General features: G+C 46.6%; 6 protein-coding genes across 36 annotated transcripts; 3 read left to right on the top strand and 3 right to left on the bottom strand.

Annotated features, from left to right (window-relative positions):
* The first annotated feature begins 4,039 nt into the window (after positions 1-4,039).
* Positions 4,040-57,727, top strand: DGKZ (diacylglycerol kinase zeta). 14 transcript variants are annotated; one of them, XM_038137636.1, is made up of 34 exons: positions 19,765-24,177; positions 30,853-30,964; positions 31,099-31,653; positions 32,458-32,566; positions 33,265-33,360; positions 34,153-34,230; positions 34,554-34,610; positions 36,740-36,808; positions 37,225-37,296; positions 37,605-37,721; positions 37,814-37,885; positions 38,177-38,272; positions 38,543-38,625; positions 38,814-38,874; positions 39,279-39,392; positions 39,783-39,923; positions 40,442-40,520; positions 40,808-40,863; positions 41,916-41,978; positions 42,225-42,298; positions 42,410-42,521; positions 42,833-43,032; positions 43,329-43,429; positions 43,552-43,631; positions 44,696-44,740; positions 45,005-45,074; positions 49,439-49,479; positions 50,072-50,262; positions 50,729-50,760; positions 51,502-51,545; positions 51,911-52,031; positions 52,552-52,588; positions 52,862-52,961; positions 55,329-57,727. In XM_038137636.1, exons 2-34 carry the CDS (start codon positions 30,864-30,866, stop codon positions 55,443-55,445), a joined length of 3,384 nt encoding a protein of 1,127 aa, XP_037993564.1. In that variant the 5' UTR covers positions 19,765-24,177; positions 30,853-30,863; the 3' UTR covers positions 55,446-57,727. The 14 variants fall into 14 exon arrangements, with proteins under 14 accessions (XP_037993570.1, XP_037993571.1, XP_037993572.1 ...); XM_038137642.1 differs by lacking the exons at positions 19,765-24,177; positions 30,853-30,964; positions 31,099-31,653 and adding exons at positions 4,040-4,844; positions 19,635-19,733; XM_038137644.1 differs by lacking the exons at positions 19,765-24,177; positions 30,853-30,964; positions 31,099-31,653 and adding exons at positions 10,610-10,998; positions 19,635-19,733.
* A 3,253-nt stretch (positions 57,728-60,980) lies between these two features.
* MDK (midkine) lies at positions 60,981-66,253 on the top strand. 4 transcript variants are annotated; one of them, XM_038137651.1, is made up of 6 exons: positions 60,981-61,189; positions 63,313-63,358; positions 64,512-64,591; positions 64,692-64,853; positions 64,961-65,122; positions 65,530-66,253. In XM_038137651.1, exons 2-6 carry the CDS (start codon positions 63,348-63,350, stop codon positions 65,553-65,555), a joined length of 441 nt encoding a protein of 146 aa, XP_037993579.1. In that variant the 5' UTR covers positions 60,981-61,189; positions 63,313-63,347; the 3' UTR covers positions 65,556-66,253. The 4 variants fall into 4 exon arrangements, with proteins under 4 accessions (XP_037993579.1, XP_037993582.1, XP_037993581.1 ...); XM_038137654.1 differs by lacking the exon at positions 63,313-63,358 and having other exon boundaries at positions 60,987-61,189; positions 64,509-64,591; XM_038137653.1 differs by lacking the exon at positions 63,313-63,358 and having other exon boundaries at positions 60,993-61,189.
* A 70-nt stretch (positions 66,254-66,323) lies between these two features.
* CHRM4 (cholinergic receptor muscarinic 4) lies at positions 66,324-83,080 on the bottom strand. 2 transcript variants are annotated; one of them, XM_038137650.1, is made up of 3 exons: positions 82,898-83,080; positions 70,113-70,154; positions 66,324-69,573 (listed from the first exon to the last, which is right to left on the bottom strand). In XM_038137650.1, the coding sequence occupies exons 1-3, from the start codon at positions 82,953-82,955 to the stop codon at positions 68,096-68,098; spliced, it is 1,578 nt and encodes a 525-aa protein (XP_037993578.1). In that variant the 5' UTR covers positions 82,956-83,080; the 3' UTR covers positions 66,324-68,095. The 2 variants fall into 2 exon arrangements, with proteins under 2 accessions (XP_037993578.1, XP_037993577.1); XM_038137649.1 differs by lacking the exon at positions 82,898-83,080 and adding an exon at positions 75,861-76,298.
* Positions 83,081-98,928: 15,848 nt separating this feature from the next.
* AMBRA1 (autophagy and beclin 1 regulator 1) lies at positions 98,929-227,057 on the bottom strand. Of its 3 annotated transcripts, XM_038138372.1 has the most exons (19): positions 226,862-227,057; positions 216,014-216,269; positions 215,701-215,759; positions 214,781-214,964; positions 213,945-214,117; positions 213,118-213,184; positions 212,379-212,525; positions 211,066-211,220; positions 194,080-194,166; positions 189,584-189,766; positions 176,751-176,834; positions 176,093-176,193; positions 150,209-150,319; positions 141,956-142,144; positions 141,365-141,519; positions 127,870-128,009; positions 111,569-111,661; positions 109,833-110,026; positions 98,931-100,857 (listed from the first exon to the last, which is right to left on the bottom strand). In XM_038138372.1, exons 2-19 carry the CDS (start codon positions 216,146-216,148, stop codon positions 100,367-100,369), a joined length of 2,748 nt encoding a protein of 915 aa, XP_037994300.1. In that variant the 5' UTR covers positions 216,149-216,269; positions 226,862-227,057; the 3' UTR covers positions 98,931-100,366. The 3 variants fall into 3 exon arrangements, with proteins under 3 accessions (XP_037994297.1, XP_037994300.1, XP_037994298.1); XM_038138369.1 differs by having other exon boundaries at positions 98,929-100,857; positions 211,066-212,525; XM_038138370.1 differs by having other exon boundaries at positions 98,932-100,857; positions 176,751-176,831; positions 211,066-212,525.
* A 2,569-nt stretch (positions 227,058-229,626) lies between these two features.
* HARBI1 (harbinger transposase derived 1) lies at positions 229,627-232,221 on the bottom strand. Its single transcript, XM_038138395.1, has 3 exons — positions 231,767-232,221; positions 230,946-231,677; positions 229,627-230,416 (listed from the first exon to the last, which is right to left on the bottom strand). Exons 2-3 carry the CDS (start codon positions 231,613-231,615, stop codon positions 230,040-230,042), a joined length of 1,047 nt encoding a protein of 348 aa, XP_037994323.1. The 5' UTR covers positions 231,616-231,677; positions 231,767-232,221; the 3' UTR covers positions 229,627-230,039.
* Positions 231,695-256,876, top strand: ATG13 (autophagy related 13). 12 transcript variants are annotated; one of them, XM_038138374.1, is made up of 19 exons: positions 232,352-232,645; positions 235,692-235,767; positions 238,084-238,165; positions 239,034-239,114; positions 239,738-239,857; positions 240,390-240,436; positions 240,998-241,138; positions 242,149-242,189; positions 242,728-242,824; positions 243,173-243,271; positions 244,002-244,092; positions 246,445-246,543; positions 247,676-247,786; positions 248,898-249,031; positions 250,237-250,354; positions 251,062-251,139; positions 251,442-251,558; positions 252,026-252,154; positions 253,386-256,415. In XM_038138374.1, the coding sequence occupies exons 3-19, from the start codon at positions 238,097-238,099 to the stop codon at positions 253,461-253,463; spliced, it is 1,650 nt and encodes a 549-aa protein (XP_037994302.1). In that variant the 5' UTR covers positions 232,352-232,645; positions 235,692-235,767; positions 238,084-238,096; the 3' UTR covers positions 253,464-256,415. The 12 variants fall into 12 exon arrangements, with proteins under 12 accessions (XP_037994304.1, XP_037994302.1, XP_037994303.1 ...); XM_038138376.1 differs by lacking the exons at positions 232,352-232,645; positions 235,692-235,767 and adding an exon at positions 231,695-231,718 and having other exon boundaries at positions 253,386-256,876; XM_038138375.1 differs by lacking the exon at positions 235,692-235,767 and having other exon boundaries at positions 238,039-238,165.
* Positions 256,877-257,090: the final 214 nt, after the last annotated feature.

Raw genomic sequence — 257,090 nt, 5'->3', positions numbered from 1 at the left:
TGAGCCAGGTCTGTACTGTCAAGAGGGAGTTTGATGTGTGATCCGTGGCAGGTTATTCTGACATGGTTTTGCGGACCCATGCAGAGCTCCTTCCCCCTGCCCACTCACCAATGCAAGGAAGTGCCTGACCTTGCCCTGCAGTTTCTTCCTGGACCAGAACTAGTTGTGAGTTGAGAATCTGATGTTTTCCCTGCAGCACCTCATCCAAAAGCAGCATCCTAACCTTGTGTCAGTATGATGCACCTTTCCCCACTATGGGGTGGGGCTGCTCCCTGCACTCATCAGATTTCATCCAGAGGAAGGGCTCAGCCCTGCTTTGCTCAGCCCTGTGAAACTTCACACAGCTCTTTGGGAATTGCCTTCCAGGGAGATTTTGGCCTGCACCCTTCATACACACTCCAAAACAGATGCAAAAGGGAAGCTCTTAAAAGGATGAGTTTTCAGGCTTTGGCTCCTTTAACATGGCCAGACCAATCAGAACCCTTCCATCACGAGAAAATTTCCCTTCATCTTGACAAATCCTCCTAATTCTGCAGTCTACCAGATATCTCTGAGCTGCTCAAAGCAGACACATTAGGATCTTTTGATCCCCGCTATGCCTCCCAAAATGCACCAGCCAATCACACCTACCAATTTGACTACAGCAACTAATTAGAGCAGATTGAGAGAATTAGCAGAGCAAGAGTCACCTTCTTTACAAGTCACCTTCAGCCTCACTCAGTTGTGCTTGTTCTGCTCCAAGTGCCCCAGCTGAGCTCTGCCACAACAAGCTGGGCTTCTGCCCACTCAGGGTCACATTCTCAGAAGCCTCTGCACTGTCAATTCATACAAGCCCTGAACAAAAAAATGCTAACAGAACATGGACTTTGTTTTTCAGAGACAAATTATTCCTGATTGTTCTGCTACCAGGCCAATTAAAAACAACAACAAAAAAAGATAAAATATTTCAGTTTTGTGGCTTGCTGCTGCCAAAAGGGTTACTGGCAGTGCACGGCAGCAGCCTGGTGGGTATGTTTTGTTTGTTTCAGAAGGACATGGGTTATTAGGGCTCTCAGGAGAGTATCCATGCTCTCCAAGCCTAGCATGATCCCTCTTGCTGTTCCCTTTTGGGAGTTGTGCTAGCAGTTGTCTCACATATCCATCAAGGGATAAACAGGCTTCAGTCCTGCTACCAGGCAAGAAGCCTGGGCTTTTGGACACCTTCTGGGGAAAATGGGGCCTCCAGGTGCTTGGGGGGGCTTGTTAACAGTAATAGCACCTGGATGGACACCGCCCTGGCCTGCCTCAGAAAATCTGTATTGATTTTCTAATCTGGTGGCTGAAATGGGGCTTAGAGGTGAGCAGGGTGGAGGTTTTTCTTGTGCCCAGGAAAGGCGACTGTACCTTCACAAGCTTTACTCATTAGAAATGCTGCTTCCTAGAAAGCTCATGTCCTGCCTATGTCTGCAAAAACAAGGATGGGGTCTGTATGGTAAATACCAATATGCCTTTACACTGTCCCACATCCCCACACAGAAGGAAATCAGGGCACAGGAGAGGCACTCCTGTATGTCCCCCGAGTATGCGGGTAAGCACCAGGTAAGCAGGTGACTTGGCTCAGCTGAAGGGTGCCAGGAGGACAGGACTGACCCGATCTTACTGTCCAGCCCATCATCCTCAGGCAACATCTGCCTGCTCTTCCCAAGTCTTCAGGGAGCTCTAAGTGAAGGGTGACCCCATTCATGACAGAAACACAAAACCTTCAGCAGAGAGAGCAGCAGAGAGCTGCAGAAGCCTGTGCAATCCATTACATCACCTCATGCAGGCATATCCTGGGATGTCTCCTCCAGATAAACAAAATCTGGCCCGCCCTGCCTGTGTGACAGCTATATAATCTGACATGTGGGTAGAAAGTTAGAAATCCTCTGTTGGCAGCTTCTCCCCACAGAGAGGGTTTCTGAGGAGCAAGATCAGGCCCCTTGGGAATGCAGGAGCCACCCACTGTCCAGGCCTTTTCTCGGACTTGACCAAAGGTGCTGGTAGTTCAGGGCTCTGCTGTGCCTGCAATATGGGCCTGTGCTTCTCACTCTGGAAGCTCCTTTCCTATGGCATTGACACAAACACCAGTGAGAAATGCTCTGCCTTCCTTCCTACCTGGAAGTCTTGACCCTGCTCTCGCCCAACTTCCTATTTGTCTCCATCCCTGACTGGTGATCCACTTCCTCAGCCTGGTGGCCACAAACTTCTTTAACCATAAAGAACAAGACAGATGTTTCCCAAAATTCCCTGGGAGCAAAAGGGGACCAGCATTTTGCATCCCCTGTAGCTCCTCTGGGTAGCCCATCTTTGTCCTGCCCTGGCAGCCCAGCTGGCACAGATGAAGGTGGCTCCCATATCCCATGGCAACAGAGGCTCTCTAGGCCAGGAAGAGCCCTAGGGCAGAAAGAGCAGCATCTCACTGTGGGTGGTGAGAAGAACAGGTGCCACTGGGCATCTGCTGCTTCTCCCTTTCCACAGCCTGCTCCCAGCCTCTGTGGGCAGCAGAAGGACATGGAGAGGGGCCATGCATCCATGCAGGGAGTACTGGCAAGCTCCCAAACAGGTCTGTGTCCCCGCAAGGGAGGATGAAGCTGCTTCCCCAGGGCCAGCTGTGCTTGTGCACAGTGCTGCTGGGGGAGGGCTCACCCAGCAGCACTTCAGCTTTCAAGGAGAACAAAACCCCTGTGGGGGCTGGAGGGGCTGAGTCACACAGTGAGGAGGGTGGGGGCTCCTTGCCAGTCACGATTCCGTGGAGGAGTGGGCTCGGGGGCTGTTGTGCCCCCGAGAAAAACAAATCCCCCAGGAGTGCAGCCAGAGAGAGATGTCATTGTGACTTTTAGGACTAGATAAAGGTTCAATAACTTGAACTGGAGGTGCCAGTGGGCTGTGGTTACCAGGAAAAGACACAACACTTCCTCAGTCCCTGCTGCTTCCCAGGCTGGGGTGAAAAGTGGCATGGGAATGTCTGTTCTGGGGTGAAAAGTGGCATGGGAATGTGCTGTTCCACAGCATCCTGCAGCAGAGGTGCCACAGGGCCATATGGAGGTAATGAAGAGTGCTGGCACAAGGGGTGAGATGCTCCTGATGACTTCCATGCTGATGCAACAGAGCAGGTTGAGGACAGGTTCCTGCTCCCATCATGCCAGACTTTCATGGGAAAACACTGGGATTACAGGTGACTGCAATGTGCTCTTCGTGCAATACATGATTGTAGGACCTTGCCATGATGCAGGGGATGGCTCTTATAGACATGAACTTTGAATTTTCCAGGGCCTAGCAGGTAAAGGCACAGCATGTGAATGTGGGACAGAACAAATCAAGCACCTATGGGAGCTTTGTAGGGATCTCTTACCCCAGCTGACATCCACAGCATGAGGGTGGACTTGGACTTGAGTCACAAAGTCCAGCCACAGCTCAGGACAAATAAATGATGCAACTTTTCTGATGTATGTGGGCAGAGAATAGAAGGTTGTTTCTACCTCTGGATGCCAAGATTGGAGAAAAAATTGACTTGAATAAGGAAAAATCAGGAATAAAGTAGCCTCCTATGTGGCAAGGAGCTGAGTGAACCAACTGGAAAGACAGAGGCCATGCTACGGCACTACCTCTGCTCAGATGGGTACCACTGTCCACAGCTGGGGACCATGTCCCTGAACAGATGTCATCCATGGCGGATGATTGGATACAACAGCAGGTACTTTGCTCTGCTGGGGCTGCTGCTGTCATGCAGTTTTCCAGGCTACTTGACTTCACCTGACAGCAGGTCTGGTTAAGACAAGTGACTGAGACCCAGCTCCCTGAGCAGCCCTTGCAGGCAGGCAGGTGCCAGCTGGACTGCGGGCAGAGAGGGGCAGCTGAGTTGCCACCCTCCTCTGCCTTCCCTGACTCTGAAGAGTTAAGTGCCAGTTTCAAGTGTCTCTAAGGTGACACCAGGCTGCCTGCTGGATGCAGCTCCCCGCAGCCCCCTCCCCACGCACACAGCACACACTCATGCTCACTTTCTGCTTTGTCTTTTGAGAGCTGCTCCAGGCTTTATACACAGGCACTTTCCTCACTGCCTACCTTTCCCTGCTGCTCCTGCTCAGCTGCTGCCGCCGGGGACAGTGACGGATGTGCCTGGCTCCAGAGGGACCTTGCAGAAGGCAATCCAAGCTCTTTTTCACTCGCTCACAAGCATCGCTACCCCTGGACTCTGCTTCTTCAGTGGATGCTGTGTTCCCCACTCCCTCCCCACTGCTCTCACAGTGCCAGCACCTCCGAGGAGCAGCACCAACATCTCCGGGTGTGTGTCAGATATTCCTCCGCTTCAGAGTGGCAGGGCAGTAGAGACAGCAGGAGGCTGAGCTGCTGCGTCTGAGCTATTCAAGCTGCTATCAAGAGGCAATAAATACCACTGCAAAAATTTGGACACTGTTTTTTCTTGTGCTTGTGCTACCTCAGAGAATTAAGCCTTACTGGGATTGTCCCACGGCTCTGGGGAAGCGAAGAGGAGCTGCACTGTGGGACCCTGTGGGACAAGACCAGGCTGCCCAAGAAGTTGTGGGGGCAGAGTGGGACTCCTCGCCTAGAGAGACACCTCACTCCAGCATGGCTGAAGGTCCCGGGAGCTGGAGAGACTTCTCCCCTGCCAGGAGTGATGCTGAGGTGGCCAGGGGAGCCACAGCAAACTTCCAGGGAGCAGCAGATACAGAGAGCACTGGACGAGCACAACGCTTGGGCCTCCGCAGCATGGATCCAGCTTGGGAGGAGATGAGAGGGGCAGTGGCCGTGTCGGAGGTGGAGGAGCAGTTCCTGCACTTAGCCATCAGAAAGCAGGTCTCCTACAGGTAGGAACTCCTGGGTCCCCAAGTGTCAAGGATGCACTTGGGCACTGGGGTGGCCTGTCCCTGAGGCATCTCCCTCCCATGGGGTCAGAGTTGGCTCTTTCCACCAACTACCAGCACATTCCAGAAACCATCTCAGCACAGAGACAAGGCAACCAGTTAGTCCAGTCCCTCCCATCACATGCAACAGCCCCCTCTGCAGTGGCAGTCTCATTATCACCTTTGCAGACCCCCTTATTTTCCTCCTACCCAACTCCCCCTTCCTATCCTGGGACTGTGATGCTTCCTAGGCAGTGGTCTGGGCCTTTTGAGAGTACCTTGCAGCAAGAGGAGATCTGTCCTGGCTTTTGGTGTGACTCTTCTGTTGCAACTCCTGTGCTTTCCCACCCCTGCTATCACCAAGCAAAGCTGGCAGAGGTGAAGAGTGGTTCTCATAGCTCTCACGGGGGTTATGGGAGCCACTGCCTGGTGATACCCAGGTGAGCTCCTATTCCCAACTCCAACCATAATGCCCGAAATCCTGCTTGGGTCAGTATCTTCAGGACTTTGGTTCCATTCTTCTGTCACAACAAATAAGGTAAGGTTTGGTGTACTACCCTGTCCTTTCTTTTGCTAGAAGGATGTTTAAGCCCTTCTATGATTTACTATTCCCCATCTTTGCAGAATGGCTCTCAGGTGTAAGTGAGGAGAAATCCTTTGACCCTGCACATGCCCAGACTAGACATGAGCATTGCAGGACTGACCCTGGACTGCTGTGAGAGTCTGGGACTGAGAGGAGGAGCTGCCTTCTTACAATTCTCCAGAGCTGGCTTGGCACAGAGATGTCTGTGTCCTTCTGAGCTCCATGTCACCATTTCAGGCCATGCTCAGCAAGTGCCACATAGTGTACAAGCAGGTGGAAACCCGACATGGAGGATCTTGGTGCCATGCCCACTGCCATGGCAGACAGAGGCTGGATGAGCTGACCCACCTCTGGTCTGGGCCTTGGGGACCCTGGGGTACAGAGCTCTGCCAGGGGGAAGATTTTGGGCAGGAGCTGTCAGTCACCCCCCTGTCTGCACTCCCACATATACAGCAGCCCATTTTCCCCCCTTGCAAGGGCTTCAGTGCAAGCTGTGAGCAAATTGCTCTCCAATACCGCAGTAATGGGAACTAATGGGAAAACTTATTAGTGCCTGCAGAGCAGGAGGGGCCTCGAAGCTGACTCATCCCCAGCACTTGTTATTCGTGTGGTGGGTGGCAAGCAGAAGCCAGGGTGGCAGAGACCTCCCCAGGTACCCAGTGTCCCTAAACCTCGCCATGAGCTGGGGCAACGCGCAGCCCTCCTGGTCCTCATTCTGTACCCAGGGCTGCTCACTGAGGCACCAGACAGAGCTGGGAAGGTCTCTGCCCTGATGGACACAGGATGAGGAATAACTGTGCCAAGCAGAGCAGGATTTTCCCCTCTTAGCTGTCTTCTCCAGATGTGCACAGTGCATTTTGTGAACAGATTAGCCAGCTGCAATTTTCCAGCCTCCCCAGGGCAGGAAGGGACCATATTGCAATCTAAATTATCAGCCTGAATTTGTTCCAGAATTATCCAAGGTTGCTAGGGATTTTATACACCCTGCCCATCCCACTCCAGCCACCCCAAGCAGGTGGCTCAGTTGACATGCTCCAGCCTGTGCTGCCCTTACACAAAGCCCCTCTGTTCTACATAACCCTCACAAGGGGTCTCTTTGCAAGGGACTTTGCCCTGTCCAATGCAGGCTTTGCAGAAGGGAGGATTCTGAAAGGTTGGAAGGAATGCCTCAGCAACCTGCAGGCCAGCAGCAAAGGAAGAAATGGTGGTTGGAATGAGCTGCTTCCTCCACCCTGTGTTTTGGATGGCCAAGCAAAGGGAGGGAGAAATGGGAAAGGAAGTGTCTGGGGGTGGAAATCTGCTTGTTCTGTCCTGTGACACCCATGGAGTTTTGGGTCTGGCTGCTTCCTCAGGCAGGTCAGGTGGGGATGGAGCTGTTACCCAGAGGTGGGCTAACCTTCCATCATTTGCCCCTCCTGCAGCATGGAAAGTCCTAGGGGACCGACAGAAATCCCCCTGCTGTGCTGTCTAGCTCTGGACACACGTACTGAGCCCTGGTACAGAGTTTGGAGGACCTTCTCCATGGGCTGTGGGCATCACAGTTATCCTCAATGTCAGCTGAAGGTTGGAGGCCCCAGTCCCCTTGCTGCCAACCTACCTACTCCTGCTGGGGACCCATTAGTCATCACGAGGGGCGGGTGGCATAAGCTGCTATATAAAGCTTTTGAAATGAGCAGAAATTATATTAATCCCATGGAAATAAAGTTCCTTCCATAAATAGCTGCCACAGTGTATGGAGGTGCCTTGAGCGGGTGGAAGAGAGCACAGCACTCAGGTTATATTTAGGGCTTTGAGTAGCAGTTTCGTGCCAAACTTATTAATGATGCTGGCTTATGCACCAGATTTGCACATTCTGGGACAATTTGCCCAGTAGGGAGGCTCCTCTGCAATGCCAGAAGGACCCAATGCCCTCTGTCACCACAGTAAAACCAGAGCAAACACCAGGCTTGTGTGCCTCAATCCCCAGACAGTCACTTCGGCCAAGGGGAGGCCAAAGTCAGCTCCTGCTTGCCTTGAGTGTCTCCACCAAGATTTTGTGGCGGGGCAGGATCATCTGTAGCTCCCAGAGCGGGATAGCTCCAGTGGCAATAGGGCAAGCTAGAGGCTGGCAAAACTTTGCTGTAGGGAAAGCCAACCTGGAGCCAGAGAGGCCTGGCTCTGGGACAGATGGTGGCAGGTCACAGCACTACCCTGCAACCTCTCCTGAACAGTTGTGGGCTCCCTCTGTATTTCATCATTGCTTTCAGGGTGATGCTTGCAGCAGTAGCCTTTGTCACTGCCACTGCTCTCAGCAACCCAGCCCGGAGGGGTGTTTACCCAGAAAGGAAACCACAAGCGCACAAAAGCTCCTGTACGAGCTCTCTGCAGGCTCTGCCAGGTGTCAGACTTGTACTCCTTGGCTCTCGGTCACGTCCAGAGGTAGCAACCAGACCAGCCCACGCACCAGAGGGCTCCACACAGCTATCTCTGGCAGCAGGAAGAGGGGGTCCTGTGTCCCTCTGTGCCCCCCCAGCCAGCTCCCATCCCTGCTAGGGAGATGTGAGGCACCTTGGCTGTTCAGTGCGGTCCCCAGCTGGCAGACAGGACGCAGCTAATGCAACTCACAGGCTGTTCTGTGCCAGGGAGCTAAATATAACCCGCAGAGTGGAGCAGAGGGGGCTGCTTTGTAATGTAAATAGCAAGGGAGCTTGGTCATAGAGCAGGCAGGCCAGAGGGGAGAGCTGGCAGGAGCTGCTGGAGAGAGGGAGGTAGGAGCCCTGAGTGGCCCAGGGGGAGATGGTTGCAACTCTCTGCCGTCTTCTTTTCATCTTCAGATCTGGACTCTGGATGTTTGTAAGTCTCAGGACAGCCTGGGCAGCGCAGGGGCTGAGGAAGAAGCAAAGGAGAGCCTCCACTGTCAGCACAGAGAAAGAGACAGAGAGGCGATCCCCTTCCTCCAAGTCCTGCCTGCTGGCCTTTTAATCGTGTTAGCCCTGCTCTGCAGAGCAGCATAATCAAATTCCCATTCGTTTCCAGCAAGCCAAGCCCGCTCTGCTCTGACAGAGGCATCTGTCTCCACATCCCTCTGTGCAGCAGGGGAGAGGAAATGGGTGGCACGGCCAGAGGGAAGAGCTAGAAATGAGCAGGTGGCTCCTCACAGACTTTGGTCAGGGGTGACAAGCATCTCACTATCCCCTGCCCTGACTCCTTCCAGAACCAGGGACAAGCTCTGCTGGGCCCCACTGTCAGACACAGCCTGTAGTGCATGGCACAGGGGTGGGATGGGTTTGGAGCTGGCATCACCCTGTGCTTGGAGCACAGCGCTGGTGTGTGTTTACTCTCATTCTGGCTCTCATTCTGGATGTTCCTACGTGCAAGACAGTGGTGAACTGGATATGGGACTGTGTGTAACAAGAGAGAGAAACATCCAAAGAAGCAATTTTGGAGAAACATTGAGTTTGTGGGTACAGCCTGGCTATGTAGAGACATACCTGCAGCCTGCCAGAGAGGGATGGCATAATGCAGCTCCAAGCCCCGTCTTAAACCAGACATACTCCCTGGTTTAAACTGACACAAGACCCTGCTGCTGCTAGAAGGGATGCTCCAACCTCCTGCTGTGGTTTTTCCACATCAGGTAAGCCAGGTTAGCTCTCTGAGGCAGCAGGACACAGCTCCCCTCCCCTGTTTGTCCCCACAACCATAGCCTCAGCCTTGCACGTGGTGTAGGTGTGCCAGGGGATCATGGGGTGGGACTCCCTGAGTAGGCCAGCAGGGAGGTTTTTAGGGGCACTAACCAGGATTAGGGGCAATTCCAACCTGGATCCAAATACTGCTGTGTGGGGAGAGCTGGGATCCCTGAACCAAGAGCCATCTCTTCCCCTGCCCACTCCCTCCCTTATCTGATCCCTGTTCACAATGAATCCCACAGGCAGGTATCCTGCTGACTTTGGCTGAAGCAGGCAGCTTAATATTTTCAGTACCAGGGTGCTGCACAAACTAGCATGAAGACAAGGGTGCTAGCTCACAGTAACATCCAGCACAGTGATCCCCATCCCTCTCCTGTGCTGCCTACAGAGAAGCCTGTGCAGCAGGGTCTGTCTCCTCTGATCTCCTGACCAAGAACAGCCAGGAATGGGATTTCTACGGGTTCCTCCACAGTTTTGCACCAAGCCCGAGGGACAGGACTGTGAAAGGACACATGGACACAGCACACAGAGGATGGTGAAGGACCCAGTACAGGGTGTGTTACTTTTCCAACAGCCCCACCAAGCCCCAATACTCCTGATGCTCCTGGGTAAGACTAGGCATCAACTCCACGAGACAGCACATGAAACACGAAAGGGAAACGTCTGCAGGCAGGGAGAAAATGCGACTAATCCATCATGGCATGCAAAGCAGCAGGGATGATGAAACCTTTCCGCAATAACAGAATTCTCCCCTCCCTGATCTGTGAGCTGGAGTTAGGCATCCAGGACCTGCCTTTTCCTCTCTCTACACAGTAATTAATGCAGTGGGTTGTGTTCAGTTTCAGAGCTTGCCTGGTGAGATCAAGGTCTGTCAATGTTTTGGTTTTTTTCCTTTTGATGATGGAGTTTAAAGCAAGACCATGTTCTAAAGACCAAGACCTTTAGAAATGCCATGTGTGCAGGTTGCCAGGACCGGCTTTGCTTGCTTGCTTTTCTCTGGCCCATAGAAGCTGACCCTCTTGGTGATCTGAAGCTTTCCTGGAGCCAGAGCACAGCAAGTAGCATCCGGTTGTGAAGAGCTGGGGTTTTTGGAGGTGGGGACAGGCTGGGCCTGCAGGCTTAGGGTGTGCCACCCCAGACTGGGGGATGGATGGATGTCAGGCTGTTTCTCCATTCTTTGGAGCCTCCTACATGCTTCTACTTTTCACACTGCCCATTCCTGGTTTACCAAAGCATTTTTTTCAATGAACTCCAGTGCAGATTGAGCAGATGCTGGAGGTTGTTTTCAGACCTACCACACAGGAAGGACATATACACCCAGGAGTTGTGAGTGCTGTGGTGCCCTGCAGGGTAAGGATGTGCCCAGGGTGGGTGGCAAGAGAACAATCCCACTGCTATGGCCTTGGTGTGCGTGGCGGTGCTGGGAGAGGGGGCTGTCTCAAGTCTGGGGGCATTCAAAGAACCACCCCGCAAGGGAGGTGCGGCTCCTCGGCGCGCAGCCCAGGGTGCCAGGACGTGCTCCTGCTTGCTGAGGGTGCGCACGACGCTTCACTGGAGACGACCCAGCAGAGGAGGTGGCCAGCGCCGTGGGAAGAAGGCCGCGCAGCCGGCTGCAATGACAGCCGCCCTCACACTTCCAGGAAGTGCAGAGAGAGGAACCAGGTGGAGGGTGCAAACAAAGCCGGGCCCGGCCGGCGGCGGAGCACTGCCAGGGACCTGCCCTCGGGATGACTCCGGAAAGCGGCTGCTGGGGGAGGAAGAGCGAGAGTGAACCCCGAGCTGGCTGAGCACATCAGCTCATGCTGCGGCAGATGTGGCGGCATCGCTCCTGGGACGTTCCCCAGAGCCCTCCGGGGGACACAGACATAAGGTACCCACCGAGCTGGGCTCTGCTGCCTTCCTCTTATTGCTGGGGGTTAAGGTGCTGTGGCGGGTGCTGACAGCCCGTGATTTGGGGGCTGGAGGAAAGGCTTCCTGTGCTTGCCCAGCGCCTTGCCCGCAATCCCCTCCTCTTCTCTTAGTGCCCGGGCTTGCGCAGCGCAGCCTCCCAGCCAGGATGTCGGAGGGCCGCGCGAGCGGTTTTGACGCCAAGCCTGTGAGCACAGCGGGCCAGCCCGGCTTTGCCTGAGCTGTCAGTTTCAGGGAAACTGGCAAGTGTGTCCCCATCCCCACCAGCCCTCCTGGAAACAGCTTGTGTTGGAGTCTGCCAGTGGGACCTGACCCCGGGTGTTAAGGGTCGGCAGGAGCACTGTGCAGCGGGCAGCCAGGGGCCTGTCCTGGCAGCCCCCATAGCCCCGGCTTTCAGCCTGGCTCCACACCCTTGGGAAGCAGGGAAGCTGTCCTTGCGGCCGGCACATTTTCCATGCAAAGGAGGGCTGGAAGAGCTGCTTTTGCCTGGACTGGCAGCCATGGCGAGCAGGCCAGCCCCTGCCCCTGTCGCTGCCCGCTGAGCCAGCGGCGTCGCTGGGCTCAGGGAGAAGCGGGGCAGGCGCTCGCCGGGCTGGGTAAGAGCCTCGGTGCTGCTTCGGCGACGAGGCCGGCGGTGGCTCCCGGTCCCTGGAGAGGGCGGTGGCGGTGGCGGCGGCGGCAGGACTGTTGGCTCCGTCCCCTCCGTCCGGCGGTGAACAATGGGAGGCGGAGGCGGAGGCAGGGGGAGGCTCCGCTTCTGCCGCCGAACCTCTTCCGAGCGCGGGGCGGCGGCGGGGCTGACACGCGGCTTCCTGAGGCGGCGGCGCCGGGCGCGGGGCCACGGGACGGGCTCCGCCGCCAGTCCCGATCCCCGCTCTCGGCAGGCGGCGCTGGCGGCGCGGCCGCCGGTGCCACCGGTGAGCGGCCGTACTTCCTGCTCGCCTGCCCGTGGCCCCGGTGGGGCGGGAGCCCGAACCGGCCGCGCCCCCCGCCCGCCCCCGGTGCCCTCCTCTGGCTCGGAACCGCGGTGGCGGCGGCGCCGAGCCCTGAGCTCGGCCATGCAGGCGGCTCGGCCCCCACCGTCCGGCGGTTCGCCCTCCGCCACCTCCTCCGACACAGCCGCCGGCACAGCCGACTGCTCCGGGGCGTCAGGCAGCGCCGAGCCCGAGTGGGGGCCGCCGCCGCCGCCTCCGCTGGGCCGCCGCCACAGCAACAAGCGCTTCACTGGCCTCAAGCTCTTCGGGCGCAGGTGAGCACCGAGCGGGGCGGGCGGCGGGACGGCGGGTCCTGCCGGGCGGGCGAGCTCCGGGTGGTGCCTGCGCCGCCGCCCCGGCACCTGGCGGCGGAGCGGGGCCGGAGGGAGCTAGGCTCCCGGGCAAGCGCTGGCTGCAGGCGGCTGGAGCATCCGGAACGGAGGCGGCGGAGCACCGGCTCCCGAAGAGCCTTCCCCCGCTAAGCCGTCTGCAGCCGCTTCACCGGGCCCGGTCCAGGGGTTGACCCCGGCCGCGGGGGGATGCGGGACAGGGTGTGAGGATGGAGCGGGGTGAGTTTGCTTTTCCCTCCTTTCAAGCTCTTGGCACGAGTGATGGGAAGCTGGGGAGCATTGCCCTCGCTGTGCGCGCTGTCGTCCCCGTGGAATCGGAGCCTCGTCTCTTGAGGATTCGCTTCCACCCGCCCAGAACTGCCTGTCTCCATCCCCGCATGCCTGTCCCGTGCTTCGCCTGCGACACTGGCAGTCCTGCCGCGCCGGGGGATGCCTGTGCTCGTCCCGTGCTACCGGCCGGGATCCCGGCTTCTCATGCGTCTGTCCCAGAGCCAGCTGGGCTCCTTGTGCCTCCCTTAGCCTCTCTGTTGGCCTCGTGGGGATTTGTACCGTGTAAGCGAAGTACCTCGAAGTACCAGAGCCTGGTACCTCTGCTGTCTGGAGGTCTTTGAAAACACTGAATAACTGAGGTCTGAAGGAACCTCTGGAGATTGCCTGGTCCACACTGCTGTCTCAAAGCAGGGTTGAATTTGATCAGGCTACTGGTGTTGAGTTTTGAGTGTTGTTGAGAGAACACAACTTCCATGGACACCCAGTCCTGTGCTTCAGCTACTCAGGAATTTTTTTCCTCTAATAACAATTAAGCTTCCATTGTTGCAGCCTGTGCCTGGTCTCTTTCAGGTTGTCACCTTGCACGTCTGGGCAGCATCTGAGCCAATCTTCTCTGTACTTTCCCATCAAGTTGCTGGAGATAGTAATAATGTTCCCCCTCAAACTTGTCTCCAGGCTAAACTGCCCCTATTATCTCATACTCTCCTTGTACTTGTTAATTCTTACCCCCAGCCGTGTTGGTGACAAACTTTCTACGTCTCACGGGTATTTTTGGTATATGGGAGCAGTTGAAGCAGGATGCACTGCCGCCAGAGTGGTATCACACGCCGGAGTGGTATCACACGTGCTGAATGGAGGAGAAAGGCTCCAGTTTCAACCTCCGCATCCAAGCCAGACCTGGGAGTGGATGGCTTGCAAGGTCACTCCACCACAGAGCGGTGTTCTCTGCTCTGGTTTCAGAGCTGTCAGCAATGGCTGCCTTGAGCTCCTGGCAGTCTCTGGCCTGTTCCAAATACTGTGTGGCATCTCTCTCTGAGTCCTGGGGCTTCAAGCCGCTGTTGCTGCAGTGTAGATCAGTGGAAGTGTTCACATGTGGAAGTTCTCCACATGTGAACAACCTTTGGCAGTGTGGACACATGGGGAGAGGCAAAGTGGAATGGCAGGAGGAGCTGGAGGAGGCCAGTAGGCCCACCAACACAGCTGGAAATGGCCACGGGGTTGTTTAGTGTATTCTTGCCCTTCTGCTGCTGATGGAGGGACCCAGTTTCCCCTGGCTCAGGGTGATGAATGCAGCGTCCAGAGCTGCAGGGTAGTGGGTGAGATTCCCGTGGACCTCTGAGACTGAAGGGGCTCCCACGCACACCAGTGGGAGGTAAACTTGATGGGAAGTCATGCAGGATAATTGGCTGCACGCCACTGAATTCGTGCCCACCTGAGCTTTGGAGCAGAGGATGGCATGAAGTTTCTTCGCCTTCTCTGAGGGAATTACCAGGGAAGGCTGTGCTACACTTCCTTTTGTCAATAAGTACAGCCAGCCCCTACCCACTGAATGCTTTCCAACAGTCATCAGTGAGGAAATTTGTACCCACTTCAATTCTGAGCTTTACCCAGAGCCATATATGGCTGGGAAACAGGTGTAGAGGAAGCTTAGGTAATTGGGAGGAATTTTCTCGCTGGCACAAGTGGATCTCTGGAAAGCCCTGGCTTCAAGGTGGACACCCTGTGCTGGACTCTGCCTGTAGCAACACTGGGAGGCATGGCCAAGGGAGGCAGGGGTCTGCAAAATGGCAACAGAGCCTGTCTTGTCTCCAGGGCAGATGAGCCCTCAGGGGATTTGAAGCAACAGAAAGGTGAGCCCCCAAGCTCTGGCCTCCAGTGGTATGATACATTAGTCCCGTGTTTTGCAAGCAGGCTTATTTCTGTACCTTGTAATTGCCTTACAGGAGGGTGGAGTAATTGGCTCTAGAGCCGACAGAGACAAGTGCACAATACATGCATCCGGCTGTGGATGGGTAATTCTTTTAATTGGGCTGATAAAGAGATTGGGCCTGATCAGATAAGAGGTGGTTAGGATTAAATTGCCTTTCTAGGTGCCCTGTTTCTTGTGCTATGAGTGAACTGCAGTTTACCCTTTCCAGGGAGGAATTGGGAAAGGAGTGTAAGTGCTGGGAACAGTGCCTCTTTCTTGCTCGTCCCTGTGCCAGTGAAGTGGGATGCCAGTGAAATGGATCTCCCCTATGGGCTTCAGAGCTTCTGTAACAAATCCCACTTCAAAGGAAGTATGTGTAATGGCTGGTGCGATAGCATAAGCATAAGCAGGGGCTGTTGCCACCAGTGGGGCAGCTGGCAGATGGTAGTCCAGCAGAGCATGAGACCAAGTTTTTGGCTGTGACCCTTTGGCAGGTCTTGTGCTGGAGCCTGCAGGTGACCCTGGGGGTGCCTGCCACTGGCCCAGGAAAGGTTTGTGGGTGGCACAGCCTGTGGGTAAACGGCACTCAAGAAACTGAGCCGAGCACCCGCCTACATCTTTCTGGGACGTCACTTGTCACTGTCTTTCTTGCAGCTTGATGCTTACACCTATGTGAAAGCTGAGAATGATGTACCACTGGGACAGCAGCCCAGTCTTCCCCATCCCTGCTGTGTGGGGGAGTGCCCTCAAAGCTGCTGGCCTTTGTGCCCACTCTCCCCGGTGCAGGTGCAGTAGAGAGGCTGTGCAGTGGGGTAAGCCCCGGGTGCCCTGGGGGAAGACCAGATGGTAGTGAGGAGCCTGAAGTTTGTGCTCTGCAGGCTGGCAGGCTGAGAGCAATGTTTCCCTTGGGACAAGCTTTTTTACAAAACACCTTGCTGCCAGCTAGCTGTTGAGCAATCATCTTCCTACTTCTCCTCCATGCATGCAGATTTTGTATGCCTCAAGCTCTGAAACCCTCCCGCCTCTGCTCCCCGTTCTGCTCAGAGGTGATGGCTGGGTAGCTTTGGCTGGGCCTGGGCCAGTGTCACCTGTGGGAATCCCCAGCTGTCCCCTGCAGTGACACTTGGGCTTGTTTACAGGGCAGATGGGATGTGCCGAGAAAGTTGTTTCCGCTGCCGAGTTTGCTCTGTGATCTCTGCTCAGGGACTTTTTTTCTCAATGGGGGAAAAATAAAGCACTGGGCATGCTGAGCAGCCGTACCTGTTGGCAGCCAATGCAGCCTCACAGCGGAGCCAGGCTGCGACAGCTGCCAGCTCACAGTGGGGCTGTGAGATAGGTCAGGGAAGGATCAGCATGGGGGGTCTGACTCCTTCCAGAGGATGAGGTCCTCCGTGGTGTGGACCCTACCTGCCACTTGCCATGTATCTCCAGTCCCAAGCACCCACTGGCAGCTCCCCAAGATGATAGCAGAGACTGCTACAGTGACATGTGCCTGCTCAGAGAGGGTGTCAAGACCTTTAATTATAGCATTATAGAATGGTTCAGGTTGGAAGGGACTTTAAAGATCATCCAGTTCCAACCCCCCCCCCCCCCCCCCCCACCATGGGCAAGGATACCTTCCACTAATCTTCTTAGGAGTTGGAGCATCCTTTCCAGGAAACACTGTAATCTCCTCAAGGGGCTGAAAGGAGGGAGGATGAGGGACCACTTCCCTCCTTTGAACAAAAACAACAGGAAGAGAGTCAGGCACTGGGAGACGGGTCTTTGCAAGGATGCAGTGTTGAGAGGGGAGAGGCAGAGCTGTGTGTGGTGCCAGACGGGGGAGTTTGAGAGCTGTTTGATTGTGTGAGTTCTCTTGGGGACTAAGGAGGTGCTGGTAAGGGAAGGCCAGCCCCCTGCAATGAAGGTGATGCTCTCACAAAGGGCAACTTGAGCTCTGGCAGGTGGTAGGAGACACAGTGTAGGATTTCCTTCACTCATCATCATGCAGTGTCTGGGGAGCAGACAGTCTCCCCAGAGACTTGGCAAAGCCTCTAAATTTAACTTGCAGCTCTGCTCTTAGTGGACCTCTGTTTTCTTTTCCCCAGGTGACTCTGTGAGCTGAAGCTCCTGAGTTATCTCTTAGCCATGCATTTGCTTGCTTGCTGGTTCTTTTAAACCAATGCTGACTTTGAGATGCTGAGTTCAAGATAGAGCAAGGGCTGCAGGCTAAGACTCCTTGACCCTTGCACCCACAAACAATCTTTTTTTGGAAGAGATGGGGTACTGGCAGGAGGTGAATGGCTTCTGCTGGAGTCTTTTGGAGGTAGAGACTCTGGTGCAGATCTGGCTTGGCAACACAGGCTAGACATGGAAATAGGGGAAACCTGTCCTGCTGGTTCTTGACCTGGCATCAGTCTCTGGGGATAAGTGGCTCTGTCTTTGCAACCCGGAGTTCAAGAGCTTTCTCTAGGGCAGCTCTCCAGTAATACAAAAGTATACTCTGTGTTTCTATTGCAACCTGCAGATCCAGCAGCAGCTGTGATCTGTGTTTGGGAGCTGGGAGGCTTTTTTCTTTTCCCCATCAGGACTCCAGGTGGAGGGTGAAGCTTTGCCAAGGCAAGCAGTGAGGCTGCACTGGCCAGGCCAGAGCCCAGCAGGGATGGAGTCCTGTTCACACCAGAAGTATGTGTTAGACCCAGTGCTGTTCTCCTCTTGCATGCAGTTTAGGGGTTGATGCCTTAGGGTGCTAATTCTGTACTTAACTTGAGCTCTGCCCCCAGGGGAAGCTCTTCCTCATTGTGCCAGTATGAGGAGCTGAGAGGATCTCTTCCCACTTGGTGCTGTCCCAGACAGTAGGAGTTAATAGGCCTCCTGTCTCAGCCCTGGCTGCCGGGCAGGTTGTGTTGTCTGGTTTAGGCTGTCAGTTCCAGTTTCTACCTGTGACCATTGCTCCCGTGCCTGGAAATAGCCTGGCTGAGCTTTGCCCAGCTGATGGCTGTCAGCCCTTCCCAGTGGTTCAGGGAACCACTGGGGAAATGAGCTAAGCATGCCTCATCTCAAGAGAAGCCCTGCCCAGCTGTGAGAATTGGAGACTGGTCTCTGGGGGGACTGCAGGATGCTGCCCAAGCTGTGTGTGCAGGGTGGCAGGTACATGGCACTGGCGGGAAAGCCCCATTCTGAGAGCAGAAGGAGGTCTGTCTGGAGGTAGTCCCATCCTTTGGCTGCTGCCCTGTCCTCTATGTGCCCCGTGTTGGTGGGAGATTCCTTTGGTAAGTCTCATGGGCTGTTGCTGGCTCCCTGACAGTATTGAGGGATGCCAGCTTGTGGCAGGCTCTAGTCCCAGCCACAAGCGGGGACACCCAGCCAGGGTGTGAAAATCCCACCCAGCACCAATAGGCAAGAGCTTAGTGTTTGCCTTTTTCCCAGCTCCACTCACCCTGTCTTCCTTTCCCTGCTTCCCAGTAGCATCTCATGTCTTTGCAGGGCTGGAGCAGCCCTGGCTCCAGCACATGCTATGGCTGTGAAGAAAGTCGTGTCCCAGCTGGCTGGCCCAGGAAGTCAGGGCAACTAACATGGAGTCTTCTTGCAGAAGGTTTTCCCCTTGTTTTGGTGCAGCTTGGCTTCCACAGGAAACGTGTGTGCCAAACAGCCTGTCCCTCACTTGCCGCTGTCAGCCCAGGTGTGGATCCAGGGCCAGAGAGCAGGGGGACTCCTCGCTGCCTGCTCCCCACTGTGGAGGGCCCCACCTCCACTCTAGGGCAGGGCTCTCCAACGGGATGAGGATAGAGAATCATGGGGTAGAAGTACGTAAGATGGCTTCTAGCCTCCTCCTGAGCTCCCAGCCTCTGGCTGTGGCCTGTACTCATCCAAGAGAGGGAGCAGGGGGCAATGCAGATGGCCACATACCGTCCCCTCCGTGTGAAAGTTCCCACTTGGTCCAATCATTTGTGGTGTCTTGGTCCGACATCATCCTCCTCGCTACCCTGGCTGTGGCCAGGAGCCTGGCAGATCCAGGGCTAAGCCTCTTACTGCCCAAGCTTGAGGTCACCACAGAAGAGGACATCGTGTGGGGCACTCTGGCAGCTAACACATGGCAGCTGCCACTGCTGAAGTGTGGGGGTGGGGGCAGGGGGTGGGGTGGGTGTTCTCTGCAGAGATTTTGCACCGCTGTGAGGCTGGCAGATTGCAGGATTATGAAGCTACAGGGCTCCTGTCCTGTGAGAGCTGCCAGGATGCGTGGAAGGAGCTATCCTGCTCCCCAGTTCAGCTCCTGGCAGGGTTGCAGGTCGGCATGGAGCCAGGAGATTTTCCAGCAGAGGCTGAGGATTCCCCACCTGGGCTCAAACAATGTTACCCGCCCACAAGTTTTCTTGTTGTTTGAATGAGTGAAGAAGCAGATGTGGTGGAGGTGAGTGTCAGAGGGATCCCAAGAATGACACTTCCCAACTGCACTGGGTCACCAAGAGCTTTGCCACCCTACCCCTGGCTGGTGTTAGTTAGGGCTCCTAAGGGTTGGTGCCCATGCACAAGGGCCAGAGAGTTGTGAACAGGTGAACTGCTCTGCCCTGCCCGAACAATGCTTCTCTGTGCAAAGCATGGAGAGTGCCTTCATGATTTATTTGAAATTCAAATCCATGCATGGACCCAGCAGTTAAGGTGAAAGAAGGCAGCCAGGAACCAGGCCAGCACAGGGGAGGATGAAGGGAAGCAGGGCTCTCTTTCTGTGCCAGCCTGGCGCTGGTCCCCAAGTTGTGTGCTCTCTTGCAGCTGGCTGGGTTGGGCAGCTGGCTGGGTTGGGCTGTTGGCTGGGTGTGAACTGGGCTTGGTAGTGTCCAAGACACAGGAGTGTGGTGCTTCATGTTTGCTGACTGGCTCTTTAGGGAAAAATGGTGTTGCTGACTCCAGCTTCATGGGCGTGTTGCCTGCATTGACCTCCATGGCTAACAGCATGGGTAGTGGCACAGGTGCCATTGGAGCCCCTGGGATCTGCAAGTGCCAAGGCAAGGGGGGAGCACGTGGTGGAGAGATGGCACTGGGGCGGGGGTGGGCAGTGCTGTGTGCTGAGCAGCCAGGCGTGTTCATGGCTTGCTGACCACTCTCTTTGTGTCCCTAGACTCCACCTGCCCCACAAAGGTGTCTTTCCTTGTCTCCAGGGCAGCCAGCCCGGCCGACGGGGATCCAGGAGGATAAAGCACCGGCCAGCGGTGTATAAGTATGTGGTATTTTTATTGGCTTGCACAGGCTGTGCAGTCCCAGCAGCTGCTGCAACATTTCTTTTGAAAAGCTCTCCTCCCTCCCACCCACATCTCACCCCACTTCACCCTCTTGTGTCTCTACTAACCAAGGCCACCGAAAGCTGGGCTGCTTGCCTCATGCCTGTGTCACTAACTTTGTTCTAGAGGGCAGCTTGCTACTGGACTTTGATCAACTAACATGGCAGCTTCTGTTTTGCTGGAGTTTGGATTGAAGGTCAGTTGAGCTCTTCCTCCTCTATGTCCTAGCCTGTGTGGGCATGAGCACCTAGACCCAGTGCATGCTGAATGCTTGGAAGACCTAAGGTGACAGCACTGAGGATGGTTTAGCTAAATGACTAAATTAAATAATAATAAATAATAAAATTTAGGTGAAACAGTCTGAAGTTCAGTAAGGCTATGACTGCCAGAAATGGTGGAAAAACAGGGCCTGGGAGACAATCACCATTGCTGAGATGTAGTTGCTGTGTGGGAGCCAGTTCCTAGGCTAGCCATTACCTCACTTACTCACAAGTGCTCCTGAGGAGATGTGGAGGTAGGGACAAGTCCTAGGTTCCATTCCCAGGCTCCCTATGCCTTGGTCTGTGTAGAGCAGCTCATCAGCCTGGTCAGGATTTGGCTGCATGCGTGTGAGTGCCACAGTGGAAGACCCTTACTGCTCTTCCTGGCTCCTGCTACACAGTTTTTCTGCATGGCATCCTGGGTTTTACTGAGTTTGCCGCTCAGTCTCTTGTTTGTCTGATGTTGTCGACACAAAAATCTTGTCCCAGGGCTGCTTGGGAGTCCTGTGGTTGGAGGTGTTGGGAGCAAGAGGCCGTGTGGCCAGTTTGTGCTCTTCAGAGGGGAGATGAATGGGTTTTGGAGAGGTCTAAAGAGCCGTGGGTTGAACACCAGAGGGCACGGTCGCTCTTTGGAGCTCTGGTGCTCTGCTGTGCAACTCCTGCCCTTTCTCTGCAGCTGACTTCAGCTGGGTGTTGTGACATGTCCCTTCTGCAGGGTTGCTGGCCTTGACTCATCGCTCCTGGTTTTGCTTTCTTCCCTTCTGCAAGAAAGGGATTGGCAAAGCATCTGCATAGAGCTTTTTTTATGCTGCTGTGGCTGAAGTGGCTGGTGAGCTTGATGGCTTAAACTGGTCAGCTGCTGCTGTGGGCTGGCTGATACTCAGAGGCAAGCCTCTAGCCATGGCAGCTGTCAGCCAACTCCCCACTGCACAGGCTTGCGTGTCCTGGTACCACACAGAGCCTCATAATGGCAGCCACCCAACTTCTGCACCTGGAGTCTGGGTCACTCCTCCCACACAGCAAGTATCTGGAGCACCCAGTGTCTCTGTGGGCATGAGAGGAGGAGCTGAGAAACTCAGGAAGCAGAGCAAGGCAGCCCTGTGTTACTGGTCTGTGCTAAAGTGCTGGTCCATTCCAGGAAGGGAGACAGTGGTCTGCTCTCTGCATGGGCATTGCTTCTTCCCCTCTCTGAAGGATGATGGGAGAAAAAAGCCCATCAGTGATTCTGGCAGATGTGGGGATGTTAAGATGAAAGAAAAAAAAAAGGAAGCACATAAGACCAGATATGCTGAGGGCATTTAGAACAACAAGGGTGGAGAAGAAAAAACTCCAACTTTTCCTCCTGCCCTCCCATTTGTTGCAGTGGGACAAGTTGACATTCAGCAAAACCAAAAAATAATAGATTTAACATTCTTAAAAGGAGTCACTTCAATTTTGATGTGAGGTGCAGTAGAAGAAGATTTAGTCACTTTCTGCCATGAGGTGAAAAAGTGAAACCAAAGGTTAGACATTATATCAGTAACAGGGTCACAGTTAACAAATGCCACTTGTGTGGCATGTCAGCATGTGCTTTGCTTAGTCACAGGGTCATGATGAAGGCTTGGGAGGTGTCTTTCCTGTCTCAGGCTTTGTGGTGTAGAGAGATCACTGGGGACTGGGCTACCACTGGGGACTGGGCTTCTCAGGGATGCTGAGCAGTTCTCCCCCTTGCAGACAACTGCAGGGCCTGCCACTTGTGATGTGGTTTCAGGTGTGTGGGACCAGGATCTCCTCGCATGGAAAGTCTTGCTCAGGGCTGCGTGGGCCTGGGGAGCCTCTTGGCCTGGAGCAGTGGTTTCTGCTTGAACACAGCAGACTGAAACCCGTGACAGCAGCATTCGGAGCTGCTGGTCTCCATCACAACCCATTCACCCGTCTGCATGTTAACAGGCTGAGGGCTTACTAAGTTGCGGGAGTAGGAGGAGAATGGCAGCAAGGTTTGCATGACTGAACTTGAGGAGAGGGCTCTTGGGGTTCTTGCTCCTGCTGCCTCCAGGGACTTGGAGAATTAGTGCCCTGGTCTCTTGGTGGTCAGATTGACTTGGAAAGGATTTTGGGGGCACCTGGAATCCACTGTGATCACCCTTCCATGGTGTTTCCATTGGAAAAAATGGCTGTTTCCATTTGTCAGTCTAGGTCCTGCCAGCTCAGGAGGGAGATAGGATTGTGGTGACTGTGAGAGGCAGCAAGTGGTATCAGCAGGAGTCTCTGCTATGCATAGACCACAGAGGGCAGGAAGAGCAGGGTGGGCATGGAGACAAGCTGGAAGCTTGAACCCTCCCTGGAAGGGTTCAAGGCCAGGTTGGATGGGACTCTGAGGAACCTGGTCTCGTGGAAGATGTTCCTGACTATGGTAGTGGGGTTGCAATGAGATGCCCTTTAAAGTCTCTTCCAATCCAAATCATTCTGTGATTCTGGGCTAAGCTTCCTTGGCTGGAGGTGGGGCTGGCGAGGAACCACACATATCTCTTATCAGGCTACTTTGCTCTGAATGACTGACTAGTTGCAGCACATCTTTAGTTTTCTCTTTGATAAAACATCCTGCCGTCCCAGTAAGTAAGTCTTAACAATGATGGACTGGGGCCTGTTCCTAGAGGCCCTTCTGCACCTGGCAGCATAGCTGCTCTGGGGCTGTGACAGTGCTGGGACCTGCTTGACCGCTAGTGGCAACTGGCTCTTTCCTGGCAGTGGGAAGGGAATTCTGAAGGATGTGTAGATACTCTGTGTTGGGAAGGAGGCAGATCCTTCCATCCTTCACCAGCTGGCAGTTTTGAGGGTGGAGAGGACTGACCAAGGTGAACATCTCCTGCCTGCCCTGGGTATCTCCAGCTCCCTTTCCTCTCTGGTGTTGTGAGAAATGGGCTGAATGAAATCCTCAACAGCTTTGGCAATGGACGGGTTCACTCGTGTGTCCTCCCCACACCCCTCTCCCACTGATTCACAAAGGCCACTTGCTCTTCCTGCCATGATGGAGATGACAGCAATGGTGGTAGCTCAGTCTTTGGGTCTGGCTACCCTCTATGAACGGCTTTCAAGTCACCCATCGTAGAAGGCCGCTGGCTGCCTTTGCCACACTGGCTGCAGCCTCTGTGACATGTTGTTATGATTGTGTTACTGTAGTCCCGCTCCAGGCCCCAAGGAGCACTGGGCACCGTCCAAACACACACACATTCCTACGCACAGAGGAGAAGAGCTGTCTAATTTTAGCCATGACATGTAGGCGAGGGGAAGGGGCAGGCAGGAGGGGGCAGGGTGTGAGAGGACAAGATTTCAGCTGCAGCCACCCGCACTGACTCACTACAGCCTGTGTGTGGCTACTGGCTCTCATTGCCCGGGTAAATGACCAAAATAACAATAACTGGTGACAGCATCGTAGAGTGAGCTAGCCTTTGTCGTGACCTTCCCTTCATCTTTGCAAAGACCAAAGAGGAGACGGGTTTTGTGGCCCCAAAAGGGAGATGGGATCAGATCCCTAGAGGTAGCTGGGGAACCCAGATAGTGGTGAAGCATGACGGAGAAGTCCCCAGCCTGGCTATGAGAGGTCCCATGGAGGGTTTTCACGGTGAAGGAAGACACAAAGTTCCTGAGACTTCTATGGAACCTGCCTGGGCCAAAGAATAACTCAGAAGCAAGTTACCTCCTGTGCATGAAGACAGGCTCTCCGTGACTGGTGGCTTGACCCTCATCAGCCATGCAAACCCCTTTATCCAAGTTCCAAGGAGGCAGGAGAGAATCACCACTTTAGCGCGTTCTCCCTGTGTCTTCCTGCTGCCGCTGCCAGGGAAGCTGCGCCATCCCCGAGGTGCAGTTGAGTGTTTGGAGAGCAGCTGGCACCGTGGGGACCCCTCTCTTTCCGGGCCTGCTGTGGTGCAGCGCCTGCGGCTGGGGGCGAGCCGGCCTCGGGGCTGCTCGGAGAGGAAGTGCAGTTGGCTATTTTAACGAGAGCAGCGTGGGGAGGAGCAGAGGGAGAAGCCAAACACTCTCTCCAAACTAGGACTTAGTAGGGGAGGGCTGGCCCGCTGCTGCAGCGCGGCCACCGCTGCACACTCGGTGCCCACAGGACCCCTGCACTGCTCCGGATCAGGTCACGGGGGCTTTTTCCCGCTATCTCCCCTTTCCTTGTCCTGCTTGTCCCTCTCCCTCATGCTTGCTGCTTTTGTTTGTGCTGGGTGGGGGATGGGAGGGGACCTGGGGGGAGAGACAGCCCTTAGTTTGTAGGTATGGTATTTGGTTCCAGACCACTGTGAAGGGCAGGGGGAGCAGACCCCAGAATCATCCCCGAGACCCTCAACTTCGCTTCTGTCGAGCACTGTTAGCTGCCAGAGCCTGGATCAAAGCCAATCCACAGCAGTCCCCAGGGCTCAGGAGAGGGGTCTGCAAAACACAGCCACCATGGCACTCAGTGGTGCCTGGCTGCTCTTTCTGTGGGGTTGCCCTGCCAGTGGTGTATTTCCAGCCACCCGTTCTGCTGCTTTCGTCCTGCCAGTCCATGTGGCATGGGGTGGCAGCAGGAAATTGCAGGTAGCAGAGGACAGGGAGCTAGCCTGTGCCTTGCCAGGACCCTCAGTCTTCAGCTGCTTTGCTTTGGAATAGTTTGGGAAAGCAGAACAGATTAGTGGACTCCTGGCATATCCTCTGGTGCTGGTGGCACTGTGATTCCCTGCTTATGCCAGGAGCAATGGAATGCCCTTCCTGATCCCTGCTGTGGGCTGGAGGGAGGCATGTGAGTCCCATCTTTCTGGTCAGTGATCAATGCATGTTGTGGAGTGCCTGAGGTTTTCTTGACTTTGCTTTGGGAGGTGCAGAGACTTACTAGCCCTGGGAATCACTGCCTGTGTTCTGTATCTGCCACACTGCAGCTCTGTTGTTACGCAAGGTTCATTGCCTCCTCCCTGGGGCTGCTGACCTGGGCAGACACTGTGTATTGCCCTGCCTGGGGCAGCACTGTGGCCAGTAGTAATTTCTGTGCCGGGATTTTGTCCTTGTGTGCTGGGGAAAAACTGTGGGGCTGCTCTGGGAGTTTGGATCCAACAGCTGGGCTGTGGGACTGGCCACCCTTTAAAAAGTGCATCCCTCCTTGTGAGGAACAGAGCTGTGTGTACTGAATGAGGGGACCGCCACTGGGTGTGATAATGGGAATCTGCAAAACAAACCATGTTCTGAGTGCCTAAACCATCAGGACACTCTGGCTGAGGTCCCTGCTGCCTGGCTTCATGCGTGTCACTCTGGAAAGGAAGCTGAGAGAGGGAGAGAAGAAACTCTCCAACTCCTTCCCAGCCTGCATCACTGGTCCTGCTGATGGGACTAAAATAGAAACTGTGTGGCCAGCCTCTCCCCCAACCCCTGCTCAGCCTCAGCCCCAGCACCATGGGTGACGGTGGTGGCTCACCCTCTGCGTTTCAGCCCTGGTTAATTCATGGCTCAAGGCTGTCAGTCTTGCTGTTCAGCTCCTCAGCCAAATGCAGCAACAGATTGTTTACATCAGTGCTGTCAGGTTTCTTGATTGCTGGGAGGCAGATTATTTACTGTAGTGGCATATAAACTTCATAACATTATGATGGTGGAAAGTTGTCAAGGGATATAAATGCCCAGAGTCAGCCCAAGAGGCTCCAAGGAGATGGTTTTGGTTTAAATTAAGATAAAACACTGTCTTCCATGGATTTTGGGAAGGAAATCACACTGTTGTAATGGGAACATTACTCTGAATGTTAGGGCTGGCAAACTCTTGACTTTATGAAGTCTCTGTGGAGGATCTGAGCTACTCTGGCAGATGTGCCTTGAAACAGATCTCACGTTTGCCCTGAAAAGGTGGTGAAAAAGGAAATGGCGCCATGGCATCGTGCAGAGCTTGGGGTGAGGTGGGATGGAGCTGCCATGGGAAGGGTGTTGGGAAAATGCTAGGAACTGTATAAAAAGTCTCAGTCCCTTCTGCTCCCAGCCCCTGTTCTTCTCAGAAAACCAAATGTCACCATTTTCTTGTGGAGGGCCAGGCATGAAGGTGGTATGGCTTTTGCCTTGCTTTGTTTGAGGCATGGCTAGGCAGTGTCCTTCCACCTGGCTCTGCCACTTGGAGAAGCCTACTGTGACAAAACTGTCAAACTGTGGTGTTTCATTTCTTTGCCTTTCTACCACCGTCCCCCTAGGCAGCTGCCAGTCCTTGGTGCTGCATCTGTCATCCTGACTTGCTCATCTTAGAAAGCATCTCTATCTCCTCCCTGTGGTGTTCCCAGCTCCTGACTGGCTGTGAGTTGTGCTCTTGCTCAGCCAGGTACAAGATGGATACAGAGAGACTACACTGATATAGCTGCCTGTCCCTTGTGAAGCAGTGCTGTCCTGGGACCTCCAGATTGGCCACCCAGAGTGCCCAGTGACACTGACAGTGTTATGAGCACGTTGGCAAACATGCTTAGATATTGCCAGAGGTGTCTTGCTCTCATGCCCATGCCCAGTAGTGCAGACAGGGACCTCTATGCATCACGTGCAGGGACCTCAGGGACCACAGGGCTGGGAGGAGGTCCTCTGCAGCTGCATGCATCTGACCACCAGCTGGTTTCTAAGCACTTGCCTTGCTTTCTCACTAGCAGAGAGGTCTGAATTCATCTTGATCAGGCCCAGGACTCACTGAGAGATAAGCTGAGATGTGTTGCCCTCTGAGTACCCTGCTAGGATCAGAAACTGGCTTCTGCAGCTTGGAGGGGCAACCTTACGGTTGCAGCAGTAATTCCCTCCTCTGGAGGGTGACAGTACAACTGAGGATGTCCTTGCCCTTGCTCTGGGAATACCATGCTCCTGCAGCTCAGAAGCCTGGAATTGGCCCACATAGGTGGTGGCACTTGTTGCAGTAGGTCAAATGTGTGAATCCTAAAATAGATGAGCACAGCACGTAGCTCACCCCTCGCGGTGCTTTGAAAGGCTCATGGTTTGGATGGAGCCTCCCTACCCCTGTGCTGGGGGGAGCCCCATCTCCTTGCTTATACTGGTCCTAGTGTGGCGGAGCTCCTGACTCTGTTTTATTTGTCTGATGATAGGAGAGATGACAGCTGGAATGGAAATTCTGAGTAGAAACAAAGCGCACAGTATGGGAACTTGCTGATTACTGCACACCTCACTGCAACCAAAGCCTGAGGGCTGCACCACATCTTGACCAGCATTTTCCCTTCCCCATCTGGCACGGGGGCGCCTTCCTCAGCAGACTTTATCTGTGCAGGTTGCTCTTGTAAGGTCAGAGAAGCCTGGCTGGGGAGCCCCAGGGAGAGAAGAGGTTGGTGATGATGTGTGGGAAGCAGGACAGGAGAGTGGGGACAGGATCTCAGCAGGGGTGGTGTAAGGACAGTAGCATACATGGGAAGATTGAATATCAGAGCACTGAAAGGGCATTGTGGGTTGTGTAAGCTTGTGATGGAAACAGAGGCTGAAGGCAACCAGTGGTGTGCCAGCGGGGTGGGAATGAGCAACAGCTCTCTGGATGGGCTCCTGGGTCCCTCAGTCCCTCCAGTGCCCTGGCAGGGAGGAGGCAGGGAGGCAGGGGAGAAGTCCAGGAGATCTTGCTGTCACACAGGAGTGCCTATTAATAACACACTTTCCTTGTGGCTGATCTGTATGAGTCAAGTGTCTTTGCCAGGAGAAGACAGCTTGTAAACTGAAGTGGGCTCCTGTTCAAACTCTGCCAGCTCTAGTGCCACAGCAGCTTCCCAGCACCCACATCTAGCCAGGATGCAGGAATCCAGCCAGCTGCCATCAGCACAGGTGCTCGTCATGGAACAGGGCAAAGCTCTCAGACTTGTTTCCCTGGTAGTCCCGTGGTTGGAAAAAATGCTTTCCAGTTGACTAATTGGAAGTTTGCTGAAAGGTCAGGAGGAGCTGATGGTGTTATTATGTCCAGACTTCTCTGTGGCTCAAGGCTTGTGCATTTAGTACCAGCAGTGTCCTGCAGTAGGGTCTTCTTGCCTCCTTTGGTGCCAGGAGAGGGGTGCCAGATTTGTCACTATATGAAGGTAACCTGAGATCTCTCTTGCTTCTGGGCACTGGTAGGAATAGACCAGGCTGCTGGAGGGACAAAGGGAATAATAATGTGGAGGAAGGGCCAAGAGGGTGTATGGCATAGGATCCCTCTGCCTATCGCAGAGAGCCTGTTAAGTATGGTACATGGGAGTTTGCTCTAGTGAAGCAAAGCAGAATAGTTGAGGTGAATATCCAGATTCTCTTCATGATGTGGGCAAAGATTATGTCATGGGTGTCATGGGGGGACACTGCATGTTTAGCCCTAAGGGTCAGCCTGTCTGGTTTTGGAGCCACCATCACCAAATGAGAGATAGCTGCTGGATGTCTGGAGAGATGTCTCCATAAGAGCTGATTCACAAGCTCTACGTCTACTGCAGTTACAAGATGAAAGTTTTTTCTCTTCGATCCCTGCTGTGCTTTCCAAGGGTGTTTAGATCTTGATGTGACATGTTCCTGCTTCAGCAGCATCTCTGCACTGAGGCCAGGCAGGATGTGTAGGATGCTTTGAGGAGTCTGGTAGTAAAAAACACCCCACCTTTCAAGAGCTCTGATTGCAGATCATGAGCAGACCAGAGCTGCTGTCTTTTTCCTTATTCACAGAAGGAGATTGAAATGACAGCGTGTATCTGTTCATAAGTAGAGTTGATATCCCAGTACATGCAGCAATACTTCCTTACTTTGCACCCTGCAAATGCCAGGCTGCCTCAATTCAGCCTCCTTACCTAACGGAGCCAAGTAATGTGCTCTACAGAGCAGCCACAGGTGCTGGCTCCTCTCCATCTTTTCTTGGTGACAAACAATGGAGATTCTAGAAATAAGCTGGTGTTAGGCCTGGGGCTTCAAGGCTTAGCCCTTTTCGGGCTCCTCTCTGCCTATTGCATGGTTCCCCAGCTGCTCTGCACTCAGCTCTGCTAATGCGTATCAACCGTGGGCAGCCCAGCAGTTCGTCCATCTGCTCCACCAGCAGCAGCTCTCACACCTGCAATACCCCATTTGGAGCTCAGGTTGGAAGTGAGATGCAAGAGGTGGGGTATGTACACCCAGCATATCTGAGCTGCCACATGCTGCTGTCGTGAGCTGTCAGATGGCAATCTTGTAATAACCTTCACCACTGGTGGTCAGAGCTTGATACCATGTGCCATTTTCAGACAGCCCTGAAGACAAAAAGGTCTGCAGTCAGCTAGTGCTCAAACATAAATGTCAAACCAAGGTTGTTGTAGCAGATTTCCTCACGAGACTGGTGCAAAGAGGAAGGAAGCTGTGTTAAGAGATCTTCCTGCCCACAGCAGCAACACAGTAAGCGGTGGAGCAGCTTTGTGCTGGTGGAATATCTGGGGTAGGAGGGAACAGCCATTCAGCTCATTTGAGGTGCCTTTGGTCAGTATGTCTCCCCCAGGAGCTAAAGCTGGCCAAAAATGGTCTATTGCAATGTGCCACTGTGCCACACATACTGTGTTCTTACTTGTATTTTTTAATATGTTTTATTTGTTCAGAACAGTTTTTAATACCTGTTGGTGATGGTGCTCATTGGCAGCCATCTGAGCATGATCCAGCGTGTGCCAAGTGGCCACAAAGGCCAACAGTATCCTGGCCTGTGTCAGTAAGTGTGGCCAGCAGGACTGGAAAGTGACTGTTTCCCTGTACTCAGCACTGGTGAGGCCACACCTTGAGTGCTGTGTCCAGTTTTGGGCCCTCCTCCTGTCACTGAGGTGCTAGAGCACATCCAGAGGACAGTACAGCTGGTGAAGGGTCTATGGAACACATCTTAGGAGGAACGGCTGAGGAAGCTAGAGGCTCATGGGAGACCTTATTGAGCTCTGTAACTACCTGAGAGGATGTTGTAGCAAGGTGTGGGGGTCAGTCTCTTCTCCCAGGTAACAAGTGATAGAACAAGAGTAAATGGTCTCCAAGTATACAGGGAAAGTTTAGATTCTCTGATTCTATACTGTTTACTGTGCATCATCTTGCAGATAATATGGAGATGGTACATGAATGGAGCACTGCAGTGTTGGAAACAGGCTGGAAGCAGGGTTATCAGCAAAATGCTGATGCCCTCTGCAAAGCTGCATGGGCCTTGGGTGGATGGAACCTTCTGTTGACCAAGTATCTGTCTGCATTGCTTGCAGTGGTAGGACTTGAGAAATACTTCTGAGGAGGTGATTCTTTGGGTTTCTTTCAGTTCAGCCAGGCTTTAGCTGCCCTGATGCTGCTCTCTGGAGGCCATTGCCTGCCTTCCTTCCTTCCTTCCTTTCCTTCCTTTCCTTCTTTCCTTCCTACCAAATTTTCCTGCCCTGGTTTTACTGGCCTGGTCAGTTTTCTTCTGTAGGACTCACAAGAGCTCAATTTCATTTTGCTACGAATTTGGTGGGACTGATACCTAGTCAGAGTGGTTCCTGTGTGGAAACCATGTGGATCAGCATCAGGAGAGTGGTAGGGGTAATGGAGGTGCCAGGGCTGATCAGCACCTTGGGGTGCACAGGGGTTCTGCTTAGTGGAGTACAGGGAATGCAGAGGGTCCTGGCTAGCTGGTGACACCTGCCCTGCTATTGCAGCCCTTTGGGCTGAGCTGTGAGACTCGTGGAGCAGTAAAGCTGTGGGGAGCAACACTACCACATGCCTCAGGTAGCATTGCCATGTCTCCTACTCCCTGCTTCAGCCCTCTATCCCTTGCTTCCCACTGTCCCCTTGCCCTGACAGCCACAGGGTGGCCTGGGACTCATAGGGAAGCCTACTTAATTCCTGGTCTCTGTGTTAACAGCCACCATCCGGATGCAATGGAAACCTTTTTTAGGCGGCACTTTGGGCGGAAGGGGCTGCGGCACACCAGCGTGGTGGCTGTGCCCACGGGCAAGGCCAGGCGTCGCTCCCAGGTAGGGTTGCCCTCCGCCTCGCTGGCCCAGTGCCGCCGTGGCTCAGGCACCCCAGCGGCATCCCTCTCTTGCCTGGGCCTGGTCCGGCGTCCCGGCACGCGTCGCCGCTCCAGCACCACGCCGCCCTGCCTCAGCCCCAGGTTTGCCGTGCAGAAGAAGCTCAGAGGCCAGGCGCAAGCCATTGATGCCCAGCTGCTGGGTCCCACTGTCCTCCTGGCCAGCCTCGTTCCCACGGGAGAGGAGGGGGACAGGGCTCACTGCACTGACAGCTCCACATCTGAGTCTCCAGAGGACGGTGGTGCAGCAGCAGGAGCTGAGCAGGGCCAGCACGAGCATAGTGCTGAGGAGACGTGGCTGGCCATGCTGCCCCAGCTGCGGCCGCTCCAGGCAGGGCTGCTGTCGCGGGGCCCCCGCTGCCTGCGGCGCGCCTCCTCCCACCGCCTGCCCACCGAGGCCCTGCACGGCCGGGCTGCCTACGGCCTGCCAGGCCGCTACCGCCGCCTCAGCCAGCACCGGCGCTCCAGCGATGCCCCTCAGCCTGGGCTGCTCCCCTCTGGCCACCCACAGCTGCTGGCCCAGCACTGTGCAGGAGTGGCTGGAACCAAGTGCCACTCTGCCACCCTCGTCAAGGGTTTGGGACCGGAGCCCACCTGCCACACCACCCCGGACGGCTGGAGCCCCCGGCTGCTGTATGTATGGTGGCAGCGTGCAAGCAGGGAATGGCTTGGGGAGGGGAGAGGGGGAGTGCAGACCCAGGTGTGATGCAGAAGGAGGGAAGAGACTTAGCGCCATTGGCCCTGGCTGCCATTGATGTCTTGCAGGGCTGCTGGCGGACCATAAGCATCTTCCACTCGGGCCAGTGCTGCCACTGATGCTCTTGGTGCAGTTCCTGGGGCTTGTGGGTGTCCTCTCCTGCCAGGCTGGGACCAGAGGAATGTGGTAGGCCTGGTTACTGGCTGGAGATGCACACTTTCTCCTGTTGGCTGGATTTCCTGCTCCTTTCCTCTACCCTAGCACATCTGGGAGAAGCTCACTAGCCCCAAACAAACAGCTGCTTTTATTCTGGCCAGTATTATTGGTCCCTGGAAACAGCCCAGGCTCTGAGGTGCCTGGGAGATGCAGGGAGACTGTTGGACAGGTGCTCTAGATAGTCCCTGCAAAAGCAGTCCCACCACTGCAGCTTCTTCGACACTCCCAGGGTGTTTTACAATGGAGCTCTTATCCTTGAGGGCATTAACCCAGCAGGCCCAGGCTGTGCCTTTTGTTGGGTACAGGCTGTCTGGCTGAGCTGTCAGCAACGTGGCCAGTACCTCTTCATCCCACAGGACTATCTCACAGAAACAGGTACTTCTCAGCCACCTGGGATGAAAATTCACCTCATTTCCAGCCACTTGGTCCTGAGGAGGCTTTTCTGCTCCAGCCTCACGTTGCATCTTAGAAGCAAATCGTGCTTTGCATATGTATTTAATAGCCAACCCTCCTTTGTCTTCCAGGAAAGCTATTGCCAAATCCAGTCTCCAACACATGGTAGCCCAGCCAAACCCGGCACTAGCCATGAGGAGCGACTCAGAGAGGCAGATACGCAGCACTGTGGATTGGAGCGTAAGTTGTACTGTGTTTTGCTGGGCATTGCATGGAACGGGCTCTTGGCCAAGAAGCAGCAGGCTCTTCCCTGGGTTGAGGCTTCCCAGGTGGCTGACTTTGACACATTTATGGCCTCTCCCATTGCCTCCAGCTGGTGCCAGCATCTGTGCTCCTGGCAGCACTATTTGATGCTGCAAGAGAGAGGCTGTGGAGGCACAGGTGGTTCCTGGAGGGATGGCATAACTACTCCACTCCCAGCTTTTCTGCTTCTGACAGCCAAGATCTGTTGGCTGGGGCCAAGCAACAGGAGTAAGCCCCTTCTCCTTAACAGGCCAGGTCCCACAGGTTTTAAGCTGCACATTCAGGTTGTAGAACAGAAGCTGGTTCAGGAGCGTCCCCTGCGCTGAGTTTGCCCCGATGCCTCCTCTCAGAGTGATGAAAGCAGCTCCCCTAGGCAGGAGTGGTTTGTAGGTCTTGGAGTTGGCTTCCTGGGGCCCTCTTGTTTACAACAGCTGGGCCATGGCTGCAGCTTTCTGAGGTTTCCTCTCTCCAGATGTCCCTGGCTGTTGCATGCATCTTGTCTCTTAGCCTCCACCTAGCTCCAGCCTCCCACCCCCAGCAATGTCCAGTATCGTGTCCCCTGCACAAAGCATTTTAGGGGCTCGGGTGCCTCTCTGGGGGTGCTCTCAGAGCTTGTATTGTCTTGTGTGTTTCAGGAGGCTGCGGTCTATGGGGAGCACATCTGGTTTGAGACCAATGTCTCTGGGGACTTCTGCTATGTTGGGGAACAGAACTGCATGGCAAAGCTTCTGGTGAGTCACCTGGGGCCACCTGCCTCGGCAGCAATGGCCACAAACCTGGCTGTGCTGTCACCTTATGGGGAGACTGCAGAGACCACACTGCTTCTGCTGCTGCTGGGGGACATGCAGTGGTCTGGGGATCTGCTGAGGCAGGGACTGTGTCCCTCTTGCCTCTGGGGGCAATACCAGAGAGCCTGGTCTCCAGTTTCTGGCAATGCTGGTTCCTGATGCAGGCAATGGGAACCTGATGCAGGGCTGCCACTTGCCTGGGGGGTTTCAGAGAGAGGCTGTTGGTATTCCACACCCTTGGAAGGACAATCTGAATCCAAGACCTTTCAAAAGAGGAGAAAAGTGAGCTCTAGAGACCCAGGCCTGTTGCCACCTGCCCCTGCAGTCCTCCCTCCCAGTTTGTAGGCTCAGTCCTGCTCATGGTGCAGGACATGGAGCACTGATGCCATCCTCTGCCTGCCATCGTGCAGGTGCCTGCCACTGATGCCACCCTGTAGGTGCCTCCCAGACCAGCTTCCATGGTGCTCTCAGGCAGTGTCAGAAAAAGACAAGGACTGCAGGACAGGACAGTAGGGAAAGTACCTCCGTCTCTGTCCCAGGCTTGAGAACATCTGTTATACGCACATGCTTATACCCCTTCACTAAGAAGTCTAGGTTATATCTAACTTTACAATAGGGCTTGTTCTGTTTCCCAGTATATAAGAAGGAGGTATGATGGGAGGCTGAGCTTGCCAGGCTCTGAACACTGCATATTTTCATTCACATATATATTTCTCCCCTTTTCTTACCCTTCAGCAAAAACCTCTCTCCAGGCGCAAGTGTGCAGCCTGCAAGATCGTAGTGCATACACCCTGCATCGAACAGCTGGAGAAAGTGAGTAGAGCCTGTTAAGCGCTTCCTGCAGCTTGCAAAACTGTAGCAGCCTTTTCTTGGGCAGTGAAACACAAGAAGATTGGGGAACTGAAATGTGTAATTGCAGAGAAGGGTCTTCTGAGGAGACAGTACCAAAATGAGGATCTAGTGATATGATTGGGACCCCAGCCCCATTTTGTTCTGTAACTGAGACATGTGAGGGTTTTGTGGCAAGTACCAAACAACTCCAGAGGTTCTGAATCTTACTGTAGTGCAGTAAATTCCAGTAGATTTCCTTCAGGTGCAATGGTTTTACTGGTTCCTCTCGTGTGTTCTTCCTACAGATAAATTTCCGCTGCAAGCCTTCCTTCAGGGAGTCAGGATCCCGGAATATACGGGAGGTGAGAGGTGTGCCTTCGACGCTGCCCACATCTGCATCTCCCATTTCCAGTTTGGTGGTAAAGACACCAGATGCTGCCAGCGTGTTGCCCATCCAAGCGGAGGCATCCTGTTACTTCCTGCTCCAAGGGGGTGGTGCCGTAAAAGGGATGTTTCTTTGCAAAGCAGCAGCACAGACTGGGTATGAAGAGTGAGGGGTTTGCAGGCAGCAGATGCAGACCATCCGGTGGTTTGCATGTTCTGAATCTGCATGTGAGGAACCTACAGACAGTGTTTTTTGGGAGAAATTTTGCCCCTTGTGTTGGGCCCTCAGGCACATAGATGAGGCTGTGGCAAACAGCAGGTCCACAAGTCTCCTGCAATTTGGAAGGAAGCAGTATGGGCTCATTTCTGGCTTTATCACTCAGCCCTGACCTAGGTGCCACAGGTGGCAGTGGAAGTGTCCCACGGTAGTGGTATCAGACCCCTTCAGCCCATGTTGTAATGTACTGGGCATAAGCAGTGGCCTGGAACCTGTCTGCTGACCTGCACTGGTGGAAGCAGCTGTCAGCCTTCATGCTTCACCCTCCAGCCTGTGGAGCCAATGTCACCTGTGCAGTGCTCTGGAGTGGGTGTGGGTGGCTCAGTCGTGGGCCATTTTGGTAACAGAGCTGCCTCCAACACACTGTGTTTGTGCTGGCACAGTGCTGGCACAGACCCAGTTGGGGAAGGATGTTCAAACACAGGGCTGCCTGCTTTGAAATGCCGGCACGACATTGTAAAGAGAAGATTTCAGCATCACTTTCAGCCTTCCTTTCTTGTTTTGTTTTTCTTTCTGTGCCTCCTTTGCATATTGCTCTTAGTCTAGCTCCCTTATTTGTGCTTCACTTACCTTTTGGGCTCTGCTAACAGCTTGCTGCCTCTGCTCAATTGTCCATCTCTATTTTTCTTCTCTCCAACCTCTACAAATCTTTTATCCATCCCCTTTTTTGCTTTTTTTTTTTTTCCTCACAAATTCTGGTTCTCCATCCTGTCTTTCTAATGCTTCTCAGTTCCTCCAAGGCCTCTTCCTTCCTGTTTCCCTGAAAAGGTGCTCTTCTGGCCTTTGTGGTGCCAGGGATCTCCTTCAGGGTCAGCCCTTTCCCTAGATGTGCCTGCTTGGACCCAGAGCTGAGCTCAAGGCATAGCCCTCCTTCTACTCCTACTGGATTAATATCCCCTAGAGCCAGCAAGACTCTTCGTCCCTTCCCGTGCACTGCACTTGGAGGAGGCAACACTGGAGCTGACCCCAACCTCCTGCCACTTTCTGCCTCTCATCATCATGACCCTAAAAGCTGTCAGGAGCAGGATGTTGGGCCCTGTCACGCCAGCCTGTGAACTTGCACTCCCTTTCTCCTTTTGCTTCTCTCTCTGCAGTGCTGTTCCCAGTCCAGGGCTAGAAGAACAGGATGGGATTTAGGACAAGTGGTACTTCATTACAAAACTTCTGAATCTCTCACAATCACTTCTGCAAGTCCCAGCCCTGAACCCACTGTGAGCCTGCAGGCAGAGCAGAGGTGCTGGCGAGCAACCTTGCTGCCCACGCTGGCACTGAAGCAGGCTCAGGATTGGTCTGGGGAAAGAGCAGGGGGAAGTGGGTGTGGAGGGCTTTGGGGCTGCCGCTCTTCTTGAGGAATGTGGAGTGAGGAGGTTCACTGCTTAGCTGCAAGCACTTCCGTCTTCTTCCTGTGGGCACAAACTATGTCTCTCCAGGGATTTTCACACCTTACACCAGCACATTTTTCACCTGGCACTAGGGGCATCTGGGCAGAGATGATAAGGGACAGAGATGTGCTTACTCACTCTCCATTGGATCTGCTTTGTGTGATTCTCAGTCTTCAGTTTCCCTGTCCTCCTTCCTATTTCTTCTGGTTTTAATTCTCTTTTCTTGGAGCATCTTAATTTGGCCTCTTGTCCCCTGATTCTTTGGCTTTGCCTTCTCTCAGCAGGTGGGGGGCTGGTCCCTATGAGCAGTGGTTTTGCTGCGAGAGCAAGGTTGGCTGGCCTGTGTCCATTTCTTCTGCCCATTCCTGTGTTCCCTCACAGGAACAGGCACTGGGCCCTTCACTTTTTTTTTTTTTTTTTTCATTTTCTTCTTTTCTTTTCCATTTAGCCCATTGTTGTCCGACATCACTGGGTGCACCGGAGGCGGCAGGAGGGGAAATGCCGGCAGTGTGGCAAGGTGAGAGGACATCTTGGGCATTTTTCTCAGCCTGAAGGAAACCTAAGGTCAAGGCAGAGACACGCACAGGGCTTGGAACCAGGGACATCCCACCATTCCTGTTTGGCAGCAAAACCAAGACACAGGCCCTGCTTTGCTCAGTGAAGCACTATGTAACTGCTTCCCACATAGAGTAGTTCTTCCCCTGGGCCCAACAAATCCTGAAAGAGACTGTCTTCCTGACGTGCTTTCCTTGAGCAATAAGGACACCCCTACAGAGCACAGCGGCCTCCCTGGTGCTGTTGTTGTAGTTGGGACTGTCTGATAGGATCTGGAGGGCTCCAGCTGCAGGCATGCTCTCTTTGTTAATGTCTCTTACTGTTGGATGGTAGAAAACTGCAGGGAATTCCCTAAGCCTCTTGCCCTTTCTTCCGTAGGGTTTTCAGCAGAAGTTTGCCTTCCACAGCAAAGAGATTGTAGCCATCAGCTGTTCCTGGTGCAAACAAGCGGTGAGCAGGGCTCCCCTGAATGCCTTACCAGTCGGTTCTGCGCTAATGACCTCTGCTTTCTGCCTGGACTCCCCGAGCTGCTGCTCGGCAGCCAGCCCGTAATAGCTCCCCCTGCTGGGAGAGGCTGTGCTATGATATTTGCAAGCTCCTTTGAGAAACTTTCTCTTCATTGCCTTCCCGTTACAAAATTCCTGCATGGTTTCATCCAGCACTCCCTGCATTGGCATGGGGAACCTGAAAGGAGGAGTTGGTGGCTGTGCCCAGCAAACTGAGCAGCTGAGTTTTCTCTCTGTCTTCTCCTTGGCCAGTATCACAGCAAAGTATCATGTTTCATGCTGCAACACATTGAAGAGCCCTGCTCACTAGGGGCTCACGCTGCTGTCGTCGTTCCTCCCACCTGGATTCTGCGAGTCCGGCGGCCCCAGGTAAGTCACTTCAGCTCTTGGGGCTCTTTCACAGTTCCCACTTGCCCAGTGGCTCCTCACAAAGCTTTTGTGTTTGTTCCTTTTCTCTCTAGAATCCACTGAAATCTAGTAAGAAGAAGAAGAGGACATCATTCAAGCGGAAATCCAGCAAAAAGGGGGCTGAGGTAAGATATGAGGGGACTGGGAATGACCTTGTCTTGGAAGGGCAGAGGGACTGAACAGTGAGGAGCAAGACTGAGAATAAAAGTGGGCTTTTCTGGGCCTGCACTGATGTTAAGGAGGTTGAGCTGGAGGGAGCATGCCTGCTGGCAGGGTATATCCCAGTTACAAAGTTTATGGGGTGGCTGGGGTGTTTTCTTCCTCCTGCTTCTGACCTGCATGATGTTAGGGCTCAGCTGGAGGTGGCAGTTTGCATTTCCCCAGCTTTGTTGAAGGATCTATGATATCTCTTGCAGGAAGGGAGGTGGAAACCCTTTGTCATCAAGCCCATGCCAGCTCCTCTCATGAAGCCCTTGCTGGTGTTTGTGAACCCCAAGAGCGGTGGGAATCAGGTATGGCCTTGTCTGGTATGTCTAAGAAGACGTGTCTCTGAGGGCATTGCCATTTTAGTGCTGAGCTCTCATCATAGTTTTGGTGATGCTTCAGCTGCACAAAAGGCCACAATGCCAGTTTGCTGCCCAGCAGTTCCTACCTCAGCCAGGCTTTGCCTCTGTCCCCTCCTGAATGGTGTTGTCTTAGCCTGTCCCCAGGCAGGACCAGATGCCTCCTTCTGCTGTCCACTGGGAACTCGGTATTACCTGAAGTCTTTCTTTTCCCCATAGGGAGCCAAGATCATCCAATCCTTCATGTGGTATCTCAACCCACGGCAGGTTTTCGATCTCAGCCAGGGTGGACCCAAGGAGGCGTGAGTACTGATGGGGGCAGCACCTTTCTCTTCCCCATCCATGTCCCAGGATTCCTCCTGAGAGCTCTTCCCCTGGCTCATAGAGGGAGACATGGATGTGGCTTTGTGAATGCCGAGGGCTCTGTGAGGCAGCCACTGTGTAACACCTTCAGTAACTCTTCCCTCCTCAACCTCCCCGTTCCCCACAGGCTGGAGCTGTACCGCAAAGTCCACAACCTCCGGATCCTGGCATGCGGGGGAGATGGCACGGTGAGTCTCCAGCCCCTCCATCCCCTGGTGCCCCTTTGCCCAGGCCTTTCCAGTGCAGACAGCAGCCCTCCTTGTTGTGATCCAGAGCAGGGCAAACTGGGCACACTGCATCCATGGTACAGCTGGTAGCATAGATGCTGTGGGTCCCCTTGTGCACTGTTCCAGGGAGTGCTAGTCTAACATGTCTGGATTTGTAGCCCTTTTGAGGGCCAGTGTCCTCACTGGGGTTACTGGTATCTCCTGCAGCACCTGATTAGAGCATTAAAGCCTGTGAATAGCCTCAGTTGTGGCTAAGAAGACCCCATCTCTGCCCCTCTGCCATCACTAGTGCTCCAAGTCACCTCTGCCTGCCTGCTGGTCCCTGAGATAACAAATGGTTTCTTTGCACTCTCTTGATTGAGTAGGTGGGCTGGATACTCTCCATTCTGGACCAGTTACGCATCAACCCACCTCCTCCTGTGGCCATCCTACCTTTGGGGACAGGGAACGACTTGGCCAGAACACTGAACTGGGGTGGGGTAAGTGATGGCACAAGAACCCACTGCTGACAGAGCAAGGCTGAACGCTTAATCCTTGTTTCAGACACATGGTTGGAGATTTGCATGGGCTCATGTTTCAACTTCCTGTAAATACAGACCAACAAATAAGTGCAATTTGGAAGTTGCTGCTCTTCTGACATTTGAATGGTTCTGCATTAGATTATACAAAAGCGATTGCCTTTTCAAACTTTGGAAAATTTTTAGAAGGAAGATGCATTGTTTTAAATTTCAAGTCCCATTTTGTTGTGCATTTAAGTAGAGTTGATCTCTTCTACATCTTTTATTCTGAGATGCCTTACCAAAGCCTGCTGTCTGGGGTATCTCTGTGGGAGGCAGGCATGAGACTCCCCAAGTCCTTCTCTTCACCAGGGTTACACAGATGAGCCTCTGTCCAAGATCCTATCACATGTAGAAGATGGGAACATAGTACAGCTCGATCGCTGGAATCTCCATGTGGAGCCAAACCCTGACACAAACCCTGAGGAAAAGGATGAGGCAGCTGCTGACAAGGTGAGACACCTCCTCTCCATGTCTGTTCCCTGTGCTAGAGTCTGCATTCTCTCTTCTGCCACTGGCTTGGGCAGTCCCAGCACTTGAGGCTATGTTCTTGGGTTGATGTTTCCCTCTCACTCCTCCAATTCCACCATTCTGTTCATGGCTCTGAGCCACAGCACTCATAGCAAGAGTGTATGTAGAGTTCATAACTAAATGCCTACCAAAGGTTTTTAACCACAACTTGCAACAGGTATAAGCCCAGTCTTCTGTGAGACTGTTTTCATTAACAGAAGCATGGGTGACTGCAGAAACCTCAGAGAGCAGTGTGTGTCCCCTTGGACCGTTTCCCTTACCCCTAGGAGCCAGGAACTAATCCATCATCTCAGGCTGGTGACCTCTGTATTTTCCTAGGGAAAAGGCAAGCAGGGTCCCTTAGCCACATGAGCACTGTAATGGCTCTGCTGTAACCTGATCTCATCTGTGCCATGGGCACATGTTGGCAGCCTCATCCTTATTCCTTCTTTCCATTTCAGCTCCCTTTGGATGTCTTTAATAACTACTTCAGTCTTGGCTTTGACGCACGTGTGACGCTGGAGTTCCACGAATCCCGAGGTACAGGGCAGTGGCGGGACTTGGTTGGGGTCTGTGGGATGGGCCTGTTCTCGTTTGTGGGTTCCTCAGTAAAGGGAACAAAATAATTGCTTCAGGGACAGAGCTAGAGGTGAAACATGAAGAGCAAGTCCTAGCTGCAAAGGGGGAAGAGGGGTGCCTGCACAGGAAAGAAGCTGGGGGCAGACCCCTGGCTGAGGCTGGCTGGAGAGCTGTGTCTGAGGAGAGCTGGCAAGTGAAATATTTCCATGTATAGGCCAGTGACCTGGACTTTTTTCTCCTTTCCCTAGAGGCCAACCCAGAGAAGTTCAACAGCCGGTTTCGGAATAAAATGTTCTATGCTGGGGTGAGTGTGTGGGGGATATCTGAGCCTGCCGTCATAGCAGCCTTAATGTCAGCTGCAGCACAGGCATGGACCTGCCTCCTGCCAGCACCCTAAACTCACCCATTTAAGCTATGTGGACCTTCACATGCACCCAAGCCAAGCCCCCCAGCCCGAAGCTGGAAAGTTGCTGGAGAAATGCTGCAGCGCTGGGAGTCATAGCTCCCCTTTGGCTGTGAGTGCTGCTGGCAGCACAGCTTGCTCCATGGCCTGCAGTACAGTTGCTGTATTGATCTCCTGCCACTATTGTTCCTGATCTCAAGCTCACGGGTGGTCACCCAGGCAGGACCTCCCTGGAGCTGTGGGAAGGCAGACTGTCCCCCCTGCAGAGGAAAAGGAAGCCTTACCATAGTCTGCACACTACTTTGGTCTTTTATTATATAACTTTGACCAGTTACAGCTTCCTGGCTAATTACACCACCCTCCTGTGTCTCGCCTCTAGAGCTTTGTGTCTCAGTATCATCTTTGTTCCTCTGTCTCCCCATCCTCAATATACTTTCTAGCCATGTGTCTGGTGACTGGTATTCGAGCAGTACTGAAGGCCAAGTGCTGCTCTGTGCCATCTCACATCTGTCCTGCTTGTGTCTCTTTTGCTGTATGCACAGTTAAACCCAAAGGGCACCCATGCTGTTCCTCCTGGCATCTCTGTTTGGGGTCACTTCAGCACTTCATCTTAGCTTGAGACTGAACTTGTCTCTTGTTACTTGATTCTCACTGGAGGAGACTCATCTTGTCAGCTCTTCCCTAAAGTCAGGACTGGGCCAGCAAGGGAATACTAGAGCATGTTATTGAAGGTGCCTCAAGATTTTTGGTAGGCAAAATAGCAAGAGGAATAGTTCAGGCTGTTTTGGAGAAGAGGAGGACTTTTTACAGTGGATGAAAAGGGTGTTTGCAGGTTTGAGCAGCTGAGGTCTGTGGCAGGTCCGTGGCAGGCTGAGTTGCAGGTCAGTGGCAGGCTTCCTGGTTGCCCATTCTGGTGACCACCAGGGCACTAACTCTGTCTCTTACCTTGGCAGACGGCCTTCTCCGACTTCCTCACCGGGAGCTCCAAAGACTTGGCGAAGCATGTCAGGCTGGTTGTGAGTGTGCTTGGGTGCTCTGGTCCAGGGAGGGGGTGAGCTGTGGAGATGTGAGGAATGTCCCTTGGCACACTGAGTGTGTCAGGGTTGGGGAGCGAATGGGGAGCTTTCCGGGAGCATCAGCTTCCCCTGACTTGGAGAACATTCACTGTATAGAGCAGAGGAGGGAGGCTATTTCTTCCTAAGTGGGTAGGATGGACCAGGCTCCCTTTTACAGCAGCCTGAACATCCCTGTGTTGTCTCTAGTGTGATGGGATAGACCTGACCTCCAAGATTCAGGACCTGAAGCCCCAGTGCCTGGTCTTCCTTAACATCCCAAGGTGAGCACCCCCAGGACCTGTCTTCATATGCTGGTCTTTTCACACCTGTGCTGTAGATATCTGCCTGGGTTTGGGGTGCCAGTCCAGGCATTTATTCTTGTCCTTTCACAGGTACTGTGCAGGCACCATGCCCTGGGGCAACCCTGGGGAGCACCATGACTTCGAGCCCCAGCGCCATGATGATGGTTGCATTGAAGTTATCGGCTTCACCATGACATCACTGGTGAGTTAGTGCTGTTGCCAGTTGCAGGTAGCAACCAGGGGAGTGAATAGTCCCATTGACCAGGTGTCAGCCAGCCCACAGCTCCATAGATCCTCTCTGGAGGAGTTGTGGTGCTGCCCTATATGACAGTGCCTGTTCTCTAAGATTTAGGTGAGATGCTGTCATGCCCTGGTGTCTGTGAGTCCCTTCTCACTGAAATCATACCTGAGACCCTCAGAACTTGGTTCACTTGTAACATCCAGATGACAATGGATGTTCCCCTCATCTACATCTCAGTCCATGTTCTGCTCTCACTCTGGACCCTTTCACAGGCTGCCTTGCAAGTCGGTGGCCATGGGGAGCGGCTCTGTCAGTGCCGGCAGGTGGTTCTCACCACATCCAAGGCCATCCCCATGCAGGTAGATGGAGAGCCCTGCAAGCTGGCAGCTTCCTGCATCCACATCTCTCTGCGCAACCAAGCCAACATGGTGCAGAAGACCAAACGACGCAACTCCATGCCACTGCTCAATGAGTAGGTTCCTCAGATTGATCTGCCACCTCCTCTCCAAGGAAGGATGGTTGGCAGGGAAAGGGACGGGACTGATCTGTGACTGGCAGAGGCATTTCAGTCCTTTCTTGGGTAGGGTCTGGGAAGGGATCAGGTTACAGAAGTAAGACCAGACCCTGATGCTGGAGAAGCTGCTAGTGCCAAGCTCCCCACCCCAGGCTATACAATACTCTTGCCTGTTTTGGAGGGACTGGGAGAATAAGGAGAAAGCAGGGTCTCACTTTCTGATATCTTTCTTTTTCCTTGCCCCCTGCACACAGCCAGCAGCCAGTGCCCGAGCGACTGCGGATCCGGGTGAGCCGCATCAGCATGCGTGACTATGAGGCACTGAACTATGACAAGGAAAAGCTCAAGGAAGCATGTGAGTGACCAGGGGGTGGGAGCTGCAGTCCCCAGGTCTGGCAAAGCCTTTAGCTAAACTGTGAGGTGTTGGGCATGGGGCATAGGCTTCTCCTTGAGTTGAGCCTGTGCCCTGTCATGCAGCTGTGCCACTGGGGATCATCGTGGTTCCAGGAGACAGTGACCTAGAGTTGTGCCGGACCCAGATTGAGAAGCTGCTGGAGGTGAGTCTGCATGAAAAGTGGTCATAGCTTGATACTGAGGATGAAGGGACTCAGGGAAAAGATTTCTAAGCCACCTTGACCTGCACACACCACCACACACACTCTTGCTTTGGGTCACGCTTAGAGGTCACGATTTGCCTTCACCATGTGGTGGAGGCAGGGTCCCATCCTGGATGCCTTGTTGCTCCCTGCTGTCTGGCAGCTTCTTTTTCAGCATTGCTCTTCTGACTGTTCTCCAAGCCCAGGGTAGTATAAAAAGCCAGCACACATCCTGTGGGGGCCTATAACCATTCAACCCTTCACAGGCTCTGTGTTTCCTGTCACAGCTCTGCCTTTTCCAGGTGCCTGGATTAAGTTTATAACCCCTCCCACTCTCCTCATTTGCAAGTACTAATTTTTGTGTCCTTGCCAATGTACTAGCACATGTCTGTGACCTGTACACAGACTGTGTTACTCTTGCTCCTGGTGAACAATGCCTTCTACGCTCATAGTGTGGCTTCTGGTGCTGCACTGCTCAATCTGATTGTTGCACAGAAGATTGAAGGGACCTTTCTTAGTCTGCTGTTAGCTGGCTCTTGTGCCTGTGGGAGTCGCATCCATTGTATGTGTAGAGTCCCTCAAAGCTGAGTTGCAGAGCTGCCCTCCTGGGCTGGCACACTGGCATCTGCCTGTTGCTGTGCCTGCTCTGTATGCGTGCCCCTGCCCACTTTGTGCCCAGGCACTGGTGAGGACACAGAGGCAGGCACATGGCTAGCAGCTCCTGGGTTCGCAGAGTAATGCTCTCCTTCTGTGTCACTGGGGTAGACGGATGGCCCTGCAATCTCATGCACCTTTAAAACTGTGCAGTGTGGCTGGTGTTCCTTGGTCATCTCATGATTTACCTCTTCTCACTCCTTGGGCAAGCTCTGTGCTCCAATCTTAAAGCCAGGCAAGGACCAGGTACCTTGGCCAGACAGTGTGTAAAGCCAGATATGGCAGCACATCAAGCAACTCCAGTGGGATGAGAGAGGGACTGGGGGGCTGCCCAGACACAGGCTGTAACAGGACACCTTGCTTTTCTGCAGGATTTCCCTGCACAGCCCTCTGCTTTAGAGCGCCTGCTCTTCCAGGTGTGTATGGCCTCCCTCTGTCCTCTGGGCCATCTGTCATGTCCACTGTGCTGGTCTCAGGGGCTCGTCTTGTGACACTGCTCTACAGTCAGCTCCAGTCTGTCCCATGGTGCTCCCTGTTGCAGTGTGCTGTGCCTGTGTTCAGTTTCATCCAAGTGCCTGTGGTCCTCTATGTTTGCAGGGACCTCCCAAGGCAGCGGCAATGCTCTGAAGAGAGATCCAGAGGCCATAAGCTATGTCTTTATCCTCTCTTTTATTATGCAGGAGGGAGATGGAGCCAAGCCGAAGACACTGTCATTCCAGAAGCTGTCACCCAAGTGGTGCTTCCTGGACTGTGAGTATCGCCGTCCACTAGGAGCTGGGTCTGTTGATGTGCTGGCAAGGTCCTTTGGTCTGCCAGCTCAATGGAGGTAGGGGATGGAGATCCATGTGGCTGCAAAGATCCAAGAGTTTTCGATGCCTTAGAAACCACAAAAACACCTGAGAATTAGGGCATAGGAATTACAGCTCCTATGCCCAAAAAAGTGGAGGAATCAGTAGCCCAACTGAAGTGTGTCAACACCAATGTATGCAGCATGGGCTACAAACAGGAGGAACCGAAAGACAGCCAAAAGATAGGAAGAGCAGGAAAACTATAACTTAGTTGCCATCACAGAGACATGATGGGACAAGTCACACAACTGGGGTGCTGCAATGGATGGCTATAAACTCTTCAGAGGGGACAGGCAAGGAAGGGGACCAAGCTGATCTCTTCCTCTGTCGAGATGACTTGCTCAGTAGATGAGTGAAAAGCTGTGAATCTTGTCCACATGAACTTCAGTAAAACGTTTGACATGGTTTCCCACAGCATTCTCCTGGGGAAACTGGAGAATGGAAACTGGGAGAATGGGAAACTGGGCTCGTGGCTCACATGAGTTCACTGTTCACTGGCTAGAAAACCAGCGGGATGGCCAGGCCCAGAGAATGGTGGTGCCTGGAGTTACATCCAGCTGGTAGCTGGTCATCCCCAGGGCTCAGTATTAGGCCTGGTCCCGTTTATTGTCTTTATCAGTCTGGATGAGGAGATCAGGCACACCTCAACCACTTGTAGACAAGTTGGGTGGCAGTGATGATCTGTGGGAGGACGGGAAGGCACTGCAGAGGGATCTGGACAGGCTGGATCATGGGCCAAGGCCAGTTGCATGAGGTTCAACAAAGTAAATGTCCTGGTCTTGGGTCACAACCACCCTGTGCAGTGCTGCAGGCTGGAGGAATGGGGCCTGGAAAGCTGCCCAGCAAAAAAGGACCTGGAGATGCTTGTCGACATCAGCTGAACATGATTCAGTGTGTGTATCTGTCAGGATCCGATTGCTAAGTTTTTTAGGAATGCCCCTGCCCAAATTAAGGTGAAAATGAGACCATATGTCAGTGACAATAGTATGGGGTTTTGACTGTAAATATGAGAGAGAGAGAGAGAAATAGAAAATAGGTGGGGGGACAGAAAGAGAGTAACAGGGACAGAATAAGGAAAGTATCACCACTCCATGGATCCCAGTGATGCTCCACTGATCCTCTCCAGCTGATCTTGGTGGTAAAGGTCCCCTCGAAAAGAATAGAATCTGATGGGTTAATATATGCTCAGGCCATGTAGGAAAATTCAAGCACCTCCCTGGGGTGGGGGGGGGAGTTTGCCATTGTCTCTTCCACAAATGTTGCATTATGTGCAGTCCTGTGGTGCAAGGCCTCAGGAATGACTATGGGGGCACTTTGGGGGGCCTTTGATGGATTAGTGCACCCCCTCAGCTGCCTCTCACATGAATGTTCTTTGGATGTCACCTTCCCAGGGTTGGGGGTTCCATAGACAGTTTGTGCAAGGGAGGATGGGTTCACAGCCCCTGAGCAGAGGTTACAATGCACCAAAACTTCCTCCCCCCACTCAGTTCAGGGGGGAAATCTGTGCAAACCGGCTCCCAGCAAATGAGTCTGTGGGCTACAGCCTCCCCCACCCCAAAGCAAGCCAAAGATGATTCTTAGCATGACTGCTGGGTTTGGCTCACATTCTTGTCCTTGTTTACTTGTTTGTTTCAGGTGATTGAAGAATGGGTTTTCCCTTTATTTAATCTCAGCATTTTAACTTTCAGTCCAAAGTCCCAGTCACATATCTTCAGGGAGGCTTCTTTGGTTGTAGCTTCTTGATACAGTTTTTATACAGTTATAATGAGTAAAACTTTATATCGGCGTTTTAGGCATGAACTGTTTCAGTCTCTGGCAGTGTCCAGGTGGCCAAGAAGGCCAATGGCCTCCTGGCCTGGATCAAGAAAGGTGTAGCCAGCGGTACCAGGGCAGTGATTGTTTCCCTGCACTCAGCCCTGGTGAGGCCACACTGGGAATCCTGCATCCACCTTTGGGCCCCTCATTGCAAGAAGGACATTGAGGTGCTGGAGAATGTGCAGAGAAGGACAATGAAGCTGGTGAAGGCTCTGGAGCACAAATCTTAGGAGGTGTAGCTGAGGAAGCTGGGGTTGGTTAGCCTGGAGAAAAGGAGGCTGAGGACCTTATCACTCTCTGCAACTACTTGGAAGGAGATTGTGTCAAATTGTGTTGGGTCTCTTCTCCCAGGTAACAAGCAAGAGGATGAAAGGAAACGAATGACCTCAAGTTGCATCAGGGAGGCTTTTTTTCCCCACTGAAAGGGGGATCAAGCATTGGAACAGGCTTCCCAGGGACGTGGATGAGACCCCATCCCTAAAGATCCTTTAAAGATGTCTAGATGTGGCACTTAGGGATGTGGCTTAGTGGTGGACTTGGCACTTAGGGATGTGGCTTAGTGGTTGACTTGGCAATGTTGGTTTAATGGTTGGACTCAATCTTAAGGGTCTTTTCCAAACCTAAGCAATTTTTTTTGATCATTCTGTGGTTCTATGAATTTGGGGAGTGAGAGAACAGACATTCAGTGACAGGGAACCATTGAGGCTTGGGACTCACGGATGTTGGGGTCTTTGGGGCTGAACACAGCAGTGTTTTCCCCCAGGCTGCATGTCTGGCTGCTGACCCGGAGTGGAGCAAGGGGAGTCTGGTTCTCCTGCCCTTGGAGCTGAAGGTAGCTTGGTGGCGTGTGTTTGTCACTGCGGGACTGCTAGGGATGCTCTCCTGTGTTGTGCAGGCAGGGGGCCCCCCTGCTCCAGCATGCCCGGAGCCGGGTTCACCCGGCAATGCTATGAGCATAGCAGTGTTATGGGAGAGCAGCCTCCCTGCTGGGCTCCAGCTGCTGCTTCTCCCCTGCCTGAAAGTAGCTTTCTCTTCTCCCTTTACCTTCTATGACCAAGAATCTCCCTCTGTACCTGGAAGCTGCCTGAGTGAAATGCCCGTTGTTAGCATTTCATCTCTCTGATATGCCAGCAAGCAGCATGTACACCACAGCAGAGCACAGCCATGGGTTGCAAAGTGGGCCTGGGAAGCCTCGTGCTAGGCAGAGAGGGTGCATATTTTCCCTTCAAAGTTCTAGCCCTGTGTATGGTGTTGCTGGTGATGCTGCTCCCTGGTGTCACTACCAGGACTGCTGTACCAGGGCCACTTTCCCTTCTGCCAGTCTCCCAGCAGCAAGTTCTGGGCTCAGGAAAATGTGTCAGGAAGGAGACTAGAGTCTCATTCAACCAAGCACAGGTTCGTTCAAGTAGCTGAATTATAGGCCTTGAACAGTAGCTCCCTGCATGCAAATATCCAGGATAAACATGCCTCTTTCACTCCTCTCACCTCTAGCACATCCCCATTCTGTTTGCAGAGAGACTTCCTTGGGTCTGTGAGGATCCCACTGCAGCAACCTCTCCTGGACTGGCACCAGCAGCCTGTCAGGATATTGGGGAAATGCTGCCCTGCATAGGAATCCAGCTATGTGCTTCTATTTATCCAGCACTGTGCTTTTGCTTGTCCTGGTCTCCCTTGGTGATGCCCTAAATCCATAACCCCTCCCTGCTCCCCTGGGGGTGGTGGCCATAAGTGTCTGGCTCCAGCATAGCCACTTGCTCTGTTGGATCTCCTCTCTCTGTGTGGTGATCTCTTCTCTAAGGAAGAGGGATGCACTCAGACAGGCTGGAGGCTGATTTGAAGCTCTCCTGCCATCCTAGGAGACAGCTGGTGGTGGCGTGCTCTGTTGTGCCTGGCAGTCAAATGCTCTGAGTGGCCTCATGAAGGTCCTTAGTCAAGTCAGCAGGAGGCTGAGCCCTCTCTTCTCCCGGCCTCCTGTAGTGCCCCCATTTCTGAGCACTGTTCAACAAGGTGCACCATGTTAAGCACAGCAGTTCCTCACCTGGTGTACGTGAATGCTGAGATGTGCACTGCATAGCCCTGAGCTCCATCTTCTCGGGATAATGCTGGAGCACCTGAATGCCCCCAGAAAGGCCATGACATCAGCTGGTTGTGTTCCTGCCTTACCTGTGGCTCCCTGCCAGGAGTCATGGAGGAGGAGGTAGCAAGCAAAGTCGTGTTTTATGGCGGCATGGTGGTCTCTAGGCCTAAGGCGCTGCCTCTAGGGTGAAGACACCAGCAGATTCATGAAGGGAAGTGGTTTGCTCCTGGTCGGAGGCTGCTGTTTGCTTTGCTGTACCCTCTGTGCAAGCCAGGAAGTGGCTGCATAGCTCACTGTCACTCATGGTGGGAAGAGGCCATCTCCCTTGTCTCGCACCAAGGGTCAGCCCGTCTTGTTCTGTTCCTGTCTTACAGCAACCACGGCCGATCGGTTCTACAGGATAGACCGCGCACAGGTGAGTGCAGCCTCATCCTGCACCGCCGTCCCCTGGGAATGTGCTTGGGTATCCCACCTGCACGCAGACCAGCACGCAGGCTTAGCCTTAGGGCCACACAGGTCTCATACCACTGCCCTGGCCTTTGGCATCCCCCAAAGGGATGGCATGACGAGCCTGGCCCAGGACCAGGCTCAGCACCTCCAGATTTCTAGAGAAAAGGGAAGAAGCCTGGGTGGTAGCGCAGAACCTTGAGTTGAAAGCTGCCTGCAGGGCCCTCCAGTGCAGCAGGTAAGGAATAGCAAACATAGCAAGACTGGCCAGGGGTCCCACCAGCTGGGATCATCTTCACCAGTATTAGATACTTTCCCTAATGATCTCGGGAGGGGGACATGGAGATATGGTTTACAAGGCTGCTGAGGTGGCAGGAGATAGGAAGCCTGAAAAGAACAAGGAGATGCAAAGGCTCCCTGGCACAAGACTGTTCAACCCACCATTGCTCTGCTGTGCAAATGGGTGGGCCACAAACCCACCCACTGGGATATAAGGGGATGTAGTTTTGCAGAAGTAGGTCTTGCTTCTAAGGAAGCATGTCCTGACTTGTGTCTTTCAGGAACACCTCAACTATGTGACAGAGATCTCTCAGGATGAGCTCTATGTGCTGGACCCAGAGCTAGTAGTCACTCAGACTGTGAGCACTTCTCCTGCCATGCCTGACCTCGTGGACTCATCTGCCACACCCCCTGGGCACCATTTTACATTTCCTTCCTGTTCCTCCTCTCCACCCTCCTCTCCTGCCCCTGGGTGAGTCTGAAAAGGGTGTGCTGGGCCTCAGGAAGAATGGGCAGTGATGGGAGAGCTAGAGTTGGCTTTGTAGTATTGATCCCTGGGCCAGATTACAGGGAAGCTCCCTGGAAGTAAGCAGGAATTCAGTGTTGAGTAAGACCAAGGGACAGTTTCCTTGTTCCTCTGCCAGTGGTACCCTAAGTAGTGGGGCATCACCAGATGGCTCAGCCATGGGGTCAAGCTCCAGCACCTGGCCCATGGGGCAGAGGACAAAGGTGTCTCAGCAAAACCAAGGCCAGTGATGAGTATGGATGAGCAATGGCACCACGAGCAGCAGTAGAAATGGGAGTGGGGATGGGGAAGAACCTAGATCAGGGAAGAAGGAGTGCAGGTTTCTCCATCCCTCTAATGGTGGCATGCCCATTAGGGTCATCTGCTGCCAGGACTGGCAGGGTTAGTTACACTTTCTCTTCTTCCCTTCCAGTGCTGAGCCTGAGCACTGCCTCCCACATAAAGGTGAGTAGAGTCGTACCCCTGGTCATACCCCCTCTTAGGTTGCACTCTTGTTTTCCTGCCATGGGTTTTTTGACCTATCCCTTCCCTGGGGAGCAGGGAAGAGCCCTGTTGTTCCATGTGTTCTGAAACATGGAGCCCTGCGGGCAGGTGACCCAGAGGTGAGCACAAGAGACCTGACAGTGATTTGTGGAGTGGCCCAGCCAGGCGCCTTCCCAGTTCCAACATGCAGGAAATGATGTGGCAAGGGGTTAATCTCCCACCTGCTGAGCTGAGCGTTGTGGACTGGGTTGAGAGGCTGTCTCTGCCTCTCCCTGGGGAGGTGGGAGCACTAGATCAGGGGCCTCACCAAGCTGAACAAATGGAAAGAGTTTCTTGAAACTTGATTGGAGCCTGGAGGTGTGAGTGAGTCATTGGTGAGAGGCATCTTGGCTGCTGGCTGATGCTCAGGAGACCTGCTCCCCATTTTCATCACAAGTTATCCTGCCCAAGGGCAGAGATTACTCCCCCTGCACCTCCCTGGGGCTGCACCCCTAGCTACATGATGTCTCTTTCCTTTCCCTGGCTTGTTCCTTACATTCCTGAAGGTGGAAAAGCCATGTAAATGTAGCCTGACCAAGGAGTTAATTTCTGGAGGAGCTTGTGCTCCTGCTCCACACCTCTGGTGCCCAGCTCTTGTCTCCAGGATTAGATAAGCAGTGTTCCAGATTGACTTTTCTGACCCTGATGCATCTTTCTTTGCAGATGACCTTCTGATAGAAGCTGCCAGGAGTGGCAACTTCAGCGAGGTAGGTCCTCCAGCAGCCTGCTGCAATGAGCAGCGCTGGCTCCTGGGCTGGTGTGCCCCTTGGGCTAAGAGAAGCCCTGCCAGCCCTGCTCCCCAGTTGCCCTGGAGCAGCACCTGTCAAGGGCCTTCCCTCAGGAGTGGTAGCTAGAAACCAGGCAGGCTTCTGGCAAGGAGCCCTGGTTCATCTCCTGGGAGACACAAAGGGAAGGGAGGAGAAGGGAAGGGACTTGGTAACATGGCTGAGCTGGACAAAGCTCCCCACCAGCTCCAAGTATCCACACAACGTGTCAGACACTCCAGGCACATAATGATGGGGCTTGGAGCTGGGAAATGCAACTCATCCTGAGCAATCTGACAATCCTGTAGTTCCAAGAGCTGCACCGAGCTGGAAGAGACCTGATGGTGCGAGATTCCTCGGGCCAGACTGTGCTCCACCATGCTGTCAAATCAGGAAGCAAGGACATCGTCAAATACATCATTGAGAATGGTGAGCTGGAGTCAGAGTGCCACTCTTAGCGATGGCAGCCAAAAAAATCAACCTTCTGCTCAGCGGGAGTGCTCTTCGGCTTAGATCCCTTCCCTCTGGGTTTGCTATGTCATCCTTCTGGGGTGTGGGCTTTTCCTGGCATCCATCTGCCAGTATTGGGGTGTCCTCATGGCTATTGCTGCATCCTGGCAGGGATGAACATGTCTCTGGGAAACATTCTCAGTGTCTTTCTTCTGCCTTCAGGGCAGCTTACTGGTTGTTTTTGGCAGTTCCCACTGAAATACAGACAGCTTTATTTTTGTTTAGATATTTCTCTGTAGTGAGTCCACAAGCACTTCTTTCCTGGGATCAGCTGGGCTCAGATGCCATTGCTGACCTGAGTTCTTTGGAGCTAGGACTTTTGCAGGCAACATGAAAATAGCAACCCCTATGGAATGATGCAGACTGTGACCAGGGAGTAGGCAGGTCTGTCTCTGCCCCAGAGCCAGGTCTCACTCACCTGCACTCTTTCTTTCCACAGCTCCCTCAGAAATCCTTGATGCCACAGAGGAGGAGAAGTAAGTTGCTGCCTGACTTGCATTACCTGTTGGCCAGACCCTCTGTGAGGTGACCGGTTATAGGGGCACTTCAGCTGCCCTTGTTCTAATTGCCAGCCATGATTCCCAGTCCATTTTGGACAGACTGCCCCTGAGTAGCACCCCTCCTCTGCCTGGACAAACACACAACTTACCATCAGCTGCTGCTGAATTGCTGTCCCTTGCTGCCACCTGCATGTGCTGATTGTCCCTGTTCAGGGGGACAGCTCACATCTCCTGCTCTCTCCTCCTCAGCGGTGAAACCAGCTTGCACCAGGCTGCAGCCTTACGCCAGCGCACTATCTGCCACTACATCGTGGAGGCCGGGGCCTCGCTCATGAAGACAGACCTGCAGGTGACAGTGGGAACGGTGGCAGTGAGGCTTTCTGGGGAGACCAGAGGGCTGGCCAGGAGCAGAACCAGCAGGAGAGCAGAGCAGGGGTGCTTTGGGTGAGGTGTTTGCCAGTCAGAGAGGAGCTGACATGGAGTACCCATGCTTGCCCAGTAGAGCCCAGCTACAGAGGGGTTAAATCCCTCTTCTCCTGGTGCTTCTCTCCCTGTTGTTTTATTAAATTAGAAGCAAGGGGCTGGAATGTCTCATCCCTGTCTCCCCCTTCCCACCCTCAGGGGTCAGTGCAAGGACATTCTCCCTCCCAGCTGCAGGACTCCCCCGCTCTCCCCCACCGGCAGTCATGATGGGGGATCTGGGAGCTCCTCTTGGCGGGTGCAGCTGGCTTGCACGGAGCAGGAGCAAGCAGTGGCAGCACTTTCTCTCACATGCCGAGTTAATTGAGCTGTGCCTTAGTGTCAGGGAATTGTGCCAGCCCTGGCAGAGGAGATGCAAAAGGGGAGGGCTTGGGGCCATATTTTGGTACAGGAGGTTCCCAGGGCTGGCATATGGCAGAGAGGATGTGGTCATATCTCTCTGGTGGAGGCTTGTAGTGATCGGCTGTAGCAGAGATGATGTAGAACAAGCCAAAAAGGTGCAATCTGTGTGTCTGGAACACCTGTTAGGAGCCCAGTTGAGGGGTGCCGGTGATGGTGGAGCCTGGGGTTCAATTTAGACAATGCACATCCCTCTTTGCCAGCTGCCAGGAGAATACAGTACAGATAATCTCTGGCTCCCCATCTCTCTTCCTTGGTCCTGTGTAAGGCTTAGGCCTTGCACAGTGCCCAGAGTGGGGCTGGCTTAAATGGAGACTCAGCTGGTAGAGGCAAGAGGAGAGGGCAGTTTGGGGTGCATGGCCCCTCTCTGTCCCCAGCCCCATCATTTGCCTGAAGGAGAGGAACATCCCCCCGCCTGCCAGCACAAAAGGGAGCCTTGCTCAGGCATGCGGCTGCCCCAGGGAATGGGTTTGCACGTGCCTGTGCAAAAGCATGTCGCATGTTGGGTTTGTGGCTGCCTGGGGACCCTGCTGTGCTGCTGCACTGACCTCTCAGGGGCTCCGGGTCACAGCCTGCCTGCACAGGAAGGATCCACCTCATTAGAAACCCCAGCGGCAGACCTGTAGCTTGGGTTTGGAGCAGACTGATCCCACTCCCTGCAGTGGTTAGGGAGGCTGAGCCTTATCAGTTGAAATGCCTCAGCCCAGCTGGGCAGGGAGGCCCTGGCAGCTCCAGTTTCAGGCTGCAGGCAAGTAGTGATGCAGAGGGGCTTCTGCAGGGGAACAGCAAAGAAGCTTAATTCCTCCTCTGTTAAATGAATGATTGCATTCAGGGGATGTGGGAAGGAGCACATCAAGGAGAGCGAGCACCAAAGCACAGAGTGGTCTCCGTCCCCTGATGGTGTGGCTGCTAGGGGTTGTGTGCAGGACCACAGGGTGTGCCCAGTCTTGGGGTGCACATCCCAAGGAGATTTCTTGCATGATACCTCTCTGCAGCCACACATGGATGGGCTTTTGTGCACAGCCACATCCAGGCCCATTGGAGGACTCTGCATGTCTGACCATTGTTCCTGACAGAGAAATATAGCTGGGGGCTGCTCGGAGGCCCCGGCACATTGCTGCAGCTGCCTGTGCCCTGCTGTGCACCAGGGGATGAGCCGGGCAGGGCGGGTATCCCTTCCAGGGCTGGTTTTCAATGGCAGTGGCAGAGCGCCAGGTTTCCGTGACCTTTCTCAGTGGCACAGCAGAGCCTGGGCACTTGGAGAGGTGGAGCAAGGAGCAGGGGGAGGGAAGGGGGAGAGGAGACAGAGCTGGGAGCTGTTAACAGATTTGCTTTTTATGGAGTGCGGGAGTTCATTAGTGGACACAATCCAGATGGCTGCAATAAGCTGGTGAAATGTGATCCTCCTTCGGGAGCTGGAGCACGCTAGCCAGGCTGTGAGAGGGAAGGGGGGTTGGTATGCTTGGGCATTCCCCAGACATACCCCTCATTCCTCACCCTTTCCTGCCTGCCTCCCCAGCACAGGGGAAGAGCAGGTTAGAGGGACCAGCCTTTGTCTCTTCTTGGGTGACTTATCTTGCCCAGGTTCAGTCATGTCCTAGCCCATGCCTGGAGCTGATGGCCCTTCAGGGGACAGCTCCCAGGCCTGCAGTAGTCAGGATGTGCTCAGGAGCACACTTTGATCCCATGGTGAGCACGTGGACATTTGGCGACCGCCTGACTTGGGGTTTGGCTGCAGGCTCTGCTGGACCCAGCAACATGGGGGAATGGGGACATCTTTGAGTGCCAAAGCAGCCTTTAGGCAGGACTCTCTTGACTTCTCGCCTCCCCTGCGCAGGGAGACACCCCGAAGCACCGTGCTGAGAAAGCCAATGACCCCGACTTAGCTGCCTACCTCGAGAACCGACAGCACTACCAGATGATCCAGCGGGAGGACCAGGAGACAGCTGTGTAGTGCTTGGCGTGCCTTAGACCGAGCCAGCTCGTGCAGGATGAGAAGATGTACAATACCAACTGGCAGAGCTGTATCTGGCCCAGCCCTCCCCAGATGCCAGCCTGGTCCCTGGAGATGGATACAGAGGAGCTCTGCCCCAGACTGGGCTGGAAGTCTGTTTATGAGGACAATGGATATTTCAGACTTGAAGCCTGATTCTTTGTGTGCCCACCCCTTCACCTGTCATTCACCACATTCCTTGCCCTAGGTGGGCTCTATCCCCCAGCCATGTTGGAGCTTGCCAGGCTGAAGCCCCCGGTCACCCTTGTTCATGGGAGTAATGCCAGTGCCCCCTCCACAGGCTCCTACCTATAATCCTTGTGGGATATCATTGCTCAGCCCCTCTCTCTGCTGGCAGTGCCCCTCTTTTAGGTGCTTTGCTAGGTTTGTGTCCTGTTCCTCCTCTCCTGTCTGGCACAGCTGTGGGAGGCACAGGCTGCATGGACAGACTGCAAAGGCTGTGAGCCTCAGACTACCCCAAAGGAAGCGCCACAACTTACTGGCCCTGCCTTCTCCCTCCTGGGGCTGCACCATGTCTCTGTGTTGCCCTACCCAGAGCCTTCTGCAGCAGGAGGGAAGTCACTTGTGCATCCAGCCTTTCCTCAGAGCATCTGGGTCTGGTGCAGCTGGAAGTAGGGCAGCAGGTGCTCTCCTGATGGACCTTTAGTGCTCAGTCAGCAGTCTGACTCAGGGCTGGGATGGCATGAAAGAAGGATACCAAACCCTCCCACCACACTTCTCTCCATGGGGCTGGGTGGAACAGTTTGCACGCTCACTCTGCTGAGCATCTCTTTGTGAACCCGCTGCAGGATGGTGGAGAGCTGCACTCAACTGGTCCAGTGGCAGCAGTGATGCATCTTATATTTCCCATATGCTGAGTTAGATTCAGCTGCCCTCCTTGCTCTTGTTTCCCCCTCAATGCTAGACTTTGCACGGGGCTAGACGGGCAGTGCTGGGGTCAGTGCTGCTCTCAGGGATCCCCTCCTGCCCCCCAACCTGGCAACATGCATCCTCTTAAGCTGACTCCTGCTATTCCCCAAACTGGGCACAGGGCTTTGCAGGGAGCTCACCCAGCTGAGACACAACCCACCTGGGCAGACCATGAACTCACCCTCTCCAGTTTTAGTAGAAAGAGGGATTTGGATTCCCAGGAACCATCAGGGCTCCTAGCCCTGAGTCACGCCTGCAGTGGGATGGAGTTTCACCAGCCGCCTGCCATGGGGCATGAGGCACCACAATCCATCTCCCCTGTTGATGCTGTGAGCACTTGATGCCAAGACATCAAGCCAGGCCTTAAGCAAGGCTTTTGTAGAACTGTGTCTCTGAGACCAGGAGGTGGCCACAGAGGAGGAAAGCTGGTGGCTCTGAGCCTAGCAGACCTGCTTGGCACTATTGGGTGGACAGTGGTTGTGAAGGGGGTTGCTGTTCACATCTTGGTTCTAGGAGAGGATACTACTGCTGCTGCGTGTGGTCTGTGAAGTCCCTCTGCACTCACACGTAGCTGTGCCCACTGGGTAGTGCTGGGTGGCAATGTTTGAATCCCTCCTACTACCAAGAAAAGGATATGAGGATACTGTAGGGAACTAGAATGCCCTTCAACTTTTTTCCCAGGTGCAAGGTTTCCTTGAAGGATGGGGGATGCTGCACTGGAGAACAGAGGGGCAGGGCAGTGCAGGGTTCCCAGGGGCCAGTGTCAGTATTGGCAAATAATAATGATAGTGTACTAATGCATTGACAGCTGGGACACTCCAGAAGTGCCTGGAGTTCTCATCAGCACTGCTGGCAGACCACTGATAGACAAGGCACTGTCATCTTCTCAGAGGTCCACACCACTGCTGCCCTAGACAGGATGCCCAACTTGGCCCAGAGGCATTTAAAGCCTCAGCTTTTCCCTTTCTCCCTTATAGGTTTTGTACAGGTAGTTGAGAGACACACTGTCCCCCTCCCTGCCTGGCCCCTCCGTGCATCTGTGAGCTGAGTTGCTGTGCAATTCCAAGCCTGCTTATATTTTGGAGAAGGAGGGGGTGTTGGTTACCCTGCCCCCTGAGGGCAGGGGTTCTGTGCAATACCTGGGTCTGTGTTTCTTAGACACTGTTGTAGGATTGTATTTTTGTAACTACGTGAGGATGCTGGCTCCAGCCGGCCCAGGGCCTGGCGTGAGCCTGTGTTCCCATTGCTTTTCAACTTTGACTGTTTGGATGTTGTTGTTTCTTGCCACTGAAATAAACAAATTGATGTTTTAGTTCCTGTCTCCTTGCTGCATCCGCAAGATTGCAGCGAGCACCACACAACAGATGCCCTGCATGGCACAAAGAAGGTTGGATCCCAGGGCCTCTGCCCCTGTCCAAACTTGGGGGTACTTTTAGGAGTTCCCTGCTGGCCCACGTCCTTGTTCACTTCCTAGCACAGCATCCTTCTGGAACTGTTGCTAGATATGGGGTCTTTGTCCTGAGGGACCTTCTCCTCCATTCTGCGTCATACATCAATGCTCAGTGTAATGTGGGAAACTGAGAAAGTGCACTGCCTTCCCAAGTGATCCAGAAGGCCTTGGAAGTGTGAGTCAGCAGCCTGCTATTCCTCCTTGGGGCAAAGGCAGCAACCCCAGCAGCTGCCACAGCTGTCAGTGGATACTACAGCAGCATCCAGCCTCCAGTTTCAAAACGTTTGTTGGCCTTTTTTTGTGGTGAGCTGTCCCCAGCCATGCTGCTCTGTGGGAGATGAGCCTGCCGGAGGCTCTTCCTATTCATTTCCAGCTCCAGCAGGGAGTCTTGGGCTTTTGCCTCCAGTGCTGAGCACTGAGAGCAGGGATTATCTCTGCCACTCTGGTGGAAGGACCACTCTCTGATTACAAAAGCAGAGGATTAGGGACACTTCTGCTTCCAGCCTCAGACTCATAAGGATGACTGTGGCCAACACACTTCTATCCTGTGGAGTTTTCTTTGAAAAAGGAGGTAATTGCAGTGGCCGATGGCATGCTGGTGATGGAGCCAGTGGATGATGAGGAGCTGTACTCATACCTCAGACTTGCATTTCTAGGGGCAGTTTGGCAGCCTGTCTAGTGCTCCTGGCAGCCCCTCTCTGCCTGGAGAAGCAGCCTCCTTCCCTGCCTCCATTGTCCCTTCCACCCCCACTGTGCCTCTCTTTCATGGTCTTCAAACTTCAGCTCCTGCCCAGAGCTAACAGTGAGGATCTGTAGCAGGTGTAAGGCACACCAAATTGTACTGGCCTCCCCAGGGACCAGGTGTATGTGCAACTGGGAGGAGGGGGCCCGCTCTGCTTGGTGCCCAGACCCCAGCATGCCGGCAATTGGCCCACACCTCAGCAGGGAGGCTGTCAGTAACCATGGCAATGGGAGTCTTCTAGCAGCCCCAGTGTCAAATATACAGTGGGGAAGAAAAGCAGTCCTGCTATGTGATCACTCTGATAAGGAGTGTTGGAAGAGGGGCAGTGTACCTTTGGGGCAGAGTCCCTCCAAAAAGTGTCAACATCCTCTCTCCTTTTGTCAGGTGCTGGAGGTTCGGAGGTCTGCCTGCCCTCCTGTGGGATGGAGGCACACTTGGGGTGTAGGCACCAGGCCCATGTGTGCAGGCTGGAGAAAGCAATGCAAGCCCAGCTCCAGCTAAGCAGAGCTGGGGTGACAGCAGTTGGCCCTGTTAATGATTACCTGGCACACACCTCAACAAGGAAAAGGTCATTCCTCTTCTATGCATGGCTGTGTTCCTGCACTAGACTGCGGCAACATCCACTACCAGTTCCCTAAGGACCAGGCTTTGACCAGAGATGGAAAATGCAGAGCTGACATGCCATGAATTAGATTGTGACATTTTAAGAGGTAAAAAGCTCAAGTTAACCAATTGCAGGGAAATGCACCTGGGTTGGTCACACTCCCTCTTTTTTCCTCCTTTCCTGTGTATGAGGCCTCTTTCTGCAGTCACAGCCTGTTGCTGCTAATTTGAGCTGGGGAAGGAGCCATTTCCCCCATGTCCCTCAGAAAGAGCCCAACGGGACCAAGCACAGCCACTGCTGAGAGTGATGTGCACCAATGCATCTCTGCTCTCTCACACAGCTAGCACTTGTCTCCTGGTCCCCTGGAACGAGTGAAAATTCACACAGGGCTTCACTGTACCTTATGCTGCTGTTCCCTGGGGACTCCAGAGAGGTCTTCAGCTCCTGGCCAGAAACAGCTGAAGAGAAGCAGCAGTGCTTGCTCCACTCCTAGTTCTTTAACAGTTCTATAGGCCCTGGTTTGCCCATCACAGTCTCAGGATTCAGACGTGCAAACCTGATGTACACCTAGGTCCTTCTTTTTTACATTGAAGTTTGTCTCAGCAGCTTTCTTCTGCTTGAGTTTAAAGGCCCAGCAATGGGGGGAGGTTACTGGCTTTGAGACCTGCCCAGTTACCAGGATCCACTTCTGCATCCTGAGCTCAAAAGTACAGCCTGGCATCTCTAGATCGCTCACCACGCAGAGTAGTACCTGTTGCTGTGTGTGCAGCAGGAAGGAGAGATGACATGTTCCCACATTTACCAGCTCTCCTCAAAACCTCTGCAGATGTTTAGGAAACTGCTGGCAGACTGGCAATTAAATGTGGCAATCTCTTGGGAAGTGATTCCTGGTTTCGAAGCAGCTCATAAAAAATAGCCCCATCCTGCAACCCCGCCTGTGGCAGCCCTGCTCTCAGCAGACTTCTTCCAGGATAAGAGGTGGAAAAATGGCTCCATTCCCTACCAGACCCCCAGTTTTCTTGCATGACGCTCTCCTTTCTGGCTGCTTACTCCAAAAGGGAACTGGCTTTGCTGCTGCCTTGTTCACCCCTCAAGAAAAGGTGGTGGATGGGGGAAAGGAGTGGTCACATCTGCAAGGTCCTTTAATCCCCCACCAACAGTCGGATAGCACTGCTTGGTCCAAGGAGAAGGGCTGCAGCATGGCTGAGCTGGGGACAGGCAGGTGGGTCACAAGGGATGGAACTGGGGAGACGCTTGGGACAGCATGTAAGTGATGTGCTGCTCTGGGTGCTGAGCAAGTACCCTTTTCCTGGCAACTTCCCACGAGGGGCAGAGCAAGCAGAGAAGGGTAAAAAGGGCAGAGATCATGAAAGGTCGGTCCATTGATGCCAGTGGCCTTGATGGAGAAGGAGGCATCCACGGAGCTGGTGGAGACACACGGTGGTTCCCTTTACTCCACCGAGGCCCGGGGATGCCCCCGGGGCCAGCTTCCATCGGAAGTCAGAGCAGCAGCCCCCAGGGGAGACGCTGCCCGGCTGTTCAGCTGCGCACCCTTGGGCCACTCGTTGATGTTGGGGTGCATGGTCAGCTGAACCCGCACAGCTTCCCTGGTACCGCGCCGCGGGTACGGGTTGCAGAGCACAGCAGGAAGATGAGAGGGGACAAGGGACAGGGGCCGTGCCCCGCGGGACCGGACGCTCCCCGGGCCCGGCTCACCCCCCGGCCGAGGAGGCCCCCGCCGGCCCGCGCTGCCCCCGCCCCACCGGCCGAGGGGCCAGCCTGCCCCCGGGCCGCCCCTCCGCCGCCTGCCTTTGTGCCTGCCGGGGGCAGAGGAGGAGCTTGCAAAGTTTTGGGCTAAAAACCCACCTTTTTGCTGCCCGCCGAGCCCGACGTCAGGGGCCGCTGTGCGCCGCGCGGGGCTCCGCACGCGGCCGCCACACAAAGGCAGCAGCTCCGCAGCGCTCCGCTCCGCTCCGCAGGTGAGTGCCGGACCCCACAGTTCTCGGGGTCGGGCCCCCACCGAGATCGGCGCCCCGGGCCAGGCGATAGGCGACCGCCCGTCACCTTCCCAGGGAGGCGGCAGTCATCCCGGCTGAGGGCTCCCCGAGCGGGAAGGGGCTTTGCTGATGTGGGGCATAGGCTCTGGCTGGGGAGGACCTGCAGAAAAGGGCGACTGGGGCCGAAGGACCGGGGGCGGTGCTCCCTCGGTGTGGGATCGCCTGAGAGGAGCCCTGGAAGAGCCTGGAGATGCAGAAGGATGGAGTTTGGCAGGGAGTCAGGGCTCCTGGAGAGCAGACGGGTTGAGTCAGTGGCCCGGTATCCTACCCCCCATTCCCCTGGGGAAGCACCCCGCACTGGTTCGGGGAGAACTCAGCTGGTGGAGATCCTCCGATCGGAGCCCGGGGAGCTGCCCCGGAGCTGGGCTCGACCACCGCGAGGCTCTCCGGAGGGCGAGGGAAAGGCTCTACGGGGCTCACGGCACAGCATCTGCCCCGAGGAGGGAGCAGAGGGCAGAGGTGCGGAAGGGCGCTGCCTGCTCCCCTCTTTGCCCTCAGCGCAGGGGCAGAACCATTTCCCCTTGGAGCACCTTCTCTTCACTGCGAGGGGAAGGTGAGGCCGCCTGCTGGAGAGCCCCAGAGCCCCCCTGCTTGCCTCAGCACCTCTAGGAAAGCCTCCTGGCCGTGCCAACGCCTTGGCTCACGGGCACATGCTCGGTGTCCCCTTTCCAGGCAGCAGGGAACTTCCTCCTGTCGCTGTGCTTGTCGCTCCAGACCACGGGCTTCCCGAGCGCTGGGCTGGCTCCTCGAGTGCCGGGCTGCCTGCCCGGAGGCTGGGAAGCAGCTCAGCCCGCAGAGGGAGGACAGCACCCTGCGCCCACCACTGCCAGAGCCAGCCGCAATTTGAGCCGAGCAAAGCCAAGCCGAGAGGTCCCACTCCTGGAAAAGGGGCTGTGAGGGGGGGTGCCAGCCCAGCCGCTGCTCCGTTCCCGGGAGCGCATGGGGACAGCATTGAGGGACCAGGAGCTGCAGAGGATGTGTGGGCCGCATTAGGAGAAGTCGGTGGCACTACTTGCCCCAGAATAGTGTCCGGAGAGAGGTCCAAGCTTTCCCATTGCAATAGTGGATATTTGAGCTCTGCTTCAGCTTCACCAGGTGATTTTTCTTTTTAGAGCTTCAGCTTCACCAGGTGATTTCATTTTTCTTGTTAGAGTTAATACTAGATCATAAAAACCCAGAGCAGCTAGAGGAGGGGGAAGGGAGAACAGGGACTGATGTCATGTGAGAGCCAGCCAGCATCTGAGGAGGAGAGAAGCCAGGGCCTCACAGGGACAGGAGGAGTAGGGCTGTGCGAGCATGCCTGAAGGTGCTGTCAGCCCAGCCAGGAAAAACTCTTGTTTGCCTGTCTGTTCGGAAAACCAGTTGGGAAACTGCACTGCCTTTTCCCTATGAATGCTTTAGGATGAGCCATGACTGAAGGTCCCTGCAGACCTTTGCCTGGGGAAGGTGATGTGCTGAGCTGAGCCTGGGAGCAAATTCAGGAGTCCCTTGGGCTGTAGCTGGTCATCCCCTCAGAGGGTATCCTTCTAGCATCCCTCCATATATGTGGGCAGGACCCCGCTGCACCCATGGCAAACAGAAGGAGTCCGTGCCTGGAGGTGAGGTAGGGGTGAGCACAGCAGCTGGGGCTGTTTGCCCTGGAGAAGACCATGTCAGAAGGGCCTGAGCAGAAAGTTCTGGGCTGGGAGGTAGGTGCAAGGAGCTCAGGGAAATCCTCTGCAGCAAAGAATGGGAGAAGTTTACGAACACCTGAAACCAGAGGGGTGCTGTGAACAATGTGGATGTCAGAAGTGCTACCCCACAAGGGCCACTGCAGAAAGTGAGACAGCCATGTCTGTAAGTCAATTCAGCTCCAGCTTTGTCATCTGTAACCAGCCCATCTTGGCTGAGCCCTTGTCCCCTTTGAAGGCAGATGGGTGGGAGCAAAGCTGAGCCATGCTGTGCTTGGCAGTATGGCTCCCAGCCGGGCTGGGTGAGGGGGAAGGCAGATCTCACCCCCACGAGTGTGCCCTCAGCCAGCCGGTCTGTGTAATTCCCTGTGACAGTTCAATGCAGAGCGAAGCTGGCAGCTTGGTGGCGGATGCATGAAAGGTGAGTGTACTGGAGCCTGAGTAATGTGAGATGCTGCTCTCTCTGGCGTGCTGCCCGGGGAGCCCCGGGGAGGGAGCAAATGCTGGCCCCGGGCTCTTCCCTTCATTGATGTCCCCTTGGGGCTGTGGTTCATCCTGTCCTCTACAGCCCAATTCTGCAAAGCCCATCACAGAGCCAAGGCAGGTGCCATGTATTTTCTGGATGGTTGCTGCCACACAGATATGGGTGGCATCTGAAAAGGCTTTGGGGGAACAGGAACAGGGTCTTCAGATTTCAAACACTGGCTCTGCATGCCTGCACTCCTGTTCCCACTGAGAGCAGGATCTGGTACCCCAGTGTTGGCAGCAACATCCCACAGAGTCTTGTGGTGGCAGCCAGAGAGGAGCCGTCACATGGTCCAAGGCCACTGGAGCAGGGGGACAGGGCTTGATCCCCAGAGCTGAACCCTTATATGTGTGCAACCTTTGTCCCCAACCTGCCCCCAGGTGTGTGCACACCTGCTCACCCCCTGCATGCATGGGTGCTGTGGGCAGCAGGCTCCATCCCTCTAATGAGCTCCCACATTGTGGATGCTTTTTTTGGTGTTTAATCCACTGATATAACTTTCACACCTCTCATGAAAGCAGGTTTGTTTTTCTGGGCTTTTTTCCTTCTCCCTGGCATCCTTTGGAACTGAAGTAAGGTACTATGGGAGCTGTGTTCCCTGGCCACAAGGCTCTTTGGTATGGGGCAGCAGCCTGCTGGGTCATGGATAAAAAGGATCCACAGAGAAATATGAGGGTAAGGGCTGGCAACTGTAAGACCTTCCCCAGATGCTGTGTGGTTCCCCATGGAGAGCATTTCGACCACATAGAGGGCAGTGAGGGGGCTACAGGGGTGGGAACAATCTCTCAGCCCTGCAGCTCCCTGGTGGGAGGCAGTTGTTGAGGAACACAATTAACCTTCCTGTTGCAATTAGTGAAAATATTCTACTGGGTGGCAACAAGCAGGGCACAGGGGTGTACACACACACGTAGGTGAGTGTGTGCAGTGGAGGCAGCTACTCCTGTCTTACTCCCACATAGGCTGCCCACAGCCCACCATGCCCCTCCTCGACACCACATTGCACCCCAACCTCCAACCCACCTCACTCTCTCCTTCCTCCCACAAGCAGGATGCAGGTTCGGAGTCTCTTCCTCCTCCTGGTGCTGGTCCTGGTGGCTGCCACTGTTGAGGCTAGCAAGAACAAGAAAGGTGAGGGGCAGCCTGGGGTAGGGGGCCAGTGAGGCAGGGGGCAGAGTGGGGCATGCTCCCCTGTTCCTGCAGAGAGGACCCACTCCACTTTTCCGCACAGAAAAGGCAAAGAAGGATGGCTCCAAATGCGAGGACTGGCGCTGGGGACCCTGTGTTCCCAACAGTAAGGACTGTGGCCTGGGCTACCGTGAGGGAACTTGCAAAGATGAGAGTAAGAAGCTCAAGTGCAAGATCCCCTGCAACTGGAAAAAGAAATTTGGAGGTGGGTACATGGAGGTGGGGTGGTTGGGGACCACCCTGTGCTGGGTGACCAGGGCTAAGGTCCCTCTTGGTCCTGGCTAGTTCTAATGCCTCTCCCCTCTCATCCAGCTGACTGCAAGTACAAGTTTGAGAGCTGGGGAGGCTGTAGTGCTCAGACAGGTCTGAAGACTCGCTCCGGCATCCTGAAGAAAGCCCTGTACAATGCCCAGTGTGAGGAGACTGTCTATGTGACCAAGCCCTGCTCCTCCAAGATCAAGTCGAAGTCCAAAGGTCAGTTCCCACCACTCGTGTCCCCAGAAGGGTCTGGCTGCAACCCTGGCCAGGGTTTTTTCAGAGGTACCTTGGCCTGTTGGGGTTGGCCTTGCTGGGTTTGGTAGGGTGCTCTTTCCTTTGCACTGCCAAGTCCAGCTGCTGGCTGGGTGGGAGGTGCTACTAGGAAAAACCCTTGTCCCCCCACAAACAACTGCCATTTTTGGTGGGATGGGGATTCCCTGCTCTCCTCACTAGGACTGGTGCAAAGCGTGGTTTGGCATGGCAGGAGGCTGCCTGCAGGGACGCAGCCACTGTGCTGTGCTCAGCCAGCCATGCTGCCTACGTCTCCACCACAGCAGTGTCTGGGGCACTGTGAGCTGCCAGCAAATGCACTAATTGTTGTCTCCTGTGCTTCTTGAATGCAGCAAAGAAGGGCAAGGGGAAGGACTAGAGCAGGAAACCAGCGTCCTCATCGGCCCCTCAACATGGTGCCTACAGGACTGGATGTCCAGCGGTACCTGGCCCACACTACAGTCTTCCTCCTCTTCTTACTCCTTTCCATGACCTCCTCTTTCACTGAGATGCCTTGTTTTAATCATTAGTGTTGTAGAGAGCAAACCCACCCACCCTGCAGGATAGGCTGCCTCCTTCCTTGCTGCCCCATGGGCACTACCAGTGCATCCTGCTCACCTCCTCTGGGCTGGTGTTGGGGTTCACTGGGATGTGCTCAGAGAGCTGGGATGGAACACACATTTTTCCACCCCAGCACAAATTAATTGCCTTTAGCACAGTGTTTTGCAAGCCCAGGAGCCTCCTTGCTCCTCCACCAGGTACCAGTGCTAGAGGGAAGGGCTGGGTGTTGAATGTTCAAGTAATCCCATCACTGGAGCTTCTCACTCAAGGACTGCTCTCACCTCAGGGGGCTTATTCCAGCATCCCTTTGGCTGGGGCATGACTTACCTGCAGCAGTTGAGGAAAACACAGCCATCACCCTGAGAAGCAACTGTGTCTCCTCACTGTCACTTCTACTGTGTATCCATGCTGGGGCTGCAGGCCCTCTGCCTTTGCCATGCCAACACCAGTGCTGGGTGGGAGCTCTTCTTTTGGAATTTTTCTTTTTCTTTTCCAATAAAAATATTTTTTAAAAAAGTATCAGAACTCCCCTGTTGTCCCCACAAGGTGCTGCTGTGCTGGAAACCCCAGCAAACCCCAGTTTTGCTGACCCTACAGGCACCAGCAGTGAAGTTACCATGCAGCTGGCTTGGGTGCCACATGCACATGGTCCTGGACAAAGCATCAGACCTCACAGCCTCTTTGCAACAACGCTTCAGGGTGCCCCCCCCTTATGCTTGGCAGAAGGGATGGGCAGCAGGAAATATCACCAGGGGGTGACACTGGGAAGCAGGGAAGGAGCCATCCGGGTGATGACTCATTCATTCCTCACACCATGGACATTAGTTTCCTGGTCCAAGGTCTTTATTTGTCTTAGGGTGTGTTGGGCTGCAGTTGTAACCATTTAAAAATACCCAGAAACCCACCAGCCGTTTTGGGTACCCCTAAAGGCAGTGATGGAGGGGCTCCCATCTGGGTTGGGGCAGCCTTTCTGCAGGTTGCACCCTGGCATGAAGACAGGAAGGACATACGGACACAGAGTTTGCCAGTGCTAGAGTGGCCCCCCCCCATCCCATCCCTTGCCTGCACCTGGGTGCATCCACCAAGGCTTGCACCTGGCTTTGGGAGAAGCTGGGGAGCAGCCCCAGGGCGCTCTGGGCTGCACACACGGTTCGGCTGGGAGGAGGCTGGAGACGCTGGCTGAAGCCCGCATGCTGAGGGCTCTGCCACAACACCCATGACAGCGTTACATCCATTTACAAAGCTCAGCAACCGGCTCCTTCGGCCTCCCCGGAGGAGCCCCCTGCACTCAGGGCAGGAGCAGGGCTGGAGGCCACCGTCATCCTCTCCTGCCTTCAGAGCCATGCATCAGGCCTCCTGCACCCACTGTGGGGAGAGTGGGGACCTGCTCATGGCCCAGATGAGACACAGGGCACCTTGGCCACATTGCAGACCCTCTTCCCACCCTTCTGAGACCCCCAGGTTCCCCTGTCTCTCCCAAGGACAGTTATTTTCACAGTCACTGCTACCCACTACTCAGGGGCCCCATTCCCCCGGGGCTGTGGAACGAAGTCCTGCACCACACCAGGGCTTTTCTTTGCAGTTTTAGTTTCCATCATTGTCGGAGGCAACCGGGTTTCACACTCCTTACCCAGGAGTGAAATGTGTGGTTTGTCTGTCTGTCTTTCCAGCAAATTGCTGTCTGAGGGCAGAAAGGACGAGAAGGGGAGAGCAGAACCAGAGCCCAGGGAAAAATTCTGTCCCACGACCCTGGCTGAGGATGTCCAATGGCATTCTCAAGGGAAAGGGAGCATCTTGCCACATATGTTAGAGTCCAATCTTGACTGCCTTTAAAGGGAGCCTGGCTGGGCCAGCAGGACTCCCCATTAGCCTGCCTGAGTCAGCCTGGCCCAAGATGTCTAGCAAATGTTTGACCCTGGTTTCTTTTCATTTCTTGGGTAATTAACGCTTTATAAGCCAATGGAAAGCATCCAGCATTAGCCCATCTGCATGCAGACAAGCTCTGATGCCTTGGAGTTGGTCAGCTGGGGAAAAAGGTACATCCAGTCTTAGGAGAAACACTGATGCCATTTGGCCAATCTCAAGAGCATGGAGCTGGGAAGGGCTCCTGGTGACCACACCTCCTCTTGCCTCTGGCTCTCCCACTGGCTCCCTGAGCTACTCCCCAGGCCCAGGGTGACTGGAAGACCTGCAGCTCAGAAATGCCTTGGATTTTTGTCAGCGTTGGATGAAGGTCATCCTCTGCAATCACTGCACAGTCTGCACTGTTGTGAGTGGGGAGCAGAAGAACCCCCGCTGGCAAAGGAGGCAAAGGGAAGGGTTTCCGTAAGGTTACCGAAGTGGTCCCTGAGTACCAGTTTATCTGGCTGTGCCAATGTTCCTATACTGGCACATGAGAAGGTGCTTGAAGGTTTTCTTGAAAGTGGCATTGCAGAGGGCGTAGCAGGCTGGGTTGATGGTGCTGTTGACATAGCAGAGCCAGTAGCCAATGGACCACACTGTTTCGGGCACACAGGTCTCACAGAAGGTGTTAATGAGGACCATCACATTGTAGGGTGTCCATGTGAATATGAAGGCCAGCAGGATGGCAAATATGGTTCGGGTCACTTTCTTCTCTCGGGCAGCCATCTGGCGTTTCTTCCGTACTTGGCTCCTGGCAATGCTGGCAAACTTCCTGGCAACATTGACTGGGCGGCTGTTGGCCAGGGAGTTGTGGTTAGAGGCACCTGACTTAGCTGGGACGATCTCAATGGCGGTGACACATTCAGTCCCAGTCTGCTTGGTGACAATCTTAATCTTGGACCACTTGGAAGTTGGGTTCACCCGGGGGTTGGCTGGACTCTGTCCTTGCCCTGCTGGCAAGACTTCTGCTGTGGGCTTGTCTTTTGTGGTCTGGGTCATGCTGACGGTGCTGGACTCATTGGATGTCTCCTTCTCCTCCTGATGGCCAGTGGCCTCTGTCTGTGCAGATGGCTGGTCATCCACTTTACCATTCCTCACCTCCTCCTTCACCTCCACGGCCCTCTTGGGAGAATTATTGTTGTTCTGTTTGACCACGGGGCCCTTGAGGAATCTGAGGGACTTGGCTTTCCTCTCTTTCCTGCTCTCAGGCTTGTGCCTCCTTACCCTGCTTCTGCTGGCCAGGGAGATGTGGATGTACAGCACCGTCATGATGACCACAGGCAGGTAAAAAGCAGCAATGGCTGTGCCAAATGTCACCGCTGGGTTGGAGAGGAACTGGATGTAGCATTCCCTCTCAGGGACTGTCCTCTTGCCCACAATGAACTGCCAGAACAAGATGGCAGGGGCCCAGAGAATGAAGGACAATATCCATGCGGCCGCGATCATTAGTCCTGCCATCTTGGTGGTCCTCCTGGCCGGGTATGTCAGGGGCTTGGTGACACAGAAGTACCGGTCAAAGCTGATGATGAGCAAGTTCATGACAGAGGCATTGCTCACCACATAGTCCAGAGCCAGCCACAGGTCGCACACCACGGCCCCGAGTGGCCAGTAGCCTTTGATGATGTAGACCGTGTACAGGTTCATGGAGAAGACCCCGATGATGAGGTCTGCGCACGCCAGGCTGAAGAGGAAATAGTTGTTGACAGTCTGGAGCTGGCGGTTCACCTTGATGGAGAGCATCACCAGGATGTTCCCCACCACGGTGACAAGGCTGAGGGAGCCGGTGACAGTGGCGATGAAAACCAGCTCCACTGTCTTGTAGTTGGTGGGAGGCTGCACGGCCACCTCGGAGTGGTTGCCCAGGGTGAAGTTGTCATAGGTCAGGTTGGCCATCTTTGCCTGCCAGGGCTGAGCAGACAGGTTGTGCATGGGATCTGCAAGGAGAGCAAGGACAGAAAAGGAGAATATCAGACCTGCCAGCTTGTCCTGGCAGCATTTCCTCAGTTTCCCAGGCTAGCACTGCTGTTGGCTAGTGCTCAGAAATCTCCTGGCATTCCTGGACTTCTCTCTGCCACTCCAGGAGTCCATTGGAGGCTTTTTTTTTTTTTTGTGTCCCTATTTAGCAGTAGAGGAGGCCAACCAGTTGCAGGGAGAAGAGCAGGAATGGGGCTTGGACAGTCCCATGTCCAGGGTGTGATGGTCCCTTCTCTGCATATCCCAGCAGGAACACAACCTCGTGTGGCCCAGAGAGGGACACAGGGGGGCCAAAGGGCTGGGGAAAGAGGACTGCAGAGCCCAGGGGGGATGCACATACAGCACTCTCTGCCAGAACAGCATGGCATGGAGCCAGTGCCCTGCCCCAGGGAAAAGAGCAGGTTTATGGTATGCCCCAGGCATATTCCCCTGACCTCCCCAAAGCACTCCCCAAGAGGGGCATAGCCCACAAAACCCGTCCGTGGTCCACTCTGCTCACCTGTGTCTCTCGTGGCAAATAGTTCCTTCTGGAAGATGAAATCTGGGAGAAGGAAAACAGCAAGTTACACCACAGCTTGTGTGCATCCCACAACATCTTATTGAGGGCACCAGCCTGTCCAACAGAGGTGGCCCTGACCAAACAGTGACACTGCTGAGATACAGATGCTGAAAAGCCAAGAAAGGCTAAAGATGGGTGGTTTGGCATGGCACAGTGCACAGCACAACAGGCTCAGGAAAGGGAGGGAGCTGCACAAGTGCCATCAGTCACTGATGCTGGGAAGTGATGATCCCTTCCCCCAGGCCCACATCACAGTGCAGCTGCAGCCACCCAGGCCAGGAGATGTACAGTGTGGAGTCAGACACCTCAGCATGATACATGGAATTACTTATGAAAAGTGATGAGAATTACAGAGAGAATTACTGCCTTCATCCAAACCAAGATGCCTGTGGTTAATCACCCAAGGTAAGAGTAGAATGGACCTTAAAAAAAAAATCAATAGACAAGAAGTGCTGTATTGAGATAAAAGGAAATTTACTGGAAAGCAAAGGAAAAGCAAAGGCACTGAGGGAGTTGGGCTGGACAGAAGAGCTTTCCATTGAACCTGCCTCTCCCATACCATCCAGGCCTCCAAAACATGCTGGGCCTTCACCAGCCTCACCCTGGCTTCTGGGGGCATTCCAACCCTGCCAGACCACCAAGGGCAGCCCCTCCAGCAGCTCCTCCTGGTGCCTGGGGCAGGGGTTCAGCCCCTAGGTGCTGCTGCCAGGAAACCAGCAGGAGCCAGCGAGGGTCCCCACAGCGGGAGTGCTCAGCACAGTGTGTCTCTGGCTTGGGAAATGGCTCCAAATGCCTGGGACTCCTGAAGCTGATTTTGCTGAATGTATAAACGTGCCATTAACATGCACCTCTTCTGAACAGAGTCTGGCAGGCTTTGAGATCAGTTTGTCTATTTTAAGTATTTGAAAAGAAATGCCCTTGCCTTTCATTTGTGGTGAGGGTAAGAGATGTCTGCCATCAGCAAATAGTCAAGTTTTTAATATAAGCACTTTCTAAAGAGATACAGGTGTAATTAAATGGAAATGTGGCTGCTAAGATGGTAAAGCCAGGGTCTGATGTAGCCATTTAGGCAGCTTCTGCATAAGCAAGGATACAGCCGTGATAGTGGTGGAGTTCCTTTTAAAGGTGCAAGGAAAAGAAGTGGGTGAGGGACAAAGAAATACCTCTCTACCATTATTCTCTAAGCATGTCTGTGAAGACAAAAGGATTTTAAAAGAAAGCAATGCCCTTTGGTACATGCTACGTGCCAGATACGGATGGGGTGAGGAAGCCTGATAGCACTGCCCAGGCTTGGAGCTTTGCACCCAGCTCCAAGCACAAGGGATGCATCAAGGGAGAGGGAAAGAGGTTTCTGCTGCCATCCTTCCTGGGCACCCAGCCAGGGATGTGAGAAGAGGTGATAAGTGTATAAAAAGGCTTAGAAATATATAATCATGGCAGTTTGGGGGCTGGTTTCAGTACAATTGAAATGAGTTTTAATTTCTTCACTTTGGTGAGATGGGGAGATTTAACTGTCATTCTTGTAACAGCTAATCAAACTGATCAGACAAGCTAGCAATCATGCAGACATCTACCCCAGCTCTTCCAAGAAGAATTTGAAAGTCTTGAAAAGAAACCTTTCCATCGTCTCTGCTAAAATGTGGGTTTCAGTTTTCTCACTTTTGTTCATGAACTGGCATCCTCTTCTAAGCGTGTCTAATTAATTATCAGCCTCGACAGAGGCTTGTGTTCTCAGCTACCCAAGGTAAGAAAAGTCCATCTCAACCCCGAACTGTTCTGTACGTGTCCCAAGACCGGGAGAAAAGGCTGCGGCAGCCCCACACGCGAGCCTTTGGATGCCACCCAGAGGTCATGCTGCAAACTGGTGTGAGGAGGCAGAGGCAGCTGCCGCCTCCAGGCAGAGGGCTTAAACACTGAGCACTTAAACACGATAAGCCTTCACCTAATAGCAAAAAATAAAGCCATCCCTTGTTTGAGGGAAGGAGGAGGACTGAAAATACTTGAAGATGTGAAGGTAACATACAATACAGACAGAGCAACACGTGTGAGGTGGGAGCTGCGTACACTGCTCACCCTTGCCTCAGATCCCCTGGTTATTCTCTGCCATACCCCAGCCCACCGGGCATCCCTTCTTTCCCCATCTTCTACTCTCCATTCCCTGTCTCACTCTTCTGCCCCCAACACCCACTCTGAGCTCACTGGGACCTGCCTGCCTTTGCCTTCCTGAGCAGAGGAGGCAGCTCAGTCTGGAGCTGGGAGAAGGCCAAGGATGCTACAAATTTGGTAGGTCTGTGCAGCTGACCAAGCCATGCATCATGCCTGAATGGGCACTAGGGATAGATCTCTGCCTTTGAGATAGAGAGCATCCAGGCTGTGTGGGAAGGGCCTGGGTGGGGGCACAGCCCTCAGGCAGTCACACCTCTGTCTGCATCCCCATCATGTGTCCAAAGATGGAGAGAGCACACTGGAGAGCTGTGAAGTTGCACCAGACTTTCTACCCTCATGCTGTATCACTGTTCCCAATGCTGTGACACCAAGGAACCTCTCCAGGACTTGGTGTCTCTCCACTAAATGCCTTCCCTATGTACTCCAGTGCCCAATGCTTGCTCCCTGCACCTCCAGGAGTGCATTTCTTCTCTCTCTCCCCTCACAGCCCCCATCCTACATCGTTCTCTCTGTCTCCATTTCCTTTCACACCCTACTTTCATGATGACACCACAGACAGGGAGGAGACATAGCCTTGACAAAGCTGAGAGAACAGTTCAGCAGGGCTCCTAGGGCTGACACCCTTACCTGTGACACCAATTGGCTTTGCAAATTCCCTCAGACTTTTGGCAGTGATTTACAGCTGGTTTTCTCCTCTCCATCGAAGCTGTTGGGAGACTCCAACTTTTTACTGATAGCATCCTCCAGTCCAAGAGTTTCTGTGGCTGTTGCAGTGGTCACCAATTGTGTCATCAAGGGAAATACCTTTCCCTTCCCACACAGCCACAGATCCAAGCAAAGGAAATTGCACTTTGGGTGGGTTCCAACTACTGCAGGCACAGCAGGGTCTCCACTGCTGCCGGCAATCATGGGTGTGACCACTCTTGTGTGAGGATTCAGCTCCAGAGCAAGAGCAAAGCCAGTGCTCTGACACCTGAGACCACAGCAGAAGACTCCTGCTATTTCCTTGCTGCACCTCATGTGCCTTACCAGCAAGCCTTCCCAGCCTGTCAGCTCCTACAAACTGCCTCACATCCTCTTGCCAGGTAGGAGAGGATAAAGCCCTGTCACGGACTGCTGGTGGCCCTCCTGTGACCAAGAACCTGCAGTAGCTGGAGGCTGCTGTTCCATCGGCTGCAGTTTGTGACTGAGCACCTGCTGAGCACTCAGCTCACGTGGGATGGAGGGTTTGGTTCCCTCCCGCCCTTGCTGCTCCTTATCTGGGAGGAGCTGGCTGCCCTCTGCACCGGCACAGCAAAGGCAATGGGAGAGGTTGGTATTTACACACACCCATGTGATGGATGAGCTACTGGAGCAAGCAGCCCTCCTGCCCCAGTGTTCCCCACAGCTTCTCTCTGTACTGCACAGCCGCCCTCTGCTCCACAGCCCCTGCCCCTCATCACCAGGGTGGGGGGTGTCCTTTCCTGTTTTGACACTGCTCCCATCCCAGCATCATCCTCAGGGCTGGGGATGTCCAGGGAGCAGGTGCAAGTGGGGGCAAAGCCATGTCTGGCCCACAGGCGGTTGAAGCAACATTGTGCCTCTGGGAGCGAGCAGAGCTCTGCAAGGAACCCCGCCATAAAGCAAGCCCCACGCTCGCACACCAGCCTAGAGACGAAGATGTTCACAGGGGAGGGAGAGGAATCAGAGAAAGCAGTGCTTTAGCAGACACCTATGAGCATGAGCTGCTCCTAGAGGAAACAGGCTTTAGCCCTGCATGGGTTTGGAGCAACAGCACAACTGAAAGTCACCTCGAGCCCAGGGACAGGATGGAGGGGCTGTGGCTGTTAGTTCCTGAATGAATGGATCCTGTGAGGCTCTGGGTGCTGCCTGTCTCCAGGAGCGAGGGAAGGTGGCCCCCTCCACCACAGGCACATTCCAGGAGAAGGCACACATCACCTCCTGCTCTGTCTGGGTGCCAAAGGCTGGGCCTGGGCACATCACCTTTGGTGCCACATTTGGAAAGAGCCAAGCCAGCCCTACTGCCAGCCCCCTGCTTGTCTTGGCCTTCCTAAAAGTGCAGAGAGGGTAAAAATCTTAACAGGATTAATCCTGTCAGGTCAAACTGCTGATGTGACATAGGGCTGGGCAGTTTGTGCAGCCACCACCACAAGGAGGAGAGGAGAGAGAAAAAAGAAGGAACAGAAGACGCTAGATATTTATGGCTCACGCTCACAAAGAAAAGGTATACTTAGGGTAGGGTGGCAGTTTGTGGTGCTAATTGCATTATCTAATAGCTGTTAATTAGTTCCTGAATCATGGCAACACTTTACAACTGGTGAAATGTTGTTCTGGTTGACAGATTCACACCCCTCAGAGTGTGAAAACAGAATTCCAAGATACTGGGAACAGGCACCTTAAAAATACAACACACGAGAGAAGACGGGGGGCAGGCCTCGTGTCTGGCAGGGGGAGGGCTGGTGTTGGTCTGCTTCCGTGCCTCTGCATTGGAATGATGAAGGCAATAAACAACCAGAAAAACAGAAAGGAGATGAGGGGCCAGCAGGATCTGTTGCATTAAAATGGCAGGGCTCCTCCTGCCCTCCAAGCTCCAGCTGGTGGCTGTGCTTTCACCCCTCTGGTCAATGGATCCCTGAAGTCCTTATCCTGCTCCAGAGGAGATCTGAGCCATTGAGGAACAGGAATTGTTTCTTGTCAGTAACATATGGGCATTTGATTTTTTTCCATTGAATAATTCATTCTTCTTTCTTCCTCGGCTATTCAACTGGTCCTCATGAGGCAAAGCAAATTTCCTCCGCCTCACAAGTTGAGAACCTCTGATAGCTTTTCCTGGAGCCACTGGAGAAGCGGTAAGCTCAGTGGCACAGGAGCAGCCAGCTTGCAGGGGGAAGTGGCCAAGGAACCTCCCCCCACCCCGTGCCTGACATGTGTTTGTGCATCAGGTTTGTAAAATTTGCTGTGTCTGGGGCCAGAAGGGAGTGTTGCAGTTGGGTAAGTCCACCACCCCCCAAGCAAGCCAGGAGCCTCCCTGCCTTCACTGTGGTTAATGCTGGCTTTCAGAGCAAAGCCGAGGCGCCGCACCCAAGGTGGCTCGCGCCCAGCTGTGGGAAGCGCTCTCAGGTCGGAGCTGCGGCTGTTGAGCTGCTCCTGCAGCTAGAGCCCAGCCCAGCAGGCTCACCAGCATCCCACGGCAGCCATAGCTGCACCCCCTGCCCAAAACTGCCTGTACTTGCCTGTGCCCCCAGCACTTGCCTGTATTCCTAATTTGCCCTTTGCAGGTTGTAAGGGGCCACGTGCCATTTATCCACAGCATCACCAGACAAGAAGCAAGCCAGTGAGAAAGTGTTTTTTAAAAAGTAATTGAAAGGTCACTCCTATAAATAGCCCACCAGCACACTGGTCACTCTGACAATTAATTAACTTCCTGTCACCCAATTATTAGACCAAATAAATAACCTATCAGTGGAACGCTACTAGCAAGTGTGCGTGGCAAATGCCACGCAAGCCAAAGTCCAGCCTTACCCTGCTGTGCCCAGCCTGCAGCTCCCAGGCACCGACGACTCCCCAGCAGCTCCCACGCCTGTGCTGGCTCCAGTGGTAACATCCCGGGGGAGAAGGCTCACCACGGCGGCGTGGCACAGCGGGACGAGGGGGACACAGTGCCCTCCCTCCAGTGCCCTGCCTCAGCCGCCCCAGGGCTGCAGCTCCCTGCTGGTGGCAGAGCTCAGGCCGTGTTGCTGAGCTAGGATGGTGCTGGGCTTCCAGCTGAGCCTGGGCTGGAGCCACACTTCTCCCCTCCCATCCACTGCATTAATGCTCTCTGCCTCAGAGAGATGCTCATGTTCTTTTATATGCCTGGGCTGAAGCTTTAACAGAACCCAGCTGTTCCAAGGCAGCACAGCAGAAATAACCCCACTGCAGCTACAAGTCCCTCTGCCGGGAAGGGCTCTGGGACCAGCCAGCAGAGAGGGAGGAGAGAGAGACAGGATTGCAGCAGCAAGTGACTGCCTGGATTAGCTGGGCTCTTCCCAGGGACAGGCTGGTGGCGGGGACCAGATGCCTGTGGGAGAGAGAATGGTGGAGGAGCAACTGAGAGCTAGAGGGGCAAGTGCTGCAACACCTAAGAGCTGTTTGCTCGGAAGAGCAGCTCCCCCTGCCCCAGGGACAGGCCTTGCCTGGGGGTGGAAAGGGGGAAGGACTTGGCTCTTTTTGGGAAGCCAGCTGTAGGGAAGCCCCCTCACCCTGCCACGGCCCCACACAGCCACAGGTGCCCATGCCAGGTCCCTACCACCCACATGGGGGATCTGCCCCCCCCCGGCCTGCCCCAGGTGCCAGGGCTGCTGCTGAATAAGGCCGGGGCTGGTGCTGAATAAGGCGGGGCTGGCCCTCATGCAGAGACCTGCAGCATGCTGCACTCACCCTCTTTGTCCCCAGGGACCCATGGGCTGTAGGGTGGGGATGCAGCTCGGGCAGTCACAGATGCAGTGCTGCTCTGGCAGGGGGGACATGTTTCTCTGTAACTCATCCCAGAGCTGAGGCACCGCAGGGATCAAACAGTAAGGTGCTCATCTGAAATGTTAAAGACTTGACAATGGAAACAAGAGCCCCTTGCCCCATGGAGCAGCGTGAAGCTCTAACAGGGCTTTGAGAGGACAAATGAGCCAGTTAAGCAATGGTTGAAAGAAAAGAGCTGATGCCCTGAGCCAAGGGCAGAAAATCAGGCAGGAGCAAGAACCCTGCTGGATAGATGCGAATGTGAGAGCCCTAGTCCTGGGGGCAGATAGCAGATAGGAATCTTTGAGGCGCTAATGAAAAGGAAACGAAAATATGAGACTCCATTTGGCCACAAGACCTGCCAGAGGATTTGGAGTTTGAGGTGATGCCTGAGCAAATGGATAGAGTGAAGAGGAGCTGTGGCAGAAGGTGGGCAGGAGAGCCCAGGGCATGGACAGACAGAATGGAAAATGTGGGGGTCAGGGTGCCAGGGGAGGAGAGCAGGTAGGAAATCCCTACAACAGAGAAGGGAAGGGATGGAGGGATGGAGAGGAAGGAGGTGGGAATAGTCTTGGTCTGCCAGGGAGGCATTACTTATCTCCTCTAGAGAAAACTCCTAAGAAAATCTTCTTAGAAGGAGAGACTTCACACAGAGACATTGCCTGCAAACCTCTCCCTGCTGCCTTCTCTGGAGGCTCCCACCAGCTCCTTGCTGGGCAGAGTGGGAGCCATGCTGGAGCTGGAAACCTCTGTGGGCTGCAGCTCTCTGGCTCAGGCAGCCCAGCTCTGCCTGGAGTCACCTCTCTCACTGCAGGATGGTGATCCCCAGCCTGTTGTGCTGGTACTGAGTAAGGCAGGGGCTGGCCCCCATGCAGAGACCTGCAGCACTCCACACTCACCCTTTTTGCCCCCCAGGTCCCCATGAGCCGCAGGGTGGGGATGCAGCTCAGACAGTCAGGGATGCAGTGCTGCTCACCCCACACCACGGGGCAGGGGCTTTAGCCACCTCATTGACAGAGACTGGACATAATAGCATAGGGTTTCATGAGCTGAGCATCACTTAGGGGCCTTGGTGAGTTACCTGAGCTCTGCAAGAAGCATAGAGACCACCATGCTAGAGACTGCTCCTAAGTGCTGCAGAAAGGCAGGCCCAAGGCCAGGCAATTCATGCCTGTTTTCAGGCAAAGGCAGATGCCAGAAGGGTTGCATTCCTCTCCACTCCTCTCTGTACACATGCATGCACTTTTTTTGCCTTATCTGGGACTGCACATGATGTAACTGTCAGCAGAGGAGGGATCCAAACTGCCCCAGAGGCACTAGAGACGGTGAGATGCCGGGTCCTCTTTTCCATCTCAGGCATGCCAAGATCCCTCAAGGACCTTCATCCCTCCTCAGCAGAGCCAGCCTGCCACACTTCCCGGGACTTGGGAGCTGGCATGGACACTGGGAGGGTCTGCAAGTGAGGGGTCAGAGAAGCACGGTGCCATGGAGGCCTCTGGAGAGCTGCTCTGTGACCTGGAGCGGATGCAGGGGCCCGGGACATCGTGTTTGCAGACTCATGTTTTCAGACCTCAGTGTTGCACAACTGCAGCTGAGTTTCCCACAGACAAATAAATCTAATTCTGCCTAAAGAGGCTGAAGACATTAACCCCTAAACTGGCCAATACAAACCAAATTCACCAGGAGCCTTAACCCTGCTGATGACATTTTACCTCCAGACACTTCCAGCTGAAGCTCCTGATGTCAGCCCCCACTGCCTCTCTGCCAAGCTGCAAGGTGCTAAACAATACGCTAGATTTAAAAGCACTTGTGGTACCAGAGGGGCTGCTTCTCTGCCTGGCTTTCTTGGCTGGAGGAGCACAGCCACCCTCAATAGCTCAGTGACACGCCGATAGCTCAGGCCAAGCCTGCTGAGCTCAAGGAGCTCCATGGTTTGCACTGACTTCTGCCTTTAAAGGACAAAATTCCTAGCTGCTGCCTCTCCTTCACCAACTGGCCTGGGATATAACTCCTCTTTGAGGCTCTTGAAGACAAGTAAACAGCCCTGTTCTTCCCCATGTCCCTCTCCAGCTCTCTCTGAGTCACTGGAACAGGTGGGAGATGTTCCTCTGCAGCCGCACACCTCAACCTGCCTAACGCTGGGGCAGGAGGAGGGAAGGGAACGGGGCACTCGGGCATCTCTGCCACTGCCTCCCGAGTGGGAGTGGGGCACACATTGCACAGGACATAAAGGCGTGATGGGGACAGGGTCACAGCAATGCAGAAGAGCCACTGTCACTCACACAGCTCTGATTTGCAGGACCTTCAGCAGCAGTTTCGGGGACCGTCAGAGGGACAAAGCACTGTGCCTACAGCTATAGCATTTGCAGGCTTGGACAGGCTGGTGATGTTAATTTTCTCTGCAAACTTGCATCATACAAGGTATAAACTGAGCCTTTGTTGGAGTTCCTCAGACATGTGGTGCAGCCTCAGGGCTGAAGGCATCTCTGGAGGGTCCTGAGAGCAGCCCCGGGGCGAAGGTGTGAGCAGCTGTGCCTGGCACGCAAGAGGTGGGGCTGGGGAGCATCTCCAGCAGAGCCTCATTTGCTGTGCTCACAGTGCCGGGGTCTGAAGATGGGTCAGATGGTGTTGCCCCGGCACAGAGTCATGTCCCAAGAGGACCAGTGCATCGATCCACAGGGAAGGTGGGATGGCTGCCAACAGGCACACAGAGTGAGGACACCCAGGTGTCTCTAGCTCGGGGAACAGGGACTGGTTGTGTGTCTCCTGCTAAAACTCTGTGTCTAAGCATAAAGGGGAGGATCCGTATATGAGACACCTTGCCCTGTGTTCATGCACCAGCAAAATATTGGAATCATGGGCCAGCCTGACCAGGGAACACTTGTCCTAGATTAATTAGTCCAGGAATTGCCTAACTCCTTGAAGCTTCAGTAAATTAATTTGTCTGAGTACAGGGCAAGGGTCCACCTTGATACGTTCAAGAGTCTGGATGCAGTAAGACTGTGCCATGCCTAGAGGCTTAAAAGGATGTCATGGTAGGCTGTGCTCCTGGGGACAGTCGAGGCTGGCACACTCCTCCACTTGGCTCTGAGTTGGACAGCAGCCAGACATTCAGGCCCTCACCTCCCGGTCTGCCAGGGCCCTGGGCAGGAGAGAACAAGAGTCTTCCTAAAAGCTGGTGTCTGCTTTCTGGCTGGCCACACAAATCCCTAAGAAGAAGGATACATTTGGCACGGTTCCAATCACCAGCTTGAAGAAGCTTCAACAGTGCCTGGGTGTGGAGTCTCACTGCAACCACTGGTACCTGGCACACTCACGGTGGGTGCTGGCGCTTGGGCAGGCTAAAAAGCAGTCAGCAGGGGATGCTGGGATGGGAATGAGGAGAGAAGAGGAAGTACATGGGAATGATCTGGTCCAAAACTTCCATTTTCTCACTGTGTCAGGTCCTGCACTCTCATTTCTCCCCAAAACATATCTTGTAACATGCAGTTTTAGAGCCAGCCCAGAATGGATGCTGAAATGCAAAGCAAATCTCCTCCCTTGGCTTACTGGAGAGCAGTAAAGGCATAGACCCATGTCAAACTGAGGAGCAACTGGCTTGAGGGCAATGCCCGCTTCTCCAGAAGATGCCCATCAAAGCCCTGACTTAGCATGCCAAGGAGAAGGGGTCAGCTTGTGCACAAGAAACAGCTGCTGCGTGTCTGTCCATGTGGAAAGAGGAGCTGTGTTTGTGCAGAAAGCAGCAGCCCCTTGCAAACAGCCTCCATCTCCCTCTCCTCTCCTAAGTGATCTCCCTGCTGCCTCTGCAGAGCTGCATCTGCCACCTCAGCTGGGCGCTCAGCAAACCTCTTCACCTCTGTGGATGCTGCTGGTCAGGGCTCAACAGGGCAGGCAGAGAAGGAATCAACACAAAGGTGTGCTAGGAACTGCTCTGCATCAGCTACTCCTCCCGGTCTCACTATTTTTATTCCCTGTTTTTGTCTGTTTTCTTGGGGTTTTTTGGGGGTTTTTTTGTTTGTTGTTTTTTTTTAAATCCTGGGGGGATATTGGTCTTTTTAATTTTAAAGAGCAAAACAACAAAACCCCGACCATGACAAAACCTGCCATCAATGGGGTGGGTACACAACTTGTGGGGACAGTTAAAAGAGAAAAACCATGCTCCTTCTGCAAACTCAGAGTAATTGGATCACAGCATTAATTAATCATTTCAGTTCATTTCTCTTCTATGAAAGAAAACAGACTGACCTGCTGAGATGCGTGTGCCCCTCGTGTGAATAAACAAACCACTTTTACCGGTAGCCCTTCTCCTCCTTCTCCCGCTAGCTTTCCTCTGCCCACTCATCAGGTCACTCCCAGGGCCGCTGCCACTCCATCCAGCAGCCCTGGAAACTTGCTGCCACTCTGAGCAAGGGCACATTGGCTTGGCTCCTGCAGGAACCAGGGCTGCTGCCCACCGCTGCACCCCTGCTCCCATCCCCACCTTCCACACCCAGGGCTCCCACCACTGGCCGCCATCCCGGCTGAAGGGTGCACCAGGGATGGGTCGCTGATTAGGATCTCCACTGGATGCCCTGCTCTTTGCTGGATGTCTCGTGGGGGCCTAGTCCAGGCTGGGGAGCAGCAGCAGGTGCTCAGATCACCGGAGTTAGGGCGTTAGGAAGCAGGAGGTGGTGCCCAGCAGTAGAGACAGCGAGAGCATCTTGGTGTCACCTGTGATTTCAACGTGAGCATTGTCTGTGGTGCTGTTTCACCAAAAGCCTGGGCTCTGGGATCCTGTCACCCGAGTATTTTGATAGACAGTGCCTGCAGCAACAAGCCACCCAAGTGCATTGGTAGCAACCCTTCCAGCCCCTCTGTCTACTCTGCAAGTTGCGGCAGAAGTCGAACCACCTTTGGAGGTCACCCAAGGCAGTTGTGATAAAGCAGGGAGCCTTCCTGCTCATCTACCAGCAAGGCACATCTACCAGCTGGTAGAGCCCATCTACCAGCAAGGCACAGGGGAACACCAGCTGTTCCTCAGGTTGGGAAGTATCTCCCCAGCCTTGGGCTTTCCAAAGACCAGCTAGAAAAATCCATCCACAGCACAATCAGAAGGGTTGAAAACAGGTCAGACAGAAGCCAGCGCTGCTCTTATTTAAGAAAAATGATAAGAACTGTTCCCTGATTTGAAGCCAATGTCATTATTTTGGAAAGAAAGAAAGGTGTGGCTGCCCAACTCTTGTCCATGATGTGCCAACAGAGAGCACGGGGCAGCTCTGTCTTTACCAGCAGAACGGTGCAACAGGGCCAGAGAGGGCTAAAGGGAAGACAAGATCCACACTGAGGGAGAGTGGGCAAGATCTGTCTCCCTTGCAACGCCCAATCTGGCAAAGGGCTCTGTGAAGAGGGGGAAAACTCCTGCCTAGTCATGTCCTGGGTGGTGGCCACAAGTGCCAGAGGTGTGCCCAGTATGGCGACAAAGTATCCAAAACATAGGGGATCCTCTCCCTGTTGCTCTTGTTGGAATAGTGAGGGAAGCAAAGAAAGCACGCAGGTAGTTTCTTGTCCAGGAACGTCTCCTTCCCAGAGGAGGCACCAGGGGAGCAAATAAGCCCCGTCCCGGGTTTCCTCCTGGGGGGTGCCTGCCCCCGGAGCCGCAGGCTGCTCGTATTCCCTACTCAGGGCGCTGACAAGGCTGTTTCCCGGGTGACGAGAGGGACCCGAGGTTCCTCGGGCGACTGATCCCGGGAACGCTGTTGGTTTGGATGGGAGCAGGGAAAGGGGATGCCAGACATCACCCCGGCGCCCTGGCAGGGCTGCGCGGCTCCAGACATCCCGGGGCAGCGAACCCAGTGCGAGGGTCCCGACCCGCGGGGCACCCCGACGTTCCCGGAGAGACGCAGCGATGTGGGAAAGTTGGCAGAGACGCCTCCCCCATTCCTGGGGCGACCGCGTGCCACATCCCCCGGGGGTGCGGAGCCCCCTCCCCATGCACCCTGAAGCCATGCTGACACCCCCGCCGGACCCTGCGGGGGATGCCCCGCGCCCCCCGCCCCGCGCACACGGAGCCCCGAGCAGCGACTCACCGGGCAGCCCAGCCCAGGGCGCGCCGCCGCCCGGCGCCGAGCGGTTCTCAGCGGCCATGGTGCCGCGCCGCGCCCGCGGGGGCTCCGGCTGGCATGGCCCGGCCGGCTCCCGGCTCCGGTCCCGGCTCCCGGTCCCGGCGGCGCCGCGCGCGGCGGAGGGGCGGGGAGAGGGGAGGGCCCGGCGCTGCCGGCTCGGCCCTGTCCTCCTCCCCCCGCCCCCGCCCTCCCCCGCTCCCAGATGTGTCGCCCCCAGATGTGTCGCCCCCAGATGTGCGCCCCCCTCGCCGCCACGGAAACGCAGCGGGGCGGGGGCGGGGAGGAGGGGGCTCACGCCGCCGGGAGCCGCTGCCAATCCCCCCGCCGCCGTTCCCCCCGTCTCAGATGCGGCCTCCCGTCCCCGCCGGCCAGATGCGCGGGAGCTCCTGCAGCACCCCGGACAGCGCTCCCGGGACCGCCCGCTCCCCGGCGCCGGGCTCCGGGCCCTGCTGCCCGCCCCGCACCCACCCGAGGGGAAACGTCCCGATCCGCTGCAGCCGGCAGCGCCGGGAGCACCGGCGTCCCACGGCGGGAGAGAGGGAGGAGCAGGGAGGCGCAGAGCGGAGCGCCTCACGGCCTGGGCATAGGGAGGCCTCGACGCCTTCCCCAGTCCCCAAAAAACTCTGCCGGGCTGTCACTAACACTCGGAACTGCGGTGTTCACGCAGAACAAAACAACTCATCAGGCAGTTCCACAACCGGCTGATTGACTGTCCCCAGGTCTGCCTTCTGGTTATCAGAAACCGTCAAAGAAGAAACAATGGGGAAAGGGGGAGGGCGGGGGGGAAAGTCTTTCTTTTCCTGTACACCTTTCCCCTTCCCTCCACTTTAAACCCAGAGCAACTCCCTTACCCACCCTCTGCCTCTCACTTGTGCTGTCTCACAGACACACACGGGTATCATTTCCCCATCTGCTTGGCTCTCACACACACACGTGTATAGACACACACAAACAAATAAACGCCCCACTGTAACCCTCCTTTGAAGTGATTACGGTAGCAGATGGGTTCCTACCATCCACTCCTTCACCCCCTCACCCTCTTCTCGTACCTCTCTGACTCTTGGAGTTAGCACTTAACAAAAGCACGGTATTTTAAGTCAATGTCTCCTCTAAAGATGTGTCTAGTTCACAGACTGGGCCTCTCTTTCCCCTAGATCCTGCAAACTGGTATCTTCTCCCTGCAAATGGAGACACATTTCTGAATTCCAGCAGAGAGAACATTGTTAAGGTAATTCAGACAATTTTCTCCTATGACACATCTCCTACTCCAGGTGCATCTCTGCACCCTGAAAAGGTTAAAGCCTTTTGGCACTTGCATCTGCTGCTGCCTTTGCACACCAAGAGGCCCCTGCCACAGCAGGGAGGCAGATGCACCACCATTATTTTGATCACCATAGGCCACACTCTGGCATTTCTTTCGTGAGTTCAGTCAGCTCATAATTCTTTTCCTTCCTGCCTTCTTTGAGAAGCAAGAAGACAAAGCTTTCCAAATGTTGGCTGGTGTGGAGCCATACAATTGCAGTGAAGCTTTGCTGTCTCTTTTCAGCTTAATATCTGCCTGCACTATTTTTGCAGTCACTGACCAAAACCTGCCAAAGACACCAGCCAGTTACTTGGAGTCTCTTGCCTTGCCCAAAGTCCTGACCTCAGATAAATACCACCCTCTCCTCCTCCTTCTTTCCTCCTAAAAAATTAATGTAAATAAACCTTTGTCACGCTCTGTGAGAACTCATCAGACTGAGGAAATATCCGCTTCAAAGACAATTTGATTGTACTGGAGTTGGGTTATTTGATTGGACTCTTGTTTCAAACTACAAGTCCCCATAGGAAGACAAAAGACTGTAATGAACAGTGAGATGTCTTCTTCCCAAGCTGATCAGTCACGGAGATAAAAATGTGTAACCAAATTGAATACAAAACTTTCCAACTTCTAACTCTTAGCTTAGCTACATGCACTCATTAGTCAGAAGCAGAATTTCTGAAAGCCTGGACTCACTGTACATATTCCAATTAAAGGCAGCACTTGCTTCTTTTGGCTTGACATATTCACACATTCCCTTCTCATGGTCTGCCAGCAAATTTCACCAGCCTCTCTTGCTGCCACCAAAGTGACATCACATTCCTTCCTGGGCCATGTCAGCACTGGTCATGAACAACAGTTAATCCACTCCAGAACCAGACCTCAGCTCCAACCCTTCCCCTGGCAACAGGAGGGACTTGTGGTTTTCTCATGGAAGAAGCCAAAGGCTGACTTGACTTCATATTCAATGGCCCAAGAAAATTAAGGGCTTGCCTTACTCTCTTTTGGAATTAAGACCTGTGACAGTCCGAGACTCCTGCTACCCTGCTGGACTGACCCAGCTTGGTCTGGGGGAGTAATCAGACAGTAAACCCAGTATCTCTCACCTTGTAAGGATGTGGGATACTCCTGGAGCTGTCTATTTTTCATGTAACTGCACATCTCCTGCTTTTTTGCATCACTCCCAGCCTCTATATTTTGGAATGGCTTCTTTGTCTTATTTTTTTCTTTTCAGCCATGCTGTGCTGTGCCTGCTCTCTAATCAGCATTAGCTAGTCTTCCATTATCAGCTGGCAATGATCCTTCATGCTCCTCCCTCTCGAAAATTGCCCTTGCACCAAAACACCATAAACATCTAGGAACCAACAAAGCCACTCCTCTCACCTCTGCCTCTGAAGTAGAAACCAATGGCAAGTGACCCCCTTGATACTCCACCTTGGCTTGTGACATCTCCTATCCATAGCTATCCTGAGGCAGAGTGGTTACACCACTGAGCAGATGCTCAGGAGATGAATATTTCTGAAGAGCAGGAAAAGCTGTTATGGGTCATTTACCCTGGCTTCCCCTACAAGCCCGGGAACATCCACCCATTATCCCTGACAGATTCCCAGTAACTGTACTCAAACATGCAGCAGCCACAGCAGCAGCCAGCACGGGCTCCTGGCACACAGATTAATGCCAGGCTGTGTCTGCTGGGGGACTTGGGGAATTCATTGCTGGTCCTGCAACCCTACACTCATGGCAGGGCATCCTCAAGTAAAGGAGCCGTTTTCACATATCCCTGTAGTACAAGGGGCATGTACTGGTTCAGACACACGCCTCTGGCACTGAGCCCCACCAGGGACAAATCTGTTTACCATCAGCTCTGGCCAGGTCTCCTTCTTCCTTCCACAAGTCCTCCCCTAGCCTGACAGTCTCTGCCAGCCTCCAGCAATAACAGTCCAGCCCAAGACTTGCCTCCCATCCTGCTCATGCTCACAGCCTCATTCTCCTTTCTTTCTGTCCTTCTTCAAGGCGCTCAGGTTTTCTTTCTGCCTCAAACAGCCTTTCATGCTCCACTTCCCTCCCTCTGCCACCAGATCCCTTTGCCCTCCAGTGGATCCACATTGCTTCCCCAGCACAATGCAGGCAGCCAGTCCCCCTCTCTCTGACAGACGTACTCCCACGAACTTGCTGAACCCATCTACAAGGCTTTAATATTCATAAAAGTCAACCTTAGTCTAAAGAAAATGTGCTTGATGACGAAAGTATTTACATTGCAAATCACTTTTAATAGCCCTCTGGTAGTCAGCCTGGTGATAAATGCTAATCCATCTATCAGCTCAAAACCAAAATAAACCCAACTCAGAAGAGAGAGAAAAAGCAGCTGGCAACAGTGAGAAAGACTCAGGTCTCTGGACCATCACTGCCACAGGAGATGGGCGTGAAGGCTCTGCTCAGCAGCTGGTGAGAGGAGTGAAGTGTCCCAAAGGGGGAAGGGGCAGCTGCTCTATCTGGTCTTGGCCAAGCAAGGAGAAACCCTTCAGTCACTGGAGTGGATCTGGCATTGCCTGGCAGGACAGAGCTGTCTAATTGCCAGGGCAGTAACTCAGACTCCCTGCCCATGCCCAGGGCTGCAGGCAACAGGGTGATGCCACCTGTGGATGGGCTTTTGCCCTGTGTGTGCTGCTGGGTGAAACACAGCCATGAGGGACATGGATCTTTCCCCTGGGCCAGTGTCATCCCTGTGGGAAACAGAAGAAGGGACAGCACCTCGTGGTTACTTGCCTCTATCCTAGTAATTTGCCTAAGGGCATGGGATGGCACATTTGTAAAGGGGCTTAGAACTGTTTAAAAGGTCTGAAATAAATACTGCTTTCAGGCCACATTGGCCTGGAGCCTCCCACACCCGTTCTCTCCATTGAGGAGGCACAGGATCATCTGTACACAAGTCCTCCTCTTCCCCATCAATACAATCCCCAGAGGAACAGCTCTTTCCCCTCATTCCAGCTGTCCCCAGGGCACATCAGGAACAAACAGCCCTAGACATGAGCTCTTGAAGGAGTACAGTCACTCATGGGTGCAAGGTGAGCCAGATCCCAGACCATGCTGGGACGAAGACACTGCAGGGAGCAGGGCAGGAGGATTGCAGGGCCAAGGAGGAGCAGGTTTGCTGCAGCCTTCCTGAGAGAGAAGGTGACTGAAGGCACCCAGCCACACACTGCTGCCTCAGCCAGACCCGCAGTAGTCATCCAGAGCCACATCTTCTCATGCCTCATGGCGTGCATTAACTGGAGACAGAGAGAAAAAATAGCGATGAGGAAGCTGCATTAAGCATATCACTTAGTGCTCAGCTGTTTGCCAGCCTCTCAGGTTGCTTGCAGAGACAAGGTAATGAAAGATTCTTTCATTATTTGGAACATGTAGTTTTTAGCACCAGTGAAGGATGCCAGAGCCACAGCCCCAGGGGGGTGTGACTGTGTTCAGCCATGGAGCAGGTGTAGCCCCAGTGGCTGGGGCGATGGTGGCACCAGAGGCCCCCACTCACCCTGTGGTCCATGGCAGGGGAAAGCCAGGTATAGCCAGGAAAGCAAGGTATAGACACTCTGGCCCATGCAGGGAAGCCAGGTGAGCATGAAAGAGCAGTAACTAATACAGAAAGCCATCCTGCCATGCCTGGCTAGTCCACAGGCGTGCGATTCACACCAGTCCAAAGGCCCATGAGCATCCTTGAAATACCCGGGAAGCACCAGACAGCTGTGCTCTCAGCCTGGCCACAAACATCGGTGCCTCAAATCAAGCGAGGGGATATGGCAGGTGACACACACTTCAGTCACCTGATGCTGCCCTTGGAAAGCTGCCTGTTGGGCACTGCCAGGAGCTTGAGCTCATCAAAAGGCAGGAGGGCAGCTGCAGCCTGTGCCTGATGTGGCACCTCTGGAGAGAGTTAAACACCACAGCCTGCACCCAGCCTGGTGTGCTGCAATCTCTTCAGTCAATAATCATCTGCTTTTTGTGTTTTAAAAGACTGCTGCTGCTATTTTAAGGTTGCACTCAATTTTGTCACATTTGCCGTATAGGCACGACTTCGAATACTTCAATGTAATTGTTTTGTTGCAGTCCCCACTCTTGCAACTCTTACTTGCTTTCTGGGTAATGGCAGGGGAAAAGTGTTTCTGAATCACTTATTTTATACATATTATATATTAAAAAAAAACCAAACCAAAAAACAAAAATCAAAACCCCCCCCCAGAAAAATAAAAGAAAAAAAATAGGAAAAAAAAGAGGAATGTAAGCTTGTGCTGTTCTCCTGCCATTTCTCACATGACACAGAAGACAGCACATGTTCCCTATGACTGCTGTGCCCATGGGCTGGGTCTGGCCTATGGAGCCGGGCAGCATGTGGGAACTCTGTGCCTGTCTGTGGCCACCATGAGCTCCCCAGGGCCTGCTCCCAGGCACTGTCCCACACTGCTTGCTGCCCGGCCATCAGAAAAAAAGCAACCAAGGGCTCAAGCCCCTTTAACAGATTAGTCTAATTAGTTAATTTTCCAATTCACTACTTCATTAATTCATGAATTCACTAACTCACCATGCCCACTCACACGGCAGTTGCCTCGCCGGCAAGTGCGAGCCCCGGCTTCCTCCCGGCACGGCCTGGAGTCCCCAGCAGCCCCGCGGCGAGCCCCAGAGCCCGCCTGCTGCCGCCTGCCCTCCTGACACCTTCCAGCTCAGGTGATCCAGGCAAACCTTATCCGCTGGGTTCTGCAGGATGTGCCGGCAGCTGTTGCAGAGGTGCAGGAGAGGATGTCCACAGGAAATGCTGGCTCCTGGACTACAGGGGTTGGAACCTCTAAACCCGGCAAACCTCCATGGAGCCAAGACCACCTTTGGCACACGCAGCCACTCCTGGAGGAGAAACTCATCCCGAATGAGGAGACAAGCCCCAGTCCCACATGGGCACTGAACCACTCAGCCCAGCCTCCTGGTGGCCTTGCCATCCTCCCTGCACTGGGGTGCTAAGGCAAGCCCAAGCCTCTCTGGGGGCTGCCCTGCAGCCCCCCAGGATTCTCCACTGCAGGGGCAGAGAGGCAGCAGCCCTGCAGAGCAATCGCCCTGCCATCAGGTTTGCTTCACCCAGCAGCTTGGCACAGCCTGCCTTCTGAAACACATGCACTCTAATAAATGCACTCCCTGTTTTAAATGTATATTTTAAAAAGAGCATTTCCCTCGGTTTGAGGTAATTGCTGGCACTGCTGGGGGACAAAGAGCTCTATGTGTGTGCATCTCACTTCAGGCAGCTCAGCTCTGATCCTCACATGGACAGAATTTGTGCTCCCCACGGGCACATTTACCTCACATAGAGGCCCCACTGAAGTTAATGCTTCCTACAGTGTCCTTCACAGGAAGGAAACCAAGAGGAACACAGCAAGTGTGCAAAATCCACAGCAGGTGAAGAACAGTCAGCAGTTCCTGTGTCAAGAAAGCATTTAGTACAGCTAGAACGAAGCAGATCCTTGCTTTCCCAAGAAAGATGCTGCCCCTGCCCTGCATCTCCCTGTGCCTGACAGGGACCTGGCCCTGGTGCGAGGGAAGGTACAAGGCCGTGGGTCGCTTGTCTTCATGCAGTGGGCACAGAGTGTGACTGTGTGCCCATGGGTACAGGGTACCATATGGCTTGTTGGGCAGCCCCCCAGCACTGACACCTCACACACAGGAGGCTGTCCCTCCTCTCACCCCTTTTCCCTGGCCGCTGCCCACTGAAGATCACCTGGGGCAGAGGAGCCCACCATGGTTTGGCCATGGGTACCGAACTGCCACGCACTGCAGGGAAGAAGGCAGCCTGCTGCCATTGGGGTTTTACATTCACCCCACAGGTCTGCACCCCCACACCCAGCCCCAGCACTCACCAAGGAGACGTCACCACCCCAAGCCAAACCAAAAACATGGCTAAAAGTATTTTGTTATGGCAAGAGGCCATATCTCAAGGCAGAGCCAGGGACAGAGGAGGCTCGAGGCTGCAGGCTGCAAGAACTCTGTTCTCTGATGGCCAGGCTAATAACCCTGTATTAAATTACAAGCCTGGGTTCAGTTGTGGTTGTTTTGTTTTTGTTGGGTTTTTTGTAAGCTGTCTGTTTAGATTTATCAGCATAATTCCTGATACTGCCTTGTCGGACATCATTACGATAATCTCACTACAGTGTCTGCCAGGGAATTGGGAGGCGAGCAGGAGGCAGCTGCAGAGCAGGGGAGTGCTGGGGCTTGGCCTGCCTGCAAGGCGCAGCCCCAGCACCACTCACCCCCGAGCTGGGGACCCGGGGGAAGCTGGAGGCACAAGCCCCCTCAACAGGACTCAAAAGTCAAAGAGAGCAAGCTCACGCTGAGGGAAAAGGGATCCAGTCTCCAGCCAGGCGTCCAACAATCCCTCCAACATCTCAATGAGAGGAAGAGACACCTCGGGAAAAGGGGAGGGGGCACACAGAAAAACCTGGAGGATGTGGGCAAGTTGGAAATGAGCAGCCTCTGTTTTGGCACTGATCCCTCCCCTTACTTTGCAGTAATTTTATCATGAATTTAAATAAGGTTTCTCAGGGTAGAGAGCACAAGAGGAAGAAGGCAGGAGGCTGCTAGCCCAGCTCTGTCCCTCCATCCTTCCATGCTGCAGCCCTTCTCTGCTCTGTGGGTGCTCCCTCGCACACACACAGAGGTGTGTATACACACATGCACACACAGAGCCTTCCTGTCGTCCCCACGGCCAGGCCTGCTGTGCTCCACCTTGGCACAGGTCCTGAGCCAGCCCCCAGCCAGCGATTTGGCTGGCAAGCCTGGCCAGGCAGGCAGCAAAGGGCTTCTTCCTGGGGACACGGCACTGAGACGCTCACCTGAAGCAGGGGGATGCTCCAACGCAGCCCTGCAACTCCTCAGCAGCTGGAGTAGGGGCTGCAGCTTCCCTTCCCAGCAGCTAGAGTAGTCGGGGCTGAAGAGCTGTCTGGGGCAGGGATTTGGAGCTTTGGCATATTTTGGGCATGACATAGAGCAAAGGTGCCCCTGAGAGCCTATTCACCCACATGAAGCATCCCCCTCTCCATTGGGATAGGCCTGGGGGAGCTGTGGGAAGTAGGAAATCACATCAGCAAAACAAATAGAAATCCCAGCCCAGCTTGGAGTTTTTATTAATGAAAATGAGCCTGTGATGGGAGGCAATTTCCAGCCCCTGGGTGATTCGGCTGGAGCTGCAGATAGGGATGAGGCAGCCAGGCAGAGTCTGAGCCCAGTCAGGTGCAGTCAGGGACCAGAGCCGCTTCCAAGAGGGGACTGGGTATGTGGCCTTGAAACCTGGAATGTGAGGAGAGGAGCTGTCAACACCTCCAGAGAGCAAGTGCTTCCAGCTGCCTCGCTGGAGAGGCAGTGTTACCAACCACTGTCCCTTGCGGGGGAACTGGCTGAGGTCACCACAGGAGCGGGGGGATCTTCAGACCCCATTTCACGGCACTCCCCATGCTCTGCCTGTACCTTTTCCAGATGCTGGTCCATGGACCTCCTTGGCTGAACTACCCTTATCCAACTCCTCTAGTCTCCCTTCATGCACCCACCAAGTCAGTTGCTCACACCAGCACTGCTCTCCCCCAGCTCTTGTGGCATGCCAGCAGCCCCCAGTACTGCTGGGAGGTGGGATGGCAGCCATTTCCATAGCACGATGAAAAAAATAGGATCCCCTCTTGCTACTGTAAAGTGGGGAAAATCTGTATTCATTTTCAGAGCTGAGTGAGAGCAACATAATTTGAGGGCGAATTTTCTTCTCAGGAATACCACATTCTGATGAGCTGAATTAATTTATACCCATTTGAGTGTCTGACCCTAAATAAGTTGTATGATTGAAATTTAAGGAAGCATTATTGTAGTGAAAGTATTTCAAAACAGGAAGGTAAGCAGCTGTAGTCTTATTTGTTTGAAAGGTAAAATTATTTTATGAAAATTTACTTTTTTCACCCATTCAGGGCCTGAGACCTGGCCTGGAAACCTTGCAGCATCCCCGGCATAGAAGTCAAGACCTCTCCCACATTAGCTGTGGAGCAGGAACTCATCAGCCTTGTGAGGAAGGCTGCGGGAAAACCCTTGCAGCACACAGAGCCTGTCCAGAGAGTGCAAGCAAAGCAAAGCCATGCTTAATACATTTCCTCCAAATAGCTGAAGATGCCAGCAGGGAGGAACAACCTTTTGGGGCTGCAAAAGTTTCGCACTAAACCAGTGAGGCTGCAAGTGGGGTCAGGGCAGCTGGATAGATAAACCTCACGCTCCTGCCAGGCTCAAAGTGCTTTTCCAGCTGTTTCCCAAAGGATGAGAGCTGTTGCATCTCCAACCATCCCTACGGCAGTAGTTGCCAATGCCTCGGGGAGACCCAATGAAAACCAGCCCACAGCTGCCATGCAAAAGCCCCCCATGTCCCTCAGCTGGGCCAGCCTTCCCACACTGGGCTGCAGACCACAGTGCCTCCATCCGTCACCTCCCCGATGAATTGAGGCAGATGTGTCACTGGCCAAAGTGTCACTGCCAGCCCCAAGCTGGCATGCTTCAAATAGCTGTGCACTGCGATACAAATTGTACTTTGATGAGGTACATTAGGCCATCTGGACAGCCTTAAACAGCCTTGATGAAGACAGAGCAAGGGCTGCTCGAGGTGGGAGGAACCTCAGCAGGTTTCAGGGCTGTTTGCTGCTCCTAAAGCTAACATTTGTGCAGCCGGTGGGGCTGGCAGCATTGAGGAGTTCCATGCAGGGTGGGTCTGCCTAAAGGCAGAGCTTCAAATGGCCAATGAGGGACCCCCATGGAGGATGGATCCGAATCCTGGTAAGCATCAAGAACGCCCTGCTCCCATTAGTCCCATTAACTTTGTTGGAAGCAGAGTTCCTAAGAAGGAAAGCCCATGCTTGCCAACAAGCATAAGATAAATGATGTTCTCGAGGGGGAGGAAAACAAAATGCAGGAGATGGTTGCTAGAAAAAACCACCTGAGCAGGGGTAAGAGCCAAAGGGCAGGGAAGGAAACAGGGGACAGGAGCCTGAAGAAACCCAGGGGAAAGGTGGTGTCCCATCCTGCTGAACCCTGCAGGAACTGACAGCACCGAGGCAGGGAGCAGCACGTGGGACCTAGATGGGAATTCTGCTCACTGGTGGTTTTCTGACTGCTAGTATCCCTGAGCTGCCTCTTTTGTGGCACCTTGGAGTCCTGGCGGGCTTTTAGCTGAGCAATTTCTCAAGTTTAATTTCCAAAGTAACTTGCAGGGAATGAGCTCGGTCCCTGTGCGGGACAGGCCCCAGCAGTGCTGCGGGTGCCCGGAGCTTCGCCTGGCTGCTGGTGCCGGGCAGCCCTGTGTCACTGCTGCGACCTACATTCTGCCCCCCCAAGCATACGGCTTGCACTTAGCTGCATTAAACCCACAGAGCGCTGCATAGGGCTAATTTCCGATCAGGCTGTCAGGAAGTATTATGTCAAATACCTTACAGGAGCCTAAGCATATTATGCCAACACAGCTACCTTTGTCAACCAAATATGAGATATCATCAAAAAAGTAATGCTGGGCCTAGCCATCCTCAGCGCCGCCAGAGCAAACCCATCTCCAGGGCTTCTCCCGGGTCACTGCACCCCGAGCGCTGCCCAGCACTCAGCCTGGGGCTGCAGCTCTGCGGGGAGCAGCCCCAACCCCCCTACCAAGAGCCAGCGGAGCTTGCGTGACACTGAAATTAAGAGTTCGTGGAGCAAGATATTTACTCCCACGTTGTGGGTGGGAAAGGCTGGGTGCAGGGCAGCATCTTGTGCCGGGTTACTGCTGCTTTTGCATGCTCAGCTCTTGTCCTCCTTGACTGGGACCCATGGCCCAGGTGCTCCCTATGCATGAGAAAACCTTGTCCCTCTCAGTTATCCCTTGTTATTGCCAATCACTCTAGGTACCAGAGCCCTAAAGCTGCTGTTTAATGGCTGTGCTTGTCCCCCCCTCAGCAATGCAGCAGGACCAGCCTCAGTCCCTCCCTAAATAATTGTTTTAATTAGCATTTCCTTTGATGTAGATGATTAACAGAAGGCTGCTGGCAGGGCTTCCACGGGAACTTTTGCGGTGGGCAGGCAGATAAGTACAATCCTCTGTACTGCTGTAGCACTTAAACCTTTCAGTATCAGCCTCCCCAGCGGCAGCCAGTCAGTCTTCATTAGCCCCTCTGAGCCTTTTCTAATTCTGCCAGAGGCTGGAAGTGGAAGGAGTTTACAGCCCCTGCCCAAGCGTGGACCCCTGGGTGGGGTATGGCCCTGGCTGGCTGGATGAGCAACCCCAGAGGTAATGACTCCCAGGGAAAGAGCAGATCCTCCACCACAACACCCTGGGGGAGTTTGACAAGGACCCAGGGGAAGGAGAAGAGCTGGGCTTGGGTACCAGCCAGCAAAGGGCTCTCAGCAGTGCCTGGTCAGCAGCCAGCAACCACCACTTACTCATCCCCCCATCCCCCAAGTCTGCAGTGAAAACCTGATATTTGCAGATAACCTGCAAATTAAAGTTTCCCTGCAGTGGGGTGGCAGTGCCCCACGCTGTGCTGGAGAAGGGACTGGAGTCCATCTGCCATCAGAGCCAGCTCCTGATCCTATCAGGCTATTACTGTATTATTGAACTGGGCATTGAGGGACAGGCTTTAATAGCTGTGATGGTATCAGGGGTTCAGCATTAAACTCCAGGAAAAGGCCATGAAGATGAGCCTAAGAAATAGACAGAACCAAGCCTAAACTGCCACATCTCATGTTTTTGCAGTGTTGGCTATTTACCCCAGCCTCTGTGAAGCTGAAGAGCCCCTAGCTGAAGAGCTAGGAGCTCAGAGGGTAAGGGTGAAAGGCCAGGGAGCTTCAGGTGTTTCCTGAGCTTGGAAAGAGCAGGATCTCCAAAGACAAACTCCACCAGCCAAGGTGAAGCAGGGCAGGATGCAAGGACAGAAAGGCAAACCTCAGCAGCTGTCAAAATCCATGTGCCTGCCTGAAGCTCACTGGCTGGCCAGCCACAGCCAAGTGAAGGCTCAGCGGGCTGGCAGAGGCCAGTTGCAACTCTCCACATACACACCGGTCCAGTTTCAGCAACAGGTCTTCCTGGAGACTCCTATGTCTGGCTGCCTTTTCCAGTGGTGGCATTTGCTCCCTGCTGGGCTCACATCTTCCATTGCTCACACTTTGCCTGTCCCCCTGAGTCATTTGAGCTGCTTGCATGGGACCCCCAGCCCCTCCCCTGGCGCACCACTAAGCTGGAGGAGCCTGGCCTGCATTGGCAGGCAAGACTCTGGCACAGAAGGTGGATGCTTGGAGACGAAGCAGAAGCATATTGATTTTCAGATGAGAGGCAAAGGGGAAGCCTCACAGTGTCCTCTCTGGCTGGCTCCTGGCAGAGAGAGCTGATGCCCAGGGCCAGCATCCAGGGGAAGAAGCTTGATCCCTGCCAGCACCTGCCGGTGCCACATGCCATCAACAACTGCTTGAAAGGCAAAACAAAGAGGAGCCGAGGGAGCTCACTGGGAGCAGATGAGAGGCACTTCTGCTCGAGATGCTGTGGGGAAAACAAATCCTCGTGGCTTGGTGGAGTGCACAGAGTGGCTGTATGGGCTTCCCGCCTGGTACCACGGCAGGAGCCGGGCAGGGAGAGGGGAGAGGCCTCTGCTCCTGGGGATGAGGGGAGGACACGGGCATTAACCGGCTGGCAGAGAGTGGCAGCTGAAAAGACTGCTTTGCCTTCCAGCTCCCCTGTGTGTCGAGGACTCCCTCCATGCAGAAGTGGCAATGGCATGACATTTATGCACTGCACACCGAGATCCCAGTTAGTGGTGGATGGCTCACATGCTGCACACTTAAATTAATTTGCCTTTTCCTGTTGAAAAATAACTTCTCTGACAGATTAGGATTGAGCAGAGAGAGCAACTACTCCCTAGCCAGCAGCCTGAGCAGCAACTGGAGGAACCAGTTATGGGGCGTGGCTTTGGCATCAGTAATAATGGGAGAGACTCCCCACACACCCAGCTACGATCAGGTCCCTGCCTCTCCTTCCTGCCCCGCACATCTCCTGTGGTCACACACACCTGGGGTCCCAGCACCACCCAGCTATAAGGTCACCCCACAGCAGCCACATGTGGGATGGGACTTCTGAGTGGGTCAAATAGAAGTACTTGGAGAAGGAGTAATAGATAAGCCAAGGAGTGAGGGCAGAAAAACCAGGACTCAGAGGAACAAGCAGGCATCACCACTTCACTGTACCACCTGCCAGGACTTCAGCAACCTTCCATGGGATCCCAGGTCTCCCTCCAGGCAGTGCTCACCCTCTGGTGTGGTCCAGGCCCAGGAATGCTGGAGCATTCACTGGCTGCAGCACCACCCATGCAGGTTTCCATCTGTGATGGATTCATACAGAAAGTCCCCTTCCAGCACGGAAGCTCCAATCACTACCTCCTCCCACTGCCCCAGGTTTCTGGCACATTCTCCCTTCCTAGCTAACCTAAATAATCTTGTATCATCAGCTGTTCCCCTCCTCTTTCAGCTCATTAGGGCTTTTAGAGAACACTGGCTCCTGCTGAACCCGACCAACCCACCATTAACCTCATTCCATGCCAAGAAATGGCTCTTACTTTTGACTCCAATTCCCACAGCTTCTATCTCCAGGAGGACTCTACCCCTCACCCTTGAGGTGACTAAGTTTCTTTAATAGCCTCTTGTGAGGGACTTTATGAAAAGAGCCTTTTGAAAGCTAAATAAAATTCTCTGCACTGTATTTCTCCTTTTCCCAGGATTTTGTTAGCACATTTAAAGGCTCCTGACAGTCTACGGCTGAGAAAAGCTTTCACTTTTTAAGATTATTTCCTGTTCCTACGCAGCAAAGCTCTCACTTTGCCTCCTAAATTGGGCCAGCAAGTATGCATAGCTCTGGTTTGGTTTCCTGAAGGAGCTCTTGTTGAATTTCCATGTTGCTCCTGGCACTGCTTTTGCCTCAGTGCTGCATTGTCACACTGCAGTGAGCAGGTAAAGTTGCAAGGCTTGGGGAAGGAGCCCTGAGCTGCTGTGCTGCTGTCCCTGGTGCAGGCAATCCCACTGCCTGCTCTTCTCTGAAGGGCTCCAGGCCTCGGGTCACCACACAGATTCAGGGGTGTTGCTTGAAGATACACTCAGATCAGCCCTGCCTGAAACAACTGAGGAAAACTGCTGGGCTGGAGCAGGGTAGTCCAAAGCAGATAAAGACTTTTGTCCCACAAGAATCATAATAAATAAACTGCATTGGGCTGGGTGTGGGTGAGCCCATTGCCTAAGTGGGCTCAATTTTCCCTCCTGTCCCCTCCTCTTCTCACCCATTTACCCACATAGCTCCATCAGGTCTCAGGTAGGGATAATCTGAGCTTTCCTAGATCTGAAACTCAAAAGAAAAACACTGCTCTCTGTACACATAAGCCCATCACCACTGAGGGCATCTGCTCAGTTGTGTAGCAACACCAGGTCACCTAAAAAGCATGTCCAAGGCAGCACCAGAAGATTAAACCTGTCCACACCCACTGTGCCCCCTGCTCCTGCCTAAAGCCTGTAGGAACACAGGCTGCAGTCAGGCTCAACTGTGAGCAGCCTTTTGCCCAGAGCTCCAAAGCTGCCTGCTCTGACCAGGCCTCCACTCTTACCTCATCAGAAGAGCATGCTCTTCAAGTCTTGAATGGAAAAGTGCTTTAGAGCTTCAGAGACGTCCCATGTCAATGGCAAAGACAGTGGCTGTGGTTTGCTCTGGCTCCCACTGGAGCTCACCCCCTGTTCTGCCACAGACTCCAGCGGGGGCAGGTCTGGACCAAGGGGAAGCCATCAGCAGAGCAGGCTTCAGGCCCCTGCACAGCAGCCTGGCCAGAGCGCCCAGCAAGAGTGCACGCCAGGCTTTGAGAATCTGCCAACACCAGGGCGAGGCAGCCTAGAAGACACTTCTCCAACTGAGATGGAAATTTTTCTGTAGATAGCTCAGTTCATTCTGAAAATGGATATCTATAAATGCTCTGCAACACATCTACCAAGAATGGGCCTCAAGATTCTTCCAGGAATCATGCAGGGAGAGGGAAGAAGTGATGTCAGGCTGAGCTGAAGCAGTTTTTTTTTTCCAGGTTCTGTTTTAGTTTGTTTTCAAGCAGAGCAACAAACAGCTCTGTCTAGACCTGCACTGCCTTGTCTGTCCATCTGAGACATAGCTGGCTCCCAACTGCCAGCACATCCTCAGGTCCCTCCACAAGGCAAAACAGGGATGCATGAAACCTTCCTTGCCACACAAGGGAATCCCATTTTTCAGGCTGCTCTCCTGTCAGATCAAGGATGTGGTTGGCTTGGGGCAGGTTTTAGAGCCTCATTAACACTCAGCAATGAGGCCTGGCAGCAGCTGATTTGATTTAAGGTTCATCTCCAGGCTGTGATTTAAGGGAAGATTTGCTTAATGTTCTCTAACAGACTCTTCTGACTGGGAGCTTGAGTGCTGCCTAATGACAGACTTATTTATTGTAATGTCTTAGCAGCAGAGAATCTAGAGGAGCTGGGCAAGAGCACAGCAGCTGCTGGCAGGTGCTCAGACAGCACTGGAAACATCCCTGACACCACAGTGGTAACAGAGTGCGCATTCCTCTATCCAGAACAGCCAGGTACTGCCACCCTCTTCTGCATCAAGGGGTCAGCAAGACAGACCACTCTCTGCTTGCCCAAGATGTTCAGTGCTGCACCTCTCCACGCCTTTTTATGCAGGATAGGTGAAACGCTCTTCTTTCTCCTTACTGCAGTACTTGAATGATGGGAAATGCAGAGGCACCTGCTCATCTCCAGACTGGTTAAAATGCGATTTGCAGGCAAGACTCCCCAGTGTTTCCCAGTTTTGGACTTTCAACTCACAGGCTGAGTCTGCTTTCCTCCAGGGAAGGGAGTGGTCATCATCTGACATTTGCATGCTGCCTAGAGCTTCCGAGATGGATGTATCTATCCCCAAGGCCAAAGACAGAGACAACCATCACACAAATGAAGACAGGAGGTCAAGCAAGGGTTTGTCATATTTTAATGACATTGATCTTTGGTGTTTCCCTCGTTAGCACTCACACTCTCCCCGTACTTCCTCCATAAACCTGCTAGGGATGGAGAGTTACAAACGAAAAGGAAAATCACATTTGAGACTAAAAACAAAGTATCAGAGCCTTGACTTCTCCACTAGAAACTACATGTACAAGGTCAAGATTTCACATGCAACACCTTACATCACAGACCCATACCTCACACCCCGGCCTGGAGCTGAAAAGAGACTTCCTGCCCTGTCAAGGATGTGCAGCTCAGCCCTGGCACCATGAAACCACTGGGGTGGCTCATTCATGTTAATATTGGCACAGCTTAGAACGTCCTTGTGAGAACTGCATCCTGACTAGAGAGCAGTAGCCCTTGTCCCTCTACCCATCCATACGGCATCTCTGCTTCGGTTCCTGCCAAGCCCTAAACTAACTCTAAAAAGGAAAGATTCCACCTGTGAGCATATCCTGAGCCATGCATGTTCTGGTGAAGCCCAGTTCTTCCCAGAAAAGACCACAGCATAGGCAGGACTGGTCTCAGAACACCACACTCTGGGGCAGCAGTGCTGTGCTATGGAAGAGAGAGGGACTGTGGCCTGGAAGACTCCTCCACTCCAGCAACAGAGCTGGAGCATCACGCCTGGGTTTGCCCAGTACTGCCTGCCTCCAGAAGGACGCTGCAGGCCCCCTTCCCTTTCTTCACTCTACTGATCAGCTCCATGGGTATAAAAGGGCAGGAAAAAGGAAAGGAAAAAGGCTTTACAAAGGATGACATACCAAGTTGCAGGGCTTAGCTCAGGGGATACCATGGGGCTTCAAAATTTGGCTGATGTGCAGCAAGTGTGGTTTGTATTCCTGTTAACTCCTCAGCAGTGGGAATGTTGAAAGTTAAATATGTTTTCTTTCCCATGGCTTCCCTTGCAATTCTTATCCCTTCCCCCATCACCCAGGATAGAGAAGCCCTCTGAACCACCAACATCCTGTTAAGAGCCACCCACCCCTGCTCTTCCAGCTCCTGGCCAGCTGTGAGGTACAGGTCTCTGCTGAGCAGTACAAGGGTAGCACCAACACACAACTCAATCTCTACCTGTTCCGCGACTCCCCACTGGTGCTGTCATTACTATAGAAGTTGGTACTGTCAGGAAGATGGTTATTGTTAGTTAGGTCACTGTATTCAATTGGTCCCTCGGTGTCCATGGAGGACTGGGCCTGCTCTGGCAGATCCAGGTCACCGGCGCTTTGTCCTTCACTTCCACTAGGGGCTGTCCGCGGGCTCAGGCCACGCTCCAGCAGCTGCACGGACTCTGACAGGATCCGTCCCTCCAGCTCTGTGCCCAGCTGCTGAGAGGTGGACTGCTGTGCCGACGTGCCCTCAGCTCCAGTGGGCTCCGTGCCAGTCTGAGAGCTGCGGTGGATCCGGTGGCTCACAATGATGTTGTTGCCAAAGCCGCCCATGGACGCCATGGTGGTGCTCTGCTCCCGCTGAACCACAGCGGTCATGCCACCTTCTGCCATCAGCCTTTGAATCCTACTCAGGGCATCCTCCCCACTGGCCCCATATTCTGGACCTTCACCTGCAAAAGAAAGCAGAAGCAACTCTGGTGCACAAGGAAACTACGACACAAAAGAAAGCATACTGAGTAGTTGCATCATGCAGTGTGCATGTGCTGGGACAGAAGATAAGTTCTATTCCAGACAGAGCCCAGTATTCTATTTCCATAACTTTCCACTTGGTTAAATGTCAAACAAAGGCACCAAATTCTGCCAAGAAAATCTTGGTCACTTCCACAGGTAACCCTCACAGACTTGCAGGCCCAAGCCTTGGAAAAGCAGCTCTTATCTAGCCATAAAGATGGGGGAAAGGGTAGTAGTCAAAGAGGCAGGATGCTTTATCACAACTGTAGAGATAATCCTTCCAGCCCCACAGGGACAGGAAGAGAAACCTCAGTTTGCACTGCAAGAAACCAAACAGTTCACTTTTCCTACTTCACCTGTTTGAGAATTAGGCAGATGACACACTGGCAATGTCCCTGGTGTCAGTCTAGGGAGGACATAAGAAGCTGGCCAACAGCAGACAGCAGCTACAGCACATGGTCTTCCACATTAGCTGTGATCAAGTGTGTAGGCTCCTGCTCCCCTTGACTGATATCTTTCGAGGAATACAAAAAACATCTCAAGACCTACAGTCTTCGTCTATTCTTATCTCTGAGGCTTCCCTTTATTGTCAGGCTGTAGTGAGCTCTGAGAGAACCATCGTCAGATACCTTGGTTGCTCAAGATTACTTTAGGAGAACAAAATCTCACCAAAGAAGTATCCATGTAGGAGATTAAATCACCATGACAGGGAAGTTCATTCCAGTTCAGTTTCTCAATATCCTCTTTTTGCTACAAACCCTACCCAGAGCATCTGGGGAGAACAATCTGTAATAATAAACTGCTAGAAACATTCCACAGTGGGATTTTGCTGATTCTTATTAAAGAAATAAATCTCACTCCCACCTCTATGAAGCTATCACAGTGCTGATTTGAGGAGAAAGCTGTGAGCTCTCCCGGCACCAAGGAAATGAACACAAATGTCAACAAGACTAGATGTAGGGAGGAGTTAAAACACAATAAAAGAAAAAAAAGCCACCCTGACTAGGAAAACAAAAACAGTTGGGGCTGTGGAATTTAATATCTTTATCCATGATTTGGATGAGTGGATTCTAGTGGATTCTAGGGGACTCCAGTTGACAGTAAGTTGGTTGGGAGTTTTGATAAGCTGGAGGGTAGAAAGGGTCTGAGGAGGGATCTGGACAGGATGGGTCAAGGGCAAAGACCAACCGCATGAGGTTCAACAAGGTGCCTTTGAGTTACAACAGTCCTAGGCGGCACTACAGGCTGGGGGAAGGGGGGCTGGAAAACTGCTCAGCAGAAAAGGACCTGGGGGTGCTGGTCAACTGAGCATGATCCAGTGTGTGTCCAGGTGGCCAAGAAGACCAACGGCATCCTGGCCTGCATCAGCAACAGTGTGGCCAGCAGGATCAGGGCAGTGATTGTCTCCCTGTACTCAGCACTAGTGAGGCCATGCCTTGAACCCCCTGCCCAGTTTTGTGCCCCTCACAACAAGAAAGGTCACTGGGGTACTGGAGCACATCCAGAGAAGGGCAATGATGCTGGGGAAGGGTCTGGAGCACATGTCATAAGAAGAGCAGCTGAGGGAGCTGGGGTTGTTTAGCCTGGAGAAAAACAGGCTCAGAGGAGACCTTCTCACTCCCTACAACTACCTGAAGGGAGGTGCAGCCAATCTCTTCTCCAAGTTAACCGCAACAGGATAAGAGGAAAGGGCCTCAATATGCACCAGGGGAAGTTCAGGGTGGACATTAGGAAGAATTTTTTTCACTGAGACAGTGGTTACTCATTTTAACTGCCTAGGGAAGTGGTGGAGTCACAATTCCTGGAACTATTCAATAAATGACTGGACATGGCAATTAGTGCTGTAGTTTAGTTACTTAGTGGTGTTCTGCCACAGGTTGGACTTGATGATTTTGGAGGTGTTCTCCAACCTAAATGATTGGATGATCATGTATCCAGCATGAGAGCTAAGATACTCAGCAAGGTCCACACCATGCCACTCAAGAGACATAATGCAGTCAGTCAGTGACAGCTTATTCCCTTTTGTCGTGGGCTCAGTGGTACTTGCATCAAGCACTGCCAGCATTCCCCACCACAGGACACAGTTCATTTCATCCTCAAGTAAGTCTGCTGACATACTGTCCCTCCTGCAGAAATATTATGGACATTAAGGGCAGATTTACATCTCATCAGTAGTGTAAGTAGATTCCTGCTAGGAATGCAGTAAACCTGCTACATGCACTGCACCTAGCCCCTCGATTAGAGACACCTGTAACCACATAAGAATCTGCAGCACAGCCTAAGAGGAGTGAGCAAGAATACCCCCTGGACAGAACCTGACCCACAACTCTAGCAGAGAAATCCTATTCAGGATGTGGCTGATGTATGAATTAGGATATGGCTGATCCATGAATTAGGAAGTCAGCTGACCAGAACAAAGACTGAGGACAGAGGCAGCTATTATACTGGAAAACTCCAGAGTGAAAGACATGCATGCCAAGGGACATTGAAACATTAATCATGAGCAGAACTAAGTGGAAGGTTTGAGAAGCATGGTTTTGGATTCAGTCATCACTTCCTTCTGAGGGCATAGTTGTACTTCATTACCAACCATCTGGCCAGGCTGGAGTGGAAGCTTAAGAAAACCAAGATTTGCAATCTGGTCTAGAGACATGCCAGACAGGCCTATCTACACAACTCTTGAAACATCATCAGGTACCGTGCTCTTGATAGATCACTTACTATAAACAAGTCCAGTACAGAAGCACTGGAACAGCAAAACAGCAAGAACTCCCAGCCAGCCAATGCTCCTCAGCATTACAAACATGTGCTTCACCACAGCACCCTTTGCTCTTCCCTGCCCCTAAATTACCATATGCCATGGCTGAATTTCCAATTGAGGCATCTGCTTGCTCCGAAGACAGGCAAGGGCCGATGCCACAGCAGGAATCAGCAAGGCGTGAGCCTTCAGATCTCAGAGATACAGCGATGTTGTGAATTCCCAGCCATCAAGAGCCAGAAGTGAGCCTCACCATTCAAGCAGCCAACAAGTACCTCTGCTTTGGGGACTGTCCTCCCCTTTTCCTCTCTAAGGTTTCAACGATGACTTTGGCCGACTAGTTCAGAGCAAAGCTTGCTGTGCCATTTGTCTTGAGCTGAGCTACAGCACAGATTCACACACAGCCCGTTTCTACTGCCTGGTGACTCCCACACACATTCTTTCACCAGGCTGCCAGTGCAGACTACATTAGTATTCAGAGCAAGTGAAATAAGCTGACTTCCATTTGGTGAAGGTTCAGGGTGGGCACACAGGCACTTACCCAAAACAACAGCAATGCTGTAAACCACACACGTATCAGCTTGCTGCAGTGCTGTGCTCCAACAAATGTTTTCTACTGTAACCAAAGTGACCTTTCCTGAGGTCCAAACTCCCGTCTATTCCAAACGCAGAATAAAATGTTACTCTTGAGAGCAATTATCCCAAAGACCAGAGGATTTCTGTCAATGTAGCTGTCTCAAACATTTAGCTAAATATTCCCTAGCTAATGCATCTGTTTTAAAAAGTCCTCTATGCTACTCCAGCAAGACAAGAATTTGACACAGAAAACTACGCAGGCAAAATATCTTGCAAACTTTTGATGGAGTTGGGCGTAAGGCAGGGTATTTCCACTTCTAAATGCGGTGCACTCTGAAGTACTTACAGGGAGTACAACTTGTTTATCTCTGGGCATGGATGGCACACTCCTGATGAAATGCAAAGTCCACAGAAGCAAGGATGTGATCAGACTCCTCTGTACCTGTGCAATATACTGACATTGCTCTTGAATTTTCTTCCATTTTCAACATTCCTCTTTCTAAAACCAGCAGTAGTTAGGAACTATGTTTGCAAACAAAGCTTCAAAATTAGAACAGTAAGCACTGCTGAGATATCGAAGTCTTCAGAGAACATGAAATAATAGCTCTGAGGTGTGAGCTGCCCCACTAATTCAGATGCTCAAAGATAAAAATATCAGCATTTTTACATTAATTCACCCCTTGCATAAGAATAGAAAAGGGAGGCGCACACCACAGTATAACCAGCTATGAATAATTATATCTCCCTTATTGCCACAATAATTACTTTTCTTTCCAACCAAGCCCAGAAACATGTTCACACTTCCTTTCTGAGGTAGTTAATCCAAACAACTCCACAGAACTCAGAAAAAATACAACTGCTTTAACTTGTAAGAATTTTCTTAGTAATATCTCATCCTGGCTATTCATATGAGTGAAACTTTTGTAATGAGAGTTTAAAAGTAGCCCACATAATTTAATCCCAAGAGACCCAAGTACTTGGAGTAGATCACGCTGTAAAGGCTTGCATAGTACATACTTTTAGAACCTAAGTCTATTTTTTAGGTAGTGGTTTTCAAAGGATTTTAAAGAGAAACCAAAATTTGCAGTTCTATAGGACATATGACGCAGATTTTACAGATGGACGGGCAGATGAAAGGCTAGGGGATCTACCCACGTTTCTACTTGGAGAATGAGAAGCAGATCTGGAAGCTGATCCCTGGTGCCCCAGTTCCCATTTCCACACTAACTACACAAAACTCACATCACATCTGACAACAGCATTGCAAGAACGTGTTCAGCTAACATAAAAAACATGTTTCTTCTTGTTAGCATTCATGAGGCTCGGCTGGGGACAAAGTATTCCTCCCCAAGCAGCCCCTCGACACGTGTTCCTAATGTCTCAAATTAAATAAGTTACATCACATGCAGGCACACTGATTGCTTCTAAGTGTTCCTCAGGCATCCCCAGGATGCTTTGCTTATATCAGGAAAGTTTTGCTTGCATGTGCTGTCTTTTCACTACCAAGAGTTTGAACAGATTGAATCTCACAAACCCAAGCCTTCATTTTACAGCCCTCTTCCCTCTCAAATGTATCTGCTGCAACCTCTGAAAGCAGTTGGAACTGAAGGAAATTCATACTGGCTGGTGATAAACACTTCAACCCAACAAGTTAAAAACTGTATATGGCATGACAGTATATGTTGCTCCCCCTAAGACAGGCAAAGTAGCAATCCAGTGACAGCAAATATTTGGATGGCTACAACTTCAGTAACTCATAACACATGCCTACTTGCACGACAAGTACTGAGCTAGCTACCTGAATTTTAAGCCCAAAAGACATTACAGATGGTAGGAGATCAGACGACAATTGATTTTCAGTTATTTTTGTTGTTTTCTTTCCTCTTTAAAAACTGGATTACCTGAAAGACAGGTAATCTCTCAACAGGCAGGGGACAGCACGGGCCCACTATCAAACAAGTGTTCTGCAGCTCTGCAGACATCCCTCTCCCTCAGCTGCAGCAGCTTTGGCACAATTGCAGACCCTGCAGTAACTGCCCCTTGCACTGTATTCCAAAGATCCAACAGCCTGAACAAGTGGCAGCCACAGCCTGACCCAGTCTGGACCACAAATTATGATTTTTAAAGGTTAAAACTTTGGGCCATTAAATCTCATTAGGAATTTTTGTTGGGTTTTAAGTGAGATTCAATCTACCAGCTGAATACAGATCCCACTCCCATCATGCCTGTCTATTTGCAAGGAAAACATAGTATAACGCCCAACAGATTGTTTCTAATTAAGGGTGCCTCAAAGTTACAACTCTATCACTATTTCCACTATGTCTGTCAGCTTAAAAGAAAATAGGAGACAGCTCAAACACTGTTTTAAGCATTTCTTGGTACCTCTCCTAGTTTTCTCTTGATTCTAACTATCTTTCCTTTATGTGTGGTGTGGGAGCAGAGTTCACAAGTCCACTATTAACTGCTGCAAAACAGAAAGATTCAGACATTAGAGGGATTCACTTCCAATAAAGTCATCATATACTCATTCCTCCAAAGGAGGTAGAAAGATAATCAGAGCAGCAAAGTCCCCGCAGAGCTTTGCATGAGAAAAGGAAACTATTTATACCCGCACAGAACTTAATTAGATTTCTGATGCAATTCTGCATACTCTCTATTTTTTTGTACAGTAAGCACATATCTGCAAGAAATGCCCTGAGGCAGAATTCCCCACAACAGCAGGGCTGACAGGACAGAGGACAGAAACCCACTCTAAGGGTAGCATTAACCTTTCTTCTTTCTTTTTTTTTAACCGTACAAGGGTTTTTTTTTTTGGTTGGTTGGTCAGTTGGTCGGGGCTTTTTCGCCCCTCATGGCAGGGCAATAACTAAACCACTTTCCTTTACATTACTCAGAATCACACTTGATTTATCCATTCTGCTGCTGATAATGCTGCTAAGCCTTTACATAGTGATTTCCATCTTCAAAGCCCCATACAAAACACTAATTAATCTCCACAGCCTCTGGTGTGCTGTACTATGGGAAGATTAATTCCCATTTAGTAGATGATTAATAATTTGCCCTGGGTCACACCCCAAGTTACTGGTAGCACATTTCTCACATTTCTTCTCTCTCTTTTTTTTTTTATTTTGCCTTTTTGCCCCAGACGTCTAGATCATGCTATTAGGAAACACAGTTTCCCTTCCAGCAGGCAGAGTCACGGCACATACGGTGGGCAAATTAGCCATCAGAAAAGCACCACAGTGCCTAGTCTTGCCTGCTGGATGCACACTGAATGTGCATCACAAGAGTTGAGGATGCTAGGAAAATGGCTGGCTTACCATCACAAGCAGCCAGTAATGCTCATGTGTAATGTGAAGCACAAAGATGAGCCAGACTACCGCTGCCACAAGTACCTGGCTAACTGCCTAAGGTGTTGGTAAAAGCAGAAGAAAATTTGTCTCTCTGCTTCATGTCAGGTCTTTGCACTATTCTTCTATCATGTACTACTATTGAGTTTTTGATCCTTCATCCTCCTGACTATTATAGTCTTCACAGTTCCCTGTTTCAAGTTACTCTTGAGCCCTCACACAGGGATTTCCACTGAGGATGCAACTGGCATAGGAACTGACCAACAACAGGTAAAATGTCTTGGCTGATCTCTGATGCACACATTTAAACTGCAGTAACTCCTTTGTTCTACAGACCCTAATACAGCTGACAGGAGTGACAGCCCATTTTGCAGGTCATTTGCAAGGGGACATGTGGTAAGTCAATGTCTGAGATGGATATTGCACCAGATGTGGAACTTGCTGATCTTCTTCCAAACAAGAAAGAGAGATGAAGAGAAGTACCTGTCCCAGGCTTGTTATTTATACTCCTTTTCTTCCAAATGTTACATGTTTTTCTTCTTTGTAGAGGTATTCTGCCAAGGCACTGGTAAAGAACAGCCCTTTCCCCGTCTCATTAACAGTCTAGTTAAAACCTGTCACCCTGATATTTTAAGATTTTCTAAGCCTTCTGATGTTTACATTCTTGTAATGAACTTTCTCACACACTTTCTGTAAATAACTCATTGTTTTGCATTCTTTTATGGAGGAGGAGAAATTTGATGGACTGTTGGTTTGTCCAGCGCCATTGGAGAGGTGGCACTGTCACCCTCCAATCCACTGTCACTTTTGGAAAACTATAAATGTCGGAGTCAGAAAATAAACGTTCCTTTTTCTCTTCACCTTGAGAACAGCAGTGTGCGTTTGTGCTCTTTCGTATCCTACAGTGACAAAAACATATGATCTAGGTCTGCAAATTGAAAAGTTAGAAAGAACAAGATAACTGTCAGATGATGGCAGAACAGCAGGAGAGAGAAGCAGTGTTGGAGAACTCTACTGGTTTAACTGACTCCAAAAGCCTGCAGCATCAGCCATCACGGCCTTGATGCAAGAAGGTCCCACACTGTATCATGTTCTCAGTCTGTGTTCCACATCCAGTGTAAGAACCAGTTCCCACGAGTTCAGCGTTTGTCCAGACAGTCTGTGTTCCAGTCTCATTCACACGCCATCAATTGTACTAACCTTCCAGAGAGGTTAATCTCAGCTCTGCTGAGATAAGCAGACGGAAACCCCAGCGGGCAGGAATTTCCCACTTAACTTTGTACAGAAGAGCTGAGATCAGAGAAACACAAAGCCGTATCACACATGCTGCATACTGCACAGCAGAAACTGTGGAAGAGTCACATACCAAAATGTAACTTTCAGAATGACAGAGAACAAGCAGGCATACAGGCACACACAGGTATGTTGTGGGCTGCTTCCCAAAGCCAAGGAGGTTTATCATGAACCAACAACTTCAAAATTGTCTCCTTGATTTTCTCTTGTCTTTTGTACATACATACTGCCCAACCCCTACCTAGCCAAGCCTTCAGAGACGAATAAAAGCACAAAGTTACAGTATTGAGACAAAAAGCTTGGATAAATCAATGTTTTCAACAGATTAGTGACTTTGTACAGGAATTGCTGTACAAAGTAGCTGTTTCCAGCTCCTTACATGTTGGTAAGTTTTCCTGGACTGCTAACCACTACAGACATTTTTGTATATCTGAACTGGGCACTCATCATGTACCTCATCAATCAAACTAAACAGAATCCTCAAAGGTGCTTTGTGAGAAGTGATTTACAGTATTTTATTTTGTATCAAAATGCTGAACTTGTGAAGATCTTTTGCATAAGCTGGAGGATCAAGCTGAACTCTAACACAGAGGCAGAAAGGATAACTCTGCAGTGTGCAGCCTTACTGATAGTTAGGAGATCAGGAGATCTGTGAGGAACGAAGGCAGTACAGCTGATTCTACAAAGAGACAATGATCTGGAGAAGAATGAAATTTCCTTCCTCAAAGCATGTGAAAAAGACAACTTTTCTATTCATATGGCCAGAGATTCACTCTCCTGATCATCTATGCCAGGCTACAGGCCAATTAGGAGGGAGGAATCTTTGTTGAAGAGATAAAAGGAGTATCCAAATGCACTGACAGGATGTGGACCATATGCAGAAACTCCTAAATCACCAGGTAAACTCTGTCAGATAAACCAGTGATTGATCTCCTACCTTCACCAGTCCCTGCAGAGGCGGATTCCTGCTCCTGTACCTCCCTCTCCGTCTGAGTCTCGGCGTTCTGCAGCTGAGGCGCCAAGGTCTGGGTACCCTGTGATGTCACAGAGGTGGGGGGATTTCGGGGTTGTAGGCCTATGGCATTCATCAGGCCCATGTCCCTGTCTGTCCTCCATGTAGCTCTGCTGGTTCTGAAAAGAGAGAAAGACAAGTAAGACCAGGATCACTGGAGGCAACATGCCCAAGCAAGGCTGAAACATGAACGAGAGGCTCTTCCTCCCTCTTCTCCAACCAGGCACCTGCTTGCCACTATGAGGATGGGGATGAAAGGAATTGTGACCTGCACTTATTTACACATACTGGTCTCTTGAGTTTCAAGCCAACGGAGTCTTAGAGTCCACTCACCCTTCCACAGAAGCAGAGTGTCTTACAGGCACAGAGAGATATCCCTGCAGCATCATTAAGCCTGCAGAACAACTGTCTTGGAGTCACTGCGTTGAGGAGGCAGCACAACGTGCAATGCAGAAGCACAAACACACACAAAACCTTCTGCACAGCAGGGCAGTTTTAACTCCCATAGATGTAGCCTGTATCCTTTCCCTCCTCTGGACTTCCTAGTCTGTCAGCACATGAATGCACTCCAGCAAGCCTTTCTGCCCATTCCAGTCAGACAAGGGAAATCCTGTGTTCTCTAAAGCAAACAACAGGAACCACCTCAAGGCTCATTAGCTTCTCAGACTCAAACAGCTCAAGTGCACGATGCTACAGCTGAATCTTCACAACGCCACGACGCTGTTTTCTAAACTGATCCCTAAGTGCTGGGAGTGCTAAAAAGATTCAAGGAAAGACTGCCTTATTTACAACTTTTTTTTTCATAAGGCTTTGAAACCTGTTACACTTTTTCTGCTCTCTCTTTGAGCTAGTTCATTCTGGACCAGTATTTCTGCCTTCAAGCTGCCATTATACCATACTGAGTATGTACTGTCAGAAACGTAGGTAGTGGCAATATCCACTCATACAGCAGAGTAAAGAATCTCTACTGCTTATTTTTCATCCACAATCAGACCAAGGCTGTAGGACAGCCCAGACATTTGCCCTGTAAACAAGCTCACAGCTTCCTTGGTATGCTGAATCACACAACTCAGAAACACAACTATCACCCTCTCGCTGAGAACAGCTGGCTTACGGAGAAATACTTGTCACTATGGCAAGAAGCAACAGACTGCAGCATCATCCTTGTGTTCAGAACAACAACATGGGCATCACTGGACAGACTGAAACAGCCAATGGGGACATCAAGGGATTTAGCTTTATTTTTAGAGTTTATTACTGAGAAACAACTGTCCCATGACGAGCAATTAATAAGATGAAAATCAATCACCAGGTCAGCACCATATATTTGCCCTTTTCTCTGCCAACTCCACTGTTCTTCAGTTACCTTCCAAAGGCCATTTGCTTTACATGGTGTTTTTGATGCATTAAGCCCCACAAGTTCCTCCCACAGCTGTTACTGGGGCCCTGAATGACACATGTACTTTACTATCACTGGCACTTTTGGGCACTGAATGTCACTTGCTGGAAGAAGGCCAGGTGACCCAACCAGGCAATGCCAAAAGGGGAGAAAATTGCATATTTAAAGCTGCCAGTGGTAAGGGAACAAAGAAGTGATGTCAGTGCTAACAAAAACAGCAGAAAGGGTCAGGTCTCTCTAACCCAACACCCAGGAGACTCACCCGGGCCGCTCAGTACTCCTGCTGCTGGAATGCACAGTGAAGACATTCTCATTCAGCTGGTCCCAGTGGTACTCAACTCCAGAGTTTAAGGCCCTTAAAATGCCAAAGAAGGAAAAAATATTAGCATGACAAGACAGTGTTCAAGCCAGCATACATTACACCCCCACAACATGAATAGTGTTGATTTCTGCCCTACAGAAACTGCAGCTCTAACTCAGTTCACATTTTCATTAAAAGGGCTCATCGCCATAAACCACCTTGCAAATACAGAGCGCTGTATTACCAGACTACTCTGGAATATTCCATTCACTTCAATTCAGTATTAGCACCAAGACACAGCAACAGGAGCAGAGAGATTTTCAGAAATGAAGACGTACAACTGTGTGTATAAAATCAGGTTACCCTCACTCCAAGTAACTAAACAAAGAACTGGAATGGAAAGGCCAGTTCTCTCTGTGGTGTATGCAAGCACTTCCTGCACTAGGTAATGGTCAGTAAGACACTGCCCTAATTCAACACTTAATTTCTTTGCAAACTATTCTCATTCTACCTATAAATAATCTTTATACATCCCTCTCACTGACAGCCACTGTGGAGCAAGAACAGATGCAGAGGATATTTTAACAAGTTTCCACAGAAGAGCTTGTACTGCATCAACAGCATGAGTGTCTGAAAAGCCCAAACTTGAATTTTACATCTAATGCTACTAAATATAATGGAACTGCCAATGCTCTGGAAACCTCTCACACAGCATTTTTCTCCGAAAGATACATCAAGTCAGGGCTTACTATTCAGAGGAACAGACAAAGTTATCAACGACTGCTGAAGACAACAGGCAATCACAGAAACTAAACCACCATAATGCTTCAAGTACAAATCCCACCAATAAGAACATGACAGCAAATCCAGCTTACTCTGAGCCATACAGAAATGTCACAGGACAGGCACTCACTACGCAGTCCAAGGCAGCATAGAGATCTCCCACCTACTGCTGTGTTCCACCTTCAGAAGCACTCTGGGCGGCATCAGCATGGAAGGCACTTCCTGGAGTGTTTTGCCACACCGTGCTGACAGCCTGTACGAGCTGGCCTGGGAGTTTTGAAATGGTGCCGTGTACCAGCAGATGGTCGCTGGACTGCACACACCGGCTGGTGCTGGCTGGAGAGTCAGCAGTGGTCACAGCAAGGCAAGTTGTGGGGGAAAAAACCCAAAACAAAATAAGACCTGTGTAGACACAAGGGAACTGTGTCTGAAGAGCTGGACTTCCAGCACCCTGCGGGCAGGCTCAGATCTAGGGGTAGTCCCATAATCTGAAGAAAGGATAGATGGCAAATAGTTGGTAGCTGGTGATGGCTCAGGCACAAATGAGATGTTTTATGTACATATAAAAACTGTTGTCCCTGTAAAGAGATGCCTCAGCAGAACTGGCAAGAACCCCAGCTTAGAAGATGCTGCAGGCCAGACATGCTGCAATGGGAAAGCAGTGTGTACTGGAGGCCTGGGGCTAGGCTGCCAGGATGACAGCACCCCAGGTTAGGACCCAGGGTGAGAGATGAACAAAATCAGGTCAACAAAATCACACATGGAGGCTACAAGAAGTAACCAGCCATTGCTTTTTTATTTTTTTGTGCTGAGCTAGTCCTGTGCTGCATTATAACCCATGAAAGCAGCTGCCAGTGAGATGCCAACTTACAAAGGTTTCTGAGTTTACTGACAGATGGTAACTTGTCACTAAAACTGTGCCAGTCCCTCTGGCTGCTCCATCCCCTGCCTAATATACTGGCTGAGGATTAGCTGTCACACTTTGCTCTCTGCGAAGCAGCACAGTCCCTAGGCAAGAGAGAGTTTCTGACCTCGTAGTCAAAATTTCCATAAAAAGTCTAGTGTGCTTGGTATCTACAGCTATTACACAACAGAGCCAAGCTGACCTGTGCCCTTTTCCCTCTTCTTCCACACATCTTCATGTTACCCAGAGAACAGGCATGGTCCCCCACAGCTATGTACATGACTAGTATTCCTTGCCAATGTGTGCCTTACTTGTCTTTGCCAGCTTGCCAGCTCTCAAGACAAGAAACCAGAAGACCACAAAGCTTCCCCCAGGCCAAGATGGGAGCTGACAATACCATATTTCTTCTCTTCCCCCAAACACCACATTCCTGTAATGTACAGAAAGTCCAGCTCCTGCACACATACTGTGAGTGGATCAATTTCACTTCTACAAAAGCATCATGGTACGAAGCTGACATGCAGTACACCCATGAAAAGCTCCTGACCATGCTCCTACCTATTCTGCAGAGTCTCACTACTGTACAGTTGGGTTGTTGGACAGCAAAGTCCACTCTAACTTCATGCTGTCAGTCTGCACATGGTTAAATCAACAGGCATTCAATTTAATACATAACTTTTCATATTAGTTTTAAACACTGCCATTTATCGGCTGAGCTTCACTGCCAGGGTCCTATAAGCTATTCCTTTACTGCCAGAGAAACAAGGGCTTTGCCTTCCTTCCCTAGAAGGAGGACCTGTAGCAGATGGTGCCACTGCTCTGGCTGCTGACTCTGGGAACACCGATAAACATGCTTAGGCCAAGGTCACTACACTTGCCCATGATGGGAGTTCAACATTCTCAGCACCACTTTAACCTGGCTTTTTAGTTCGGTGTGTCTCCCTGCTGGGCAAAAGAAGTGGCTCAGAATAAACAGCTCGCACTCCCTGCAGCAGCAAGCATCTTCACTGCTACCTTTCAGTAGTCTCTTCCTTTGGCCAGCTACACAAATTACCCTTTCCCAACTCTACCTCTTGCAAAAGTCATAAGGCCCTCAGCACCATCTCTGTGCTCTTTTGTACACATCTGTACATCTCTGAGCTGGAATTCACACTGGTGTCTTTACAGCCCTAAGATCAGTATCAAGATTGCTCCTGATTATGTTTTTCAGCCTTTAGATTGATTGATTGAGCCTACAGAAGAGATGTTTCAGACTGCATCAAGATACAGTAAAGAGAGCACACATCTGAACTTAACAGAGGGCACTGGTTGGGCACTACCTTTTATATGAAGATCATAATGTCTCTTCTTAATGAATCAAAATTTCATCAAAGAAATACTGCTATTGTGAGGGCTAAATGGCAGTTTTAACACCATGTTTGCATTAGAAACTTGATCACATAATCAGACCTTAAACCAACTTCAGTACACAACAAGATGTGTGTGACAGCCATAGTTACCTTGGTTTAAATCAGATTTTCAGTTAAGCTTACCATTTGTTCTAGTTTAGCCACACCTATTTAAAACTGTGCAATCTCCCTTCCCAGAAAGCCTAAAGGTTTTTTAGCTCCCATTGCAAAATACTGCTTGAATTTTGTAAATGAGCAGCCTTTCACAGTACGTTTCCCAGGAGATTTGCAAATCAAGGCCTGACGATTCATTCCAAAGAAACAGAGCTTACACTGGAGAAATGAATATTTTTCAGGTAATGTAAGCATTTAACTTTTGCTTCATCAAACTCTAGACACAGAAATGCTAGAAGCACTTTACATTTTTCAAGGCATAAGGTAGAAGCTCTGAGCATGGAGCCACTTGGATGTGGATGCAGTTAATAGGACATTTGTTGCCCAGGGCTTTAGGGTAAAAAATTGCAATTCTCCGCACTGTGTCAGTCATGGACAGTGAAGTCCACTTAGTCAAGTTCTTACTTGCTTCCCTTTTATGGCTGTCACTAAGCTCTCTAAGCCCTCCCTGGAAATTTCCATTAGCTTTGTTACATGCAGAGCTGCTCACAGCCTGGATTTCCCAGCAGGGATCTGTTCTAAGATGGACTTTTTCTTCACGCTTGTGTCCAGCTCACACTATTAACGAGCTTGGAGAGGATGAAGGGCACAGACTTGCAGGCTTTGCTGAAAGTCAAATAAGGATTCTGAGTAGAGCCTGTTAAATATGAAGAGCCAACAACTTAGAAAGCCTCTCCCTCTACACAGAGGTATTACCTACACAGCTCAGTTATGTCTCCAGGAAGAAATTAGGACAAAGTACTAGGAATTAACGACAACATGATTAACAAATTACAAGAGAGCTGAAATGCAATTTAGTGCACTTGCTTAACCAGTATTTGAAGGGTAAATTGACAAAGCACAGGTCAGCACAAACAGACTCAGACATGTGGGTAACCCCACAGCTGGCATATCCAAAACTGGGAGTTGAAGAGGAGGGATTAAGATGAAAATTCCCCAACTCTAACATAACAATACAGCTCAGAAGCATGACAGCAGACAAAACAACCCATAATTTGCAAGTGATATATGCATGTCCATGAAGGCATAAATAGCACTTACTACCTTTTCACTTGTATCATCAAGGGATGATTTAAGTGAAATCTGGAGAGGACAGCAGCAATGAGCAAATGCACTGCTCTCCTCCTTCAAATCCTGCCACATGGAAAGGCCCAACAGCAGCCCGCTTGCTTGCTACAGTACCAAATTAAATTTTGATTACAGCATTGCTGCTGGCAATTCCATCCAAAAATATCAGCACAACCTCAGTACCAGAATGAAGACTATGGCAAGCCCAACACAGAAAGGAATCTGCCTTTCTGATGCCGTGCAATGCACCTGATTTTCATGCTGCCAAGTTTGCTTTCTCCACAAAAGGAAATGCTCCTTAAAGCTGATTTCTCAAATATACTGTCCATTCAAGATCACTAAATGCAAGCATACAAAACCAGATTAGTTTACAAAGGATTTGAATTTCCCAAGACACGCTTTCTTCCCTTTGTGTAAACTTGTCATTCTTAAGCCATTTAAACTGTTTCAAGGAAATAAGAGTGAGCTACAAGAGAGCAAGGTGACACTGTGCTAAGGAACAGGAATCTATTGTCCTGGTTTGGGAAGGAAGAAGCAGCTCACAGTATCTCGTACAATCCAATGCAATGCTGGCCAGATTCCAGATGCATCCTTGTCAGCACCTCATTATCTCTTCTGCCAGTGTGGTGATGATCAGCACAGCAAGCCCATCCCTAGCTCCCATGATTAGCTAGGCAACGGTATTGTTAGTACAAGGCGAAGTTTGGCACTCCCAGCAGCTGCCTGGATGGGAAAACAATAATTTCTAACGCCCTACTTCATAAATATTTAGCTTTCTGTGCAGGCGATGAACCACGTGCAGAGACAAATCCAAGTGAAAACTGGCTGCCATGCAAACTGTATGGAGCCAAAGCAAAGGGGATTTCTGGAGCAATTCTGCAGGGCAGTAACTGACCAAGAAGAGGTGGCAGCTTCATTGGTGCCAAGGCATGTGTGACTAGCCAGGGGAAGGGCACAAGATCAAGTACAGGAATTCAAGGAACATAAGAGCTGCAGTTCATGACTGACAACCACAGATATTTAAATAATGTATGACATCATCCTGTCCATCACACTGAGATGAATGATACATCTAAGAGCAGCCTCATTTTTCCAGAATCCTGCAAGTTTTGCCTGTGTGAAAACCAGCAACCATTCAGAAACATACCCTGATACCTACCTGAATTGTCCAAGGTGCTGCAGAAGCAGGACAGCAAGCAGCTTAGTGCAGCTGGTAGCTGTGTGCCTGCTTCAGGGAGGGTGCCAGCTCAGCTTGGAACACTTTGCAAGACAAGTGGTCCTGTTCATTTGATTGTGCAGTCCTGCCAGCCAGGTTAAATGTTGGGATTTTTCAAGATGCTGCATTCAAACTCACACCATTTGTATGAGGTCAGCCTTATAAAGCTGATGGCACCAGTAGCAAACTGAGCAGCTCTTCTGTCTCAACAACGTAAACAAATACAAGTTCATCTTGTCCACCAGTGGACACTTAAGGCTGGATCCAGTTCATGATCTTGTGGCCAGTGGTTAAGATTTAGGCAGAAGGCACATCCCTAACAGTCTTCTTCCTTCAGTAAAATTTTGGTATCTCAGCTAAGGAAGAGAGTCATCAGTCAGCTAAGCTGGTAGATATTTCAGAGAGAAAGAAAAGAGAGATTAATACAGTAAGAAGAACCCAAATCAAACAGTTTCTTCTGATCCACAGGACCACTACAGCTAAAAACTAAGTGACTTCCAGGAGTCAGCATTTGCAACCTGCCTACAGATTGCATGTAGAAGATAAGCAGACTCATAAAATAATTTGAAATGGATGAAACACACCACCAGAAAGCATTAAGAGGAATTCGTTTTATATTCCATGGGAGAAGTCTTCAACTAAGAATCAGTCTTCCAACACATTCAACAGGAGTAACAAATGGAAATTAAGCACCAAGACAATGAAAGAGCAGAAAGAAAAGAGTTTAGTATGGAAGTGTGGATGTTTGATTATCTTGGGACTCAAGTAAAAATACTGAGGTTGAGAGTGCTGCCCTTAAGGAATGCAAGGTTGAACAGAAAAACCTGCGTTGAGAATAAGGACAAGGAAAGTCCCTCTCAGACAGCCTTCATTCTTTTGCCAAAACACCAGAACAGTTTTTAAAAGTGATTTTCTCAGAAATTTTTTACACTACCGTCATGTAAACACACTGTGTTTACATACAGTGTGACACAGGAAGTTGTAACTTGTATCATGTTTATGAGAAAAAGAGCACAGCACCCAAGCCAAATAGCCTGGAATAAACAAGGCAGAAATAGACCAAATAAGAATTTCCTGAATTTTCACTGATATTCTTCTCACTAAATCTTGCCAGTATGCCACAGTATCCTTTGCTATCTGGCTCCAACCACACCAAGTACCAGGCAGGCACACCTCTGGAAGGTAAATAACAGATTCCAGAATACACAGCCTAAAGGTCTTCAAACAATCACAGTTCAGCTTGATACTATCATCCATGCAGCTCTAAAGATGGACTACTTGCTTAAGTTCTCTAAAAATCTAAAGGCTTGTTAATTCCTTAAAGTGATTACAGGCAGACTATACTCCAAATAAGCTTTGAACTCTCAGAATATCTTAGGCTGTTTATGATCTATGAGCTCTTTCGGTGGCTTAGACAATTTAGGATGTTAGGAGTCTTCGGAGGAGTGCAAATTATTTATGCCTTCTAAGGCCTTAAAACATCTTAAACTGCTACAACAAAGTCACTCTTCAGTCATATTTGAACTTTCATTACTGTTTTAGCAGAAGCTAACATTGATGAAGTAGGCTTGTTTTGTAGATATTGTGCCAGCAAACTAAACTAGGAAAATACATCTAGAATGGGAGAAAGCAACATCAAAATAAATGCTTAAAATTAGCAAGCATAGCAAATGCTTATTTTTAATAGAACATTGGAATGTGCACACACAAAGTTGCCAAGCTCCAGAACCAAGATCTTGGTTTGGTCAAGTCTCAATGGGATCCACAGGGCAAGTAAAGTTTTATATTTTTAATCCTCAGCAGCTTTGAAATTATCTAACTAAAAAGTATTCTGTTTAGCATACAGAGGAAACTGCCTCCAAAAAAAAGAAAAAAAAGAAAAAAAATCATCAAGAAACCCAAATTACAATTATTACTCCAACTGCTCACAGTTTGTAGATATGAAGTTAAGACCATTTGCAGACAGATTTAAAATAGGGAAAGAAAATGAAAAAAAAAAAAAAAAGGGTTGTTTTTTTTGTGAGCTGGATTCATTAGTAGAGTCCTGCTGGAAAAAACCGGCATAAGGGACACCAAATAAAACTCCACAAACAATATGGATTAAAAACTGGAAAATTAAAGAAAATCTTATTGGAAAGCCAAGGAAGTAAACAAGTGAACAAGGAAGGTCTAGTATAGATCCGTGGAGAAAAAAAATGTTGTAAGACAGCTGGCGAACTCATGCTGCAAGAGAGGGAAAAGACATCCTAAAAATAAACATGAGGAAAATGGCATTAGAATGAAAAAAGGACTATTCGTTTGTGAGGCTAACAACAAAAATCAATGATGTTTCAAAGTGGACAAGATATTGAACTCTCTCCTCTCAAGTCTCCACTTCTAAAATATCCAAGGGTACTTCTGTAATTAGGGAGTAAGAAATATGCCAGACATAGCAGCAAGTTGCATTCATTTCGAATTTTTTTTAAAAGTTAACTTTTTTTGAGTCATTTCCACCTGTTTTTTAATATGTTACCAAAAAAAAGAGGAAATGACAAAAGGGCAAAAAAGTCAACTTAGCAGCACTCTTCAAAAAGAAAGCCATACTTAAAACTGACTATTATTGTCTTCTAAGTGTAACTTTTATCCTTAAAGAGAGTAATATAACAAATAGAAAAAAGAAGATATATTGAAACAATGAAGGAGTGAGCCATATGCAGTAGGCAGTTAGTAAAATAATTGCTTGCATGAAATTTAACTGCTTTTGAAGACAGAATTAGAAAAAAGTACAGGAAGAAAAGGTGGCAGGTGTGATCTGAATAGATGTAAGTGAAGCATTTGGTAACTGTTTTTGCAGTACAAAAACAGTGCTCTGTGCTCTTACAAAGAGTTCTACTGAAAGTGAGAACTAGTTAGGACCTGCAGATGACCAGTGATGCAGAACACAAACTGGTAAATATCAGGCTGATTTCTTAACAGAGAGCTCTGTACCAAGTTCCCTTTCTCATGGTGGAAAATAAACGTCACTAAAGAGTCAGTCCTACAGTATATCTTGACGAATGGGGTGAGGGAAACGAACTTGCTAGTAACTGAAGACTTAAAGCAGCTTTCAAAATTTATTTTTGGGAATCATAGACATATTTAGTGGAATTTTATGAGGGCAACTTTCACTTAATGCCATCAGTCATCCCGGATATCCCATTCACATACAAAAAGAGAAAAAAGAATAAAAAATCGGAATTGAAATACTGTTTCAAGCCTCCACATTAGCACTCTACTTCTGCAACTGCAATGACCAAGCCTCTTGGTACTGAGGTTACCTAGGCTTCCCTGCAGAATTTGGAAATAATTAATTTAGTTTTTTTCTTAAATGCAAGAATGACAAAATCCAAATGTACGCTTGCAGGATGTACCTGTAGTGCAAAATGGGCTATCTTTCCTTCTTTTCAGTCCTTTTATCAATCAAAAGCATCTTTTATCCTCAGTTAGACAATACAATATATCTTGTGGTTAACAGGCAGCAGAAGTCCAGGACACGCATTCATTTCCTTGTTAAAGACCCCGTGCAGATGCTGCCTTTCAAAAGGCCATTTGCTGGGAGGACTCAGACATAAATAGTATCTCCAGCTACCCCAGTTAACAGTTGTGAGAACATTTCCCATGCAGGGTTGCTAACATCCCTTGGTTACACATAAAGGAAGACAGTTCCTCCTTCTGTCTCCTTGTTTACTCCATCCTCCAGAAGATATTCTTAAAAGGCAAAGGATGTAGCTTATGCTGCTGGGGACATCATGGCTGGAGGCTGCAGAGCTTGAGGAATGGAGCCAGCCAGCAGGGAGACATGATGATGTGCCAGGCAGCTGCATAGATTACCATCTCTTTACCAACGCTGATAACTACATGTAGACACATTGTCCCCATCAGTAGATGGGAGGATATGCTATTCTCAGAGAAAAAAAAAATATTGGCACAGACAGATAAATGCAGTGATCGCTTGCAAAGCATAGGAATTTATCATAAAGATAATTTTCCTGGAATAATTTTAATGTTAGAGACAGATCTCACCCCATAGAATTAAAATATGCACACTGCATGGCACCGAATCAGTTTGAGACTCTCCACACCTACTTCCCAATGAGAGAAATCTAAGGAATGCTGTCTCTGAACCAGATGCATCTTCAGGGGTATATTAATTCCATTACCAGAGGCTCTGACTGCTGAAGAAATCCTTTCTCTCTTGTGGATGCCTGCATTAAAAAGCTAGCCTGAGACAAGGTGTTTCAAGAGCTTGACATTTCCTCAGAACAGTGAGGTTTCTATAACAGTATTTGCAAAAGCACGTGAGCACTGAGCCCTTCCAGAACCTGCTTCTGATAACAGGGGAGAGGACACTCAAGATGAAACAACAATTGATATTTGGATCCCCTACCTTTTTCCCATGGTGTTCCTCCACAAGCAAAGACAGCAAAGGGCAGCATGCAGTCTGCTACTCACCACTTTTGGTCTCACCTGTTTATGTTTTGCAAGACAATTGATGTTTGAGATGCCCCACCAGGGATGTTTCTGAAGGGGAAAGCTCTTGTTGGGATGTGACAGGATAGGAAAAGTTGGGAGCATTAAGAATCAAATTCCTTTTTCATTCAGTAGAAGTGTTTCTACCATACAAGACAGACACCGAGGATTCAGAAACTGAATCAAACCTTGAAGCATGCAGAGTGAAGAAAGGGAGATTTACTGAAGATTAATACTGGTCACAGTTACAAAGGAGGTCAGGTGGAATGTAGCAAAAGAAAAACATCCTTGAGGAGGCTAAAAAAGCACTAGCAGCCATGGAGAAAAGTCATTGTGCAGCAGGACAACAAAGGAGTGGGGGAATTCACATTGCTGTATCACTTCCTGTGATAGACCTCCAGGCCACAGTTGAGTAGTACATAGTGGTTCACTTCACTTCCTAAATGAAGCACACTGCCTCACGTGGTATGCCTAAAGGGATTCCTGTTCATATCTGACATGGCTCTTCCACTGAATATCACTGTTATGAATTTAGTGTCTTGATTTAGCTCAGTGGTGCCCACCCTTGAAAACATGGCAGCCTCAGAACCTCTCAATACTACACTTTTGGACTGAACAAAAATTCATCTTAAATCTAAAAAGCACAGATTACTACATGTTAATCTGAAGCCACGTGGAAGCAGACAGCAGACTCATGATCTAATGGGTATGCAAGTCTACCAGTCTGCAACCTTGACAAGAGTGAACTACAAGACCCTTGGAAAAGAAAAAGGCTGTCACAGTCTCATAAAGACTGCAACCTGTTTCCAAGCCATATCTCAGCCAACACTTTTATCAGCAGGATTTGCCTGTCAACCACAGACCTGACTCCTCTTGCTCCAGCTCCAAGATCAGACTTGTGAACAGTAAATAGTTTCTCCTGTCGGCCACTTGCAGAGGAAGTTATTTCTAAAAGCTGGGTTCCTGCTGCAAAGGAATCCAGTCCCCTGGGTTCTTTCACACAGACCATTCCTCAAAGACTTCGATTCAGAGGGTGAAGTACACAAAGTTTTTAACAGGTCACACAGACCTTCTCTCACCTCCCTAGAGCACAACAGCTCTGAGAGGCAACTTGTCAACACCTATTAAGGTGGGAACCTTGCGTTTAAAATACCAAAACCTGCCTCATGGCTCAGCAGCTCAGCCTCACCCTCAGTCCCAGGTATTCAAGTCATACACTCGTCTCTGCAAGCTGAGCTGCATTTCCAAACAGCTGAATCTTTTGTGTCCACCCAACAAATGTACAGGCTATAGCAGAAATCACCTGGTTGCCACCTTCTTCTAATTCCAGTCACAACCTAGCCATAGTCACTTTGTGCCTCTTTGCTCTCTAATAAAAAACATATATCTATATCTATATATAAAATTGTATCTAGATCCAAACTGCTAGCCCCATTATCCCAGTGGGGTATGCAGCCAGGTGGCAATATGCTCTCCTGGATGACAGCTGAAATATTTTCACTTATATAGGTGTTGGAATAGTCAAGCATGGATTCACCAAAGGGAAGGAAACCACGCTTAGCCAACCTGATTGCCTTCTACAATGGGAATATTGGTTAGAGAGATGAGGGAAGAGAAGTGGATGTTGTCTACCTTGACTTCAGCAAGCCTTGTAACACTGTCTCCCATGTTATCCTCATAGGCAAATGGGACCTGCAGGATGGATGTGAGGATGAAGTAATGGATTGAGGTGGCTGAATGACAGGTCTCAGAGGGTCATAATCAGCAGCACAGAGTCCTGCTGGAAGCCTAGAACTAGTGGTGTCTCCTAAGGGTTAATACTGGGCCCAGTTCTGTTTAGTTTATTCATGAATGACTTAGATGAAGGGACAGATGCCTCCTCAGCAAGCTCAATGATGACACAAAGCTGGATATCCCTGAGTGCTGGGCTGCCATTCAGGAGGACCTTGACAGGAACAAGAGATGGGCAGAGAAGAACTGACTGAAATTCAAAAAAGGCACGTGCAGGTCCTGAACCTGGGAACCTGCACCAACACAGGCAGAGGGCTGATCTGCTGGAATGCAGCTCTGTGGAGAAGAACATGGGGCCCTGGTGGACAAACTGTCCATAAGACAGCAGTGCCCTTGTGGCCAAGAAGGCCCCACAATCCTGGGGTGTACTAGAAAGAGCTTTAACAGCTCTTTGACAGGTCAAGGGAGGTGACCTGACCCCTTTACCCAGCCCCGGTGAGGCCAAACCAGGAGCACTATGTCCAGTTCTGGACTTATCAGGACAAGAGAGACATGGAGCTCCTGGAGCAGGTCCAGTGGAGGGCTACATTGATGACTAGGGGACTGAAGAAAGGGTGTCAAGAAGATGGAGCGAGGTTCTTCTTGACAGTGCTGACCAACAAGCAATGGGCAGAAACTGGAACACAAAGTTCCACCAAAACAAGAGGAAGGACTTCTTTATCGTCCAGGTGACTGAGCACTGGAACAAGTCGCTCAGTGAGATTTCACTGTCTCCCTCCCTGGAAATATTGAAAAGCCATCCGGTCACTGTCCTGAGTTATGTGCTCTAAGGGATGCTGCTTGACCAGAGGTTGGACTAGACGACTTCCAATGGTTCCTTTCAACCTTGACTATTCCGTGGTATACATTTTAATAGTTCTTGCTTCTTGGATATTTATGGAAGGCTATATAACCCCCTCCTTATCTTTCCTTTTTAGCCCTGATAAAGACTCCACACTGCAGATTTTCTTAGATAAAATGTTCCCCTGATCCTACTATCAAGTGCTCTATGCTACTGTGCAAGTTAAAAGGCAAATTTTAAACTATTCCAGCTTATATATCTAGCTTCCTCTATACCCATATTAATATTTTGCCACCTCTGCTGTTAAGCATCTTGTATCTCATCCTAGAACAAAATTTTTTTCTTACAGCCTCATATATTGATGGCTTAATCACCTACAATCAACCAAAACCTCAGGTCTTTCTCCTCCTCCATCATTTTATCTACTGAACTCAGTGTAATTAGTCACTAAGTGCACTTTGTACTGTTAAGTACTCATTTCTATAGCTCCACTCACTTTAACAGCAATCCTATTCCTTTGCAATACTTCGATTTTTCTCTGCAGTGACAAAGCTAATGTCACATCCTCAGCAAATTTATTCAGTGCACCCTTACCAGCCATTAGTGTAAATAGTACTAATCAACCAGTTCCAGAACTGTTTTTTAAAGAAGCCAAATGACCTCTTTTTTGACAGAGTCCAGATGTCAATAATGTTGTATTCTTTCCTTTAGCCAGGATTTCACCCACTCTTTACCTGATCTTGTTCTAATTCTTTAGAAATTAACCAGATTTATTGTAGTTCCAATATAGGAACTGCCTTACTAAACCACAGATATGTTAGACTTAGAGCAAATCCCTGGCTGACTTTTTAATTAGAAATAAAACCATAAAATTCTCAAGGACAGGTACACAACGTACTGTACTCCACTTTAGGCAAATCACAACGCATTTGATTCCACTCTCCATGGTTTTTATTTTATATACCTCCAAAACGTACCCTATAAATTTGTGCACTGAGATTACAATAATGGACTGACAACATAATATAACCTTGCCATTTCAATTTTTAACCAGTGTTTCTTTTGAACACTGGGAGGACTACTTGCATGGTATCCCATCATGAATCCAGGGAGCTTCAAATTAGGCCTTTTTTTTCCTTTTTTTTGGTCAGCTTGTACTTCCAGTCTACTAATTTAAATCCTCTACTTGAGGAACAGCTGCTATTTCAATCTGTTTATATGATTCCTGTAGTACTTGGTTTCAAATGCCTCCATTGCATATGGGAATTAAGACCCAGGGAATTATAATAATCTCTGTTGTTTGCTACTGACCAGTTTTCTTTGCCAAATTAGAACAGTGGGGGGGTTTCAGTAGTACAGTGTTTTCCTGCTGTTTGCTAGACTATCCTCCATATAGTAGTACTCTATCAATTGCTGAATCCTGCATTTAGTATTTGTCTTCCACTGTATTACTGTGTATGGAAACTACACAAATATTTTTCATTTTCTCCCTCACTTCTCAAGGTAAAGCCAATACACATACCAATCTCAAAACAAGTTTATTAAGCCAGAAACCACTGAGATGGTATGTCAGGATTTTTACTTTCTCTAAGGATCTGTCAAGTAGATGTGGAACAGACACCACAGCTGCAAGCCACTTCTATTCTGATAGAGCCTCATTCACCTTTGTATTCTTATGTTAGTGGCTCAATGCAAATTATACAGCTCAGTGAGTATCTACACCTTCATGCTGAGGTTTACAAGTCACTCTTGACTGTTTTTGGTCTATAAAATGGTGCAGTTGAGAACAGAACACATCAGGTGTCCCGCTCCAGAAAGAATCCACCAGTCCATGTAATGTTTACAATTATCACCAGAAGCATCAATCACTCCAATACACCAGCATGAAACCTGCTGAAGCATTTTTGTCAACTCCCCCAATAAAGCTCCCACCTAATGCAGCCACCTTGTTTCATGTTCACATACAAAACACCTATTTTTATTGGAATAGTGCATAATTAACATGGTGAGCTAAGAAGGTTGTACACGGATGTGGCAGAAGGGCTGATTGTGCTTCCATAACATACTATAAAAGCATTCATATTGACTCTTTAATTAGTGAGGTGCCAAGAAGAGACATGCCACTCAGCTTTGGGGTATATTGCAAGAACTGGAGTGGAAACAATGTGTGGTGTGTGAAGTCACGACAGCCAGGTCAAGCTTGACTCTGCAGCATTCAATCAAAGACTATACCCTCAGGGAGACTAATTTCCCTGGTTTCTCATCCAAGTTCATCTCATGAACCATAGCCAGCAAACTAAATCTTAAACGTTTTTCTATACTGAAAATAACTTAGAATATTCTCAAGTTCAAGAAAAGAGCCATTATTCTTGAATAATTCTACTTAGAAAATACAGCAACTGTTCTTAAAGAAAGCCACTTATGCTGAAAGAGAGTGATTAGAGCTTATTCCGTAACAGTATCTTATAGAACTTCATGTGTAAATAAGGTCTTGATGAAAGATTATGTTCAAGAGAACAAGAGGGCTGTTTGAAAAGCATTGCCATTCTGTACTACCAAAACTGGTCCAATCTGAATTCCAACCACAGACTTCACCAGAAGGCTGTGCTGAATTAGTCACTGTTACAATTGTATATATTTATTCTGATTTCAGCTAGTGATTCTAAACTGACAATATGACTCTCCTCAAGCACCACATGCCTGATGTCATGGCACAACAGATGGAGTCAACATGCATGTGGTACGATCAACAGCAGTGCTGTAAGTTTCTAGCTGCCAGCTTTTAAGTTCCAAGGAACTTCAACATGTGAAGCATAACCCAAAAGAATACTAAGGTAGTTTACTACCACGAAATAAGTGAAGCAGAGAAACTCCTCAAGTGTCCCTGCAGCATAAAAGAAATGTGGTTCCAAAAGAACACTTGGACAACCCAATGGAGAGAAGGGTTTCAACAAGGTAGGATGCAGACACTCCCCAGGAACACTGAAAGCAGTATGTATCACTGTCATCATCTGTGTCAGACCACAACTAAATTAGCTTGTGTTGAATTGTAAGCTTACAAAGGGGTGGTTACACCTTTCACAGCTCTAAGCAAATTAAAGACAACTGAAAGGTACATGTCACACCACTGGACTTTAGGTGAGGACACCAAAATAATTCACTGGCTTGTTCATAATCATGACAAAAATCTTTGCAGTTCATAGAATCTCTTGCTTGAATACTGAAAAAAGTATTTGATAATTCTAGGTCAGCAACTTTCAACCTGGTTGGTGGTCTTCAAGAAGTCCTTGAAAGCTGAGGAAAGCAAGCATATTACTAATTCAAATTTCCTATCACTGTAAACCTTCAGAAATCTGTAAATCCAAAGAGGCTGAAAGACACTGCACTAGACATATAAGAAATAAAGGATCCAGAAATCCTAGTATGACACGGGAAATAACATGAGCTAATGAGATGCACTTCAAACACTCTCCAAAGTTTACTATCAGCAAAACAAATACTGATTGTAAGAGACTCAGGTAAACACTGGGGCAGCCCAAAAGAAGTATTAGGTATTGGGGTTTTTGGATGCCTTAAGCACAAGAAAAGCCATGTTATCCCCACTACCCTGAGAACAGAATGGCTAAAGCAGTCATAGCTCTATATAGTGTCTCCATGTAAAGCACTTACTCTGGTCGGCAAATCACCAGGTCCCCTTTGTTGGTGCCATACGCCAATCCCAGGCCTGGCTCGGGCAGCCAGCGAGCAGAGTTTATGCTGACGTGTCTCCTCTGGTCGGCAGGCATTGGGTACAGAACGTTGAAAACTCTCTGCAACGACAACAGGAGATTACTTGACAGGACAACACAAGGCAGGAGAGCCAAGGAGGCTCCAACAAATTTCCCCACAGCAGCACGGGTGGCCACAGAGATATGTCACTTTACAGGATTGCAAGCAGTCACTTAATCAGCAGTGAGAGTAAGCAGCTGCTAGAAATGCACATACATGTGCCCTTAAATCTTTAATAGGCTGACTGGCACACAGCTGTGAAGCAAACAGCAACCCAAACCGGGTGTACTGAGAACAATCCATTTAGCCCAAAAATATGACACATGGAAATCATAAAAACAAAGGCATGGGAAATAGAAAAAGCAGTAATGAATCAGTTTGGCTACTCAGAATAGAGAGGGACAAGATGCTTCAGTGTACTGGGCCATTAAAGTATCAGGACTTTGGAAGGGTAGGACTGAAGACTGCATTTACAAGACCAAATCATTAAGAGAATTTCTTCAAAAATTTAGCTAGTACACTGTCATCACTGCAACTAACAGACTTTGAATCTGGATTTTCAATGGGATAAATCCAAGTGAAAGACAGGTTTTCACTAGATTTTCTAGTCGGCAAGCATCCAACCATCACAAAACCTTTCCTCCAGACTCCACAGAAAAGGGGATGGTGAACCAGTGAGCAGGGAAGGGAATGATGTTATGCTGGAACAGGATGAATGTTGATGGGAATGCACGTCAACCACTACTGCACTGCTGAGGTGACTTGAAGTAAATAATTAGAAGCCATTCGGATGGTACTTATCAGCTATCATAACAAACTGGGGCCATTTTACTCCATAGCTCCGTTGCCCACTGCATATCCCGTTTGTTTGACAATTTAACTTGACAAGCATGAGTCAGGGATTACTTAACTATGTGCCCTCCAAGAGCCAGTTCGCAGAACCTTCATCCTGAGCATCCTCTATGCACACAAAGCAAGTCAGAGCAAAACAATACAGCTACATTATTTCCCATCACCAGTAATAAATTTAACTGCTCCTCTGAGGAGGTCACATTAGACCAGAAAAAAGGATTTCTCTGTATGGCAGAAGCTGGCCACTTTTTGCCCTGGCTATCACTCAGAAGTTAGCGCATTCAGAGAAGCTCAGCATTTGGGCAGAAGGAACAAGTCTTTAGGGGTTTAGCTATGTCTTACCCATCTCTGTCTTGTCAGTCCCATTCCCCTGCCCTGCCTTGCTTGCTAGGGCAGCAGGGAGGGAAGGGCAAGGGGAGAAATAGAAGGGGGGGAATCAGCTATACAATGGTTAACACCTGTTACCATGGAGATTAGGGTGCACTCTCAGATGGGAAGATTGGATTTGGGGGAGGAAGGAGGGGAAAGGGAGGGGTCTGCCAGAACCAGGATCATAAATTCATAAAATAAGCATTCTGAATCTCTCAAGACTGCAAGGGTCTTCAATCATATCCTTCTTTGGCAAGTCAGAAGCAGTTTCTCTTCTACTGAGAATGGCTTTATCATATCTCAGGAAGCCACCACCTTCCTGGGCTAGCAGCAAGCTCTCCCAACTGGCAGGTCAGCTTGCACAGCTGTTCTCCCATACGCTCCATAACCAGCCACACCAAGGCGGGAGACTTGCTGGCTACAGCTGAGCTTTACTGCTTGAACTGCTTTGCAGTAAACAGCACCCCATGGAAAATGCTCCTCCAAGGACACAAGTCTGGTTTTGACAACCTGCAAGTGCTGGCTGAGGGCTGAATCTCAAAGACAAGATAGCTTTAAAATTCTGCATCAGAATAGTTGCTTCATCATTCCATTCCATTCAATTCTAAACAGCTTGTCACACTGAAGAGCTCCCCTCCCCTGCTGCTTCCCACTCCCACGCTAATGGGACAACTCCATGCAGTGTTAAGGGTGATGACATCCGTGCGTGTGGTAATTAGTACATAAAAAGAGAAAGCAGCTGTACTGGCATAATCACCACTCACAGCAGTAACCAGGACCCAGCTAATCAATCTGATGCAGTCATACAGACTGTCTGCTGCAATCGTATCCATTAACAAGACCCCCTACTCTATACACAGAGTGGAAAAAAACTTTAAATTCCTTCAACATCAGCAGGTCCTTCTCTTCAAAGAAGGTCAGAACTCTGCCAGGAAGCATTATTTGCCATAGATCACAGCTAATTCCTTTTGGATTTTTTTTTGTCTTCTTGTTTTGATTGTTAAATCTTATAAAAAGTTACTGAGATATTTCAACCAAAGTAGCCAGCCTGAAAACATACCACAGACTGACCACACCTCTTTGCTGTGGATTGTTCAGGCTTTGTAATTCTGAACTTCTAGGGAAAATGCTCAGGTTACTACAGGAATCCTACATAAACACAACTCTCCAGCTTCTAGGTCAAGTGATTGCTGTCAACCCTCAAACTCTTAAAAGTAACAATACAAATGCATAAAGTTGATAATTCAAGAGTTTGTTTCCATTAGGGCTGGTCCACAGATTAACTGCAGGCCATGTGTAACAGCCATGTTGATGGCCAAGAGCTCAGGAATCAGTTTAGAAACACTGTTGTAAACGTGCAGTGATTGGTCTTTAAAGGGGCCCATCATACTCTCAGAGTTTCCAGAGAGCTTATTTTTAATATATGGCACTTTCAGTTACAAGATATCATATTGCACCACACATTATCAGCCCATAATCATCATCAGCAGTCACTAAAAGCTTCCATGCTCTTCACCATAACCAATTTCAAACTTGCTCTTAGCATCACTATACTACCAATTCAATAATACATGGCCACACCGTTAGACAAGGCAATTCAGCATTTTACAAAGCTGGCAGCTGCTTTTATGTCCAGATGCTCTTCTGAAATAGTTTTGAATAATATGTTTCTCTAACAACAAACACTGTGAAGTCTGAGGAGTGTGAGCTTCAGAACATACCTATGGAAGCTTAAGCCCTAGCAGGTAACACAAGTATAGCAAGCTGTTCTCTTCTTGCAACAACAAGGAGGTATAACTATCACTTCAGAAAACGTGGCAGGTCCTACTCCTTCCCTATTAGGGTCCCATGATCCAGTCTGAATTACAAAGAGCTTGCTTGAATTACAAGAGTTGCTTGACCTGTAGTTATGTTTGTAGAAAATTGTCTCTGGTGACCTCTCCACACTCCGCCAGGGATTCCAGCAGTCCCCCGTAATTTCAAGGAATCTATCTCTCCTTGAGTTCAGGAGATGTCAGAAAGGTAAAAAGCCTTCATCTAGAAAAACCAAAACTGTCTAGGTAGCTAAACTCACATGCAAAAGGCAATTTGTACCAAGGGAAAGCAATACTCACTAAAGAGACAAGTTGATTGCTTCCATTTTACATCCCTGTAATCATGAAGTGTGGGGAAAGATTTAGTTGATTTTTGTCTGTACTATTCTATTTCCAAAAACTGTACTAGAAGCAACAACTTATGTCTTTGGTGCTCCTTTTCCATCCTCACTCAACAGGAGTGGGCACGTACATCGTGCACTGAACTGTCTAAAGCTGCTTTCATTGCTTCATAGCCACAGGAAAAGACGGCTCAAAGAAAGCAGGGCTATAAGGCATGAAGATAAGGAAAAAAACAGGCCCTCAAATTATTCAAAGAACAAGCTGCATTTGGAGTGCAAAGGCCACCTCAAGCCCACTGTTGCTGCTTCCCTTCCAACTTGTCACTGCTGCCACATCAGTACTGTCAGAGCCACTAACTTAGGTATTTACTTATGTCAGAGTACCAGGAGAGGCTGCATGACAATCAACAGCCTCAAGCAATCTTTCTCAATGATCTCTTCCTCAATGTCAAACTGACAGGCCCAGGGCATAATACATAAGCATAGAGCTAGACAGTTAATTTATACCTGCCCTGGAGAGGTAAGAAAACTTTTTGCTAGAAGTCTCTGCTACATCCTCATTATTGAGCTAGTCCTTCTGTCTTCCCCCCCCCATTCTGTACTAGGGAAGCTGCTGCTTTTTAATAACACCCTTAAAATTCCACCTTTCCCCCTCATTTCTGGGATGTGCCAACACTAAAAAAGCTGGACAGAGCAATCGCCAGGATCCTGTCAGTCATCAAAGCAGCAGCAGGCTGCCCCAAGTCTGTGCTCCTGCTGCCAGCTGGCCACGGTGCTGCACTCGCCTGATCCAAGCGGCGCTGTGCCTGGCCAAAGCAGAGGCATGGCATGATCTGCACAGCCACCTCTTTGCTCAAGGCCTTCCCACCTCTAAGGAGAGCAATGAAAAGCAGGGGAGTGCTGAACACCACTTGTTTGGCAGAGTAAGACCTTTCTTCTCTCTGGCACTTAAGAAAGAACAAACATGTTTTGAAGCTGGAGAAAAGAAAGTTTTGGCACAAGCAGTAGGAAAACTCAGCAGGAACTCTTGCTTTTTATCTTTTTTAATTCAATAGAGACACTTCTGCTCTCAACTAGATGCATCTGCCTTAGAGATGCCAATAAATTTCAAGCCATTACCTTTGCTTAGGCTAAGCAGTAAGCTGGCTATTAGACCAGCCTTGATAAGGACTGCTGGGGGGTGGGGGTGCAGCTATTGTCTCCTTTACATGGGAAGATCCTGCCATCCCTGAAGCAGATAAGGTGGATTTTTAAATCACAAAAAAAGCCTAAAACATAATAATGAATTTTCAACTGAATTACACTGTCACCAAAGGCTGAGAGACAATGAAAACACACAGGGAAAGAAATACTTGATGTGTTAAACGCTAAAGAAACCTCTTGGAGGACTGGTAAAATACACTGTTTCAAAGCTACTCTGACCTGGGTTGCTGAGAAAGAGCTTCAGAAAGGACCATCTATCTCTGCTGGATGAGTATAACTGTAATGACAACCAATAAATGTACTTCTCACCTCCACAGATGCAAAGCTTGTATTGGTAAACAAAGTGCTCTTCCTATGAGAACAGGTTATACTACCGATGCAGCCCTAAAATCACAGCCAATCCACAACACTGTATTAAGTTCACAGAAAGTACATCTCCAAGCAGGCCTACATACAGTCCAAAACTACTCAAAGAGCATTAAAACAAATGCAGAAAATTATGAACTCCAATTGTATTTGCCAGAGCAGCAGACAAGATGCAGTGACAGCACGAAGGCATAAGCAGAGCGAGTTTGACTTCATTTTTTCTGAGTGCAAGAACGTTGTCAAGAGAGCATTTAAATCCATTAATTATCTCTTTTTTTTTTTGCCTCCTCCTAATACTGTGTTTCTTCTGAAAGATTTTACCTGACATTTTTATAATGCCAACGTGTTGACTAGCTTACCTCTGACACCAAGGTATCAGGTAAGTTTCTATAAAGCATCTACCACTCCACTGAATACACCACATGTCCTTGGCCAGTGAGCCTGCCTCACTGATGTGTATTATGCAGTCAATTCGTTCATGTTTTTTGAAGGCCCAGAAGTATAATAACAAAAAGACATTCTAACCTGATCTCCTTAATAAATAGCACGATATTTTGGCTTAGATTACATTTTTTACTTTGCCACCTATTAATGAATTTCACAAAATATTATGAAATTCAGGTTTAAGACTTGCACTATCACTAACTCCAGAACCCTCTACAGCAAAATTCAAGCCTAGCTTGTCTAAAGCAGAGCAAAGCAAAGCAAAACAAACACTCCTTGGGATAACTGACTGATTGCTCAATACATTTATTCATAAGTCAATGTATACCAGCATTTTGAAACATAGCGAGTCTCCCCTTTGTTTGGAAGGAGCCTCTGTGCCTGTATACAGATACAAAGAAAAAGGCACCTAATTTTCCATGATGAGATGGGGGAAAAGATTTGCTTTCTTGCTCCCAATCTCTCCCTATTAGGCAGATTGGTCTATGCTGCTCAACCCCACCCCCACAGCTGAATCCTGCTAACATACACATCTTTCCAATAGACCTTCGCTGTTAAAATGGAAGAAGTGAAAAATAATGCACTTATCTTTTCGGATTTGTCAGTCCTATCCTCAAACGGATTTTATCGTCCAGTGCTCAGCACAAATAAAATTTCTTTCAACTCCGTTTATCTTCCTCAGATGCAATAGGATTATATATAAAATTTTTCTCCAGTCTTTACCAATATAACAAACCTCTTTCTGCCTTTTTCTGCACCTGTTGTCCATGCAGAAAATCCTAGCTTTGCTTTCTGAGCCACAGCAAATTAAATGACAACTCTTAATTTTCAACAACTGAAACCTTAACTGGATAGTGATCCAATTCCTAAAACAGGCCAGCACCAGAAAATCCTGTTGGATGGATTGCAAAACTTTCTGCAAACATAAAAGATTGTTGGTTCCTCCTGATCCTGGTTGATTACATAATTTATTGCTGATATTTCAAATTCAGAGAAGTCTCATTAAAGCACACCTAATCCTTTCTTTCTTTAGGTGATTTCTTTGCATTATCAGCTGGTACTTAATTTCACAAGCCTGCCATGCAACTACTACATTTAAAATTAACTAATAGGAACAAGGTCTTATGAAGAAATGGATCATCTTGGGTAACAAAGCTCTCACTCAGGAAGATAACATGCTTGCAGTGAAGTGGCTCACTATTTTACTACCTGTCTTTTTCAAAGGCTGTAAAACCAGGGTAATAGCTACAAAAACCCCCTTAGGGGACTGGTCCAAACTGGGATCTGAAACCTAGGGTTGAGTAAGCAAGAAATTGTTGAACAAAACAATTATCTTTTCATTTGCACATGCAGATGGTTGGAAAAGATGAAAGGAGAGAAACAGGAATGCCAAAGGGACTGGAGTGACAGCAGACAGATACACGTGTGTGTATATTCAGCGCAGATGCACAAAGAAACTGAACTGTGCAAAGAGGACTGTGTCCCACTGCTACTCTCTCTTCCAAAAATCACCAACAGCTCTCAACGCTGCATCAATCTAATAGACATACGGTCATTTCTCTGGCAAAAGGAACGGCAACCTTTTTTTATTTTTGCCCTTTAACTCAGACTGGAAGCCAAAACCAGTATCTGTGAATTCCTTATTAAATGTCATGCTGAGACTGTAACAGCAACATCTACAATATGTTAAAAATCCAATGACAAGAGCAAAGGATTTGCGCACAGCTGCCATTCCACCCTGTTCTCCGTCTGCTGAGTCTCAGTGGAATGGCACACAAGATCAAATGTCAACAATATGTTGATGACAGAGCTACATGCATCCTCATCTAGGTGAAAAGAGGCTGACATCCAGCTGCCTACACGTCTGGAAGGAATAAATACAAGAGCAAATAGTTGGTTCACATTTAATTCTATGAAGATGGAAGGAAGAAGTACTGAAAAAAGTTTTTGTGAAATAGCAAATAGCAATTTTTTTCTCAGCCCATGCGCAGTTCAATACAAATTGCTAAGAATTCACTTTGGCTCCCTTCCTACTAAATGACTTGGGCAAGATGACTGCACATAAATAATCTCAGATGTGGAACCATGTTTGCCATAATTTCTTAAATCTAATTAAAACTATGTACCAAACTGCACCAAAACTAACAGCAGCTACTGTGGGGCAAACAGGCTCAAGGCCTTATGTGAACTGCAAGAGCTCTGCTCTCCAAATACTGGACCTCATATTAAACAAAATGTCTTGGCTCTCAGTTTCACATCCCATTAAATAAAAACATCCTGAAGAGATGTCATTTGCCTTTTCTTCACGCTAGTTTGCTAAAACGGACATTGCTTCCATGTTTAACCATCACATGAAATAGTAACACAGTATCTTATGAAGGATTCTAATGAGTTTTTAGTTTCCTCTAAGCTCTGTCTTAGCAGACTTCAAGCAGACACAGCTGAATTGGCCAAGACAGCAATATAACTAACGCTTACAAGATACTATTCCTGAATATTTCTGCATCCATACTCAAATGTGCACAACGGTGCTAATCTTCATGCCATCTGCACCCCCAAGGTTGTGCTGCATTTTCCAATGATGTTGAATACAGCTCCCTTTAAAGGACCCTACATAAGCAGTGTTTACCAACATGGGTTTTGGATATGATCTGTTTCCCTAAAGATATCTGACAGAATCTGCCAATACACAGAATATATAAACTATTAGGTCTCAACCAGACAATTATGCTCCACTCTAATAAAAGGAGGGATTTCCCATTTCAGTTAAACAAGGGTTCTGTTTCCATGTCCTCTTCCTAGTACCAACAAGAGCCTGCAGTCTGTGACTTTGCATGGCCTTTCGAAATGGTTTGACTTCTGCCAAGAGTGAAAAATTTCTTTGGGCAGTAATTGGACATATTATTTGCAGCTCTACTTGGAGTCATCAGAAGATCACCCTGTTGACCTGAAGATGTCAAATCTTCCTTAAAAGAAGACCCAAGGGACCATACCAACGCATTCTTCAACAACACAGCAAGAGGCTGGTACTTTCTTGTACACAATTCTTGTTCTCAGAAATATGTTAGTTCACATGAATGTGTTGCAGTAAGCCATCTCCTCATATTCTCCTAACCAATTTTATTTTCACATTACCAAGGTTTCTGATAAAACTAACTTGTGCCCCAGTGAAAGAGATGTGCAGGGTATTTGCTTTCAGGATTAAAGCTTGGTTGCTCGAGCTTGCACAGATCACCCAGAGAGTCAGTCAGTGACCTTTGCAGACCACACTGGATACATTTTACTGACACTTGCATGAAGCTCAGAATGCAACAGCACTCAGGAAAGAGTTAATATGCTAGAACAAATAAAGCTTGGCTTTGTGCTAAAACTCTGCAAGTCTTTCTGTTTCAGGCCCTTCTTCCTGTGGTATTTGGAATTCTCCATCTGTTTACATGGAAATGTACAAATACTCTGTTCCATCCAGGCTATTGACCGACCACTTAATCAGAAAGTTTCCCAAATAGCAGCAGTCTTGTCAAGAACTAATTCTGGATCTCCACAGCTTGAATTTTTTCATATTCAAAGCAAGTGCAGCATTTGAGATAGAGATTGGTTAAGTCACTTTATCCCCACAAATTGTATGATTTGCTCTTCAGCTTCATGTCAATCAAATTTTTCTATCACCTACCTCACTTTTTGTATCCTCAGCTTAAAAACTACTTTCAAGGTTTCATTTTAATTTGGATTCCAGTAATCACGTTTTGCTGCTATTTTCAAGTTATCTTCCTCTGGGTAGAGTGAAAAACATGAAACATTGCAAGGGCATCAGCATTTGTGAATGCTAGAAATAAAACTACCTTCTGGCTGCCTTTCTCACTAGTACCCACTGCTATCAGATCCAGGGCAATATGATCCTTACTCTTTCCATGTTTCTAAGGACCTTCAGCTCCATACAAGAATCTAGCTTCATGTTCTTCTAAGTCCTTTAATGTCCATATATGCTTGGAAGCATATGGAATTCAAAAATCACCCTAAACCAAACAGCTTGGAAATAGACATGCTTTATTTAGAAACAAATTCCACCTATGTTTTCAAAACAGGCTATAAACCTATCCTTACTCCACATTTGGAGTCCTGTCTCCAAGCTTTCTATCTCTGAAACTCAAGTTGCAGACAATTCCCAGCATCACTGCTATCTGTACCACCCCCAAGCTAGATATTTGCTAAAAGCAATTCCTTCCCTGTTCTCTTCAGCTACATTTCAGAGATTTGCAAAAAAATCCCCCAAGAACACAAGCAACAAATGCTTGATGTTCACGCATATCCCTCCTGCTAAAAGTCAACGCTACTAGAAAGCTTTCGTTTTTCAGACTGAAATTTAAAAATTGTTCTTTAGCAAAGCCAGGTTTCCATGTGAAATGCTAATCAGGCCAATCTGAAGGGAGTGAGCAGAAAAAGCATAAACCTCTACCTCACAACTACCACATTTGATGATAATTCATGACTTTACTTCTGAACAAAATTCGTAACTGTCAAATCACGACAGCCCTGACCTGCTGTGAACTCTACCCAATCTCTCTGAAATACTGGCAGCAAGATGCATACAGACAATGTACACTTGTACAACCAAGATGCTCCTTAGTACAGTCCAAAATTGCTGTAGTTCTCAGAAAATTGTATCAAGAGCCAGTGGATTTCTAGTTCAATTAAATGTATTAAAGTTTCATGTAATAAAATGAATTAATTGCATCTTCAAACCTCTCTTTTAACAGCAAGATGGAAGAAACTCTCCAAGCAATAGAAATCTGCATTCCATGAACTCTAGTTAAGGATGTGGAAGAAGGGTTAATCTGAATCAGAAATAATCACTGCATTGCACTGGTCAGCAGTGGCTTGGAGGCCATGTTGCCAAGCCCTGCTCTTACAGTTCATTGACTGCAAATCCAAAGCCAAGAGGGAGGCAGGGAGGAAGGCAGGCAGGCATTAAGGCAGAACTGTCAAACAACTTATGAGAATTTTCAAAGAATGTAATGTAGCATTTCTTTTGGGAGTTTTGGAGTAGGGTATAATTAAAATATCCACAAAATATTGCTTCAAACATGGCTCTGACTCATTTTTAATTAAGAGTTTGAGTAACAAGTGCTTTGTATTACAAGCTGTTGGCAGAGAGGCAACAAAAATGCTTTCTGATTCTCTCTAAGGTGCATATTAAATTTGATATTAAAGAATACAGTTTCACCAGGTTTCCTAAACCTTTTTGTACTGCATGCTGGCCAAGCTATAAACAGATTTTTACTCAACTGAATATGAATATATTAGCCATGGTAAGGACAGTGTGCTAAGAATATGATGAAGTTTCCTACTTAAAACTCTATTTTCATTTGGATGTCTTGAAAAGTATTACAAACTTATGAAGGAATCTTACTGCAAAACTCAAGGCAGAAGAAATACCTGTGGTGGATGCACTGATTTTTACAACTAGACAGAGGAGCAGTATTAATGAAATTGACAGCTGTATGCTTTTTAAGCTTGGTCCTATGGACTGCACAAAAACAACCAGCAGCACACCAAAATGTTGAAACAGTATTCAACATCACTCAAGGGGAAGCTTCTTTAACCAAATTAATTCAAACTGATCTAGCTGTGACCCTGTCACACATGCATAAAGCTCCAAGTCCAAAGCTGTCAGAAATAAGATATTTTTAACATCTTTAAACATTATTTGGAATAGGGGAAAACAGCAAAATAGTTAGCAAATCCTGCTAGACTGGATGATTTCAAAACGTGGGGGAAAGGTTTTGGAAGCTATAAATACATGTGCAAGAAAGATGAAAAAAACAACCTTTAGAATACATGCAATCCATCTGGAGAAAAAAAATCCAGAACTTCAGCAGATGAGAAAGACAGAAGTGCAGTGATGTGGAGCATGTCTGAGAAGCAAGAGTGGGAAGAAATGGTACAAAATTTTCAGTGCACCAAAACAGCAACCCTCCCCAAAAACCTAACCCACCCCTCAATGGTTTCTGACTGTATAAATAAAGGCTGCTGTCCAAAGGGAAAATAACTACCCTCTGTGGGCTTCTGGTAAAACTGTGCTTATCGCATTATGTACATTGAAACACATCCCAGAATGAGGGAAAAAAAAGAAAAAGAAAAAAAAAAGAAAAAGAAAATAAGGGCTTTTGGAGAGAGTTCAAAAGAAAAAAAAAAGAAAGTTGGAAGATTAAATTACAAGAGAAGATTAAAGAATACAAAGCATTACTCCACTAAATGGTGACTAAGAGCAGGGGTACAAGCATTTGAAGACATGGAGATGAAGAAATATAAATGAAACATTTAGACAGTGAGCTTGCTGATTTAGCTGGCTACAGAAAAATGTCTCCAAAAGACAAGGGCTAGAAGCCATAGCAACTGGAGTTTAGAGCAAATGTAAGGGAAAGATGAGAGGAAGACATGTGATTTTCGCTAATAGGACTTTTCTGTCTTAACTTATGATATGGTAAAAAGACTGTGGGAAGGGCTACTCCGGTTTCTGGCAGGAAAAAATGTGCATTTCACTAGGATCTTAAAATAGATGAAAAAGAAACAGTACTAGGGCAAACTAGAATTTTCAAATGATCTTACAGGATGGTGATTCCATGTGCTTTCTGGTCTTATATCCATGCAGCTTTTACCAACTGTACCTGTAAACCAAATTATACTTTTTTTTCTTAAATACATTTCAATTTGTGTCTCTTACTTTGAGAGGCTTGTATCAGAATGGTAGCTCAGAACCACATCTGAAAAAGTGCTGACTGGTGCACCAAAGAATACCTTCATTATTTATCTTCCCTTGCCTTATAATATGGAGCAGATGATGACAATAAACAAGAGTTTCAGATCAGCTGATAAAGTGACTCTAGCTGAATCATGAACTGTCTGAAAAGCAACTACAGAATCCAAAGGTGAATCAAGGAATTTCACCCAGTGACAAGTCTGTCCCCAGGGTCAGGTCATTAGACAAATGCCTCACTGCAACCCTTGTACACTGGGAAAACAGTGTATGGCCAAAAGTAATAATAATTAGAGAGGCCTTTAAGAAAAAAAGAAAAACATTTTAGAAAAGAAAACAACAGGAAAAAAAGATTTCTCATGGAATGAGCTCCACTCTGGTAAAGTTATCCCTCAAAGTGAAAATTTTGAAGATTTATTTTTCATTTCCTAAAACAAGTCGCCTGAATACATGGTCTAGAAGTTGAATCCAACCCAAATTTCAGCTTTAGAAATTACTCAGTTCTGACTCCTTAAGTCTCTTTGTGCATTATGAACTGGACATGGCTTTTATTACCTAGAACTATCACTGAACAGCTGTTGTGCTTCACTCATTAAGAAAGCAAGATGCGCATGCTCTCAACTCTGCCAGTTAGTGAAAAGATGAAGGTTTTCCCTCAGGTACTAAATGAGTCAGAGTGGATCACAGTTCAGCTGCCACACAAAGAAGAACATAAAGATAATGCATATGTAAGGATATTTGGCAATGGAATTAAGAACTAACTTATAAATAGCCAGCAAAGCCCATTTGGGAAAAGCATGGTCAACTTCAGTTTGCAGGTAGGATATGAAGCTTGGCCCCTACCCTTCCTGAAACTGCTGGTGACTGCTGTCCTAGAGGTTAGTTGCTTTTAGGAATGATAGAAAATGATCCTGAAGCCTCAGCTGATATGCTGCCTCAGCAAAGTCAACAGTAGTACCACAAGCAAGATGCAAATCACCTGAAAAGGTACAAAAGACCTACTAGGTACTCTGGTCCTAGGAATGTATAACACAACATGGAATGTATTTGTTCCTCATCATATTTGAAACAAGAGAAAAGTTCACAGTTCTGTTGCATTTACATTCTCCTGTCACGTTTGCATACCTCTGCAATAAATTCCTTCTTGTGTTTATTATTCAGTGGGTCTGGAGCATGCTATCTCTTTGTTGTCAGAACCCAGCAACTAATTACTAGGCTGGAGCCAAACACACACAGAATACACATATACTCACCCTCATAGAGGTTTCTCCACCATGGGGCTGTTGCAGCCTGAAAACTTGAGCAACCATGTGTTCTGTAGTGGGGTGCAACAGGATACGTCGGGAAGCCAGTCCCACCATAACATATCTGCCCATTGGAGACAGGCTCACAGAAATGGCATTAGGTCCTATGAAGAGAAGAGGGGTTATTTCTCTCATGGGTTGACATCCTGCCCCATGTTTCATCCTCACAGCTTTTTCATTCCCATAATATATGCCATATTAATCTCATTCTTGTAAGAGGCAGAGAATAAGGAGACCTGCACAAGTTACAAATTTCATGAGGTATTTCCTTGTTGTAGGTGTTCTGTCACTAAGACAATGAAGTCCTCTAAGGAATTAAACACTATTCTTCAGCAGCTCCCCCATACCAGCACTGTACTTGCCCAGACCATATCACAAGCCTCTCCCCAGCAGTACTGTGTCTGTGGCTGGCTAGATGGCAAATCAAATGTTTCCTGTTGCTACAATTACTGATGCTCAAGCTATTGCATTTCTTACTGATGGCTGAAGTTCTGAGGTTGTCACACTCCCACCCACCCTGACTTCTCGCTGTATGCTTACCAAATCGCTTTGTGTAAAGCATCTCGCCCAAGTTGTGGGGTGCCAGAGAATATACAGCCAGTATTCCTTCATCAGGGAAGCCTCTCTGACTGCTGGGAATGAAGGCTGCCAGCAGCTGCCCATCAGCAGAGATATCACAGCTAGCATCATTGTAAATCTTGCAGTTTTGGACAAGCACATTGACAGAGGCTGCAAAGAAAGAAACGGATAGTGATTATAGTACTAAGGTTGAACAGAACACAGTAAGATTTAAACTTAATGTTGGACAATGGACAGTACACGCAAAAGGCACTCAAGACATTTAGCTTCCTCCAAAAGTTTATGAAATGTTAATACCCTGATTAATGTATAACTTGTTCCAAAACGGAGATAAGACACTGCAATGAGCCCAGGAAATTAAATTTACTCACCTCCTGAAGCCTTCAGCCAAGAAATAATAGCAATTGCACTTTATCAAACACTGCCCTTTGTTAAGCATAACAGCATCCTTCGCAAAGGACAGCACAGTTTAAACAAGTCTCAAATCATGACACTGACAAACTCCAGCAGCATTCTCATTAGAAACAGTACACCTTAATTCATTTCCCCTTCTCTCGTGGAGCGCCTAGTTCCCGCTCTTCTCATCTCCAATAAACAGGAGATTAGTGAAAAACTCCTCCCTACAGATAGAGACATTCATTTCTGACAGCTGATTTCCACACTCATCTTGGATAAAGTCAGTGAGAAAGGGCAGAGACTTCTGCAGCCAGTCCTCCATTTAATTAGTCCAGTATTTGAGACACTCATGCATATCAGTGAAGTAACTGTACAGCAGACTAGTGAGCAGCAATCCACAAAACAATAGTTTTATTTTAATCCCTGCTGGTAAGTTGCTGGGTGACTTCATCCAAGTGTTTTCCCCTTCATACCTTGCATATGAAGACTACAAGCTCTAGTACCATGAGTTCCAAGGCCTCTAAGTACCATCTACACCAACAGTTCAGTGGCACCTTGTTAGGACATGGCTGGAGTGATGTCCACTCTACCAGCCTAACCTAAACGTGCTTCAGTTTTTCAGAAGGCTTGAAGTTGAACCTGCATACACTATTTTTGGGATAGGGAAATTTCAGGTTCTAGTATTTTCAAACTCAGGAGTATAGAGATATAAAAAATAACAGAAATAAAGACCACATTTGCAATATAGAAAGTTTGCATGCCAGAAGATGGAACATCTCGTCTCACATGTTTGAAGCTACAGCATCATGTAGAACACTGTTTATTTATACAGTCCAGAAATGATCTTCAGATCATTTCTGTAAAAACCATCAAGACTATGCCTAGCCCAGAAGAGACCTTAATATGTTCAGCTGCAATTGCAAGCAAGTTTATGAAGACACTTCTTAGTCTAGATTCCTTACCAGTTTAACAAGTAACAGTACCAATGGTACCAACAGTACCACTCTTGTACCAACAGTACAAGAATGCTTTGGGCATATTTCTGAAAGTCCAAACATGTAAATAAAATTATGGCTGTAACTCAATACTTTGACAAATCCTACCCTTTGTTTCCAACACCTGTGTAGAAGAAAGCTGCATCAGGGAACTGCTATGAGAAATTACTGACTCCTGTAGGTAATTTTTTAACCAGAACAGTTTCCCAACCCAATACACCCCATGGCTGCACAGATGCTTGCAGCAGCACCAAAAGTACTCATGAGAGGGAAGCAGACAAGACCATCCTTCATACAACATTGCCGATTGAAAGCATTCACTGAACCTCATCTTTAATTCTTCTGGTCTCAAAGACCTTTCTCCTGGGAACTGCTTTCCTCTGTGACTGAGTATCAACTTCTATCTACTGTTCCATTTAGGAAACTCTGACGAAAAAGAAGATGAAGATTAAAAGTGGACTATGTAATTACATTCTGTACCAAACCACCTACACCTGTACCCTAAATTTATTCCACCAAGTTTTCAGTCTTGAAGCTGCTAAAAACAGTAATTTTCAGCCTAGTATAAACATAAAGGTGCTGAACAGAAAAAGAGTAAATAATTGTAGTCACTATCAAGGCTGCAATACCAGTACATGAAATTATACATGGCCCTTAAGGAACGGGTGGTTCAAAAGATGATAAAATTCCTGAGTGCTTAGTCTGAAGCTAGTTGAACAGAAAGACAAGAGAATTAAGACTAAAGACTATGCTGCTTAATTAAAAAAAAAAAAAGAATTAAAATGCATCCTTTAAAAAAAATCTAGGCTTTATTTAAATACTCATTATGTCACCACAACAGAAGATGGGCATCAACACAGGAACTGCAGTATGTGCTGTGAACCAGCTAAAGGATACATGACAACAGGTTGTACCATTGTAATCCCAGTCAAACTGGGAGGATTCCTGCTGAGTGACTCATTCCAAAACCAGTCCTATTTATACTCTAGGAGCTCTAGGCTGTGTTGACAGTGGAGCTCTAGGTTGTGTTAACATTTACATACTTGTGCTTCACCCAGGAACTTGAAAATATGAGAGAATCCACTTGGCTTATTGTAGCAAAAACTGAGCCATTATCCAGTGTAACAGTGAAAGTGATAGCAATCCTAAACTGCATTAGGGAGTATAATTCCAGAAGAAATATCAGTGCTGATACACAGCCTTGTGCTGAGACCACATGCAGGACCCTTGGGCACAGTTTAGGCCAGCCATGTTCAAGAGCGATTAAACCTTAAATGATAACACGTCCAGCAAAGAAGATGACTGGGGAAAATGAAACATGAATTTTATGTTCGAACAAAAACAGAACACCAACACCATCCCTCCCAAATAAAGGGAGGGGAGGAAATAGAATTGTGTACTGTATTTTCAAAAACTACAGAAAGTAAGTGCCAGAAAAACATCAGTTTTCTACAAATACTGACCACTACCCAGGTAAGTGGGTAAAAAAAAAAAAAAAAAGCATTGAGTTTGGAGATTAAAAGGTTTCAACAAAAATAGCAAGATTCTAGAACAGTCTTTTCAGTAGACATGAAAGGACCAAAGAATTTAACCAATTAGAAGACAGTATGTGACAGAGACCTAGTCTACTTGGATAAGGGGTCATTTCTCACCAATTCCTTTGTAGTGCTACTCTAATCAGCAGTGATCTAAAAAATTGGGAGAAAAAATGGGGGAATGGGAACATACTAAAAAGGTAAGTATTGGGACTCTCGCAGCCACAAGACTTTACCTAAAAGAAAGCCAAGCAAAAAGACAACAAACAGCAAAAAACCATAGGACACATGCAGAGCATTTGCTAGAGATACATCTATGAAACATCTCCACCACCAACCCTGCAAAAATACTTTGATTATTGGGAAAAAACAAAACAAAACAAAACAACATAGTCCAGTCCATTTTGGGGGGGGGGGGGGGGTCTAAGAACTGTTCTTATTCCCATTCTGCAAGATACAAGTTTTTCCTGCACCTCTGGGGTCTGGTTGCATTTAATCCAATGCAAACTTGGATATTCCTAAGATAAAATTCCACATTTTTATTTTTGCAAGGTAAGAAATGTTTATATTCTGTACCATTTACAGATTTGGGGATATTGCCTTGTTTTGTACACATGCTCACAGTTCCATGGCTATTCCTTTCATTTCCAGGTCCCTAATTCTCTTCCTCATCTAGGATTTACTGTATGTCTTTTTAAAACAATGTTGGGTTTGGCTCACCAGTCACCCAGAGTCGGTCATATAGCACATGTTCACTCAATTTTCTATCCACAGGATTTTCCCCACACACACCTGCTCCTTTTCCAGCAAAACAAAGAGGTTTTTGGTGAGCAGTCCACAATGAATACCAACATGAATGGATATCATCCTGTTTTTAAAGTTGTTTCAGATGCTGAATGTCTCTTAGCACAACATAACACGTGAGCCCTCCTGCCAAAAGAGGTTTTCCACCTGAAAACGTGTGCTGGGAACATAAAACATTACAGATGCAAGTTGTGCTTAACAGGAAAGAATGCTATTTATTTCAGTCTTTCATTACCTGATTCACACTGGCATTATCGTTCTCTGCTTTGCCCTCATTTACGAAGGATGAGGACTCAGGTAGCACCTACACCTGGAACCAAGAGAGCCTACTGTGCCAGCAGAAAAAATGTGACAGGTGGAAATCTCAGCAAGGTTTCAAGGACAGCATTTACAAGGTTCTCAAGAGATGAGAAAGATAAACCTACCCATGCATTTGACAAAGCCAGAGGCTATTTGATTTCTTTGAGCCTGCAGCCTGATCTATGAAGATGAAGCCAATAAGGAAGATTTTAGGGAGAAAAATTATTGCTATTTTTGGAAAATTACTGCAAGAAGGCTGCCCTTTCATCTCCTGTTTTCTTTTGTTGTTAATGCAACCACAAACTGACAAAACAGATCAAAAGAAACATCAGAGAACAAATTAATCAAGCTGTTGCACCAACTTGGACATTAATTATGCTTGAAGCTGGGGAAGGCCTGGAATGCCAGCAGAAGTAGCACTGTTTGCCAAAGGAAAACTGTGCTGGACACACCATCCACTCCTAGCTACCCTTAAAGATAGCACTCTCCTAACAGCTGATCCTATTTAAAAATTTGTTTATTATTTCTTTTTTCTTCTACTAAGTTACCCTGCATTCCACTGTGGATCAGTAACTATTGATCAAACCACCTTTCTCTAGACCCAAGCAGTGTTAAAACAGGATGAACTCCAGATTCCTAAATGAGACCAGTTCAACACTAGAAACTGGCAAGAAACTGAAATTATGAGGAGTGAGTAGCATGAGAGAAACTACATTAAAAAAACAAACAAACAAGAGAGAAAGCCTTCAAATATTTTATTATGAAAAGCCTATATTCTACACTGTTTTCAATACTTAGTTGCAGGAATTTTAAGGATATGCAACACGCACTAGAAGAATATTAAATAAATGCAGAAATAGCAGTGTCTCTGCTGTCAAATAAATTCTCCACCCCAATGCTGATATGACTGACAATTTCAATATAAGACCGGGTCATGTTTATTTCAGAGCTATTAAAAGCAAAACCGGCAAAAGGGGAGAAGAAATCTGAAGCTACCTTTTTGCATTTTGCAATTAACAGAGAAACACAGGGCTGAGACTAAAATTCCACAAGTCCCTGCACAGCCATTTTCCCAGGACGGCCAGGATCTGTTTTTGTGTGCTCTTGCTGGACTGAGCCTCAGGGAGGTTCCTGCTGCAGAGCCACATCCTGAGCCCAAGGTGCCAAGGGTGCTGGGGCCCAGACCCTGAGATCACAGGACTGCACTAATCTTGCTGCTGTCACTTACTCAGATGCATCCGCTTCAGTGGAAAACATCCTACTTCCAAGCTATCTTTTCTTTGTTTAATTGTTACAGGAAGAAGAGCTGCTCAGAGATGGAGGTTGGCCACAGAGTCATCACTTTGACGGAGAGGAGCTGGCAGGCAGTCCCAAACTTCAGCTGCATCATTTCATCTGCCTGAACTCCAAACCACTTGTGGCTTAAGCCAGTCCCAGGAGGTACAACAGACCCCACTGTGTAAGCAGATTATCTCACAGGACCACCTCTGATTTATAGGAAACAATGGGAGGAAAAAGAGGAGCTACTGAGGTCACATATCTTACTGAGAAAATAGTTTATTTCCAATATCATGAAGAATGACAAAAAAACTCATCCAATCCACCACTCCTCATTTGAGAATATGAGAATCACGAACATTCTGAGTTGGAAGGGCCCCACAAGAATCATCAAGCCCAACTCTGAAGTGAATGGCCCATATGGGGATTGAACCCACAATACTGATGTTCTTAGCACCATGCTCTCCCATCTCTAAGTCAGGCACCTTGGCAAACTTGCAGCTTGCCTTTGTTTTGTGCCTAGACAAGCTTGGCAAATACCTGGCTTAGTATAAACACAGCTGCCACATCGTCATACATCCCTACCACATCCTGGCAGAAGGAGATAAGGTTAACAGACTAGAAATGCCAGGATTGCGTTCGGCATGTAAAAGAAAAGTAAAAATGAACATTTCCAAATGGTCATAAGAGAAAATGGACAAGCCAGAAACAATGAAGTACAGCATGGGGAGTCGGAAGGGCTGGGGATGGACTTGTAGCTGGAATGTGGCCCACAAGAAGGACACAATGACAACAGAAACCATACCAAATTTTCAGCTAATTGGAAGCTTTTTCAGAATAAAAGCATCCTGGTAGGTGAAAGGGAGAAGATTGAAACACTGATGTATTGAGCAGCAGATGGTTCCTAATTTCTATGGAATGTTATAAATTATAAACAAACATCTTATTTTGTTGTTGTTGTTGTTTCTTTTTAATTAACAGCCTTCTCCTCAGCAGCCAGATGAGGCAAAAAAATAAGCTATGAGCAGCTGGAGCACTCTTCAATCACTCTACACCTCACAGAGAAGTCCCAAAGAATTTAAGTTGCTTCCCCCTCTGACTTCATCTTTATTCTCTTCCAGTTTGGCAGGACCTCCAAAACTATTGCCACCATGTGGCAAAACTTTGCCTTGAGCACTGACCCTTACAACAAACTGGGAGGGAATGAGTCACCCCAGATGGGCGACTCAAACTGTTTGAAGGGATCTTCCACACCACAGAACATGGCGTCCAGTGAAAATTGGGGGAGTCTGCTGGAAGGGGCCAATCGCTGTTTGGGAATAGGACGGGCACTGGTCAGTGAGTGGTGAGTTGTGCATCACTTGTGTTTCCTGGGTTTTATTCCCCACCCCACTTCCCCTCTGTCCCCTCTCACCCCTCCTCACCCCTCTTTTCATTACTACTATGGTTATTCTTATTATTAACTTTATTTCAATTATTAAACTGGTTTTATTTCAACTCTCAAGTTTTACCTTTTCCTGCTTGCCCTCCCTATCCTGAGGGGGCGGGAAGGAAGTGAGGAAGTGGCTGCATGGGGCAAAACCACGACAGCCAGACTGGATAAAGTTTCCAACAACCTGATCTATTGAAAGATGTTTCTGTTCACAGAAGGGGAGGTGAATGAGATAATGTTTAAAACTCCATTCCAGACAAAACTATTCTTCGATTCTACTATTTTGTTTCTCTGCATCTCTCCTACTGCAGTGTCACCATACATTCTCCTTTTGTGGGTTCTTTAAGCAGCAGGACACTACAGAGACATCTATTGTCAGATATGCAATTTCTGGAAATGCAGAATACACAGATCTGGGACTGTGAGAGTTCTTCTCAATTCATTTTAGTGACTACCTGTGAAAGCAGAAGTCTTTCTGAAAACAGAATCCCTGTTCTCCCTAAAAAAGTCAATCCCTTAAAGTAGAACCCAATCTGCTTTTGCTGAAAAATCAAGCAGTGAGTTGCACATATGCACAGAGATGGCCTAAGCTAAAAATCACTTGCACAAAGGAACATTCATGAATATCTACCTCCTATCTTCATCCCAGGCTGCCACAAACATTTCTGCAGCTGTGCAACAAGCTATATCAGGATCACATTCTGGGTTAAAAATAGCCTTTCTAGTCAAGTTAGTTTTAGCCCTGAAAATGTCATTCTTTGATCAGCTGACCACAAGCACCAAACATGCTTGTGCCTGCATAAGGAAGTCTTTTCCAATGTGAGAGCTAGCTTATGCCATAGAACATATATGAAACTGTGGTCTAATTTTCACAAAATGAATGAGAAAATAAATGAAATCAGCAATATTGCTCAGATTCCTGATTCAAAAATTGCTTTTGCCTGAGAAACAGGACTAATCACTGCTTTTGCAAATGACTAGAAGGTACATCTACTTCCCTGGGCCTGTAACACTACGGTAAGCAACAGACTGGGGTCCTGATTCCCAAAATGTATTGCTGCACTTTTAACACAGACAAATGTCAATTAACTTAGAGAAATCACACACAGTTCATGTGCAGGTTCTAATTTAAAGTTATAAAGACAATATTTCTCTAGGAATTTGTTAGTAAGAGAATGAAGACATTGAATACAGAATTCTAAAAGAATGGTATATGCCCATGAAAAGACTCACAAAAAACAAGCCCTATTTACACATGGATTTGCTGATTGAAAGAATACATAAGGTAGAAGAGTGGGAACAGCTCTACAAGCTTTTAGTCAACTTCCTCAAGAGACTAAGCATTTTACAGTTCCCAGTGCAACATGACAAACAAGACCTGCAACATACAGCTGCCTTTGAAAGATCCTAGAGTTTACCCTAGCTCTGGCTAGCACAGACTTAAAATAAGGCACTGGCGTCTTTTCCAACTTACCATTGCTGATTTCAGGCAGATCAAACTTAGTGAAGTCCCACCACTGGAGCCGGTAGGTGGTGTTGGCAATGTTGCTGGCCACAGCTGACTGTCCATCCCCAATCACAGCACCTACAGAAAAGGGGGAAATAATTAGCAATTTAACCTCTACAAGAATAACCAGAAAAAAAGCTGGGGAGACAAAACCATAGAAAACCTTTCAAAATCCAATACACAAAACTCTAGATTCTTAAAGAAACCTTATTTACAGAAATGGCAGCACATCCTCAATAAGCCACAGAGAACAGGAAATTAACAGGAAAGCATCTCCCTGCAACACATTTCTGAAGGAAAATAAAGTTGATAAGAGATAAGACTTGCCCAGGAACACAAGGCAAAATCCTAATCAATTCATTTGGTGCAAATGCATTCTACTTATCGACAGTAGTGAAGCTGTATTTTCACAGACCCAAAATTGTCTAGTACTGCTATGAAGGCATATCAGAATACAAACTGAGGAAATTACATACATTTGTGGACATAATCATTGCCCTATTGTAAATTTCACTCAGAAGATACAGGTTTCTTACAGCATTTGTCACACGGTAAGGGTTGTAAGAAAATATGAACCCGGAAAACATAGGAGCTGGCCCTTTGCTTCTTTGTATGGCCGAGCCTACAGCAGGCAAGGGCTGCTCTGACTTCAGGCAAACACCATGACCCTTGCTAACTGCCCAAGGATTTGGGCAGCAGCCTAAAATCAGAAGGCTAAGCTAATAATTCTTCAGAAACTATCATAATGAACCTGTATTTCCCAGCACAAAAGATCAGCCACTGGTTACTCAAGTCAGCACACGTTTGAGAAGGCTGAGATGCATCAAATGGGATTCCCAGGGAGACTAACAGATACAAGAGACAGTTCATCCATGGTAGTACTACAGTCAAAAATGCCATGATATTTGCAGTCTCTAAGGCCCATGCCCTACATGCACATCCTGGCAACCAGAGAAATTCAGCATAAAAGAATTTGGTAAGGGAGAGCAAAGCTAGATCACTCTCAAGCACAAATGACTAAAAGCAAAGCCTCCAGTGTCTACGCAGTCTGGATTTCAGCATCTCCCCACTCCAGTGGGAAGGACACAGCAAAGTCAGTGCCTTCACTCTCCTGGAAGGGTTGGCTCAGGACTTTGCTGCCGCAGCAGCAGTAATAGAAGAGACATCACTTTGACAACTCTGTCAGATACCTGTGCAGAGTTAAGAGCTTGCTAACTGCTAGTAAGTTAAACTGGTGTGGAGGAAGATGGAGAGAATAGGGTGGCTGGATAGTTACTTTTCTTATCAAATTCTAAAAGACCACTCAGGCATGGGAAAAGAAAGAAAGAAACCCAAAATGCCTGAATACACAAACACAGCAACAGGTTTTTTACTTTCTCAGCAAAAAAAAACAACAAAACAAGGTGGGCAGGGCAAAGTAAGTAAGCAAATTCTAAACGGGTGCTGATAAATAAATACACCAAGAAAGCTGCTTGAGTCCTGATTTTTGCTTCTAGGGAAAGCTCAGAAATATACCAAGAACAAGACTTCCAAGCAGACAGCTTTAGACTGTGCACTCAACTCTGTCAGGCCTCCAGCAATCAACCAGCCTCCATTGTACATCTGCTCCATCTCTGTACCTGCCTCTGTCAGACATGCATGGATCACTTGGAGAGCAGAATTAAAAACATCTTCATTGCTGTAACATATGCCCAAGGCCTTGTTTGCTATATCCCTCAAAACAAAGGGATCCTCTAAAGAGAAGATATGCACTGGAGAAAGCAGATTCAATGAATTAATGTAATTACACTCAGCAACCAGAAATAGGACAATTAAATTTTATGTTGCTTCATCGTTAAAAGTCTTCTCACTGCAAGCCTGGTTTTGGTACACAAAGGCAGCTCTTCTGCTGTCTTGCCTTCAGCCCTCAGGAAGGGAAAACAGGTGCCCTACAAATATGAAGCAGCGGGACTTCATGCAGGGAAACAGTAACTCACATCACAAGCAAGGTAGCAGCTGCCTTATAGGACTGAGTCAGGCAAGGAAAACACTCTGAAGACAGGCAACAGAAGTTCTACTGAGGGCACATAATTCCAGAATATTGATCTTATCACAGATGACCGTTACAAAGTTACATCATCTGTTTTGTAATGAGAACAATCTTCATAGGTGTAACAAACAAGCAATATATAAAATGGAGAAGAATATACCTTATCCATATACCTTACACCTACACCAATCATGCTCTCCCTCTACATCAGAGAAGCTTAGCAAAATCACTAATTGCTCCACAAACAGTAAATTAATCTGGCTCATACAATTGCTGCACCTACTGCTAAAAGTACCATAAAAAGCAGCTGGCAAGCAGATTTGATTTTTTTCTGGTAAAACTTCTCATCTTTGTGTCCCTTTCCCTGTAAGGTGAAGAGGATGCAAGGTTTAAATGAACACCATAACTAGCCTTCAAGTTATGGTGTTCATTTGAGCCTTGCATCCTCTTCACCTCCAAAGGCAGTCACATCATATGCAGGGAAATTAACAATGGAAAAAAGCAGTACTGCCCCATCTACAGGACAGCCCCACACAAACTTCACAGCCAGCACAAGCTATTGAGTAGTGCTAATGCTTCAGGTAACAGATACCTTAACCAAAAAGATTAGAACCCAGGCAACACAGTTCTTAATGTGAAAGGTCATGTTCAGAAAAATTTGGTTCATTTCTTGAAGGCTTCAAACCAGTGTAACTAACACTAATCAGAAATCCATGATCTACATATTTTATTAAGTAATTATCTCTACTTATACTAATTATGTAATTGAGGAGTGCAATTACGAAATTATATCTATATACATATAACAAAGCAGAATAACATTTGTATCACAAGTCCTGCCAGATGCCTCCCACATGCACGCATGCACTGTCCTACAGTAAAGATGATTAAAAGCATGTAAACATTTCAGACAATGAATTAAGGGAGGAAAATACCCCCTAGCACACAAATATGCTATCCTAACCTTTTTGTCCTCTTTGGCTTATGGGAAACATTTTAGACCACAGCTGGAAGACTCAGGAAAGTTAAAATCCTCACTAGAGAGCTTTTGTTCACCGTGCAGCATGAGAACTCATTCAGCTGGCTTTGCCCAGTCAGGGTTTCAGTCTGGATGAGAGGAGAAGGTGCTGTTACTTGTCACGCACATGTAACCTAGAGGCGAACAACACACTATAGCTTCTTAAATTTGGCCAGCAAGAGATCAGCTCTTACAAGGAACTGTTCTAACCAAGCACCTGACAGTCCTGATTCCTGGGTCTTCCACTGTTTGATGGGATCACAAGTGACTGCAGTGGGTACCCAAGGGTCTTGGGCTTGTCATCCTCACGAACAGAATGACCTTTTTCTGCAGAGATGATGTAGATTTCAAAATGCTGAAATCCAAAGCAAGGGCCAATTGAAATGCAGTGAATGTAGGTTTGATTGGCAGCTTTCCTGCGTCTGTCTATCACTGCGTAATAAACACTGGATGATGGCAGAAATGAAGATAAATGCTTTCAGCAGCCCCCCTTTTTCCCTCCACCACCCTGAACTCCATCCACCTCCACTCAGCACATGACAAAAGAGTTTTAAGAGTTGGGGGGGAAGAAAGTCTTAACAAAGACTTAAATAAAAAAATCCTCAAATCTTTTCTTATAGGCCACCTACTCGTGACAGATATTTATCCATCAGTCTCAACCTCCTCAGAGGATCCAACGTACCTTGGCATATGGAGAAATGAACCTTTGCCAGTCAACTATTGCTCATTTATGAATCAAGCCATGCAAGCCAATGTCTGAGTTCAGACTGAAAGGGAAGAAAGGGGTGCAAAACCAGTTGCCTTGGCACTCCAGCACTCCCTCAGTGAAAAGCAGGCTAACTTCAGACTACTACTATCAAACTTTCAGAAGAACAACTAAAACTCTAGAGCTACACAGGCTTTGGGGTACATGTTTTGGGAACATGAAACATCTACACAGTATGGGCATTTCTTTACCATGTATTTAACAGAAACCAGAGTTCAAATTTTTTTCTAGGCTAGATCCTTTACCCTTAATTTGTTAGTGTCTGGCAGGTCCCCTCGTAATAAGAGAAAAACTTATTATGATGCTTACAGATAAGCTTGAGGAAGCTGGAGAAACCCCTTAGCTAATTTGTGACTCAGTCTGAAGGAATGATTAGTGCCTAGTATAAAATCCCCCCTGGATTAGTACTCGAATCTCAAAGCATGAGTACCTTTGAAAAGTAATTACCTCTTTATGAAACCATATGCAACTGTAGCTGGTACTGGGTTAATCTACACTTGTAGAAAGGATCTGCCAGAACTTATGGGGTTTACATTTACTTATTCTAGATTTACTACAATCCAGGCTCCAGGATGTCCAAAACACAGAACAAATCTATTTGACAAACCAAGGATAAGACTCTCTGCTCCAAGAATACACCAGATTCTCTCAACCAGTTCTGAAACAATTTGAATTCAGGCAAAATGATTACTAAAGCCTAGCAGAGATGCAACAGGTTCTCATACATTTCCAACCCTCAAGTATTTTATGGGACTGTCTAGTTTGGGGGACCACCTTTGAAGACAGTAAATATATTAAATTCTGAATGTGAATTTAACAAGTCCCAGCAAATCTCTGTTCCAGGCTACCTCGAAGGAACAGCCTTTGAAGTGGATGAGCTAACTATCTCAAACTGGGCTAATGCTGTAGAAACGGTATGCAGAGCAACCTGGTATTTTCAACCATTTCTTTTGCTTGTTCTTCAATGTACAAGCAAGCTGTAAATAGGAAACAGGCAAAAATATTTTCATGAATGGATGCACAATATGCTACTAAAAGTAGTTCAGCATACGCTAAGCACTGAAAGGACCTTAGATTCAACATTAACTGAGAAAGCCTCTAAGAGGTCTATGCTCTCTGAAGGCTGAATCTTCAAAAGGCTATTATTTTTTCTTTATTCCAGATATATAAAATAAGAAGAAATGTAATTTCCCATTCATGTTCATTCCCACTGCAAAATTTCCTTTCAAAAGGGGCAAGGCTTAGCATGCTGAGCTCCACAGACCTATCAGCTATGGGAATTGGAGCAGGGCTCAGCTGTAGGTAAGTGAAGATGACCATCCTAATAGGAGCCAGTCAAGTGCCCAAGGGGTCCACTTACATTGAGAACAATGCAAACATCATATAGGAATTTTTCAGCCACAAGTTTTAGACTTCAAAAGGAAATCAGTTAATTTGCAACAAGCCCAAACAATAAAAGAACAGATGCCTGGCAAAAAGCCTCCACTTCCAGTAGTGTCATGATGGCTCCTAGATGTCTTACCTTCCTATATTTTATTTGTCTGATCATCTAACAGTTAATAGAGAAATGTGTCTAGTAAGTATTTGTCTTTGATGGTACAGTCCAGTTTTCCCTCAGGGAAACTAGAAGACATTAAGATCCTTTTCAAATGCATCCCTTCTTATCTGTATTGTTTGCATCTCATCAAGCAAGCTGGTAATTCTTTTCCTTAAGAGAATTCACACTCTGTTGCTGTTCACTATAGAGATTCCTGCTCATGTCACCCTGCTATACATAAAAATTGGAAAATCTGATTAGCAACAGCACGGACAGTTTCCTCAAAGAACAAAAGTTGAGCCAATAATATTTGCACAGAATAGGATGAGGAAAATTCTGTACTTTGAGAAAAACAAGTTATCTTATTACAGCCTTTGCATATACACATTGGAGCAAGCAAATGTCTCCGTTTAGGGTGGTCTCATCCTACTCAGGGTGACCAATAAAGAACAAGCAGATTCATTTCCTTGCTGTAGCTACATCAAGCCTCTCAGCTTCTGGTAGCAACAGATCGTGGCCTAAGTCTCCCAGCTGACAAGAACTTTCTCCAACCATCCAATATCAGGTATGCACCACTGAACAGAAAAAACCCCAAACAATCTGTGAGGAATACACAGAATTCCTTCCTTCTACCTCCCACATCTCTACCAATCAGCACCTCAAGTACAGCACAGCCACAATAAAAGACTGACAGGATTTAAACTGTATCTGCAAGATTCATAATCTCTCATGCCATAAAAGAAAAAAAAAAAGGAAAAAAAAAAAAAAAAACCAAACACAACAAAACAGAGAGAAATACCATCTGAATCATGGGCAGGCCGGAGTATTACTTACACATCACCCTAGTGCTAGAAAGGAGATGGATGAATGAGAAGAGTGAGATGTTGGTTTCAGCAAGAAACAAAGTAACAGTTGTATGTTGTTAATGATACATAATTATTTAGCTTATGCACAGTTTGCAAGTTCATTCTTGCAGGGTAGTAAGTACAATTCAGCAGAGAACCGAAAATCCTACTTGCAAAACAAGCAGAGCTCTAAGTCTCAGTGATGCTCTTACATCTGTACACCTCAAATAAAGATGTTAAATGCTACTTTCTTCTTTATAAGAAAATCTTTATGAACAAGGACTGTTTAGGTTCAGCTATTTGTGTTCTCATTAGTCATTTATGATGCTTTTACTTGCAGTGGATGGGAAGTTCCCCGGGAAGGCTCCACTATGCTATTGCTTTACACCATGTAACAGCAGGCACACATACACATTTAAAGGAGCAAAACACCAATTGTTTAGGGGCCATCATGAAACTCCTGGAATTCTGATGCTGGATGCAGTACTGAAATGGCAAGTAAAGAGATACAGGTGCTCTATGAAGCCCTCAAGTAAAAAATGTCATGGGTCCAAAAGTCAAAAGAAATCTCTCAGCAAATTGTGATGCTGCGGCATTGAAAGAGTTCAGCAGGAAAACGTTATGGATAGCAAAGAAACACCTGTTACCCTTGGCTGAAACAATTTGCAAGCTGTTTGGGAAGTGGGTGGTCAAACAAGCTCTCTTTTTTTCCATATAGGCCCCTTGCTGGGAAGGGTAGTCAAAGCCGGAGTCTTCCTATCAGCAAACTGCTGGAGCTGCTAAACTTGTTTTGAGATCCCTTCTTTATTTCCATGCGATAGCGGCATGTGTTAAAAGCATGCCTCACACTACCATATGATTCAGGCAGTAAAACATGTTTCCTCCAGTATAGCCTTTTAGGGAAAAGATTCAAGCACTAAAAATATATTCCGATCTGCATTTCATTTAACTAATGTTTTGGTTTGACCTTTTCTGCATACTTGCAGTCTTTTATACGATTTGTCTGTATGCATTTAAGAACCCCTAGCATAAAACAATGAGTAAATGGTTGGAGAAAGGGATTTACACTTTCTTCATGATTTCTATTACAAAATTCTCTGATACTTAAGAAATCAGCTGTACAGCCATCAAGCTACTGCCCAGGGGGAGTCTGAAATCTACTAACTGGAAAATACTGGGGAAATAAAGACAATCTTTATCTTGTCAGTGTGAGGAGAAACAACAATTTGGCTTACAGGCATTTCTGCATCTGGAGGTCCACATCAATCTACTAAAAAAGCAGCAAGATAATACATTTGAAATCTGCTCCAAAGCAACTGATTCTGCAAAGGACAAAGCGTTTTGCAAATTAATGAAGGGAGGGGTGGGGACAGCAATGAATGAGTCCAAGACACGCAGATAGATGAAAAGGCAGAAGAGAGCTGAACGCTGCAGTCTCTAAAGAAATGCGTATTCACTTCCTTCACCTCTGAACCCACACATGCAGGCATGTTCACACTCCTGCTTCCTTGTCAATTTCCAGAAATAGTAGGTGACTCTCCAAATCAAAATGCCATAGCTCTCCTGCCAGAATTCAGCGAAATCCCTGGTAATGTGAACTAGGAAGGTCTCAATAGCTAATGTGTGGTCTGTGTGTCTGGGGTTCCTCCCTCTGCTTACTCTGCAACTCGTGATGCCTCTGCTCTCTCCCAGCACTAAGTCCCTTGCACCATTACCAAGCCCATCATTAAATGCTTTTGGAAGTCTGCTTTTTAACCTTCACATCTGTGTTTATTCCCTGCATAAAACCAGAGTAGAATCTGTGCCTGGCAGGCATTTCCTTTTGTAAAACTCCTTCTTCTTTCCTTTTCTGACTTTTCAGAGCATGAAATGTGCCCGCTAATCCTAATTGCTGCAGATGGAGAGTCTCGCAAAGACAGACAAAGGGGGCATCCTTCCACCAAGCAGCTGTGAGCAGGCACCAGACTCTCAAGTTCTCCGGTTTCCAGAGCTTCCATCTCACTTTGTCACATTTCTGAAGAACACAAGGACAAACTTGCACAAGTAGCTATACCAGAAAGGGGGACTTGCCTTCCAAGACTTACCCTCTCCTGCCTAAATGGCCCTCCCAGCACAAGAGCACACCTGAGCTTAGTGTGTGACCAGACTCAGGGTGGGCAGTCTTCAAATACTGCTGCTGTATGTCAAAGAAAAAAGCAAAATGTCTGGCTTTTAAGGGTCATTTGCCTGTTTATATCCCAACATCAGCTCTCTTACCAAAGAAAAACTTTGTAAGGTCCACTGGCACACCCACACAGTTGCCCTTTCCATTAGCAGTGTCTCAGCCAGTAACAGAGGCACCGAGAAACTGAATCAGTACGGTGTTAAGACATTTTTGCTGCCAACAGCCATTGAAGAAGTTACCTTTCTAGCTCAGCAGTGCTTACATTCAGAGGAATATTTCCAGTGTACCCACAAAAAACTGCTTCAGAGGGTTGCTGCCACCTCACCAGAATATCCTTACCACCCAAGGCTAATGCTTGGCCCCTCCACAGTTGCCACATCACACTGTCTATGAGGTGTACTGAAGTTCACTCATCTAACACAGATGTTAACATGTATCAGACTTCTCCAGTGTTGCCAAAACTGTTGTATATAGTTTAAGATAACTGAGAGGTCTTGCAATTTCTTGTTACGGAGGCTGTATGCCAAGACCCTTGCCACCTCTAGCCCATATTCCACTCAGGTTATACTTTATCTACCAATTCCATACTTTGTTAGTGTGGCCACAGTTTTAGCTCACACTAAGTTATTCCTCTTCTTAAGAGGCTCAAATAATGTTGTAACAGCATTCCCATCTAACCAATATAGCTACACCAACAGACAGATGTAGAATAGACACAAAAATAACAAGTCGAACTGCTTTCCACAGAAAAGCCTTCTCTATTGTGAGTGTGCATTTTAACTACATGAAATCCTATTAATCCAAACAAATCAGCAAGCCAAATTCCTGCTACCGCCTCTGCAGCTCTTACTGCAAGAATGTGTGCTTAGCACAACTTGGAATGTGCGTGTCTTACACCAAAACACCCATCTGCAGTTGAGAGAAAACCTCAGCAATGTCTTTGTAGAGCACCTGCAAGCCTTATCAACCACCACATTGCAAAAATACAAACTTTCACTAATTCAAGAAGCAGTATGTTCCCTGGAATGGTTTGAATTCTGCAGGTTTAACTGTGTATCAGTACAACAACAAGCTTTCACACTGGAGCCACTTTTCATTGTGGAAATAGCAGTACATAGTATTAATAGAAGTGCCAAGCACAAAAACGTATTCAAAGGTTTGTACTTGCCAGGGAATGGAAGACTTGCAGAAGTTATTACTATCCTTAAACATATTTCAGGACTGCTGAAATATGCCCCGTGCACCCCAACTTGTAATGAAAACACTGTGTCAGTTTAGTGACACAGACTGAATCTGCACAATACAGAGCACTAGCTAAACATGCTCAATGGTGGATTTTCACAGGAATAATATCCTGTGAGCAGGACATATCACAAAGTATGGCCAATCTAAAGAGCAAGAAGAGAAGGCAGGACAGGAACTGGAAAGTAAGCAGACAGACTTGCTGTTAGCTGGGTAGAGCAGTGAACAGACACACAGCCAAAAGAAAACAGAAAATGAGCAAGATGAGAAAGCGCAAAATCTAACAGTAGTTTAACTCATGTGAAAGCAGATTAAATTTAAGGCATGGTGAGATGGAAAGGAGGAAGCCCAGGCTGGAAGAATGTAATAGGGAGACCACATTATTCCAACTGAAACAGAACAAAATAAAAGAAACCTACAGCAAATAAAGTACTTCATTATCACAATGTTCTGAACGCTTTCTCATAGAAGAAGTTTTGAGGGTGGCTTGGCATGATGTACATGGAAACAAGACAGCAATGGAAACAAGACTCATTGCCACTAGCCTTAACGCACAAAGCAGGTTGCGGCACCCCAGCACGTGCGCAGGGACCTTTGTTTGAAGCCAGCGCAGAGACTCAGGCTCAAGGGGTGACCCAGATCCCAGAGTATGCAGAGCAGAACTGACACAGCATGTTAGTCCACAACTTGACAGACCATGTGTAACAACATGGAAGTAACCATGCAACATTTGGAACAGTGACACAGCATAAGGGCTCCCAGAAGTCAGGACTCCACCAAGAAGTTTGGCCAAACTTATAACCTTGCAGTGACTTCTGTAAAACTGGTGCCACAGCTCAGCTCATCACAGACAGGTCCAAGCCACTGCAATTACAAAACTAACTCCAAGAGACTACCACTGTATTCCATTGTTTTTATGAAGTGTTAAAAGGCAAACTCAAAGTCACATCCAGAAAAACTAAGGCAGCAGAAGTACTTAAACACTCAGCTTGAAGGTCTTGCACTGCACAGTGAATGGATACTTAGATGGGTTTTATTTCTTTTTTAGGGCAGACTTGACCTTAATCCATCTTGAATTAGCTCATAATGCTTCCAGACGGTCCAAAGTAGACTTCCCCAAGAAGCTGCTGTACAAAATAACCACCACAGCTACTCCATGCAGCATTTACAAGCAAAAGTGGAGGGAAATTTCATGTGATGAAAATAGGGCAATGACAATTTACTGGTTTACAGTAAAATTTTCAATTATACACAATCAAGATTTGGAGCAAGCAAGGCTCTACTGGAGGGTAGGGGGTCACAAACTAAAAAGGAACTCTGGTGAAATGTTCCAGGATCAAAACCTCACAGCAGCAATCAGAGGTGCAGCTCCTACCAGGTCAAAGAACCAGCAGTGGTACATTCTAGAAGATGATTAACTCTCCAAGCCAGTCAGGCTTGGAGATTCAGTGTAAAATTACAGTTCCAAATGACAATTTTATTAGGCCTCACAAGTCATAGGACAGCAGAAGTTAAGCAGTAGCTCACTAAAATCACAGGAGTGATCAGGGAGACTGACATCCACTTACAGCTAGTTTCTTTGCAAGCAGAGAAGTTGTGACAGGGCTTTGCCCTCAGCTTTCCTTGTTTCTTGTGTCAATAGACACACAGATATCAATGAATAAGTTTTTTCTATGGAACCTCATCGGCCAAGCTGGGCCAGGAAAATATAGAAACACATTCCCCTTGCATAACTTACACACCTTCCACATACAGAATCCAACAACGACCTCAGCAAAATGCTTTCTCATCTTACCTTTCAAAATCTTTGTAAATCTCTTCACTCCATTTGGCCTATGAGATCTTTCTCTAAACTTTGAGTCCCTCTCCATCACAACTTAATGTCTTCCAGCCCTTCTCTTCTATTTCACATTGCTATGGTTTCCAGTCCATAAGCACTGTCAGTTATTTGTCTTCCCTCAGCCTTGTTTCTTCTGTGCCTTCTTTTCCTTCCACTCTGGCAAAGTACTTTTGGATTTCCTTTATACTTTCCAGTGTCCTCATAATGGGGATATGTACGTATATGTATATGTACATGTTGAGTATCTGCCTCCTTCTCTCCCCACCAGATTTTGAGCCTGACCCACCTGTGATACCAGTACCCATTCCTCCATCTATTGCAAGACAACACTAATGAAAACTGCCCCCAGACCAATTCCCTCTACTACACTTTTCTACTCTGACACCTCGAAGAAGCCTTGAGATCTGACTTGGTTGGTCTGTGGTGAACCAAAAGACAGATCCTCAAACAGCTTCTGTGTGCAGCAAGCAGGAGACATCACATGGATGGGTGCATGCATGCCCACACCATGAATGCTAATACGAACAATTGTTTGAAAGAAGACAAAGTGTTTCTCCAGCTTAACTGAAGCCCACGCCTGCAATCCCAGCTACCTTTGACTCATTCCTCAAACCCTCCCCTCCTCCAGCTTCCATTTGTCTCTGCGCAGAATCTCAGCTGCTTGTAAGAAAATTACCAAGTGACATTGCTTCCTCTACCTTTTCAACCTTCCCTTAACCTCCTGCAATTCTTCCCATAACAGACACAAGCATGTTTCCTAGTCCTTTTAAGAACTCCACTGGCCTCTATGATTTTTCCCTCTTTTGTATCAAAAGCCATTTTGTCAGCAAACATGTGCATGCTCTTCTCCTCCCTCTCACTATAGAAATATGCATTAATTTCTTGCATCTCTAAATTTCTCAATGACTCTGGATCACAGTTTGGATGTCTTTGGATGAGAAAAGACATTGTCCCATATGTCCTTCTCATCTCTAGCTCTCCAACTGTATATGAACTCTGGGCAGTCATTGTTCTTTTTCCGCTCCAGCATATCTTCCATCTCAACTACTACTGAGTCTGCTCTACTTCTAGTGACCCCCTTGCTGGTCAAAACTCAGGACTAGTAGTCTAACTATTCTCATTAACTCTTCTTAGCAAAGATACTAACATTTTTGATTATTTGATTGCTCCTCCCTAGCCTTCTGTGAATGGCTTCTACCTACTCACTACCACTCTAACCAACCCCAAAGATGTCAAAAGAGACAAGGAAGAAACTATGACCATCACTACAACTTGCACACTCTGCTGCCAGCCCTGGAGTTATCTAATGGGCCATAAGCCACACCTATCTACTCCTTCTCACCTACTGCTGCAAAACCCAGTGGGTTGAAGCATATTGATACAGCTGAAATTGTACCTTGTTTCAGGCAGTGCTTGAAGTAAGGGGAAGAGATATAAATCTGGTTCCCAGAGCAAGAGTAGAACTCAGAAGCCAGGCAATGAGGGAACTCAGAGTCCAGAGCTGTTATATTTGCAGAGGCTGGCTCACAGCTCTCGCTGATTTTGAACTCTCAGAAACATAACAGTTCCTGCCTGCCAGGGTTTCTGGATTAGAGCCCACACTGAGCTCAACAGGAGAGTGTGTCAACCTACTGCTCAAGAAAGCAAAATACAGCTTCCTTTAGTACCACTACATTGCAGCTCTTGCTTAGTTCAAAACCACCTCGAGCTCCTGCAGACACTGGAGACTATTCCCACTTCAGCCACATTCCAGAGGTGATGGGTGCACTAATTAAAAAAAAAACAAAACAAAAAAACAGGGCATGGAGAGACACATATGATGTACGCCTTTGGATTCTGATTATATTTTTTAGTGTACAAAATCTCCTGTGGTCTGCATTTGAGTTCTGAGGCAAAGATTTAAAAAGCTAATATGAACTCACTCAGTGCTCTCACCCTGACTAGAGCCCGTGTTTGCTACTGCACAAGTGCTGTTTGGCTTCTCTGCTCAGTTTTTTTCAACAACTTCCCCATCTCATGCAAGCAACTTAACACCTTTCACATTTTTAACAGCCCAAAAGTACTGACAAATCGAGCCTTTATGTTTTGGGGAAAGTCTCAAGCCTAAATTTATTTCCTAGGCTCTGCCCCTGCCACGGGCATTCTCTAAAACTCCTCCAGGTTTCACACGGGGGGCAACTCATAGTGGCTCGTGTTAAGGTAAAATACCCAGATAAGATAAACCCACAAGTCAAAAGTAACTCTGAGGAAGCAAGCATGTTGTTACTAACCCTGCCAAGATCTTTCCAGACATCTTCCCTCACAATCAAGGAAAGCCAGCAGACCAGAAGCATAAAACCAACAGTACCACCTGAGCAACGATACTATGTGGAGGAAAAACCACTACTGCAGAACCTAATAGCTAACACAACCTTTGATTTGTATGCATTACGTGATAACGGATTGAGACTTTAATGCTCAATTACAAATAAAACATCCAATGGTACAATCCTATCTACCTGCAGAAGAAACCAGGAGATCATCACATGGCATTCTTACCAGATCCATTATTCAACACACAACTATGCTGCCATAGCAAAAACCTCCTCCATCTTTACGGCAAGGTGGCTATAAAAATGTCTATGAAGATATTCTATACTGGGCGTAGCAAATCTGTCTTAGGATTTGCTTTGCAGTGTTGGGTTCCCCCACTCCCCGCCCCATAAAACACATTAGTGACAATCATGACTAATCTCTCCAAAGATGACAGCCAAATGTGGCAGGCCACTGAGGATTCCTACCCCTCTGCACGGCACGGGTTTCTGCCTCCCCTCTGCGCTCTGGAGCATGGGTAATTTTTTTATTATTTTTTTCCCTTTTAAAAGGAGGCAGCAAGCTCTGGGAAAATACTTTTATGGCTAAGTGAGTTTTACCACCCACAAAGAGACAGGTCCCCAAGGGGCCTCACCGCCCACAAAAGATGAGCACTTCTGCAAAGCCTTACCCCTTCTGATATAATGATATCTAGAAACTCATCTCTTTAACAATGCACACAAAAGGAATCAGCCTGCACCCTTCACTTTTAAGAACATGATCACCTCCCTCCAATGCCTTTCTGAATCTCAAAGGCAGCTTTAGATTCACAGCCACCAATACAAAGAAAGGCTTACTGGGACAGCTTGCATCAGAAAACACATTATACAAGCTTTCTCAGATGCAGTGCTTGCTTCCAGTCATGCAGCACTTGTGACATGATGCAAATGGCTGGAAGAACCTCTCTGGCAATGGGACCCCTGAAGACACCCTAAGAAAACTACTGTATATGTACCAGGAACTTTGAGACCAGTACTACGATCATAAATTTTCCTTTGAGACTAGGCAATAATTTTGCTAGTTTAAACACCCCATGCTCTGGAAAAAAAAAACCAAAAAACAAACCTGTTTCAGCAATCAGTTACCTCAAGGCAAGTGGCGAACTTTATGCAGCAGGACTTCAAGAAATTAAAACTCCCAACACCACTGCTCAAGTATCGTTTTTTCTTCCCAGCTAAATTGTTCTGATATCAGGTTCTGCATCTTTCTATGCGTTTTGGCTATTGTATTAAAGGGTGCTCTATCAGACATCTTTCCCCCACAGCTGTATCTAGACCACTCAAGTAACAACTACCTACTACTCCTTTGATTAGCTAAGTACATGAAGTACATGTCATTCTATACCTAAAGTTTTCCTCAGTTGATTCTTCCTTCAGCTATGCTAAGTCCTTCTGAAATGCAGACACAAAGAATTGCACATGGACTTGAACATCATCTGGAACGATGTCAATAAGACCATATGAAAAGACAACAGTAGTTTCACACTCCCTGATATTGCCTGCCTACATAAGGCTGTAGAGCTGTAGCATCATGACAGGTATCCCATCATATGGGTTCTATTCTAACCCATAGAATATGAATCAGAATTCATATTCTATGGGTTCACCGTAGCTCCCCAAAGCCATTTGCAAAGGTGCTACATTGCCCAAAACAAGACTTCACAAACTGCAAATGGGATACACTTTACTGGTCCCCGAGTACCTTATCTCACTCTGGGCTGTGATAATATTCACAATGGTATCATTGCTTGGATCACCACTGGGAACAAAGCAACTGCAGGAAAGATGGCCCTCCAAGTAAATAGATTTTGACTGCCATTCTCACACTCCATATTTTACTATCTACAGTCAGAAGTGGATTGACCCTGGATCCCAAACACCTTCTTTGAAAGGTCAACAGCAATTAAGAGAGCTTAACTGCTGATTTGTTCACATACATTTGTCTCAGGCCCAGTCAGTCCATAAAACCTGCTTCTTTAGCTGTCCAAAATCTTCTCTGTTGTTTCAGCTTAATTCAAGGGCTTTGAGTACCATTGTTCCCATTTGAACAGTCTTCCACAAATACATATGGAAGCCTATGAAGTGCTGGTAACAACTCTGCAATTGCACCATCACCTCTTCTGGATACACATGGTAAAAGTGTAATAACCATTTCAAGGCTCTGTATTTGGGGCCTTCTAACCCTTTAATACGACTGGATTGTATGGAGAACAGTTGTACACATTGCTCTAACAACTTCTCTCACAGAGCAGCATAACCAAGGACAACCCATAGCCAACAGTCTCCACAATTCCTTAAATGGAGCCAGTCACAGACTGTAGCTGGCACAATTGAGTAAATGCAGATCTTTACAACTACTGCTAACCTCAGTGCAGCATCACTTCCAGGTACTAGCCAAGAATCCCCCGTCCCCTCAGACCTCATCAAGCATCTCCTGTGAAGTGGCCTGCACTCACACTGGCCAGAAGAGGGGTGCTCGTTCTAATCACACTTACAAATAAAAATTGTAAATTATACTCACAATGTACAGCCACTGATCCAGACCAAGTATTTCTACGGACACTGCTGCTATGTATATATGCAACTGAAAGGTTTTCAGCTTCCAGTTACCAAAGGGAACACAAAATGAGACTCTTGGCTCAAAATAAATATAAACTCATGGAAAGTTAGTTACAAAGCATTCTCCAGTAACATCTGCTCTCTCAGACAATCCTTGAAAGAGCCAGAAGTCCTCTGTAGTAACAACCATCACAAGGTTTTAAAACAGAATCAGTGGTCAACACCAATACATACAATCTAGAAGCAGCTGTACCTTCTCCTGCAATACAGTGTTTAACTCAAATACAACAAACTATTCTCACCTACACCAAACCCCAACATCATTTCACTGTTCCTGTGTATTCAGTCAATTCAGAGAATCACTGAAGACTGAGAGTGGAAAGGACCTCTGAGGTACTCTAGACCATTCCCTTGCTCAGAGCAATGTGAATTACAGCAGGTTACCAGGGACTATCTCCAGTCAAACTTGGATATCACCAAAGATAGAGACCTCATAATCTCCACAGGCAAACTGTTCCAAAAAATTGACCCCTCCCACAGAATGAAAAAGTTTTCTTCAAATGGAATTTCAATTTGGGTCCACTGCCTTTTGTCTTTTCACTGGGCATCCTGAAAGAGTCTGGCTGTCTTCATTCCCTCAGTTATTTATACTTATTGACGAGATGCAGTCCAAGCCCTCTCTTCTCCAGGCTGAAGAGTTCTAGACTGAGTCTCACCCAGGCTATCCTCACAAGTCAGTCTGTAAACCCTCACTCATCTTTGTGGCCCTTCACTGCACTTACATTAGCATGTACATGCCTTTCTTGCACTGGGGTCCAGAACTGGACAAAATACTACAAACGTGGCCTTACCAGGCCTGAAGAAAAGAATCACCTCTCTCAGTCTGCTGGCAATGCTCTTCCTAATTCAACACAATACACTGATGGCCTTAATTTCTGAAGGGCACATTTGCTGGCCCATGCTCAAGTTGCTGTCCACAGAATCCCCAGGTCATTCATTGCACAGCTGCTTTCCAAGCAGTAAGTTCACAGCCTCTACTGGTGCATGGGGTCATTCTCCCCCAGGTGTAGGACTTGGCATCTCTCTTCACTGAACTTAATGAGATTTGCTGGTCCATTTCCCAAAGTCCCACTGAACAGCAGCATAACTTTCTGGTTCATCACCTACTCCTCCCAGTTTTGCTGAGGGTGCACTCTGATCCATCATCCAAGTGATGAATGAAGATCTCCTCCTCTAGATAGCATCCCTTCTGCCATCAGAGCAGGATGTAGCCTGCCTAATTTTAGGCATCTAAGTAACCCACAGAAGAAAAGTACTCTTCCAAAACTCCCTATCTAATCAGCGTCAGATATACTGTCAGCTCCACAGAAGATTCAGAGCACCTCATTTCAGCTCACTGCAGGTGATGAATCCTCAGAGCAGAGGCTTTTTTCCTCTGCTAACTATACAGGAAGCTTGGCCTTCCAAGTCAGATGACCCCAAAATTACAGTGTAAATACCTCCCATAGTGCACATAGCTGTGGATTCTTACTTTCAGTTGACTCGCAGTCCTCTCAATTAACACATTCCCAGACTTAGCAGATTGTGATAAACTATGGCTTGAGTTACAAAAGCATAAAGGAAAGACAAGAACAAAAAGGACTGAGCAATAGTAGGCTTTAAAGTGCTAATAGCACAATTTTGACTCTTTAGCTCCCTTTTACTGTGCAATATTTAAGAGACTCATGGAAAATCTCCAGTTCTCAGGTGTGAAGGTTCTTTGCATACAAAAACATTGATACACAAAATCTATTTCAGAAATTAAATTGATTTTGGAATCACTCAAGCCTTAGAGTACCCTAGTCTGTGGAACCAAATAGGGGATAACATTTTACAAGGGCTGTGATGCAAGTTCATTCCACCTGCCCTACAATCTCTAGTGTTTTGCATTCTTAATATCCCAGCCAAAGAATTAAAGCTGTACCTGTTCACAGATGTAAACAGAGAAGTCTATGTGACCACAGAGCACGTCTGCTGCTAAGTGGAAGATGCAAGTGAACAGTGACACAGAGCAAGCAGGGCATAATAAGCAGACAGACAGAGTAAAGTTATTCCATACAGAAAGTACCCCGACACCTTCTGGCTGTTTGTGCTTTTTGTGTATGACAGTGTACAGCAGGAGCGGACAGCAAAATAAGGATGAGTAACTGTTCAGACTCTCAATGCAGAATTTGGTATTTTGGATGTGAGGGAAAGGCTAACTGGAAACAACACACACAACCTCTTCCACCACATAAATGCATATGTTAATGGCTTTCTCTTAACACTACCTATCACCCACTTTCAGGACACATCTAGGTACACAGAACTCAATCCCGTTTAGCTCAGAGGAGTATTTATCTGCATCAAAATGAATGCCAACAGCTTAGGAACATTTGTGGGGGTCCCTGCACTGGACTAGCATTTCAGAAGAGATTGTCTGTAGGTCATTCAAAGGCTAATTGCATCAACTACCTATCAGCCTTCACTGTGCCAAGGTACAATATACAGGATGACACAGATTACAGCACCAGAAAAGAGGCAGCTGGACTGCCAATTAAAGTGCAGAGCCGGAAAAAACAAACTCACTGGTGTCCTGCAATATAGGGAAAAATTACCTAAGTACTAGAGAGATAGACCTGCTAGGAAGAATGTAGCATCTGTGGATCACTAGCTGATCCCAGTGTCACTATAAAGTTGTGTATTAAGAGTTGTTTTCTAGACTTGTTTTTTTAAGCATTAACAAATTGTCTTCCCTCTTCTGGGAGAGGGATTTAATTTGAAGAATGTGACCCAAGAAGTTCACCTTCTGACCATAATCATGATGTTGTATAATCCTGGAGCCACAGCTACAGAATCCATGAACTGGAATTCAAGAAGGGATCTAATACTACGAAAAGTTAACACACAGTACATGACTTTACTCTGCACGTAGCACACCAAACTACCTGAAGATTTTATTTGAGATACTCTACTGTAATTGGGCAACAACCTTAAAAACTTTCATAGCTAAAGGATGATCTAGGAAAACACCAGCTGGTGAGGGACAAAGGCAGAAAAGAGCTGAGGTGCCTCATCTGACATTCGTGAAAGTTCAAGGGCTGCAAGTGTGTTTTTAGAATACACGAAGCAAATTTATAAGTGAACACTTAGATAAGAGGATGTCATGCAATTAAAATCTTTGCCACATTTCCAAAATCCTACTGTCTTCAAAAGCTTAAGTAACATGTTGAGGAAACCAACATCTCTGAGGATACCTCTCACCAATCCCATGAAGGGACACTCCATCATTCCCTCCTGTAAGAAGTTCATTCATTTGCAATTTGGCCATACAGCCTCTTTTTTTCCTTACATTTCTTCATGAAAGGCTGCACTTTCACAGAAATTATAAACTGTTCTCAAGTCTGTGATGAAGGTGACAGGTATCTATAGCTCTCAAGTCACAGAAGAATCTGAGGCATATTTTAATCCTCTTATATCATTTAGTGTCCACTGACGTAGATCACAGAAAGACCATAAAATTAAAGTTACACAAAGGTTCACATCTTTCCATATTGAGCAGTACCAAATAGACTTATAACAGAAACAAGCAGCATAGAAAGCCACACAGCTATGTTCATTGATTCTATTATTCTACAGAACTCTCTACTGTGAAAAGCAAGATTAGATCAGGACACTAATTCAAATTCACACAGCTGTCTCGGATAAAAAGGCAGAAGCAAGTCAATATCAATAAGCCAGTGATGGACAGCTGAAGGCAGAGATTCAGAATAACACTCAAGTCTCAGGGAACTGTACAGAAAATACATAAGTACTAATACTGAGAAAAACATGGGTACATCAGAGAGAACTAGCAATGCATCTTCCTATCAACTTTTGCTGGCCTTCTGGAGCTCTCAAGTCATCTCTGTCTTACCCTGCACAGCTGTGCATCACTGCAAGCACATTTGAGGGATGGGAGCATCTGAGAACAAAATTAGCAGCATACTGTCCATGACAGAACAGGACTACATCAAGACGACCTGACCACAGGAGGCAATCACATCTGCAATGCCAGAGGAACTGGAAATCTGCCTTCAACATGGTTTTGAAGGCAAATAAGCCTTTTATCATGATCACATCTATCATTAGAGCAGAAGTGAAAGGTTATTGTAGGGTTAACTCAACTTGCAATGGCAACCAATAGTCTATGCAGCTGCACGCACAGGCTCAACAATATCCATTTAGCTGGCTTTAGGTTAGAGCCATTCACTTGTGAACACCAGGCCTAAATACAGCTAGAGTAATTACCAGATTGGGAATGTGCACCAGGAGGCACCTTAACTAGTGTGTGTCACTGGTGAGAGGCCATCACCATAACTCTTATTAGGAGAACTATCACATGCTCCATCACATCCTTCCTGTCCCAGAAGGATGACATTATCCATCTTAGCTCATTTTCACCAGGATGAAACTTCATATACTCCAACAACTGCGTGTCAGCAGTTGTTGGCTGAAGAACAGAAATTCACCAGAAGACACGTGATTTTGAATTCTCCCAGGAAGTAAAGCTCTAAAGAACAGCATAGCTTATGGGATTCTGGGAAAACAACAGCCAAACTTCACACTTTGAAATTCTAGACTCCCATTAAAGAGATCAACGAATTCTTAGCTTCATCAATAGCCTCAATCCCACCCCACTGTAAGAAGGCTACAGACAGCTTGCTTTGGCAACTCCAGCAGAGATATCCAAAGCTGAAACATTACTGCTCTTGTGGCAAGCTATACCCGGAATAGGTGTGGGATATAGAAAAATCTGTAATCACGCTCATTCTCTTGACTACATGTAAGTGTCCAGTCTCTGGTCTGAATTTATTACCCCGAGATAGTAAGGAAATCACTCAGAAACTGTAAATGCAGAATTTGTATCACTCAAATCTTAAGCCCTGCGGAATCTGGATCTCCCCGCAAGGTGGAAGACTCAGAGCAACTGTGCTGCATTGTGTTTAAGCAGATAAAAGTCTGGTGGCAAAGCCAGAATAGATAAACATGACCTATGACCATATAAGAAAAAATATTTTGTTTGTTGAGATACACATAGCTGAATAGAAGCCTATTAAAACAAAGTGAGGCAAGACAGAAGCATTTCACAAAGCTAGGTAACTCCACCATAAACTTTCATCTGTACATCACCTAATGAGTAACAGAAATGCCAACAAAATGGTATTTGTGTCAATTTTTAAAGCCTTCTGCAAAGTTCCTTGGGAAATACTGATTCTCTTCTTCCCCTAAGTTTCCACTAAATGGAAACTAAAGCCCTCTTTGTTTCACTATACTATTAGCATGTCTCTGTCCATCCCAAAGCAGTCAATTACTATAAAGTCTGAAGCAAAAGTTCACAGAGAGGGGAACAAGATGTCACAAGCACTTCAGTGGCAATGATACAGAACTTTTCTTTTAAATGTATCTACGGGTTTTAAAAAAGATATTAAAATGGACATCCTGGTCTGTGTTACCAGATGCCAAAAGATATCTGTAACTTGGCCATTACAACTTAACAGTGTCCTGCTTCCCAATGCAACTTAGGACAAAGAGAAATTTATTTTAGAAAAACAAACAAAAAGACCAAACCAAAACCAACAAATAAACAAACCAACCAACCAAACAAACAACAAACCCAAACAAAACAGTGGGCAGAAATATCCAGCTTACAGAAACGTTTCAAAAAAGCAGTAAAAGGTAGTAAACACAGTACTGAGCTGTGTGCTCCTTGGACATATTAACGCTGCTGAGCTTTGCAGCAGTACTAACTCCCACTAGAAAAGGTGTAATCTCATCCCCCAGAACACCTTTTTGGTATCTCCTGGGAAGTGTAGAAGGGAAAAAGAAATTCAAAAAAAGAAGGAAAAAGAAAAGCAAACAAAAAAATCAAACCCCCACTCTGTTGGCCCACAAATGACAGAGAACCCAAGAGACTCTAAGACTGAAATGGCCCCAAGATGCAGTATTCCACCCACATTGCCACACGCAATCAATCAGCCATAGGAAGTGAAAAACCAAAATTTATTTACTGCTTTCATCATCACTTAAGCAATCAACCACTTCAACTAGCTTTCACTGTATGGATGTTTCCTTGGAGACCACAACTCCATCACTTAGGGCAGTTCACCAAGGAGAGGAGAGTGCAGAGGGTGGCTTGCAGCCCACACTACCAAGAGCCTTAAAAGAGCTGCCAAATGAACTCTCAGGTTTCTTAATGAGTCTTGAAATACAGGGGAATATGAAAGATTGAAAAATATGCTAGTGTTATACCAGTATTTTAAAAGGTTGAAATAGGATGAGACTGTCAGTCTTGTCAACCTGACATTGATTCCAGACAAAATAATGAAAAAGCTGATATAAGACTCAGTTAATAAAGGATTAAAGGAGGACAGTGTAATTACTGCCAATCAACGTAGACTTTACAGAAAAATATAACTTGTCAAACTACCAACACTTTTTGGTGTGATTACAAGTTTCAATGCTAAAGGTAACAATGTTGATGTAACATATTTTCACATGGTGTTTTACTTGGTGCCAGCAAGCACAGTGATGCAGCATTCTGTATCAGCTGAGAGATCTGAGCTGCACCAGGAGATAATGAGGCAGGCAGGTGCTACTGGGGCGAGTTGCTGTTCCAGTGCTCCATGCAAATTAGGCTGCTGGCATGGAGATCTCCCTGTCTGTCATGTTGACTGGTATCTCTTCATTCTCCCCCTGGGCTCCCACCTACTCTACCCATCTGTTGCCACCTTTCCCATGCTTCGCTTGGAAGTGCCTTGGCACAAGGATGGCCACCAGTCCCCTGACTAGGACAAAGGGCTCTGATTTGACCTAAGCTCTGCCTGGCATGTTAGTCATTCTGCCCAACCCACTGCATTGCTGTACTAGTCCATCTGCAGAGACAACCTGTAATTTTTAGGGGTTCATTAAACTCGACTCTAAGGATTTAGTCTCAAGGCAGTTCTCCCTAGCGTGCAGTGATTGTCTGTGTAACACTTGCGTGAGAATGACACTTAAACAACAGAAAGCTGTTCACATAAAGCAGAGAGCAGAAAGTAAACGGACAGAACCTGACAGCAAGAGCTCTGACATTAAGAAATTTAGTCAGCACACTACAGTAATTCACACACTAAGATCTCCATCTGCTCCTTTGATTTCCTCTCAGTGTATAGCAGTAAATGGGGCAGTGGACAGGAGCAAAAGTACAATTGGATGTATTTTCCCAAACAGCAGTTCTCAGTCTTGATCACGGAAGTCAACTGTCAGTTTTTAGAAAACTGTCAAGTTAGCAATACAGGTTTTTTTTTTGGTATCTCTTCTCAAATGCGTAGAGGTTACATAAGAAATACATTTGGCATTTTTGCATTTAAACATAATTCAAAAATTACAGTCTGGATACATGGTAGAATGAAACAATTCAAAGCATTCAAGCTTAGATCAGCCTTTGTTAATGGGAAAATAGATTATTTTTTCCTCAGCCAAGGCTGTCAACCTCACCCATAACTACTACGCCAGGGTTAAAGTACTTATGAATTTGAATAGAAGTTTTTCACCATGATACTGAAGAAAGAGCTACCACAAGCCTTGGGACAGGCTAAATATAAAGGAAAGTATACTGTCAACCCTGTAACTTTCAATGGCTCTGAAATACAATACTGCTGACCAACATAATGAGTATAAGAAATTCTCTGGCTATTCCACAACTGCAACCTCATCTTCTAGTTCTTGCCTGTCATGCCTCCATCTAATATTTGCCATTTCAACTCTCCTTTTTCCTGCAACATATGAACACGTTTTTGAGCATGGACGTAAAAAAACATTTGGAAAGCTGAAAGCATGAGTAAAATAAACCAAATATTAAAACAATATAACACAAGCAGTTACTGCATTGGAAGAAGAAATTTTTATACTTAAGTCAATGAAAGCCTTTAATGTGGAGTGCCAGCCATTCCAGTGTGAGGTTCCACAACACTGCCAGAGTGAACAAACCTTGCCTTACGAAGGCTCAGCACAGCATCACACAGAAAAGACTGATCTTGTTTTTTGAAACTTCCATGATTACAGTTTGTGTCTTTCTTTGTTCTTCTTGGCATGCATGCAAGAAACAGCAAGCATATGTGTTTTGGGGCTCAAATTCCCCAAAAAGCAGAGATGAAAAAGGCTGCTTCCCAGCCACAATGGAACAGGCAAACTGCAAGGAGGCCTGGAGGAGGGATGAAGGCAGGTGTCTCCAGGAAAGCTGGGCGACACAAGAGTTCTGCAGTGTTGCCTGGCAGCAAGCAATTATCTGCCAGTGTGCTGCTTCCACGTGCCAACAGCCAAAGCCCACACAGGCAGCAAGAACAGGCAAGTACATGTGTCAGCTAATGCTACAGGTTAAATCCAGTTTCCTAAGGGATACAAGCAGAGGTCCTTTGGATGAGACTTTGGCTGAGTTCTTATGACTCAACAGCACTGGGAACCACTCAGCCCAAAACGTCCAGGGAGACAGAAGTCTGGAAGATGACGGAAATCCATTATCAAAGACAAGACCACTGCCATACTAAACTAGCACTGCAAAACCAGCAACAGTTCTACACCAAAATGATTAGGGAATCTCCAATAAAAACAGGTTAGATATATCCTGTCAAAAATGGCTTAGGCATAGTTGATTGTGCCTTAGGTTAAGGTAAAGAGTCATGCAGCCTCTTGAGAAACCTTTCAGCCTCTTGAGCAACCTTTCAGTGATGGTCCTGTGATTACCTAAAAGAAGGAGGAAAACCACATCCCAACCTACCTGTCCATACATCATCTCTTGTTCTTCCCCAAGCTCCAAAATTACTCCTCCGCACAGGGATTAATTACAGAGCAACTCAGACCCAGCCAAAAAAGACTCACCCTCAAGATATGTGTCATCTATAACCATCTCATTCATGAACTGCCAGACTGCCATACTCCTCCTCCTCTTTCCCCCACCTCCCTTTCCACCTCCGCTTGCCCTCTGAGGCTCCCAAATGCCTGTGTGCTGTATGTGGTGGCAGCTGAGTTTTTTAATATGCACTTATTAAGATCCTAATTGAATCCCACATTGCCTTGTGTGCGTCTTCCTAGCCGGAACATGAACAAGGCACCCTATAATTCAATTAGAAGGACCTGCAGCAAGCCGATCATTAGTCTGTCAGGTTGTTTAAAAAAAGACATCTAGGAATAAGGAAAGAAGTTAAATAAAGGGAGAATTGTTAACACCAATCCCCAATTCATGCAGACACTTCCACACATACCTGAAGTATGGAATCTGCAATGCTCAAGCACTTGAATGACAGCTTACTACATCAATCCAACCGTCCTTTCTCTTGCTTCCGACAACTTAAATAGAACCTCAAAAGTTGGAATTCATTTTCCTCATCAATCCTTCTCTGCTCAGATTCATGAGAAAACACCACTAATATACATGACTACTGCAAACAAAGAAATCTCATTACCTGCCAAGACCCTGTTGACGGAGGAATGGGTGGCTAAGCCGGGCTGTCCTCGTTCATGGAAAATCCCAGCATAAGGCAAGTACTCTGGCAGCAAGAAGCGCCTGCAAAACAAAGCATAAAACATGGAGAAAGCCATCCTGTGTACTACAGCCCTGAGCTGTAGTAGAACCACTGCAGTTACTTTGAGGAAATATGACTACATTCCAGCAGACTACAGTAGAGGGAAGGCTGGAATCCTCTGCTCAGCCAACCGCTTCCCTGCTTCAAACAAAAAGTAAATTACAGATTAGATCCTCCTCTGATCAACGTGGCTGCAAAGATCAGCCCTAAACAAATCCTCTACCTCCCACAATAGTTTCCTAATCTCAAACCGGCACATTGTACTGAGAATCTCTGATCAGATTCTTTTCTCCTCCTATTCTGCCTTCACACTGTGACCTCAACCTGTAAGTAAAAAGCACTATGACCATGCTACCTTTCAAACATCACAGGACGAGCAGCTCATACTAACACGCCATCCCGGGAGTCCCAGAAACTGCAAACCATGGATAAAGAAGCCCTGTGCAAGTAAAGGAATCCACCTGAAAGAACCAGAGAGCTGTACTGCTGGTACCGCCAGGATTTCCACACCTTTTGCTCTTACACATAGATGCCTTACCTCGGGACAAAGCGCCCCAGCGACGGTGCAGACATGCGGGCGTTCCGGGGAGCTCGGTGCCTGGATCGGTCTCCATTGTCCCTTCAGCAAAAAAAAGGAAAATTACTGTACATTAAAAATACTATGTAATAAAAGTATTTTCCAAGAAAACAAAACACCAGTGACATCACCTAGTCAACCTGAGTATGCTACAGAGATTCAACGGTTCTTATGCTTCCAATGTTCCAAATTCACACAAGTAACTGTACCAAATCCTCTGCCAGTTTTATATAAGGGTAGCCTTAAAGTTCACCTTCTTCACTGTTTGACAATGTCTCAAAAGTATCAACAAAACCACAGAGAGTTAATGAATCAATGTCAGCACCTAAGCAAATGAAAGAGAAACATCAGAATTTTGACCAGGAAAGCAAAAGGCAAGCTCACCCTAGTCCTCAGAAGAACCTTCTGTTAGTCAAAGAGATCTGTTAAAGTTCACATTTTCATTCCCAGGAGTGCAAGCAAAAGAGTGTAATCTGCAAACTATTATTTTGTGTTCCTTCCCTTAAGGTCCAGTTTAAGTGCCATTAGATCTTAAAACTACCTCACTTTTCATAAGCTCTTCCAGCTAAATCAGAAATGTTAGATGGTGTCAGACAAAATTGCATCTCCTTAACAACGTCTCATTCTGTTTCACAGTTAACATCTGGGCCTTGGGTAATGAGGGGAAAGGGTCTAGCATCTATTGTCCTACACCAGACACAGGAAGGCACTTCCCCAGCAGTGCAACACTGAACAGGCCTTCACAGAGAGGCTGCAGAGCTGCTATCCTTGTAAGTGTCAAGATAGGAGCTAGACAAACTCACGGGTGGCCCAGTGTGATTTTGGTAATGACAGCTGTACAACAAGCAGGAGATCAAACTGGAGGACCTTCAGAATCCCCATCACACACAATTCCTGATATTGCATTCCTAGGCCACAAGGTGTCCTGTAATTATACAGCACTACAACTGCAAGGAAAATAATGAGACTCCATTAGCGATTCTGGAGTTCTGAGAGAGGCCTTAACAGTGCTTTCTTCTGTTCAGAAACGTACTCTCTGTATGACCTTGCACAAGTAGCAAGTCTGCTCTCCATGGTTCTGTATCCCCATCTGCAATTGCAGTCCTGTCTCTTTCCCAAGCAGTTGCAGGGAGAATATTATTTGCAGAGCCTTGAAATCACTGGGAAACCAAATATTCCTTATGCAATGCACTGGCAGCACATTTCTAACCCGCTCCAGCAAGCTGCGCATTTTATCATTTTTCTTCGTTTTGCTTTTTTGAAGTCAGTGAGCAAGAAACGTGGGCTGAGAAGAAAGTCTATTACGTGGCTGTTTCCCACACACTTGAGGAACCCAGGAACACAAAAGCAGAGGTTGTTCTGCAAAGCTCGTTAGTGTTTCAAGCTATTTCACCAAAACCAAATCTAAATCCAAGCTCAAAGCTTCCATTTCTCCTCCCACTGTAGATGCAGCATTTGCAGCTCACAGCCAAAGCCGCACCTCACCCTCAGGATTTTATGTAACCAGCAGGGTTCCTGAGATCAGAAATGTAAAAGCTACTGCTGTTCTTTTATCACAGGCCTCCAGCCTATTAAGATGGAGATCAATAACAGAAGGAGTCCTGCAAACTTGAGTGCTGACATATCAACGTTTGTTGCTAAAGAGAAAAGACCAAAGGAAAAAGAAGTGTCATGTTCCAGATCTTACCACACACAGTAAGAGCAAGCAGAAGACAAGAAATACTTTTTAAAAACCTCCATGTAGCAGCTTTTGAAATAACACTGATATGCAACCCTGTGAGAAAAGCAACAAAACCATTTTCAGGGCTTGTATTGGCTTTGGACATTTACAAGAATTGGAAGATACTTTTGAAATGGACAAATATCAGCAAGAGGAACAACAGCAGGACTACCCTCAACAGAACTCTCCAGTTGAAGAGAATCTCAGCAGCAGGTTTCAAAAGGAATGAGAAATTAGTTCCAGTAAACATAAGGAGATAAAAGAGCAAAGTCTACAGACTAAATCAAGACACCTAGAGGAACTAATTGTTCAAGTTTTTTAATTGCCACTAGCCACAGGTCCTAGCATTCACAAAAACATTTTCAGACACATCTTCTAACCAAGGTGACTTTCCGATGAGAGAAGTCCATCCTGTACTTCCCTATTTATTTACTGTGCACGCAAATCTCCTGACAATATGGGAAAATGCCTAAAAGGGAAAAATATAGACTAGGCTTTTTTTCAGTTTTCACCATGACAGAGACAGCCTCTACTAATGCAAAAGACAGACATATATTTCTACCATCCCTTAAAAAAACCCAAAAACCAAACCCATATCCCAGTGGCCACCTGTCCTATAACTCAAGACTGTAGTGAGTAAGAAGCAGTGGCTATCTTTCAAGAATGCTAGAATTCCTATTTACTCTAAGTAGAAAAGTGAGATACACTCCCCTGGGGTAAAGAATAATATTACTAAATATTACTCTGAATTACTAATTTATAGAGTCATTTATATCTAAACTCCCATACTCAACAACTACGTGCAAGAGAGTGTCTAGTCTAGTGTTGCAAAGCTAGAACTGCGGATATTACCCTGGAGCCAGCTGAAGATTATTTCTGCACCCTCTAAAAAGGAAAATAAAGAACACCCTACAGATCGGTGAAAATGGGTGGCACTTTGTGTTATTTCTGTACCTCATACAGCCTGCTGACAGAGGGAGGAGAGCAGATGTTAGCACACTGCAGTGCCAGCGTGAAGCACTCCAGCAAGAAATGAGAAGTTTCCAAGGCTCCCTAAAGGACTGATGAAGATCTAATGCTCTACTTTCTATTTAGTGTCAACTACCTACAGATTCATTAGCTAATGATTCACACTGGATAGTTTAATTAACATTACCTGCAGAAGTGGAAAGCAAATCCCTCAGTGTGTGTGTGTCTATGTCTACATAAAAAAAGTCTCCGCTATAAAGCAACTCAATAACCTTACTAAAGTAAATTAAATAAACCACAGCAAGGCGACAAGAGAAACGTAATACTCTAATTATTAACAGACTAATTTGTCTCAGCAGGAAAACAGCAAGAACCAACAAATGGTCAAAATAACTTTTAAGGTCTGGCTCAAAATTCAGGTTATTCATCATTTGTTCAGATACCATGGTGGGACAAATCAAAACAGTGATGTGGAGAATAAGAGTTGGTAGGGGAGAAATAATATTAACACCAACCTACAATGGAGCATGAAAAGAAAGCAATTCCCAAACATTCAGAGAATTATGGACATTTAATAGGGCATAAGAAGGATGCAAGTTTATCCTAAATTGGATAAGACAGTCAAATCCCATTTGATTTTTCTTCTGCTGTCTTGTTTGCTTGTTGAGAAAAAAATTAACTAACATAAATTTAATGGACCAGCAATACCAGCTCTGAAAACAGAGAAAGAGATACAAAATTTTGCATCCTAAAGTTTGGACAAAAAGGCATTCTTTTTCATCTGGTAACTTGGCTACTGCATTAATAACAGTGGATACAGAAGACAGTAAGGACAAAAAAAGCGCCATGTTCTGCTTTTCTCTCTTGGCAAGAATTCACTTTAATATTTAGAGATTGTTGTATCAGGAAGTGAAATTAAACACACAGCATGGCATTTCTAATGCAATCTGTTGGTCTAACTGTTCCCATTGTAGTCAATATTAAAACTCCCACTGACTACATTGCCAGTAGAATTAGGTCAACAATGACCATTTTGAAAAGCCATTTAATTATCAAAGCCAGCCCCAGTAAGCCATACAAGTTCAGAGGAATCAAATTGTATCACATCCAGCCAATTGTTTCATATTTTCAGCATTTTATTACGTTTCGTGCAATGCAATTTAAAATGCTAAACCAATTTGTATTGCAGAGGTTAGACACACATACAATACAAATACTAAATAATTGTTTGAGTGGCATCTACTACTTTCCTTTAAGGTTGACACTGGAAGTTGCACCATCTTCATGTAGCAGAAAAAAACCAATGTTTGAAGCATTGAGAAAATGTGAACTATCTGTACTGACTTGCTGTAATTTTTTTTGTTAATTGCAGTAGGTTACTTCAGAGGAGGGAAGACAGAGGGCAGGAACAGCCCAAAGGTCCTATCAAGAGCTCAGAGAAGGTTACCAGACACTGCAAACTCATTTGGCTTTACGGTTGGTCAGGTCTCACTGCAAGTCCTCTAAAGAGGGTTCCTGGAAGATGTCATATTAAACTGGCCATACTAAAGCAGAAGCAGATCCTGAAATCTTGCAACTCACTTCACAGGATTCACTGCTGATTTGGATGAAAACACATGACACATACCTTTAGAAGAGAGTACTCTTCTAGAGTTACATAGTACTCCAAGAAAAAGTATGCACTCTGTTTTACAAAGGGTACAGAAGTAGGAAAAAAGATGATGAAGGGAACAGCACTTTTGCTGGTGGTTCTAAGAACGTGGTGATTACTTTCCAGCACCACCATGATGGGTAAGGTAACATACAGTGTTGGGAACACTATGACAGAAAGTTAGCTACTAGCTTCACCACTAAGAGGAGCAGCAAATACCAGATATTAACACTTGAGTTTTTAATCTGTCTGATCCTGCAAGATCCTGAGCATCTAACAGAAGTCAATTTAGAGAAAAATGGGAGCACTAGTACATAGGCCTCTCAAAATAGAGGGGTAAACACAAAACATATAAAACATTATCATTCTGAATATTTTAGTGAGTGATAGGCATCCTAGAAGACAAAAGGAAAAGCCACACTGCAAGCTGGTTGTAATTCTGCATAGAGGCATAGTAGCTAAAATAATATCTCCTGGATCAGTCAGACTAGTGTCTTATTCAAAAATAAAAGTTCCTACAGTATGTGCTATTTTACTCTCAAGCCTCAAGGCTTGGAGAAGTTACAAACTCAGACCAGGAAAAGGGGACCACCCTACTCCTGGCTCTGAGCACAAGTGTATCTCGCCTAAAACCAGGATTATGTTAAAGATGAAACATTAAAGACAACTAACTTATCTAAAAAGAGAGTTATTTCCACAAATAGATACAAAAAAGGAAGTCAGGAGCATAGGTTCTATCATAAATGGTACAAATATTGACATCCACAGATTAAAATGACTACTGTATGGTTCTTTTAAAATATATCTAAAAGAACATACATATTCTGGTAAAAATAAAAGTTATACATTTATAAACCCATCTTTGAAGGATATGGTCATTGCTGAAGAAGTACTTAAGGCAGAACTGAGGGAAACAACAAGAAACAAGAAAAACAATAAAAAAAGCAACACAAAAAGACTTTCCTGGCACTAAATGTATGATTGTGAAGTGAAGTCCCTAGTGTAAGACTGGAAGCCAAAACCAACTGAAGAATAAAAATAGTAGAGAAACTACAAAGAGTGATGGTGGCCAGCTGGAGAGACAGGAACTAGAATAGATTTTAAACACAGTAATTGATAAAGAAGTTAGACAAGTCACTCAAGCCTTTCCATCATTCTGCATTCTTCTGAAGGCTGAAATAACAATCTCTCACTAGGAGCTTTTGAAAGGACAACCGGAGAAAATGTGTATCTATTTATCAACTAAAACTTCCTATAAAATAGCAGACTGCTGAGTTACTAATGGCTTTGCTGACCAAAGAGAAACAAATCCCCCCAGCCTTGATTACCTCTCAGAGCACTGTTCAGGGGAAAATGTATTTACAAGATTAAAAATGGCACTTCAGAAGATCAAGTGTTTCAGAAAAGCATCACATATGAGAGGTCAAGAGAAATAGCAGTACTTGCCTGTAAAATGCCAAGGATTAATTGCTTCAGAGAAAGACCGATTTGAAACTAGAATGAAGCACTCACTCTTTTCTAGGCACATGATCCAGTTATTTCTATTTTAATCACTTCACTGTGTGGTGGGCTCACAAATTGATGATGCTGTTTTAGAATAAGACTGATACACTTCATAGCTACAGTGAATCATTAGAAAGCAGAAACAACAGCAGCCAGACAAAGCTAGAAAGGCATCAACTTTTGTCTCTTTTTAAAAAAATATATTGCACTGTTATGCTTGCAAAGGAAACAGAATTGAAACCATAACTTCACAAACAATGCTAATCTGTTAGACCTATGGGCTTCAAGAATGCAGACCACTACCTGCTTTGCATGGCAGTAACAAACCAGTAACAGCTTGCTTCCTAATTACTCTCATTAACAGCGGACTTCACCTACTAGGTGACCTAGTTTGACTTCTGAGTTGCACAGACACAAAATAAAAGCAAAAGGAAAACAACGGACAGAGTTTAGATTTGTCAGAAAAACTCAGAAGTATCATCTTGACATCAAAACTGTTTCTATGGACTCAGGCAGCCAACAGTAAGGAGTATGACAGGAGCTCTGCAGGCAACTGCCACCTTTCAAAAGGTGCACGTTCTTTCACCACCCTGATGTGAAGACACTGGCCTTGCTGGAATGTGACTTAATGGTAAAGCAGCATTATGCTGGAGAGGTTAGCAAAATTCTGTAGTACTGCTGCAAGGAAACAGTTATTGCCTGTTCACTGCATTGATGCAGCATTACTAGACATTATGACCAAGATAAGGGTAATATAGAAGACTGTCACAAAAGATAAAAGATTAAAAGAATAAGGAAAGTGAAGCTGCAGGCTACTAGGAGAAGACGACAAGACAAGCTAACACTCTAACTAATCCTTGAAAAATTAAGTTCAAAGAGTAGGTTCAGTATCACTCCCAGTCATCCAGCACCTGTAACTTTCTTAGCCTGAAACTGTGTCCAAGATGATGAATATAGTTAACATAAGTTGCTGTGTATCTGGAAGCGACAACCGAGTGGTAACTGCTTCAGAAACCTCTAGCAGAGAAGAAAACTCAGAAAGTGACCACCAAGTTACACATATTTGCATCTGCTTTGAAAGCCAGTTTTGTAAAGGCACATCTTCATCAAAAACAATGATGTAGTGCCATATGAAGCAAGAAACAAAGGCAGATGAAAAAACGCCAAAAATAGATAAAGGAACTCTGGGAAGAAAGGAACAAATAGCAATCATGCTTTATGTGAACTCAAATAGCAAATTGCTAGCAAGAACATTATTTGTAGATGCTCAAGAAAGACAGAAAACAAACTGTGCCATCTAAGATATCCAGGAAAAAAGGCTACATTATCTGCAGTATACTGACCTGTCATGGACCCTAAAAATTCATTTCCCTCAACAATTGAGTGACATGAAGAGCCCATTAAGAATCTCACATCTTCCACAGGTCTTGTGCTAACTTCAGATGTAAACATCAGGATGGCAAGGAGAAAAATGAAAAACCCCACCCTAATTGCTTTTAGAAATCTTGTAGCTTGGATATGATACCACTATCTCTACAACCAAAGGCTACCACTGATCAAGTCATCTCTCTTGTCCACCTTCACTATGTCCTATGAGAGTTTAACACTTGGCATACCATTAACCTACAGACCCCCAACAAAGTAAACCTTTTTCTTTACCTCTGGGATTCCTCAGGCTTCTCTCTCCACAATGACAGAGCTTGTCTCAGCATTCTGGAGCTGTACATCAAAAGCTCTTTAGTTATTTAAAGTGTCACAAAAAAGCTTTAATCATTCCAATCTCTCCTTTCTCTTGCCAAGAAAACCTGGCTACTATTTGAAGAAGTTTCTTTTGCAGAAAATGAAGGCTGTCAGAGAGGAAAAAACCCACTCTGAAATAAATGAGTGCACAGTGGACAGCTGTAAAGGAGAGCAGTAAAGGCCAAGACTTTATAAAAAGGGTCCAAGTTCTACCCATGTGCTCTTAGTAGTCAGTGTGCTAAGGGAAGTCAGAAGGAGCACAATTAATTGATTGCACTGCTGCAGCTTAGTACTCGCATTGTACTGTGTCTCTAGCAAACAGTGATACACAACCAGACTGAAAAGGCAGAGACTGGATTTAAACACATGCATGGACTTCCATCACAAGGGTAAGGAAGAAGTTATTTCAGTAACTAGCAATCTCCAACCTCTCTCTTCACTCAAACTTTCCAAAATCTTTCTGTGTCAGCCATCAAGCAAACCACATGCTTCTTCTCACCATGACACACAAATCCCTGCTCTAAACTCACTTCTACCATTCCACTTGAGGAGCAACACAGAGAAGGGAATCCAAAACCAAACCTACTACCCAAATATGCACTAGAGTAACCACATTGCCACAGCCATTGTCTTCCCTTTTCTCTCACAGTGCTCAATGTTAGTTCAGACATTATTGCATCCAGACAGTTACTCATTAATATTGTCAAGTATTAGTGCCCCAGTCAAGGTCCCTAAAGAAGCTAACAACACAGTATACTTTAAATGAAGACTTTCCAAAAGAAGGGTGATTGCCTGGATATCTCACACAAATGTCTCATCAGACATGCACTTTTCTTCTTAATACAAAAAGTTAACCAGAATGCCAGCTTGAAGTGGAGCACTAACTATGACACAAACCAGACTCCCAAACCAAACATTCCACCTATAAAAGAGGTAAAAAAGAATCTACTACACTATTCTCGAAAATGAATGAAAATTACACACAAGACACTGGAAGTAAGACTTGCAGCTCTAATACAGTGGCAGTCGGCTGGCAGATTGCGATCTTAGAGCCCTTCAAGACAAGAGGCTGTTGGAAGAATTTAGACTTGGCAGTTCTTACCAAGGCAGTGTCAATAAAGCAACCAAAAATGGCAGGAGGGAAGTATGATGGATACTCATGTATCTTGTGCACTTATGAGGAGACTCTTGCAAGACGCCCATCCATGGGAGAAACCACAACTCTTGGTCCAGAACATACCTTTAAAATCATTTTGTTTAAGTGACAAATAAAGCCAAATAGCATCACTCTGAATCTTGTAAGCTTCCCCTAAAAGTGATTAATCATCTTTGCAAAGCAAGAGCCTACTTGCAACAAAACTAGAAGGTCCGTTAAGGTCTCAGTAAAACAGTGCCTACAGTTCTCATATTTTCTGTCTGGATGCTCATGGTGTCTCAAAAGAAATTAAACAGATGAAGCACTAAAACAAGACTTCAGGCCTGTGAGGTAAAGCCCATCTTGTTATAGAGACACAATAAAGACCTTCCTAGCCTGTGACAATGGCACAACTGAGTGGATCCATGCAAGCACAAACCCTCCTACAGGGAAGGAGAAAGGATAAAACAGAACAGGGAAAAGCCGGAGACATGAAAATAGTGTAATCTCCAAGCTCCTTCTTATCTTTATTCTGTCAGGCAGCCCACTCTTGAAAGTGGACAGAGGAGTCAGCCACAGGCACACCTTTAGCCTTAGCTTAAAAGCCTTTTTTGAACTGTAGTGAAGGGTTTGACCCAGGCTTTCAGAGCTGGTGTGCTGTCCTTTATATCTGCTTTTCAGTCAGACAGATGAAACAAACCTGTACGTCTGTATTTGTTCGCATAGTTACTTCAGACAAAAAGGGACACAGATGGCCAAAATTCACCTCCAGAAACACCTTCACATTCTTATTATGGTGACAAATTCAGAATTACAAATGAAATAACAGAGATTGCACTATTAAAGGAGTCCTAGAAGCAACACCCACAGTCTTAAACATCAGAGAGCTGTTCTAGACTACAGGAAGCCAATAGAAGAGACTAAATCAAAATTATTGGAAAAGTCAAAATAGTTTAGCTTTAAAAATCTCAATTTACTATGTGATGCAAACATGAGATACTCAAATAAGAACTTGAAATTAGAAAGTTCAACATGTATAATTTGTCTATTAAGAATCTATTTTTACCAGTTATGCTGGAAGACTAAAATGATGTCATTCTCCATTCAGAGATTCTTATTCCACAACTCAGGAAGTCTTTTCATTTTAGCTTAGGATTCTACTAAAGCTAACCTTAAAACCCACTCATATCAATCTATCTGGCAATAACCTAGTATTACAATCTGTATATATATTACAAACTGTATTAAATGCTTTTATGCAGACATGACTAAGTTTACAGTTGACAGTTGCATTCAATAAGCAGTAAGATGACAATAGTGACAGGTTAAACACAGGGAGCACATGTAGAGAAAGAACATCTTATTAGACTGAAAAACACAGGTATAGTGTGTCTCCCTCCTCCTCTACTGTCCATAAAAGCTGGTGTAAAAGAAGGATATTACTAACACCTATAAAAAAACCTACTTCAGATTCTTATACCAACAGAACTTCTATTGTCACCACAAACTAAATGTATTAATGAATGAATACACCCTTGACTGAGACACAGGAGAGGCTTTAACTTAAATTTAGAGACCATTAGCAGACAAACAGTCATAGGCCAAGTTCTTCCCTCACTAGGTCATTAGGTAAAGAAAACTGAAAAAAAGACAAAATTAATTTTTGAAGAGAAAAAAATCTCTGAATCCCAAAAAATATGAAAGCAGAGGAAGGCTTGTCTCCCAGGCATCCTGCACAAGCACAAGATTTGCTCCCTGCCCAGTGCTCCAGGCACAGTAAAACATACTGGTGTTTAATGTCCCTTACATCTTTCTCCTTATCTCTGTGAAACAAAAAGAGATTATTTATCATTTATATTTGCCAGATTAGAAAGATAAAGTACCAAGGCAATTTTCTGGGTTTTATGGGAAAAAAAGTTCCGTGTATTTAAGGAGAAAAGCATGAGCTGCAGACAGCTAGACACAGCAGCAACACCCTTCCCTATATCAGATCTGGACACACAGGAAGTCGGAGCATCTAAAGCACAGCAATAAAAGTCATCCATGAAGCAATACATGACTGCACAGGTGAACAAGCAAGGAAGGAAGGATACAGGAGCCAAAAAGAGAAGCAAGAACTCTGTAAGACATTTAATTGTGAAGTCTCAGCAGAAGAAATCAAATGAGTCACGAGAAGTTCCAGCTCTAAGGACTCCTGCACAGCAGCCCTCTCTAATCAGCCAAGAGAAATAATGAAGCAGAGAAGTAAAAAGACAGCAGGTCTTGAATGCACAAACCAGAATTTGATATGAAATATTCAACCAACAAATTCAGGCACTGCATTTTAAGGAATAAACACTTCTTTTTGCTCAGTATGAAATGAAAGACAACCTTAGTATGGCTGATTGAATTGCTTCCCTGACTGGGTGCTCTTACTGTGTGAACATTATCTGCAGGGGAACACACTTCTCTACAAGCATTTGCCTGGCTCTGTGAACAAAGAACATACCATCTTTTACTTCTCCAGCAGAACAAGCTGCCCCGGACAAATAAAATGAAATAATGGAAATAGTAACATCTATGCTTGCAACACACCCACTTCACAAAAACAGGCCCAGCAGCCACCGTATTTCTGCTCTTCCAGACCACAAGGATGCTTGAGAAAATGCAGAAGAGTCACTGCCTAATAGCTTATCTGCCCTCATTTACATTTTACACAAACAAAGCCACAATGAGAGGGAAAGACATTCTCTGACCCTGTACTTCAGAACATTCAATTGCTGGAGCATGAAATGACAGCTCCACAGAATAACTTTCTAAGAAAAAAACAGTCTACCGCCACTTGAAAGTTTGAAAGGGATTAATATCTTGCTTTTGGGAATAGCTAGGGTGACTAGTGTCCTTCAGAAAGGGACTTCATCCTGAAACAGAGGACATGGAGCTTTAATAACATGTCATCTCAAGTATGTGCCACTGCAGCAAGTGAATGTGCAAATTAAAATAGTAGGGAAGTTGACAGAATCCTTTGCTGGCAGCTGCAACATAACAACCCAGATTTTTTGAGGAGTTCACAGCTCCCATCAAACACACCACCCTGCTATACTACACTATAACCACAGACTGCTTCTACAACCCTGCTGAGAATTATCCTATGTTTTAATTGCAGTATACACAAATGGGGGGAAATTCAGTGAAATACTTAAAGCTACTCAGGACAAATCCCATATTTAATAGGAAATTACTGAAGACAGGCTAGAAAGGTTATAGTCTCTTTGCTGCTAGAACGGATTTTAATCTAAATTCTTTTGGTCTACATGCCATCTAAACAATACAATACTATACTCTTCCATTTATTAGAAAGGGTTTGCAATAAATTTTTTGCTGGGATTACACTGGGTATCACTGGAAGTCCAAAAGCAGATGCTTTGGAGAACAAACTTTAGAAGTTCATCAGCAGAACCACTCAGAAGGAAATACAATGGCTAACAGGAATATTCTACTAAGGTTTGGATGCAGATATTTTCCTCACTTTAACACAAGGGGCCTTTTTATCTCCTTACAGAAAATGAAGCTTTAACATAGATTCACAATCACCAAATATTAAAAAAATCCCAAACCAAACCAAAAAAACCCCATCCCAGGAATGTCATCTAATTTGACAAAGCTACAGAGATAGAGCAAGAAAAAGCTACAGGACATGCTTGTATGTCTCCTATAGCCTTAGACCAAAGAACTAAGTCTTGCAAAGCCTCTTAGTGACTCTTGTTCTGTCTCAAGATGTGACAACTCTAATAAACTCTTGGTTCCCCATCTGTTCCATTGGATAAAAAGATTCTCATTTTCTTTATTTAACCAGTCTTCTAAATGTGGTTGAGATACCTAACGTGTTGAAGGTAGCCTACAACATCCTTAATTTTCATAACAGAAATGACAAGACCTATTTCTAGCAATCAATGCTGTAATTATTGATTGAATTACTTAGCCTGCTCCCACAAGAAGCCTAAGGTGTCTTTGACTGACAAACAGTAGGGAACCAGAATGCAGTCCTGTGCTGACAAGGGGGGCAAGCAAGAGGGCTAAGCAGCACAAACACTTACTCAAAATCTTCAAATTCCAGATCATTTCCCTCCACAGATGGGCTTGAGTTCTCTGAAGTGGAAGCAGAGGAGGAGGAAGAGCGGAGACGGTTTTGCTGATATCGCATTGAGCGTTGTCGAATACTGTCCCTCCGGGAAAGATACTGGATCATCCTCTGGGCATAATATGCAGCAGGAGACAACCTGAGCAAGAAAAAGACATACAAATGCTCATTACATAAGTATAGCATGACAGTCCTATTTTTCCTTTTGAACTCCAAGTGCCAGGCCAGTAACAGCCTATCACAAGGCTGACCGTTTGCATTTTATCCGTAAGATAGATTAAATACAGAAAGCAAAGAAAAGTAATTTTCCCTTTACATGCTACACTCCCACATGATCCCCTTTGCAAACAGAAGCATCACACAGTACCTACAGACAAAAAGCGCATCCACAGAAGAGAGAAATTTGCTTCTCGGTACTCTCTGGAGCTCACTGATTCATTTATTACCAGCTCACTCTAGTAAGCTCAGCAAGCATCACTTACAAGAACCAAGCCCAGTCCCAAGGTGAACTCTGACTGCAATGCCAAACAGCAGCACTGTTCAAATAAACACCGAAGGAAGGTGCTGCTGTTTTGATGATAGTTAGGGAGTACCATGGAATATCAAGCAGGAGAAAAAAAGGTTTCACATCATTAACTACTTTGTAATCTAAATGGTAGGGATTTTGTATAGTGGCAATTTCATTAGATCCACTAGGTATATGTTAAATTGAGCTTTAGAAGCCTTGCATACCACCTGAAAAGAAATCTTTCCTCTGTAATTAACTCTTAATTCTCTCTCATGCATAACATAGCATTTGTTTGCATCAGCTACCACACACCGGTATTACTCTCTTGAGACAGATGAACACATACTCCCTTTTCCTGCCCTGTGTATATCCACAGCTCCTCACATATGTTTTCTGTGACACTTACTCAGCATTAAAATCCAGACACCTCAGATGCTTAATTTATCATTTCATTAGCCTTATTTGGTGAGACTTCAATTCTCATTTGGGGGGAGGACAAGTTTAGGAGACAGATTACAGGTTCAGGGGTGTTAAAACTTAAGCCAACAATCACCAAAAGGGTAAGAGGAATGACACACTCAGCTTGATTCCTCCTGAATCTTTTATGCACTATTTAATGAATTAAATCTGTTCATGCCTACATAAAGAAGAAGGCTTTGCTGGACAAACACATCACTTCTCTCTACTTCCCATAAGACATAATAGGCCAAATACAAAAAAACAAGGCATTACAGGTGCACATTAATAAATGAGGAGCTGCTCTCTTCTCTGGGCTCTTCCATAAGCCAAAGCCTTTGTGCATGCCTAAAAATAATCTACATCAAAATATGTACAGAGAGAAAAAAAAGAAACACGGGAACAAAGCAAACACTGGAAAATATGAACAGTGGTCGCAGCAGTCCGGCAATGTAACCACTGAAACTTTTCTTTTTCCTAATATCACACCAAGGGAGAATTTTACAGAAGAATACGAAGAATGAGTTTAGCAGCCTTCTAAAATTATGCAGGACACCAGAAGGAAAAAACATGGTGATGCCTGCTAGGAGAAAGAGTAGGCAATAAAGAGTGGCCATAACTATGACAAAATGTCAGATTCGGCTTCCTGACAGCACATGGGAAGCATAGGTCTGATACACAGAGAGAAAGGTATAAGGGATAAAATACTTTCTAGCTGCTTAGATTTTTTTCTAGAGATATATCCAACAAACACCCTGTGATGCTTTATACATATATATATAAATGCATATATATATATATATATATATATATGGAGTCTGGGAGCATATATAATTCTTATTGAGTATTTCTATTTAAAAAAACATTATTTCAGGTGTTCTTTGATGACAGCCTAATTTAATTCTTCTGCAGATTATTTTCTGAGCCCAGTACATATGGAAACTGTGGAGAATGACAGAACAGCCAAGCTGACCTTAGTGAAGTTCAGCAAGGCCACTGAAAAACACTGCTGCAGTCTACATCAAAATATTCATTCTAAATCTGAGGGAACTTCAAAAAATATTCTCCCCGCCTCACTGCTGACCTAGGTTATTCAAATATAGCACCAGTACTGACAGTAAATGCAGAAACAAAACTAACACATACACATGCTCTCAAAAATAATTTTTTCAGATCATGTAGTTTATGTACTCTTTAAAAAATGACTCCATTAGAGACAGCATGGTCTTAAGGAGGTATAAACATTTTATATATTTTTAAAACACATAAACACACACAGACACATATAGATGTTTATTAATAGATACAGATGTGTTTATTTCACCTTTGTTTCACTTTTCCACCTCGTTATTTAACTTCTCAAAGACATAACTTTACATCTGGAACTAAGGGTGCTACAAAAAACCCTTCAAAATGCAGTAACACTCATTTTAATCACTTTTCAAATTTCTAACTAGTTAAAGGGACAGTTAAAAATATCCTACTAGCCCAGCACACCAGTAAGGTTTATGGAGGAAGACACTAATCCTATCCCACCCAAACTTCTGTCTGGTACTGATCATGCCTCCATGAATCTCATTCTCTGAAAAGGACAGTGATATTTACCAGAACAAATTAACCCTCTTAGAAGAGTTTCCAAACTGGACCTTTCTTCCAAAGCTCTTTATAAACTCAAGCTACTATAGCTTCTACCACAACCTAAAACCACTTGAACTGTCACATGAAGAGCACTGTATCAGTTCTAAAATGGTTACAAGTAGAAAAATATTTTTGACCATGCCCCTTATGCTAGGAAATGACTCAGGCATTGACCCATTTTCATGCATTTTATTGAGCTTCATCACAGTAGACATTTACAAAAGGGGAAAACAAAATTCAGATACTTAGGCAGGCCCTCCTTTTCTTTTTTAAAAGGCAGCTCCCAGAGAGCTAGAATGAGATCTTAAAATCTCTGCTCTATCAACCTGCCTGCTTTGGACAAGGCATTCCAGAAACAAGGAATGGTGCACTTCCAGCAATAAAGCAGATTTTGGCACTAAAAAATTAACCTGAATGTAATAATAGCTTTAAATTAACATTTCTAGAATAAAATTTTCTTCTTTCCAGGTAAACCAATCCCTTTCCCTGCCACTTAACCAACTGCCATTTGGAAGCTTTTACATTTATCAGCATTTCTGACATGCAGTTGCCAAGACCTTCAGCAGCCGCCTAGCTTGATATCCCAAGGATCTTATATACAGGCAGCATACTCCACCTTACTTTCATTTCACTACAGTTTTGTTTATATCATTCCTAAGCCTTTGAATTATCTTTACAAGGCAACTTTCTTCACAATAAATGGAAAAGAGCCAAATATAAGATTTCACCTCTACAAGGCTTTATCTACAGTTAGCAAGGAGTTATTTACCAACACCATTATACCATCTGGCCAGTTTGCAACACAGCCTTTTATTTCAGAACTTGTACTTAAAAGTATTATCTGTATAAAAATGCAGATTTTGTGGTTAATGATGAGGAAAATACCACCCCCCCCAAACCTCACAAAACAACAAACCTCTTTCAGCAACTCAAGGTTTAATTTTCAGTGGTATTCCTGTACTCTTCTTCATGATAAATTCTAGTAGCCTTCAATTCACACAGCTATGCAAGAGGTTCCCCAAAAGGCTAAAGGAGATATATTTTACACTTACTGAATTTCCTCATTCATAGCTTTCCTAAACCCATCTAATGAAAGCTTATTTGTCATGATTTATTCTTTGAAAGTTTCCAAAGCCGCTTGCTATTCACGATTCTATCATTTCTTCTGACAGTGTCTTTGGGTCACATTATCCCATCTGTTGCTTTCTTAGTACACTAAATAGAAACTGCAAAGATCATTTCTTTCCATTTTTGATAACTGCCACATTTGCTTTTTCTAGTCCTCTGAAACACTCCCACCTCTTTTGAAGATTAAGCAGCACTACAGGTGTTTCTATGCCTAATGTCAATGATTCATGACTTTTCAAAAATAATTGTCAGTATTTTGTTCTTAGTTAAGTATACATAACCTTCTGGCTATGCTCTCTCCTGTACAGATACATGTATGCAATTCATGCTTCCAAGCACGTTGTCTGCTCACACTAGCTCCTAATTCCCTCTACTGCATTCGAGACTATTTGTTTTTTAATTACTTTTTCTTCATAAGAGATTTTTAATATATTGATACAGCTCATTTACTGTTGGACCTGTTTGCCACCTAGTGTTCTCCATCCCAAATGATTTCATGAATTCTTATGAGTTTACTTCAACAGTAATTCCTTCCTGTTTTCCTCACTCCCCCCCAGACGTAACAGCATCTGCTCACTTGTTTTGCTCTTTCCCCACAGCAAGTCATTAAGAAGGAGATAAGCCAAATATTAGAACCATTGCCAGAGGTTTCAGTGAGTTATACTGAAATTATGATTTTGCATATAAAACTTAAATGCCTTTACACTTCATTTAGATCTTACCTGGCTGGATCTGGGTAGATTGGATGTTCCCGGGATCCTGCTCCATCATAGCGAGATAATGAAATGAGGGAAGACTCCAGCAACCTCCTAGAAAGGAAAAACAAATTACAACATAAAAGACCACTCAGGAACATCCCTCCTATATATGACCTACTTTCTGAAACCTCTTAAGACTATTTCTATCACTAGTGCAGAGAATTCTGCAATATCCTGAACCACTCACTGATGGCATAAGTGTTTTCACCACACACGTATTCAAAGCTTTATATTCTCACTGCACAGGAGAAAGAACACCTCAGGTAAGGAAGAAGAGTGGTCCCATATCCACTTCCAAGTTCCAAGAGAAAGATGTAGATGTCACTTCCCTGGAGACAACCCATACCAATGTATCAGGTCCACAGACACTACCACTGCACTGGCCACCTGTCAAACTCTTACCTACTCAGAGGTGGCTACACATGGAGTGGGCCAGGGAGGAAGGGACAAAGAACACACATGTTAACATGTGGACTTAAAGGGCACCACTGGTGTCTATAGATAGTAAGATCTTGAATCTTAGTCTCTGAAAGAGAGGTTTTCAACTGCAAAAATTAAAAATGTTCTTTTCCTCTGTATTGTAATCAGCCACAGGGAAAGATACCAAATATTCACTCAAGAAAAAAATGTATGCAAATGCAGCCAGACAGCCTGAATATATGAGAAGTAAGACTGAGTCATGAAGGCAGCAGAATCAAAAGTACATAGCAGGAACATATCCCCCACCCTGGCTTCTACATGCACCTGTCTAGCTTCTGTCATAAACCAGAGGACAGCACTGTTTCAAGACTGATTCCTGGCCTGCTGCAGCCACTAGATTAACACAACAGAGATGATCTGGCGAAGGTACAGAAAGTGGAAAAAACAACTCTCACAGTTTATAAGATTGCCGAGTTCCCTTTCAAGTCTTTCTACTTCAGAACTCCTGCTAAATTTTGTTTCTCAGTCTGTAGCTTAATGAAAGCAGTTGTGGTTTGAAAGTCAAAGAGGTCCAACACCACATCTGCTCTACTCACTCACACACACAGCCATTGAGAAAGATTTGACTCTTTAGCCCCACACTCATAATAATCCATTAGCCTTTGCAGTGCAGGACAGCAAGTACCAACTCAGGAAGCAGGAAGAAGGACCAGATAAAATCCACTCCCAACCTCCCATTTCTAGCCACATAAAGACAGCAGAATTGCAAATGAGACATCTTTTTTCCTAGCAGCAGCCCACCCATCAGGATCTCAAGAAAAATTTTTACTGCCTTCCAGCAATTAATTCTTCAATACTTCAGTTTTACATTATAGATTCAGAATACAGAAAACAGTGAGAGATTGCATTAGCTTCCCAGCTGGAAAGGTGTGTGTCAGCTTGGGAAACTTGCTGCAAACCACTGGGACCATGCATAAGGCAAGAAATCCTGTCCTTTCTAGCACAAAGTTGTTTGGCAACCATTTGTCTTATTCAAGAACAGTTATTAAATCTCAAACTTTGAGTTTAATTAATTCTACTGGTTCCTAGGTTATTGAGTCAAAAGCTCTAACATTTATACTGCCAGATATTATGAATCCCTTGGTTACCCAAATATTCCTTTAATTCTGTCTTACCAAACCCTTCCTTCTGCTCCAACTACATATGTGCAAAAAGCAGCCAATCCACAATGAACAGTGTTACAGCTTTATGAGGTATACCTGAAGTCCTATACCTGTGAGGTATACAGGTATACCTATTACTTGCATCACATATAAACTGCTTTAATTCCTTCTAGGGGAAAGGCAGACAGATGAAAATTAGCAGAAAAGATATTCTACCTACTCAGGCAGCTGGTCCCATCTAAACCACTGTCTCTGAGACTAGGTTACTGCCACAGCAATACCAACATGCTTTTGAGAAATCTGCTTTTCTAAGCTGCTCCAAAACCAGCATTTTGCAACCAGCTTGGATATGCCAAGACTGTCACCCTACTGGAACATCCTGCCTGATCACTGGACTTAGCCAAGGAGAAAGAGCTTCCAGAGCATGCAGATTCTGACAAGGTCACAATCTGAAACAGAAACAGCAGCTTCCTCCTAATGTGAGCAATGCCTATGGTGTTCTGATAATACGTACACACAAATAATCATCAAACTCACCCCTGTAAAAAGTCTTGATGCCTACACACTACACATCCCACCTCTTTCAAAGCCCTTCAGTATCTGTCCACTAAGTGACACAGTAAAATCAAAGCCGCATGGGAAGATGACCAGTACACGCTGCACAGCCTAGCAAACACTATTAGAAAGAAGTTTCCTGGTATTCTCCACCCATATTTGTCTTCTCACCTTTAGAAAAACTGGCAACTGCCTAAGATGATCACTGACTTTGGGGGATCACCTTCAGAAAGCATCCAGCAGCTATGCTGAAAGAAATCAAAACCTATACTAAGCAGAGGACACCACAAGGGTGCAGGAGCAGGGCACACATCACTGTAACTTGGTGTGGGTCTGCCAGGAGACCCTCTGCTAGGCTTGGGAACAGCACTTTCAGGAATCTATAATTCCCATCACTACACTGCAACAGATCCTTGAAACATACATTTGAAGAGTCTTGCTATAGCAGGTACTTGGCACCTCAGATGAGAATGGGTACAGGTTACCTTAGTAACCTGTTGCCTGAGCCACAGGATGGCCAAGTGTCCAGGTAAAGAGACTTCCTCCAGGCTTCAACAGCCCTGTGACATTACCTGAACAGGCTGCAACTCCATCCCATGCAGCAACAGAAGCTGCTACAGCAGGAGCATCTCCTGCACCAGAAGGGCTCCCTTGGAAGACCAGTAGTTACTGGTTTGTAAGGAACAGGATTACAAACATGCTGTTAAATACATTCCCCAGAACCCTCTCTGACCTTGCACTGTCCGAGTTGAATGGTCTCAGTTAAGATGGCCTTTCCAGTAGAGCCTTCCAAGCCTGTCAAGAACAAATCCAGCTCCTGCACTACCTCACACTGAGGCACACAGGCCACATACTAGGGCCACATTCAGATCATGTGGACAAAGATAATTAATTCAGTTAACAGTAACTGCTAAAAGCCAGAGCTGATTTTAAGTCTGATTAGTAGATGTTAATTATCCTATAACTGTGCTCTCTCAGATCACAGAGCAATGAACAGAGGGATATAAATACACATAACAGGCAAAAAATCCAAACCAAGGCAACAAGCAAGCTCATCAGATCCAGACAGACCATCTCTGCTTAACGCTCCAGAGAATAATAATACCTGAACTGAGGCAGAGTACTAAGCACAAATAAAATCCATTTTTAACTAACTCATTCTCGACTTAGCCCTTGAGACCCAAAATTACAAATCCAAATGCATTTAGTACTGTCAAATGGGTTCAATAATAGATACACTGCTATAATCATCAGTGTCTCATCTGTGTCACTGGTAATGCAACCTACTGTCCCTCAGGAAGGTGCAGATAAATGTTCTTAAAGTAAGTCATGCTGCACTCTGCCAAGTCTTTGGTGTCACATTCATAGCTTCTGGCATCCGAAATCCCAAAAGAGACACAGGCTATTTGTTTTCAGTAAAGCCGAAGTGTAAGGTAGTCCAATATCCTACCACAGTAAATGTAAGGTTGGGAGCAATTCTGTTAAGGAGGACAAACATAATCCATGAATTAAGAGAAGTAGCTCTGTTGCAGTAAACTGTTAGCCACTATACACTTAAGTTTCCAACAGAGAAGCATGAAAAGAGAGAACAGAAATGCATATTGCTTGCATCTCCTTTTGAAATGTTTCAGTAGATCATGCTTGACTCCTGAATCCTTTCTGCAGCTTACAGTAACCTCCTCCTCTCCTACATCCCCCATTTCTGCTATCCAGATATGTAACAGGCTAACACTAGGTTCTATGGAAGCAATTGCTCCACTATCTCTGTCTAGACAATATGAAATTGTCACAAATGACATATAAAGTACAATTAGCAGAGAAACTGCAATTTCTACTCTCTTCCCCCGCTCACCAGGAAAAAAAAAATCACCCATTATCATCCTCCAGGTTGTCAGTCAATCCTGCAAATGATGAAAATTAACTCTGCTCACCCTGAGAGATACTTCTGTTCCAGCTTGCTAAACTAGAAGGAGGGGGATTGTAGTTTTTGTTGGGTTTTTTTTTAATTAAAACTACTACAAGATACAAATTGTCTCTGTTCAGCAGCATGGAAATCTCAACTCTCTGATTAAGATCAGGCTCCTTTTCCGTCAGACATCAACCACTCTGGAACTGCTGCTCTACACTTGCTCTGTTAACTCAGGTCTGCAGCAATCACTAGCAAGGGGGTAAAGGAAGCAGACTTCAAGTTACAGGATATCTCTAGACAAGGGAGAGAGAAAGAGTGCACAGATATAAGACATTATAAGCAGAAAAAGGATAATTTTCAGGAATGAAGCTGAATGCCAGAAGCTGCAGTTCAAGGGGAAAAAGGTCATGAAGCAATCTCCTCATAGCACATCAGCCATTGGACTATACCCCCACTATCCTCACAGGGATGAGCATCACCACCAAAGCTTTTTGGGACAGAGTGATTCATTTCAGCAGGCTTTGAGATACTTAACTGCAGCAAATTTAACTTTTCAGTAATAGTTTCTAAGGATATGCAGCCCTACACCACATCTCAAATTTGCTGTCACAGCATGAGTGTTACTGAGTAATGCTACTCCAAGAGACACTGAGGGAAGGGTTTTCTTCCCCAAAAAGGGAGGTGTTAACAAACAGCACTGAGATTGTTTCCTTAGAATCAAAGGGGTGTTCAGTCAGCTGCCATCCTCCTAAGCTGCTCTACACCAACAACCAGGGCAAACCAGTAAAATGAAGCACTCTAAGGACAGCAATCACACCTACCCCTCCCCTACTCCCAGCCTTTAGCTACGAGCAGAGCTTTAAACAGAAAATTCCTAATTATCCTTTGAAGAAAAAGTATATTGATGACTCTTGGCAGCCTCTGATTTTCCTCCCCTGGTTTTATGCCTTCCCTGAAAAGACTTTTATATTGCATATTGCCCATTCGGAGGTGAAAATTATCACACTACATATTACATCCCTTTTTCAGCCCTCCAACTTACAGCCAGCTTTCAGTTCCCCTGAGCACTCATCTCTGTGAATGTGCTCCTGTGGTTTCTCATAAGAAGGCAAAGAATAGCAACAGTTTAAAACTAGATTCCCTTCAATCATCTTCCTCTTACAGCCAGGCAATGCATAACCTAAAGATAATAAGAAAGCTAAAAAGCATGAAAACAGCTGAATGTTCTTCAGTGTCCAATAGCACCAATACCCACCCTCAAACCTTGAACTCGGTTAACTGTAAATGAACCAAATTCATTCCTGGAGAATTATAGCCTTGATAGAGCTATAGAATTATCAATTATAGCCTTGATAGAGCACTAGAAAACTATTTTAAATAAAAATCTCAAACAATCCAAATCCACTGGCTTAGATATTCTTTCTTTCCCTTTTCTCAGAGCAATAAGAAAAATTATTTCAGCCATCTGTATTGTGTTGCCTACTTTCAAAAAGCAAATTGAAATCATGTAAGCAGAAACCATCAAGCATTTTGTTCCATAGCTTCATTTTCCATAAAAGTTTTGTAGTCCTTGTCAAACAGAAAAACACTATTGCTCTTCACCAGTTTCATATTCAAGCTTAAAATAAAAAAGCAATCAGTATGCAGTTCTAAAGATTGCCTGAAAAAATGAGTTCTAAAATTAAGTTCTTAACATAATCTGCTCTGATACCTCTAAGCTAACATTTCTAGACTGCTTCAGCTTTCACATGGTTATGGTTAGACATATTTAGCCTGGCATCAAGACCGGATTAAGACAGGTCAGAAACAGACAATTAAGAGAAAAAAATATAGTCAAACAAAGGATCAAGCTTTTCTTAAGATAGTTGTAACCATCTGCAAGAGATAAATAACCTGAAAATATCACTACTCATTAAAACCCCAACAGTCACTTTTACAGTTAGGAGTGAGCTCCTCCATCCCCTTGTTCACATCTGTGCCAAACAACTCATCCTCGGTGAGGAACTAGAGTTGGTGGCTGTTTTTCTATCCAAACCCTGTCTTTTCATCACCTTTTTTTTTTTTTTTTTAAAGTTATTCCATAGAATGAGCAGCCTTTACAAGATAATTTCCTTTTTTTAGGGAAACCAAAGATGCAATATGTGATCAGAGACAACTTCCAAACACAGCCTTTGTAGAAAACTTTGGCCTGCTTGTGGGAAAGAACTTGTGTTAACTCTGAAGCTGCAACTAGGGACAGAGAAGACATCCTTCCCAGCTGGAGGTGCAGTGTTGTTCAGAGGAGTAAGTCTGATGTATGGCAGAAGTTATCACAGAAAGTGATTGTTTCCCCTTCACTGATTCTGGGCAAGAACCCTGTAGAAAACAAACTGCTTTTCTCAGTCAGAAAAAAGACAGCACATAAGGTCTTCAGCCAAGATGGGAAGGAGTGCAGAGAAAAAGTGCACAATTACACAAAACAAGGAAGTGTCAGTAAGAGCCTGAACAGCAGAAATGAGCACTGGGAATTGAGTTCTCCTAATTAGAAGATGGGGAGCAGAGTTTCAAGAAAAACATGGTTAATTAACCCTTTAAAGTTACTTCAATGTAACTAGAAAGTAAAACCACGTGATTAATTTGTCCTATTACTGCACCTCTCCTCTTGGACTAGGAAATCCAATTTCCATTTACCACCTGATGCTGCAAGAACTTCACAGCAACTTTAGAACTCACCACAGGGAAAGTGGGTTGCTTCACAGAAAGTGACAGATTATTTCAAGAAGACTCAAGGCTGCACTTTTAATCTATTACTTCACCTGCTGAAAAAGGCCATGCATCAGAACAAAATATGACTGAGCATTATGGAGAGGTCCTCATCATACAGCATCTGGGGAATGATTAGTTCATCATTTCAACAAGTGAGAGGGAACACACATCCATGACAGACATTAAAAGGGTCAAGACCAGCTACAGCAAGCAGCATTGATTAGTTTTGGCAATAACTCCAACATGAAAAGAACAATGAAAGATCTTGCACTTCCATTTTGCAGGGGCTAAGCTTGAGGGACAGGAAGGGAGAAGAAATTAAAATCAGTTGAAGCTACTGCACATGCTATTTTGCTCTACAGTGGCAGTTTCACACCAGTGCTCAGGATGGGAAAGGTACCCGCACCAAGCTGAAGACAGACAATTTCTCCATCTAGACCCTTAACAACATACCAGAAATTCAGCTAGAGGGTATGGGTTTCTAGTTATCATACAGTTTAAAAGCATGGCCAGAACATAGCCAACACACGGAACTCCCTCAGCCTGCAGACAACTTTACTCTTCTCAGGGCTCTTCTGCCTACCTTCATCTGTATGACTCCTTCAAATTCTCCTTGTTCTGAGAGTTCCCAACACCAAAGACCGTGGACAGCAGAAATCTCTGCTTACCCACCCACAGAGATCTGCATCAGCTTCTGGGATAATGACCTACAACTCATGTTTCTCCATAGGGAATGGAAGAGGAGGTGTCTTTCTTGAGGGGGCAGAAGCCATACCGTTACCTCCATAGCTTTCTAACGCTATGAAAACAGAGCTCTCATCACAAATCGATCAACCCCTTTAAAATGCTCTTGTTCACACTGGAGTAAAAAAGAAAGTCAGGTCAACAAATGACTGGCAGGGTAGTTCAGTCACTTAGTCCAGCCTTCCCACTTCAGGAAGACAGGGGAATGATTTCATACTAATGCATTTCAAGCAGAAAAATGAGTCAGTTTCCTGGCAGATAAAGAACCCTGTTTATTTACAGCCTTCAGTTTCAGCAGGTGCTCTCTCAAGAAGAGCAAGGGAGGAGGTCACTTACATCATCACACAAACAGCCATTTGGTGCAATCAGTTAAATATGTATGTGGAAAATGTTTAAAATGCATGTTAGCTATTCAACAGACCAGAACAGCTCAACTGGAGAAATCTAGAGTCATCACTCTTTTGGTTACAGTTGTATTACTGAGTCAGATCACAGGTCTCCCTCTCTCCTCTTGCTCCAGGCCCACAGATTACATGAATGCTGCCCTACTGCAAGTTCTCCAGCCCAGATTCTGTAATAAGACGCAAATAATTTTATATGGGCATATAAAATTGTGTTTGTCCCCAGACACACCACACTGTGAGAATTTCTAAACAGCACGAAGAGTGAATGCCCACATGAAGTATATGTAAATTGAATGCATATCTAAAAATTACAAGGTTGTATTACAATAAAAAGGCACACTACAGTGCCAACATCGCCAGCTCTTCCCCACACTGAAGAAAGCTACAGAGAGCTTTTAGATGAGCAAGCAGGTCTGAAACAGAAGGTCTGAGAGCCTGTCCAAAACTTGTTTTTTGGCAAAAACCAAAACCAAATTGAAGCTTAGACACTGTTTTAAAGTGACTTACGTGAAGCCAGACTATAAGCTCTAAAAATCATAGTTAGATAATTTAAGCACGTCACAGACCTCTATTAATCATAAGCTGAGAATCATCCCCTAGATAGACAATTACATGAACTCAAGACACACAAAAGAACAGAAACACGAGCAACTGTACCTGGTCAAGTGAGCCTGTCTGGACATGCTGCCCACCCTGCAGCAGCTGGATCAGGTGGCTGCAGGGAAAGTATGTGCAGACAACAGAGGAGACAGACACCCTTACAAAGGATGACTTTCAAGAGAGGGAAGCTATTTACACTTCTTCCCTCTCTGTCGGAAAGTTGAGAACTGATATGTTTTATGGTATCCTCAAATAGCTATCTGTTTGAAGTCAGCTGTCTTTAAACTTCTGAGCAATTTGTGTTTATTTAAGATCTTTGGTCTACAGCCATCTCATATATGCATTCCTCAAAAAAACAAACCCCACAAAAAAATGTGCCCAAAACAACAACAATCAACACCCACCCACCCACCCAAATAACTAAAACAACCCCAGAACCCAATAAAAAACCCATACACACATACACAAAACCACCACCAAAAAACCCTGCTCAACTCTATATGTCAATAGAAGCAAAGAAAAATAGCCAGTTTGGAAGCATATATCTCTTCCATTCTCACTAAAACATCACTTAAATTCAAATTCAGTAAGCTTCCTTGCTGCCACACGCCAGCAGGTGAAACTCCAGAACAGTTCCCACAGAAAAGATATTTGTAGGGAAAGAGGTTTCTGTTACCTGGAGACTGCAGAGGAACAAACTTTACCCATTTCTTTTATAGGTAAACTCCTCACTGCTGTGCCTGGACTAAGAAGAGAAATGGAATAAGGGCAGTGGTTCAAATGGGAAAATACCGTGAAAGTATTTGAGAAGAAGTTATTTCTAAACCTGCCTAGTTTGCAAGTCAAGCTGCTACAAGAGGAACATGGGGAAAAGAATTTCTTTTAGTCTGCTACAGTCATGGCTGCATATTTAAATTCAGGCCAAGAAAAAGAAAAAGCAGCTTACACCTTTCTGCAAGTTTGGCGAAGGCTGCAGGTACATGTCCAGCTTTCCAAAGCTCTGGGAGAAACTCAGCAGCAGGGAGTTACCTCTATCAGTTACTGCAAGAAGGGAAAGCACAAGGCATCATCCTTCTTGCCCACCAACTCTCAGTGAAGAAGAACAGGGCTCTAGCAACCTTACATTATTCTTAAATCAGGAAACTAGCAAAGGCAGGGGAAGGAATATTTGTGCAAGAAAACAGGCACTTCTTTCACTTGTTTTTCCACATAACTAGCAGCATACTAAAGAGATCAAACATTTAGAATTTCAGAAAAACAGTCTTTCCTGCCCACACAGAGACAGCAGGCTTGAACTGGGAAAAAACCCACAAAGCTGGAAGGGTGACTGTAATTACCCCAAAGCTCACATAGGCATCAAATGACCATTTAGATATCATGGCAGCTTCTCCTATAGTTCAGGCTGTTTACAGTCTCATGATAAAATGAATTTGTATTTTCCAGTTTTCGTAAAGGCCAAACAAACAATACTCACCAAGTTTGTCCACAGCCCTCACATCTCACACATAAACAGTGCTAATTACCATGTTTGAATGCTCACATCACCTTCAGACTATCATTTCCCTTTATGCTCACAACAGACAACAAATGAGGTCTTTGTTCACTCTAATGTGTCCTGGCTAACGTTTACAGAAATCATTCCCATATCACACAGTTCTGGCTTTCTCTCCTCAAGCACGTCTTCCCAAGCACAAACCCAAACCTCTTCTCTCCGCTGGCAAATCCATTTATAACTTCTGTTTACCCCAATACTCTCACTAACTGCTGAGATATTACTTATCTATACCACCACAATTTTCAAGAATAGAAACAAAGCATCTTTGGAATTATTTCTTACCAAGCCTGTTAACACCACAGCATAAACTCTTCCAAAACTATCACAGCGCACATGGAGCCTACAGGGCTTGTCAGAAGAATCCTTCTTTCCACAGCACCAGTAAGGTCTACACACCATAACTTTAAACAAATACTGAGCTCAAACTACAAATGGCAGGACACAAGGCTAGCAAGGTTTCCACAAGTAATGGGTCTGAACAAAAAGAGTCAAGAAAATTATGTTGGGTAGGTCTATTTAGATTTAGCACAGGCCACATTCCCACCCATGTGCAGTCTGAGCCAGTCTCTTCTCCAAAGCTCAGATGTGCCCTTCTGCTCAAGCCTCCCTTTCTCTGTGAACTCAACACCATTGCCACAATATACATTAAATACTTGAATAAGCAAGCCACAACTGCTGTAAGCCATTAGGAAAAAATAGCAACTACAAAGATTTTGAGAAATAAGGAATGGAATAAAAGGCAGAATACACTACAACTGTGTTCTGTCTTCACCATAAGAGTCATTTGTAGCTCTTTATAAGGTAATTCCCTCCTGTTTTTGTTCCTCTCCCCCAAAAGTAAAGTGAGTAGCACTACCCTCCTCTCTGATTTTGATGGTAAATATCAGTCACAGAACTGTCTTCCCAGGCAATTCTGTATCCATGGTAAGGGAAAATGAAGTGTTCTGGTTGTTTAGTTTTTAAAGCAAGGATATAACTGACATACACCCTTTCATTCAGTGCTTTGCACAGTGAGAAAGCTACCAGAACTCACTACATGCAGAGATCCGATCAGGCTCGGTCATTTACATCAAAAACCAGAGCTGCACATAAGAAGCTCAGGCTCCACCAGCATGAACTCAGGAGCAAAAGCTGCAAAAGTGGCTGTACTCTTTTCCATTTCACATACAGCACTGATGACTGTTGGGCAGGAATGGGGTTGCCCTACCCTGTCAATCTACTTTAACCATGGACTGGTCCCAATTCGAGCACAAGTCAGCACTGTATCTTAAACTTAGAGCAGGAAGAGGCATCCCCTCAAGGCATTGAGCAAACCACACCCATTGGCACTAGGAAAAAACCAAACCCAACACAGAAAAATTCCCCAAACATATTATTTGCCTTATGGAAAAGCTCCAAAATTCAGGTAATAGCTCAAGGCATACTTGAAGAAGAGAATAAACAGAACCCTGGGGGAAAAGTGACTGCCCAGACTCCAAACAACATCTGCCAAACAATCCTCCAGAAAACAAGCTCCATATTACAAAAGTCATCCGAGGGGGTGAACAGCCATTAAAATGAAAACAAAACCTTTGAGAAGGGAGACTACAAAGATAGGCTTAGTAGGCGATCAGCAAGAAGTCCAGACGAATTCCACAAGGTTGCCGAGGTCTTTTAGAGCTCTAACTCATGAGCATTTATTTACATATCAGAAAGACAATACACCTGCCTCACCTTAGATCCACATCCATCTCTTTCAAACCCTTACAAAAGCCAAAAGGATAAGCTCCTCCCTTGCTTGCATTCTGTATCAGAGCCATTTCCCGTCTGGATTCCCGCATTTACACTTTTCTCCAAACACTGAAAAACTTGCAATTGTATGGTAACTACAGAGGTAAGCTGCCGTTTGGGAGTGGGGAGGGTCCCCAAGCTACCCTTCATACAAGAATTTAGAAACTTTCAGGTTAGGAAAGGAAACAGAAAGGAGCAGAAGCAACATTACCCCCTTGTGGCAGCAAAACAATATGGAAATAAGGTCTGAGAAATTCAGAAGAGAACAGACTAGGTGTTTCTCTTCATAGCCGCTATAAGGAGAGCTGTATGCGGCCAGAAAGGTCATCAACACTGAGGAGAAACGAGATGAGCTGGAGTCACTGCACTACATGTGACCGGTTCACATCACACAGCAAGAACAAGGCAGGAGGGATCAGAGTCCTCAAACGAGACCTGACAAAATGAAAGACACAGATTTGTCCCTGGACCCTGGTACATGGTTCCAGGGAAAATGGTTTCACATGTCACTGGTGCACAGTGCACCCAACAGACTAAAATACAGCAAAGCCTTTGGCAAGCTGTGCCAACTTCAACAGGTCAAATATTTGCACAGCACAGTGGCCTCTGCCTTTCATACGCTCACAAACAAAATAAAGGCATTTATACAAGGGTCCCCAGACAAGAATTTCCCCACTTCACACACACTCCTGTCTGCCTGTATGCATGACAAAAGCGTCACTCGGGATGGTTCAAAAGACTTCTCAGATTTTCAGGTAACTTCAATAATGTATCTTGTCTGTCAAACTAAATAGGTGAGGCCAGGTGAAAACATTATGCATTCATAAAATGCAGGCACAGAGTTACTCATACTAGAGCCTACAGAATTTGACCTCTGGAATGAGTGGAGTGCTTAGAGAAGTTTAACAGAATTGCCAGACAAAGCTTCTTCATGGAAGAATAAGGATAATAAACATTTCCTTGTGAAACATAAGTTTCATGCAAACCTGCCTGACAATAGAACAGAACACATCTTTCATTTGCAGTAATGTAATCAAATCTCTAGACAAAATAAACAGGTAAACCATATAAAAAATGTCCCACTCAGGTATTACAAGCAGCTAAATCTATAGAGGACAATTTTCCTCTTCCTTCTTTTCCCCATCTATAGGAATTGTTTCACTGAATAAGGTTTCAAATATGTTAGCAGGGACACACACCACTACCCGCTCCTTGCATCCAGAACTCAGAAACAAAAATTAATTTATAACCTAATTATTTCCTTTTTGTTTTCTAAAAAAGCCACACTAATTCTGTAGATGTCACTTGTGTCATACTAAAATAGCCAAAGAGAAAATCTGAATCCGTTTTATTAGCCAGCATTGCACCATACCTAGCATTAACTGCTGAATTAATACACGTTTCAGCAGAGATTACTGCTAGATTCTATGTATCATTGTCTTAAGAAGGTGGCACCAGCTCCTCTCAAACATGCAGCTGACTAGAAGAATCCTCTTTCATTCCCAGTTCAACTTTTCATTATCAACCTGAATTGACCCACAAAGCAACAATGGCTTTAAGTACTTAGAGGATCATTTCCCTCACTGAGATTACAGTATTAATACAAGATCTCCTCAACCCCTTTTTAAATTAACAGGTAGTTATAAAAAAAACTAAACTAGTTATCATCTGATGCTCAGTTATCCTTTCTTCATCCACATCTTCCCAACAGCTTCTATGACCAGTTTTATGCAGCACATTTCACATGGCAACTTCAGAGATTTCTGGGATTCTTTTCACTTCAATGTTAAAAGTGAGGCAAAGACATCCACAGGGGAAAACTCCCTATATTTGAATTAATGAGATCAGCGTGGAGAACCTCAGAAAAGCTGAAGCTCAGTCTCACGAACTTGTGCTTAACACAGACCATAAACTTTCCCCAAATTCATGCCTCACCAGCACAACTTCAAGAAGCACACAGCTCAATGTCACACTGCTTTCAGGCCAGGCTGAATGTGATGGGACTCCTGGTATTGCTGAGGCTCCCAGTGACATGCTTCTCGTAACAGAGGTGCCAGAGCTGTTAATGAGGAATAGTGCCATTACATGCTTATTAATGGCTTTGTGATTAGTCCAAGATAATTAGCCGAGGACAATCAGAAAGAGCAGAATTCTCTCCTTACCCAGCTGACATAGTTGCATCTGCAGAATTCAAAGAACAGCCTTCACTAAACTACCCTATTAACTTCATTGACCCTCAATGGCAATGTTTTCCCAGAAAGCTACTGCTCAATTAGGAAGGTCATGTCAGGGAAGGAATCCTGCCCATGGATAGGGACTGAGAACACACACAGTTTCCAGACATGATTTTTATCCTACTTTTTTGGCTGACCTTAGAATATAAAGCTCAATTGCCCAATGAGGACATCTAATGGAGAGACAAAGAAGAACAGAATTATAAAACAGGTTATGAGCACATCTTGGATTCCAACACTAAGAATTAACCAGAGGCTGACAGGCACAAAATTATATTGATTGGAAGTGTGTATGCAATTACCACTTGTACCCTCAGGTTTGAAGGCTTATCCTCCCCCTTGTATTTCATCAGCACTGTCAGCATTACATAGCTTATACCTCAGGACCCTCAGACCCCATCTTTGCATGCTTCTGTAGCTCCAAAGGTTAACAGACATTTTGGACTCAGCTGTGCAGAAGTGGCTCCAGCACTTCCCACTGTGAAAGCATGCCCTAGGTCTGGGAGACATGAAGGCTTGGTACGAGATGCTCACTCTATGCAAAATTTAGGTAAGTGGGTACTTGCTGACTTGTTAATAGATTCACAGGATATTCTGAGTTGGAAGGGAACCACAAGGATGATCAAGCCCAGCTCATAAGTAAACAGCCTGTATAGGGATTGAACCCACAACCTTGGTGCTATTAGCACCATGCTCTAACCCAACTGAGCTAATCTCATCTCCCATATTCTATAAAGAAAAATATAAACAGCTAATTTGGGAATGGCCGAAAATTACACCTGCAGGATAGAGCTATCCTGCATGCAGGGTTCCTTTTAAGGGAAAAGATTTCATAAAGCCCCAAGCCCACCCGATGTGTTTAACAAGACAGGAAATGAAGTTTTACTTCAAGGAAATTGCCACAAGCATTTAATACCAGACTGCCCACTGCTTCCAGCTTCTTGTTTCAGAACTCTACAGATACCCTCAACTTTATTTAGAAGGGAAGCAGAAACCCCTGCTGTGCCTGTTCTTTAGAAAGGCCTGATAACAGAAGCAGGAGATTGGGAAAACAAAAGAGTCCCTAGGAGATTCTCAAAAACCTCTGCCAGAAAGGTTTCACTAAGTGTTTCTTACAGGAATTCCTCTGGACTTAAGCTCATGCATCGAACTATCCACTCCAAATCAGAAGCCTCAGCAAAAAGCACCTGTTTGCTCAGCTGATCAGGCAGGCAAGTAACCCTTCAAAAATGCTACAGCCACTGGAGCAGGCAGCAGCAACCACCACGGATGACAGGCAAAGTGACCCAGAGATTTAGTCATAGGACTCTCCTCAGGTTCCTGCAGGCTGGGGTGGATCAATTATATGCCTCAGGACATTTTAAAATTATAGTTACCACAGAAAAGATTGTATCTACGTATCCCACTACATCTCATTGTTCACATACATGCCAAGTGCCAGATCAATAAGAAGGTTATTTGCCCGGTTATTTCTGACACTACAGTGACTCATCCCAGAAAACGAGACACAGTGGAGATGACATAAGTATGTACCACTCTTTCAAAAGAAAGATAACACAAGACTTTCTCAAGTGCCATTTTAAAGCTAAATTTGTCAGCTCCTTCTTACTCTTATGCCCTTTATTAGGGGACAAGAGGATACCTGACTTAACAGTAGGTAAGTTCAGGCCCAAAAAGTAGCTCCCATGTAATCAGCTTGAGACTCATTATGGCAGGCTATTAAAAAAAACCAACAACAAAACTGGGGCAAGGATTTAGAAACTGATGAATAATTTTATGATTACCACCACTTATTTGCTATGCAACTACAACAACAAGAAAGGCAGCCACTGTTCCAGCCTCAGTATAATCAGCTTATCTGCAGGACAGAGGAAAGAATTCCCTTTCCTCAGGCACTCTTGTGTACAAAGCCTTCTTAGTTAGTTACATCTGCATCCAACCTGGAAATTTTGCTTTTCTATAGCTCAAAGCATCTGTTTCAAAGAAACAGAAAGACAAAACCTTTCCTCTGGTGAGAGCACAAACCACTTGACAGAGAAGATGTGAAACTGAAATCCTGTGTGGAAACCCCATTCAAAGTACCAGTGTAGCTGTATCATCCACACAAGCCAGTGAAGACACTCTGACACAAAGGACAGGTCTTTCCTGATGCAAATTCAATTTAGCTTATCCAGTTTCTTGTATCATATTTGAAGCAGAAGAAAAATATCCTTCCAAAAAAAAGAATCACCTTCTTAAAAAAGAAGACAGCAAAGTCTAAAATTTTCAGTGATCAGCATGTCCCCAACCAGCTCAGGTCAACAGGAGCCACTTTCAAAACTAACCTCTCTTATCAGCGGCAAACCAACTGCATATACCCAAACCACTGACAAAGAGCTTTGACTTTTTTCCCCCTCTGGGCAACTCTAAGGAAATTATTGTTAACCCTTTTAACTTAACAACTTACTCATACCCAGTTTTCTGTGCCAACCCTGGGCAGATTCTCCATGCACAGCATGTGATGACAGGGTGTGTGATAGGGAGCACAAAGGACAGCATTAACACATCCTGAGTTTCTCTCAGAAACACCAGGAGCACAGTTCACCCCAGAGATCTGCTAAAAGAGCCCACCCTTTTGCCTGTCTGTAGTACCATTGAGAGGTCCAGTCTCTGCCCTTAGAATCTTCAGAACTCATCTGCAGCATAATGGCAGCTATAAACACATCAACACCAACATCTCTACTTTCATCTACATTAACAGCACATGACCATATGAGAAAAGGTTTTTAATTCTGAAAATGTTGAAAAACCTCAGACTAGATGGGAAAGGTTTAAGAAAAAATAGAGGAGGAAGGGCAAGCATGTATCTTACCTCCTGAGTGAATCCTCCTCTGAGCTTTCCTCAGGCATTTCCTGGTTTAAGGCCTCCTGTGATACATTCCCAGGTCTGCTTGAAGCCGACTGGCTGTAAACTCTTTCCCAGTGCCCCGTCTCCTGGTTAAAGACCACTCCCACGGTCCTCTCCTCCTGCGGGGTGGAAGAGCTGCCCAGCTGCAGTCTGCTAGAGGCAGGAGCTCTGCCCTCGGTTCTCTCTGCAGGCTGCACCTGGCTGGTATTTGGAGGCACACCCTCAAATGTGCTTTGGACCTGCCCTGGTGTGTAGCTAGGCGTGCTTCTTTCCCAGCGCAGCGTGTCATTGTTAAAGGTCAGCAGGTTATGACAAGCACGACAGCGGTTCAGGTGACCCCGGGACAAATTGGAATTGTTTTCACTGCTTTGTGGAGTCTGCTGATGGGAGGGACCGGGTCGATCAGGCTCAATGTTGTTGTTGAGCATTTCTTGAGCCTGTTGCGACTGGCTGGGCTCCCCACCAATCCCCTGATCTAACTCCTGAAGCCGGTCATATTCCAGGAAGAATCGCCTCAAATCACACTGGAGCTCATTACGAATGCTGGCCGGATTGCTCGGGCCTGCACCACTACCACTGTTCACCTCAGCCCCTGGGGCCAGAAAGCCCCTCCCTTCTGTTGCAGAGGTATAGACTGATGCCTGGGAACCTCCCTCCTGCTGTCTGAGCACGGACAGCAAGCTCACAGAGGAGGCACTGGTCCTAGGGGGAGGCATGGCTTCCAGCTCGGACCGAGAGCTCATGTTCAGCACTGTCCTGGACCAGTCAGACCCACCCAAGCCTGAAGCCATCTCTCTCGCAGACTGTTGGTACCGGGACTGGTGGCCTGCCAAGGACCCGCTGAGGGACCGCCGTGTGGGGCCCAGGCTAAGGTTGCGCAGGGTGTTGCCAGCAGTGCTGCTCTGAACTGTGCTGAAAGCAGAGGGCCTGTTAAGTATCCCCTGCTCCTCCTGCGCTACGGATGCCTGCTCTGGGGGTTGATAAGGCTCTGTCTGCACAGAGGAGAAGGAAGTGCCAGTGGCCCCAGAAGACGTGGAGGGTGCGTTTTCCTGGTGTGGGAAGAGAGAAGAAGGAAGTCTTGCACTAGAGCATCGGCTGCAAAGGCACAACATCCCCAGGTGCTGGCAGCACTCTGCTGTGGGATAGCTGACTCGCTCCCGGAGCCTGTTATAGACAGATGCCCTTGTGTTCTCACTGGCTGGAGGCGGAGGTGGTGGTGGTGGAGGCGGTGGAGGGGATGGGGTAGCAGAGTCTTGAACACTGTTTTGCTCTCCCACCTGTATGCCAGAGGAGCGGGAGGACAACATATGCAGGAAGTTGTGGAGGAGGGGTGTGCGCCTCACAGGCTGAGATGGAAGGATAGCGCGCTGACGATAATGCGGCATCTCTGTGCTGTCCACGGAGATTTCCACTTCCTCATCGCTCTGCAGAAGGAAACAGGCAAAGCTCAGCCACCTCAAGGCAAAATCCTATACTTCCAAATAAACAGCAGAAAGTCAGCTACCAGCCCAGACAGATGAAAGGATGTGATAAATCCCTTCCTAAAGGCCTTGACTTGGAGGAAACTAGTTGAGATGATTTCTAAGTTCATTTTATGTATCTAGACAACCTCTTCCTACAGCCCAGTGAGCTTTCACAATACACTGTTCATACAAACATAAGTATCAGCGTCTGAGGGTCAGAAGCTGAGGGGAGAATTGTTAGTACCTCAAATAGCTTCAAATCCAAAAGAACATCACAACTGAAAGAACTGGACCACTGAGACCTCTATCCCACCATTAGTCAGACAGAGAGGGCATAACAAACACATTTTGGAAAGCACTTTATTAGCCATGCACATAACATAAGAACATGTCATGTTGTTATTGTATCAGCAATCAAGGTGAGACAGAACTCAGCTTAGGAAGACTTCAGGTTTTCAGAAAAGCACAAATCTGCTTAGAAACAGACTAGGGCTAAAGTACATAGAGCACCTTTTAGCTAGCCAGTCAATACAAGTCCTGACATCCCCCTTACCTGCTGGTTAGAAGGGTTAACTATCGCTGTGAGCAAGTAGTGTCCCAAGGGATCAAACCGTACCAGCCTAAAACAAAAGCAGGGCCAGAATATCAATCATCAGTTCACATTCCACATTGACACAGAAAGAAAACCCCACATGACATGTTTGCAATGAGAATATTACTACATTATCACCACATTTTTACGAAGGACATCAAAGAGTTTATGCATTAAGAAGAACAAAATGTACCTAGCTAGCTGAAGACTGCAGTTATTGTCCACAGCAACACCACACCAAAATTAAAAGCTGGAAGTAAGTACTGCTGTATCAATTGAAATAGCCAGAACATTTAAAGGAATACACGTGTTTCTATTACAAAATGGAATTGGAACAAAGGGAGAGATTAACGTGCCTTGATGCCACATCGTTGTCTTATTTTAAATTGCTCAAAAGCAGGCATCAGGTTTCCAGCAATCCAGTTTCCTCTACAAGTGTGCTAAAGTAATAGCTCAGCATTTTGCTCCAGCAGTTCCTGGCTTTTCTCATCCTTATGGCTGACAAGTTTAATTACTAAGCTTACAAATCAACATGAAGTAGATTCTGGACATTTAATGGACATGTGCCATATTACAAATATGAACAACCAAGCTGATCTATTACTTTCAATTGCTTTTCTTTCTGCCTATAGAACTGGTTTTGTACCAGCTGAGTCAAGGAGATGCAAGCAACACTTCACAGCCTGGGTGCACAGGGTGCAGCTTCCCAGAGGAATCTCACACACACTTTCTAAACCTGACCATTTTTCACACAAAAGCGTTCTTTTCACCCAGAAGCAGGAACTCACCTGACCCGCTCCATTTCACTGGCTGTTTTCACCACTGCAAAAGGCTCCCGACGACTCCAGTCCCAGAAATGTATCTCATTGGCAGTGGCAATCAGCAAGAGCTGAGCCGTGGGATGAAAAGCAAGTGAAGCAATGGCATTGTTGCTATCTGTGAACCAGCTCTCACTTCCACCCTAGAGTGAGGAGTCAAGAACCACAAGCAGTTTGTCACAAAGTTGCTATCATTAAGTTTCCATGTACTTGCCATGCCTCCCCGCCTGCCTAAAGCATTGCAAGCGAGCTGCTGTCCTGGCAACAACAGCAGACCCCATACAAGGTCATGTGCCAGGTCTAAAATGTAACACTACTTGCAACAATGACCACAGATGTATTTTTGTAGGTAAGTGTGTCTAAAGCAGTCCGTAAAAATGCATCATCTAAAAAAACCCACGCAATCCCATGTGCTCTGTCTCCCTATCATTTACCAAACTAGGTAGAGCAGCAGCTTCTCTAATGAACAGTTCAGATATGCCCAGTGGAATAACAAACAGCATGTCTCTCACAAAGGCTAAACAGGCACCTTGCACAATGTTCTCCAGAATTACCTGTACCACAGCAATCAATAAAACAGGTGCTGCTAAGAAGCATGACCTACCTGGCAGGACTGAATGAAGAATCTGTCACCTCCTCTCTAGAGAGAAGAGGATGGCTATGGTCTGTTCTGTACTTTTACACACAGGTCCCAGAAAAGCTTCCGAACAGCTCTCTTATCAGGTAGCATTTGGAAAACAAACTCAGCCACAAAATGTCACCACACACCAAATATCAAAGGAACATATGTTTCAGGAAAGACTTACATGTAAATCCCAAATTCTAACCTCCCCATCTAGGCATCCTGAAGCAATGAGGCCTGGGATGGTGGGATGGAAGGTGACACACCAGGGAGTGCGGCGATGTCCAACCAAGGAATGAACACACTTTCCTGTTTTCACCTCTGTGATGTAGATGTTGTGGTTCACATGTGTGGAAGCCATTAGGGTCCTGGGAATGCAGAAGGTATGACAAACTTTAGCATGAGAAGAATACAGCAAAACTAGACCATGGTTAGCTTCATCTCAACAGGGTCTATTCACACTTAACCCAGCAGCTCTCCCACACAGAGCTCAAAGGGTAAGAGGCTACTGTTGCACCAATGGTCACAAAGCTCCCTAGCCAGCTTTCAGGGTCCATGCAAACATGAGCTCATCTGAATCTGCAAGCACAAACTTGACCTTGAACGTCAGAGTGAACATGCAGCTCAGAAGGCACTCCTGACTGACAGTCTGGGGCAAATAAATATTCCCAACTCTCCACAGTGTCTCAACCCCTGTCAAATCGAGTGATACTATGAGAGATCCCACCTCCATTTCTGCTTTCAATACACACATCATCCTGCTCTGTTCTTTATTCCTGGATATCCCAGCGAATGTGTCACATCATTTGGGCATGTTGTATTAAAACATCCTTTAATCCCTTTAGTTTCTTATGAAATCCCATGGTGTCTGCACAGATCCTTCTTCCTTAGAACTTTGTATCACCTGGGTACCTCAGAAATTAAACACCAACTACGCTGGAAGCTGTGAGATTAGGAAGGTGCACACATTCCATCCATGCGTGTCAGGAACCAGAAGTTTCATTCAGCTGTTCAGGACTGGACAACTCAATGGGCACAAGCCTCCATCACTTTTGTAAGTGTAGGGAGACTGCCGAAACAGGGAACGAACTAGGAGTTAATTACCTGTCTGGACTAAACGCCAGCAAGAAGGTGGAGCGTGGACTGTCTGGTAACTCAACTTTCTGAAAAAGCCAACAAAGCAGGAAGTGTTGCAAGAGTCATATGATCATACTTTAACTGTAAGCCACACAGACAACAAGGGGAACCCGCTGCAGGAACATATCTAGTATCACATCACTGCAGGAACTGAACAGAGCCAGAGAGCATATCAAGTGTAACACATCAAAGGTATAATCACAAGACAATTTATTTCAAATCCCTGCCTCCCTTCCCCCGTTCCAAGATCAAGCTATGCAGCTCTATCCCACAACCTTACCTTGCCCTCCCATTTCATCCATCGAGTTTTATCCTCCACCAGCTCCTGCAGAAGCCGCTGAGCACCCAAGGCTTGGGTGCCCCGTTCCCTACCCCAAAGGATGCGGACAGCATTCTTCTCTGGGACAACCTTCATGGCTCTCGGCTGCCAACACCACGCCTACTACTGAGAGGAGACACCAGCAGGTTCCAGATGACAACCGCCACCGAGCTACAAATAAGCTATCCACATTTCAGTTGTTTATCTTCATGGAAACCTAAAAAGATAAGAGACTGATAAGGAAGGCAGCTTTTACCTTGATTACCCAGATGAAGTAAAAGCTATAAATCCCAAAAATACTAGATTTGAGAGACGAATCTTTCTTCTTACACAGCCTTTGCTACCTGCTTCCATTATCAAGGCCCCATTTTGACATTTCTGCAGCCAAAGACTATTTTGAAAGCATCCAGCTCTCCCCTTGTACACGTGCCCTAGGCCCACTACACATATGGAGAATTAAAAATTTGCCTTCAAATTCTTTTCCTTCCCTTCATCTCTTGCTGTATATAATAAAGGAAAAAAGATTTATGAAGATATACTCTTTACACCTTGAAGATTCAGGTCCTGTCTGGGAAGGGTGTCTGAAAGCCAGAGGAAAAGTATTACCAAACTGACAATATGACAGAGGAATCTCCCAGGAACTGCTCAAATTTCAGTAACAGGTCAAACTGTAAAGGTCAGACAATTGATAGACCTCAAGTCCAAATTATTTCCAACTCCATCAACAGCTTAAAAATATTAAAACAATGATTTATGGGACAGCTCCACCAAGATTATTCAATTGTCTGCACATCACCTTTCAATCTGCATTGCTCTTAGAACAGCAGTTCACCCAAGTAATGCATACTGGCAAAGAATAATGCTTTTGGAACACTTTGACCTGCAAAGTAAAGTTTTAATACCCACAGTCTACAAAAAAAAAAAAAAAAAGCTAAATAAAATAAAAAAATAAATAATATACTGATTCTAATAGTAACCAAGCCACACAGCTTTTCAGTGGTGTCATACAATGGAGTCTGCCACAAAAAGTTCTCCAGAAAAGTTTCTTAGAACAGATAAATCAAGAAACTCTGCTGCAATGCTACTACCTTCTGATCCCAGCAGAGTGTGCATACTACTCTGCCATCTCTTGATAACATGAAGATCTAAACACAAATCCTGCTCAGTTCATGCTACTCTGAACAAAACCATCAATATTCACTAGAGAAGGAAAGGTTTTTTTAAAAAAACAAAAACAAAAAAACAACACATAAAGAAGAAAAAAGGTTCATGTGCACAAGAGACAAATAAATGACAGAACTCAGAATGGTCAGCAGCAATATTTTCTTTCCTCCCACTCTCCCTAAAAAAACTCTCCTGAACAGATCATTTAAGACAGCTGCAGCTTATAGAGAGGAGCTGTCTAAAGAGATAAGCCAGGAAAATGAGCTCCAAAAAAGCACACCAGTTTTTATTTGTAGAAGTAAAACAAAGAGCACTGAAGTAATTAACAATCAAAGGCATTCATCTTCCTAGAAATTCTCCACAGTGAATTTTGAGCTACCTGGAAATTCCCCGATGCTTAATGTGAACAGCACGGGGATCATGTATTTTAGAGAAGCTGAATTCCATGGTACACAATAAGCCTTCTTTTGAAAACCAGTGAAAGTTAGCGAAACATTAGGTAGGAATTATTCTACAAAATCAAAGCCTTACTGGAAAGCAACACAAAAACAAAAGATATCATACTGCATGAGACTTCTTAAAAATAACTGTACAGATTAAAAAAGCCCATATCCAAAAAAGCTAGAAGGATAACTGGAATAGATACATCCAAAAGCACAATACAGGTATCCCTAAACAAAAAATCTTCTTTAGCTAAATGCTGATAAATCCTGATCCAGATTCTGCAAACAGCCCCAGGCACCCATGCTCAGAAGTGACAAGATTCAGATGGTAGGCAGAATGGAGGAGAAGCACAGCTCAGAACAATACAGGCAACAAAAATTCTACTTTACAGGAGGAAACTGTACATCTAGTTTAACTCTTAATCCAGTAAAATTAAGAAAACAGTAGCTGAATATTCTATATGGGTGTATTCAAAGAATTCGGACTACAACAACCCAAGAATAAACATATAAACAGGACACCAATGGAAGACTGGTTCTGCAGCTGGAATAAGCTGGAAGTTCAAAAAGATTTCAAACATGGAACAGCCTCTCAATAACTGAGAAGGACAAATCACATAAATAACTTGAGATCATGGTAATTTACAAACAAGATAACAATCACTCATGAGAAAGAACAAGCTCTGACAACCTAGAACATTTCAGTCCTATCAGAACTAATGCTCCCTAAAGTACAATAGCAACAAGGAAAACAAGGGGTTTAACAAACGACTTTATTTATGCCATGGACAAGTTTACATATTGTAAAATAAACGGGGAGATAACTCCTACAGCTGCAGTCAGTGAAGTTCTAGTATTCACCTTATTGAAGGACCAAGTCATCTCCACTATATAAAACCAAGTATATACCTTAAGACAGCTTATCTAAATCTCTGCATGTGTGTCCTAATTTATTCAACTAATCTGCCTATAACAAACACTTCATATGTGAGCCTGAGCATTTAACTTCACATTTTTCCCTCAGGGACTGCACCTCATTTTTTCAGCTTCTTCTGACTCATGTCTTTATCCCATTTTAAAAGTAAACAAAGGAAACACCCAGGGCTCTAATGCCTTCACAGTACCCTGCTAACCTGCTCAACATTTTAAAAAGCTGGGATCTCTTCAGAAAACACTGAATGTATCCTTCTTGAGTGATGCTGAGAATCCAGTGTTACCTCGGATCCCTTCAGAGGCCAAATTTTACTCTTTTTCTGAGTTAGCCTGAACACAGTAACTGCTCCTCCACCTGGTGACACATTCAGCAACACTTCAGACAAGCAAAGAAACTCAGAGCCTTCAAATGAAGAAACAGATGAAGTGTAGCACTGGCAATGCAGTGAACACTGGCATTATCTGCTCGTTTTAGCAGGAAGACTTTAACCTTCCTATTGGATTATGTGTTCAGCTTCAGTTTGTTTTGGTGTGGGGTTTTTGTTTTTTTCTTTAGGTTTTTGGTTTGTATGGGGTTTTTTTGTGAGGGTGTTAAAGGAGCCAATTTTTTCTCTAACCTAGTAAAGACATCCACCATTTCCAAACATTCTGCCCAAATATAAGCTGAATAATGACAGCATGCTATTAAATACCATTAGCAGATAAACCACTGAAGTACCAACCGTATTTACAGCTACTCATTAGCTATCTGACTAACAAAGTTTAAATTAAATGCATGGGGTTTGAAAATACTTCTGGGGACTCAGCATAAATAAAACTTGCAGCTCACTGGATCAAACCTGTTCAGGCGAGTGGTGGACTCATTCAGTAGCAGCATTTATTACAAATACCCACAACTATCACAACTGATAAACAGCTGACCACCTAAAGATGGATTGGGATTGTTCTGTTTTCTTCTTGTTGTTGAGTTTGTTTTGTTTACTTGTTTTTGGGGGGAGGGAGGGAGATTTGGATGGTTGGTTTAATCAGGATGACCAAGTGTCCAACAACTGCAAGATTAGCTGATGCCCTGAATGTGATGCAGATGACCACAAAAAATTCTGAAAATGGAGAGTCAAGAAATTTTTCTATAATCAGCAGCTTTCTTTCCTTAAGAGTTTTCTCCCTTCAGGGCATTTCAGGACAACATGCTGGGCTGGTTACAGTTTTCAAAGAGCATTCCACAGCCCAAACCGAAGCCTCTTACTTTCTCTGTACGAGCCATCCTTGAAGAAGCCTGAAGAATTCCCAGCATTAGAGTAATGTAGGTTTACTTGTAATTGCCGCTTTTAGAGATGTTGAACCTCTAAAAAACCAAAGTGAAGCTGCAAACTGCAGTGGTACATGACCCCCTGAAAACACTGACAGAAAGGCAGGGCGAGAAGAGGAATAAAAAGAAGCACATTCAATTTGCCATATAAAAAGGATGTCAAGATATTTTATGCATTATGCAATGGCTGACCATTCCAGTTCAAAACTTCAGCACTTTACAGAGATGATGGTCCCATTTCCTAATGTGCCCCTTCCCCATCTTTGCTGCTATTAATTTTGTGGAGATTCTGGTACCACCATGCTGGGCACACAGTTGGCTTTGATACAAAGATGACTATTGCAATACTACCTTCATGTTATTCCACCCCTCATGGGGGAAAAATGTTATTTCATGTGGCCTTCAGCCTCAGACTAATCTATTACCACTGCAAAGAACTTTGTGATTGTGTGCTGAGCCCAACACTAAAAGCCTTTCCTAATGCATGTGCACAGAGTCAGTGTAAACAGCTCCATCAGTGTTAAAAAAAAGCTGCAATCAGTAGATGATATTTACAATGGGAGATCTATCCAGAAGATACAAATGTCCAAATGATTTCAGAAAATTTTACTGCCCAAAGAGACCTCATGTGATTGATGAAGAAAGAGGCAATATGAAATGAAATATTAAAGCTGTCACTGACTTTGCAATCTGGGTTCCACAGAGAGAATGCATTTCTAAGACTCCCTGTGAGAGACCAGGGGAAAAAAGCACATGCCAGTAGTTTTGGTCTCCAAGTCTCTTTGTCAGTTTTAAGACTTCCATAACGTATTGACTGTAAAACAGCCATGATCCACACATAGCTGATGGGCCAGGGCTGTATACTTTGTACTGAAAGGACATGCATGGGAAAAAAAAGGACTCAAAACACAACAAAAGCAAAACTGTGGTGAACAATGAGGCATACCACTGTATTGAAAAACCACAAGCCAACTTGTCTCTAGAAAAGAAGAGAAACAGATTAATACACTCAACTCCCCCAGCTCTGGCCAGGTGCCTACCTATCTTGTAAGGCAGAATTATTTCTGTTTCCAAAATGTCCTGAAGAAGCATGTCCAGCCCTAACAATGCCACCGCAGTTATTCCAAATTAAGTGCAGCATCTCAGGCTTTAACACCAGCAACATATGAAAAATTTCAAGAGAACTGTTTATTGCATTTAATAAATGTTAGTAATTTCAGTTTCATTTAATAAATATTAGCAATAATTTAGCATTCCCACTATTGCACATGTGGGTGGGTTCTCCAAGAGCAATCAGATCATCAGACAGGCATGAAAAGAGTGTATGCAGCACTACAGCCCAAATGCTTTACCTTCGCTGACAGTGATCCTAATGAAGGCTGCAGTCACAAGACAGGCTATTTCCTCTGAGGATTTTCCACAAGTCTGTTTCCCTTGTATTTTACACAGCTTAATTTTGAAGCAAACTGCCATACCAGGACCCCTTGTGCTCTTCAGAAGTTGAAAAGAGCAAAAAGTGCCCACTGAAAACAGCCAAAGATCATCTTGCCAAGGACTATGAACTACACAGCCCCTCCTTTTGCAGGCATTGCACTGATAAAACAATAAAATCTGCTTCTGACACCCAGACAGGAGATCTCCAAGAACAAACCAGATGCCTAGAACATAATTTGGAATATATAGAAGCAATCACACAGCTCCAGGGATTTTCTAGTTCCCTTCCTTGTTTGCAATCTGTGTTTCCCTCCCTTCTGCAATATGAAGATTTCAAGGCCACTGCCTTCCTAAATTGCATGAAACTATATCATGTAAGAAGCCCAAGAAACACTACACTGGATAGAAGACCTGACTTATACTTGCTATATATTAAAACTATATATAGTTTTAATAAAACTGCATTCAATCCATATCAAACGTCATGCCATCCCCACTAACCCTTTTTGTGTCTCCACCTGAAAAACTGAGCAAAATTTTAAAAAATGTTTATGTAAAACCAAAACTAAAAAGCTGATCTGCCCTCTTTGCACTGCATCAACTCAGCTTAACAAACAAGACAACTCAAGGAGTCCTAGTTTGGTAAGTCCTAATTTGCCAGTAGCACTGGCATTTGAACAATGCTATAGCAACAACAAAATCAGTAAAAAATGGGTGACATGACTCATATCCCAAATAGTAGCATGGGTCAAAACATAAGTATTGGAACAACAGGACTATGTTCATTCTAAAAAGACAGGGCCATATGAATTTCTGGCAATATACCTGATTAGCTATATATGTCTAAATTTATGTCAAACAACATTTGATTTCCCTTAACTCCATTTGTGGTAGTTCCAGATGAACCTTGAGACTGTTTATAGACATACTAACTCTTCTTGGGTTAAAACAAACAAACAAAACCAAAACAAACAAAAACCAAAACAAACAAAAAACCCAACCCCAAACACCAGAAAACATTTTGCATAGAGCAAACTTCAAAATACCTTGCAGTAATATCTAAATGAACAAAAATTTAAAATAAAGCTACATTGCACTAGAATCTTTAAACAAGACTAACCCACAAACAAAAACAGTCTACGGATAGGTAACAACTATCTTAAGCATGATTAATCAAAACCAAAAAAAAGCTAAACTCTAACCCATTATTTTGTTCTGTTTCTATTTGTGTGCTTGATTACACTTAAAAAAAAAATGCTGCTGAATTCAAGAATTTAATTAGAACAAGAGTCAGTCTTCAAGTAAGTGCCCTAAACATGGAGAATAGAAAACACTTAGGAGAAGTGAAAAAAAGTTTATGATGCAACTATCCAAGAGAACCCAAAACTAATACCATGAAGCCACTTCCATTACATGGTCCCAGTTTTACTCTTCCAAGCTTTTAAATACTCCCCAAAGTATTATAGTGTAAGCTGAAGTTTTGCCTTGATTAAAGCCAGAGAGAGATGGAAAGTAATTCAAAAGCACATTTTCTGTAGATGCAGTAGACACACTGCTCTAAATTGCACTCGCTGCAATAAGTGTTGACACATAAAACAGGATTCCTAAAGAAAAATAACTTCTCTTAGTGCTTCATGATTGAAAAATTCAATGCTGTGTTTTAAACTGCAACTGCAAACAACTCAGGAAATTCAATTACATTACAAAGATGTCAATAGTACTTTTGTCATTTCAAAATCCTGTATGACTGCAACAAGTAACTAATTGCCATTAGAACCTTAATTTGTCTTCCCAGTCTGGATTAAATGAGCCAAATACACATAAAAGAACTTTTCAGACAAAAGAAGTACATTAAAATTCTGGCTATTTACAGCAAAATGATGAAGACATGGAAGAGAAACTTGCAGATATCAACTCCTAAAGGTCAGAAAACGAATGATAAATATAAAAAGGGAAGTAATAATAATAAAAAATGTAAGTGATCACCCCTGTCTGGAGTCTGACAGTTTCATTTACCAAAGAGAATATGGAGCACTTTCATAACTATTATTACAACTTCCACATAAACTTAATGAATTCTTGAGAAGAGAGATATTAGTTTCAATCCAGAAGATAGGAAGAGAATAAATATAACTTCACAAAGCCGTAAGGTAAGTCAAACAGTAGAACTGAGATCTGCAAGATTAAGAGTTGGTTTCCACAATTCCATACTCAAACCACAGCATCTTTTTTTAAGTACTATACACAGCAGGAAATGAGGGACAGAGAGAAGAGAAAGCCAGAGCAATAGAGAGACAGAGCAATACAGAATTCAGATATAACCACTAAAAAATATTCTCATTTAGATAGAAAGGCAAAGTAATTCTCAATTCAAAATCCCATTATTTACATCAATAGTCACATCAAGGTTCTTCAAGCTCAAGGGCCACAGCCAAGCGCCCCCAAGTGACATCACACATTCCATAGTAATGTGGGAGTGCCAACACTCCAGGGCAGCAGAAGCAGCATCACATACCCCCAAGGTGAAGACAAAGTGTTTTATGCATTCAAGGCTGCACTTAGGGCACACGCACCTCATCCAAGTAATAAAGGAAAAGGAACTGGAAGCAAGAACATGTTTTAGAAAATACAAGCCATATAATTTCTTGCTCACATGGAAATACAGTAACAAGACAAAAAGCAAAAATGATGCACACAGCAGCTGAAGTCTTCACACAAAGATGTATCAGAATTATAGAAGTGGTGGGAGACAACGAAGATTTAGACTCTGAACAAAGAAACACAGCCAATCCTTGACATCGTTGCCCTTCTTGGCCTTAGACTGAGCCTGTGGGAGAAATATAAAGGGAGGGGGAAAAGTGTCCAAAACATGAGTCAGAGACTCCTCTCAGCAATCCTGCACTGCCCAAGGTGAAGAATTAGTAATACATACCAGGAAGGAGGAAGCAGGAATCACTCTGCAAGGACAATCCAAAACACCTCACTGAGAGCACGGGAAGTGGAGCTGAGCGAGCACATGGATTAACATGATGCTCTCCATGCTCAAGCCTGACACCTCATCATCCCCTTCAACAAAGAGTTACAAAAACTGGAGACAACAAGCAGCTACTAGACAACAATCCCAGCCAGAATTCCTTACAACCAACCAAGTCCCAAGATGCAGACAAGTACTGTTTCCTCTTGTGGAGGAAAGCAGGTCTCCTCTTGTTTCAAGCAACCCAATCAATGGGTCTTTCATTAGGCAACTACTATATCCTCAATAACCTTCCAGTAAAATATTTCTAATATTAATCCCCTTCCACTGCATATCACACTGTCAATCACTTTTGCAAAACAAAACTCTTCTGCCCTTACCTTACTAATATTTTCTAATCTAATAGTTTCTATCACCCTCCTTGCTAGGATAGCACAGGGCTACTAACACAAAACACACAAGGTAACTATTATCGTGCACTATGCCCTTTATCAGGCCTCCAGAAACTCAATGGGGGGGAAAAAAGTATCTTGGTGTTGTTTGCATTAGTGGTAAATATTCACTTCAACAATAACTCTGCAAGACCCATGAGTCAGTCATGGCATAAAAGACTAGTACTAGAGTTTCTTTCCAGAAGTTTCTTTAAAAAATAATTATTCAAATGCCAAACTTCTGGCAGAGGGATAGCAGCAGACTGGATCATTGCTTGCCTTCTTTAGAACTGGTTGTTACAGCTGCACAAAAGTTAGAAGTGCTGCTCGGAAAATGGAAAAGTAGGAAACAACCAAACAAGAATCCAGAGGGTCAGTTATGACTCAGAAAAGGGCAAAAGAAAGAAAACTGAGAAGAAGCTGTCAGCAAAGTAAACATTCAGCAGAAACTCCCAGCAACTGAATCAGAAAAGGCATGCCCAGACATTTGGATCCAAATACATTCTTCATTCCGAGCATCAGGAAAAATATAAATGCTAGTGGACAGCCCTACTCATTAAGAGCCACACTGCCACCAAAAACACACTTATTTGTGACCATCAAATAGAAATGGACTGATTTTTTAAAACAAAATTACCCAGAGAAGCACCAGCTGTGGACTCCAGAACTGGCACACAAGCTACACTGAAGAGTTATGGATGCTAGGAAATGCATTACAACAGCCCTTCAGAACACTAGAAAGGGTTTTAAATTTAGCAGGGAATTTCAGGTCCTGTTGCCTGCATCACTCATAAGGCATTCAAATCTGCATGGATTTAACCTCATACTACATTCTGAAAACCGACCCAACAACAAACTCAGGAGACCAGTAATGGACTGGCAATAAGTGCACATTACCAGCAGGTCATTCTTAGGTCCCTTTTTAACATTCCCATCAGCAATTTGAAAGAGGATGGGAGTGGCAAAGGCAAAGAAGCCAGATGACATTTGCAGAGGACACCAAGCTGGGTGGAGCAGTAAACAAGACAAATATAGAAAAAACACACTGGGTTTTTAAATAAAGACCAAAGAACACTTCATACAGAGGAGAGAACAGAGCAGCACTGAGCACTGGCCATACTTACAGACTTCACATTCATACAATCTATCTTCTTGAAGACAGGTTTGCATCTAGATAACAATTATTGAATCTGTCTATCATCACAGAACAATACTCAAAAGCGTGTAGTGAGAAAAGCTACCCGTAACCACCTACAGGAACTCTTCAAGATGAAACGCTGATTTAGTACAGGAAAACTTGCTTTCCAAAGGCAGCTGAATGCATGGTATTGACAGGATCACAAGTAATCCAAAAAACCACTACAAGAACACTACAGAAATTTATGTGTTGTCACGAAAAATAAGGTAGATGACAACAAAAACGTTCCCATAGCTGGTGAATTAGCTGGGTTCGTTTCCTCACAAGACAAGAGGCAACCAGAGGCACACCTGAATGCATTTTATGCCAAACACTACTTTCACACGCAAGTATTCTGCAACACACGATGAAAAACAGGAGAGATAGAGCAGACAACGCTTGCCGCACATTTTATTTGGGTAGGGCCGGAAAAGACCAAAAACAATAAAAAACATCTCGGAGCAAGAGCCCCAGAACGGAACTGGACCGAGCCCGGACCACGGGCCCCGGACGGTGCCGTGGGGACAGCAAGAGAGGCGACGGACGGCGAAGCACCGGGCACCCAAGCTGGGAGGGAAAATCCGGCTCGAGGCACGCTCAGGAGGGGCAGCGGGGCACGGGCTGCTCGCCGGGACTGGGGACGCTCCCCCCGGGCTCCCGTCCCCGCCGCCGCCGGGTTTCGCCCTCCCGCCACGGCGCCCAGCCCGGGGCAGCGCGCCGGCCTCCCCGCTCCCTCCACCGCAAGGCCGCGAGCCCGGAACTCCCGTGCACAGGCCCCGGCAGCGACTCCCGTCTCCCTCCCGACCGCGTTCCACCAGCCGCGGCCTCACGCGGATCGGTACCGCCGCCTTCCGGGGCGCCGCCGCGGGGCCGGCCGCGCCCGCCCGGGAGCGGCGGCGCGGCCTCGGCGCCGGGCCGGCGGCGCGCGTAGGCCCGGAGCGTACCTGCAGCGGCGGGGCCGGAGCGGGGCCGGGGGCGGGCGGAGCGGCCCCGGGGTCGGTCGTCGCCGCCGCCGCGCCGAGCTCCGGCCAGGCGGGCCAGCCGAGCGCCGAGCGGGGCCCAACGGCGGCGGCGCCGAGCGCGGGAGCAAGGCCCGAGCAGCCGAGGCTAGAACGCCGCCAGGCAGCGCCGGCCGAGCGACGAGGTCTTCCACCGCCGCCCGGGAGGGCAGGCGAGAGCAGTCGAGCCCCGAGAACTGCGGGGCAGCGTCCCGACCCAGAATTAAAATCTGCATATACTGGGATACTGGATACTGGGAAAATGCTCTTAACAGAACGAATGTAAACTAACACGTACAGCAGTCAGGCTGTATAAAACAGATTGGAAGTTACTATTCTAGACTTCCAAGATAAGGGTGATCCAGACTTAAAAGGAGAAATGGGTGTTAATCTTCCCAAACGCCCGCGGCCGGGAGAACCGGCCCGGGGCTGGAGCTGTGGCCGTGGAGGTCTCCAGGTTGTCGAAGAACCCAAACAGTTCGAGCTCCTGAATATGTAGCAGGCGGATCGGGAAGGCTCTACCTTCCCAGTACCTCAGGCAATGGGGAAAGGAAGAGGGCACCGTGCAGTCGGGAGTTCAGGATAAAAGGAGGCTGCGTCCTCCGTAACCCTGAGAGACCCCGCGGGGTATGGCCCAGCGAACTCCCTCCTTTTATTCAAATAAAGTAAATAAAGTGGCAGGACTCCTCTGTCTCCTTTGTGGACACCGGCTTTTCACAGCGTGATTTTCTGCATAAACCAAATCACAAATCTCAAAGCAGTTTGCGGAAAAGAATTTTTTCGGGTTTTTTTTTCAGCCTAGAAAAGAAGGCTTCTGGATCTAACCGCTGCCTTCCGGTGCTTGAAGGGAACGTAGGGGAAAGATGGGATAGACTATTTACAAGAGTGTGTAGTGACAGGACAAAGGGGAAGGGCTTTAAATTGAAAGTAGGTTTAGATTAGATAGTAGAGAAAATTCTTTACTGTGAGGGTGGTGAGGCACAGGAACAGGTTGTCCAAAAAAGCTGTGAATTCCCCATCCCTGAAGTGTTCCAGGACAGGTTGGATGGAGGGAGCTCTGAGCAACCTGGCCCCATGAGGGGAAATAAAAAAGTCTTTTCTGAGGGAAAAGAAAAAAGTCTGGGTGAATGGTTTTGAAGGAAGCTGCTTAGGAGTATGTGGTGGAAACTGCTCCCTACATTTCCTGAGTGAAGAGAAGGGTGCTGACATCTGACTCGGGTAAGAATAGTGCTCAGTGTGTTGGTTTTGTCTGGTGTGGTCTGATGCAGTTTTTGCCCAAACTGACAAGCAGTGAGATCAGTTTTAAATTAAACTCTACCACAGGTGACAGTGGCTGAAAGAAGACAAAACTGAGCAGCAAATGTGTTCCAGGAAGTGCCTGCACTCTGAGTTTGCTCTGGCCTCAGCACACGCTGGGAAGAGCTATTCATAGCGTAAATTGAGAAACTCCAGCTTGTCATTAGGTGACAATGTTTGTACCTACACATGTCCAAGTCTCACTTGACCTTACCACCACCCACACAGCTCATTCAGTGTCTGCTGGTGTTTTGGTCTAGTGAACAGTATTTTTAGCACAGACCGTCAGATGCGATTATGAGCCATCAGACACCATATACGGCAGCAACTCTTACCTTAAAAATGCTTTTTTTAGAAAACAATGCTTGTCTGCTTTTTCCTAGGTAAAAGGAACAGGAGTTTTGCTGCAGTGACCAACAGTACTTTTTGTATAACACCTTGTGTAAAGAAAACTGAATTACATCTGAGATCTTTGTACATAACATTTTACAGCCCTCATTGAGGCTTCTGAAAACATCTTGTTTACACGTCATCAAGCATGCTTGGTTTTCTGAGAGACAGTAAGTGCCTACTGCCACTGCAAACCTGGCAGAGTGTATCCTGCATCTCCACCCTGCACTGCACTGCAAAACGTGTCCCATACTCTTGTATTCATCAAATGTGGGGCACGATCCAGGCTCACTTCCTCTAAAAGGACAGATCCACAATGCCAGGCAGTATCACTGCTACTTTCAGTAGTTACAGTTTTGTAGTTTTCTGCATTCCCTACCACTTTTGTTACATTTCCTGCCCAGTAAACAATAAAATCTAAGAAACAAAATTTTCTTAGACTGCTGTCATGAGATCCTTGGAAACACTTGTGCCTTTTAGAAAGAGAACATTTCCAGGAAACTGCCCAGCCTTGCGCCAGCAACAACTGCGTGCATCAGTCATCTTGTTCCACTGAAGAAGTAGATTGCCAGCAGTGCTAGAGCAGCCTTTCTACACCTCTGCTTTGATCTAAGAGGAGAACTTTTGCAATCGGTTCAATTTCTGTGACCCAGCCAGTCCTTGGCGTTTCTTTTACAGCAGCCACCAAGACAACCTGTTTCCTGCTGTAGGAGCAAACGAGCCTCTCCTCCACTAGCCCATTTCCTGATGTCTGTCAAGTACCCAACAGAGTCACCATAGCTTAACATCTTCTCCAGCCTGTTTGGGAAAGAAGGAATGTTCAATCCTTCTAGATATGTGCAAGCACTAGAGTGTGCCCAGCAAAATGCCAGACCCCTCCCAGAACACAGCTGCCAGCTTTCAGAGAAATCACTGGGGTTTGTGAGATGCGCAAAATGGCAAAATGGTGTTGAGCAATAATTTATACCTGCAAACAAAAATATAAATGTTTGCTTTGCTGCTCATGAATTCACAGTAGAAAGAAGCTCATGTGGAAATTTAATTTGTGCAAAATACTGTTTAAAAAAATCAATCATAAGTGTTTTGAGTTACACAGTGGAATAAAATTGTTGCTTTGTAAAACACTGCTAGGTTTACAGATTTTCCATCACTATAAAAGACAATTTCCCTAATTTTCCCACTGTTGTCACATTAGTCGTTGTTCTCTAAGTCAGGTGAATGGGGGCCTGTAAACATCATGACAGCAAAAATGTACCAATTAAACTGAACCTCTGGAGAGACTGAGAGAAGTTCAGAAATTTGCCTGAAATGAAGAGAGTATATTACTTCTCATCTCACATCTGCTTAAGTCTTTACAGGCTTAAAGAAGATGAAGGGGCATATTTGCTCTAGATAACTTCCCAGATGAACTGTTAAAAGCCTTCTCTCTGTCAGAACATTAGCTAAAATGAGTAAGTAAGAGTTCCTGACGAACACGACAGGCTTCCGAGTCCACTGATTCCATTTGATCGTATTCTTCTTCCGACTGTTCCATGTGTCCTGTGGCTGGTGCAGACCACACGTCCAGCCCATGTTGCAGGGAGATGTTATGAAGCACGCAGCAGGCCAGAATGATGTGGCTGGACTTCTCTGGAGAATACTGCAGAGTGCCTTTGGAGCCGTCGAGGCAGCGGAACCGCGCCCGAATGGTTCTGAACGTGCGCTCAATGACGTTGTGAGTGGCAGAATGGGCCATGTTGTAGCGGTACTCTGCAGGCGTCTCGGGAATGTGCAGAGGGGTCATCAACCACGTCCGGAGCAAGAAGGAGCTGTCACCTGTGAGCAGTGGAAAGGAGCAGGACAGGTTACACATCTACAGTTAGCCACAGGTTTCTGCCTGGTTTACTGGTACAGCAGATACAGAATAAGTTCTTCCTCTGGCTAAAAGAGAAGGCACGGAAGAAGTAACTCTGGTTTATAAATGTGACAAAGTAAAGGCATTTGGTTTTACACACTCCAGAAGAGTTTTAAGAGAATTAATCTACTGCATAAAACAGGGGAAAACAGTTGAACTAGGGCAGTACCTAGAATTTAAAAATTGCCTAATTCAGCATGGAAAGGTGTAGAATACTGAAAGAAAGCTATTAACAGAATGAATTAATACATACAACAATCAGACTGTATAAAACATAGATTAGAAGTTAATGTTCTAAGCTTCCAAGATAAGGGTTGTCCAAACTGAGTCATAAATCTCAAAGCAATTTGCAGGAAAGCAATTGAAAGTAAACATATCACTTGTGCCCAGAGTAAGGAGACAATATATAATTGACTTTCTACTGAAAACAAGGATGAAAAGTTGACTTACCAAGTAGCCAGCCATCTTTATGTAGCTCAGTTTCAAACTGGCTTGTGAGGGCTGCCTGCTCTAACACTGCGCAGTCAGGCAGGCTGCCTGGCCAGTGCGTTTCAGCACTAAGGAGGACTCCTCTGGAATCACACACCATGAGGCAGTTCAGGGAATGGAGACCCTTTCGGTTCACATAGGACAAGTCCTCAGCATTTGGCGCTTTGATTGCCACGTGAGTGCAGTCAACCACCCCCAGCACTCCCGGCATTCCTGCCAGCCCATAAAAGTCATCCTTCAGGGTCTGTACAGTAGCTTCATCTTTAGGAAAGTGAATGAACTGTGAGGCTCTTTCCACCAGTGCCTCAGTTACATTGGCAACGCAGCGGCTCATCGAGGCTTGGCTAATGCCAATAGCATCCCCCATGCGAGTCTGGAAGGAGCCAGAGGTATAGAAACCCAACGCAGCAAGGATTTGCGTCTCTGGACTGATGGCCCTGGACCGCTGTGTAGGGCGTGAGAGAGTGGTTCCCAGGAGATCCACCAGGTAGCAAATGAACTGTCGGGGAAAGCCATACGTGGATACGAGATACTCATCCGTGACATCCTCCAGCTTGAAGCGATCCAAAGTCCTGTGTCCGCGGCCATAGAGCAAGAGGTCGCAGTCAAGAACCGCGATAGGTACGGCCATGGCTGACGGCCAGGGGCGTCCCCTGGGGCTCCTCTCTGACAGGGCTTTCCCAGAGGCTTCACCTGCATAAAGCAAAAGACGATACTCAGAACAGTTGTTACTGGTGAGCTTTTCAGATCAATTTTCCTTTCGGTCTGATGATCCAGCAAACCTTTTAACTTTTCTTTTTCTGCTTTTAAATACACTGGCAGTCAGGTCGACTCACAGCGGAGCCGACAACTCTGCCTGGCGCTGACAGGAATTCACCTCCCGTGGCAGAGAGGGAGCTGGAGCCGTCCCCAGTCACCCTCAGCGGGGCGCGGCAGACACGAGCCGCGAGCAGCCCGGCGGGCGGTCTCGCAGCCCCGGCGAGCGCTGCCCTTGCCGGGCGCCCCGAGCCCCACGGGCCGCTCGACCTCCGCCGGAGTCGTCCCAGCCTTTACCGGCCCCGCGGCCGCTCCCAGGCGGTCCCCGCCGGCCCGGCCCCACATTCGCCGCGGTAGATTCGCCACGGGCAAGGGGCTAACGGCGGGAGCGGCGCCGGGCGCTGTCCCGCTTTTTTAGGCCTGGCGACTTCCCGCCTGCCCGGACTGCGGGCTCAGCGCGCCGCGGGCGGGCGCGGAGCGGCGGCTGCGTGCGGAAAGTGCGGCTGCGGACACTCAGGCACCTCCCTTCTTCCCTCCCTTCCTCCTTCCTTCCTTCCCCCCCCCCGCCCGCAGCGGATGAAAACAAACAGCGGCGACGGCGATGGCGGCGGCGCGGCACGGCCCGCGGCTCTGAGGGCAGCGGCAGCCCCGGCCCGGCCCCCGCCGCCGGCCGCGCATCCCCGCCGGCGCTGACACTCGCGGCGAGACCCCCGGGCCGGGAACGAGGAGGAGGAGGGGCGCCGGCCGGAGCGGCTTCGAGGCTTGGAGGCGGCGGTCGCGGCCCCGGGGCCGCGGGGCTCTCCCCGTGCCCGGTCGGGGCGCGGAGGAGGTGCCGGGGCGCGGCGGCGGAGCGGGCCCCGCGCGGGATGAGCCGCCGCGCTGCCAGCACTGCCGGCCCCGCGCAGGTACCGCGGGCCCCGCGGGGCAGGGCTGGGAGCTCCGCGGGCCTGCGGGAGGCCCTTCCAGGGGAGGGGGCTGTGACGTGCGGCTTAAACCTTTGGCCACGGCTTCGCGTCTCCGTTTTACTTTGCTTCGCTGCTCGCGAGGTTCGGTTCCCGGCAGCCGCGTGTCGGCTGCGATTCGTTTTCCTAACGACTGGTGGCTGTCTGTGGAGCCTGGGAAAGATGCGGCCCGCTCTAATCTCAGCAGGCGGTCATTTAAAATCAAAGTGCTTCGCAGCCTGTTGGAAATAGTAGACTCTGAGACCCCACGCTCCGTTTTATAGTCTTGTATAGCCTTCCTGTGAGATGGGAGTTTGTGGTATGCTGGAAAAGAGCAGAGGTTTACAGGTGGTCGTATCTTTCTTTCCTATGGGAGGTGTGGCTCTTAGGGCAACAGAGTCGTTCCCGTGGAGTCGGTGGGAGCAGAGACACTTTCCATGTCAGTGAATAGGTAGAGAAGGGACTCTTTGGACTAAGCCTACAAACTGCCTACTTACAAATCCCAAAAGTGATGTGACTAGGCACATACCAAGGGGGAAAACCATGGCAAATTACTGCCTTAGCTGAAAATTAGTTTGCTGTCCAAATACAGTTTAGAGCATCTCCAAATTATTGCAGGAGTGGCCTGACCTGGAGGACCCTTCCTTCTTGTGGCAAGAAATAAGTCTTTTGGATGAGACAGACTGTCTGTAGATGTCCAAAAGGATCATACAGGATCACTTTATTTTGCTTAAATGGTATTGTATAATCTTAACATTTCTGAACATGTGTTCATACAATAGTTGAGCGGTGGTGATTGTGTTGTTGATTATAGTGCAGGGTATGTAGAAGCAGATTCTGGTCTAGTCTGTATACTTTGGCTTGACAAACAAACTGAGAGGATGGACTTTTGGACTGATACCATTTTTAGACCTTAGGGAAGTACAGAATGTAACTGCTGGTCAACAGGAATTACTTAATTTTGTTTCTAAGTCAGTGGAGCTGGCAGTGCTGGCTTTAGTAAGGTGTTTACTAAGCTGTGGAGTCATTTATTGGTTATAAAGTGAATCTGTTTCCTGATCAGGAGTAAAAATTACCTCTTAATCAGTCAAAACCTGAGCATATAGTGAACTACAGAGCCTTTGATTACATCAAAATGTTTATATTATATGAAACAGTTTTTTCTGCTATTGAATTTACTCTATTCTGCTATAGAATTTTATCTTTTCTTTAAAAAAATCCACAGACTAAAGAATGAGAGTGTCACACCTTGAAACTTTGAACTGTTTGCTACTTCTCCCTAGGTTTCTGACTAATCTACTAAGAAGGCAAAATGGAGATTAATTTTAAGTAATTGTAGGATACTGGAGTTTGACTTGTAGGCCCAGTCTTGAAACACAGCACTGTGTTTATGAAGATCTTTATATAGTTGCTTATTAGTGTGCTCAAAATACCTGCTTGCAGTGAAGCTTCTTGTTCATTGAAGGGAGGATGTGTTCTAGAAACTCTTAAAAGCTTCAAAAACTTCCATGTGCTTCTTATTTACTGCATGATTCAACAGGGCTTTTCTGAGCTACTCATAGGACATTCTTGGAGATTGGATTTGGTCCTGTATTAAAAAAGAAGGTCTGGAAGAGTGGTATGGGCAAGGAGTGCAGACTGGGGTGCACAGTCCGGTAGCTGGGAACGAACATCTGGGATGAGAGCTGTCTACAGCCCTCTCCTCACAGCTAGACCCACTCTGGGTTCTTCCCTCTTGTCTTTTCAATTTCACTCCGGCATAAGAACCATGAGTAATTCTTTTGCATTGATGAATGTCTGGTTGAAAAGAAGGCAAGATAACTTTAACTTGTAGCAGCCATGGCTCAGAGAGAAATACAGGAGATGATGGAAGCAGCCTCTATATGCTTTCCCCAGTAGTAACAATAATAATGCCTGGTGTGTGTCAGGTGCTTCTGCTCCTTTCCTGCTTCCGCAGGTGTCAGAGAGATGCACTGGCTCAATTCCCGTGCATGGAACACGTAGTGTAATGCCAGTGATCCCAGGTGCTGCCGTGCACCTGCTGTGTGCCGGGTTACAGGTGTCTGCCGCCAGCGGGGCTGCTCTCGGCTGGAGCGCGGTGCCTGTCGCTGTAGTTCCTCTCGGCTCTGCCGAGGCATTAAGGGGAGGGCTCTTGCAGTTCCTTGCATCATGCAAACAGCGCCATCACCTTATGCTGATGTGTCCTTCTCCTCAGAGAAGGAGGGTATAAATAGCAGTAGAGCGTATAAGGCACAACGCTTAGATGTTAAACTGTTGGATAAAATCTGTCTCAACCTTGGGAGAAGGAGTAAGGATTTAGTCAAGGGAGCCACATGTGGCAGTGCTCCTTTGCTGTTTCTGATGTTTCTGTTCACAGTAAAGTGAAGACAAAGGCATATAAAAAAAAGCGATAGCATAAAAGCGGGTGTTGCAGGAAGTGGGAGACAAAGCAAAAAGCCATATGGACAAGATGCTTGTTGCATCATGTGCTGGCAAATATATCAGTTTACTTAAGGGATTACCTGGTTGAGGGGAAATCTGTCATCTGTATTTTTCTAACCTAGACCAACGGTTATTTCCTTCTAGTTCTTATTCAGTGTAAAATGAGCCAGTGTTTTCCTTGAGTTAAGCATAAGCCTGTGCAGTAAGCACTTAACAAGGAGCCATGCTGGCATTGCAACCTATTGGACGTGAGAAGCTGATTGAGTTTGGTGGAACTAAGTTTAAAGAATTTCCTTCCTGTTCAGGTCAGCTGTGGCAGCTAACCTGAGAGTACCAAAGAATTTTAGTAAATAAAAAGTTTGCTGTAATTCTAGCTCCATGTTAACTCTTACCAAGACTGATTCTAAAAGTGAACACTGTTCTAAGCCTTAGAAGGTCTCAGGCAATCACCAGAGGTCCTCCTACAAAAATGAGGAGATGACGGCTGTCAGATGAGAGCCCTTAGACATTTCAGGAGCTGAGTTCCAAAGTCCCAGTATTTCCTATGAAATTATTTATTCCTTTCCAGGAAACCTTGCCTGATACTTTCTGCTCTACTTTGGACTCTGGTGGGTTAACTGTTGCTGGCATTTGGAGCTTGAGAGGTAACAGTATGAATCTCCAAATGTTTGATGAATGTTACAGGTAGTTTCAGATTTTCCAGGCAGAATCCCGTTCTGCTGTAGCAGGGCAGAGCCATGAGGCTCTCATTTTTTGAACCCTGTGGTGGTTGCTTCTCTCCTCTAGAGATATTTGGGTCATTAGAACGAATTCCTGTACTGCACACGGAGCCATGCTGATGATCATCTTTGTTTCCTTTCCTAACTGACTAGTGAGCCTAACACCTTCCATTAGTCCCCAAGTATCTTGAAGTAGTTGATATCAGAAGTTTTTTCCAGCCTCAAAGGCAAATGTGGGTGTTTTATTTGACAGCTCTCCCACAATATCAGGATATATACTTCCTTGCACCTTTCTGCAGGGGTCACGTATAATTTTTCACATTAAAAGCCAGCATGATTTTTTTTTTTTTTTTAGTATTTAAATGTCAGCATTCTCTTCAGTGAGAAAAACATATTTTTTAATGCAGTATTTTATTGCCTATATCAGCCAGGTTTGTCAAAGATTTCAGATCTCCTCAGCCCTTACAGTGCTGTACTTAATTAAGTCAAAATAATAATAACAGGTTGTTCTTGCCTGGGGTTTTATTTGCTTGTTTGTTTGGGGGGATTTGTGGTTTTTTTTGTAGTGGTACATGTCTGTACTAAAGGGTTGGTTTTTTTTAATTTTGAGTACTGCATCAAGCACTTTAAATGCTGCCTTCCTATTGCAACCCCTCACAGTGGAAAGGGTCTATAATCTGTCTAGTGGAGGTAAACACAGGGAAAGAAGGGATAACGGTTTCATTAACGAGGTTAAAATATCCAAAGGATAATTTGAAAATGCATCTGATGTTGAATCACTTGTGTTGTTAGTTCTCAATTTAAATTATGATTTGTAATGAGAACAGTACAGCTTAAGAAGATGTGGTATGAATGCAGGCTAGGAACTTTCAACTATACTATATGTCCAGCTTTCTTTTTATAGAGTCATTCAGAAAGCAGCAGTGTTCTCTCTAAAATACTCTGTAAATTGCAGTACTTTTATCTTGCAGCCCTTTTTGATTGATGCTCCTAAAGCACTGGGCTTTACTGTCATTAAGTGCAATATTTTAAATAGAAGTACTGCATGTGCATGGTCATGAAAGATTCTGTATTTTTTGTGTGAACAGGGCTATTGGCCCTTTTGCCATGCGAGCTTTAATTTGCATAAATAGCACACCTTGCTGTAAGTTCAGTCTTTGCTTAATGATTGAACCCTGAATAACGTTGTGCACAGCAGCTGCTCGTGCTCCCTGACCTCAGCTCGCCGGCATTCCTGCGAGGAGCAGCACGTTCCGTAAATACGGGATGTGGGACAAGCTGCTTCAGGCTGATTAGCTCTCTCAAAACTGCAACGGGGGTAAGAGTGAATTAATGCTTTGAAGGCTTACAAGCAAAAACTACAACGAATGCTGCTAATTAAGGCATTCCTCCCCAATGGTCTCTATATGGTTATTAACTAACGTGTGAAGAAACTGAGAGACAGAAGAATTGTGATTTATCCCAGGCCATGTGACATGATGGTGACAAAAATAGGATTAGTGCTTTGCCCTGCCCTGCTTCAGATGCTGTGCAAGTTCATTGTGTTCCTAGAAACAATTGTATTTTGAAAAGCAAGGCAGTGTCAATGTGAAAGCTACGTATTTATTATCAGAGCTTTCAAGAGACGTGAACAGAGGATTTTGGTCTATTTCTTGACAAAAATTTGTCTTTTTAGTTGGTTGTAGGTAAATTTTGTAGCTGTATAGTTTTACTTCAAGTACTATTTATTGAAAGTAAAGAAGCAGCGTAGCCTGTTCCAGCAATGGTTTATTATATAGATTTCTGCTGAAATACTGTTCTAAGAATTTCAGGCTCAAGAAAACAATATGGCTTGGTTTTGATAGGTGAAGATACATTATTTTTGAAGCAGAGACCTCCATGTCTGATGGTTAGCTTAGCATAGAATGCAGTCATTTTGGTGTTGGGGTGTTCTGGTTTTTTTGATTGTTTGTTTTGCTTTTTTAAATTAAGCAGGCAAAATTGTAGAACTTGTACTGAGTTTTAATTGTGAGCCTTCTTTGTTTTTTAATTTTTTTTTGATCTTTGCACTGACCAGATAAACTATGCGCATTTATACTGCACACTCACATCCCAAAGTTTTTAGCATGTTTGGATTTTGACAGGTAGAGCACTTTGGTACTTATAATTTCTTTTGAGATGGCCTCTAATGGCAAAAATATTTTGAAATCTAAACAGAAAGCTGGAAGAAGACTTCATTCCCAGACCTGTGCTATATTTCAGATTGCCATATGCAATGGACACTGATCTCAGTTCCCAGGACAGGAAGGACCTGGACAAGTTCATCAAATTTTTTGCTTTAAAGGTAATTTTTCTCCTTTGGACAAATGCCTCTTCTTCCTTGTTTAAAAAACGCCACAAAACAAATGACGTACTTGGTGTGGCTAGAGTAACAAGATTGAGGTTTGGGTTTGTTGGTTTTTTGTTTTGTTTTGTTTTGCTGAAGAACAAAGCAAGAAGAGCTGATGTCAGATTTAGGAGATTCCTGAGAACAACCAGAAAAACATATTTTCCCCTTTTTTCTACCCTCAAATCCTCATCTGTCCTCCAGAAACATCCTGCTTTAGAATCAGCTGTGGGCACTTCACACCTCTGTCAGCTTTGGGTTTCTAGTGGCATGTCTAACCACCAGCTGTTAGGTAGTTTATCTGCTAGAATCCACTCTTTCAGCCTATCTAAATTTTTATATTGCATCCAAAAACAATAATACCAGAATGTTCTTTTGAATGATGTTGATACGTAATTATAAAATTTAAATTTGGTCTCACTTCATACATAGGTACAAGTAGATAATCTGACAATGGCTTTGGTCTAAATGTACAGATTCATTTGTCTTTAATTTAGTTGTCCAGGCCTGGGATGTTTTTGTAAATTTTTCTGAATTTTCTTTTGAAAACTGCAAATCCTGATTGCAAAATTGACTTTGTCGCTTAATGTTGTTACAGAAAAAGGTCCACCTAAAATTATTTTCTTTCTAAAATACATTTGCCTGTTACATGTAATAATTTAAATTGATTAGAACTGAAGAACAATGTAGCAAACTCTACTTCTCTTCATCCTGGTCAGCCCTTTCATCTTTTTCACTCAGAGCTCGTGTAGCTCAGGCTCTGAACCAAGGTTCAGAGCTGTGCTGAGCCCAGAACATTACTAAGATCCTTTTCTTTCTATTCCAGACAGTACAAGTAATTGTCCAGGCCCGACTTGGAGAGAAAATCTGTACCCGCTCATCATCCTCCCCAACAGGTTCTGACTGGGTAAGGTCCTAAAGCAACTCCATAACTGTGTGTGTGCTGAGAGCACCACATGATTATTACAGTCTTGTGCAGACAATAATAATAATTATTCATAGAGTAGGTACTATATTTAGTTATGTTCGTTGGTGATGTTGCAGGGGGTTGGTGGTGGTTGTTCACATGCAACAAATCACTCTGGACTCTTACAGGCTAATGAGAAAGGGAAAGAGAAATGATGCCTCTCAGCAACTCCTGCCAGCTAAGGCACATTTCCAAGATCTGCTTGGGGGTGGGGTGATGAGTTCTTATCTGTCAGAAGTTTGCTACTCTGCAGTTCAGGTTTTAGTATTGGGCTTTATTAAAATTGAAAAGATCAAGATACTCTGTGGGTGAAGATAGGAATGAAGTGAGGGAAAATGAGCATATTTTTCATATCAGGCTTAAGAAAAACATTTGAATTAGCAGCCAGGGGAATCTCTGTAAATATGAAAAGCTTGAACCCAGCTGGGAATTTTGTTTCATAAATATTTCAGTGGACACTGACCTAGTATGTTATATGTGGGTCTGTGAGGCTGTCTGAAACATACCAGCAGGCAGTTTTTCAAAGAAATAAAAAAAATTGAATCATCTCTTTGATTCTGCAGTTCAATTTGGCAATCAAAGATATACCAGAGGTTACTCATGAAGCAAAGAAAGCCCTGGCAGGACAGCTGCCCGCTGTTGGACGGTCTATGTGCGTGGAAATTTCTCTCAAAACCTCAGAGGTGAGAACTGAGTCAAAACAGATGCCCTTTTTTTTGTTTGTGGGGTTTTTTGCCTGAATTTTAAGTCAACTACCAGAGCTCCTGCTCTTTAACTCAAGACAATGTGAGAATATCTAAATTTTATTAAGTTAGGTGATACACTAATTAAATGAAATGTATTGTTTAACAGAAGCAATTCACTGCAAAAATCTGAGGCCAAACACACAAATGACAAAGCAGAAAAATCTAAATTTTTTAAGAAACTAATTTTAAGAAAATTAAATTCTTAAATTTTAAGAAACTAATTTCTTAGCCCATGAAAAACTTAGATATTCTGAGGAAGGTATTTTCTCAGGTGATATAATTGTGCAGGGACACTTCCAGTGCACCTTTTTCTATCATTGCATCACAAGAAAGTGGGAGCCAGGAGACAAAATTGAGACGGAGCCAGGAGACAAAATTGAAACATGTGGCCATTGCTGATCACTAATGAGATTTGAACAGGTCTGTGTTCTGAAATGAGCCTTTGTTTGCCATCTTTTCTCTGATCCAGGGGGACTCCATGGAGCTGGAAATTTGGTGTCTAGAAATGAATGAAAAGTAAGTGCATTCTTTGTGTTTGTAGCTCTTAGCTGATGCAATGGGTACATGTGGTTAATCCCTGGTGATCAATGAGCACATACTGGCTGTGTGGCCAGGGGCACTTCAGAGAGAACTCCTTTCTTTGTCTAGAGCAGCAGTCAATCTCTTTAAACACCAGTGTCAAGAAAGTAAACTAGTAATTTAATTCCTTCTTCATTCTTCCATTACAACTAGTTGGTTTCCTCAGATACAAGAATTCATCGTCTCAGCAATGACAGATGTTTTTCATATTGAAAAGGTGTCTCTGTTTAGTAGAAGGCTGCATGGCATTTTTCAGCAATTTTTTCTACAGCAGGTGACTAGGATGAAGCAGGACTCTTAGCTGGTTGGTCAGTACAGGTAGCCACACTGGGGCTTTATTTATCATTTTGGCAATAAAATTAAACAACTGGCCCAGAGTAATATTTATTTTAAATAAAATAAACAAAAGCAACTGCAAACCAAAACAAACAAGAACCCCAAACCCAGGCAACTTAGTTGTGGACAAAAGACAATTTTTTTTTCCTTTGTGTTCTCTAGGTGTGACAAAGAAATCAAAGTTTCATACACTGTATACAACAGGCTGTCTCTACTGCTGAAGTCTTTGCTTGCTATAACCAGAGTAACTCCAGCCTACAGACTCTCCAGGAAACAAGGCCATGAATATGTAATATTGTACAGGTAAAGCAAAAATTTCCCATTTGAAGTGCAAACAGGAGAGACTCTAGACCTGCACAGTGTAGCTGCAAATGCAGTTAAAAAGGGATAAGCAATAATAAAATCAAATCATTTGTATAGAAGTACTACTGATCAGTGACAGAAGAAAACTTTGGTCTATGTATCACCTTATAGCCTTTACTTGAGCCATTGAAAGAAAAGCTAAGCATAGGCTGTGAAGTGTTTGCCTGCCAAGTTAGGAAGAGTAAAAAAACTCCTACCTGCAATCCCTTAAATTGCTTACTAGCATCCAGTTGTTTGGTGTCTGGCTTGTGTTTGATAAATGCCTCTCTACATTGCACATAACTGCAATGTGTACTTCTGCAGCATAGATTGAGACTCTCTCCTGTTACTCCATTTTGAAGATGCATCCTCAGTTCCACGTCTTGTAGTTTCTGCAGTTTACTCATCCAAATACTGGGTTCAACTCTGTTTAGCCTGTGGATCTAACTGGTTTGTAGTTCATAGTTATCTTCCAGACTCTGTTTTTGGCTGTGAGAAAAGTCTTTGACATGTTTGCATAGCTAATTTATATGATTGTAAATTTCAGGTTTGTTATCATTTGCACAACTGAGAACTCAAAAAGAAATTCCAGCCATTTTCACTTTTTTACTTCCATTGCTGACTTGGCATGTACTTAAGAGCAGGTCTCTATCCAGCACAGTTAATCTTTTATGTTGTGTGATGAGCATCAGCTTTTAGACTCAGACCTATATGTGAAGTTTATATCACGTCACATTTTTGCTCTGAACTGTAGACTTAACCACAGAGGCTTAAAAAAATTAAAGAGAAATTTCTGATTGGACTACCATTTTCTCTTTCTCCTTCTTTTTACGTAACCTGTTCTTCTGGAGCAGCTGTAAGGTTTTTTGAGATGGAGCCTTCCAGCTCCCAAAATTAAGTAAGGAATAAGGATATGTATATCATTATGTCCCAACTGGATCTAACAGCTTTTCTTTTTCCTTTTCCTTCAGGATATATTTTGGTGAAGTCCAGCTGAGTGGGTTGGGAGAAGGTATGATTGGATAACACACAAACAAGAGCAGAACTGTATTTCATTCTGACTGCCTGTTGGTTACTATTCCCAAGTAACCATAAGGAAAATTAGTCTGAGGCTTACATATGCTTTTTGTCTGGCTCTGCCAGTGCAGCCGTGTGTCACAAGGCGACAAGTATAATGGTGTACTTGGACAAAGTCTCCGGTGACTGCCATTTTGACTCTAGTGATACAGGACTGAAATAAGAATATGAAATTATGTTGATAAGGGACAGGATTGGTAAAGGAGATCATGATCTACTGAGGAACAAGAAGCACTTCAGAACAATATTTTAGACCAAGAAGCCAGGAAGCAACATTGCAAGTCTTGCAAGTGAAACCTACCAGCAAGGCAACCTAGTGCTGGTGTTTTGTTATGGGTTCTATGTGTGTTTTTGGGGTTCAGATTGCAAGAGACCATGGTAACACTACTGAAATAAGATAATGTAAACTCAGAATAAAAAAGTATGGCACATAAATAATCAGTGAAACTGAGAATTATTCCTTAACTTTACAGGTTTCCAGACAGTCCGTGTGGGGACAGTGGGTACCCCAGTGGGCACCATCACTTTGTCTTGTGCCTACAGAATCAACCTTGCTTTCATGTCAACCAGGTGAGAAAATGTGATCATGCCAGAAACTGTTTTACAATAATTTACTGTCAAACCCCTCATGTTCTGAGCCCCCAAATCTTTCCCTTCTGCTTATCCTTTGCTGCTGAGATTCTCTTTCATGAAGAACGCTCTCTCTCTTGCTTAAGCCTTGCAGCAAGGGGAGTATTTGGGTAGCCCTGAGCCAGGCTCTAGAACTCCAAATTGTTGATGCATGCCTGGAGTCACAGGACTAAATTCTAAAGACGATCTGGACAAAAGGGTTAGACACAAGGGTTTTCTGTGAGGGCACCATGAATTGGGAAGAGTAGAGAGAAAAAGCCAGTAACACCATTGCTTGTTGCCTTGCAGGCAGTTTGAGAGGACCCCTCCTATCATGGGGATTATAATTGATCACTTTGTGGACCGTCCCTATCCCAGCTCTTCACCCATGCACCCCTGCAATTACAGGTGAGGAAATACTGAGTTGAAGTCATGGGCCATGGTAAAGGCATCCATTATGCCCAAAGACAGAGCCTTTTCCTCTCTTTGTTGACAGTATGGGAAGGGACACTGGAGAATTAGTGTCAGTCAATTGGCATAGTTAAACATATGATGAAGGGTGACATCTTTCTCCTCACATTGAGATGGCTGAGTGCAGCAAGCCCCAGTATTTTCCCAAATTCTTCACAAAAGCACTTGGACACAAAGGATGTTTAATCTTGGCTGCCTTCAGAAATTTGAAATTTTAATGGTTAATCCTGATGCAGAACTACATGTCTAGATGCATGCATTCCTGGATATTCCCACTGGGGGAAGATCAGTTTAATTTCTCTTTGGAGATGAGAGGTTTGCCTTCTCTAAAATGAATGTGAGGGCATTCAAGTTTGGACCAGTGGTGTTGTTTTACAATGGCTGTGTAAACACCAAAGCCAGCAGCACTAGCTGGTATAACAAAAGCATAGTTAGAAACACCTGTTATTTTACATGGGGTAGAAGACAAACACCTGAGGAAAACGGATGTTTTCCCACTTTGTTTTCTTCAGATCTGGCAAGCAGATGAGAGCCCTTCATAATTCTCCTTTCAACTACACCCAAATACTCTCAACCTCCCTGCAGTGTTTGTCCCAGTGTGTTTTACTGTTTGTTTGTTTTAAGGAATATTTCCGGTTAGAAAACTTGTCTTTTCTTGCTGCTTTAGAGCTGGAGAGGACAATGGTGCAGTATACCCCTCAGTAGAAGATTCCCAAGAAGTGTGTACGACATCTTTTTCCACCTCTCCTCCATCTCAGGTAAGAGAAACCAGGCTCTTTTTACTTCTAGATAGAACAATTGCTGTAAGAATAGTTTGCCTATTCCTACATCAGCTGTTGTGCAAACAGAAGTCCTCCTGCTGCTAATTAAAATTTAATGCGTGGGTTATTTATGTCATTACACGCTTGAGTAAAATCTATTGAAATTAGATACTAATTTCAACCAAATTCCAGGGGCCTAGAAAGACTGAATTACTGAGAAGGATTAAAAGAGCCTATTCCTGTAGCTGGGTTGAGGTGTGCTTGAAGAGGACAGCAGTGTACTTACACATTTACATGTTTGCATACCAATACTGCCAAGAGGAGGAATTCAAGACATTGGTGCCAGGCAGCTTAAGTAGGAGTAACAGACACACTGAGAAAGAAACACTGAAATACTAGGAAAATGCTAGAGAAAGACAGAAAAAAGACAGAAGCTATATTTATTGGACCATCTAAAATTATTTGGGGTAGAAGGAATAAGTATTGGCAAAAAAATTGCCCATGCAAATTTCATTTAAGTTTCAATTAAAAAATAAATACCTAATGGTTTCCTTTTGAGTATAAAACCTCAGAAACTCCCAAGTTCTTTTACTGTCTTACGTATGTGATTCCACAGTTCTGTATTTTGAAGACTTAGCCAGAGTTGCAGTTGTCCTATTGCTTTAAATATTCAGGATTGCCCTGCCTTGTTGTCCAGCCAAGCAGATGGCTCTACTGACCTTTAAAGACAACCTAAAGACTCTAAATCTCTTCCGCTGTCAATGTGAAACATAGAATGAAGTATAATTGGAATGCTGTTCCAAACTGAAAGAATTTGCTGTGGGTCTTTCTGCTGCTTCAGAGGAATTAATATGCCTGGTTTAGCAGAATGTATTCTGCTATATGAAAGAGCTAGAAATGAGCTTCTCTTAGGAAGCATTTTTGTACCAAAGTGATTTCAGGTGACCAGGCATCAGGCAGTGTTGAACTAATTAGCCAGCACTCACAGCAAGTCTGATGGAATAAAGCTTTTCTTATTCTAAAATACACAGTTCAGGAAATGAGCTTGTGGCTGAGTTGTGTCCTGCATTTTCCTAAAGTGTGGTAAATACAAAAGATTTCATAAGGAGATTCCCACTGGCTTGCTTGTGCCAGTGTTAATTAACAGTAGTAGCATATGTAACTACATTGAAGTTGACGTTTCTGCTGGGGTCATGAAGCTTTACTGTCACTGAGGGGGGAAAAGCTTTATTAAACCACTTGAACCTTGAGGATTCACATTAAGTGTGAGCCTACATTCTTGCTTTTTCTGTGGCTCATAGTTGCCATATGCTGTGCCCTTATTTGTAAAGCAACTGCCAGTCTTTGTTACCACAGTCAGAATTGTAAGGCTGCCTTAGCAGAGAGGACTTTAAATTGAAAGGGAAAGAAGTGAAATTTTTTCTCCAGCTTTCTACATGTCCTGTCCAGGTTAATGACTAGGAAAATACTAGGAACTGTGTGATTTTGTAGGCAAATTATATTAATCTCTACCAGCCTTCTCAGTAAAAGTGAGGCCTAACCTGTGTGATACAAGGAAATAGTTGTCACCTCCTTTGTGAGCTTGCATGTCTGTGTATATGTGTTGTGAAGCAGCCCAAAATTCAGCACAGTCTGGCCGTGGGTAATACCCAGAAATGAAGCTGAAGCTTTCCTCAAAGTGAAAACCATTGCTAGGAAAATGACTGTGGGAGGAGGTATGGGACTGGACGAGGTTTGGATTCCCCTTTTTGCATTAGCACCCTCTGTGAGACCGTGTACTTCTGGAGTTTTGCTCCTGTTGATTGAGCTCCCGCTTCACATCAGTGTGTCTGAATTACACTGTAGTCTGGGTCCCCTTTATTCTAAGGGTGCAGCACAGACCTGCCAAGATAGGATCCCTCAGAAAGCTGGAGGATAGGGAGTATGAATGGATGGAAAATGCTGAAATACAAGTCATTTGTAAATTAAAAAAAAAAAAAGTACTTGACTTTTTCTAGCATCTGCTCAGCTTTATTGCTAATTCGCTGGTACCAATTATAATTAACTGTGGAACAGAATCTCTGGCAGTTACTTTCTGTCAGGGTTTACTGGAGTCTAAAATATTACCTGTGTTCAGTGGTTCACTCAGATTGAAAAACAGTCAGTTCTTTACAAAATGATTGTGCTTCTGGCAATACTGAGACTTCTGCTCTCTGTGTAGGTGTGGCTGCTGCAGCCAAAACCTCTTCACTAGCATTCAGTTCATCCAACTCTTCATAATTCCTCTCTGAAGTCCTTCTCTCTCTCTTTCTCTCTCCCCCCTTATTCTCTCTTTTCCTTGTTTCCTCTGTTTGTCTGTGTTATGCACAGTGTGTTTTTACTGTCACAAAGGCACATTTTCAGACCCCTCCTCCTGCGGTGACGGACACCTTGAAGGTCCCAGTGATGGGGCTGGCCTATTCACATCAAGTGAGTTGTCAATAGAATATGCTGTACGTGGCCAGAATACGAGTTCTGGCATGACAAAACAAATACAGGAAAATACAAATTTGACAGTGTGGAGTGTTTGCTGTGCATGGGAAAGACTGGTGAACCCACAATGAGCCAGACACTTTACTGCGACTGGCTTCTTAAATGCCTTTGCAGATGAAGGTCTCCTAAAGACCTTGTCCAAAAGACAGGACAAGCACCCCTAAAAACACAACAGCTGTCAAGGACTGTTAGTGAAAGACACAAGTAGTAAGGCACAATTCTGAGTGTTTTATGTTAACAGCCAATGTCCCTAGAACCTGTATAGTCATTAGAGGTCCACTCAGCCCAGCTAGCCTCATGTGAATCAAAGTGCTGTTCGTCATTTTGATCCCTATAAAGGACATCAGCTTTGGTGCTACTGGAGCTCATACTGAGTTCTGGAAGAAAGGTCAGGCAAGTCAAAACAGGAAAGTGTTATCTAACCTGACTGGGTAGATTTCTGCCTGGGATGTATAAGGAGTTTCTCCTGGGTTTCACTGCTTCCAACCTTAGTTCCTAAAGCAATCTCACAAAGGTTAGCTTCCCAGTTCTCTTTATCTGGCACATTTATGGGACCACGTATTCTTTCACTGAAGCTATTTAAACAGGTCTGGAAGGTGAGCTGTTTTAATTTGCAATGGAAGTAGGTTCAAACAGTTGATAATGAAGTTGTTTTGGGATAAAAAAATCTTAAATATTAACTCTTTAGTAAGTTCACGATGGCATTAATGTAACCCACTACACCAGTATTTGAAGCAGGCCTGTAGGGCAGAGCTTCCCTGAGACTGGATGTCAGCCATACATTGCACAGCCTCCTCCTATATGTGTAGGAAGCCAATCTTGTTTTCCTGTCAAGGCTCAGACTTGACAGTAGTCCTCATAGCAGTAAGAATTTTTTAGAACAATAACCTACATTATTAACCTATAGATTCCGGTGAAAATCTGGCATCCTTCTGCCAGCCTGAAATGCTGTGCCTCTGACTTTTCCTGTTCCTTCTTCAGTGACTGGTGATTATTCAGGCTGTGGGGCATTCCCCTTCCCTTTCCTCTCTCCTCTCCCTTTGCCCTTGTTTTTTCTCTTCTTTCTTAGCTTTCCAGCTCTCGTCTTTCCTATCAGCCTGCTGCCCTGGGAGTTGGATCAGCTGACATGGGGTATCCTGTACTCTTTGCTGGTGGCTTGAATGCTGCACACCCTCACCAGGTACTTGTAGAGAGTAGAACCAGCGTGGCTGGTATTGCGGCCTTTTGTGTCACTTGTACCTCTGAGAGAGGCATTGAAACTAGTGCATGCACTGGTGTCCTGTCTGTCAGGAATGGAAAGAATGTAAGCACAGAGAAAGCACAATTTCCACAGGAGTTGGGAACTGGCTCCTCAGCATCCCTGACTTTACTGGGGTACGGGGTCATGTGGAAAAACTATGCCAAGAGAGCAGACACCAGACCTGTTTGCCTGCACCAGCTTGTCACTGATTCCAAACATTGCCTGTCTTACAGAACTGCTGCCCCTGTAGCTGTCCAAGCACAATTCTGTAGGCTAGACATAGGATACACTGGCAGTTCATATAGACATAGTTATATTGGTTCATCAGAAAAATAAGACAAGTTGTCAGAAGTCTTTTTTCTGCTTGTGATATTGGTGTTGCACCAGTTTTGCTGACACAATGTTAATAAAATAAAATCATTTCAGTTGGAATGGTCTTACAGTGAGCATCTAATCCAACATGCAGTTCAGGGCTGGCCAAGTTAAAGCCTGGTATTAAGGCAGTTGTCCAAATGCCACTTAAAAATGGACAGCCTGGGGCATTGACCACCTCTCTAGGAAGAGAACACTGTTCCAGTTTTTGACCACCCTCTCTGAAAAGAAATCCTTTCTAATGTCCAGTCTAAGCCTCCCCTGGTGCAGCTTCAAACCAATCCCATGCATCCTATCACTGGATCCCAGGGAGAAGAGATCCCTCTCCACTTCCCTTTCTCTTGAAGCTGTAGGGAGCCATGGGGTCGTAGCAAGAGGATGTAAGGTTTTTTTTCCTCCATTCTGCTTCCCATGAAGCAGAGGACTTACAGCCAAAGAACTCTGCAGTGTATAACAGGCCTGAAGTGGAGAGTAGAGTAGAAAGGGAGTAAAAAGTGAGTTTGTATTGTGATAATACACTCCCACATGACATCTCTCCGAGGCCTGTTGGGGCTAGAGCCCAGTCATATGCCAAAATCCCCAAAACTTATGCCCAGTATGATGGAATCTACTTTGTATTGCACTGTGGTTTTGGTTTGATTTTGAGATTTCTTAACTCGACTGTTCCTTTCTATCTCAGTTGATTGGTCCAGGCAAAGAAGGGGGAGTTCCCCCAGTTCCTAGCCAGCCAGCGCATGGCACTCAAGCTGACCAAGAGAGGATGTGCACCCCACTGGATGGAGTCCATTACTCAGCAGCTACTCCTTCTAGCAGGTAGGTTGGTTTTACATGATCCACCACTTCTGCTAACCCACTTATAAGCCTATTAAGATAAAACTTTTTGTTTCCCCTTTTTATTTATTGTTTGTAGCATAACTGTTGTCTTTTCATTCCTTAAATCAACTTGCAGATTTCTCTGACTGGGGCTTTTTCAGCCTTTCTCCAAACAATGATCTTGCCCATCTATTTAAACCTCCCAGTCCTATGTAATATTCTTTTTCTATGTAATATATCTTCTTCTATGTCAACTTTATGATCAATTTTATATTTTTTTCAATATTTCTACTGCTTTTGCTGATTGTAAAACAAGATGCAGTAAGTTCAAAAACGAGTCTTAAATTCTCTAGAGACCTAATGTGCATTGTTACCAAAGCAGATGTAGTTACCATAAATCTGTTCACCATTTTAGTAAGAAACTTTAGGCACAAAGTTATTTAAAAGGAAACAATGAAACCTCAAACTGTCCTAAATCAACTCCCTCACAGCTAATTAAATCCTTCTGGTTTTTTGATCACCATATTTAATTCTTGAGAAATCTCTCTTGGGGTCACGTAGTTGTGAGTCACAGAGGTTTTGCTCTGAGAAAACCAAAACTCAGTTGCACTAGCACTTTCCTGGGTATACTTGAATGGTAATCCTCTTCAATCTTTTCTAGGTAATCCTCCTTCCATGGGACAAAACTATTTTTTTGTTTTAAAGTTCTGAATACCTGTGGTAGGGAAAAAAACCAAAACAAATAGGTCATGGAAGTACCTAATTAATAGCCATGGAGTGAATTAATCACACTGGGAGTGGCTGTTGTCATGTACCAGATCTGCTGCATTTGTGAACTGAGTGACAGATATAATGGGAGATCTTCCACCTCCTGAGAGGTCTGTGACTACTGTGTTACTGAAAAAATAGTAGTGATGAACAGGAGTTGCTGTGAACACACACAAGTTAAAAGCCCATTTTCCAGAAGAAAAGCCTAATTCAGCAACTTTATATTCAACTAAATAGTTTTTGTCCAGTTTGAAACAAAAAGTGTCCACTTTCCTTTTGTGCTCCTGACTGAGAAGGAAGGTATAGTACAAGGACAGATTTCTGTCGTCCTTCTTCCAATACTAGGAGTAAACAAATTAAAATGAAGGAGTCTCATAAAAAACATTATTTATCTACCCTGTGTCAGGAGGCACTAATTATGTATTTTCCTCCCCCAGTGAGGACACAGAAACAGTATCCAACAGCAGTGAAGGAAAGTGTGGCTCCCCACATGACCTTTTGGAGACCATATTTATCCGGAAGGTGGGAGCTTTTGTCAACAAACCCATTAACCAGGTAACAAGCAGTAGATCTTTTCAGAGAGCACCATAATACCTTTTTCCCATCTGTTCATACATGGAGGAGCAAAAAGCACCCCTATGCCAGGGCAACCTCAGAGACTGAGTGCATATTTCTGCCTGCTGCATTTCCCTACAAGGTTTTGCCAAGGCGTATTTTGTTTTTCATAAAATCTTTTGGGGATGTGACAGCCATTGACTTTGCTCCACTTCGCCAGCACCCTATTTGAGAATAGAAGACTTGATACTCCATTTGGATCTCACAATGATCTGCCACTAGCATAGGTCCATAAACTAGGAAAGCTGGTAGCAAGCCTCCCTTCCTTGAAGGAACATGCAGTAGACCAGTTCATCACTAGAAGCAAGCATTTAAGTTCAGCTAGGGCAGCTTAGAGATCTGCTTTGTTCCTAGGGCTGCAGTTGTAGGCCTTTTGGATGAAGGAATGAGAATTGTTTCAATTTGTACAGTTCATTAATCATTGCCTATATTATACAAGATATGTATAGAAGCAGTCCCATCTCAAGATATGTATCTGCATTAGGTCAACGGAGTATCATCTTTGGATTTGGGTTTGTCAGCCTCCTGCCTAACTGCTGACATGATTTTGGGCCATTTTTAGCTGGCCTGACAAAGACATTCAATATCCTTTTCATGCTGGGTAAGCAGAACATCTTAGTGAAATTCTGTTTGCTAAATCTCCTCAGGTGACCATGGCCAACTTAGACATTCCTTTTGCCATGTTTGCTCCCAAGAATGTTGAGCTGGAAGATAACGACCCCATGGTAAGACTCTTCCAGAGGTATATGTGCCTTCTCAGCATCCCTTATGCAAACATCCATGCTATTCTCTGCCTTGAATACACTTTGGTATTGGAGAAACTAACTAGTTATTTAGATTTGTTTGGTTTCAAGAAGTCTTCTGTGTTGAATCTAGGGCTCTCTAGACATGCAAATAACAGCATGTGTTTGCTGCCCCTGCTCTAGTTAATGTTAATTGTCCAACCTCCTAACTCTCCTCACACTGCCAGAGCACACACAGACATGACTGTAAGATCAGTACTCACCGTCTTTGTTGTCTTGGGCAGGTCAATCCTCCAGAATCCCCAGAAACGGAATCTCCTCTACAAGGCAGCTTACACTCTGAGGGCTCCAGTGGCAGCAGCACAGGGAACACCCATGATGACTTTGTTATGATCGACTTTGTAAGTGCCCTCATCAGAGCTCTTACACCTGCATCTTAGGTGGGCTGCACATGCTGGTGTGATGGCAAATGGTGTCAGAGTACTTTTCAGTGGGAGTGGTAAAGACACATCATTCACAGTACCACACTCTAGGGCGTGATAGTCCCAGAACTGCCAAAACACTGGAACCAGGCATCAACAGCTACAAATTAAATACCATTTCAGTTTTCTACTAACATCTCAGCTTGGCATCCTCTTTCTTAGCACCAAGAGGAGCTAGATTCCAAAGAAATGTTCTTTTTCAACCGCTCAAGTGCTATTGTGATATCATGTGATATTGGCTGTTCTTCAGTTATTTAATATGCATTACTGCAGCAACAGTTGTAATGCCAAGATGTTTACTGATAGCAGGTAACGACTTTACCTGAGATTATAACAAAAGTGAAGCCAGTGTCTCTGGGAATTAACAGCATTGTCTTTGATTGTAGAAACCAGCATTTTCAAAAGATGACATTCTTCCAATGGACCTGGGGACATTTTACCGTGAATTTCAGAACCCCCCCCAACTCAGCAGCCTCTCCATTGACATTGGAGCACAGTCCATGGCAGAGGATTTGGTATGGAATCCTGAAATTTCTGTTTGTGGAAATCATATGCACTTTATAATGGTCTCCCTGTTCCTAGTTTGAAAAAAGTATCTTCATAGAATTGTAGAATAGTTTGGGTTGGAAGGAACCTTTCAAGGTCATCTAGTCCAGCCCCTCTGCAATGAGCAGGGGTATCTTCAACTAATTGGGTTGCTCAGCCCCATCTAAATAATCCATGATTATTTCCATGGATGGGGCATCCACCACTTCTCTGGGCAGCCTGTTACAATTTTTCACCAGCTTCATAAAAAATTCTCTTACCTTAGTAAGTGGTGATTAGTAATGGTCTCATTCTTAGTGTGAATCTACTCTCAATTTAAAACCACTGCCCCTTGTCCTATCACAACAGCCCCTGCTAAAAAGTCTGTTCCCATTTTTCTTAAAGGTCTCCTTTTAGTACTGAAAAGCCAAAATAAGGTCTCCTCAGAGCATTCTCATCTTCAGGCTGAATCACTCCAAATCTCTCAGCCTGTCTTAACAGGAGAGGTGCTCCAGCCCTCTGACCATTTTTGTGGCCCTCCTCTGGACCCACTCTAACAGGCCCCATGTCTTTTCCTATACTTTTCAGAAGAGAGACCCTGCCCAAAAGGAGTCCATCACTAATATATTCCACATAAATGCAGATTTGTTTTTGGTACACCTGAGCCTCTGAAACCCGTGTGTTTGTCTTGAAGCTGAAGGCTTCTGCAGCATGCTTGCTCTGGGTCACTGAAACCCCCCAAACTAATCCTGCCTCTGGGGTGTTTCACTTGGTGGCAAACCAGGCCTGACTTTGCAGCCTGAGCAGAGTTGGAGTTCTGGTGTGGCTGGTGAGTCACATCTGGGTGAGCGCTCTATTAGGCTCTCTGGCATTGTACCATACTGTGGAGAAAAATCAAAACCAGAGAGCAGCAAGTGACGTGATGAAGGCAATGATTTGAGTGGGTTATTGTGCTGCAGCTGGTGGGGATTGCACAAGGTGAGACCCCAGTGCACCTCCTGTTCCTGCAGAACAAACAGACTCTGGGCAGAGTGCCCTGCTCATGGTCACTTGCTGGATGCTGCCAGAGGGGTTTTGCTTTTATGCACGTAGAAAGGTTAGCCCAGAGCATTGGTGAGGGATTGCATGACTCAGAAACAGATTTTTTTTTCCTTGTGTGTTAAAAATTTCCTTCCATCTGCTGCGAATGAGCCCTGATTTTCATCTTTCCTTACCTTTCAGGACTCATTACCAGAGAAGCTGGCAGTCCATGAGAAAAACGTCAAAGAATTTGATGCTTTTGTGGAAACCTTGCAGTGAAGCTGTTTCCCAGTTCTGCTGCAGCAATTCTTCCTCCTCAAGGCACCCTGGAGATGACATCAACAAATATCTCTATCGCCCCTGCTCTGCCTCTTGTTCACATCAACTAGTTCCTTCCATCAAGTGAGCTTTCTTTTCTCTCTTCAATGACAGATACAGCTCATCTGCTGATTCTCCTCAACTTTTCCACCACACAGTTCTGGACCGCTTTTCCTGCTCACAGTCAGTTTTAAGACTTCAGTAAGGACACAGGAAGTCAAACTCCAGTGTATGGAAACTTACTTTCTCTTCAGTCTGTTTTCTGTATGGAGGGGCTTTGTGGAAAGTTGCCGTACGCTTCCTCCAAGGGTCCTATGGTGTAATTTCCCTAGGTAGAGCTTCTTGCTAACAGACTTTTTCCTGCAGTCTCTGATCCTGTTAGAGCATAGAAAGCTTTGGCTTATTTCCAGGGTCTATGAGTTCAGCAAATTCGACTGTTTGACGTCCAGGACATCCATTCCACAGAACTGGGCATTTCATCCTGACCTCAGAGTGCGTGCTTGGAGCACAGGGAGAGACATCAGCTTTGGGACCTGCATAATCCAAGTTACCTTTGTTTTCCTGCTTCTAAGGAATTGGGTCTCTGCACAGTGCAAGGCCCTCTGTTAGATGGCTGATGAGCAGGAGTGACACTACAGGAATGCTTTCCACATTTCCTTCCCGAGTGCACTGACACTCGGCCATGCTGAGTTTAACAGTGTTGACTGTTGGCAAGGCTGCACGTAGCAGCTGTGATGATGCTGAGTTCATAGTCTCTGCTTTTGAAACATAACTGTAAATACTAGGAATCCTATTTCTTTAGGGTTATGTAATGTAACTAGGAGTCTTAGTCCAAGATTTTTTCCTCTAATCCTTGCAAGCCTTCCTGCTTTATGGTTAATAGATGATCTTAAGAATTAAAAAATATTTATTGCTTTTAAAGAAACCTATATTTAAAAGATGTTCTGTTTTCATGTTATAGTGCGGGTCATTCTGTCCTGATCACTGCAGAGAGCAAGTGTGCCATGGAACCCTAGCCAGTGAGGCTAGTCTCTCTTTGCAGGAAAATATCCAAGTTATTTATTTTCTAAGACAGACTTGATTAATATTATACTCTGTTTTGGGGACTATGTGTCCATTACATCCAGTCAGGGCTCACTGATAGAATGAAATGCACACATCAGTGGAATGGAGTGGCAGGGACTTGGTAAAAAGCTGTTTTCTGATAGGCGTGGATGAATTTGTAGCGTTCTTTGCCCATTCAGAAGGCAGCTTCTTTAAAGAAGCACACTTTTTTGGGAAGTTTATGGTACTTTTTAATCAGCTGGCTTTTGAGTAGCTGAAATTTTATTTTTGTAATAATCCAGCCACTGACAGTGTGACTGGCTGGAATTGCTCTATGGGTGATCTGGCCGTTGCATATCTTCTGCCTCATGTAAGGATGGGAGGAGAAACAGCGACATTAAACAGAAACTTGGATAAGGTGGGTTTTCTTGTGGTTCTCTCTCTTCCTGCCCCGTTTAACTAGAGTGAGCAACTGCAAGACCCCTTACTGTCCAAAACCACTTCTTTTCCCCCTTGTTTCTTTTAAGTGGAGTTGTGTTGCTTGAGTACTGAGAAACCATCTTCATTTCCTCCGAGTGGCTGAGTAACCAGCCTTCTAGTTGGTGCAATGTGGCAGCTTCAGCTTAGCTGCATTCTTTGTTGGAAGAGATTGCCTGCAGCTGATGGGGGAACCCCAGCTCCACTCTGTAACACTATTTCTGTGCCACTGCTGGAGCAAGGAGCCAAATTCAGAAGAGAGCTTACTGTAAGGCCAGAGCAAAGCAATGCTTTGAACTTTATGAGAATTTTTGTTGAGAGATGTGTTTGGTGGGAGGCCTTGTAAGTTCTAAAATTCCAGGTAAGAGCTTCATTGAAGGAAAATTACCCACCAGAACCTTTTTATTTTTACTCAACTGATTCAACTTCTTAGCAACCTCACATGGAAATTGTTTTGTCCATGCAAAGATGCACAAACATTTAAGAAAGGTTCCAAGATGAAACAGTTTGTAACAGGACTTCAGTTACATGGGCTGTAACAAATATTTGATTCCCATCCAAGAGCCACCTTGTTTCACAGGTGGAAAAGGTCGAAGAAGGGTGCAGGAACACAAGGAATTAATGGATCAACTGCCTCTCACCTGTGCTCAGAAGTTGGTCTGCCACTTTGTAGGAAGCAGTTCATAGACAGGTGGTTGTCAACTTTAGTCTGTAAAGTGATACTATCTGGGCTGCAGAGCAGCAGAGATGAAGCAAAGGGCTGGTTCACATTGTATGAATAGAGAATAGTTGAGGTTAAACTTCACCTAGCCAGCACTCCTGCTGTGCTCTTCTGCTAGCAAGATGTGGAGCTGGCAGGGAGCACTGCCATTCTTGTTAATCTCACTCAGGAGGTCAGGGTTGTACTTGGGCTCCTTTATTGATGGAATTCCTAACATGGCTACAGCTCTCCGATCTCATAAAGCAAAATGGCACTGTGGCACGTTTCTTCTCTTTGAAAGGCTGGAAAATTGCCTATATAAGCTGCTAGTGTTGAGCTGGATGGCTATAGCAATAAGAGATTCTCCAGGGCTGAGTTACCTGCCTCTTCTCTGAACAGTCCTTAGTTTTAACACACAGTTGCTACATTTAGGCTCTGAGTTCCCTTACCACTGCACAAATGCTCTGCTTCAGTAAAGACCTAGCTTCTGCTGTGGCCTGGCACAGATTGTGTTATGAAAGCTGTTTATTTTAGCAGGTCTCTGCTCAATATTAAGGACAGTATCTATGTAGCTGCTGATATACAGATACTTTGGGTGGAAGGGAAGGTTCCTCAAGTGTATTGTTTTGGAAAGTCTCCGGTGTACTTCAAGTATTCAAAGCATTTCCAATAAAACTTTTGTGTAAGCAACACTCTGCATTTTTCTGTGTACCAGCAGGTCTGGGACAGTTCCAGGCTCATGCTTGTTTTCCTCCAGGAAACAGGAGGGTCAGGGGCCTCTCAGTGAATGCAATACAGATCAAGTTGCTGCCTCCATCAGAGAGGGCAAAATGGACTGGTGCATTATAGTTGGAGAGATCCGTGGGATCTTACTGAGATCAACCCACTGGAAGGACAGTGAGAGACAGACAGAAGAAGTGCCTGGAGGTGGGAGGAACAGTCATACAGTGTTTGACCCTGCTGACCTCACCGGTGAATTGGGAAACTGAAATATTAACTTTTCTCCAGAGGAAAGGGGTGGGAGAAGGCGGAAAAATATATCCACAGAATTTGCATTGTACATGGTTGCTACTAAACACTTAAAGAAGCATAGGAATGTTTTGAGTTGACAGGAGAGGTAGCAGAGACGAATAAAATATGGAAAGAATAACCAGACTTAACAGCTGTACTCGAGTATTGTTAAAAGTTAACCCTGTGTAACACAATGCCAGCTATGGTGCCAACACCTTCCCTTTACAGGAAAGACAAGATTATAAAAATCCACATACTAATAATAACTGCTGATTTAAGCTTCAGTGTAAAGGGTGTCTTGTTATTATTTAAAAAATAAGACACAGTGGATAAAATGGCACGAATGGGGGAAAAAA

Source organism: Motacilla alba, chromosome 5, assembly GCF_015832195.1.
Source record: "Motacilla alba alba isolate MOTALB_02 chromosome 5, Motacilla_alba_V1.0_pri, whole genome shotgun sequence".
NCBI classification, from domain to species: domain Eukaryota; kingdom Metazoa; phylum Chordata; class Aves; order Passeriformes; family Motacillidae; genus Motacilla; species Motacilla alba.
The sequence above is the reverse complement of the archived record's forward strand: the minus strand, read 5'-3'. Positions and strand labels throughout refer to the sequence as shown.

Excerpts from the sequence above, each read along its gene's own strand:
- DGKZ (XM_038137634.1), top strand. The coding sequence starts at position 30,869 with ATGGAAACCTTTTTTAGGCGGCACTTTGGGCGGAAGGGGCTGCGGCAC. Across the intron at positions 34,611-36,739 it reads GATCCCGGAATATACGGGAG|CCCATTGTTGTCCGACATCA; the intron begins GTGAGAGGTGTG and ends TTTTCCATTTAG. Across the intron at positions 37,722-37,813 it reads TGCGAGTCCGGCGGCCCCAG|AATCCACTGAAATCTAGTAA; the intron begins GTAAGTCACTTC and ends TTTTCTCTCTAG.
- MDK (XM_038137651.1), top strand. Across the intron at positions 64,592-64,691 it reads GGCTAGCAAGAACAAGAAAG|AAAAGGCAAAGAAGGATGGC; the intron begins GTGAGGGGCAGC and ends TTTTCCGCACAG. Across the intron at positions 65,123-65,529 it reads GATCAAGTCGAAGTCCAAAG|CAAAGAAGGGCAAGGGGAAG; the intron begins GTCAGTTCCCAC and ends TCTTGAATGCAG.
- CHRM4 (XM_038137649.1), bottom strand. The coding sequence starts at position 75,942 with ATGTTACCACTGGAGCCAGCACAGGCGTGGGAGCTGCTGGGGAGTCGT. Across the intron at positions 70,155-75,860 it reads TGCAGGCTGGGCACAGCAGG|ATTTCATCTTCCAGAAGGAA; the intron begins GTAAGGCTGGAC and ends TCCTTCTCCCAG. Across the intron at positions 69,574-70,112 it reads ATTTGCCACGAGAGACACAG|ATCCCATGCACAACCTGTCT; the intron begins GTGAGCAGAGTG and ends CTCTCCTTGCAG.
- AMBRA1 (XM_038138369.1), bottom strand. The coding sequence starts at position 216,148 with ATGAAGGTTGTCCCAGAGAAGAATGCTGTCCGCATCCTTTGGGGTAGG. Across the intron at positions 189,767-194,079 it reads ATCTACCCAGATCCAGCCAG|GTTGTCTCCTGCTGCATATT; the intron begins GTAAGATCTAAA and ends TTTCTTGCTCAG. Across the intron at positions 110,027-111,568 it reads AGGAGTACTGAGCGGCCCGG|AACCAGCAGAGCTACATGGA; the intron begins GTGAGTCTCCTG and ends CTCTCTTTTCAG.
- HARBI1 (XM_038138395.1), bottom strand. The coding sequence starts at position 231,615 with ATGGCCGTACCTATCGCGGTTCTTGACTGCGACCTCTTGCTCTATGGC. Across the intron at positions 230,417-230,945 it reads TAAAGATGGCTGGCTACTTG|GTGACAGCTCCTTCTTGCTC; the intron begins GTAAGTCAACTT and ends CACTGCTCACAG.
- ATG13 (XM_038138376.1), top strand. The coding sequence starts at position 238,097 with ATGGACACTGATCTCAGTTCCCAGGACAGGAAGGACCTGGACAAGTTC. Across the intron at positions 242,190-242,727 it reads GCTGAGTGGGTTGGGAGAAG|GTTTCCAGACAGTCCGTGTG; the intron begins GTATGATTGGAT and ends TTAACTTTACAG. Across the intron at positions 250,355-251,061 it reads TCAACAAACCCATTAACCAG|GTGACCATGGCCAACTTAGA; the intron begins GTAACAAGCAGT and ends AAATCTCCTCAG.